This window comes from Homo sapiens, chromosome 2 (assembly GCF_000001405.40).
Source record: "Homo sapiens chromosome 2, GRCh38.p14 Primary Assembly".
NCBI classification, from domain to species: domain Eukaryota; kingdom Metazoa; phylum Chordata; class Mammalia; order Primates; family Hominidae; genus Homo; species Homo sapiens.
The window spans coordinates 207,818,283-208,027,795 of NC_000002.12; the positions used below are offsets into that span (position 1 = coordinate 207,818,283).

At 41.5% G+C, this 209,513-nt stretch overlaps 1 protein-coding gene and 1 pseudogene across 8 annotated transcripts, besides 9 other annotated features; both read right to left on the reverse strand.

Moving 5' to 3' along the window:
* Positions 1–3,005: 3,005 nt before the first annotated feature.
* Positions 3,006–207,245, reverse strand: PLEKHM3 (pleckstrin homology domain containing M3). Of its 8 annotated transcripts, XM_011511160.3 has the most exons (9): positions 207,107–207,245; positions 202,187–202,406; positions 182,748–183,675; positions 158,369–159,304; positions 128,085–128,230; positions 112,644–112,837; positions 90,232–90,295; positions 42,823–42,980; positions 3,006–10,214 (listed from the first exon to the last, which is right to left on the reverse strand). In XM_011511160.3, exons 3-9 carry the CDS (start codon positions 183,355–183,357, stop codon positions 10,037–10,039), a joined length of 2,286 nt encoding a protein of 761 aa, XP_011509462.1. In that variant the 5' UTR covers positions 183,358–183,675; positions 202,187–202,406; positions 207,107–207,245; the 3' UTR covers positions 3,006–10,036. The 8 variants fall into 8 exon arrangements, with proteins under 8 accessions (XP_011509462.1, NP_001073944.1, XP_016859562.1 ...); NM_001080475.3 differs by lacking the exon at positions 202,187–202,406; XM_047444266.1 differs by lacking the exons at positions 3,006–10,214; positions 42,823–42,980 and adding an exon at positions 50,300–50,660.
* Positions 11,566–11,615: an enhancer, noted in NCBI's record as "active region_17046". NCBI's record gives its function as "activates an Ori minimal core promoter by ATAC-STARR-seq in GM12878 lymphoblastoid cells {active_cell/tissue: GM12878}" and the evidence as "EXISTENCE:reporter gene assay evidence [ECO:0000049][PMID:35858748]".
* Positions 12,036–12,085: an enhancer, noted in NCBI's record as "active region_17047". NCBI's record gives its function as "activates an Ori minimal core promoter by ATAC-STARR-seq in GM12878 lymphoblastoid cells {active_cell/tissue: GM12878}" and the evidence as "EXISTENCE:reporter gene assay evidence [ECO:0000049][PMID:35858748]".
* Positions 15,263–15,382: an enhancer, noted in NCBI's record as "active region_17048". NCBI's record gives its function as "activates an Ori minimal core promoter by ATAC-STARR-seq in GM12878 lymphoblastoid cells {active_cell/tissue: GM12878}" and the evidence as "EXISTENCE:reporter gene assay evidence [ECO:0000049][PMID:35858748]".
* Positions 27,073–27,217: an enhancer, noted in NCBI's record as "145 bp enhancer 152 fragment used in the MPRA reporter construct; PK_construct_105". NCBI's record gives its function as "activates an SV40 promoter by MPRA in HepG2 cells {active_cell/tissue: HepG2}" and the evidence as "EXISTENCE:reporter gene assay evidence [ECO:0000049][PMID:23512712]".
* Positions 27,138–27,151: a transcriptional cis regulatory region, noted in NCBI's record as "HNF1 motif; enhancer activity is reduced when this motif is scrambled". NCBI's record gives its function as "necessary for full MPRA enhancer 152 activity {active_cell/tissue: HepG2}" and the evidence as "EXISTENCE:site-directed mutagenesis evidence [ECO:0005528][PMID:23512712]".
* Positions 30,891–31,390: an enhancer, noted in NCBI's record as "H3K4me1 hESC enhancer chr2:208713897-208714396 (GRCh37/hg19 assembly coordinates)". NCBI's record gives its function as "activates a minimal SCP1, AML or CMV promoter by ChIP-STARR-seq in naive H9 embryonic stem cells {active_cell/tissue: H9 hESC(naive)}" and the evidence as "EXISTENCE:reporter gene assay evidence [ECO:0000049][PMID:30033119]".
* Positions 89,902–91,101: an enhancer, noted in NCBI's record as "MED14-independent group 3 enhancer chr2:208772908-208774107 (GRCh37/hg19 assembly coordinates)". NCBI's record gives its function as "activates an origin of replication core promoter dependent on BRD2, BRD4, P300/CBP and CDK7 cofactors, and independent of MED14, by STARR-seq in HCT116 cells {active_cell/tissue: HCT116}" and the evidence as "EXISTENCE:reporter gene assay evidence [ECO:0000049][PMID:35650434]".
* Positions 151,883–152,177: a silencer, noted in NCBI's record as "tiled region #2767; HepG2 Repressive DNase matched - State 5:Enh, and K562 Repressive non-DNase unmatched - State 23:Low". NCBI's record gives its function as "represses a minimal TATA promoter and a strong SV40 promoter by Sharpr-MPRA in HepG2 and K562 cells {active_cell/tissue: HepG2 | K562}" and the evidence as "EXISTENCE:reporter gene assay evidence [ECO:0000049][PMID:27701403]".
* Positions 152,243–152,776: an enhancer, noted in NCBI's record as "OCT4-NANOG hESC enhancer chr2:208835249-208835782 (GRCh37/hg19 assembly coordinates)". NCBI's record gives its function as "activates a minimal SCP1, AML or CMV promoter by ChIP-STARR-seq in naive and primed H9 embryonic stem cells {active_cell/tissue: H9 hESC(naive and primed)}" and the evidence as "EXISTENCE:reporter gene assay evidence [ECO:0000049][PMID:30033119]".
* Positions 201,356–201,459, reverse strand: RNU6-360P (RNA, U6 small nuclear 360, pseudogene; annotated as a pseudogene).
* Positions 207,246–209,513: the final 2,268 nt, after the last annotated feature.

The window sequence follows — 209,513 nt, forward strand, 5'->3', positions numbered from 1 at the left end:
GGCGCGGTGGCTCACGCCTGTAATCCCAGCACTTTGGGAGGCCAAGGCGAGCGGATCACCTGATGTTGGGAGGTTGAGACCACCCTGACAAACATGGAGAAACCCCATCTCTACTAAAAATACAAAATTAGCCGGGTGTGGTGGCATATGCCTGTAATCCCAGCTACTCGGGAGGCTGAGGCAGGAGGATCGCTTGAGCCTGGGAGGCGGAGGTTGAGGTGAGCTGGAGATCGTGCCCTTGCATTCCAGCCTGGACAGCAAGAGTAAAACTCCGTCTCAAAAAAAAAAAAAAAAAAAAAAAAAAAATTAGCCAGGCGTGGTGGCTCATGCCTGTAATCCCAGCTACTCAGGAGGCCGAGGCAGGAGAATCGTCTGAACCTGGGAGGTGGAGGTTGCAGTGAGCCAAGATCGTGTCATTGCACTCCAGCCTGGGAGACAGAGCTTAAAAAAAAAAAAAAAAGAAAAGAAACAAAAAAAACCTCCCCAAAACCTTAGTTCTTCTATGGAAGCAAGATGAATCTGGACATAGCCCAAGATTTCCTGAATTTCCTAAGCCTTTCTGGGCAAGAAGCACCTAGTGATTTTCTATTTTGTTTAATTAAAGTAATTAATTTTTTTGAGATGGAGTTTCGTTCTTGTTGCCCAGGCTGGAGTTCAGTGGCACGATCTCACCTCACTGCAACCTCTGCCTCCCGAGTTCAAGTGATTCTTCTGCCTCAGCCTCCTGAGTAGCTGGGATTACAGGCACACACCACCAAGCCCGGCTAATTTTTGTATTTTTGGTAGAGACAGGGTGTCACCATGTTGGCCAGGCTGGTCTTCAACTCCTGACCTCAGGTGATCCACCTGCCTTGGCCTCCCAAAGTGCTAGGATTACAGGCATGAGCCACCTCGCCTGGTGTGATTTTCTGTTTTAAAAACCACCATCCAGAGTGTGAGGTTCACATTCATTGGATTGGCCTCAACTGGGAGCGGACTCTCACATGCATTTGAGGACCAATCACAGGATAACTGGGAGGAATGAAAAAATGAATGGGAGCATACAGAGCTCTCCTTTTAGGCCAGCTTAGTTGCCTGCAGCTGCGACCTGGACACTTCTATTCACTAATGCTCTCTGGCAATGAGATATACTGATAAATACATGCTAATCACACCCTGGAAGAAAATAAAAGGGGTGTAAAGGTAAGGCTTTATGCAAACAATTGCAGTCCATGAGCAGCAAGTTCCAAAGTGCTGTGACTTTTAGGAAGAAGAGAAGCAACAGCTGTTAACTGCAGGGCAGCTACCGCGGTTCTTCCTTCCAATTCCTCTTGGCACTGTTCCCACTGTGGACCATCAATACAGCAAACAAATGTTTATTTCAAGGCAACTTGCTTCGTTTAAGCTAGTGGTTCTTCACCTCCAGAATGCATCGGGTCACCCAGGGAGCTTTTAAAAAATACAAATACTCAAGCCCCATCCGGAGAGATTCTGAGTCAATTGTCTGTGATGAGGCCCGGAGATTTTGCTTTTATTTCTGTGTTTCGAATGCAGGAACCATGGATTTAAACCATCATGTTGAGCCGTCATCAAAGAACAGGACATGGGAAACAATTAAGGGAGATTCAATCATCCTCATCTCCTGAGGATAAGAGATGAACAAAATAGTGTCTCTTTCCACGGTTCTGACACATTTTTGCCTATCTTCTCTTTGATGTCAGAACTTCCTGGAGTTATCCAGCCTTGCCAGTTTCCTACAACTGGGGGAAAGCTAACCTGTCCTGTGTGATTCATCTGATTATGAATCCAGGCTCTGACTACATCGTATGTCTAGTTTGGTTCAGTGAAACATTAACCCGTTTCTCTTTATCGTGGATTGTGGCAGGTTTCGTGTGACGACGAAGTCCAGTTATTTCTTGGACAGAGTGGGTGTGAGCCCAGGCCGATTTCCTGAGGGTGGAGTGGGAGGGGCCAGGCATAAACTTGTTTAGGTGTGTCTTAGGGTGTAAGGCTCAGGGTTCATCTTGGTAAATGTTTTACCAGAAGAACCTTTTCTAGTCTCTTTTCCATGTCTTCCTTTGGGAAAGTGAGTTTAAATCGAGCCTTCTAAAGGTTCCAAGTGGATAGTTGTTGTACCCCTGGCCTTTTGAGTGGGTGAGGGTCAGCCCAGGCATGAGGCCCTGCAGATATTTCTGATCATTTCTCAACTCCCAGAGAGCTGCCGTTTTGAGGAGGAAGTTTTTCTTTACTCTCCACTCTTTGCTCCTTCTTTGCTCCCAAAATATGGTCCCTGAAGGAAGGACCAACACTTTTGCCTAGCTGGCCACCTGGCACTTGGCCATCTAATTTGGAGAGTGCAGGAATGGTGAAATGGAATCAGGGCCAGAAGGCTTGGGGAAAAGCTTTGGTGGGAGAACATCCATGCATGAGCTTTGGCAGCTTTGTCTTGGAACTGAAAGCAATCATGCTTAGATTCAGCAAATAAGGCCCATGACACTACACCTGCATCTTTTTAAAAGTTACACTACATTTTTCATGAGCATGGAAAGGGCTGATGAGAATATTGTAGGTTGATGAATTGTTTTAAAAGTCTATCTGTAAGATACTTGAGATAATTTAAAAGTGGTTCTTTTTTTTTTTTTTTTTTTTTTTTGAGACAGAGTCGTGCTCTGTCGCCCAGGCTGGAGTGCAGTGGCACGATCTCAGCTCACTGCAGCCTCCGCCTCCAAGGTTCAAGCAATTCTCCCTGCCTCAGCCTCCCCTGAGTAGCTGGGATTACAGGTGCCCACCATCATGCCTGGCTAATTTGTGTATTTTTAGTAGAGAGGGGGTTTTGCCATGTTGGCCAGGCTGGTCTCGAACTCTCGACTTTAGGTGATCTGCCTGCCTTGGGCTCCGCACCTGGCTGTGGCTCATTTTCAATAAAGCTCAAATCTTGACTTTGAATTAATATATAGGGCTCACCTTGGGCTTTCACCACCCCCTCAAGAGCAGTATTTTAATCAAGTTGTTATGAGAAAGGAAAGTATTTTCTGCATTGTTTATTGAGAGAGAGAGAGAGAGAACTTTATACATTAGGAACTGGTGCACTTAAATTATGTGACAGATGACCTTAAAAACTAGAGGTATTGTCAACAATACAACTTCAATTTTATATTATTACAGTTACTGATATTTTTAAAATAATGTAAACAAAAATATAGATAAGTTATGCCAAAACAAAAGGTAAAATCCAAAAAACAGAAAGAACACATATATAAGTTAGCACATTAGCTACTACAAATAACTTAACACAAAGTGATATAACAGCCCAGACCCAAAATTTTAGTCATTTCTGTACTGTGTGAGCAGATATAAGAAAAAATGGCATAGACCTGACCCAGGAGCTACAGAACAAGTTTTGCAGAAGTTTTTTACATCACCACGTTCAATACTCTCCATTTGCAACCTAAGCATTTTCTCTCCTTTAAAAAAAAAAGTATATATATATATTTTTCAAAGAGATGAGGGTCTCGCTATCTTGCCCAGACTTGTCTTGAACTCCTGGGCTCCAGTGATCCTCCCACCCCAGCCTCCCAAAGAGCTGGGATTACAGGTGTGAGCCGCTGCGGCCAACCACTTTCCCTCCTTTGGCCATTCCTTCTTTTAGCTACTATTCCTAAGAAACAGATTTAAAATATATATCTTCTAGGGTAGGCTAGTAGCTATTCACAGTAAGATTCTACTTCTTTTTTTGTTTGTTTTTTGAGATGGGTCTCACCATATTGCACAGGCTCCTGGGCTCAAGCAATCTACCCACTTCAGCCTCCCAAATAGCTGGGACTGTAGGCACATGCCACCATGCCCAGCGTAACAGTAAGATTCTGATAGGTGACCAAAGCTAGAACCTAGGCCTCCAGCAGCCAAAGCCTAATTTGATGGCTCAGTGGACACACAAAGCTAATTTGATAGCTCACGCCAAACAAAGAGACATTTTTATCACAATTTATCTAAGAGGCTTCCCACTTCTTATTTGGAAAACAGGTGGCAAAATAAAAAGAAAACCTTTGAAAGGTGAAAGATAAGAAAATCCTTGTGTTTGTGTAATTTTGAACCTGAAAAGGCTAAGTTCACTGACTTTACAGATTCAATTATGGATGGCTGGTTTTTATTTCTCTACCCATTGGCCTTGGTGACATCATGACATTCCCCTGAGTTTGGTTAATGAAAGCAAACAAACAAATAAACAAAAAGAGCGATTGAAGAACAGCATAAAACAAAGTGAAAACATTATGTGGTTGCATCTTTTGCATTTCCTGGTAAAAGTGCTAATGGCACTAAGAAGCCAATGTTTGTACCATTCTACTTTAACGACGTGTTTCCGACATGATTCCCTTTACTCCTGAGGTTAAGGCACACCAGGCTGAACAAGGTGAGAGTTCTGACATGCATCATGGAATGCACAGGCTCCAAGAGCATCTATATGAAGAGTAGCCAGCAGGGAAGAAGCAAAGGGATCCAGATTTAGTTGAAGGGTCCTGCAGGCTTCAAGTGGTTCAGACTAGACTAGAAGCACGAGACAGTACTATAAGGCACTCCTACAGGGACAAGAGACACAAGGGAAGGCCAACATGGAGAAGGAGCCACAGGCCCCAGCTGTCCTCTAGCTGGTTTATTAGCCATGAGGCCTGCCTCTGGGCTGGGGCTCAGAACTAGGGGCAAGGAAGATCCAGGGAAAAGAGAGAGGCTGGTTTGCAGCTTCACGGCCAATAGGAGGGAGCCCTCCTAAGAGTTAGGAGTTGCTGTGAGTTGCTGTAGGTGCCTGAATCTTCTACTCTGGGCAACAACCAGCTTCATTCAAAGTCTGGAACTTCATTCAAAGTCTGGAACTTCATTCAAAGTCTTGTCTTTCTAACAAGACGAACAGGCAGTGGCTTCTCTTTTCACAGGGAAAATCCAAAGCAAAACAGCAGTTGTCTCACTTGAGTTTAGCAATGCTTTCCATCACACCAGCGGCCACTTTACGAAGACAGTGCCACAAAACATGATCATTTGGAACTTACTTTTTTTTTTTTTTTTGAGACGGAGTCTTGCTCTGTCGCCCAGGCTGGAGTGCAGTGGCGCAATCTCGGCTCACTGCAACCTCTGCCTCCCAGGTTCAAGCAATTCTCCTGCCTCAGTCTCCCAAGTAGCTGGGATTATAGGCATCCACCAAAACACTCAGCTAATTTTTGTATTTTTAGTAAAGAGGGGGGTTTCACCATGTTGGCCAGGCTGGCCTCAAACTCCTGACCTCAAGTGATTCACCCACCTCGGCCTTCAAAGTGTTGGGATTACAGGCATGAGCCACTACGTTCAGCCTAATTTTTTTATTTTTAGTATAGACCTGATTTCACCATTTTTGGCCCGGCTGGTCTCAAACTCCTGACCTCAAGTGATCTGCCTGCCTTGGCCTCCCAAAGGGCTGGGATTACAGGCGTGAGCCACCAATCCTGGCCAAGTGGAACCCACTTTAAATAAAACTGACAACTACCGGTATGGTTAGGAGGGTATCCCATACTCTTGTCTTTTACCTAGAGTTTAACAATGACTTGGATTTTCCCTCAGCCATGCACCCATTAAAACGCACTAAGGAAAGACCCTTGAGTCAGAGATTTTTGAATCCAATGAAATTAGAATCGTCTACCAATAAGGAGACTACTGGGTGCTAGACTTAACTGTCGAAACACCGTTCCACATGACAGAAATCAACACTTGTCTGTTTACATTAACCGAGCAGAGCTTAGTCACCCATCACTGGATTCGACCTCGAGCAGACAGCTCTACCTGACTCAGGGTCGGAAGAGTGATACAAGGTGTGCAACATATGAAGCTCCTAATGCCCATCACTAACAAGTGACACGGAGGCAGGGGAAACAGAGAGTGCCGCTACCGATTCAGGTCACGCAAAGGAGGGAGGCTCTTTCAAGGTCTTGCTCCAACTTCACGTTTTCACATTATTTCAGAGTAAGAAAAGAAGTGGTGCAGACAACTCAAGAAATAAAATGGGCAAAAATTATACACATCTCTATTTACTAGGAGAAGTAAAAAAATAAAACAACCCCTGTGTTGAAACCAGGCAGTATTGGAATCAGGAGGTGAAGATCTGTTTCATAATCTAGTGATTTCAAGAGAGTGTGTCAGATCAACGGAGATGAATAATTGTGCACAAATACACGAGCAACAGCATTGGCTTGACTCTAAAGGAGGACCAGAATGTGTCTCTACTTCCACTGCTAACGCCCCTCTGCAGAAAATGTTCAGTGTGCGTGGCATCGTGCTAGTCCCACCTGGATATACTAATTTATGGACGGCCTTTTCTAGCCAATGGGTAGAGAACAAACTCCCAGGTTTGGAAGCCAAGCCTCTCTGAGGAGGCACAGAAAAGAACTATCCGATGTCCACGTTCAGTGTGTACACACAACACACAGAGACAAAAACAGAGGCCAGGCTCCGTCAGAGGACACACTCTAGCTGAGCAAAGGCTGCATTCGGCAACTAGGGTGGTGTAAACACCTCGGATCTCACTGCAGCCGGAAGGAAGTCACGGCATAGTCCCTTTTCAGGAGTCTGAGGGATACCACTTGTGTTGCAAACCACAGATCCCAAGTATTAGACGTATTCCCTTCTTGGTGGAGGCCTACTCTAGAAGAATCAAAAACCGATGACCCTCTCAGCGAATCCGATGTTAAAGCTCCTAACTAGGTGACCCTTTAGCACTACAGACGTAAAAATGACTCTAATGCACTCCCTAGAAAAGGCAGTGAAGCAAAGGGGGCTGCTGAGAGTTTACATGGTTTTCATATAAAGAGGCTTTTAACTTTGGAAAAAGCGGGCCTGGAAAGAACACTACCCCCATTCCAGTTGACGGCTTTTTAAGTACTTTGTGGCCTTCCTGCCGCGGTGCAAAATGAGGTCTATTTTAGGAACTGGCTTCTTTACTGCGGGGTTAGATGCCAACATTTCACCAGGGTTGGACGATCTCACACATGAGTTTCTGGCACTTTTAGGAGGGATTTCCTCAAGTGATACACTAGGGAATGAGCCTTTCAGCAAAAAGCGGTTCCCCGGAGTCAGTTGCCAGCTCCAGGAGATTAATTGGCCATTTTTTCATATGTTTTATGTGCAAGATATTTAATATGGGATGAAAAATGGAACACGAGGAAAAGCAGGTATTAGTTTGGTCTGAAAGAGGTGGTAATCCACAGATTTGCTTTTGTTTCGACAGTTTCTAAGCAGTGGAACAATTACCTAACAGTGCACCAAGTAATTTGTTAAAGTTGAAAACAGTAAGGGCGTTCATGTGCGCCAAGGTATTCTGGGCTGAAAACAGCAATTTTGAATTTTCATGGCAGACCCAACTCCTAAGCTGGCTCCACTCTGTCCTATCAGATTTTGGTGGTGGTGGCAGAGAATGTCATAGGCCTGTGGCTGGCACCGACCAAGCTGTCAGGGTGGTACGAAAAGGAGAGGAAACAGGAGTGCTGGACATGGACCCAGCTCTGGGTAGCTGATGGTGATAACACATCGATTTTTTGTTTCCCTTTTGAAAATAAGCAGAAAATGATGTGGGTGGAAAGTCCTCCTTAGGAGTTCACAGGGACTGCTCGTATTTAGCAGGGCCCTCTAAATGGGGACTGGTGAAAACAAAGATGTTTTGAACGGGGATCCAGAATTTCGCCCTTGACTCTCGGCAGGTATGACCCTGGGTGCCTGTGAGCTAGGAGAGGAAATTCTGTATGCAGGGCAAACATGTTACAAGGGGAGGAGATGGCACTGCACTTCAGGTCTCCAAATGCAGTGTGCTAGGAATGGCCTCGCTGACAGTTGGAATCACGGATACATTAATTACAGCGAAGGCAAAAGTAAGCTACAGTGACAGGGAGCTGGGGGCGGAGGGAGAAGGCACTTTGCCATGGGAGCACATCTGTTTTATAATAAGCAGGTCTATAATTCTCTTGTGAAAGATCATGTTCTGCTATCTTCTCTGAGGCTGGAAAATATAAATACTGTATTTTACCAAGAGGAGGAGGAAAGGAGATGATCAAATTTGTTTGCCTGTTGCCAAGTGTTTGAGATTTTCCACCCTTTTTCTTTTGTGTGCAACATTCTCTTTAACTAGAGTGGGGGAAAAGTCAACCTGCTTTTCTAAGGGTAAAAGGCACCGTCAGGCGTCTCATGAATAGGGCCCTGGCCTTTTAACAAGTTTTCAAGCCTTGGTTGCGGCTACTGTATAGTCAGAAAATAAATGCATGTATGGTGTTGAGCTATTAAGGTGAAATGTGTGGCCTGGGGCCAAAGGAACTGGTGTGGGTTGAGAGGTAAAATGCTTACATCTAACTGCACAAAAGTCAGTCTGAAATGTCACATCTCTAGATGGATGGAAGTATCATGAGTTGGGGTCTTGGGGAAGCGGCGTGTGGGGGAAAGGAGCAATGGGGTTGAATGTACCAAGTATGTTGTGAGCCACTGATCCTAATAGCAGCAAAACTACTAAACCATGAAGACATAGAAGGCATCTGCTCAGCGCGAAAGCTACAGAATCTTCTCATAAAGTCTACTGAGAACTGTTCCATTATAAACATATTTTTCTTGCTCTAGGGAGAGTTAAGGGGAAGGAATGGGAGCTGTCAGGGTCCCAGGGCTGTCCTACCTGCCGTTTTGGTCACAGTGACTGCCACGTGCTCTTCCAAGGGCACTGCAGCTGGAGAACACTACCTGCCAAATAGCAAAGCAGATCTCTTTCTTACTCCTATTATTTATTTTAGCACTCTTTGTTTTACTTCAAGGTGGCAATTATATATGTGTGTGTATATATATATATTTATTTAAATAATATTAGATCTAATTCATTAATTATACTTGTAAGTTTGTATTTTCTTAATAGTCCAAAGTTGGTATTTTGAAGTTCCACATTACTCTGATTTTTTAAACAAAAAAATGAGAAAGCAAGAATGGTCACATTGACAAAGGTCGAAATGAAAGTGCAGGAAGAACAACGAGAAATAAAGCACTTAAAATGAATAGGTAGGAACTGCCTCCACAGGATTCTGAGAAAAGAAACTAAAACGACCCTCTTTGGGAATATACTTACTAGATAGCCTTATCTACCAGTCTACACGACGATGTCTTTAACAACCACCCCAGGACATTTCCTCCGGCCAGCATCATGAAAAAAATCATAAATATCAACCATGGGCACCCGTTGAAAACTGTTAAGAAAGCCATGTGTACAGCCTGGAAAACACGGTGGAGCGTCACATCATTAGGTGGGTGATGGGATTAGTACCGAAAAACAGACCGACAACACGCAGTTATTGGTCGCAGAGGTTTCTTCTCTTCTCAGGAAAAAAACTTCTGAGATTAACTTCAAAACCAGAACCAGCCCTCCTCATAAATGAGGGGTGTATGCTTTCTGTCAGAGGGGGCTTGGCTCCTGTTTCCAGCCATCGGCTCTGCTTACGTGATTCCCCGCCTCCACAGGAGGAACTGAGGCGGGAGCGCCACGGACACCAGGTCCTGGAAGGACCCAGCAGTCTCTTGTGTTTTGAAGGTTTTCTTATGAAACAGATGATGATGGGTGCCTGCCTCAGTTACCTCAGCCTCTGTGAAGGCTAAAAATAAATAACACAAAAATAACCTAAAGCACTGTTTTGTGCAGGAAATGCTTCCTTTTGTGTCTTGGGTAATAAAATGTACCGAGAGACAGAGAGAAAAAAAAAGTCTGAACTATAAAGCATTGTGTATACCACGTTTTGTCTGGGAGCAAGCAGCTGAAATTCTTGGCTAAGTGTAATCCAGCTATTGGTAGTTTCTCGAGCCACAGAGGTTCTGTGGATCGTCTGGACAATGATGTACACAGAGCATACGTACAGGACGTATAGGTATTTGCGTATATATAAATAAATATATATATCTATATCTAGTTGAAGAGGATACATACTCTTCTTCCAAAGGGGTCTAACTGGCTAGTTAGGAGGCCGCTCTGGGGCTGATGGATTGTTGATTGGTGAATCCCTGGCCTTCGGGTCGGCTGGAGTCAGGTGTTCTGGTAGGACAGCTCGAACATGGTGCAAGCCTCCTCTAGACTCTCGTCCATGTTCAGTCTCTGCCAGAAAGACTTCTGCTTCTTCTGCAGCTCTCGGCGAACACACCTCGGGCAGGGGACAGACTTTTCTTTGCATTCAGAATGGAAAACGGCTCCACAGCTTTCACACCTGCAAAAGTCAACCATGGATATGATGAGCAAGACTGAAGCCAGCAAGACACAAATGGGAAGCCCTGTGGCCTCAGGTGCAGCTGGTGGCACAATCTACTGTTCTGGACAACCCTGCCAATGGGAAGGGAGATGACTCACTGAAATGAACTGTTTGTTTTTCCAAAATGCTCAAGGTTGAATTTCACTTGAAAAACATTTTTGCTTTTCTGATCTGAACTAGGGCTTATGAGTGGGGGGGAGTCCGCAGTCACCCAGCAATTCTGGTTATAGTGACAATGGACAGAACACCAGAAGCTCTCCATTGAGAAGGGAATTGGCAGTGACTCTAGAGTGAAATGACAGAAAATGAGAGGGGAGTGCCTCGTGAAAACGCTCGGCACACCAGTGACAGCCACAGCGTTACATCCATGGCGAGGCAGCTTTCTACATCAGTTAACACGAGCTAAGTGGTTCTCTGTTAACTAGCTGCCTTTATTTGACAGTTTGAAAAGATAAAATGACACATTTTCATTTTCTGAATGACATCCTGTGGTCTATGAAATCTTGTGAGTTTTTTAAAAATTAGGAAAAAACTCCTACCTTTGTAAGTCTACCTTTATAACATGAGCGTGAACATTAAAGCAGGAGACAGTGGGGAAGAAAACATTTTTCAAACAATATGACAGATATTGTAATATGTAGAGAGCAAACATTCCAGGTGGATGACTCATTTGTTGTTTGGCTTGGTGGAAGCCTGCACGGGAGTCTAAATAACTTGTTTTTACAGCGAAGTTTTTATTTATTTATTTTTTTGGAGATAGGGTCTCACTCTGTCACCCAGGCTGAAGTGCAGTGGTGTGACCTCGGCTCACTGCACCCTCTGCCTCCTCCTGGGCTCAAGTGATCCTCCCACCTCAGCCTCCCGAGTAGTTGGGACTACAGGCACCCACCACCACACCTGGCTAATTTTTGTATTTTTAGTAGAGACGGGGTTTTGCCATGTTGGCCAGGCAGGTCTGGAACTCTTGACCTCAGGTGATCCACCCGCCTCGGCTTCCCAAAGTGCTAGGATTACAGGTGTGAGCCACTGCATTTGGTCTGCAAAGCTTTTAATAATGAGTAACTGACAAGCTCAAATACAGCTGCTCCAGTGAGTGGTTTGCCGATATGGACTGAGTTTTCATCCTTCCACGAGGGTAACAGGCAACTTTTACCAAGTCCTAGGAGCCCAGGGAATTGCACCTGTGTAATTTTGTTCAGCCTGCAGCATTCAGGGAGGGTCCAGAACTGACTGGGTTCGAAGAGGGTTGCGAAGGAACCAGTCCCGAGGGCTCAGCCTCAGGCTTCTTTTGCTTTTTCACAGCGTCTTGAGTTTCAGTGCCAGGTGCAGGATGGTCTTGGGGGCATTATCTCCTAGTCTGCCACTGACTTACCCCACCACCATTCAGGACCCAGAGGGCTTAGTGAAAGGAAGATCTTCCTACCCACCCTCATACCTTGGAGAGGAGGCAGTGACTTGGATGGAGACACACTGTTGCGGGGTGGGGGGTTGGAAGGGGGAGAAAGAGAAAGTGTGTGTGTATGTGGGTGTGTGCGTGCACACCTATTCCAGCAGAGGCACAGGAAGACAAGACTTCCTGCACCCAGCAGCTCTACCCCCAGCTTGGCTCTCTGGGTCAAGTGAAACATACAGGTGGTGAGGCCAGCCAGCAAGGAGCTTCACATCAATTCCTGGCTGTGTGACTGCTATGAACTGAACTGTGTCCCCGTTAGTCATATGTTAAACCCCTTACCCACAATGTGACTATATTTGGAGATACCATGCTTAGGAGGTAATCAAGATTAAATGAGGTAGGCCGGGCATGGTGGCTCATGCCTGTAATCTCAGCACTTTGGGAGGCCGAGGTGAGCGGATCACCCGAGGTCAGGAGATCAAGACCAGCCTGGCCAACATGGTGAAACCCCGACTCTACTGAAAATACAAAATTAGCCGGGCGTGGTGACGCATGCCTGTAATCCCAGCTACTCGGGAGGCTGAGGCAGGAGAATTGCTTGAACCCGGGAGGTGGAGGTTTGCAGTGATCACACCACTGCACTCTAGCCTGGGTGACAAGAGCAAAACTCTGTCTCAAAAAAAAAAAAAAAGATTAAATGAGGTCATGAGGGTGAGACCCTGATCCAAGCTCATAAGTGTCCTTAGAAGAAGGACACTTCTTCTAAGTGTCCTTAGAAGTGTCCTTAGAAGTGTCCTAAGTTGGGGAGCTTGCTCTCCCCAACTCCGCATGCCTCAGAGGCAGCGCCCTGTGGGGACATACACACTCCTGCAAGCCAGGAGGAGAGGCCTCTCCAGAAACCAACCCTGTTGGGACCTTGATCTGAAATTTCCAGCCTCCAGAACTGGGGGCAACACATTTCTGTTGTCTAAGCCACCCAGTCTGTGGTCTTCCGTGTGACAGTCTGAGCAGACTAATGACCTTACGCAAGTCACGTCGCCTTTCTGAGCTTCCTGCACTTCAGTGTCCTTATCAGCTAAATGGAGACTACATAGCACCCACCTCCTGGGGTGCTGCGGGGCTCAGGTAACATCATGGATGCAGTGTATTCCCAGTTCCTGGCCGTGGTGGGAAGTGCTTAGTGAACAGCAAGGACTGCTCCGGCCAGGGTGCCCCCCAGGCTGCCTGCTGCCTTCTGTGCAGCTGCATTGCAGCCTGACTTCACCCATGTCACTATGGAGACCTGAGGACATCTCAGTCAACCCCCTCCTTGCCTAGATGAGAAAAGAGACTCCAAGAGGGCTAGGGATTGCCTACCGGGGACGCAGTGAGTTGGAGACAGAGTTGTGACTGGAACCCAGGGCTCCTGGCAGCCCAGCCAAGGCTCTTACCGAGCACCACGCTGCCGGCTGAGGCCTGGCCATCCCAGCGAGAGCATGGAGCCATCGCATAGGGAAACGTAGGGCTTCCAATCAGAACACCTGTGTCAAACCACAAATCCTTTGTAGCTGAGTGACAGTGGGCAAGTTACTACTTAAGTTCTTGGTGCTTTGGTTTTCTCATTTGTAAAATGCTGCTCACGGTGAACCCCTTCCTATTCACTGGGTTGCTGTGAGACTAAAATGAGAAATATACTTTTAAGTGGAAGGACTACGCAAAGGCTGCGACGCCGCCCCTCACAGGTGACTCTAGTACCCGTCTCCTTGACACAGGCGCTATCCTGGACATGGCAGGGTCACCTCTAGCATCTTCCTCTTCCCAGCCCCCTCCTCCTTCCAGTGAGGATAAAGGTCAGACCCATGTCTTCTAGAGCCTCTCTCATCTGGGCCAGCTCCTTCCTAGTGGCAATGGCTTTGTCCCCACTGGTCACACCTCTGTAACCTTCTATCACTAAAGTGACACTAATGATAGCTTTATCATATAAATTTCCTCCTTCCAGCCCCCTTTCCCCTGCTGGGTTAGTCAGTGATTTATACACCTAGGGATGTTGCCCCAGGGCAGTGATTGATAAGGAGGAAAAACCCTGGGTTCCTTCAGTACCACTCCCTTATCTCTGCTGATACCAGGCTGCAGTGAGTGAAGAGATTGGGTCTTATCGGATATTTCTGGTGCAGCAAACACCCATGGGGTGATGGAAGAGCTGAGCGCACCTGCTCTTTCTAACCAAAGGTCAGTAACTGAACAAAAAGCATGAGATAAAAAAAAATTAATGATTTCAAAATAGAACTAAGTCCTATTTTCTAACAATTTGTAACCCAGCAGGTATCTTTTAAACTGTAGTATGGATAGATTGATCAATGACTTTCCAAATTCCAAGAATCTATAGTTAATCCCTCCCCCAACCCTTTTCTCTTTAAAGGAAAAGAATAAGGGGAGGAAAAGGAAGGAGAAAGGGAAATTGTTCTCTTACATAAGATTTATGGAGCCCTGTAATAAAAATGTAAAGTTCAGGATAAATATTTACATTAAAAAATGTAATATATGGGTGTGTTCCTCTTTGAGAATAGGATTTTATTTTTTCACTTTAAAAAAATTCATTGGCCGGGTGCAGTGGCTCATGCCTGTAATCCCAGCACTTTGGGAGGCTGAGGCAGGTGGATCACCTGAGGTCAGGAGTTCGAGACCATCCTGGTCAAAATGGTGAAACCCCGTCTCTACTAAAAATACAAAAATTAGCTGGGTGTGGTGGTGTGTGCCTGTAATCCCAGCTACTCGGGAGGCTAGGCAGGAGAATCGCTTGAACCCGGGAGTCAGAGTTTGCAGAGAGCCGAGAAATTGCACCACTGCACTCCAGCCTGGCAACAGAGCGAGACTCCCTCCCCCTGCACCTCCCCCACACCAGAAAAAAAAGATTCATTGGGCTGGGTGCGGTGGCTCATGCCTGTAATCCCAGCACTTTGGGAGGCTGAGGTGGGTGGATCACCTGAGGTCAGGAGATCAAGACCAGCCTGGCCAACATGGTGAAACCCTGTCTCTACTAAAAACACAAAAATTAGCCAGGCGTGGTGGCGTGTGCCTGTAATCCCAGCTACCTGTGAGGCTAAGGCACGAGAATCGCTGAAACCCAGGAGACAGAGGCTGCAGTCAGCTGATATTGTACCATTGCACTCCAGCCTGGGTGACAGAGCAAGACACCATCTCAAAAAAAAAAAAAAAAAAAAAAGATTCATTGGCCCCCCTGAGTACTCACTGAGTTTCTTGACTGTATTTAAAATATGATTTAGCACATACAACTTTTCAGGAACACATCTTTCTTATAAGGCAAATCTACCAATGTAATCATCTCTGCTGAAAATTGCAACAGGTAATGAAAGAGAAATGTCCCTTTGGTGTTCCTGTGTGATACATGAAATGAAAGCTGGTGTCTTCATTCTGAGTCATCCAGTCCAGTGATAAGCAGTTTCACTGCTTGTTGGATGTTGCTGTACATCACAGAAAACAAAGACTAACGTCCTCCCTTTGCAGTGTCTGCAACTGCAGGGAGACATTTGCTACTGACCAAAGTCATCCAATGGGTTTTTCTGTTTTTTTTTTTCTTGAAAACATTCATTGCTTCATGTTTTCTCATACCTAGGGATCTCAACCTTGGCCCTACTGACATTTTGAGTTATAATCCTTTGATGTGAGGGGGTGTCCTGTGCATCATAGGATGTGTAGCAGCATCCCTGGCCTCTCTCGGCTAGATGCCAATAGCCATGTCACCCCCTCCTCCCAGTTGTGACAACCAGCAATATCTCCAAACACTGCCAAATGCCTCTGCGGGCAAAACCATCCCTGTTGAGAACCACTGACCTAATCTAGTGGAAAATGCATCACAGAGGGAGTACCCAGGGATACTTACACAGGACTCCCACACTGAATTTGCAAGTGTCACCTGCTGGCTTACGTTCTTACCAACCAATAAGGTCCAGTGTAGTGTACTTATTCATTTAACTTTCACAAGTACGTATTTTAAACACATCATTTGATTAAAATAGTTGAAACCACTAATATTAATATTAACCAGTGATTTCTGTTACTTCTAATGGCAAAAATCGCACTTGCTTTTGCACCAACCTAAATGGAAATCATTTAGAATATCATTTAAGAAGTCAATATCAGTGACGCAATGCTGTGCATCACTGTCACTCCCTATCAACTCACTCTGATTTTTCTCTTTCTTTTTTTTTTTTTTTGAGACAGAGTTTTTGCTCTTGTTGGCCAGGCTGGAGTGCAATGGCACGATCTCAGCTCACCACAATCTCCACCTCCCAGGTTCAAGTGATTCTCCTGCCTCAGCCTTCCCAAGTAGCTGGGATTACAGGCATGCACCACTAAGCCTGGCTAATTTTGTATTTTTAGTAGAGATAGGGTTTCTCCATGTGGGTCAGGTTGGTCTCAAACTCCCGACCTCAGGTGATCCGCCCACCTCGGCCTCCCAAAGTGCTGGGATTGCAGGAGTGAGCCACCGCGCCCAGCCTCTTCTTTTTTTTTTTTTTGAGATGGAGTTTTGCTCTTGAGGCTGGAGTACAATGGCGCAATCTCGGCTCACCGCAACCTCCACCTCCTGGGTTCAAGCAATTCTCCTGCCTCAGCCTCCCAACTAGCTGGGATTACAGGCATGTGCCACCACGCCTGGCTAATTTTGTATTTTTAGTAGAGATGAGGTTTCTCCATGTTGGCCAGGCTGGTCTTGAACTCCTGACCTCAGGTGATCCACCTGCCTCGGCCTCCCAAAGTGCTGGGATTACAGGCGTGAGCCACCGTGCCCGGCCTGACTTTTCAATTCTACCTAAAAGCCGTCTTGGTGGTGCGTCTTAGTCCCATTTATTTGCTCTTTGGCCAAGAACCTCTGGGCTGTTTCTCTGTGGTATTTTCTGCTTCTTTATGTCCTACCTGGGCCATCTAACAAAGCAAAGCTAAAAGTTTTACATCTACTTCATAAAATAAATTGCTTTTATGCAACTGTGAAGCAGTTAGGTTTCAACAACTTGTTTTTTTTTTTTTTGAGACGGAGTTTCACTCTTGTTGCCCAGGCTGGAGTGCAGTGGCATGATCCCAGCTCACTGCAACCTCTGCCTTCCGGTTTCGAGTGATTCTCTTGCCTCAGCCTCCGAAGTAGCTGGGATTACAGGCACCCGTCACCATGCCCAGCTAATTTTTTTTTGTATTTTTAGTAGAGACGGGGTTTCACCACGTTGGCCAGGCTAGTCTCGAACTCCTGACCTTGTGATCCGCCCGCCTTGGCCTCCCAAAGTGCTGGGATTACAGGTGTGAGCCACCGTACCCTGCCGGTTTCAACAACTTCTGCAATAAAAAGGAGACCAATACTACTTCAATGGGGTACTTACTACAGAGAGTAGACCTCAGCTTGAGTGAGGAGCCCCGAGTCCTTGGCGCAGGTTGGCCTTGGTGTCACAGGGGTCTTGGGTAAGTTACTTTATCTCTAAATCTCACTCTCCACAGAAGTAAAAGAGAAGCTTGGGTTAATCTAAAGTTTCTTCCAACTTGCAGATTTTGTGCAGGATTTGGGGGCCGGGGGAGCTACTCTGGGTTGTACTCTCCTCTCTCCAAATTGTCTTGCTCCAAGGTCTGTGAGTTAATGAGTAGGAACGTAGTTTTGGTACCTCCCCAGAGAGTCTCAAACTCATAAGCTGGGACTGCATGAGATGAACCTTAAGATGTAAAGCATTACTTTTTATTTCATTTATTTGCATTGATTAATCAAGCTATGAAATAGCTTATATGAACTAGTATATATAGCTCTGACTCAGGAATTTGGCCAAAAGGAGCTGAGTTTGCCCCTATTTAATAAAATTTCAATTAAAAATTAAGGGTTCCTTTTTTAGCCTTCTCCCAATCCTTATCAGTGCCTCTTCTTCCCAAGGGAAAAAAACATAATTGTTAAATGTTGTCAAGTTTTTTGGGGGGATGGGGATGAGGAGGGCCAGCTAGAGATGACAGCCATTTACCAGCCTATGTGGAAATATGTTTGTGTTTTAACTGTTGGGACAGCTGCACCAGAGTTAACTGGGTGCATGTCAACACTGGATACACCACAAGACATGGGACCAGGAAGGGAGGACCAGAGTTCAACTTCTGTGGATGCTCTTGTGAGCACTCCTAATTATCTGTGTGTGCCCTGACGAACTGGTCCCCTTCTTTGGGATAGGAGCAGGGGAACATCTCCCCCATTTTGGGGCAGCATAAATCTCACTTTGAATTTCAATAAATGCATCATATGCATGCCTGTAATCCCAGCTACTTAGAAGGCTGAGGCAGGAGAATCACTTGAACCCAGGAGGCAGAGGTTGCAGTGAGCCGAGATCATGCCACTGCACTCCAGCCTGGGCGACAGAGAGAGAGTCTAAAAAAAAAAAAAAAAAAGCACCATGGAATGAGACTATATATTTTATGAACAGTCTTTGACCCAAACATTAGCTTATTGACCCATAGCAAGTGAGGAAGAAGTTCATACCCTAGAAATCTAATAGTCCATCACCAAGAGATAGGCCAGACACGATGCTCTTATTGTAGTTATTGAAACTAGGAAAATGAACCTGCTGCAAACTAGCAGAACTAAGTATGTGCAGGGGGAAAAGGTTTGCTTCTCAAATATTATGGCAAAGAGGCAAGAATTCCTGGCTGCAGAGTTTCCTGTTCTGGAATGCTGATGATGTGAGACCAATTAGAGACAGGCCCAATGGCTTTGTCTGCACCCTTCCAGATTCTAGCTGCACACAGGGAGGTCACAGGAAACTGCTAAAGGCCGCTGCCCCGAGTTGAGGTCACTGAAATGCTTCTGCTGTGTTCATGTTGGGTTCTTCTCCTGCTGCATTTTTATTTTTGGCTCAGGCAATGGCCTCAGATATTTCACTTGGATTGAAATTCAGGCTTCAGTTTGGTTGCATCTCTGACAAGCAAAAGGACAGGCCTGCAGAGCAGGGCAGAGCCTTGGCTGGTTTCCACTCTGCAGAGCCCACAACGAATGGGGTGGGGCTCAGAAATAAGTGCACGTTATCAGGCATGTGAGTGCGGCTTTGCGTATGGCTACTATGCAACGCCCCCCATACAGCCACTAGCTATTACTGGTTTTTCCAAAAAACCAAGATTACTTAAATCTCTTAGCTAAGGAGGGTAGTTACTGGATCCTGGTTATTTAAATGTTTTGGGTTGGTGTTTTATTTGTTATTGTGTAAGTAAACATAAGCAAACAATTTGTAATTTGCTTGAATAGGAAATCAGCCAATATCATGTATAGTTTATGCTTCCATGTGAGCCTATATGCTATGCATGTACTTATAGACATACACAGGATACTAGACATTCTAAGGTAAAATGAATTAAATATGATTAATAGGATTAATTTAGCTGTGCCCAGCTAAATTAAGCCATAATTCCAGCACTTTGGGAGGCTGAAGCAGGCAGATTGCCTAAGGTCAGGAGTTTGAGACCAGCCTGGCCAACACGGTGAAACCCCGTGTCTACTAAAAATACAAAAATTAGCTGGCATGGTGGCTAATGCCTGTAGTCCCGGCTACTTGGGAGCCTGAGGCAGGAGAATTGCTTGAACCTGGGAGGCAGAGGTGGCAGTGAGCTGAGATCGCACCACTGCACTCCAGCCTGGGCGACAGAGCGACACTTCATCTCAATAAAATAAAATAAAATTACAATAGTTCTCCCTTTTTTTTTTTTTTTTTTTGAGATGGAGTCAGGCTGGTCTTGTTCTCCTGACCTCGTGATCTGCCCACCTCGGCCTCCCAAAGTGCTGGGATTACAGCTGTGAGCCACGGCGCCTGGCCGGTTCTTCCATTTTTTTTTTTTTTTTTTTTTTTTTTTGAGATTAAGTCTTGCTCTGTTGCCCAGGCTGGAGGGCAGTGGTGCGATCTCAGCTCACTGCAACCTCCATATCCCGGGTTCAAGCGATTCTCCTGCCTCAGCCTCCCGAGTAGCTGGGATTACAGGCACCCACCACCACGCCCGGCTAATTTTTTGTATTTTTAGTAGAGATGGGGTTTCTCCATGTTGGTCAGACTGGTCTCAACCTCCCAACATCAGGTGATCCGCCCGCCTCGGCCTCCCAAAGTGCTGGGATTACAGGCGTGAGCCACCGCGCCCGGCCTCGAGTTCTCCCATTTTTATTAAGTCAGTCAGTAAGAAAATAATAGATATAATATAATATAATAACTGGAGGTTTATCTGGTTCCAGAGCTAGTAAGCCTATTTGATTCCAGGGTTCTCATGTGAATGTGGCCCCTTTTCTATTACTAGCAACTTGGTCCTTTAAGTTAACACATGCCCAGATACCTGCTAAGACCCAAATCTGGGAAGAACAATTGGTATGTCCTGCAATGCTCTTTTTATCTACACTTTAAGCCCCAGAGTTAATTAAGGAGAGGTTTTCCCTGATGGCAGCCCACAAAGCATTTGCACTTTTAGTTTGTAAACCAAGTTCAGCTAAATACCTTTGACAAAAGCTTTACTTAAATCTTGGCTTTAAAATAGAATGTAAATAAGGGTTAATTAATTCATTTGTTAATTTTGCTACCCTACTGGGGACATTAACTCACTGCCATCTTTTGTGCAAACACTTAATCAGTGCTTCTTGCTAACTTGTGGATGGTGACTGAACTTCTCAGTTATATTCTAAGTATGTGTATAAAATTATAATAGATTTGACCTTGATGAAACAGTTTTCTTGGGATAGGGAAAATGGATATTTCTGATGCTTCTAAGTTTTTATTTTAAGGTTCATCTGGTAATTAATATAATTCTCGAGAAACAAATACCCACCTTGGTATTTAGGAAAAATCTGTTTAATATTAGACAAAGTAAAGGAACTGACGGAGGATTTAAACATTTCTACCATTTCTGGGAAAAAGCTACACTGTATTATAATTGTAGCCATAGAGAACTATAAACAAGATAAATGGTTTTCTGTAGAAATTCCTAAAGTAGTTTAAAATGCCTAAGAGCCAAAGGGGTGTTTAGAATTATCTTGCTACATCTAAGATGAAGGGAGTGAATACGAGATTATTAGGCGAATGCAGATTCAAACAAATGATCTTGGTTTATATATGAACTTCTCATGATTTACCAGTCTACCTTCTTAATGTAAAATTGAAACATTTACCTGCCAAGTTTTTGAAGTAAGCCTTTTAAAAAGAAATAATAATGTAACAGGAAGATACGCACCTAAGACTCTGAATGGGACTCACTTGTATTTAACACATGACATTTCAGTTCCTCAAAGGACTAAGACACTAAGTACAACCAAAATGAAAAAAAGGTCAAGCATGGGTACATTAGAAAATGCACATTAATGTACATGAATCTAATGTACATTAGAAAATGCACATTAATGTACATTAACCTAATGTACATTAGAAAATGCAAAAAGTCTAGAAGATAAGCCCTATCTAACTTTATGAGCAGTGTGATTAGTTGCTTATGAATAAGTTACTGGTTATTGATGTAAATTTAGGAGAAAGGCATTTAAATAAAAGACCTAAAGTGTTTTGCCATTACTTTAGATTATTCTCCTATTTGTCTCTCTAAGACAATGCTCTTCAAAGATGGTAACCATAATTTTCCAATACTCAATTTATTCTAGGCTGGTGGTGCTCAAAGTGTGGTCCCTGGACCAAATGTGATGCAGCCAAGCCAGCATCACTAGAGAATTTGTTAGAAAGGCTAATTAGTGGCCAGCACAGTGCCTCACACCTGTAATTCCAGCACTTTTGAGAGGCTGAGGCAGGATGATCCTGCCCAGGAGTTCAGGACCTGGGCAACATAGGGAGATCCCATCTCTACAAAAACAGAAAAAAATTAGCTGGGTATGGTAGTACACACCTACGGTCCCAGCTACTGGGGAGGCTGAAGTAGGAAGATTGCTTGAGACTGGGAGGTCAAGGCTGCCGTGAGCCGTGATGGTGCCACTACATTTCAGCCTGGGCAACAGAGTGAGACCCTGTCTCTAAATAAATAAATAAATAAAATAAAGGCTAATTATTGGGTCTCCCTCTAGACTTAGTGAATCATAAACTCTGGGCTGGGGCCCAGCAATCTGTGTTTTAACAAGTCCTCCTGGGAATTCTGATGAACACAGAAGTTTGAGAACTATACTTCTAAGTCAATCATTGCTAAAGACAGCAGGGCTCTTATTTTTCATATAATATATTTAAAACAAAAATATGGACTTTGCAAAACGAAAATAGGAGGTGATATTAACTAATGTGGGTTTTGTTTTTTGTTTTAGAGACAGGGTCTTGCTGTTGCCCAGGCTGGAGTGCAAGTGTGATCATAGTTCACTGCAGCCTCAAACTGCTGGACTCAAGGGATCCTCCCACCTCAGCCTCCCAAGTATTAACAGCTAGGACTACAAGTGTGTGCCACCATGACTGGCTAATTAAAAAAACCATTGTTTTTGCAGAGACAAGTTTCTGCTATGTTGCCCAGGCTGGTCTCAAACTCCTGGCCTCAATGGATCTCCTGCCTTGGCCTCCCCATGTGTTGTGATAACAGGTGTGAGCCACCATGCCCAGCCAACTAGTGTTTTTATATAGGGCTTTTCACATCTATTAATATCTTCTCATAACTAATAGGTTAAAATCTAATTTTGCTTTAATTGTAATATGGAGTTGTTCATGTAGTTTTTGGCCATTTGCATATTCTTTCAGTAAATTGGTTCATGTCCTCTGCCCATTTTCTACTGATATTTTACTAATTTTTAAATATATCTTTCATATTAAGGAAATCAATACTTCGTCATGTGTTGAAATTATTTCTCCAAGTTTCCTGTTTATGTTTATCTTTACCTATAGAATTTTAAGCATTTAACACTTTTTATGTTTTTTTTTTTTTTTTTTTTTTTGAGACAGAGTCTCTGTCACCCAGGCTGGAGTGCAGTAGTGTGATCTCGGCTCACTGCCACCTCCGCCTCCTGGGTTCAAGTGATTCTCATGCCTTAGCCTCTCAGGTGGCTGGGATTACACGTGTGTGCCACCATGCTTGGCTAATTTTTATATTTTTAATTTTTAATTTTTATATTTTAAAGACAGGGTTTCACCATGTTGGCCAGGCAGGTCTCAAACTCCTGACCTCAAGTGATCCACCTGCTTTGGCTTCCCAAAGTGCTGGGATTACAGACGCCCGGACAACTCTTTACGTATTTAAAAGCATTTTGCTTCCATGGCTTAGAAAGTCCTTTCACACTTTAATATGATAAAAATAATAGACTGGGCGCGGTGGCTCACGCCTGTAATCCCAGCCCTTTGGGAGGCCGAGGTGGGCAGATCACGAGGTCAGGGGTTCAAGACCAGCCTGACCAACATGGTGAAACCCCATCTCTACTAAAAATACAAAAATCAGCCGGGCTTGGTGATGTTCACTTGTGATCCCAGCTATTTGGGAGGCTGAGGCGCGATAATCGCTTCAACCTGGGAGGCCGAGATCACGCCATTGCACTCCAGCCCGGGTGACACAGCGAGACTCCATCTCAAAAAAAAAAAAAAAAAAAAAAAAAAAAAAAAATATATATATATATATATATATATATATTCACCACCATTTCTTTCTAGTACATTTCTAGTACTCTGTGGGCTTTATTTATTTTACATTAAAATATTTGATCCACTTAGAATTTATCTTGATGTAAGGTGTATGGGCAGCATTATTTTTCTTTTTCCAAATGGCTAATTAGTTCCCAATTCCTAATATGGAATAATACTTTTTTTGTTCCACCAATTTGCTATGCCACCTTTACCATGTATTAAATTCCCATATTACTTGGGTCTATTTCCATACTTTCTGAATCTTTTTGACTCTTGTTCTAGTGATCTTTGTATCCTTATTCCCATTATATTGTTTTACAATACATTTTTATATCTGATAGAAACAGTCTCCCTTCATGTACATAAAACTTTGAGAAGTTAAATTCTATATAATTCTATATTAAATATACTAGGGAAGTTTACTGCCCCGATCTTTATTTTTATTTTTATTTTTGAGACGGAGTCTCTCTCTGTCACCCAGGCTGGAGTCCAGTGGTGTGATCACAGCTCACTGCAAGCTCCGCCTCCCGGGTTCAGGCCATTTTCCTGCCTCAGCCTCCCCAGTAGCTGGGACTATAGGCGCACGCCACCACGCCCAGCTAATTTTTTGTATTTTTAGTAGAGACGGGGTTTCACCGTGTTAGCCAGGATGGCCTCGATCTGACCTCGTGATCCGCCTGCCTCTGCCTCCCAAAGTGCTGGGATTACAGGCATGAGCCACCGCGCCTGGCCCCCATCTTTTTATTATAGTTTTATTTATAAGGTTTATTTAAAATGAGATGCACCTGTATAATAAACACCTCAGGTAGTTAAGAACTAATCCTGGCTTTAGATATTGGACGTTCTGAACATCTCAGATGCTTTTCATTTTTATATAAGGATAAAGGCATTGTACAAGTTTGGTGGGTTAAACTAATTAGACTGATTGTTTACATGTTTATAAAATTAGCAAACATGGTTCAATTGTTTAATAATGTATAAACTTTTAATAATTAAAATTACTCTACTTTGCATGAACCAAAGATGTATTACCTTGGAAAAATACTGCAATAATGCTTTCAGCCTGATATATATTAACATTGAAGGAGGGAAGAAGGAGGGAAGGCCTGAACAGCAAAGCATGTTTTAGCAGTCCCTTTCATTCAGTGAGAACATTCGTTGGAACTTCTGTTTCCATTCTGCGTATTGGTAAATGTTGGATGGAACCGATAGTCACAATAATAAGAATAGTTCTGCTGCGTACACAAGCCATAAGCTGATATGTAAGAAGTCACTGAAAACCTTATTTTTTTCAACACCACACATACTCATAAGACAGAAATATGATAGAGAAGGCTAAATAGTAGTATTTCAGCAAAGGAATCTCTCAAAGGGAGCAACAGTCACATTGGGAGCCAATGTGAGCTTCTTAGGCGGAAGCATCGAGCTGTGCTAAGTAAGAACTAAGCTTTTTCTGTTTTATTGAGACAGGGTCTCATTCCATCACCCAGGCTGGAGTGCAGTGGTGTGATCACGGCTCACTGCAACCTCCGCCTCCTAGGCTCAAGCGATCTTCCCTCCCACCACAGCTACCAGTGTAGCTAAAGCTACGGGTGCACACCACCATAGCTGGCTCATTTTGTATTTTTTGGAGAGATGGGGTCTCGCCATGTTGCCCAGGCTGGTCTCAAACTCCTAGGCTCAAGTGATCTGCCTGTCTCAGCCTCCCAAAGTGTTGGCCTCCTTTGGCCTCCCAAAGTGTTGAGCCACCGCACCAGGGGCTTTTCCTTTTCATTGTCTTTGGGTAGCAGCCTGCCTGAGCCACCTCCCCAGACCCCTCTCTGAGAAAAAGTGAGGTAACAAACTAATGGGAGGGTTAGCCTGGGAGAAGGAGACTTGAGTACTGCTTGTAGGTACTTTGGAAGTATTAAAGTCCCCCTAACTAGATCTCTCACTTTTAAACAGTATATCTTAAATGTGCTTTCAGGGAAGCCAGAGGAAGGGAAAAGTCATTTTGCTTGCTGCTTTGACATTCACATCATTTCTGTCCCTAAGCCCCTGAGCTGGTGCTTATTTCAAGCACTGCAGGAAAACCACGCTCCACCGAAGAGGTTGTTACCTCAGGCCTCTGAGCTCATTCCACGCTGCCTCCCTCTCTGACTCCTGTGTCTTCTGCTACCAAGGGAAATTTGCTTGTCTCTTTGCAATCTAGAATTTGAAGATTTTCTTTCCAATCATTGATATAAATTGCTTTTCCCCCAGTCTTTTCATTTAAATTTCCTTTCCACCATCACAGATTCGCTTTCTGGAAAAAAACGTGGAATTTGGGGCGGGAGTGGTGGCTCATGCCTGTAATCCCAGCAATTTGGGAGGCCAGGGCAGGAGGATTGCTTGAGCCCAGGAGCTGGAGACCAGTCTGAGCAACATATTGAGATCTTGTCTCCACAGATAAATTAACCAAGCATGGTGGCGTGCATCTGTAGTCCCAGTTACCTGGGAGGCTGAGGCTGGAGGGTCACCTAAGCCTGGGAGGTGGAGGCTGCAGTGAGCCCTGATAGTGCCACTGCACTCAAGCATGGGCAGCAGAGTAAAACCCTGTCTCGAAAAAAAAAAAGTAGGACTTAACTCCATTCTCAAAGAACGGTCTTAAGATACTTCAACCTCCCAACTCTCAGAGCCACACTAGATCTTTCAGTCTAAGTTAAATCAGTTCAAGTTAGTGGCTTCCAATATTTCCAAGGCAGTCTTTGAATCAGGTTCATTATTTGTGTACTCTATTATGCTATTGGTTTTATAAAATAACAATTCATACATTTATTTTTCTTTTTTTTTTTTTTTTTGAGACGGAGTCTCGCTCTGTTGCCCAGGCTGGAGTGCAGTGGCGCGATCTCGGCTCACTGCAAGCTCCGCCTCCCGGGCTCACGCCATTCTCCTGCCTCAGCCTCCGGAGTAGCTGGGACTACAGGCGCCCACCACCACGCCCGGAGAATTTTTTTTTTTTTTTTTTAGTGGAGACGGGGTTTCACCGTGTTAGCCAGGATGGTCTCGATCTCCTGACCTCGTGATCCACCCGCCTAGGCCTCCCAAAGTGCTGGGATTACAGGCGTGAGCCACTGCGCCCGGCCTATTTTTCATATGAATTACTTTTTAATGCTACCTTCCCTTGTTTTCTCATCAAAAGGCTACAAAATTCTTCCCATTAAATGTGGTGGTGATGATCCCAACTACACATCAACCACCACAAGTGAGACTAGTTAAAGGTAGGTGGCAGAGTCCTTTGCCCCCCAGGTTGGTTTGTGGGTTCCCCAGATTTCAGGGCTACTGCTGTGACAACAGGGTAGGGCAGAAAGGGTACTGCTCTGGGATTCAGCAGCCTGGATCTTCCAGTAGCTCCAGGTGTGGTTTGGAGGGGGATTCCGGCCTTCAAGGAGGTGGGAGACATGGGCAGACTATTGCTAAGCTCCCCCTAGCTCTACAAAGGTTCGATGCTCTAGTATAATTTTGTACAGAGGGTTAACATGGGCTGCACCTTTCTCTCTATTTTAAGTGCTCTGAAAGCATCAGGAGCTGAAATGATAATTATTAATGGTAGCTGTAGATAGTTGTGAAGATGTTTCCTGAGGTAGCATTGTTAAGTGGTTTAAATATTCAGAATTCTGCAGGGGCTTAGTAAAAGTGTGATAATATACATTAGATACTTAAAAAAGATTTTTTAAAAGACAAATTTAATGAGGTATTACTATCTGTACTCCTATAATTAGTTGTATGAAAGAAGTCTTAAAAATAACAAACATGTATTGACAAAACCAAGATACTATTGTACCCTTTGTAATTCTAAAGCATAAAACAGTTCATTTCAGAACATACTGCTCAGTCTGAAAAGTCAACACATTTTGTTTGGAAAGGTAAATACTCCTTCTCTTCCCTATTGTGTGTTCAGGTTACTTATTTACAGTCCCATGGGGAAGAAAAAGCACATGCTAAAAACCGACCTAAAAGATGTTTTGAAAATGAAATTACCTGAGTAGCTTAGCAAAGCTCACATTTTTTACATCATCTCTCTCCTGACATTAAAGTCTCCACTGACCCAGTAAAACACATCCATCTCCAACATATGATAAGGATGTAAGCCATCACTCAATAAAGTCACATATCTCGGTAATGCCTACTTAAATAATGAATTTCCTGAAATCACTTTAAAAGCCATTTAAAAGAAAATATGTTAATAACTACAGATTATAGTTGAAATTACAGAATAAAGCAAACTCTCTATTCATTCATGAATTATTTATGGAGCAGTTACTAAGTGTTGTCTTAGATGGAGCAGTGAGCAAAATATAAAAAGTCTATTCCCTCATGGAGCTTACATTATTTCAAAACGGTGGACTGAACTGCAATTTGGATTTGTATCTAAATCCCTTTGGGTAAACAGAATAAAAATCAGCCAACTTTACGGAAAACATCATGACAAACTATCAAACACAAATACAAAATGCTGAGCAATGGAGCAGAAGCAAAGATCTTACTCCTTTTGTCAATAAAAGCTTAAAACAGTGCCATATGCCTGGTATGAAGGTCCAGCAGAGTGGTGGCTTGTCAAAGGTCACACAAATTAGTAGCTAGGAACGACATCGAGACTTCTTTGTTCCTAGTCCAGTGATCTTTTTGTTTTTTGTTTTTGAGATGGGGTCTTGCTCTGTCGCCCAGGCTGGAGTGCAGTGGTGCAATCTCAGCTCACTGCAACTTCCGCCTCCTGGGTTTAAGCAGTTCTCTGCCTCAGCCTCTCAAGTAGCTGGGATTACAGGCGCCCGCCACCACACCCGGCTAATTTTTGTATTTTTAGTAGAGATGGGGTTTCACCATATTGGCCAGGCTGGTCTTGAACTCCTGACCTCATGATCCACCAGGCTTGGCCTCCCAAAGTGCTGGGATTACAGGCGTGAACCACTGCGCCTGGCCCAGTGATCTTTTTATGGACTGGCCTGCCTGTGTTTATTCGATGGATCTTAATGATTTTAGAGCCAATTAAAATTTTTTTCCTCCAGCCTGGGCAACATGGTGAAACCCCATCTCTACAAAAAAAAATACAAAAATTATCTGGGCGTGGTGGAGAGCACCTGTAGTCCCAGCTACTCGGCAGGCTGAGGTGAGAGGATCGTTTGAGCCTGGGAGGCAGAGGTTGCAGAAAGCCAAGATGGTGCCACTGCACTCCAGCCTGGATGACAGAGCCAGATCCTGTCTCAAAAAAAAAAAAATTTTTTTTTTCTTTAAAAGTACCCATTAATATAAGTTTATAGATTAAATGTGACTATTTTTCTGGTTCTGATACAATGTGATAAAAAATGCTGGATATAAAATTATATATTCAATATGATTCTAACTATTTAAAAATACATATGTGTAGAAAAATGGAGAAATAATGGAGAATATTTTCTTTAATTTTCTGTACTTTTCAAATTTTCTATAATAAATATCAATTAGTTTTATAGTTAGAAAGTTAAAATGAGTTAAACGATGAACAATTCCTCTTTAAACAGCAAAAAATTAAGCTGTCTGAAATGCTTAAAGCTAAGATGATCAATACAATATTAACCAGATACCTAACTAGAAGCTTGGTAAGAAATGTGTCTAGGTGACAGCCATCTATTCAAGTGACCAAATGGCCTCAAAACACAATGGTGGCTTCAGCAGCTAGGACTGTGTTTATAAATGCACCATATTTATCAAGTGGCTTAATGGCATAAAGGGTCAGGTCAGCCCTGAGGTTTTCACAGAAGTCTCAGTTATGTTAGCAGACATTCTGAAACATTTTGACATGTGAATACAGAAGCCACCAGGCCAAGGTGAAATGTTATTTACCAAGTTACTCTTTGACTAAAGTTTAAAATCCAGAAAAACTAGCATTGTGCTGAAGAGTTTTCATTAAAGAAAACTGTCATTGACACAATAAACACATTTAAGAGTGGGCAGTCAGAGCTGAAGAAGGGTCAAATTCCATCTGGGGAGTCATCACCCTGCCTCTGCCATGCACACGACATGTGAGCTGTCTGGGCTTCAAGTTTCCCACCCCCAAAATGTCTAAAGGGTCCCCACAGTCCCTTCTATCTCTATTAGTTTATAATTCTAAAACACAAGCGAGAGTCTGGTCCTCCACCATTGGTATTAGAGAACCACTGAGAAAGTTCCTCAAAATGTTCCTCTTCAACACCAGAGAAAGAAAAGAACGATTAGAAACAAACAGCTCCTCTGAAAAGGTACTCTACAGAGGAGCAGAAGTTTCCTTTAGCTGCTTCTAGGATCCCACACCTCACTGCAATACTCACTGAGTGGCTGCTTCCCAAGAAAAGCCACAGAAAGGAAATATCATTAAAAAATGGCATATACATTGGGGGAAGCTACTCCCTCCCTGAAGACCGGCCTAGCCAAGGCTGTTGTTCTCTATTGTTGAACAGGATGTAACAAGACTGCCAAGCGCAGCCCACAAACCTGCTAATTAGGTGCCCTGACAGTGTTTGTTTTGGAACCATTTACCAACAAAGGAATGTGTCAGGCTGATTAGGGAGAAAAGGGTATGTAATGTATGTGTATTTGAGTCCAGATGAGGGCATAATCCAGGTATTTAGTCTGTTTGTGCAAGGACTCACAAAAACAAAGGCCGAGCAAATAGGAAGCCACGGGGAAAGCCCAGCTTCTGGGCAGTGCTTCTCTCCCCTTCTCCTCTGGAGTTTTGTTCCACCTGCCTCCATCCCCACCCCTTCCCCACCAAAAAATTTTGCCTAAACACTTAACATGAAAGTCTCTTTCAAAAAGTGACAAACTACAGCTGGTTCCTCAGAAAAATGAAAGAGTCTTTGTAAGGTTACTGACACATCTGGGGCTTGATGGTTTTTTTGGCAGGTAAGTAAGTGACAACTTTAGGCAAAATCATCTCCACATTCAGCCTCCATGGAGCCTTCTCCATGCACTGTGCCCAGGGGCAAATCTAAGGGCAACAGGGCAACAGAAAACACAGCTCTTGATGGACTGATTGTTCAAGCTGTGCTGAGAACAATTAGGCATCTCAGCACCATCTATGGGAAGAAGTAGTTCCACATTTTATAATAAAGCAGGTTCCTTCTTTTTAAACAAGCCTTTATATGGTTTGAGTACAATTAGGCATTTGAAGCTTCATGTGTACATGAGGCTTAAAGAAGGGAAGAAAGTGCCAAGGCAAAGAACAAAGTCCATGCCCCAACAAGTTTAGGTCCTCAGGAGCAGGGTGGTATGGATTGCAGTGAAACGCAAAATGACAAAGACCAATTCAAAACGTTGAGCGTGTTGGGAGGAGTCTCCATGTTCTTCAGGACAAGCTGGACATTTCTGAAGTCCGGCCAGATGGATGAAAGCAATGGGGCTTGGACTAAGTTTCATGGGAGGCTGCCTTTTTTGGTAAGATTACCTGACAAAATAGATTTTAAAAATGAAAAAGCGGATAAACCCTGTTAGAAGCTCATCTGCTATGCACTTTTCCATGAGGCTGATGTTTGTTCTCAAGACTGATGTAGAAAATATTCTTTAAATGTGTGCAGACTGGCTGGGCGTGGTGGCTCATGCCTGTAATCTTGGCACTTTTGGAGGCCGAGGCGGGCGGATCACTGGAGGCCAGGAGTTCGAGACCAGCCTGGCCAACATGGCGAAACCCCATCTGTACTAAAAATACAAAAACTAGCCGGGCATGGTGGTGCACACTTGTAATCCCAGCTACTCAGGGGGCTAAAGCTGGAGAATCGCTTGAACCCGGGAGGTGGAGGTTGCAGTGAGCCGAGATCCTGCCACTGCACTCCAGCCTGGGCCACAGAGCGAGACTGTCTCAAAAAAAAAAAGTGTACAGACTAGATGTAGTAGCAGAGTATGCTAACTCAAGTGGTAAGCAGGTAAGATTTTGGTGTTAATAAGTTCAATGCCCTGTGTGCCACCATTATTTCTTAGAAGAGGGGATGGAGTGGTCAACTACTTGTGCACAAAGAAAAACTGGCAAGCAATGTCCAGCCTACACCTCTGAATTCCAGTGCTTTAAAAAACAACCCTTTTTAGAAGAGTAACCACAGAGCTGCCGATGCCCTACTAACAAAGGAAGAACACCTCCTCTGATGCCTTCCCTGGTGTTAGTGAATGTTGCTGACCAGGGCAGGCTTATGCTGTCATCAGTGAAACACCTTAAATGGTATGTCAATTGCTTCAACCTTATATAGAAAGCTTTAGTGTTACCTCAGACTTGTGTTATGCTCCTCTATCTTTGGAGGTGTTTTATATTCCCTTAACTAATTAGTTTATTTAAAAAATGTTGTCAGTGTTCTTATGAATGCATATATACTTAGGCAAGCTTAAACCAAACAGTAAGTATTTATGTAACGCTTAGTCCATTTCGTGTTGGTAAAACAGAATACCTGAGACAGGGAAACATTTTTTTAAAAGTTTATTTGGCTCCTGATTCTGGAGGCTGGGAGGTCTAGGAAACATGGCACTGGCATCTGCTCAGCTTTTGGTGATGCCTCGAGCTGCGTCACAAATGGCAGGGAAGTGGAAGGGGAAGCAAGCATGTGGAAAAGGACCAAACACAGGAGGCAACTCGCTTTCTAGCAACCCCCTATCACCAAACTAACCCAATCCCTCCAGAACTCATCCATTCCTGTCAGAAGGAGATTAATCCATTTTAACGACCTCATCACCTCTTAAAGGCACCACCTCCCTACACCTCTACGCTGGGGACCAAGCTTCAGCAAGATTTTCTGGGGACACACCATATTCAAACCATAGCAAATGCCTACCAGATGGAGGATACCAACACCAGTTTTCAGTAGAATCTTCTCATAGAATACTCACATTTAAATACAGTGCCAAGTGGCATAAAGGTCACAAAGTCTTTAAGTACAATGTTCTTCATAGTGAAAAACCTAGGAGGATGACTTACATGTCACATGAAAAACTCACGAAAGCCAAATGGACAGGACAGAAATGATGGAACTGATTTATCACAGTTGGTTTATTTTCTAAGTCCCATGTTAAAAATGCATGCTGAGGGTTTTTAAGATGAAGTGTTTATGTACTTGTAATCTCGAAGCATTTCAAGGTTCAGAAATAGCATCTCTGCAGAAATGTAGAAAGCAGGATTGTCTCCTTAGCAGCATTAGGAAAGGGATCTTAATAACGAGAGAAGATTAGGGATGTGTAAAAATGTCAGAAAGAAAGCTGCATAGGAGGCAATTTAAGGATTAAAAAAAAATCTAAGTCCTGGGTCATTTTGTGGATTTATGTGACTTTTTTGCTTTTATATTCATTGTTTTCCCTTAAATCATAGAGCAGTGTCAGCCTAATCTTCTGATTTGTAATTCTTAAAAGTTAGAGCCCTTCCTGGCCAGGCACAGTGGCTCACGCCTGTAATCCCAGCACTTTGGGAGGCCAAGGCGGGTGGACCACGAGGTCACAAGATTGAGACCAGCCTGACCAACACGATGAAACCCCATCTCTACTAAAAATACAAAAATTAGCTGGGCGTCGTGGCACGCACCTGTAATCCCAGCTACTAGGGAGGCTGAGGCAGGATAATTGTTTGAACCTGGGAAGCGGAGGTTGCAGTGAGCCGACATCGCGCCACTGCACTCCAGCCTGGTGACGGAGAGAGAGACTCCGTCTCAAAAAAAAAAAAAAAAAAAAAGGTTAGAGCCCTTCCTTCTTATTCTCAATCAAGGAGGGCATGTTTCGTCATTTCTGTTTTTTTAGGATGTGGAATTTTATCATTGTTTTGTCAAAATGTTTATCTCTCCCAAGGCTGTGCTTTCCTTGTAGTCCTCTAGGAGGATAAATCCTGGATTAGGCTTTAGCAAAGCAGTTTTATAATTCAGGATATTCTTATTGTATTTAAAAATCTTGCAATCTGGGCTTTACGGTTTTTCTATTTAGGTTAAAGAGAGGTATGTATTTAATTTGTGTTTGAGGCTGGGTGCAGTGGCTCACGCCTGTAATCCCAGCACTCTGGGAGGCCGAGGCGGGGGAGGATCACCTGAGGTTAGGAGTTTGACACCAGCCTGGCCAACATGATGAAACCCAGTCTCTACTAAAAACACAAAAAAACTAGTGGGGCATGGTGGTGGGTGCCTGTAATCCCAGATACACCGGAGGCTGAGACAGGAGAATCGCTTGAACCCAGGAGGCAGAGGTTGCAGTGAGCTGAGGTCGCGCCATTGCACCCCAGCCTGGCCAACAAGAGTGAAACTCCATCTCAAAAAAAAAAAAAAAAAAAAAAAAGGTGTTTGAGAAGAAAGAATATCTCAGGGTAAAACTGTCAGCATTATCTTCTGAATGGAGGGGAGGTTGCTTTGGTGCAACAAACAGGGGTTTGCCTATGGAAGTCTAATTTAGGCACATCCTCAGCTTCACAGGTACCCCTTGCTGAACCTGACCCGCCAAGGGATGCACAGGAGGTGGAAGCTCTGTTGTTGTCTCCACAACAGTACTTTGGCCATTTTACAGAAGAAAGGCATATCTTTCCCCCAAACCAATCTAGTCATGGCTTATTGCTCCGAGTGTAAAGACTCCCAAGGCAGCAAATAAAATGACATTTCAAAATAGCAGTTTTGGAGAAGACTTAATGACAGAGGTACACAATTTTTTCAAATTGATTTTAGGGGGTATATGGCAAAATGTTTTGAAGACTACAGGTGCAGAAGTAGCAGTAAGATATAATGGAAAAAACATGGATTTTGGAGTCAGATGTATTTGGATTCAGGTTTTGGCCTTATCTCTAGGGCCACGTTAATTGCCTTCTCTGAACCTAGGTTTCTTCATTATTAAAATGGAAGTTACACTATTTCCTCAGAGGACTGGCAGAAAAATTAGATAAGATATGTAAGTTGCTGGCACTAGTACTAATAAATGTTAGTGCCATTCCCTTTCAATCCCAGCACCTTCTCTATATCTGTCAGAGGTGGGATCCTAAAAATTAATACTAGGGGTATATTTTCAAATTACATAGTCATGAAACTTCCTCCTGCATAATGATTAATTTAATGAGGAAAAGAAAGCCTGAAGGAGTTGATGAATGTTTGCTATATAGTCATAATCAAATGAAAACGTTAAAACTGAGTATATTCTAGTACTGAAGAACATAAATCAGTGACTCAAGTTCAACACAGAGTTCCCTCATACAGAGGGAACAACAGACACTGGGTACTCAAAAGAGGGGAGGGAGGCAGGGAAAGGCTGAAAAACTTCCTTTGGGTACCCTGTTCACTATATAGGTGATGGGATCAATGAAAACCCAAACCTCAGCATCAGGCCACATATCCTTGTAATAAATCTGCATATGGGTCTCCGAATCTAAAATTTAAAAAGAAAAAAAGAAAAAAAAAACCCCAAACCTAAAAAACACAGAGCTCCCTAATACTTTTAGAAACTGTGGAACTTCTTTCTCACTCAACATGCACATCACTTCTGTGGATGATGGAGCCCTTCTGGGAGCTCCAGGTCCACCCCGCTACTGTGCTCCTCCCACGCTTTCATAGAACTGCCTACTGGCCTGTCTGTCCCTAATAAACTCAACTATTTGTGAGCAAGTAGCATGCTGTGTTCACTGTTGTCTCCAGAACCTAGCCCAATGCACACACATGGTATGCTCAATAGATTATTTATTAGGGTCAGGATCATGTTTGTAATCCTAGCACTTTGGGAGGCCAAGGCGGGTGGATCACCAGGAGTTCAAGACCAGCCTGACCAACATGGTGAAACCCCGTCTCTACTAAAAATACAAAATTAGCCGAGTGTCTTGGCACATGCTTGTAATCCCAGCTACTTGGGAGGCTGAGGCAGGAGAATCGCTTGAACCTGGGAGGCAGAGGTTGCAGTGAGCTGAGATCACGCCATTGCACTCCAGCCTGGGCAACAAGAGTGAAACTTCGTCTCAAAAAAAAAAAAAAATCATTTATTAAAAGTACAGGGCCCGGTGTGGTGGCTCACACCTATAATCCCAGCACTTTGGGAGGCTGAGGTGGGTGGATCACCAAAGGTTAGGAGTTCCAGACCAGCCTGGCCAACATGGTGAAACTCTGTCTCTACTAAAAATACAAAAATTAGCCAGGTGTGGTGGCGGGTGCCTGTAATCCCAGCTACTCAGGAGGCTGAGGCAGGAGAATCACTTGAACCCAGGAGGTGGAGGTTGCAGTGAGCCGAGATCATGCCACTGCACTCCAGCCTTGGCGACCTAGCAAGTCGCCAAACAAACAAACAAACAAGTACAAATTGTTCTCATGCTTGCTATTATTATTATTTTTTTTTTGACAAAGTCTTACTCTGTTGCCCAGGCTGGAGTGCAGTGGCACGATCTTGGTTCACTGCAGCCTCCGCCTGCTGAGTTTGAGCGATTCTCATGGCTCAGCCTTCTGAGTAGCTGGGATTACAGGTGTGTGCCACCATGCCCAGCTAATTTTTGTATTTTTATTAGAGACGGGGTTTCACCATGTTGGCCAGGTTGGTCTCAAACTCCTGACCTCAAGTGATCCAAGTGATCCTGCCTAGGCCTCCCGAAGTGCTGGGATTACAGGCATGAGCCACCACGCCCAGCCCTGAATTTTTTTTTTAACTGAACTGTAATTATGCTATTCAAGTGATACTTGGACCTGAAAGGATATTAGGTATATTTCTGAGGACATAAAAATGCCAAATTTAGCAGAATGGTCAAGGGTATGTGGTAACAAATTCACTAAATACCTTATTTCTAAAATTTTTACATACAGGTTTTATTTCAAACATATGCAAAAGTAGAGAGAATATATAACAAATCCCTGTGTACCTATCACCTAGCTGCCACAATTATTAATACATGGAAATTTCTTTCATCTGTATCATCCCCCTACCCCATCATCAGATTATCCTGAAGCAAATCCCAGACATTGTATTACTTAATCCATAAAGATTTCAGTTACACTGAGATTTTAAACTTTACTTTACTATTCAAATTTATTTTTATTTATCACATTTATTTATTTAAAACATTTTTATAGACATGTTTTGAATCAGCAACTCTGTATTTCTGACTAAAATTTTCCTTTAATAAATTTTTTATTAGTGTTTCTCTTTGCCTTTTCACAGGGTTGTATAAACCACTCTTGGTGTTTAACTGGAAACTGAACACCAAGAGAAAGCTCAACAGGTTTCTGAAAAGTGTTAACCTGGAATTCCAGGAAAGCTGGTCAATATTCCTTCTGACTCAGACATTTGTACAAGCTTAGAGAACTGCATCTGATCAAGGAAGAAGGAGGATTCTCCACAGTTTTTACTACTGAGTAAAGACCCCTATGAACTCAGAGATATGCTAATGTGGTTATTTTGGTGAGAATCCAGCATCTTAACTATGACCACAGCTACCTTAGAGGAGTGATTCTTTTTTCTGGGGTGATTCATAATCATATGGAGTCCTTGAAGATACAGATTCTGGAGTTTTAAAAGCCAAGTCTCACAAAAGATTCTGATATACAGTCAGAGGGCAGCACTCTGCCCCAGTCAAGGCACAAGTCCAGGAACGGAGGGCTTTAAAAATGTATGCAAAACCCAGTGCCTAGATCTCAGTTTCTAATGTTATTCTTTAACAAAAGAAACCAAGGCTCCCTGGACACATGTCTGTTCCTAGGATTAGGGCAGGAAATAAGTAAGACGATCCTGGTGCATCTGGTAGTGCTGGAAAGTAAGGAAATGCTGAAAACCAAACCAAACCAAACCAAAAACAACTCCCCCCAGCAAAAATCCCATAATGGGTGGGGTATGTCAAGGGAACAAAGGAGCCTACTGAGAGCTTGAATGGCCAAAGCTGGGACAGTCTGAACAATAAAATATAGTACTGGGCTGTAACCCAAAGTACAAATGAACTATGCACAAGTCCATACTGATATAAATAAACAACTAAAAAAAATAAGTGAGGAAGAGACAGATCTCCCATGTGGAAGGATTCTAAATAACTGTATCCATACTTGGCTCCCAAGAGGGTGGAACATAGCTCCCCACTCCTTAAGTGTGGGCTACACATAGTGACTTCCTTCCAAAAGGAACAGCATGGAAAGAGGGGGAGGAAGAGGAATTTCATGGTGGAGCAACCTGACACAAACACTACAGTGATGTCATGTTGATCGTATGTTCCCTTGATATGATGTGATGAAAATGGCACTACCTCTATGGCCTTCCTCCCCAAACCCATAAAACCGACTCCACACATAAGAAAAACATCAGGCCTATCCAACAGAGATATTCTATAAAATACTGACCAGTACTTCTCAAAACTGTCAAGGTCATCAAAAACAAGGTCTGAGAAACTGTCACACCCAAGAGGAGCCTAGGGAGGTGTGACAACTAAATATAATATGGTATCCGGGAACAGAAGAAGGATATTAGGTGAAAACTAAGGAAATCTGAAAAAACTGTGGACTTTAGTTACTAATAATATATCAATATTGGTTCATTAATTGTAACAAATGTACTATACTAACGTAAAATATTAATAGGGGAAACTGAGTGTGTGGTATATGGGAACTCTGTACTATTTCTGTGATTTCTCTGTTAATCTAAAATTGTTCCAGTAAGGTTTATAAAAATTGTTCATCTTTGATCTTAGAGTCAACTGTTCAGTTGAACAATTTTTAAATTTTTATTAATAATAGACTATTTTTTAGAATAGTTTTAGATTAAGAGAAAAATTGGGCAGAGAGTTCCCATATTCCACCCCACCACCACCTGTTGTGTTTTCTTTATTAACAATATTTTGCAATCCTGTGATACATTTGTTACAAAATTAGTGAACCAATATCGATATATCATTATTAACTAAAGTCCTCCATTTGAGTTAAGGCTCACTCTGTGATGTATGAAACCATAGATTCTGACAAATGTATAATGTCATGTATACACCACTGAAGCATCATACAGAATAGTTTCACTGTCCTACAAATCTCCTGTGCTTCACCTAGGCATCCCTTCCCAGCCACCAAATCCCTGTAACTCATCTTTTTACTGTCTGTATAGTTTTGCCTTTTCCGAAATGTCATATAGTTGGAATCGTATAGTACGTAGCCTTCTCAGAATGGCTTTGCTCACTTGTGATACACGTTTAGGTTTCCTCCATGTCTCTTTGTGGCCTGACAGCTCACTTCTTTTGTGGCTGAATAATATTCCGTTGTATGGATATGCCACAGTTTATGCCTTCAGGTACTGAAGGACATCTTGGCTGCTTCCAGTTTTTAGTGATTATGAATAAAGCTGCCATAAACATCCATATGCGTGCTTTTGTGTGGATATGTTATCAACTTGTGTTATTTCAAGGTATTTTGTTTAATGTCCAAATATTTTGGGATTTTCCAGGTATCTTTGTTATTGATTTCTAGTTTAATTTCATTATGGTTTGAGAATCATACTTTGCATGATTTCTACTCTTTTAAATTTGTTCAGATTTTTTTTAATGGCCCAGAATGTGGTCTCTTTTGGTAACTGTTCCATGCGACCTTGAGAAGAATGTATATTTTGTTGTTGTTTAATGAAGTATTCTAGAGATGTCAATTAGATCCAGTTAATTGACAGTGCTGTTGAGTTTAACTATATGCTTAGGGATTTTCTGTCTGTTGGACCTGTCAGTTATGGACAGAGAAGTGTTGAAGGCTCTAACTATAACAGTAAACTTATCTCTCTCTTCTTTCAGTTCCATCAGTTTTTGTCTTACATATTTTGACTCTATTCATACATTAAGGATTGTTACATCTTTTTGGAGAACTGACCCACCCTTATCCTTGCAGATTCTTTCTCTACAATCTTCATTCTAAAAATGAATCTGGACACTCTTTGTTATCTGATACAGTGGAGTTTGGCAATTTTTTTTTTGCAACTCTAGTATCTCATTATGAATATCTCACTCTGGATATCTCATTCTGGAGATAAAGGTAGTGAGTGAAAGTTTGGTATTATTCCTTTCAATATTCCATAGCATTCACTGGTGAAGCCATCTGGCCTCTCTGTGGGAAGATTTCAAAATTACTAATTCAATTTCTTTACTTGTTTTAGGTCTATTCATATTTCTACTTCTCGTTGAGTCAGTTTTGGTAATTTGTCTTTCTAGTCATTTGTCCATTTCATCTAAATTTGTCTAATTTGTTGGTATAACATTGTTTATAATACTCTTTTATAATTCTTTTAATTTCTGTACCTCTTTTCATTCCTGATTTTGGCAATTTGTATCTTCTCTTTTAATTTCTTGATCAGGGTAGCTAAAAGGTTGTTAACTTTGTTGATCTCTCAAAGACTCAACTTGTGATTTTTCTGTTTACTATTTCATTGATATCGGCTCTAATCTTTATTCTTTCCTTCCTTCTGCTTGCTTTGGATTTAGTTTGCTCTTTTTTTTATCTAGTTTCTTAAGGTGAAATTTTAGGATATTGATTTGAGAGCTTTCTTCTTTTCTGATACAGGTATTTATAGTCATAAATTTCATTCTAACTGCTACTTTAGCTGTTTTTTTATATATTTTATATTTCATTTTCATTCATTTCAAAATATTTTAAAATTGCCCTTGTGCATCCTTCTTTGACCCATGAGTTGCTTAGAAATATATTGTCTAATTTCCAAATATTTTGGGGTTTCATATAGATATGTGTGTGTGTGTGTGTGTGTGTGTGTGTGTGTGTGTGTATATATTTTTTTTTTTGAGATGAAGTCTCACTCTGTTGCCCAGGCTGGAGTGCAGTGGTGTGATCTTGGCTCACTGCAATCTCTGCCTCCTGGGTTTAAGTGATTCTCCTGCTTCAGCCTTCCAAGTAGCTGGGATTACAGGTGCATGCCACCACACCTAACTAATCATATTTTTTTCTACTGTGAATCTTTAATTCCATGTGCCAGAGAACACGCTTGGTATAGTCTCAAAATTAATTGAGACTTGTTTTGTGGCCCAGCATATGATTTATTCAGTTAGAAGCATTTAGAAATTCTTTACTAAACATGATTTTTTTTTTTTTTGAGACAGTTTTGCTGTTGCCCAGCCTGGAGTGCAGTGAGTGGCATGATCTCTGCTCACTGCGACCTTGGCTTCCGGGTTCAAGCGATTCCTGTGCCTCAGCCTCCTGAGTAGCTGGGATTACAGGAATTTGCCACCACGTCCAGCTAATTTTTATATTTTTAGTAGAGACGAGGTTTTGCCATGTTGGTCAGGCTGGTCTCAAACTCTTGTCCTCAAGTGATCCACCCACCTGCGCCTCCCAAAGCACTGGGATTATAGATGTGAGCCACCGTGCCTAGCCATTAAACTATTTTATTGCAATATAATTCACGTACCATAAAACTCACCCCTTTAAAGTATATACAATTCACTAATTTTTAGTGTAGTCATAAGACCATGCAACCATTACCACAATCTAATTCCAGAACATTTTCATCACCCCAAAAAGAAACCTATACCCATGAGTAGTAACTCCCTTTCCTCCTTCCCCCAAGCCCTAGACAACCGCTAATCTATTCTCTTTATGGATTTGCCTATTTTGGACATTTTATATAAATAGAATCATGTAATATGTGCTTTGTGTCTGGCTTCTTTCCGTTAGCATGTTTTCAATGTTAATACATGTTGCAGCATGTATCAGTACGTTTTTTCTTTTTCTTTTTTTTTTTTTTTTTTGAGATGGAGTTTCACTTTTGTTGCCCAGGCTGGAGGGCAATGGCGCAATCTCTGGCTCACCGCAACCTCCGCCTCCCTGGTTCAAGCAATTCTCCTGTCTCAGCCTCCCGAGCAGCTGGGATTACAGGCATGTACCACTATACCCGGCTAATTTTGTATTTTTAGTAGAGACGGGGTTTCTCCATGTTGGTCAGGGTGGTCTCGAACTCCCAATCTCAGGTGATCTGCCTGCCTTGGCCTCCCAAAGTGCTGGGATTACAGGTGTGAGCCACCACGCCCGGCTACTTTTTTTCTTTTTATAGCTGAATAATTTTCCATTTATCTGGATATACTACATTTTGTTTATCCATTCATCAGTTGATAGACAATTAAGTTGTTTCTACTTTTTAGCTATTACGAATGCTGCTGCTATGAACATTTGTGTACAAGTTTTATGTGGTGTGCATTTTGTTTTTTTTTTTTAGACAGAGTCTTGCTGTGTTGCCCAGGCTGGAGTGCAGTGGCGTAATCTCAGCTTACTATAGCCTCCACCGCCTGGGTTCAAGTGATTCTCCTGCCTCAACCTCCTGAGTAGCTGGGGTTACAGGTGCCTGCTACCATGCCCGGCTAATTTTTGTATCTTTAGTAGAGACGGGGTTTCACCATGTTGGCCAGGCTGGTCTTGAACCCCTGACCTCAGTGATCCACCTGCCTCGGCCTCCCAAAGTGCTGGGATTACAGGCGTGAGCCACCGCACCCAGCCTGGTGTACATTTTTTAGAGGTAACTAATCTCTAGGCTATGGGCTAAGTTACTGTTCAGCAGTGTCTTCTAATTTTACTCCCAGTGGTTCGTCCAGTTTGGGCCTTCCTCTGAGACTGCAATTTCCCACTGCCTCTCACTTGGCCATAAAAAGGCTGTGAGGAGTTTCCTCCCTTTAAGAGGTAGCTAATCTCTGGGCTATATAAGCTCTATAAGCTAAGTACCTGCTCAGGAAACTGGAGGCTGAACTCTGCCTCTGTGTGTGTGTGTGTGTGTGTGTGTGTGTGTGTGTGTGTGTGTGTGTGTGTGTGTATCTGCATGTCTATGTGTTTATGTGTCTGTTTTTCTGTGTGTGGGCCAACCCAAATTCCCGCATGTTTACAAATAGTCTTTAGGTTTTAGGAGAGGCTAAAAGGGCTGAGTCAACTCTCAATATCTTAGCTCTACCCTACATGCTTCAACTCTCCCTGGCTGTATGCCTTACCTTCTGTTCTGAACCACAGTATAAGTGAGCCCTGCAGGGTGGGAAATGAGCCATGACATTCATGCCCAAAGAGGCCAGTGCACACACATACCGTGTAGATTTCTATTACGCTTTTGGGATGAAAGGAAAAGTAATATGTATCATTTTGTGAATCATCCATCAATCCATGGATGTGATGATGCCCAAATATTACTTTGGTTAGAAAAATCATCCCACATAAACTCCCATTTTTCTCTCCTTTGGATCCTAAAACTTTCATCGCTCCACTGCAGTGCATGCATCTGCGGAGAAAAGCACATGGCCAGGCAGCAGCTGCTCACCAGTGTCCTCTAGTTTTACCCCTGGCGGTCGGTCCAGTTTGGGCCTTCCTCTGAGACTGCAGTTTCCCATTGCCTATCATTTGGCTCTGAAAAAATTATTAAGATGCTTCCTCCCCAGTCTTCATTCTAAAATTGAACCTGAACACTCTCTGTTACCTAATAAGGCAGAGTTAGGCAATGTTTCTTTGCAGCTCTGTTATCTCATTCTGGATAAAGGTAGCGAGGTAAGGGGTGGAAATAAATACAGGAAACCAAAGGGGGAAACATGTTCTCCAAGAACAAGGAAAACCTGATCCAGGGTAAGAGACAGAGATACACTACTTGACTAAAAGTTGGCCTGATTTGGCCAAAGAAAATGGCATATTACACATTTGGGTGTTCTTTTATGAAATAAGATATTCTGTACCTGCTTGTTGAAATATCCTCAAAAGGGTAGAGGATCTCTCCATTGTTACAGATTTCACAGATGAACCCCTTCTGGCTACAAAGACTGCAGCTGTACACGTGTGAGGTGGCAAATTTAATGACCTTGCCCAAGAATGGAGCCAGCTTTCCCTCTATTACCTGCAGAAAGAGAAATGGGACAGGGAAGCACATTTATTGAGAACAGAAGTCTTGTACACACAGGAAAGGAAAGGAATTCCTTTCCTTTACACAACAGGAAAACCTCTAATTATAATTTCTCAGCAACTCTGAGGAAGAAAAGACATAGTAGTTTTGCTCCAAAAGAACTTTCTGGTTTAAACCACTGGAGGTTGTAAATTAAGATGCTGAAACTTCTTTTGTATTCCTCTTGCTTTGTAGTATAGTGTAGAAGACTGAGGCCCAACAAATGGGGAACCCTGCTTGGATAGACCAACTTCACAGTTAGGGTGTGGTATAAGAGGAGTGTGGTAGGTTTCCCAGAGTAAACTGAAAACATACAGAGTAAATCTGAATGCATTAAGTTTATGTTGTAAATGCAATAATACCTTTTCTCTGATGAATTAATGGGATAGTTTTTTCACCATCTTCCCCAAGAACATAGAGTAAATGGGGAAAAATAGGTTTCTTTTGCTGCTGGTAAGTATAGTAAAAAAAAGCTTGCAATTTGGCAGCCTGATGGCCATTTTCAGCCTGTAGGTTTTTTTCTTTTAACTTGTGATTTTTAAAATGAAGTAATTTAAAAATTGGGAAATTTCACATAAAAACCCAGATTTTTGGAAAAATCAGATGATCTAGCACAACTATGCTTGGATTCAACGTGATGATGATCCTGGCCACGCGAGGGGGCTGCCTGTTTCCACTGAGATATCTGCTCTCTGCCTGACAGCTGTTCCCATCAGGCCCCACAGTCTTGCATCTGCCTGCCTTCCACAGTGGCCTCACCTGTGGGCTTGCATACATCCCTGAGTTTGGAACTCATGTTCTGTTGATCATTTCTCACTTAACTAATACCCATGGGCTTCAAAGACTTCAGCATTTCACACGCCAGCTAGATAAAATCTGCCTTTGCTTCTCTCTAATTAATGCAGACACAAATACATGCTGGTTTTGACATAAGAAAACAATTGAAGATTACATTTAATTTGGAAATAGCTAGAAATAGCTGAAAATAGTTTCTTTCAAATGAATATAGTTACATTATAATTTTACATACAAATAATATCTGAGGGAGGCTGGGTGCTATGGCTCACGCTTGCAATCCCAGCACTTTGGGAGGCTGAGGCAGACAGATTGCCTGAGGTTAGAAGTTCGAGACTAGCCTGGCCAACATAGCAAAACCCTGTCTCTACTAAAAATACAAAAAATTAGCCGGGCGTGGTGGCAGGTGCCTGTAATTCCAGCTACTCAGGAGGCTGAGGCAGGAGAATCACTTGAACCTGGGAGGCAGAGGTTGCAGTGAGCCAAGGTCACACCATTGCACTCCAGCCTGGGCAACAAGAGTGAAACTCCCGTCTCAAAAAAGAAAAGAAAAAGAAAAAAATAGTATCTGAGGGAAATGTAGTATAAATCATACCTAAAGAGAAATTACAATGTCCAGGTGAGTAGGTAGTAGTGACTGGTAATACAAAAACAAGACTACAAAAAATGTAATCATGCCTTTTGTAAAAAATGAAGCTATACATAATACCAGAGATAAAAACTGAAGTGGTTTTTAAACATCATGGAATGATCCATGTTTTAGAAATAAATATAATGGTGGTTCCATTCAATTGCCAGACAGGGTACCCTCCCATGTGTGGAAATGTCTGCTCCAAGCCAAGGCTAGGCTTTGGGTCCCACAAAGATGATTTCTCTGGAAGACTGTGGTGAGGTTGCACCAGGAGGTACCTTTGCCTCTTGCCTCCCACCCCGGTCATTTGCAAGGGAAAGGAGCTGGAGGTACGGGGAGAAAGATCTCCTTCAATTGAAAGTCCCTCCCCTTCAACACTAGAGAACTGAGCCATGCATTTCTTCGAGGTCCAAGGCCATGCTTGGTGCATAGGCAAGACTTGCTTCGGCCCCAGGTGTGGTGACTTAGACTTAGGAAACCAATTATGAGTGGAAAATGAACCTCTAGTTAAACTGTGCCAGATGAAGCAGCCCCCCAGTGCCTACCCTGCCTTGCCCCTCCCCATCATGAACCATGAAAACCCCTCTGATGGCCTCAAGGCAGTGCCTGCAGGCCGAGGCCCTTCTGGGGGTTTCCATCTTTCTTCCACCAGACTCCAAGCCCACTCTCCTCCAAGACAGTGTTGTCTTTTCTCACCCAGAGTATTAACACTACTAAGTCTTTCACCTTAATTTATGACTCAGGATTTATTCACGTCCTGCCCACTCTAGGCTCACAGAAATAAAATCAAGTGCTAGACACACTGGCTGCCACTAAGGCACTAGCTTCGGAAGCTGGTGGTGGCAGCGGGGGTTGCCACCCGGCGTGCTGGGCCCTGGCAGTGCCTCTGCTGATTGAGCCCTTTCTCAGTTAATGGGTGTCGAGTTGGGTCATTTGTCCACCGACCCGGTCTTTATGTAAGCAGCCGTGGGCTGTGGGCAGATAGGACCTCAGAGATGCAGCATGAGGCTCTTAAAAAAAACCTGGCCATTCACTGCCTCTAATTCCCTACTGCTTTGGCATATTGGGCAATGTATTACCTCCTTAAAATAATAAAAGAATAACTTTTCTATGAAAAAGAGATAAATAAATATAATGGTGGTTAACTCTAGGGAGGGCAATAAGTCAGAAAAGCAAAAAAAATATATATATATATTAGAAAAGCAAAAACACAACTATATACAAAGTTTATATATATATATATAAGCTCTCCAAACTCATTTTCTATTTCTTATTATGTATCTCCTGGTGCAAGCAAATTGTCACTTTGTATATAGCTGTGTTTTTGCATTTGAAAAAACAATGTATAATAATTTTGCATTAAACTGAAGAAGGCTTTGTAAGAGTAGAATTTATTTTCTTAGTAAAGGGGGTAGAAATTATCCTGGCTGTTTTGAGTCAAGCATACATTTCCCACCATTCTTCAACTTACTTTTCTCTCCATTACCTTTAGGAAGCCATAGATAGACCTTCTTTTATTTATGTTCTCTGAGGAACCATTAACTCCAATAAACCCCAGTAAGGCATGCTCCTAATACCAACACATGAGATATACTTTCTAAGAAACAGCCACTACCAAATCATATATGCAACCACCAGTAAACACTTTTTAATGCGTGATGGGGTTATTTCTAAATTGTGATGGTAGCACTTCAGTTGAGTTTGGTTTTCTCATTTTACTCTTCTCTAAACAACCAAACTTAATGAGGCATTTAAAGAGAGGCACTAACAAACTATAGTCCATTTAGGGGGAAACAACCAGGATAGAGAACAGTCTGGAAACCAGGTGAGTAAAGGTTGATGAAACTGGGAAGAGAAGACCTTGAGGAAGACATGAGAGTTATTATCTAGGCTCTAAAGGAGAAGTTTGAGCATCTTGTGCATAAAGTTTTTTCTCTATTTAGTCCTTGGAGAAAGGGTGTGAACATTTTGAAGGCTCTTGAAATATTTCACCAAATTTACACTGTTAGCAATGTATATTTATTCTTAAATAGGGACCTTAATAAGCTCTGGGGATTGGTATCTGTATAATATTCAGTCTTCCTTTAAAACAATGTGATACATATCTCCATTTTATTAAATCTTCACTTATTATTGCTTAATACAAATTTATTTCCTTGTACAAGCTACTCACATTTATTATTTAGTTTAAGGTTAAACTTTTGTATATTTTTCTTATTAGCTATTGCTGGTATATTAGAATATATTGACATTTGTGTGCATTTACTATATGACAATAATTACTGAATTTCCATTGATGCTAATTACTTCTAGGTGATTCTTTTGGTTTTTCTAGTATTATATCTCTTGTTTATGTTTCATTTCTTGTTGCATCACCCAGGGCTCCTAAAACAGTATTAATAATGGTACTAGTGGTTATTTTTATTATTTCAGTAAGAATCAAACTGGAACTTATGGAGTTTATAGTGAATGACTCATTTTCTCCATTAAATACGTATATCCCGTCATTCACCACATTTCATTTATTCCCCCTCTTTTAAAATAACTGCTATACTGAGATATAATTCACATACCATGTGATTCACCTATTTAAAGTCTACAATTCAATGGTTCTTAGTTTATTCAGAGTTGTGAAACATCACCACAATCGATTTTAGGGCATTCCACTAACCCTCTGAAAAAACTCTATATCCATTAGTAGTCACTTCTGTTTTCCCTCTGCCATGCCCCTGCAAGCCCAAGGAACCAATAATTTACTTTCTGTCCAGATGCAGTGGCTCATGCCTGTAATCCCAGCACTTTGGGAGGTCGAAGCGGGCAGATCACCTGAGGTCAGGAGTTCATGACCAGCCTGGCCAACATGGTGAAACCCCATCTCTACTAAAAATACAAAAAAATTAGCCGGGCATGGTGGTGTATGCCTGTAATCGCAGCTACTCGGGAAGCTAAGGAAGGAGAATTGCTTGAACCCAGGAGGCAGAGGTTGCAGTGAGCTGAGATGGTGCCACTGCACTCCAGCCTGGGCAACAAGAACAAAAACTCCGACTCAAAAAAAAAAAAAAAAAAAAAGATATATATATATATATATATATATATATATATATACTTTCTGTCTTTATAGATTTGCCTATTCTGGAGCTTTCATGTAAATATGATCATATAATATGTAGTCTTTTATGACTGGCTTCTTTCACTTAGCATAAAGTGTTCAAGGTTCATGCTGATTTTCTTTTAAATGCCTTCACTGTAAGTCTCTTTTTTCCACCCTGCCCTAGACTTTTATCTCTCCTCTCTAGATTAATAAACTAATCTCCTAGTTTTATTTCTAGATGTCAGTCTTTTTTCTTAGATCCATCATGCATACATATTAATCAGTTTTAGACATCACTTTCATCACATACCATCTCTTCCCTCAAACCTTTAGTGAATTCTTCATTTTTGAGATGGAGTCTTGCTCTGTCACCCAGGCTGGAGTGCAGTGGTGTGATCTAGGCTCACTGCAACCTCTGCCTCCCAGCTTCAAGCGATTCTCCTGCCTCAGCCTCCCAAGTGGCTGGGATTACAGGCATGAGCCACCATGCCCAGCTAATTTTTTGTATTTTTAGTAGAGGTGGGGTTTCACCATGTTGGCCAGGCTGGTCTCAAACTCCTGAGCTTGTGTGATCTGCCTGCCTCGGCCTCCCAAAGTGCTGAGATGATAGGTGTGAGCCACTGGGCCTGGCGAATTCTTAAGTGTATCATTAATCAAAACTCTTCACTCTTTCATTTCATAAAATTATATTGAGTTACTATGTCCCAGACACTCAATGTAGAGTGAACTGGACAAAACTGGAGCTTATATTTTGCCTGGTATGCAAGTGGATTCCATATTAGCCATCCAAACTCATTTCGTATTTCTTAACATGTACCTCCTGTTGTGAGCAAATTTTCCCCTATGTAGAACATGCTTGCTCTTGCTCCTGTGCCTTCATCCATGCCATTCCTCTATCTGGAGTTTCACTTTTCTTAACCCTTACTTAAATTTCATGTAGGCTTCACAGCTCAGATCTACCCTGTCTTGATCTAGAAAGCCATCTTTGGCTACTTCAGACACCATAAATCTCTTGTGTTTCTCCCTAGAAATTAACTTTTACATCATATAATACAGAACTTGATGCTGTTTTGTACTCTTTGCTTTTAACATACGATTGTTTTGCTTATCCAATTGTAGACTGAACATTTAAAAATGATGATATTTGACAATTTTTACCCATACAAATGGCAATTTTATATGGAGAAATCTAAGAGAATATAAATTGCTTGAGGGCAAAGACAGTCTCATACTTGTTTGAAATATCCCGTCTTCCAGGCACCCAAGTTCTTGTTGACTAACCAAGGACACTTTTCTGTCTTTACCCCTGGCTGTCAGCAGTCATATCTTAGGTTGTCTTGTGTCGCAAACATTTTCAATCGTTCTGCTGTGTGATTCAAGGAGGAGGATAAAGAGTGCATGGCCTCTGTGGCAGCTCAGCTATTCAGGGATCCTTTTGCTTCTTTATACTTGATTTACTTGATTAATTGCTCTTCCCATTTGTCAGCTTACATTCATGGCCATGTTCCAAATGGCTGAAGCTGCTGGAATTTTTTTATCCAGAAAAGTGAGGTAATAGTATGAAGTTTATTTTAGAATTTACAAACATTCCTTTAATATTGTAGAAGGAAAACCTTACATTTATAATTTTCCAGGGGTAAAGATATATTCAGAAGGGTTAATCTTGTCTTTGAATACAACTATTAGAAGCACTAGGAACAGAATCCGGCCATCCTAGCATCTGGTCCAGAGGTTTCATCACTATGAAGAAGTGGGCTCCAGGTGTGATTTCTCCTAGGGTTCTTTTTGAAAAAGCATACATACATAGACACACACACACACAAAATTATATAAATCATTTTATATATAATACATACATAAATGCATACATACACACATAGACATATACATTTATGTTTATAAATATATTATTTATTTATTTTGGATACGTGCTCAAAAATAAATCAATTGTCTTTCCTCCCACCATCCCAAGAGCCTTAACTTTCACTCCCACTTCCTAGCCATCTCGGTAGGGGCTTAAGGGGCCATATTATACAAATACTAGGAAGGCAGAGTGGCCTCAAATATTAGACCAAAGCCAGAGGAGCATACTACCTTCAGGTTCCAACCAAGAATGAAGAATAGAAAAGAGCTGCCAGAATGCCACTGGGCCATTGGATCTGAAAATGACTATGGGTGAGACAAAGTCAAATGAGGCATCCTGGCCAACAAGTACACAACAGTGAGAAAAGTCAGACATTTGAACTCTGCTATGTCAACCCTAAACTGCTGTGACTTGCTAGAGTGACCACAGTCCTCAACAGGGCTCAGCGTGGGGAAAAGTCCTAGAAACAGTGTGCTCTGGCTAGAGTTGATGCAGGGGAATCTACTATCACTGAGATCAAGCCAGGACCAACTAGGACAAAATAAACTTCAAAATGACTTCCTTAACTGGTCAAAGCTTATTATTATTTTTTTTTTTTAAATCTAAACATGGTAGAGTTTTTGCTTCTCAGAAACTGGGGTATTTTCCAATGGATAGTGGTGGACTCATTAGGGAGTCTCCCAGAGGGGCTGGCCTTCGGGAGCTTTCCATACCCCATCATAACTCAGTTGTCTCTGGGTATTGGGAAGTAGTGGGGTAGAGTGGAAAAAGCAAGGCTGATCTGAGGACAAATTCTAGCTCATCTACTTTCCAGCTGTGAGACTTTGGCAAGCTACTTAACCTCTTTGAGTCTCAGTTTCCTTAACTGAAAAATTAGGACAGTATCCACTTTGCAGGGTTGAGAGAAGGATCAGATTTAATACATTGAAAGCATCGAATATAGTTTCTGACTTACAGCAAGGGATCAATAAATAATAGCTAATTAGCTTATCCCAATCTAAATAGAGATTTTCTATGATTTAGACTCATTCCTCCTTTTAAACACTTGAGATTTACATCAAGGGGAAGGAAAAAAGCTATGAAGGCCACATGTCATTTTTTTTTTAAAGGAAGACATCAAGTTGTTCATCTGTTTGGATGGGATCAGTAGAAATTAATGTAAAGCAGTCACATCCATTTCTTCTGATATTATCTGTTTGGATGGGATCAGTAGAAATTAATGTAAAGCAGTCACATCCATTTCTTCTGGTATTGCTGTAAATAAGAAAACAGGGCTTGTACAAGCATACGTAATTTTGCCAAGGCCAAAATGCTAGGGGGAAGACATTTAACATGCCTCAAACTTAATCTGAATCACTTACGTAAGATAACATCTTAGCAACACCTGGAAATTGTGTCTTACTCCTTTCCTACTTGTACTTAAATTAGTCATAGGCTAATATAACTTTATAACAACCCCTCAAAAAGTCAAAAGGACACTTCATCTTTAGCATTAGAAGGCTGGTAGTTTTTAGTTAAACCAGGCGGTCATTTGGTAATATGACTAGTGATAGTGAAACAGACCTGAGATGAGGTTTAGTTATCTCTATTTATTCCCTCAAAGGGCATGTCTACGTGAACAAAATCATGACAGTGTAATTAGAAGGAAACGTGTAGCTCTTCCCCCATTTCCTTGCTTCCCTGCACTCAACCTCCTTTCCCTTTCTCCATATACCAAATTGCCCTATCTCCTTGAGAAAAGGCAGATGTCCAAAATAGGGTGAAAGTTTGTTTCTGTTTTCCATTAAACTTAATGTCTTGTACTAAGGAAGGTACTAGTCTGATTTATTTACTTGGGGAGTGTGTATATATGACTATTTCAGAGGTGTTATACTAACTGGGTATTCAAAGAATACACATTTTCATTTGTAACAAAATTAGGTCACTTTATTGCCCTGTAACACAAAGACAAAATGTAGCATCAAGCTTGTATCGGCTTCCAGATTTTGCTATTTTTCCACCTTTGCAGTCTGTCTATAAATTCTTTTCACCATCATTTTAGGTACTTCTAGAACTCAAGGAACTGCCAAATATCACTTTCCACCATCCAGTCCCTGACAAATATGTCAAATATGCTTACCCTTCTTGTGTGAAAGAAGCCCATGAAATCTGCCTGGTTGAACTTCCAGCTCAGGGATACACACATTTTGCCTCCCTCTTCTATTCTGGTCAAGATGGTCAGCATTGGAATTTGAGGCCTATGGCTTTCTTGCAGACTAAGACAACAGACTTTATTTGATTTACTTTCTTGCAGACCAATCAAAAATTACAATTAAGTTAAAAAATAACCTAGTGCTGCCTTCCCCAAACCACAGTTTCAGAAACAGCTGCTTATTACTCATGTGTGGCACCAGGAAATTGCAGTGTCATGTTCAAGGTCTGCAGCCAATAGAGATCTGTGGGATTGGGAAAAGGGCACAAATGATTCTTTTATGTTGGTTACCTTCACTCCCTCAGCACCACCACAAAATTCAAAATTTATGGGGGGCGGAGAAGACAGAGAACTAGTAACCTGGGCAAGAAAAAAGAGAGGAAAAAGCTCTTTCTCATCAAATTTCCTTATGCATTGGCTAATTCCTTCCCTCTGATTTGTCAATTTACCTTCCATTTCAAAACAAGCTTCCTTAGCCATTGTGTAACATCTAGATTTGGAGCGACTGTCGGGAATGCTTTGGTGAAGAGGGCTGCTGCACTTGACAAACAACTCCGTCTCTGAAAGTCTAACCAAAAGACCCAATTCACAGTGAACGGTCACCTGCCACTCACTAGGAACAGGCTGGCTTGACGAAATGGAAGAATCAACATTGTCACACATTGTGAAATAATTTCCCATATAGTTCAGTTGCATTTGCCTGGCCAGACAACCATGAAAGGTTGCATTTTGTTTCTAGGGTCATTTCTCAGTTCATTTAATAGGTGGGTAGAGTGAAGTCTAGTGGCCTTGGCCAGGTGAGTTCATGGGAAGTTAGGAAAAAACAGCCTGTGGATTCTGCTCAAGCTTGAAAATCCTAACACACCTCACGAGACTATTCTGAATCCTCAATTTTAAATTTTACTTCTCTTACTCATCAATCCTTAAAAATAGAAAATGAAAAGTAAGCTGGATGTGGGGGCTGATGCCTGTAATCCCAGCACTTTCGGAGGCCAAGGTGGGAGGATCACTTGAGCCTAGGAGTTCCAGACCAGCCTGGCAATGAAGTGAGATCCCTATCTCTGTAAAAAATTAAAAAATTAGCCGATTGCAGTGGTATGCACCTGTAGTCCAAGCTACTTAGGAGGCTGAGGTGGGAGGATCCCTTGAGCCCAGGAATTTGAGGCTGCAGTGAACTACGAGCTATGATTGGGCCACTGTGCTCTAGCCTGGGTGACAGGGCGAGACCCCATCTCAAAATAAATAAATATCACCAAAGTATATGGGATATTCCTATTTCAAAAAGTTGTTCAAAACTCCATTTTCCCATAATTAACCTTTGAGCTCCTTATCATGGCTCAATGCTGGGATGTTTGTACATAAACATAGAAGTGTCTCTTTTCTAATTAGCTGCTCCTCACCCTCCCCAATCCATTATGGGACTACTCTAACAAGACTTAAATTTTGGCTAATCAAGCACTTTACTGAGGGTGGATTGTGATGCCACCAATTAGCTCTTATCTGATCCTCTCCCAAAGGTGATAATTTCTGCTTAGAGCTGGGAAACTATGTGATAGTTTAATCTGGTTTAATGCAATTGGGTAGATTTATGAGTGGCCACCATCACTCCTATCAAATTACATTTTGCTCTCTGCTGGAAACTAGGTCTTAGGGAATAAAAGATTTAAAAAATTTCAATTTCATTTTTCTCAGTGGCTAGAATGGCAAAGATGAAACCGAGAAGGCACATTTCTTATCCAGAAAAATATATGGGATGGGGTCTACTTCAGACAGCTTTTCTGCACTAAGTGCCTCAAGGGTTGTGGTTTAGTTAAACCACAACTCCATGGAACTTAATGAAGCATTTGCAAAGAGTAAGTACAAGAATGTGGTCCAAATATTCTGAGCTCAAAACAGGTTATATGATCTGATATAGGTACATGTGTTTTATTTATGAGGAAAATAAACTACAGTATTTTAAATTGAGACAATTCCAGAAAATTCTCATAGATGGTCAGCAGAATTGTGCTTCTCTGTTGAGTTAGTTACATGTTTGAAATAAATCTGATTTAGGTCTCTACTATTCCTTTTAGCCCGAGTTCTGACATTACTGACTCATTGAGCAGTAAATGAGGAAAAGTTCTAAGCAGACTTTTTAACTCACCTTCGTTACTTAATATATGAGAAAACTGAGCCCAGAGAGGTGATGAGCTCTACCTAAGATCACCCAGCTAATTAGTGACAACTTCTGACTCACTTTCTTAAGCACCCCTTGCTACTCCAAGGAAGGGGCCTTTCTGAGGGCATCTGAGGTCAGAGTGTAGCCCCAGGATTTGGTTCAGCTCAGGAATTCTGAGGTCACTGGATGCCTACTGACCCACCTTGTAGAAATGTAAGATTTCTAAAACTGAGTTCCTGCACAGAAGCAGGATTGTGCAGACTAAATTAGCCCAGGTTTAGATCCACAGTTTTGATCTGAACTGGATCTGCCTTTGGCTTATTGAAAAATAATACCTCTAGTCCTTATATGAAGTTCTTGTATAAAAATTCTTTTAATGGTCACATCTCATGCAATTTTCTGAATATGAAGATGATCTTTAACAGCATCTTATTGGCTCAACTAGGGGAAACTCATAAATTAAAGTTACACAAAATTCTGTGACAGAAATGGATTTATCATCAACTTAAACCCGAGGCGGCCGGGCGCAGTGGCTCATGCCTGTAATCCCAGCACTTTGGGAGGCTGAGGGGGATGGATCACCTGAGGTCAGGAGTTTGAGACCAGCCTGGCCAACATGGCGAAACCCCGTCTCTACTAAAATTACAAAAAAATTAGCCGAGGGTGGTGCTGCATGCTTGTAATCCCAGCTACTCAGGAGAATCACTTGAACCCGGGAGGCGGAGGTTGCAGTGAGCCAAGATCGCGCCAGTGTACTCCAGCTTGGGCAACAGAGTGAGACTCCGTCTCAAACAAACAAACAAACAAACAAACACCTTAGGCTATTTGCCAAAACTAGAGAAGTAACTTTATTAAAAGGAGAAGCAACTACAGCTGAGGAAAAACAGAAAGCAAAACAAAGCAACTCCCTGTATGTACGTATGTGGGAGAAACTAAAGAAATATGGCTTTTCAGAAACAGAGGAAAAACAAAAGTAGCATTACCTGATCATGTAGGGGAATGAACCATAAGAGTTAGGAGAGACATGAAAGGCTGAGAGCAAAGAAGGGAAGAAGTAGGGAAGGATGAAAGCAATAATAATAATAATAACAATGATAGTGATATTTAAAAAAAGAAGAAATTGGGCTTGATGGTTCTGTGGCAATTTTTTTTTAAGTTTAAAAAATAGAGAACACAGGCTTATAAAGAGGGAAGAAAGTTTCATTGCTCAATGAAGCTGATTGAGATCTGAAATGGGAGTTGGAAATCTTGGTTTCTATTCCCAGCTATGTCCCCAGTAAGCTCTATGACCTTTTCTGTTAATCACTTAACTTCTCCATGCCTCAGTTTCCTCATCTACAAAATAAAGTGATTCTATTCAGTCATTCAAAACTAGATGATCAATAGGGATCTCTTTCAATTTGAAGATTGTACGATTTTATAATTAACCAACAAGGAAGACATCAAAAGAAACTTGTTGAATAGCTCCAAGAATGTTGCAAGGGAATATCTGCGGAGCTAGATAAAAGGTGAGTTTAACCAGACTAATTAGAAGATACTCCAGGAAATTCTCAACAAAAGTGAAATAATGTCACCAGCTTTTTGTTCCCCTGCCTGCTGAGCTCCATTCAAAGAGGGAAGTAAGGCCTTTTAAGAATCATCCCCTCACAGGTATGCAACCAGTTATCAGTTTTCCTGAAAACCTCTACAAATCCCTTCCTTTCATCAATGCATTTAATTAGTTAATGTTTAGATAGCACTTTCGGGATGTAAAGTACAATATAAGGGCTCAACATTATTATTACTTAACAGCTTTTATGGGACCAGCCATTCCTGAGATTAAATGAGAAACTAAAGTGAGTCCCTGGTTAGAAGGTTGTGATCTAATACATTGCTGGCTCACTGATGAGGAAAAACAAGCCCTGCATGTACATTGAAATAGGTGCTTTTATTAGCCTGTATATCATTGTCTAAGATGGTTGGGGATTTTTACTCTTTGCTTCAAGGTCCACAAGTAGAAGCCACAACTTTCAATACAGTAGTGATTACAATTTCACATGTCCTATATTTCTAGAATATTATCTGTTGTGTCTGCAGTGTCTGTATGCCTGGGCACCTGTACATCCGGAATATGGATTCAAATACATGGGAATTTGCTATACAATAAAGGTGGGGAAGATGAATTTTTAAATAAATGATGTTGGGGCAAGTTGTTAGCCATCAGGGAAAGCAAATAAGCTGGATCCCTAACTCATCTCATAAAAACTGTATTTTCAGGCCGGGCATGGTGGCTCACACCTGTAATCCCAGCACCTTGGGAGGCCGAGGTGGGCGGATCACCTGAGGTTGGGAGTTCGAGACAAGCCTGACCAAAATGGACAAACCCTGTCTTTACTGAAAATACAAAAGTAGCCAGGCGTGATGGCACACGCCTGTAATCCCAACTACTTGGGAGGCTGAGGCAGGAGAATTGCTTGAACCTGGGAGGCGGAGGTTGCGGTGAGCCGAGATCGTGCCTTTGCACTCCAGCCTGGGCAACAAGAATGAAACTCCGTCTCAAAAACAAACAAAAAAACTGTATTTTCTTTTTTTTGAGATGGAATCTTGCTCTGTCGCCCAGGCTGGAGTGCAGTGGCACGATCTTGGCTCACCGCAACCTCTGCTTCCTGGGTTCAAGTGATTCTTCTGCCTCAGCCTTCTGAGTAGCTGGGACTACAGGTGCACACCACCATGCTCGGCTAATTTTTGTATTTTTAGTAGAGATGGGGTTTCACCATATTGGCCAGGCTGGTCTTGAACTCCTGACCTCATGATCCGCCCGCCTTGGCCTCCCAAAGTGATGAGATTACAGGTATGAGCCACCATGTCTGGCCTTTAAAAACTATATTTTCTGATAAACTGAAGACTTAAATATAAAAAGAAAACCATAAAATATTTTTAAAACTATAACATTAGGGAAAAATATTAGAAATTTAGAATATTAGAAAAATAGAATTTACCCCATTTATGTGGGGTAAATATTTTGTAATCTTAGATGCTATAAAAAAGTAATAAATCTAAATATATAAAGTAAACAATTAGTTCAATATAAAATATCATTTAAAAGTCAAATGACAGAAACAAAAAAAAATTTCCTATTTATATGAAAAAAGTGTCAATTTCCTTAGTATACACAAAGCTCTCTTAAATTAATAAGGAAAAGACCAATGTTATAACTTAAACACATGTTAATAAAAAGGCAATTCAGAAAAACTACAAATGGCCAATAATGATATTAAAAAGATGCTCAACTTTACTTCTCATGGAAAAAACACAAATTAAAACAACACTGTGAAGTTAATTTTTATTTATCAGATTGGCCAGGATTAAAAATATTGTTAATATAGAAAATTAATGTGTGTTCAGGAAAACAGGCACTCTCAAGACAGTGAATGGAAGTATTAAATTGGTTCTACCTTTTCAGAAGGCAACTGGACTGGCAATATTTATTGAACTGCGAAGCATGCATACCCTTTGACCTAGCAGTCTTACTTTAATGAATTTACACTACAGAGATATTCACACAAGTGTACAGGGAAATGTGGAGGGTGTTCACTGCAGTATAGGTCCTCAAAGAGAAACACTGGCCAGATTGAAAACACACACAAACACACAACTTAGGTTTAGCTGGGCGTGGTAGTGTGGGTAGTGTGCACCTTGTAGTCTCAGCTACTTAGGAGGCTGAAGTGGGAGTATCCTTTGACTCTAAGATTCTGAGGCCAGCTGGGCAACACAGTGAGGCCCTGTCTCTTAAAAAAAGCAAACAACAACAACAACAACAACAACAAAACAGGTTTAAGTTACCTTGCTTAACTTACCTAGCTTACACCTCAGTTACTTTAGGTATAAGATAACTCTGTTATGCAGCCAGTAAAAAGAATGAGGTAAATCTTCATGTGTACTAAATGTGTATACATGCCCAAATATCCACAGTATAATGTGAACTGGAAAAGACAAAGCACAGAAAGGTGGCATAGTCTGATCCCATTACAAATATTTAACATTTGTAATTGTGTACAATTGTCTGGAAGGACACAGACTGGCTACAGTGAACAAAAGCTACCACTGTAGTGGGATGTAGGGGAGAAAAGGGCTGACTTGAAAAGCTCAGGCGATCCTCTGCCTTAGCCTCTTGGGCAGCTAGGACTACAGGTGTGAGCCATTGCACCTGGCTGATTTTTAAATAATGAATATGAATTGTCACTTTTATAACAAATATTTAAATTGTTAAAAAAAAAACCAATGACAGCTCTACAAAGCATGGCTTTAGAAGTAAACAAACATAATCTGCATATGCATATACATAAACATTATAAAAATGTAGAAAGTCTCTATTTTTTTGGTTTTAGATGACCTGTGTTTTCACTTGTCCCTAATAATATGTTTATTTTCACAAAAGTTCTTGAAAATTGCCTATCAATGAATCTGTCATGACTATATCAGGCTTGTTTGCTTCCCATGAGACTTGTCTGCCTAATCAGAATGTTCCCTTACTTATGGGTCTCTTAGGCTTCAGCCCATTCAATTAGAATGACTTATGCAGTGTCAATAGCCATATCTAATACCAGGCGATTTAAGGATGGTTTTTGTTTACATGATTAACACTGAATTCTAGACACTTAAACTTATCTCTTTAAATACTTGACTGGGACTTAAGTAACCAATCAGTTAGGACGCATATTGCCGTTTTCTATTAGGAATTCACTCACATGTTTTAAATGCCCTCTTCCAACCAAGATTCAGGTCTGCTCCGCCAGGGCTTTTTCCCTCCTGCCCTAACAGAGATGACCCACTCTTACTGGTTCCATCCCTTCAGGCACATTTGTAATGAACAGTAAAAGGAGGAGAAACAGTATTGGTATCAGATTTTTTTAGTCCATTCCTCATCTATTCAGAGGTCACAATAATTTCATACCACTCAAAGTACTGTGCCAAGGAAGTATATTACCCAATCTGAAGATTTTTTACCACTTAGTTTGAGGTCATTCCAAGGAAAAGTCAATGTACTGACCGACCTGCCTTAGACTTGGCCCGAAGAAGGAAATGAAAACCATGGTTTTGCAATAGGAGGGCATTCAAAGATAAGATTAGTTTCAAAAAGAAAAGCATTTTGAATAGCATGCCCACCTGAGACATGTTCAGAGGTTCAGTAAAATCTAAATAGAAAAGAGTCCTAAAAAAGGAAACAGCCAATTTTCCTGAGGGTTGAGGGCAGACAGTCTGTGATCTGGCTCAGCCCCTAATGTCCTTCTCTGCACCACCTTGATCAGCTGCCTTTCCCATGCTAGCTTCTCTGAAACACCAGGCCAGAGGAAGGGAGAGCTGACGCCTATCTAGATTCATTTGCTCCTGCTAGCAGCTCTAGCAGAGGGAAACCATCCACCGGGGCAGAATTTTGTAGGAGTTGTAGAGGTTTCAGTTTTCCTTGGGCTCCCTGTCCTTCATGAATGTGACTAATTGAAGAAAAAGGATTTTACTTCGTTCCTCACAGTCCGTTTTCTTAAGTGAAGATAACTCAGCTAATTGAAACTCCAAGCAGCTGTAGACTAGCTTATGTAAACTGAGAGAAGAGGTTTTGTTGGTTATCTCTTTTTAAAAAATTACATTAAAAAACTGAAGTATAACACATATAAGGTAAAGTGCATAAATGTTAAATATATTACTCAATGAATTTTTAAACATGTATGTGAAGCTACTACTGTCTTATCTTCTCTCCTGTCCTCTAGTTTCAACCATTCCAAACCATTCTCTATGCCATCACCAGAAAGATCTTATTAAAATATAGATCTGACCAAAGAATACTAATAATGACATCAACAACAACCACCACCATTCCCATAGCACTGACTGACTGTTTGATATGTGCCGTCACTGCTCTAGGCTTTTATTTATTTATTTGAGACAGGGACTCCCTCTGTCATCCAGGCTGGAGTGCAGTGGCGTAATCTTGTCTTACCGCAACCATCTCTGCCTCCTGGGCTCAAACGATCTTCCCACCTCAGCCTCCCTAGTAGCTGGGAATACAAGTACATGCCACCATGCTCGACTAATTTTAAAAATTTTTTGGAGATAAGGTCTCCCTATATTGCCCAGGCTGGTCTCGAACTCATGGGATCAAGTGATCCTCCTGCCTTGGCCTCCTAAAGTGTTAGGACTGCGCCCAGCCTTGCCCTAGGCTTTTAATTCATTGCCTCACTTATGATAATACATGCAAAGCACTTAGAACACTGGAAGGCACACAGTGAGCATTAAAAAAAAAACTATTATTTCTGGCCAGGTGCAGTGGTTCACGCCTGTAATCTCACCACTTTGGGAGGCAGAGGCGGGCGAATCACCTGAGGTCAGGAGTTTGAGACCAGCCTGACCAACATGGAGAAATCCCGTCTCTACTAAAAATACAAAATTAGCCAGGCATAGTGGTGCATGCCTGTAATCCCAGCTACTGGGGAGGCTGAGGCAGCAGAATCGCTTGAACCCAGGAGGTGGAGGTTGCGGTGAGCTGAGATCGCGCCACTGCACTCTAGCCTGGGCAACAAGAGTGAAACTGTCTCAAAAACAAACAAACAAAACTATTATTTCTGTTATTCACAATGGTTCCAAGAGGTCAATATTTTTGTCATTACCAATTCATAGGGGATAAAACTGAGGCTTAGAAGGCTTAAGTCATGTGCCCGGGGTTGCCCAGCTTGGAAGTACAGAGTAGGGAGCTGGACTCTCAGAGCTTAAGCCCTAAGCACTAAGCTTTAGTGTCTTGCTAGAGCTGGGTTTTTTTTATTTTTATTTTTTTTATTTTTTTATTTTTTATTGAAAAGCCCCGGAAGCCTCTTCTGCCCCTGGAGGATGAGGTTTAACTCCTCAGCATGCCCTATAAAGTCTTCCCTAAGCTAGGGACAGCCTCTTTTTCCTCACTTGCTTCTAGTCTTTATCTACCATGTACTCATATTCTGCTCTTGTGTTGCCTGCCTATTCCCTGAAACATCTATTATGGTAATAAGTACCATTTATTGCTATTACCATGTATGAGTTCTGGGTGCTTTCTGTATTTCATTCCAATTCTCTCTGTAACTTCCCCAAATGAGTATTATAATCATTTTGCAGATAAGTAAACTGAGACATAGAAAGATTAAAGAACTTGTTTATGGTCAGAGAGCTAATATGCATCAAAACTGGAATTTGATCTCAGGCCTGTCTGATTTTAATGCTAGATTCTTTCTCCTCTATGCGAATTCCTCTCAAGTCACACTCTTTCACATCTGGCTCAAATGTCACCTAGTTTCTAAGGCATTTGTGACTTTGTTCACCAGTTTGCGTCCTCTTGCTCTACTGCCATCCATAGTTATGAACAGATCACTTGTTAAGAAAGAAGTGCTCTTGCTTAATTTCTATTCTAGGCCTTTCCAAGTGCATTCAACCTTTGCATTCAAAAAGCTAAACTAAGTATTTCTGGAACATTCCTACTGCAAGCTCTGGATCCAAACATTTAAATTGCAACTTTGTCCAAACAAAATGGCAAGTCTTTGACCAGACCGGGTTATGGCCTAATGGCAGGAACACAGAGGGCAAATGGAGAAGTTGCTGCCACTAGAGCACCACATGGACTTCAGAATAACCTCTAGGGGATGTGTGATTCCTGAGCTCCTGGGACATGGGTCATTCCTGAGGAATGAGCTAGCCAGCTCTCTAAACAAGAGGACAACGGAGGGTGGATTCTGTGGGCTGCCAGAAAGGCCAAAATGGGCAATTTTTAAATTGATTGTGAAAAGCATTTTATTATTGGAATAGCTGACATTCTTGTTGATTATGCAGGGTAAAAAAAAATACCCTAACATTTGAACATTTGGTACATGTTCAGCTCCTTCTGTACATCAAAAGTGAATATTAATGTACAATCTACACAAGTCTCTCAACTTGTCAGGAAGTGGCTCTGTAATTGCTTCCTGACAAGTTCTGGCAGCATTTGGTTGTCATCACTCAATCTTACTTGTATTTAAGATTATAACATAAGTTAATTGTTTAACTAAAAAATTAGCCTGCTCCCAAATGGACAAAAGATATAATCAAACAATTCAGGCCGGGCATGGTGGCTCACACCTGCAATCTCAGCACTTAGGGAGGCCAAGGTGGGAGGATCACTTGAGGCCAGGAGTTCGAGACCAGCCTGGCCAACATGGCAAAACCCCATCTCTACTAAAAACACAAAAATTAGCTGGGCGTGGTGGCATGTGCCTATAATCCCAGCTACTGGGGAGGCTGAGGCACAGGAATCACTTGAACCCAGGGGGCGAAGGTTGCAGTGAGCTGAGATCGTGCCACTGCACTCTAGCCTGGGCGACAGAGTGAGACTCTGTCTAAAAGAAAAAAAAAAAAACGCAAATTGATGTAGTAATAAACATACAAAAAGTTTAGCTTCACAAATAAAAAATAGAGGCCGGGCGCGGTGGCTCACGCCTGTAATCCTAGCACTTTGGGAGGCCGAGACGGGCGGATCACGAGGTCAGGAGATCGAGACCATCTTGGCTAACACGGTGAAACCCCGTTTCTACTAAAAATACAAAAAATTAGCCGGGCGTGTTGGCGGGCGCCTGTAGTCCCAGCTACTTGGGAGGCTGAGGCAGGAGAATGGCGTGAACCCGGGAGGCGGAGCCTGCAGTGAGCCGAGATCGTGCCACTGCACTCCAGCCTGGGAGACACAGCGAGACTCTGTCTCAAAAAAAAAAAAAAAAAAAAAAAAAACCAAAAAAACAAACAAACAAAAAAAAACAAAAAAACAAATAAAAAATAGATATGCAAAGTCAAATAATCATAAGAAGTCTTTTTTTTTACCTCTAAAATGACCAAAGATTTGTGTTTTTTAATGACAATGGTTATGCTCCAGTGATATGGAGAACTTGCTTATACTGTTGATGGGTATAGGTAATTGTATCCAGAACTTTGAAAAGGTTCAGAATATAGTAGTTCTGAATATAGAAACACTCTGAATATAGTAGATCCTCTTCTGAATTTCTGAATTTATCTTAAATAGTCAGAAGATAAATGGTTTTGCACAAAGATATACATAATAGTATTATTTATAATAATACAAAATTGGAAACCTAAATACCCAATACAAACAAGAAGGTTAAACTAATTATGGCAATGGAATCTTATACAGGCATTCAAACTAGCTAATTCTTCTGAAGATTATTTAGTAAGTTTTTAAAAAGGCAGGATAAAAACTGATGTGCTATAAAGAATGAGCCATACTTTAAACCTATACATTCACAGAAAAGAATAAGCTGGATGTGTAACATTAGATAATGTTAACCTTGGTGCCATCATAATGATTATAACACTGGCAGCTAGCCTCCGCAAGGTATTGATCCCATTGAATCCTCACCACATCATTATGGGGGTCTTACTACTCCTGTTTTATAGATGAGGATACTGAACGGAGGAGCTGGGACTCAAACTCAGGTCTACCAAAGGCTAAGGTCTGAATCTCTGCCATGCTGCCTGGAGCGTTATTTTCTATTCAGTAACTATGTGTGCTTCCCAAATTCTCTGTAATCAGCATACTTTTATAATCAAGAAAAAACAATTTTAAAAATGGGAATTGGGGCCAAGAAGGCCCTTTGAAGTTCCGTGTTCTGTCCCGTGACAGCCTGCGGTATGGTTGACAGTCAACCACTGGGTCTTCTTACTCTTCTCCTTGGCTCTGGGCTCCCTTCCTTCAATTTCCCTTCCCTTTCTCCTACTCTTTCCAGTGAAAATCATGGAGCTACTGGGCCTAGTGAGGGAGGGAAGCCCTTGCTGCTTGGAGGCACCATCCTGGGGTCAGTCTGGCCTACTGGATTTCTTCCCTCTGCCTCCCTCTTTTGCCTCCCTCCTGCCTGCCCTTAGGCTTTCCACCACCTCTTGGGAATAAGCCTGGTTCAAGGTCCTGGTTTAACAAAACAACACAGGGCATCCTGGGGTTAACTCTGGGCTTGGCCTTTCACAGTTCTATGATTAAATCACATTTTTCAGTGGTTCTGCCTTTAAACTCAAACCCCTTTAAAGAGAAATTTAAGGAGAGCAAAACATAGGAAACAGTGCCAAATGCCAGTAACATATTTTAGTCATTTGGGGAATGGGCAGCTTTAGAAACCACAAATTCCCACTTATGCAAGGGCTACTTGAGCTTTTTTTCTTTATTGCTTAGTGACAGAAACCTGGCTCTTAGACCATGGTCAGAGTTGTTCTTTCTTGTTTTCTCTTCTCTCTCTCTCTGAAAACAGTTATAAAAGGCCTGGGTTGGCCGGATGCGGTGGCTGACGCCTGTAATCATAGCACTTTGGGAGGCTGAGGCAGGTGGATCACCTGAGGTCAGGAGTTCGAGACCAGCCTCACCAACATGGTGAAACCCCATCTCTACTAAAAATACAAAAATTAGCCGGGCATGGTCATGGGTGCCTGTAATCGCAGTTACCCGGGAGGCTGAGGCAGGAGAATCACTTGAACCCGGGAGGCAGAGGTTGCAGTGAGCCCAGATCGCGTCATTGCACTCCAGCCTGGGCGACAAGAGCAAAACTCCATCTCAAAAAAAAAAAAAAAAAAAGGCCTGGGTTTTCACAATGGGAGTTGGTTAATCCTACAGTCTAATCAAATAATAAAAGTCATTGTCTACTGATGATGTTGTTTATTCAGACTAAAAGGCAGACTACATATATGTCTAAGTACCTGTTATACAAGCTCGATAAGCTCAGTCATACTGAACTACACATTCTCAGCCAGTAATTACAGTTTTTAAAAGTTTTTTTTTTAATTTTTTTTCCCGAGATTCTCGTGCCTCAGCCTCCCAAGTAGTTGGGATTACAGGTGCCCGCCACCATGCCCAGCTAATTTTTGTATTTTAGTAGAGACAGGGTTTCACCATGTTGCCCAGGCTGGTCTCGAACTCCTGACCTGAAGTGATCCACCCACCTTGGCCTCCCATAGTGCTGGGATTACAGGCATGAGCTACCGCGCCTGGCTGAACTACACATACTCAACTTAGGATGCTCCACACCTGTGACGTTACCATTGGTTGACAAGGCTTTGGTACCATGTGCTCAGCTGAGTGTTCTGTCTCCTTCCCCCTAAAGGAAGTGGCTGAAAGGGGAAGATGAGATGAGAATATTGCTTTGTGACTGTACTTTCCAAAACCATGGCTGGTGCAATATAAAACTGAAAGAATTTCAGATAGCTCTTTTCTGTGGCCTTAGATCTGTTTTGACTACCAGAGACTAGGCATCAAAACATCAGAGTCCAATGGTGAGGTTCTTCTTCTCAAGCCCCTGCCATTAGAGTTAGATTAAGGTATAGCTCAGGCAGCCCCAGCACACAAACTGGTAAACTGCATTAAATCACCACCAAATAATTGGAAATAAGGTGCTAGTGAGCTCAGGTTTTCACATACATTTCTTAAATTACTGGCAAAAGTGAACGAGTCTCACTTGAGAATAAGAAGATAGCACTGAAAGTGTTTAAACATTTCTTTATATAGTGAGCATTGAGCATTTTGGTGGTGAGCATGTGTAAGGTGTAGCGTGCAAGTATAAGCCAGAGAAGCAGCCCTGGAGTGAGGCAGCTGACCGTCATCTGAGTCAGCACTCAACTAACATGGGTCCAGGTGACTGGTTTTATTACATAAATGTTAAAATGGACTGATTCAGTAAAAATTATGAACAAAAAACTAGAGAAAATAACTATATAAAAAATGGAAAAATATACAAATACCCTCAACAAAATACTATTAAACTAAATGAATCCACATATAAAAAGAATTATACACTATGACCAACTGGGATTTCTCCTGGTAAAGCAAGGTTAGTTTAACATCTGAAAATCAAACAATGTAACAGACCATATTAATAAAGAACAAAAGCCATATGATCATCTCAATAGACATAGAAAAAGCATTTGACAAAATCTAATACCCTTCTTTGATAAAAACACTCAACAGGCCAGGCATGGTGGCTCACGCCTGTAATCGCAGCACTTTGGGAGGCCGAGGTGGGAGGACTGCTTGAGCTCAGGAGTTCGAGACCACTCTGGGCAACATAGCGAGACCCCCGTCCCCACCCCCACCCCCCAAAAAAAACCACTCAACAAACTAGGAATAGAAATGAACTTCCTTATCTGATACAGGACATCTGAAAAACTCACAGTTAACATCACACTTAATGGTGAAAGACTCAATTTTTTTCCTAGGAAGATCAGGAACTAGATACGATGTCTGCTCTCACCACATCTATTCAGTATTTTACTGGAAGTTCTAGCCAGGGCAATCATGCAAGAAACAGAAATGAAAAAAACTACAGAATGGAAAGGAAGAAGTAAAACTATCTCTAGTCTCAGATGACAAGATCTGGTATACAGGAAAGTTGGAAACATTTTGATGACACAAAAGTTAGAAAAAAATTAACTTTTAAATATATTTTGAACAAGACTTTGTAACTATATCCATGTATATTGCTTCTACTCTTGAAGAGACTAAATGGCTAACCCTGTCCAGCTCAGAGTTATGGAAAAGCTTATTAAGGAATCTCATTCCAAATAAGTAAAAAAGGTAGTGTTACTATCAAAGCATGTAATACATTCTTCATTTTCAACATAAAGATGATGTATCTATATTTTATTAATAGAAAATCAGTTTCTCTTCTCCTACTAAATATATTGAATACTATTTAAATATGTATTGAAAATATGTTTAAAGAGTGTCAAAGTGCAGGATGTCAAATGACCAGCCTTCCTGGGCGCCCACATAGTTCAATCTGGCCCTGCCTACTCCCAAGGGAACAGATGATATTAGTCTGATAGGCCTGCTCCAGGTCCCTTTGGAGTGGATCATGAAAGACTCCATATGAACACGGGGCCTAGAGTAAGATCAGAAACAAGCCATCATCATGTGCTGCTGAAACTGAGTTCGTTGGGTAGACGAAGCTGAGAACCTGCATGTCTCTCTATGAAGATCCTTTAAGGCACAAGGAAAGCCATGTAAGGGACAGGGCCACTCAGACACTGCAGAGTTAGTAAAATAAAAGCTCCACACCAGCTAGTCATATCCACTGAATCTACGGAGCGATCCGGTGGCGTGGGAATGTTTTGGTCTGAAAGCTCTGACTAGTTTCTACTCTCTTCCTTAGAGCAGTGACTACGGCAGTGATCCTGTTGCTCTGGGTTTATTGGCGTATGTTGGCCTTGAATTTAACAGATCTTCCCTGACTAACTCAGACAATTATATATCCTGACAAACTGCCTTGAAGCTTCCTGGAGTTCTTGAACTTTGCTTCTTGTTTGTGCTTCAGCCCTGCTCTTCTAACTCTAGCTTGCTTGACATGGGGCATTTTGGGCCTTTTGCAAATCTATCAGCACCTCCAAATGATGTCTTTCTAGACCAATTCTGAAATCCGATGTAAAATACTGTGTTCATCAAAGCAGGAAATAAAGAAGCAGATGGAGAAATGATGGCCTTTTAAAATTTTCTTAAATATGTGCAAGATTTTGTAGCTTCTCTACTCCCCTGAATCCCAGTAACATTAAAGAAAAATAAAAACAAAAACCAATGACTGTTTAGGTTTTTCTCAACTGTGCTATGAACTTTCCATTTTGGAAGGGTATATGAAATAGACACATCTTAGTAAGTACTGTGTAAGTATTCCAGTTGATTGATTGCTCACAATAATTAGTTATCTCAGATACTTAAAAATGATTTTATTAATAATTAGGATTGCAGTTCTGATAGGAAAACGATAAACCTAGGGGAATAGACATAAGAGAGTTTCATAAGCAGGAACTTTTTAACAATTTCCCTGAAGAAAATGCTTGAGTACACTTTAGAAAGAAAGATTAGCATGAGTCCATACACCGTTCCTGAAACATTCAAGAATGCTTAGGCAACTGGGAAGAATCATATCTGAGCAGAGAGTGACTGAACAGTGGCACCCCAATATTTTGTCTTCTAGATCAGTATAATTTTTTTCAAGTTTCCAATTTTAAATTAGCCAAGTAAAGATGCTAAAAACAAAACAAAAGCTACCATCTATTTTCACCAATATTTCACAAAAAAAGGGGATTTTAACACCAAAAAAGTGGAAAAGTATAATTTTTAAAAACAGGAATATTTTAAACTAAATATATGTGATATTATTAAAATCTGGTGAAAACTCCATCCCAGATGAGCCCCAAGCCCACGGAGGGAAATGGGGAATCTTTGTAATATGAGCCCAGGGGATTCCAACAAGAAGGAGAAAGAAATAACCTATAGATTAAAAGCAATTAAAAGTAACTGAAAGCCAAAGTCATTGCATATAAGTGAATTTCAAAACAGAAGAATCAGGACAGTGTTTTCAACACTGTCAAGGTGAAAACACCTTTCCAGGTATTGTCATAGCTGCATTCCACCTGTGTTATTTATTTAATGCTTTATTTAAATCGAGTCATTTACGTTTAAAAGTTTATTTAAAATGAAAGCCTTATAGAAATACCATAAATGGGAAGCCAGTATCCCTTGCCATAAAATGAAGCTAACACAGATGCTGCAAGGCCCTGAGCCTGCAGCCAACTCTCTGTTGAAAAGGGAGATCAGCAGGTGTTAGGGGTTCCAGTCATACCAGCACCGGAATGAAACTTTCTGTTTGATTTAACCTGAAGGACAGAAAGAGAATTGAAGGGAATAATTTTCTCATTATGTAATTCAATGTCATTTTAAGCCACATCTATGTAACTGCCTAAAATAATTATCTGTACCAACTAATATTGTCTTGGTAGACAATCCATGGAATCAGAGGAATCCTCATATAATAATTAAGAGCACTGGCCAAAACAGCCTTCCTGAATTCAAATTCTGACCTTGCCATGTACCAGCTCATGACCCTGAGTAATTTACCTTCTGTGCCTAAGGTTTTCATCTACGAAATGGGGAAAATAATACCCACTTCACAGGCTCATTGTGAAGATCAAACGAGTACAGTATATACATGTAAAACCCTTAGAACAGTAAACAGCATATATTAAGAGCTGAAAAATGTTAGTTATTATTCTTACTATCCACACTTTGGGAAACACCAAATTAGGATATTGGTCTAGGCCTATGTTAGACTGTATCAGGCATACAGTAATATAGCAACACATTTCTGGAAAGAACATATGGCTAGAGAATAAGAATGACAATTCTTTTGCTGATGTAAATTTAAATAAATAACTTACTACAAATGCATCTAAGGCAATTTACTGTTCATTTTGCTCATGTTTCCTTCCATGCCTCATTTACTTGACCAACAGCAAGTCTGAATGATATATTATTGCCTTTAGGGCATAGTACACAATGCATTTGACACAAAAATATCACACCACAGAGAAAGGATTTTAGGATCTTAACTGTAAGTCACTATTTAGGTAAACAAGGCTGCCCAAATGTATTAGCTGTTAAATTATGAAATCAGTGTCTCATCTATTTGGAGTAAACAACAGAATTAACATAGGATTTAATTGTCAGAGTGGCAACACATGTTATAATTTAATTCATGTTATGAAATACAGTAAGGGAGGACTTACTCATCAGTAAACAATCAAATAAATATGCTAACATCAGAAAGCAGTAGTTCTAGGGGACTCCTAAGATGGATTAGTTGGTCCTGAACAAAAAAGACATATATTAACATATCTAAGCTTGTTGCCTTTCATGTGTCTCATCCCTTTTGTCCCTGGAACTATATTTAGTACACAGAGAACAACAGCACTGCCAGGGCAGTCAAGTAGAAAGAGAGGGCATTAATTTAGTAGAAGTTGGTCAAGGTTAGGGCAGGAGATAGTGGACAAGTACGTATTTGGCTAATTGAACTACAAGATAAGGTTATATTGGAAATTTATGGCAATCTCTAGACCCTATACTGGGCCTATGTTGATGGTGGTCTCATTCAGAAAGATCTGCATTATAAAAATATCTGTCTTTCTCAGTCCCTGTCCATTCAATGTAGGACAGTTTCTTCCATCTCTGCAACAGGCTTCTCGGTGACATCTTTACCACCTCCCTTTCCTCTCCACCCAGTTCTGGCTCTTCCTTCCTCCAGCATCTCAAGGTGTTCCTTTTCCTGCTGTTCCTTTTTGATGTCACAATCCTCCATTTTTCTCCACAGACCTTTTCATTGCTAGGCTGCTTCTCCTCTGAGTGGGTGAAGTTACCATCCTTGCTTGCTCTGCTCTTTCAGGCAGGACCTCAGCTTTGCTATTGAATTGTGCATCAAACACAAACTATTCTTTCTTGATGAATGTTGTCTGCCTTATCCTGCTTTTCTTCATACACACACACACACACACACACACTTGGATAATTCCTTTACTCTAGTTCTTTTTTTCTTTGAGACAGAATCTCGCTTTGTCACCCAGGCTGGAGTGCAGTGGCATGATCTCAGCTCACTGCAACCTCTGCCTCCTGGGTTCAAGTGATTCTCCCACCTCAGCCTCCCGAGTAGCTGGGATTACAGGCGCCCGCCACCAAACCAGGTAATTTTTGTATTTTTAGTAGAGACGGGGTTTCACCATGTTGGTCAGGTTGGTCTCGAACTCCTGACCTCGTGATCTGCCCACCTCGGCCTCCCAAAGTGCTGGGATTACAGGCGTAAGCCACCATGCCAGCCCCTTCACTCTACTTCTATTATGTCTATAAGCAATAAAATGTTCCAGACTCTGACATGAATTATAGTCTACTCCCCTTACTTGGTAGGCCACATTATACCTGTTCCCTAGGACCTATTTCTCTTAGAGGCTTTAATACTTTAGGATACCAAAAAGAGCAGAATAAACTCAGGGGCAATGCTATAAACTCTTTTTCCCTGTCTGTTATTGTGTTTGCAGTGGTCTGGGTACGAAATCAAAATGAGTACCCAGGAGTGGAGCTTTCTAAACTTAACTAGTATTAGCAGTGGCTCCAGTTTTTAGTGAGTTCCACACTCTACCTATAAATGGCCTCTATGTTCTGGGGTAAATCAACTTTTTTGGATCTGTCCAATTACTTTGTGGTGATCTGAATGGGTCATTTATGAAAGTAAAAAGTATCCTAGAAATGTCACTTTGTCACCAAAATAGGGAGAAAAATCTCCCCATACATTCAGGAGGAGCTTGCAGTATGCTTGGCACTGTTGCACATGCTGGGGATGCAGGTGAACAACCCAGACAAGGCCCTGCTATGGTGGGGCCGTGACTTCCTATTGAAAGGCCAAGGAAAATGATTGCAGTCAACCCTGGTCAAGGAAATCAGGTTAAAACCACCTTAGTGAGGAGGAGAGGACCACTTCTTTGGTAGATAGGCCACTATGTTAACAAAGCTCCACCTCCCTCAACTAGAATACACATTTAAGAGCAGACAGGAGGTTTTTTTCAACACACACACACACACACACACACACACACACACACACACACACACACACGGCCCTAACCAAACCCAAAAGATAATGGGAATCATCTGTTCTGCTCTCATGTGCAAACCTATAATTTATGGAAAGATGGGAAAGAGAAAGTCCCTTAGGAGGCCTAGCCAAGTTCTGTGGTGAAAATTCAAGCGTACTCAAAGCTCAAAGCTCAGACTGGAAGAGGTGGGGGTGGAAAGGAGCAAGAAGCCACAGCAAAAATAACATGTCTTGGGGGCAGTCAGCTCTCTCCTTTCTCCCCATTTCCAATGCCATTCCTGGGCCAAGTTGCCTTCCTCCCTTCCTCCTGCCACCCCCAGCCCTTCTACATTCACACATTTTCCCTCTTATTTTTTTTGAGACAGAGTCTCGCTCTGTCGCCCAGGCTTGAGTGCAGTGGCTTGATCTCGGCTCACCGCAACCTCTGTCTCCCGGGTTCAAGTGATTCTCCTGCCTCAGCCTCCCAAGTAGCTGGGACTACAGTGGCCTACCACCACACCTGGCTAATTTTTTGTATTTTTAGTAGAGACGGGGTTTCACCATGTTGCCCAGGCTGGTTTACAACTCCCAAGCTCAGGCAATCTGCCCGCCTTGGCCTCCCAAAGTGCTGGGATTACAGGTGTGAGCCACCGTCCCCTGCCTATTCGTTCATTTTTTAAAAATTGCAAATTGGCTTTAGTGCTCATAATTCTTGTCACGAGGTGACATCAGGAGTATAAATTATAGAGCATCCTAGAAAACAGGTAGTTAACATCAAATGAGAATGTGTGTTAATAAAACAAAATAGAGTTACCAGAAATCTTCAAATTATGGGAAGGAGATGGTTTCCTTAAATACATGACTGTGAATAATATATATTAATAACTTACTACTAAAGAATAGAGCTGGGCATGGTAGCTCACGCCTGTAATCCCAGCACTTTGGAAGGCCGAGGTGGGTGGATCACTTGAGGTCAGGAGTTCGAGACCAGCCTGGCCAACATGGTGAAACCCCATCTCTACAAAAAATACAGAAATTAGCTGGATGTGGTGGCGTGCACCTGTAGTCCTAGCTACTTGGGAGGCTGAGGCACGAGAATTGTTTGAATCCGGATGGTGGAGGTTGCAGTGAGCCAAGATCGTACCACTGCCCTCCAGCCTGGGTGACAGAGAGAAATTTGCTCTCAAAATATAAAAAAACAAAAAAGCAAGAATATACTGTAAGACCTGACAATAGAAAAGGCCATCATTTAAGGGCTCAGTTGCTAGCAACATCATCTACCAAACTCTGAGTTTGAATTTCAGACTATATCATGATGGCTACATATTGTTATTTTTGCTTCTTCTATTAGGCCATTGTCACTTAGCTTTATAGTATTGCTTTTGGAGGATATGATTACCAAAGCAAATCAACTACTATTTTCACTGTATTTTTTAAAAATGCCAGCATCAGTAATTCTTGCTGGGCCATTTGAAAAAGCACTTTTATTACACTTTATCATTGGCTAACAAACTTCAATAAAATTTTAATAAATATTTTATTAGTTTTCTTATCAGTAATGTGAAATAAATTGTTATCCATGTCAGAGATGGAAAAATTGAGGCTACTTAAACTAAAAAAGATTAGTAGTGGTGGTGGATGTGAAATAAATGTCAAATTGTTCATGTAGGAAACACCCTTTGTAACATTTCAGATAGTTTCTAACATCACTCAAGGTGTTCTTGCTATCCAGGGATAGTTTTAACTGCTGGTCAGAATAAAAAACGGAGACAAAGAATCTGTGGTCATGGGGGTGGGATAAAGCCTCATTACAGTTGTAAATCAAGTGACTCTTGTTAAGGGATTTTGAATTGCAGCCCTCATGGGGCATTCACTATATGCCAAACTCTTCTAAGCATTGTACATATTTGTAACTCACTTAACCTCACAACCTTGTGAGGCAGGGAGTTTAATTGTCCTCATTTTGCAGAAAAGGAAACTGAGGCATAAGTTTAAATAAATTTCTTAAGGTCACACAGCAGGTAAGGGGTGCCGGCAAGATACAAACTCAAGCTGTCTGGCTCCAGACTCTCTGCCCACAACTATTATGCTAAACTGCTTTTCAGAGGCCATGCTGAAGTTAACCAATAGACCAGGGTTATTTAAAGATTTACTTGAAAGTCAATTGTTTACTTGAACTCGGGACCGAGCAGTCCTAAAGAAAAAAACCAAAGAGGTTTTCAGTTCACAAATGCTCACTTATGCAATAACATAGTTTGAATGAACAGATAGCCCCCTTTTAGTTCATTCTTACCCTCACCACCTCTTCCTATAACTGATTCATTCATTCACCCCATATTTATGAGGCACTTTTTCTTGCCCAGGCACTGCTCCTAGGATTGGGGTCCAGGATGGATAAGATCAAGACTTGCTTTCAAGGCTGAATCTTTCACTTATGGATTATTTTTAAAGGCTCTTGCAAGCACGCCTGAGAACTAAGTAACTCAGGTGACATTTTATTTGGGGAAGGCATAACACAGTCCTGGCAAGAAACATAAAATGGTACCCTCTTGGGCTCCCTGGCCTCGAAACTGAGGACACCCTTCAAGGTGAGCCCTTCTAGAGCCTGGGTATGAGGGGCTGGTGATTTCCTCCTAACTGTATTCCTCTCCTCTCAGTTCAGAGGACTGTCAGCACACTCCCACCTAGAATGTGTGTCTTGTCTTATACTTTTCTTCAAACTCACTGCATCACAGTACATTGAACCTAGCACTGAACAGATCCTGGAAAGGCTGTAAAATAGACTCCGTAAGTCATGCAGTGCCAGTACTTTCCTGCGGTGCTCATCATCATTTTTGTAAAGGGGATGATATTCTTTTTCTTATTGTGGTAAATGTACACAGCATACCATTTACCATACACATCCATACCAATGCATCATAATCATTTTTGATTGGTTACATTTCGCAGATTGCATTTTAAAATACTATAGCTTCTCCTCCACTGTTAACCATTTCATGGGTAATAAAATTGCAGTTGAGACAATAAGCTGGTTTTCCTAACTAGCACGGCTGGCCATATCAGTTTCTCAGAAAGACTTCAACTTCTCTCCTACGCTGAGATGGTTTCAATCCCGTGGAACCCTTCCCTCTCCACCCTTGACAGATTCAGAAGCTAAATCCAAGGTCTGAAGATTGCCTCCCTCATCCTAAGCAGCTGAATCAACTTCTCTCGCCACCCCTTTCATTATCCCATTCCATCCACCCCATTGCCATTGGTGGGGTGGAGACTCATTGCTTAAAGTGTGCTGAAGAAAAACCCAGAAGCAAGAAACTAGAATAACTTGCTCCTGTTAACAAAACAAACCAGAAAACACAGTAGGGGCCAAGACCTCACAGTCGCCGAGTTCCAAATCCTTCCTTATCCCAAGGAGACAGACTGCCTGCCTCGCTATTCTAAGCTCAGGCGATGTGGCTTAAGCAAACTCATAGAAGGAATTCAAGCCTCAAGATCCATTTTCAGCTTCCCCCAGCTACCCATGTGCCTTTTTATCCTTACTCCATCTTGCCCAGACAAACGTGAAAGCCTGTGTAAAGACCACTGCATGTCTCACTTTGAAAGGACTTGAATACCCTCATGAACTAACTCCTGGCTCCAATCTTTGGTCTCATGGAGACAGAGAAAGCAGCAGCCAGTTGGAAAACAAAAAAAGCGTTGTTATCTCTATGTTAAATTAAACTCAGATTTACTTAATATCCCAGCCAACTTATGCCACAACTATTTTGGCCCTTTCTGCCACCCCAAAGCCTTTTGTGGCCAAAATGTACCATTGTGCTGCTGTTTGACACTGCGTGCCAGCAGGCCTCTGGGCCAAAGCCAAGGAACACCCTTCCTTCTTTGGGTTTTGGGGGAGCAGGGGAGGGCTGCTAATTCCTTTTGTGACCACTGACTAAAAGCTGAGTGGTCAACAATTTGTTAAATTATACACACACCTAAAATGTCAGCTGCATCAGAGATTTTTGCTATCTTTTGCGTGGCTGAAGGGAACCTTTAGGCTGATGGCAATTTTAGAAGTTGGGTTTTTTAACCATAAACTAGGGGATGGATGCTAGCAGAACTCCAGACATGCGGGATCCTGGGTAGCAAAGACTCATCTTTGACAAGTGTATATGTCAATAATTCAAACCAATGGAAGGGGATAGGAATTAAAATTAGTCACAGTTATAAATACACACACATATATATGCATGACAGAGAGAGAGAGAAAGAGAGAAGCTCTCTCTCAAAAGTCCTTTTTGGAATCAGGCCAGCTATAAATACAAAACCACACACTGACACAGGTCAGTCATAGCTACAGATACAGAGTGTGCTAACCTGAAAATTTTGAAAAACAAAACAAAAACAAAAAGCAAGGCCAGGTGCAGTGGCTCACACCTGTAATCCCAGCACTTTGGGAGGCCGAGGTGGGAGGATCACTTGAGCTCAGGAGTTCGAGACCAGCCTGCGAAACACAGCGAGACCTTGTCTCTACTAAAAATAAAAAAAATTAGCTGGGTGTGGTGGCGCACACCTGTAGTTTCAGCTACATGAGAGACTGAGGTGGGAGCACTGCTTGAGCCTGGGAAGTCGAGGCTGCAGTGAGCTGGGATCATGCACTACATTCCAGCCTGGGTGACAGAGAGAGTCCTGGTCTTAAAAATAAATAATCAAAAAAGCAAAAAGGAAATTCACAGCATCATAAATCCATATCTAATTAGGCTGCATTCCCTTTTGGACTGCAATATATTCTGTGGATTATCCAGTTCCTTTGTTCTAGCATCTTGCTGTTTTTGATGACTACAGGTCATTGGTGTAGACAGAATAAAATATTTTGACCACCGTGGCACCAGTTGAAACTGACCTGTAAATAATTTTAGGGGTTACAGCCTATCTGGGGGAAACTGGGCAGGAAGCTGGGCCTGACCAATATAGTCCCAATATCTACAGAGTCTTTCCAAGCACTGGGTTTTTTTGCCATGCATGGTGCTGGCACTCCAGGGCTAATGATGGGTGCATTTGCCCTTTTCTTTCCCCACCTTTGCCCTATTATTCCTGCCTTCCAACCAGTGGAAAGACATGGTAGAGTTTCAGAAATGGTGGTGGTTGGGGTGGGGGGGTGGGGTTTGTTTTGCTGCCAGGTGGATTTGATAGCAATTTGCCTCTAGAAATAGAGAATGTGAGTGCTGGGAGAAAACAGTCCAATTTAGTGGTTCAGAGTGTGTGCCCATTTCTCTAAAGAAGGGAGTCCTTCCACTGCAGAAGCAATCATGCAGCTGGCAGTATTCATTCTTCTTTCTTTTAATACGTTTGAAACATTTCACACAAAATTGAAAAAACATAACAAAACAGGATGTGTACTAGAACAGGACAGCTTGGGTTTGAATCCCAGCTCCTCCACTTTAGCTGGACGACTTTGTGCCAGTAAATCTCATTGGTGAAATGTGGATAATAATAGTACCTATTATTATAGGTCATTATATAGGGCTATTGTGTGGATTAAATGAGATAATCCACGTAGATTTAGGACAGGGTCTGGCCTAAAGTAAGCACTCAATAATAAAAGTGAGTAACATTTTTTGAGCATATACTAAAAGGGAGCTATTATTAATCTAATTATTTAGTACAACCTTCTCATTTTACAAAGAAAGATTTTAAGCAGCAGAGGTATTTTGTGACTTGCTAAAGGATAAACTGTTGCTGTCATCCTGGGTCGTGAGTTTTCTGGCCATCCCTCCCTCTCTCCTCTTGGCTAAGTGCTGTAAAATGAGAGTGAACCAGGCAGGCCCCTTGCCTTCAGTGAGACTGCACCATACCAAGTCAGGGATGGAGCAAACAGGCTGAGGATCCTGGCCCTGTCAGCATATCTGCCTGTCTGCCAGATGATCAGTCCCTGTCCCCAGCAGGCAGGAGGCAGAGAAAAGAGAAAAAGGTGAAACTCAAATCCGTAGTTTTATTACCCAAACTCAAATCCGTAGTTTTATTACCCGTGATTGCCTAGCCTACTTTCTCTCTGTGCCCTTGACCTGTGCTCTAGCCAAGAATCCTTTCACAGTCTCCTTCCCCTGATTTCCTTTGTTGTTCAGCTCTAAAGCTTCCCTTATGGTGCCCCATTCCCTTAATGTCCCTTATAGCCCAAGTTCTTAAATAGTTCCACCTCTTGGAAACCTCAGCTGCAATGGGCTCTCTGTTGTTAGCCCAAACACAAATGCCAACTCACAGTTCACCAGATAACCTGACTGGTGCTGCCCGTTTTAGGAGGAAACCCGCTAGGTGGCATATTACCTTCTGCATGTTCTTACTGGCCAACTTTTGTTTACTGGGCATTATTTTAACTGCCACTGAATTGTAAGGTATTAAGACAACAATTTGTCTTTAAGGAAAATATAAAATCAGTATATTTAACTTGTTTTAATAAGCTGTCCTTCAGATCATATTTGTCAAAATGCTTAAAGCTGTTATTTCCTGACAAAAAGTTGAAATAGTTGACCTTTGGCAAATGGAAATCCAGCCATTTGTCAGTTAGAACTGAAGGTGCTGAGCCTACACTCAGCGACCTGGCTCTCATTCCAGGTTCCTTGCTGCACCCAGAAGCCTGGATACTTCGTGCAAACTGGCTGGGAGCCCCCAGAAAGCAGATACACGCAGAAAGACTTCCACAATTTCATCACTTCTCGAGCTCTATAAAATCACAGAATGAGGGCCCTAGAGCTGGAAGGGGCTGTAAAGATTGTTTAATCCAATCCTCTCACTTCACGAATGAAGAAACTGGGATTCGAGAAGTAAAGTAATACAGTTTCCATCCAAATACATGCCTGTGGTCCTCTTCCTGGGAACTGATATAGTTGCAAGGCCATAGCCAGAATAAAAAGTGACCTAAATGGGCTGTACTGTATGAAATTGTCATCTAAAGATGCCATACATCTTTAACAGAGGTTAACAGGATGGAAAATAATCCCTACCCGGGTTAAGTTAAAAATCCATTTTTTAAAAAGAAAGAAACTCAGCTTTTACAAAGTGATGAGAAATGATAGGGATTGGAATATTTTCAGAGGTAAGCTGTGCCTCCACTTCTGACTAAGACTTAATGGAACAAATGCATTCAGGGAGATGCATGGAATTTAAACACAATTCAACATCAGTTAATTCTAAGAGTAAAGGCCCTTCGGTCCAGTTCCCTTCCACCTCAATGTTAAAGGAAGCTAGAAAGCCAATTACATTCACAGCAGGGCCTCTCCCCTACTGCAAGGGAAGAATGTACTGCAAATTCTATGTGTGCTTTACAAGCTAGTAAAACTATAATTGCAGGTGGGAAGGAACATGGCGTCTCTTTGTTTCTGCCAACATTTCAGTCTGGTAAGCTTCTCTCCGCAGCTGTAGAAAGAGTGTGGACTCCATGGTTTTCTTTAAGCACAAAAATGTGTACTCCAGGATTCTACAAAATTTACAGAAAGACTGCTTTTTGTTAAAATTGAAAAGACGTCTGTGCATAGCCCACCAAAAGGTCATGCATTCTTGCAAGAAACAAGTGGCAAGATTCAGAGGGTAGGTAGTACCACTCACTCAAGCGCAGGCCTAGGGAGAGTTCCTTGGCTCAAGAGGGTGGGGGCTCTCCAGGTGCAATTCCCCTATGGAGCCACTGGGGAGGTCTGGTCTAGGATCATCCTGGAGGCAAAAGGAAATGAAGCTATTCTGCATTCCCTACCAAGGTGCTGCTCCATATGGTGACTATATAGCTGCAGCTATAGCAGGTTTCTATGGCCTAGATTCCCCTACGGAACATGAGGGGGAAAACTGAGACATAGCAAGCATTGCTTTTGTGGCAATGGTTGTGGTTTAGTGTCCACAGATGCAGTGTCTTGATGACGCTGAAGAAAACTCCCAGGAGCCGTTTATACAAGGTCCACACCTCACAGCAACACTAATAGCAATACTCTACCCCTAGTAAAGTGCCTATCTCCTAAGCCCTTAAGTGTCAGGCAAAGTTCTAAGTGCTTTATGCATACTAACTCTAAGGCCTCACAACAACCTTCGGGGGCAGGTACTATTATTCTCACTTCAGAGATGAAGTGCTTAAGGCACAAAGAGAAGTGACTTGCCCAAGGTCACCTAATATTTCTGGGGTGAGTCGGCATTTGAACATAGACAGGCAGCCTCCAAAGCTGCAGTGTGTGACCGCTGCAGCGGCCAGCACCTCTGCAATGCCCAATGTTGGATATCATCATCCCTTAGGAGACCTTTGCTCCAGGCAGAAACTCCATCCCATGTTCACCTCACACTGGCGTGCTGGCCTCCTAAAAGCTCCTGACAGCCATCTTAATTTTGATTTCTATTTAATTTTCTACCTCACAAAGCAATGTCAGGGTGAGGGAGTCTGGTGATACCTTTAGAATATGATTTATCAACCAACAGCTTAAGGGAATGTAGGGCTTCCTTGCTGCCACCTGACCTTTGTCTTCAGCCTTCCTAATGTTTGCATTGCTGCCCTGACCTTGCAAAGTGACCTGGAATAGCTTGGCTGTTTCCTTGTGTGTGTCCACTTTCAGAGTCCAGCTGTCAGCCTGTGCAAGTCTGCCAATTAGTATCTCAAGGGTTTGGGATGGGGTCTGCCGCCTTTTGAGGAGCACAATCTAACACTAACCTCCAAATTCCTTCTCGTAATTCAGCATTCATTAGTTTGACGGAACAAAAGCAGGCATTCTCTATTATAAAGCAGAGGTCAAAACTGGTGGCTGTGTTTTGTTTGGCCTGCAGAGTGTTTAAATATTGAGAAATTTCACATAAAAATACAGATTTCCGGCTTCTCTTGGAAAACGGGAAGAGCAGACAACTCTGGGGCTACTGAGTAACAGCTGCCCCTTTCAGATATGGAAGCTCTCTCTGGTTCATCTGCACAACCTGTCTCCCCTTGGGCCTGCTTCAGGGACAGATGCCATTTGCCTGGTCTCTGCAGGAATACCAATCAACATAGCTCTATTCTAGAGCCAGAATTCCCTCCTTTAAAACGTGAAATGGACCAGGCGTGCTGGCTCACGCCTGTAATCCCAGCACTTTGGAAGGCTGAGGCGGGCAAATCACTTGACCCCAGGAGTTCGAGATCAGCCCGGGCGACATGGCGAAAACACATCTCTACCAAAAAACCCCACAAAAATTAGCTGGGCATGGTGGTGCAAGCCTGTAGTCCCAGCTACACAGGGGGCTGAGGTGGGAGGATTGCTTGAGTCCAGGAATTCAAGGCCAGCCTGAGCAACATAGGGAGACTCCTACCTCTATAAAACATTTTAAAAATCAGCCGTAGCGTGGTGGCGCGTGCCTATGGTTTCAGCTACCTGGGAGGCTGAGATGGGAGGATTGCTCGGGCTCAGGAGGTCAAAGCTGCAGCCAGCCATGATCATGCCCCTGCACTCCAGCCTGGCCAGCAGAGTAAGAACCTGTCTCAAAAAAATAAATAAATAAAATAAAATAAAATAAAATTCCAGGAGCAAATGTGTTGATGGTTCACTAGGCTTTAGCCGGAAGTTCAAATAAAAGCCAAACAACAATATGAAAAGCTGCCTCCATCAGCCTTCTAATGTTTCCTCACAAAGATGGGTGTAATATTGTTGAAAAGCTGCAAGTTCCAAATATGGAGGGAATCGCAGGCCACTATCACATGGAGACAATGATGTCCGCTAAGACACATGTGGCAATGCTGTCTTCTGAGGTTGCCATGCATCCTGGTTACATTTCTGAATTGGGTGAAGTGCTGGAAACCTCCTCAGCCCTCAAACATCTGAATAGATAGTGCCTTCTGGTTATCCTTCTAGTCCCTTGAAGACCAACTGTGGGTGTGGTGGGATGGCTAGTCCAAGGCATCAAGGGATGAAATTCTACTGGACATCACCAAGTGGAACAGAATCATGAGCAGCTTTGACTACAAGTTCCTGGCACACAGACAGAGTGCAAGAGTTTGACCATAATCAGTAAGAATCTAGTCCGTTTCTGAGAAAATGTGCCCTTTCAATTTCAGGGGTAACATGGCTCCTGATACATAGTACATGCTTAATAAATATTTGCTGAATGAATAAATGAATAGGGAGAAAACACCCAGCGAGGGGCTTGGTGACAGAGTTGGGCTCACATTTCAGGTGCACAGGTGGGATGGAAAGATTTAAAACTCAATTCCTCGTTCTTGCACCTCAAGGCACATCCCAGAATCTTTCATTTCTGAGGGAAGTGAAGCGATACCGTTTTACTCATTCTACGAATGTTTTGTTGAGACAATTTATCAGAATAATCCTGAAGCATGCAGACAGTGTTAAGAAATGTCACAGTTGGTAGTGAAAATTTTCTTTAGCTTGCCCCCATGGAAGAAACACTGTAGATCAGATCATTAGAGTGGTTTAAGGTTACCATGGCCTCAAAGTTCTCTTCCTAGTCCTCTCTCTCTGGCTCATGATTATGGGCCAAAATTTTAACTTACAGTCATAGCCTCTAGGAAGCCTTCCCTGATGGCCAAGTTACTGGGTGTTCTGGTTACTATTACTGCAAAACAAATTACCCCAAAACTTAGTGGTGAAAAAAAACCAACGAACAAAAACCTAGTGGTGCAAAACAACCATTTTATTATGGGCTCACACATTTTGTCGGTCGGTCAGGACTCCAGGAAGGACACTGTGGAGATGGTTTGTTTCTGCTCCATAATATCTGCAGCCTCATCTCTAGCCTAGGTGAGAAGACTTGAAGGCTAGCAGCTGGAATCATGTGGGGCTGTCTTCACTCATCTCTCTGGTGGCTGATGATCGCTGCCAGCTAGAACAACTACCATATGAGGCCTGTTCATGTGGTTGTTCTATGAGGGCTAATCTGGACTTCCTTACAACATGGCCACTGGGTTGCCATGAGTGAGCATCTCCAGACAGCACCAGGTTGGAGCTATATCACCTTTTATGACTTGGCTTTGGAAATCACATGGCATCACTTCCATAGTCACAGACCTGCCCAAATTCGGGGAGAAGGAACACAGATCTCACTACTGAATAGGAGGAGCATCAAAGTCACAGTGTAAGAAAGACATGTGGGATGGAAGATACTGTTGCAGCTATTTTTGCAAAATACAATCTGCCACACACTTGGTCAGATGTATTCCCCAAGTACCCTAGGTTCAACTCCGCTGACTTCAACAATGCCTATCTGCCTCTCTCATCAGACTGTGAGCTCAGTGAGGGAAGGAATTGTGGCTTAATCACCTTTGCCTCCTCTGTGGCTAGCTCAATGATTGGCACACAGAAAGCATTCAATCAATACACACTTGTTGAATCAAACTGAATAGAAATGAAGAACCAGAAAGACTCCTGGGGCCCTTTCATGATGGCTGTTGGTGGCATAGGTTTCTACCACTGGCAAGACCGATGCTAACCTTACTCTATATCTTTAAGTAAATGTTCTTTGAAAACAGGCCCTCACTTCGTCAGTATTATGATTACTCTTTTAAAATAGGAAACAACAAAAACCCAACAACAACAACAGCACTCAGATGACTGCATGCCAAGGGACTCCCAGGAAAGTGATTTCAGCACTGACTAAACACCATCCAACTCCACAGCTGCAGCCTCAACCGGTATTGTTGTCTCTACCTGAGGGGCTCGAGTTGGCTCCTGGAATCCTTATCTCAACTGAGCTCCTTCTCACCTGGGCAACAGGGCTCTCTATCCACCACTCACAACACACAGTCATCTTTCTGATCTGGCTTCCACAAAAGGCAGTGACTTTGTCCTTAGTGCCGCACATTTGCTGCCACATCCCGTGCCGAGCTCCCCCGATCCTTCAATCATCTGTGGATCAGGTTAGATTTGGCTGTAGTGCCTGGGTCTGCAGAACAGAAAAGTCAGCTTGCATAAAGAACAATCTGCACCAGCACCTTGCTAATCACCTGCTTTAACCCACTCAGCTAACTGGCCCCATCACCAAAACACCAGAAAACTAGTAGTTATGCTCAGCAGGTAGTAAGGACATCAAGACTGAAAGTGAGAAGTCAGAAGACCCAGCTCCAGTCCTGGCACCTAGCAGCAGTTGTCACTCTTCCCGTTCCCCTCCCTGTACGATGTGAAACACACTGGGAGACCGAGCATGAGGCATGAACTGTTCGGCACCCACTCAAGATACACCTGCTCTCTTGAGAAACAGCACTTTTCCATTTGCTCTGCTGCCTGTCTATCAAAACTTCAAAGGATAACACTCAATCCCTTCCTCCTCCCCAGCAAGATCTTAGCCTGTGCATTCATTTTTTGAAAACCCACTTGCTTAAAAGGCATAATTTGTTCCCCAAATAACTTATAGTCCTCTTTCCTAGCTCATTAATTGGTTGGAAGAGCCGTGGCTAAAATAGTTAACAGAGATTTAGTGATGTTTTAATGGAGGCCTCGTTCCTGTCTCGCCCCAGATTATGTTCAGTGGTTTCTGAAGGCAGTGCCGGCTGCAGCGGACACAGGCACTTGCCATGGAACAACACAGGCGAGCTGTCACGCTTTGTTTTTCTGCTTGTTAAATCCGAATGCTCCTAATTAGTTATCCTCACCACTAATGCCTGGGTGGACAATGGTGTAGGGATCAGGGCTGCTGAGAAGCTATGAATACAAGTTCCTTGGGCTCCTGAGGCTTGGGACTGGTGACTCGGTTGTGGGCACTGAGGCGCTGTGTTCCTGTGAGCTGTGGATTCAAAGATGTCAACCCCTGTGTGAATAAAGGTCATCACCTGTTACTTCTTTGGTGAAAGGGCAGCTGTGCTGGGTGCCCACTTAGGCTCGGCCTTTGTCTGCTGACTCTGTGAGAGCGTCCATAGAGAAAAACGTTCTCTGATAATGGGTTTGTTTGGTGGGGCAGGGCCGTGCAAAATAACTCACATCACTTCCTTGAAGAAGAATTCAGTAAAGTATGTTGTTTAAAAGTGGCCTTGAAATACCTTAAACATTGCCTTTTCGTGATCTTACCAGTTAGAAAACAGTTGAGGTAAGACCACTGTTTGAATTACTTCTTTAGGGGCCAATTCCAACAAATGCTGAGGTCACACGGATGACAATTCCTAAGCTCTGTGGGTATGCTGGACTAGCAAAAAAGTTAACTGAAGAGTTAACTGTTCAGGATATGGAGTGTTCGGGAAGTTTACAACACTAAACAACTCCCCATTATTCTGACATAAGCAGAGATTTTTATTTGGTTTTAGAATTCTGTGCATTGTTATTTCATCGCCAGCTTTTCTAATTTTGTTTTGTTTAGCGGCTAATGTTAATCAGTTTGCTTTGCTTTTCAAGGGAGAGAGAACCAGTGAGTTCACGATAGTATATGTATGAACATATGTACATATACACCCTGTCACCCATCCACCCACCCACCCATCCACCCACCCACCCATCCACCCACCCATCCATCCATCCACTGAACATTTCTATGTTGCATAAGTTACATTAGTTGCTTAGTGTAAGTGTGTATTGCTTTAGTATAAAACAAACGGTTTAGGCAGTGCTAGGCAATTCCAGAAAGGTAGTGTACATCTGGTCACTCCTCTCTCTTTTCATGGCTCTTGAGTGCTGTGGGTCCTCCCACCTGGCATCCTTCCCACTTCACAACTCTTTAGTAAGTACTCCAAATTCCAGACTTTCCTGTCCTTTTTCTTTCATTAAAACTTATCTGTGGAAATGTCTCCCCGCCCCCAATACCATGCCATGTTTTCAAATGAATTTCTGCCAAAATAATAATTTATTTTTCTTGGGTAATATATTTCCTATAAACTAGAATCTAAACTGCCCTCACCTAAAGGTAGGGTCTCATTTGGAAATTTAGGGCCCAGGGAAGGAAAATAATGAGAAAATTAGCTCCTTAGATTGTCTCACAAGAGGGGTGTGTGTGTGCGGGGGTGAGGTGGTGGGCAGTGGAGGGAGTAGCGGGGAGGGCCTACTCTAACCAGCCACCTCACCCATGGGATCATCCAGTATCCTTTCTCATGAATCGCCACAAATAGAATCATTCAATGCTTAACTTACATATGCCCCCAAAGGTGAGTAATACCAGAAGAGTTAGTCATTAATATACATTTTAGGTTTTGTCACAAGAGCACAGGTAGCCAAAATTTAAAAGTAAAATCTGACCTTTTCTTTCAGCAAGTAGAAGGAACTTTAGAAGAATTCTCCTATCATTTACACAGTCCAAAGACTGACATATTAAACCAGAGTTCTGATTTGCTCCTTAAGAACAACTAAGAACTCTTGACCATTTATTTATATGTACTAATGTATTCTACTGGTAAAATCTGGAACCTTTTCATTAGTGTTAAAAGTGCCAAGGGGATGTGAGTAAGGAGATGGTTTGTCACATACTTAACAGGGAAAGCAGATAGCTGACGCCAAAAGTTAAGGCATTGAGAGTTACGGTACAAGTCTTGCCATCTCAGGTGAGCATATATTTTTATTGCATTCCTGTCTTAAAGCCTTCTCATGGATTTGTGATAATGCTGGATAGACTGAAAATAACAAAACACAAATTCTATTCTATTTATCCTTCTCAAAGTAGCTAACCAAGGAAAAGCTCTTAAAAAGCAGTGCCTCAGTTTCCCCATTCAAAACGTGCACCAATACTAGTCCATGCATCCACACACGCTGAGTTGTTGCCTGCTACTTCCTTTATAAGGAAGTACTTGGTCACTTCAAAAGCCACCATGCATTCATACCTCCTCAAAGAAAGTTTGTAAGATTTTATTTTTTTAAAAATGAGCAGTACCTTCTGTTAAAGTTATATTCAAAGAGTTTGGATTGAATATGTTTTTCTAACAATATCTAGTTTGCAGAACAGAAATTCACCTGGAATTCTAAACACAAGAAATGAGTAAAGGAAGGCCATGCTCCCTGGAGCTCCTAGGATCTGGAGAGCCTCTGCCTGTGTCTTATGCTTCTTCCTTGGCCCTGCTACTAGGCCAGGTTTACTTGGCTCCATTTTACACGTTATGGCTAAACGCTACCAACTGACTGTATGTAGTCAGATAATGACTATATTCAACTACTACTTTTTCAATGTGCAAGTCATACCAGTGAGCAATTCAATCACTGGTCAAACAAACAGACAATTAGGGACTCAGTCTGAGTATTAATTTTGCCAATAACTGGTACTCAGTGAACAGTGAGCAGGAGACAGTCGTTCCCAGAACAACTGGAGGGAATCTCCTTTGTAAAGCAATTGTCAATCCTTGCTATTTCTTTCCTCACATCTAAATGTAAGGGAAAATGCATGCAAAGAGGACAGTAATTCAAATAATGAGAAGGGGGAAAACTGTCTTGAATGTAACAAAAGCAGCGGTAAGGTAGCTTGAAATCTTCAGCCAAATTGTTAAATTGAGTCTATCTGCTAAAATTTTAGGCATTGTTACTTATAAACATAAAACCAGACAGAGGACAATAAGATTGCAATTTTTTTGGTACCAGAATTCTTTCAGCATTTTTAAGTATTATTAGTGCTTTGTGTACTATATTATTTTAAAATTGTCTCTAAATTATAAATCTCCTTTCACCATGTTTATTAAATTCTTACCTATTTTTTTTCTTTTTGAAGAGGAAAATGTCTGTTTTGCTTTTTAAATAAGAGCTAATGGGAAAAATCAAATTAACTTAAGAGAAATGTGTAGACAGGAACCTGTGCATTTAAGAAGAATATCTGCATTATTGTTTTTTCTGATTTATAACTCTTGAGTCACTTGCTTTAGTTTATTTTCCTTTCCCCTGCAAAATCTGAACATTAAAAGCCCCTTTTCTCTAGTTACTCGATATGACAGACAGGTCTGCTTTTACAGAAACCTTTAGCAGTGAGGAGAAAAATCAAACAGGGAAAATAATTTACTCTAAAACGCCTGAAACTGACAAGAAGCAGGATGATGAAGCAGTCCAGAAGAGGCCAAAAAGGCCCAGGACGCCATAAGGCTGGTGGTTGGGTCAGTTAGGTAGGGTTTCCCGATACCACCACATGCCCTTTCACAAAGCAATGCTATTTTTTGTTCTTTCTCCTTGTGTCCTTTCCATTACATATTTGCAAGAACAATTCAGATCTAGAAAACATGCTTGTTATTTACTTAGAAACCAAGGAAAGATGAAGCTGGGGATGCCCTTCAGTGCTGATAGCCAAGATGCAGACAGATCAAAAGCTAAATCCAATTTAACCCACCTCAGGCAGAAAAAGTAATCGAATTAAACTTCCTTTAAATATGATAAGTTTGGGGCTCTTAAAGCCAGGCACAAAGAACCAGGTTAGAGTGAGCTGTTAAGTGAATGGATGCATTGAGCTCTAGCTGCCCCACCCACAGGGTGTTTGATAAGCTGTTGATTGCCTCCATCACTGAAAACTGATTAAGCTGCTTATGGGGCTCCAGGGGCTAATGGCCTGGCCACCAAGAATACCCCTGCCACTGATTTAAGTAAGCTGCTTGGCATGTATGGTTTGATTATTAAAGGAGGAAAAAAAGAAAAGGGGGTGGAGAGAAAGACAGCAGGGTATAGGAAAGCCTTAAAAAGCAGGCTGTATGATTCCAAATGGATACATTACTTTGACACCCTAAAATGAATATGGAATTACTCTGATTCTTTCTCTTCATCAGATATCAAAACTCACGTTTGAAAGGCTCCCTCAAAGAGTACTCACTTTGGAGCCCACCCATTGTACTTTAAACCATCTTTACAAGAATGTTCAGTGCCTTTAAACATACTTCTCAAATGATAGAGTCTGTGTCCTCAGGCACTACGATCAGGTAGACTTCAGAAAATAGATAAATGTATAACAAGTGTTTTAACCAATTCCTCCCCTTGAACAACAATTTTAAGTAAAAATATACCCCTTTCCACCCTAGCCAGCAGACCACTGCTGCTTGACTATGTAGTAAAGGTCAGGCAGGACCAAAGGAGTTGGGAGAGCTGATATGTGCAAATAGGTTTCAACTTGACACATAAATGGAAATGAAAACCTTAGTCTTTTCTTAGACTTCTCCAACTAAATGCTCTAACATCATGTCTGCCATTTAATTTAAAATAACTTTCTGGCAGGGAGCAGAGGCTCACACCTGTAATCCCAGCTCTTTGGGAGGCTGAGGCAGGCGGATCACTTGAGGTCAGAAGTTTGAAACCAGCCTGGCCAACACGGTGAAACCCCGTCTCTAGTAAAAATGCAAAAATTAGACAGGGCTGGTGGTACATGCTTGTCATCCCAGCTACACGGGAGGCTGAGGCATGAGAATTGCTTGAACTCAGGAGGCTGAGGTTGCAGTGAGCCAAGATCACACCCCTGTACTACTGCCTGGGCAACAGAGCGAGACTGTCAAATAAATAAATAAATAAATAAATAACTTTCCTAGCTCTGGGGGGACAAAAAGAACACAAAAGTCTTAAGTTATTAAACTAAAAGACACAAAAAATCCTTGAAAAGTAATTTAAAGTCAGAAAAATGACTGAAGGATATGAGCATGGTTTTTAAGTTGACCTAAATTCTTCTGGATAAAACAACCAGAGAGGAAAACAACAACGAAAGAACAGAATCACAGCAGTTTGAGATACTCTGAAAGTTGTCACAATTATTATTATTATTTAATGAACTCTTGAAAGAATCATTATCTAGTGTCCAACAGCTTCTCAGGAGTGAGTTGTTGATTTAAATGATTAACCAAAGCTTAACATATTTAGAATTTAGGGCTGAATACACAAAAGGCCAGTTTCTTCCTAGCTGCTAATCTGGTTAATCATTAAAAGTACAAGTGTGGCCAGGCGTGGTAGCTCACGTCTGTAATACCAGCACTTTAGGAGGCCAAGGTGGGCGGATCACTTGAGGTCAGGAGTTCGAGACCAGCCTGGCCAACATGGTGAAACCCCATCTCTACTAAAAATACAAAAATTAGCTGGGCATGGTGGCACATGCCTGTAATCCCAGCTACTCGGGAGGCTGAGGCAGGAGAATCGCTTGAACCCGGGAGGCAGAGGGTGCAGCGAGCCAAGACCATGCCACTGCACTCCAGCCTGGGCGACAGAGCAAGACTCTGTCTCACAAACGAAAGGAAAAAAAAAAGTACATGTTCTAATAAAAGTATAAAAGGATGATTTCAACTCTTACATGCTCTGTTATGTTTTACTAAACTTTAAAAGCCATTCAACTTTCTGGCTTGAGCACAAGTCAAGGGCTTAACACATTCAATGCCTTTTACATCTTTTCATACAAATTTTTAATTGGGAAAATTCACACACCATAAAATTTACTCTTTTAAAGTAAACAATTTAGTGGTTTTCAGAATATTCACAAGACTGTATAACCATCACTGCTGTTTAATTCCAGAACACTTTCATTAAGCCTCCAAAGAAACTCTTTATCCATGAGCAGGCACTCCTCATTTCTTCGCTCTCCCCAGGCCCTGGCAATCACTAACGTACTTTCTGTCACGATGGATTTGCCTATTCTAAACATTTCATGTAAATAGAAGCATACAGTATGTATTCTTTTCTGTTTGGCTTCTTTTACTTAGCATAGTGTTTTCAAGATTTATCCATATTGTAGCATGCATCAGTACTTCACTTCTTTCTATGGCAGAATAATATTTTATTATATGGCTACAACACATTTTGTTCATCCATTCATTAGCTGATGAACATTTGGGTTGTTTCCACTTTTTTGCTATTATGAATAATGCTGCTCTGAACATTTGTGTACAGGTTTTTCTATGGACATATGTTTTCAACTCTCTTGGGTATATACCTAGGAGTAAAATTGTTGGGTCATATGGTAACTCTATGTTTAACTTTTTAACTGTTCCAAAGTGGCTAACGTACTTTGCATCCCATCAGCAATGTATAAGAGCCCCAGTTTCTCTGCATCCTTGCCAACATTTGTTATTGTCCCATATATCTTTTTATACTAAGTTTTCCCCCCATTCTGAAAAAGAATTATCAGGGTTTCTGATGAAAACTACCCCAATGATGGCAGAATACGGTGCAAAGACCAAAGTCAACAAAGAGACTTCTCCAGGAAAGCAACAAAAATGAAACAGCCCCTCTGAGCACTTACCTGCTGCAGGTCGGCAAGTGAATACAGGTGGATCTGTTGAAGGAGGTATTCTCTGGGGAAAATTCTGAAAACAAGGGCAGATAGACAAGTGAACTGTGGTGCTGCCATAACACACATTTTTCTGATAAGTTTCAGTCTCATTCAAGAATTCCTTTCCTCTGCCCTGTCCACTTTCCACCTATACTTCTCCTAAGCCCTCTGAGGAACCTGTAATATCTTTTTCTCAGATATTTTTCTTCCCAACACAGACACCAGAATGGAGGTAAAAGTTTGATCTTTGACTTCTAATGTAATCTTAAGTGCTATAAGCACTGCGTGGTGGCCCAGGTCTGAGGACCAGAACATCAGTTTTCTTGTACCAGCTGTGTCCGTAATAAGCTGTGTGATCTCTGGCAAGTCCCCACATGCCCACCTGGCTTCAGCTTCTTCACAGCAGAATGAGGGTGGTTTAATGTGATGTCTCCAAATATCTTTCTAGCTGTATTTTTCTATATCTAAATATATTGATCTTGGATTTCAGAAAAACTGGAGTGGCCACTCGTGTCTAGAGGCTTCTACGGCTTTCATTAATGAGGAGGAGTGATACTGAATATCATATTAATGAACTATCCTCTCATATGTACAGTGATGGCAATTTTAGAACCTCTGTACAAATGAGAATAATGGGACAAGATATTTTAAATTAGGACTCTTCAACAAAGTCCAGTATCTTTAGCTGCTGTCCGTTCACAGCATCTGGATAGATGACAATGAATGAACAGACAAAAATAATCCGTTATGGGTAAGCAAACAGGTTACCAAAGTGTAGATGACTGGAAAACAACACACACACAAACTAAACCCAAAACAAAATCCATGATACTAACATTTTTCTCTTTGTCTTATTTGGTACTATGCAATTTTCTTGTGTCTTAAATGAAAGAAACCACCAATTTATCCAATTCACATTTATGACTATTCATTATATGCCAAGCACTATGCCAGGCACTAGGAAGACAGCCCAAGTATGAGGCCAAGGAGCATAAAGTCAAGTGAGGGAAAGACACATAAGCTGATAAATACAATACAATGTGGTAATTGAAAATGATAAAGAGTTATGCATGGGGTCCATATTTTTTGAGTAGTCTAACATGGTGGATTCCAACCCTGGCTGTCTATTAGAATCACTTGGAGAGCTTTTAGAAAACCACAGGGTATATGCCTGGGTAGAGCCCATAAATCAGTATTAAAGAAAACAAAACAAAAACTCTCTTGGTGATTAGCACAGCCAAGGTTTAGAACCACTGGCCTAATAATCTTGCTCACTGGGAAAATCATTATTCAGTCTTTCAATTAAGTATGCATTAGTTGCCAAATCCTAGATATTAAATCATTCATCCTTCCATCCATCCAATATTGATTAAGCACACATTGCATATCAGACACTATTAGACTACTGAAAATGGAGCACTGAATCAATTAAATGAAGTCCTGACCAGATGGAGGACTGGAGTAGGTGTATTCTAGTAAGGACCTCTCCCGGAAAGTAGGAAAGTCGCTGAAGAATTCTGCTGGAAAGCACTGTTTCACCCACAGGAATGAGATGAGTGACAAGGGCATTATATTCTGGGAAACTGAATGCAGTTCCTACAGCTGGGCTCCCTTCAACTCTAATGGTTCAGGGCTGCACTTGCGACAGGAAGCAGAGCACAGGTCCAGCACAGCTGGGCAGGGCATAGGAAAAGTACTCAATTCCTCCATGTAGGATTAGCTTCTCTACAGGAAGGCCCCTGTCGTGGAAGGTAGACCATGGTCCCTGGAGGGACCATGAGATGTAATCAACCTCCATTTTCAATAACACAAGCACATGACACAAATGATCAAGGGACCTCTTCCTCAAGGCAGCCTACAGGAGGTCACTGAGCTTGGCACTGGAGATACATCATTTTATCTAATCCTCACAATAGCCCTGGATGGTAAACACAAACTTCATTTTACATAAGAGGAAACTGAGGCACAGAGGCAAAGACCAATTTGCCCAAGGTCACAGAGCTGAGTTTCAAGGCCAGGACTTTCTGACTCCAAAGGCCTATGCTCCTTCTAATTTCTTGGGGCTGGGGGTAGGGAAAGGAGGGAGGTAGGTTTGAGCTGATCATCTAATTTAGTAATATCATGCATGTCTCTTCTGGATGGATGTTTATTACTGTAGTTTAGGCCGGTAGCAGTATAGAGCCACTGATGCTTTTTGAAGCAGGAACGCCACACTGATGTGCCTCTGAAGGCAGCAGGGAGGGTGGAGAGACTACAGACAGGTGACAAGGCATGTGAGAGTCTGTTCTAGGGCAGACAAGCGGACAGTGAAAGGAATGAGTGGGTAGATACCAGAGACTTTTTGGAAGAATTGAGAACATTGGGAATAAGTGAAAAAGGAGAAGGGACTCTAAGATGACCCTGAAGTATAGAGCCTGGGGATGAGAATGGTGATGCCATTGGCCAACTGAGGGCAGGCTTCCAGGGGAGGGAATAAAAAATTGAGCTTCCTATGTGCTGAATATCCAGTGCCTGTGTGGGGAACAGCAAGCATGGACCTGGGCCTGAGATGTAGAAGACCCAGGGCACTTCTGATGGGAGCACAGAGCAGACAGCTGAAGCCATGGGAATGGAGGGAATGGAGTGAGGAAAAACCTGAATGGGAAGGGGGCTGAACCCAGATGAGGGTTGTTTGTTTTTACTTTGTTTACCTACAATCTAGAACTATCTAAAAGTGTACTTTGGTAGTCTGCAATTTTCTCATTATATTTTGAAAACTATGTTTTTGAAAATAACCAGAATGTTCACATGTACTTCCACAGTTCCTAACATTTCTCTGTATTTGTAAAATGTCCTTACCTTCATACCCTTTATCCAGCTTCCCCTAATGCTTACATCTTACATAACCATGGCATATTGATCAAAAATAAGAAATCGACATTATGCAAATTATAGACTTTATTCAGGTTTCACCAGTGGTTTCACTAATGTCCTTTTGCTGTTCCAAGATCCAAGGGCCCAAACTTATCTGCAGGAAAGGAAAACTAGGGCAGTCTTTCAGTGGGACTTAAAGGGAGCAGTGTATGATAATATGAGAGACAGAGGATGTTTAGGGGTGACTAAACTGAAGGAATAATCTTACTGAAAGGTAAATGCTTAATAATGAAATCCCTTAAATAAAGTAAAATGAAAGCAATGTGGCAGCAGTGCTAAGAAATGGAGTCCAGTAAGCGGGCTGCAAAATCATTTCAAGACTAGCTCCTGCCTCTTCTGCTGGTTTGTAGAAACATAGGTCAGCTGGAGAAAGAGTTAAAAGGAAGATGAAATGATTTACGGCAGGGACAAATGCAGGAGAGCATATCTGTAATGTTTTGCTACTTAAAAGTCCTTTCTGCTTTAAAATTCTAAAACTTTTATGATTAGGGATATACAGGATATCAGACTTATTTACAAATTTACAAACCAAATCACACTGGCATACTCTTCCTGGAGTACTATAACCAGTCAGTTATCACATAGTCAACAAGCACTTACTGAGTGTCTAAAATAAGGCATCGTGCTACGTGCTGGAGATAGATACTTCAATGAATACAACTGATGAGCAACAAAGAGAATTTCCAATTTCTCCTTACTAGGCAGGGTCCTTCTTGCTTCCAAACACTATTCATTATTCTTCTCACAAAAATTAACCAACTTTGGTCACAATCATCTCTAATATTCCTTCAACATTATTTGTACAGCACAGCTAAAGTGGCTATGTATTTATTTAATGTTTCTATGTGTATATATATTTCACATATGTTTATTTTCTCTCTCCTTTTATATGAGATTCTAAGCCCCTCCAGAAGCACTTCCTCTACTGTCTTCTCCATCACACTTCAGTGTCTAATACTATAATTTACATGAGGTCAGTCATAACAGACACAAAGAACTGGAAAATGCAATATATGCGGGAAAGATGAAGGAACCCAGCTTATTGTGTCTGGAGAACTGGAGAAGATGTTGTGTCCAAGAGATTTAGTGGTGGCCATTACAAATAAAGACTTTTAAGAGAGATAATGCCAATCACCTTTTTTTCTCCCTGGAGGATGGGAGTTGTAGTATGAAAGCACTGAAGTCAAATATGGGAATAAATTTCCTGAGAGGGAAGACTGGTAGGTATTAAAATGTATCTCTTATAGTAATGCTTTTTAATGTAAATAAAATAAGAAAAAGATTTTTTTGCAGCTATTTAGAAATAGGGACTCACTCTTCTGCTTAGAGGTAAGGGTTTCCAAGGCAGGGCCAGATAACTTACGCACACTGCCATTTATTCCTCTTTCCCCTAAGGCAGACTGAATTTGCAAGACATTCTCTAAATATTTTCTTTAGGAAGACCAAACACAGGGAAACTCAGGGTAAATATGGACCTAAAAGCCAAGCTCAGGAAAGTGTGGGCCCCGGCAGCTTCCCATCTGGGTGATTCCAAGGGCTTTCCTCTGCTGTGGCTGAGGTCCTACAAGTGGGCCTGACAGGAGTCCTTTAGGAAATGAATGGGAAAAGTAAAGATTCCCAGGAGCCAGTTTGCCTTAAACTCTGATTAGTACAAAGGGGTCTGAAAAACAGGACTAAGGAAGAGGAGTTGTCTTGGTGGGGGAAAGGGTAGCTCAGATGTTGGGGCAGACGGTTGGAACTGTCTTTGGAATGCTCAAGTGGAGTCACCTGTGAGTCCAAGTGGGCGATTTGTGGGCCCCCAGCTTACAGGTTTTAGATGAAGCCATGAGAAAAAGTGATAGTCCAGGGGGGCACATGCTGGGAAATGAGAAAAGATTGCTTCCTGGTGAAACAGTACTATTAATATTTAGGAGTAGATAAACAGAAAGAGGACTGGGAAGGAGTAGGTTGACAGGGAGGAGAAAAAGCAGAAGAGCCAGCACCAGGGAAGCCAAGGAAGGAGAGAATTTCATGAAGGAAGAAGGTGGTCAATGGCATCAAAGGTAGTGGAGAGGTCAAATAACGTAAGGAAGACTCTCATGAGGCCTGGAAAGTGCCTGCTGGCAAACAGGAATCCATCAGTGACCTCAGACTGGGTGGTTTCAGGGGAGGAGGAGGAAAGACTGGAGAGGGGTGAGGATTGTGGGTTACTCTTTTACGAAGTCAACTTTAAAGAAAAGGAGGGAAATTGGGCCACAGCTAAAGAAGGATGTAGGACTAAGAAAGGATTTTTTTTTTTCTAAAAACATAAGAGAAACTTGGGCATACTTAAATGCTAACATTAAGAAGCTACTATAGAAACAAAAGCTGAAGACACAAAAGTAGAGATAACTGATGAAGCCTGGCCTTCAAAAGGCCTAAAGGAAATGGGATGTGGACCCAGCTGGAAGCTCTTTCAAATACACACATTTGCACATGTGTATGTGCGTGCATGAAAACACACACACACACACTCCCCTGACCGCGCGTGTGCGTGCGCACACGCGCACACACACACCCCACACACAGTATTTTCCTAATTGAAACAGTTCAAGTTTTTACTAAAGTGTTATATAAAAAAGATTAATAATTACTCAACAGGGCGCAGTGGCTCACACCTGTAATCCCAGCACTTTGGGAGGGTGAGGTGGGAGGATCACTTGAGCTCAGGAGTTTGGGACCAGACTGGGCAACATAGCAAGACCCTATCTCTAAAAAAAATACAAAAATTAGCTGGGGGGCCGGGTGCCGTGGCTCACGCCTGTAATCCCAGCACTTCGGGAGGCCAAGTCGGGCTGATCACCAGAGGGTAGGAGTTTGAGACCAGCCTGACCAACATGAAGAAACCCCATCTCTACTAAAAATATAAAAAAATTAGCTGGGCATGGTGGCGCATGCCCGTGATCCCAGCTACTCAGGAGGCTGAGGCAGGAGAATTGATTGAACCCAGGAGCTGGAGGTTGCAGTGAGCCAACATCGCGCCATTGCACTCCAGCCTGGGCAATAAGAATGAAACTCCGTCTCAAAAAAAAAAACAAAAAACAAAATATAAAATAAATTAGCTGGGGGTGGTGGTGAATGCCTGTGGTCCCAATTACTCAAGAGGCTGCAGCAGGAGGATCAATTGAGCCCAGGAGGTTGAGGCTGCAGTGAGCCATGATCATGCCACTGTAGTCCAGCCTGGGTGATAAAGCAAGACCCTGTGTCAAAAAAAAAAAAAAAAAAGTAATTACTAATTTATTAAATTTAACCCCTAAACTTCATTATATTAAGAACCAAAAGCCACAAACTAACTGAAGGTTATCTGGCTTAGCAGTCCTTTGGTAAACAGGATCCTTGTTGCAGAAGAGGCTGCTGTGTTTAGGGCCTTCTGTGCATTAACTGACGTCACTGTATTGCAGGGGCTATTAATCATCATGTCTGGCAGCATTTCTGCAGTGGGCAGCCCTGCTTATGCCAATGCAAGCCCTGACACCAGAGCCAAAGAATAAATGAGATAAGAAGAGTCAACTCCACACTTCACTCGCCCATCAAAGGAAACGATATCACTAGCAGGTAGCACTACCGAGTTTCCTGGTAGCAAAGAACATTGAAGAAACGTGCTAGAAGATCATGAAAACCAACTAGCACAATCGCTTCTAGTGCTAACATTTTCTATTTTATCATCTTTAGAATTGCCTGACACACTGGGAAGGTAACTTAGGCTTCATTTATAGATTGCTCTAATGAGAAAGGTGAGAAAAGATGAAAATTAAAAAGGAAAAAGGTCATATATGATTCAGAGCCCTTATATTATGTAGCTGGTACTTGGGGTTAAAAATGCAGAGATAATTGCCTATGAAATCAAAGGCAGTAGTCTTAACAAAAAGGTAGAAGGGCCTCATTCCATTTTGTTCCATGACATTAGGTCAAATAAATCAAGACTTATTTAACTTGACTAATTCCTGAGAAGTTCAACTCAGCTCCCACCAAGCCCCAGTGCTCACGAGAAAAAAGGGATTGGGGTCAGGCTCTAAAGTAGGCAGACCCTTTGCAAGGTTCTGATAGATTTGATAATATTACCATTTTCCTGAAGCTCAGTTCTTAGAGATGCACAACCGGCATTTAAAGACTCAATGATTAAAATGAGGGAAAAACTTGCAATGGAAATATCTCATCTTAGGCTTTAAAGAAAAGACCCACAACATACACACATGTAAAATTAAAATGATAGCACAACACCAAAAGCAAACTCCACAATTTGATTCTAAATGATAAGGGTCTAAATAAAGAATACGGATAAAGATGCATAAGGAATAATTTTGAAAGGAAAACCATTTATTCACGTAGTTTTACTGTCTTCCAAGAATATGTGCTCCAGGGTAGGTAATTTATATTAAGTTGAGATGGCCAGTGTCTTTCCTTTGGAGAGCACATATACCCACACTGAAATCAGCAAAAAGCACTATGAAGCATCCCCAGGGAGATGCAATTTGATGTTCTTGATATGAGCTGCAAACTCTTCCTGAAATAGTTACATTAGGCTGGACGTGGACAGGATTCGTATGTCCAGCCATACTCTGAGCTAATGGAAAAACAATTTTAAATCAAAGGCACATATTTCGATAGCAGCCCATGTGGAAGAAACAAGCTTCAATCACTTCTCTAGGTACCTCATTTTGCAAATCTCATTGGCTGAAAAAATGGCAAGATTGCATCAGATATTATATCTTGGCAGGTAGTTACAGGAAATAAGGGTCCTTTTACCTGCTTATTCAGAAATTGTACTTAAGTTTCTTAGCCACAATCTAAAGCCTCAAGTAGAAATATCTGGGATGTAATTTTAATTGTGAGTATTGTGGCATCTGATTATAAAAATGATAGATTATATCATAGCTGTTATATACCTAGCTCAAATTCTTAAGGTGTTTAACAGTCGCAAGAATATAACACTTCCCCCGCAATGAGTTTTATTTTTGTTTTCTCTTAGAAAATGATTTTAGAGGCCGGGCACGGTGGCTCACATCTGTAATCCCAGCACTTTGGGAGGCCGAGGTAGATAGATCACCTGAGGTCAGGAGTTCGAGACCACTCTGGCCAACATGGTTGAAACTCCATCTCTTCTAAAAATACAAAAGAAAAAAATTAGCTGGGTATGGTGGCTCACACCTGTAATCCCAGCTGCTAGGAATGCTGAAACAGGAAAATCACTTGAACCCAGGAGGCGGAGGTTGCAGTGAGCCAAGACTGCACCACTGCACTCCAGCCCAGGTGACAGAGTGAGACTTCATCTCAAAAAAAGAAAAAAAAAGAAAATGATTTTAGAGAATTTATATATTTCATTTCATCTCAGAATAAGAGAAAACATCCTGGCTTTTTGAAAGATCTCTGAGTAAATAAAGAGCTATGTATGTATGTAGTTTAGTAAAATTAATATATAACTTCCCAGAATTCCTTTTGAAACTTTTCAAATCTGTTTAGTCATGAATGACACTGCAGACAGTCTGTAGCACCCTTTTACAGTGCTGATATTGGTATATACATAATTTGCTGAATTAGATCTCTGGAGAAAAAGAAGGGAGAGGGAAGAGCTATTAGGATATCAGGAAGATAGATGACTCAAAAACCACACTTTTAGAAGTCATCTAATGGAAAAGAATTCTTGAAGTAGAATGAGGAGAATGGTTGCTATCAAAACTACCAAAATGACATCCTTTATTTCTGAGTCCTGATAGATTCTGCAGCTAATCTGTTAAGGCTAAAGCCCCAGCTGCAGCTGATGAAATTTTTAATTAGCTAACTGGAAAAGTAGCCACAAAATTCGGGTAACCTTAAATATTACAGAGAACATAAAGAGTTGTTTTCACTTAGTGAGCTTAAAGAAGTGTTATCCACAAGTTTGAAGAGCTAATACTTACTGGTCTTTAATGAGACTAATTTAGTGCTAATATTTTTGCTAAAATAGACTTATTCTTCTAAAATTCAGTATTAACCAGACCTTGCACACTTCAGTCTCAGATTTTGGTTGTAAGATATTCCTCATATGCAGTTCAGAGACATTGCAACTCCAGTCTGTGTAGATTGTGCTTTAAGAGTTAGGCTGCCCTGGCCAGGCAGGGTGGCTCACGCTTGTAATCCCAGCACTTTGGGAGGCTGAGGTAGAGGATCCCTTAAACCCAGGAGTTTGAGAGGAGCCCTAGCAACATAGTGAGACTCTGTCTCTACAAAAACAAAAAATAAAAAAATTAAGTGGGCATGATGGCATGCAGCTGTAGTCCCAGCTACTCAGGAGGCTGAAGTAGGATTGTTTGAGCTTGGGAGGTCGAGGCTGCAGTGAGCTGTGGTCATGTCATGGCACTGAGCAACAGTGATACCTTGTCTCAAAAAGAAAAAAAAATTCTGCCCTAAGAGACATGTTCTTAATAAACTGCCCTCCTAGAGCAAGTGTATTTGATTTACAATAGCATGCAATCTTTTCTCTCTGTATTAGATAATCCTTCTACCTAATATACTTGATTTTTTAGGGGGTGAGGGGAGAAGAGGGAGTGTTGATATGAAGTGATTCTACCAGCTCATTTAGTATTAGATTGCTCATGCAATCTTTTGAGTACACTGAATAATAATCCCCATTTACTTCTTCCAAGATCAATAACATGTAGGTATGCCCACACATTAAAACACCATTTTCACTCATTTCATTATGTTTAGACAAATATTTACCAGCATAAAAAAGATGTTCACAATATACTAAGTGAAATGGTTAAGGATAATATAAAACCACTTTCAGTGCCGGGCGTGGTGGCTCACACCTGTAATCCCAGCACTTTGGGAGGCTGAGGTGGGTGGATCACGAGGTCAGGAGATCAAGACCTTCCTGGCTAACACGGTGAAACCCCGTCTCTACTAAAAATACAAAAAATTAGCTGGACGTGGTGGTGGGCGCCTGTAGTCCCAGTTACTCAGGAGGCTGAGGCAGGAGAATGGCATGAACCTGGGAGGCGGAGCTTGCAGTGAGCCGAGATTGCGCCACTGTGCTGCAGCCTGGGTGGCAAAGCAAGACTCTGTCTCAACAAACAAACAAACAAACAAAAAACAAACAAACAAACAAACAAACAAAAAACCACTCTCATGGGGAAAGATCATCTGCAGAGGAAAAGGTCTGGGAGGATATGCATCAAAGTGGTAGGATATGGGTGGCTTTCTTATTTTTGTTTTCTATGATGAACAGTATTCTTTTGTAATAAGAGAAAAAATAAGTTTGGCCAAATTGGGCAGAATCTTCATTCATTTAATTAATTTATTCAACAAGTATTTATTAGCCCCCACTATATGTATAGCTCTAAGCAGTGAATATAACAGATAAAAAGTCATGACATTTTGTAGCTTACATCTAGCAGAAAGGGCAGCGCCAGTGCATGTGGCTGCATAGGTTGAACAAAGCAAAACGTCTACATTCACACCTGATGGCCTAAGAGATGGAAACAGACAAAATAAAATACCATGTTTAATGGTAATAAGTAAGCAGAGAAAGAAGACAGGAGGCGTGTGTGGTGGGCAGTGGGGTACAAACAGACACTGTGTTGCCATTTAAAACACAGTGGTAAAGGATGCTTCATTAAGTGATGGCTGCTCAAAGACCTAATGGAGTTACGAAGCAAGCTTGGTTTCACACTGAGAAACAAAACGATAAAAAAAAGAAAAAAAGAGAAAAAAGGAAGCAATCTCAGCAGTTACAGAGGGAAAGGAAAAGCAAGTATAGAAACTAAGGTAGCAGCCAGCTTGGTATGACCAAGGACCAACAAAAAGGCCAGTGTGACTGGAACAGAGTGAATGAGGGGGAAAGTAGTGGGCGATGAGGCAGAGAGGTAATGGGAGATGAGACCACGTATGCCCTGGGCTTTTACTTGGAGCGAGAGGTGAAACTATCCGTTTGGGCCAGGAGTGACATCATCTAATTTATACATTAGCTATAGTCTTAAGAACAGACTGAAGGGGGATAAGGGTGGTGCAGGAGACCAGTTACTGGAATAATCCAGGCGAAAGGTGATGGTGGACCCAACCTCCAGCAGTGAAAGTGGTGAAAAGTGGATAGATTTTGAAGCTGAAGCTGACAGGTTTGCCGACTGGATGTAGAATATGAGAGAAAGGTGTTTGGCTTGCATCACTGTATGGACAGAGATGCCATGAAGCAAGATGGGAAATACTGTAGGAGGAGTGGTTTGCAATGTGAGTGGGCGTGGGTGGGAATACTAGGAGCTAAGTTTTGGACATATTAAGGTTAAGACGTTATTAGACAGCCAAAGAACATTTCAACCTTTGGACTCAGCCTCAGCTACAGTGAACTCACTAGAAAGATAGTTATTTTCTGGCATAACAAGGGAAGGAGGGGGAAGGCAGTCTTGTTAAATCAAGTGACATTGATGGGGACTGGTCTAAGAGCAGAGTAAGCTGCTAAATTTTGCTTGAAGGAAGGGGAAGCAATGAGAGTCTGTCAGGACAGACACACACACACACGCACACACACATTTTTTTCTGGTATTCACCAGGACAGTTTTAATAAAAGTGGCAATCTTTATAATAGAAATTTCTCACCATTCGGTAAAACTGATATTTCAGTGGGAACTCCTGCTGGATATAATCATAATTTGAAATAAAATGTGACACCAAAGATAGGAAGAGATGGCTTAGAAGGTAGAAGAATCACTTTGGGTATTCTCTTGAGCCTCTCAAGCCAAGCCATTAAATTGCTTCGGAATGGTCTAAGTCAAGGACTAAACCTGACAAACATGTAGGAGCAAATGCTCCCTGAGAACACAATTCTGTTCTAAGCAACCAGGGAAAGAGGCCTAATATTGCCTACTGCCCTTGACTAGTGCTGGAGAGAGACGAGTTTTACATTTATACCGTAATGGGCTATGGATTTGCCAGGCACCCCAAGCCCCCAAATCACATTTTTGATGATTGAGAATGGGAAATACTGAAGCATCCACAGAAATTTCCCAGGAGTGGATTTCACTTCAGCACTCAGAAGAGAAAATATGACTTGAACTGGGATTTCTGAAAAGCTAGTCCAAACAGCTGGTGTCAGTCTGCTGATGTTTTTAGCAGTCCAAAGTAAAATGAGAGAAAAAAAAATGTAGAATGATTTCTAAATCTACTTGATTTTAAAAAGCTGTTTGATTTCTAAAGCAGTTTGCCTATTTTTTTTTTTTTTTTAGTATTACTATGTTCTTACGTGAAATGATGGTGAGAAATAGAGGGTAATGTTTTTATTTCTGTTTTGGCTAAAGATATTTACAAGGCAACCCTATAGTTAACTTCGTATTTTTGTTTTAAGTTTACAGGTCTGGGACATAGGAGGGTCTGGCAAATGCTGACCTGGAGTAAATGCATTTGCTAGCACTAACCCAATTGTCATGCCTGGTTCTCCACGGCTGATCAAGCTTGCCAACGAGCACAGGAGTGCCCGTCTCAGCAATCCGCCTCCCTGTTCAAGGGACACCACTGTCTGCCACCTCCCTGCCTTCCTTTACACTCTCAGAGTGTAGCATCTTAGAGTCATAGTTCCATTCCTTCCCTCCCTCCCTCCTTCCCTCCCTTCCTTCCTACTTTTTTTGATGTTGTCTCGCTCTGTTGCCAGGCTGGAGTGCAGTGGCACTATCTTGGCTCACTGCAAGTTCCGCCTCCTGGGTTCAAGTGATTCTCCTGCCTCAGCCTCTTGAGTAGCTGGGACTACAGGTGCACGCTACCACACCCAGCTAATTTTTGTATTTTTCGCAGAGACGGGGTTTCACCATGTTGGCCAGGATGTTCTCAATCTCTTGACCTCGCAATCTGCCTGCCTCAGCCTCCCAAAGTGCTGGGATTACAGGCGTGAGCCACTGCACCTGGCCTCTCTTCTTTTAAAAAAATTATTATTAAATATTTTTAATGGACATATAATGATATGTATTGATAGAGTACAATGTACTAGTTCAGTACATTATACAATGTATAATAATCAAATCAGGGTAATTAGCACATCTATCATCTCAAACATTTATCATTTCTTTATGGTGGGAACATTCAAAATGCACTTTTCTAGCTATCTGAAAATATACAACAAATTATTATTAACTATATTCACCCTACAGTGCTATAGAATGCCAGAACCTATTTCTCTAACTGTAATTTGTATTTGTTAACCCAACCTCTCCCTAACCCTCTCATCCCTCTACCCTTCCCCACCTCTAGTGACCATTGTTCTACTCTCTACTTCTATGTGATCCACTTTTTCAGTTCCTGCATATGAATGAGAACATGGAGTATTTGTCTCTCTGTGCTTGGCTTATTCACTTAACATAACATTGTATAGGCTCATCCATATTGCTGTGAATGACAGGATTTCACTCTTTTTTATGGCTGAATGGTACTTCATTGTGTATATTTACCACATTTTCTTTGTCCATTTGATGGACACTTCCACAGTGACTAGTGGGATCTCCATAAATAAGGGGAGCAGATATCCATTTGACATAATGATTTCCTTTCTTTTGGCTATACACCCAGTAGTAGGATTGCTGGATCATATGGTAGCTCTATTTTTAGTTTTTTGAGGAAGCTCCATGCTCTTTTCCATAGAGTCTGTACTAATTTACATTCCCACCAACAGTTTATAAGAGTTCTCTTTTCTCCACATCCTTGCTGGTGGTTGTTATTTTCTATCTTTTTGATAATAGCCATTCTAACTGGGGTGAGATGATATCTCCTTGTGGTTTTGATTTGCATTTCCCTGATGTTTAGTGATGCTTTCTCTTCTTTCTAAATACCATCTGCCCTACCTATCTAAAAGGGCTGCTGTAAAGAACAAATAATATATTTAAGGGGAAGTACTTTGTGACTAATGAAATCATAATTATCTTTATATACAGTAAACTATTCTACACATAATTACTATTATTAACAAGCTTTTATTGCACCACTAGCATGTGTGGTCTTCTATTTTAGGTTTTGAGGACAATCATGGCCTTTAAGGGCCTTCTGATCTAGCCAGCAAGAGAGGATATATACATAAGGAGATGAAAACCATCCAAGCCCTGGCCAGGCGCGGTGGCTCACGCCTGTAATCCCAGCACTTTGGGAGGCCGAGGCGGGCGGATCACGAGGTCAGGAGATCGAGACCATCCTGGCTAACACGGTGAAAACCTGTCTCTACTAAAAATACAAAAAATTAGCTGGGCGTGGTGGCGGGCGCCTGTAGTCCCAGTTACTCGGGAGGCTGAGGCAGGAGAATGGTGTGAACCCGGGAGGCAGAACTCGCAGTGAGCAGAGATCGTGCCACTGCACTCCAGCCTGGGCAACAGAGAGAGACTCCGTCTCAAAAAAAAAAAAAGAAGACCATCCAAGCCCTTAAGTGCCAAATGCGTGGTCCAGATGATCACTGCTGGAAGAAACCAGAGAAGGGATCAGCTACTGAGGACAGGTGGGAAGAGGCAGCACTTGAGTTGGCTTTAAAGTAAGAGAAGCCAAGTCAAGTCGAGTCAAGAGGACTGGGAGGCAGCTGGTGTCAAGGAAATGAGTATGTCATTTTGGCTGGGCTGGGGTGGCTGTGGTCCATCAGGAACACAGTGGAAGATTCTGGCTCGTGGTGTGGTCCACACAGGAACCATGTGGAAGTTAAAGTTGTGCATGTAGGTCAGGGTCAGATGACAGAGAACCTTGAAAACCCATCCAAGGGTGTTGCGTTATCCTGTAGGTAGCCGAACTACTCACTGTCTAATAAGACCATTTTACAGTAGTACATATGTTAGAGGGACTGAGGAGGGGTGCCATGGGGAGGTAGGATCCCCAGCTAGAAAAGTATTAAAATGAAAAAAAAGAAAATTATTAAAATAGCTAGGTGCGGTGGCTCATGCCTGTAATCCCAGTACTTTGGGAGGCGGAGGCAGGAGGATCACCTGAGGTCGGGAGTTCAAGACCAGCCTGACAAACATGGAGAAACCCTGTCTCTACAAAAAACACAAAATTAGCTGGGCATGGTGGCACATGCCTGTAACCCCAGCTACTCGGGAGGCTGAGGCAGGAGGATCGCTTGAACCAGGGAGGTGGAGGTTGCGGTGAGCCGAGATGGCACCATTGCACTCCAGCCTGGGTGACAAGAGCGAAACTCTGTCTCACACACACACACGCTCATAAAAGAAAAGAAAATTATTGAAATAAGGTGATGAGAGTAGAGACAAGGGGGATGGCAATGGGAATGAAAAATAAGGGAAGAATTTGGCTCTTAGAGAACCTTAAAGCAAAACTTTTGGACTATGTCAAGGTTCAAACTAGGGGAAAATAAGGGAATAATGTCATGATTAACTGAAACATACCTGACCACATGGATATATATACATACATATACATACATACACACGCACGCACACACACACACACACACACACACATATATATATATATATATATATATATTTTTTTTTTTTTTTTTTTCTGAGGCGGAGTCTTGCTCTGCCTCCCAGGCTGGAGTGCAGTGGCGCAATCTGAGCTCATTGCAACCTCCGCCTCCCAGGTTCGAGCGATTCTGCCTCAGCCTTCCGAGTAGCTAGGACTACAGGTGCATGCCACCATGCCCTGCTAATTTTTGTATTTTTAGTAGAGACAGGTTTCACCATGTTGGCGAGGCTGGTCTTGAACTCCTGGCCTCAGGTGATCTGCCCACCTCGGCCTCCCAAAGTGCTGGGATTACAAGTGTGAGCTGCTGCGCCTGGCCCACATGGATATATTTTTCAGGGAAAAAATAATTTCAATTTGAAGTGGGGATGTCCAGTACGCAGCTGGACATAACAAACTAGTGAGTGATCTCCTCAAGGAAGAGTGCTGGGCCAAACGTTGTCACCTTATAGTCAGTGTCGATTTACAGAGGGACCATGACTCTCTCCCTGCAGATGACAACAAAGTGCCCTGATAAGGCCAGGTGTGGCAGCTCATGCCTGTAATCCCAGCACTTGGGGACGCCGAGGCAGGTGGATCACTTGAGGTCAGGAGTTCAAGACCAGCCTGGCCAACATGGTGAAACCTGTCTCTACTAAAAATACAAAAATTAGCCAGGTGTGGTGGCACATGCCTGTAATTCCCAGCTATTCAGGAGGCTGAGGCAGGAGAATTGCTTGAACCTGGGAGGTGGAGGTTGCAGTGAGCTGAGATCGCGCCACTGCACTCCAACCTGGGTGACAGAGAGAGACTCTGTCTCAAAACCAAACCAAAACAAACAAACAAAACAACAACAACAACAAAACCAAGTGCCCTGAGAAAGGGGCACCTTCTGCTAGCTCACATAAAGTTGCCCCATTGGCTCCTGTGAAGGCTGGAGGATTATGCAGAAGGGCAGCCGAGGTGTTGGGTATTCCTAGCATTAGGGAGCTGGAGGATGTGGAGGCATTGAGGGCAAGGAGAAGGGGGAGACTCGGACAGGACAGAGTGCAGAGAAGGACAGGGAGAAGGAGGTCTAGGAGAAATGGTGACCAACAATGCCCAGGAGGCCAAAGAAACAAGGGCCTCAGGAAGTCAAGGTGTCAGAGGAGAGTGCAATCCACAGCCAGCCTGCAAGGGGCCACGTCAGAAGTGAGTGGGCAAAAGGGAAATGGAGACAGTTCTGAGTGCTTAAGATGGGATCTTAGGTGGTAGTATGAACAGGGTTGTTTTTTTGTTTTTTGTTTTTTTTTTTTAGTGAGAGGGCAGGTAAAAAAATTAGAGAGTATGACATTAATTAAATATGCTAGAAGCAGGGAGGGAGGATTAAGGGGCATGGTCCCTGAGGGATCCGGGTAGATCGCTACTGATGGGCCAGAGTCCGCATCTCATAACTTCTACTGATCCTGTGTGCTCTGCACAGAAAGGTGTGGCAATTCCCTGAATCCCAGGCTCTTGGATGCCTCCAGGCTCATCTTCCTTTTGCCTCTTCTCCCCTGTTCACCTCCTGGCTCCTCCTGAATTATGATCTGCTTAAAATAAAAGTTATAGCAGCTAATATTTCCTGAGAGCTTGCTCTGTTCTGGGCATTAAATCCCTGAATCCTCGCACTTTCCTTATGAGGTGGTATTGTCTCCAGGTGAGAAAACTGGCTCTGAAAGCTAACAGAGACAGAAATGAGCTCTGAGCTCAGGCCGTCCAACTTAACGCAGAGTTTATAATAAACCACCTCCATTTGTGTCCTCACTTTTTTCTTTTTTCTCAGTTTGCCCCACCTGGGCTTGGTAACCCAGCTCTAATCTTCAGCTTTGTGGTGAGGCTGCTGCTCCAGGTAATGGTCCCTCCCTCAAATCACTGTACCGCAACTGCCTGAGGGGCGCATTGTAATGGCCTAGCCCAAGCCTTAGGACACCCCAACACATCTTCTGAGGAACTTTGAAGTCGACCTGGTGTTATTTCCTCTAGTTCTACAGGACTCTTCATGTCTGTCTTTTGAGAGAACCACATCTAGACATTCGGCATCCTTTGAGATGAACTTCCTGACCGAGTTACGGATCTAGTATCTGAGACATCGACAAACTCTGTTCTTAATATTTAATTACATGGCCTTGGGGTTAAAACCTCGAATGCCTAGGCCCAGGGAACCACCATAAACGAATTAAATGGGCTGGAGATGAGAAAAACAGGGCAGCAATGTGTTATATGCCAAGTGGCACTGGGTTTGGGGAGACAAACTAGAGCAGAAGAAGTTATGGCAAAGTGGCAAGTCAAGTGTCTAAAGCTGATCTCTGCTACACAGAATGAGGGAAGTTCTGTGTAATCAGAACTCATTTCCCAAGAGAAACCAGAAAGCTTCACTTTGTGTGTGCATGAAAACTCCTGATTTTTTTAAAGTTGGCAACTATTTCACAATTTCAAAACTTTGTGGGGCCATCCCTGTGAGGCCAAACAAAACATGTCTGCTGGCCAAATCTGGCCTTGAGGTGACACATTCTACCGTGCCTGTGTGTGACACATCCTGCTGTTCCTGTGTTCAGCAAGAGCTGAGGCTCTTCCTAGCAGTTCTTAACGTCCCTCCCAGAAATTTCCCTAACAGCTGCTGATCCGGATGTGTCCTGACATTGCCATGTATGCCCAGATTTTCCACAGAGTTCTTCATGCACCTTCATGTGTGGACACTGTAAATAATTCTTCTCATGAAAAGTTAACTAGACCTTGAACTAATTCAGCAGGACCGCCATCTGGGAGTCCTCAGAAACAGTGAATTGTCAGCACTGTAAACATTTTAAGCTTCGGGGAGGACACTGACTTTTTCTAAACTAATCACCCCTGCCAGTCAAGATGTGCAGTGTGGGTTCAAGAACAAGGCGTTCATTTAACAACAATAACAAAAACAGTGAGGATGAATACCGGACAGCCATCATAATGAAAGGCCTAAAAGCAAACTATGACTTCCCTAATAAGGCGACGGCCAAAGCTGGCTCCCTGGCGGTCGAGCGCTAATACAATTAATCAGTCTGTTTTCAGTTTTCTCACGACAGCAATATTAACAGTTTGCTTTATTCTGTTTATATGGTGCTGACAGGTCTTCGGCATGTTGCGCCTACTTGCTGGAGATTAATGGCCACTCTCATATTGAGGTAAAAACCAGGCAGGAAGAGAATGCCTTTTACGACTAGATAAGAACTGGATTCTCTTGCTTTTTTTTGTTCCCCATCAACTCCTCCCTCTTTCAGTTTCTATCAGGGATATATGAGATTAGTTAAGTCCAGCAAGTTCACCTCACTGTTTAAACTCCCCCACTTTAGATGTCGTATCCTCAGGTAAAACAAAGGGAGCCTTAAATATTGATTTTGGATAAACTCATTACATATAAAGGTATTGGTGACTAACTTTGTTTTTAAGAAGTCAGATTCAGCCTGGGCAACATGGTGAAAGCCCGTCTCTACTAAAAATACAAAAATTAGCCAGGTGTGGTGGCATAGGCCTGTAATCCCAGCCACTCAGGAGGCTGAGGCAGGAGAATCGCTTGAACCCAGGAGGCAGAGGCTGCAGTGAGCCGAGATCATGCCACTGCACTCCAGCCTGGGCGATAGAGTGAGACTCTGTCTCAAAAAAAAAAAAAAAAAAAAAGAAGTGTGGCTGGCTGGGTGTGGTGGCTCACACCTATAATCCCAGCACTTTGGGAGGCTGAGGCAGGCGGATCACCTGAGGTCAGGAGTTCGAGACCAGCCTGGCCAACATGGTGAAACCCCGTCTCTACTAAAAATACAAAAATTAGCCAGGCGTGGTGGCACATGCCTGTAATCCCAGCTACCCAGGAGGCTGAGGCAGGAGAATTGCTGGAACCTGGGAGGCAGAGGTTGCAGTGAGCCAAGATCGTGCCACTGCACTCCAGCCTGGGTGACAGAGCAAAACTCCGTCTCAAAAAGAAAAGAAAGTGTGGCCTGGCTGCAGGAAGTATGGACACCCTGGCAAAACTCTTGGAGATTATTTCACTAAATAGTCGTATTTCAGAATAAATCATCCCTGGTTGTTTAGTGGCTAGAAAAACAATTTTTTAATAATTACATTTTAATTAAATTTTTTAATAAAAAAGATTTAAAAAAAATTCAATAACATCCCCCCTCAACTTACCCCTTCCCTCAAAAGCCGTAAAAGTACTATTTGTTACTAGCACACTTTTCTCTGCCTCAGGTTTGAGAGAAATGGTAACCCTAAACAATATTTTAACAACATGTAAGTATAGGAAATCTAAAATAACAAAATTTAAAATAAAGCAGTGCTTCCTCAGTTTCTGTAGGAATCAATGTCTCATTGTTGGCTTGTAGGCAGACTGCTCCACCCATTTTATGAAACAGTCACATGGAGAAGCAAGCACTGTATAAGCAGAAACTACAGGCCTGGGCCCAGCTAGCTTTCCATCCACTCTCCCTTGCTCACTCCTTTCTTGACATAGCAGCAGGAAAAGAGGATTAATTCTAGTAGAGAAAATAACAGGTGGTGGCTTTTAAGTGGAATATTTTATCAAATATTTTTAAAGCCAGATATAAGAACAGTCTAGGATAAGAAAGTGATATTAATAACAATAATAGTATTTACTGTATGCTTAGTATGTCCAAGCACTGTTTTAAGCACTTCAGTTGTGTGAACTCATTTAATTCCCACAAGGGAATGCCTTGAGAGCAAAGTAATAATTTTTGCCGGAAGGGCAGGGTATTTGAGAGTAGAACAATATACTGGGTTAGACTTGGGCAGATCTTGAATTCTATACTTCTATTTTAAATAATTTATCTAATGCAAAGGTTGGATTGAAGAGGGAAGAAATGTTAGGCTAGTTAGAAGGACACGGCAATAGCCTTGAGATTCTCAACCAGGGTAGTGTATTAGAAGTAAAAAGGAGAGGAAAGATTTGAGAGTTATCTCAGAAACAGAACCATCTAAATTTTTTGGACTGATTTGACTGCTCTTTCACTCATTTTCTTATTCACTCAACAACTATTTTTGAGTGTTTTGGATGGGTCAGACATTGCGCTAAGTGAAAAATAGGAAGGTAAGAAAAAGAAGACTCTGAAGATGATTCCCTCCCCAAAACTGAGCTACTAGCTATTACTCAGTGGTCTGAAGTGACACTTAATATACATCCATCCCTCCTTCCATCTATCCATTCAGTACTTACTGAACACCTACCTTGTGCCAGGCATTGCATTATATAATGGTTATGAACAAGTCCAGGAAAGAAAAATATAGGGAAAAGGGAAAATGAAGGGGAAAAATGCTGTCTTCATTCTCATAGCTTTGGGAGTGCCTTGTTTCTAGAACTCCCATTTCTTTCCTGGTGGTCTGGCCATAAGGCACAGTACATGGTGGTAAACCACCAGACTGCTGGAATTGAGTAGAGATTCTTAGTCATCCATATGAGGAGAGGACCTTCTATTTAACTTCTAAATGTGTGCCCTGATTTGGCATATTTTAAGCAGAGCAAAACATTATACCATAAAGGTATCTAACATGATTCCTATGTAGAGATTTTAATATTGTCTAGAAATACAGGCACAAGAAAAATAAGCTCTGAGCAAAGCCAAAAGGTACTGAAAATAATAGAACATACTTTGAACATTAAAAATCTTGTATCTGGTTTAGTTGGTAAATTAGTTTGAGACATATAATTCTATTGCCTTCCAAGGAAAGCCCTGATCTTTTAAAATTAAGATCTGCCTAGACTTTATAAGAATAAATCCTGACCACTTTCTGTGCTTTCTGAAAAACAACTAGGTAATAGAATGACTACCACTGAGAAGTATTTTGCTTTATGGCAGCTGTCTTTTCATTATTATTTTATGAGAGCTTGTCTAGATATTATATATCCTTTACTATCTACATTTAGTTCTTTTTTAGATGCCCGGGGTTATGTCAGTTTCTTTGGATCTAATTGGATCTCAAAACTCCATCACTTCAATACTTTCCAAAAGTTCTTAGGCAGGTAGGCTTACCTCCAAAAACATTTAACATGACTAATGCATGCTGCTGGTCATTTCTATTAAAACAAAAAAATTAAAAGGTATTTTTAGAGACTTATGAACGCCATCAACAATTATTTCAAGTATAAGCTAGTTTGTATATGCCAAGGGTGAGACTTTAAATGCCTATAAAATCTGTCTGTAAAAAAGGAATTTTATGAGAGCAGGCACATTTTACTTTCAACTTTAAGGATCTGAGCCTGCTTTGGACTTGGTGTTCTATGAACTATGAGCTAACTAAGTTACGGGAAAGCAGCCTGCACCCACGGTAAGATGAAAAGGCAGAATCCTGGGCCTGTGCATTTTAATTATAGCTCTACTGCCTGCATCATTGACCAAGTTTGGGTATTTGTTTCTGTACAGAAAATAAGATTTGAGGCCCACACAGTGGCTCACACCTGTAATCCCAACACTTTGGGAGGCTGAGGCAGGAGGATCGCTTGAGTCCAGGATTTTTAAGACCAGCCTGGGCAACAGAATGAGTCTCTGTCTCTATTCTTTAAAAATAAAAATAAAAAAATAATAAATATATAAAATAAAATAAAATTTGAATAACCATTTACTTATTTCCCATTGAAAATGCTTTTTAGTTATGAACTATTTTAAACATGCTTATTTTTTGCTGATGAGAAACAGGAATTGAAATTGGGAAAAGTATAAAATACTACATAAGTGACCAATATAGATATTTCCATGATTATTATCTCAAATTAACATATTGGTAAGAGAAGCCTTCACCGTCCTGGGCACTCGATCCATGGGTGAAAGCCTTCAGTAACGGTGAATGTTATTTTCATTTTGCTTGGCTTAACCAAATGGGGACCTTGGAGTAAAAAAAGTAAAAAGATGAGCCCAGAGAGAGGCTGGCAGTGGAGAGGCGGAGGGCGAGCCACAAAATTAGAGGCGGTCCGTGCTGGAAAGGCCCTTTGGAGATAATCTCACCACCCTCCGTGGGCGGGAAAGAAAAACAAACGGGAGCCGTCTGAGATTTATGACTCTTACCTGCGGCGGAGATCCTCTGCCACCGCTGCCCGGCAGCTGAACAAATAGGCTCGGAGCGACTTCAGCCGCTGCCGCAGCCGCAGCACGGCGGCCAGCGGCTCTGCGTGGTGGTACAGCATGGCGTTCTCCTGCTGGATGTCGATGAGCGGCTCTTCGTACACGTACTCCAGAAACTCCTTGGCCTGCTTCGACACCTACAAAACAAGCGTCGTCAGTCAGTCCTGGAGAAGCACCTGGCTCTCCACACCTGCTCAAACTAGGAACCATAGCTGAAATATCAAAGGAACACGATTATTTTCTCAATACAGACAAATGAAAAAGTCTGTAGTTGAATTAAATGTAAATTTTGACTTCTCTCTCTTCCAGACATTCAACTGTAAGCTAGGAAGGAATTTATTAATTCTGTATCTTGACTGCAGTGGTGATTACAGGAACCTACACATGTGACAGAACGGCACAGTATGGTGCCGTTATACTGACTTATTATACCAATGTCAACTTGCTGTTTTTGTTTTTGATATTGGACCTTAGTTGCCTAAGATGTAGCCAAGGGAGGAAACTGTGAAAGGTACACAGAACCTCTCTGAATTGTCTATGCAATTTCCTGTGAATCCACAATTATTTCAAAATAAAAAAGGAATTAAGAAGACTGTTTTAACACAAATGCTGATTTTTAAAAACGTCATAAATTTATATGTGCATATATATGTATGAATATTCCATAACACTTTTGAAAAGTAGCCACTTAAAAAATAGGTAAATCAAGGCCGGGTGTGGTGGCTCATGCCTGTAATCACAGCACTTTGGGAGGCTGAGGCGGGCAGATCACTTGAGGTCAGGAATTTGAGACCAGCCTGGCCGACATGGCGAAACCCCGTCTCTACTAAAAATACAGAAATTAGCCAGGCGTGGTGGCACATGCCTGTAATCCCAGCTACTTGGGAGGTTAAGGCGGGAGAATTGCTTGAACTCAGAAGGCGGGGGTTGCAGTGTGCCCAGATCATGCCACTGCACTCCAGCCTGGGCAACAGAGCGAGACTCCATCTAACAAACAAACAAACAAATAAAAAGACTAAATCATGTACATATTACAACATTCAAAAAGGATAAAAGGATATTATTTGCAGAATAATCTGACTGACTAGCAAACAAGCTCAAATATACTGCTTCAGTGACCAGAAAGGAGTTGCTCTTATTACAACTTTGAACTTCAGCTAACTCCAGCCAATATATCCATCCAATTCTGTATTCACCTTGAGTGGTAATCCACGGTAATCCACAAGACTATGAAAGTTCATTTTATAATGTCATTGTCATCAGTAGAAACAAATAGTACATGGAAACACAATGTCTCAGAGATACAGAGGGAGTGGCTTAAATAATGCATAACATGAGGGTAATTTTTCAGAATCTCTACATACCAATCACTGACAGTGAGATGTAGATTGGCTACTAATACATAGAAAGTTGGCTCAGTTTCTATTTATGGAAGATAAAACCTCTCTAAAAACTTTCCATTAAAATCTCTCTAGGAGCAAGGTTAGAATTCAACATTAAAATAAACAAAAAACTTTGCTTATTAAAAAGAAAAAAAAATCTATGTTTCATATGGTAGGCTAGAAGTATATTAATAAAGATATATAGGATACAGTTCCTTCCCTCAAGTGGCTCACTGTGTAGTATGAGACAAGTATTTAAAACAAAACCACATGTAACATGCAGCATGTACCCTGTCATCTGCTACAAAAGAGGTATGGATGGGGCCCACTGGTAGCTTAGAGGAAGGAGAAATCAACTCTCCTGGTGGGGAGAGGGTTGGCAAAGCAGGTGGCACTTGGATCTGGGTGTAGAAGATAAACAGAAATTCACTTGGTGAACAAATGTGGGACAGAATAGAGTACAACAGGCAGAAACAAACATAAAAACCCCTCTGTATGTATATGTCATAATTAAATGTATGGCTATTATATGTTGATTATAAATTTCTCGTACATAAACATAAAATTCAATATGATCATTTTCTTATATTGCAAAGCTTATACCAAAGTTTATGTTCTTTATAGGAATGCAAAAAAATACATCATTTAAAAAATAAACTTCTAATTTTTTTCCTTATAAGCAATTATTTTTGAGGTACCTGTTGTGTTGTGTGATCCTATAGCATCCTGCAGAGTTAGAGTTACAGAATTAGAGAAGTTTACAGTCTCTGAAAATCACAAAAAGGCACCTAGAATTAGCCAAAATCTTCAACTATCTAACCAGATTGGAAATAACAGTTATTCCTCACTTTTATTTTTGAGGCATCTATTAATAGACACAGGTACATGCCAGATACTGTAGCAGGCATTAGGCATTCAGTGGAGAATAAAACAAACATGGCCCTGTCTTTAGGTATAATAGCCCACAGTTCAGTGGGAAAGAAAGACTTGGGTTTAAATATTTTATTTATCATGATTAAATATTTGTGATATTTAAATATCTTAAAATGAGGAAAAGACTGATGGTGTTTTGGGAAATGAAGTACAACCCACTTGAAACTGTTGCTGAAAAATGATGTATTGTACAATTCAATTAGTCTTTCTGGCTCTGTTGAGCAGTGTTTATATGGAGTCAGGGCCCTGCTGAATTAGGTTAACAATGCTACCTTTTAGTAGGTGAACAGAGCGACAGAGGGCACTGGCCAGTCTCCCAGGCCTTAAAAGGCTTCTCTCTTCAGGTGGTACTTAAGCCCGAAAGGAAGAAAAAAATCTTTTACAGAGAAAGTAAAAGCAGTGAGACAAATGGAACAGCAGCCACTGACATCAGTATTCATAAACTGAAATTACAAAAAACAAAAACAGAGCTCGTTTCAACCATGTCGGAGGCGCTGCCTTCACCAGTTGTTACTAGCAGTAGGCATATGGTGCACATCGCTACCGCTGCTGCCTGAGTACATGAACAAATCCCCACCACGTTCAGCCATTTTTGGCAGCAAGGCTGAGCACATGCACTCATTTTTGAGAATCAGCCACTAATAATCGGTGAGGGAATTTTTGAGAGAACTCAAAATCTGGCATGGCCTACTATTTTTGCAAAATAGAGCATTGTATCCCCACTGATTTCCTAAGTTCTAAATGACCCTCCACACTGGCATGAGGATTGTACTCTCAAACTCAACTCGAATTAAAAATGTTAAAAAAAAAGTTACTTAGGAACAAAAGCCAAAGATATTCTTAGGTGATAAAGTTTATGTGAGAAAAAGTTTTTTTGTTAATATAAATATTTCATGAATTATATGTGAACACTGACTATGTTCCAACTAAGAGCTAAGAGCTACTGTCCTACTTCTTGCCAACCAAACTATGAAAAACCTAAAAAGCCTGCTGCCATTTCTGATGTAAAGAAAAATTCAGCTGATAGTCAGGTGCAGATGAATGAGCTCAAATGAATGGTTTCGGCTGGCACTCTTTTCCATGATACCACTCCATTCACATTAGTATTAGTATTGACCTATTAGTATTTTACCAAATAATATTTAATATTTATTAATTATATTCCTTCTATTCATATGAACGAATTTCTTTCCATAGCTTTTGTAGCTTATAAACAGAACAGTTTAAGCTATAAGAACTCAACTCTGTGACAGTGATTGTGCTGCAGTTTGTGAACTGATTCTTTCTTCACAACCCTGCCATCTACATGATTCAAGAGAGATGAGAAGGAGGAATCCAAGAGGAAAGAGGCCTCCTCCCCTACCTCACATTCAGGAGGAGGTGGAGAAAATGGTAAAATCACATTATGATTAGCTACAAACTAACAATGATCAGATCTGCTATTTACACATATACATTTATAAGTAAACACATGTCACTTGATTTGAACATTATTAAGTGTCATCAGTATAGATTCGAACATAATACGACTTTTGTTACGCTAGTGACAGCCACTTCTTAAAAACAAAGTTCTTGAATGTTGTTCAGGTTTGCGTAATCCTGAGGGAGAGTGTTCTGGTATGCTCCCCCACAAAAATAGCCCCTGGTGATAACGTAATGGGGCAAAGGGAATGTTTAACCATAGATAGCAATTTGGAGACGACATGGTATTATGGTGGTGGTAGTGTGGACTTTGTTTTTATTAAAGGAGGAAAATGTATCAGAATAAAACACGAATAAGAAGGACTTGTAGAATAACAAAGACTAGTAAAGATAATCTAATTCAATTTTTCTCAGCTTGTGTTCCAAGGAACACTAGTCCCACAAAAAAAGACGTTTTAAGGTCCAATAAGATGTATGCCACACACCACTTTGTTTCCTTGGAGATTCAAAGTACAGCATGTTTGCATATTAAAACTGAGACATCTTGTACCGAAGAAAACCTGCTTAACCCAGCCACTTCTCAAAGCTATTTTACTACAGACAGGGCAGCTGTTGAGTGCTGCACATGATGCATGGGCGGTGGGAGTGTGGGAGATAAGATCCAGCCCGGACCCCCACTCACCAACCAGAAGAAAGGGCGTCTTTCTCTACCTTGCTGCATCCTCTTGCTAAGCTGTGAGTTTGCTGAGCTGTGTTCTGGAGGGGCTCTTTTCCAATTCCCATAAAGCTGGCCTAGCTGTGGCCCTCCTTTTTGCGTAACACCTACTAACACGAAAGAATTTGGTAATGCTCCATGGAATACACTTTGAGAAACACTGAACTAATCCACTGCCTGTATTTAATAGAAGAGAAAATTGAGTACAAAGAGCATAAGTAACTTATTTGTGGTCATGTCATGGTAGAATTAGAGCCACAACTCAGATCCCTGGAGACTCTGCTCTGTGCTTTTTAGCATTGTTTATATTCACAATTCTTATTTTTTAATAATGTTACCATACTCTATCAGCTTATCACTTCATAAAAGAGTTTTCCTGTCCCTTCTCCATCTTACAGCAAGTAGGCTACAAATGAAGACTAATCTATAATGTAATTAAGCAGGACACTGACATGTAGGATCCCATTTGATTTTAACTTTAAAATAAAACTGAAGTTCAATAACATTTCATTTATACAAAAGTTACTTATTTGTGCAATTTATTTTATTTTATTCTATTTTAGAGACAAGGTTTTGCTCTGTTACCCAGGCTGGCTGGAATGCAGTGGCATGATCATAGTTCACTGTAACTTCGAACTTCTGAGCTCAAGGGATCCTCCCACCTCAGCCTCTGGAGTAGCTAGGTAGGACTACGTGTGCATGACACAAGGCCTGGTTAATTTTTAAATTTTTTGTAGAGATAGGGTCTTGCTGCTGCCCAAGCTGGTCTCAAGCAAATCCTTCTGCTTCAGCCTCCAAAAGCACTAGGATTATAGGCACGAGCCACTGCGCCCAGTCTATTTGTGTATTTTTTTTACTGTCTTTCTCCTTTCACTGGAATAAGAGCATCCATAAGGGCAGAAACTATATCCCCAGTGCCTAGAACAGTGAGCACAATAAATATCCAATAAATACTTGTTGAACAAATGAATGAATAATTTACAATGCTCTGGCCACAACTTTGAAGCATACACTCTTGCTTTAGACATAGTTCCTACAGCTTGGTTATTTGTTTCTAAGTTCATAACATATTTAGAGTCCATAAAGAAGAAAAGATAGCTAGAGGCAGCATGGATACAACATAAATGACAGCTGACATCCTAGCACCAGGGGAAGAGAGGCACCTACAGGAAGCTACAAGGTGAAAACAAAGAGCATACGACCCTAATTGAGGGCAACTTGGCACTATCCATCAAACTCACAAATTGTACATGCCTATATCTAGGAAGTTATCTACAGATAGTTTTGCTTATCAATGAAAAAAAATTATATTCAATATTATGTAAAAAGTTATTCATTGAATTACTGTCTATAATAGCAAAAGACTGGAAAAATCTAAATGTCCACCAAAAAAGAACTGGTTAGATAAATTAGTGTGTGTGTGTGTGTGTGTGTGTGTGTGTGTGTGTAAATATGCATGTAAAATTCATGAAATATTTTAAAAAATGCAAGGAAGAGTTTTATTATCTAAATGGAAAGCTCTCTAAGCACAGGGTATATACTATATTGTCATTTTTGTATGAAAAAATACATGTACATAAAATATCTCTGGAAGGATACACGAGAAAGGAGTGTTTTGGTTGCCTCTGAGAAGAATGGGGTGAGTAAAAAGGAGATTATTTATGTATGTACGCACGCCCCCTTTTACTTTTTGAACCTTGAACTTTCTGAAAGTATACTGTATTCAAAAAAGAAGAATGAATAAAATATAGCAGTGCAAGGCATTTAGGGAAAAACAGCCTCACTTATCCCATTAAACTCTCAAGTTATCTATCACAGGACAGAACAATCATTTACATTTATAATTCTGGTCCAGGCACAGTGGCTCACGCCTATAATCCCAACACTTTGGGAGGCTGAGGCAGCAGGATTGCTTTAGGCCAGGAGTTTGAGACCAGCCTGGGCAACATAGCAAGACTTTGTCTCTACCAAAAACTAATTTAAAAATTAGCCAGGTGTAGTGGCGTGCGCCTGTAGTCCCAACTACTCAGGAGGCTGGGGTGGGAGGAATGCTTGAGTGCCAGAGTTCAAGGCTGCAGTGAGTTACAGTCATGCCACTGCACTCCAGCCTGGGTAACAGAGCACGACACTGTCTCTAAAAAAAAAAAAAAAAATTCCAAGGCATTAAAAAAGTTAACTTTTAATATACATTTTCTTAAATAAAATATGACAGTTAAAATTTATAAAATTATAAAAGTAATATAATCCCATTACTGAAAATTTGGAGAATAAAGATCAACAGAGGAAAAAATATCTATAATCTTACCACCGTAAAATAACCTTATTGCTTTGGTAAAACATTTCCTTCCTGTGTTTATTCCCATCTCTATCATAAAAATTCATAGCCAAAATCATAATAAAATCAATTCTAACGGTAATACTTCTTAGTCCTGTTAAAACAGTCAGTGGGCTAATGGAGGAGAAATTAGGAAACCTTCAGTTTAATTACAATTTGTTCTCAGAATCTCCAAATGACTCTGATCAAGAGGTTTTTCCCATCAGTGAGCTTTTCCTCAGCTCCACAAGGGCAGTAGAGCTTGCCTTGAATACCTCTCAAGATGTAGAAATAGGAAATGGTTTATGTAACATGGAAAACCCCTAGCTAAATGGAATGTGAATATTCAAGCTAGGATACAAATAAATTTTTTTAAAACAAAACTAAGGGGAACTATTTGGAAGAGTTAGGGTTGTTTGATTTCCTTAACATCTCTTTGCTACGCTTGATATTTTTGATTAGGGGGATAGGGAAAGTTATCTTCAAAGAGATTTTATTAGAAAATGGCTATAGAAATTGAGGATAGGGTTTAGCGCTTCCTAATCTTGGAGCTCAATTCAATCTTCAGTATAACACCAGAAAATAGACGAAATCCTGCTTTAAAAATAATTAGGATTATTAATACTCCAGAGGGCAGGCCAGGAAATGCTTAAGATGACAGATTTCATTCTGTTCTGCAAAACCATTTTTTTACTCTTTTAAATGGCTATTCAAGCCAGTCACGTACTTGCTATTAAGGACAGCAGGCAGATCTAACAGAACGATGTCTGGTCTTGGAAACTGATAGGTCTGAATTGATCCTCACAATTAGGAGAATTAAGTTAAATCCTGATATCTGAGAAAAGACAGCCAGACACTGGACTAAATGGAATATAGTTACTTAATGCCAATGAGAGATGATCCAGATAAAATCCACCAGGTCCACTTTTGCTTTAAAATCTTCCTTGGTCCACTAAGAACTTGGGAAGGAGTGGTCTGACAAAGGAGATTTTCCTCATGTGCAACACGGATGAAGCGAGTGTACCTAATATCTTCAATTGCCTAGCTATCCTCTCAAAATCAAATCTAATTACTTGAATGACCACCAAAACAAAACATCCTGCTTTACAGAGAGATTTTAAGTGTCAATGATGGCTAAATTGGTGATTTCTGTGACCTTCAGAGCTCACTGCAAACAGACTCGGATCTCCTCCTCCATTTCATGCCATCATCAACCATGCTTGCCTTTTCATTTTTCTTATTCAGTGCCACCTTTTCTGCTTTTGCTTTACTAATTGGTGTGTATTCTGGTGGCAAGTGCCACACGCCTAAGCTCTCAATGGATCACAGGGCTCGGATTGCCTCACTCACTTGCTCTCTATACACCTCTCATAGCTGTCAAAGCCCCGCTCCAAGCAGATTAATCCAAAACTTCTAAACCAAGCTCAACTATCATTCTTTCCCTCTAAATAAGTTTTTATCTAATACACACATGGCAAATATATTTATAGCCTATATTCAAAGTGTCAAGTACAAGAAGCAGAGGATAGAATGATAATTTTGTCTGGTAGAGAGGAAAGAAACAATCAGGAGAGGAAAAGAGGTTTTAAGCTGAGTTTTAGGATTTGCTGTTGTGGGTGAGGGCAAGAGGAAGACAAGAGGTGTGAAACAGCACGGTATGACAGGGAAATAGACGGATGGCTGTACTATTAATGAAGAGATTGGTGCTGGGAAACGGTTATGGATGAAGGAGCTAGGAAGGCAGGCAGGGACTAAGGATCACGAAGGCTAAGAGAATTGTATTTGTCCTGTATACAATTGTAGTCAAAGCTAACCATAACTGAGGGCTTATGATGCGCCACACCCTGTGCCAGGTGCTTTCTGTGAATCATTTAAGCAAACAGCAACCTTATGAACTGGGTTCTATTATTATTTCCATTCTAAAGGTGAAGAAACTAAGACTGAGAGAGAGTAAGAAACTTACTTAAGGTAAGATTAGGACTTTTCTTTTGAAATATACCAGCCAGAGAGTGATGCTTAAAGGCAGGAAGCGCAAATAGGAGGCTTCTGTCTTCCTTCATGTAAGTGATACTGAGGGTTTGAGTTAGTGTGGTGGGACTGGAGTACAGTGGAGAGCATGGCCTCAGGAGCTAAAATAAAGGCTTGGTTTTGCTAATTGCTTAGGCAGCGTAGGTGTGGCAGACGGAGGAGTCCAGGATGTCTCCCATATCTGGCAGTGGTGACTGTGGGGCATTCACTAAGACAGGTAATGTGCACTTGGGGGAACATCTGGTGAGTGTGATGTGATAAGGCCAATTTGGGAACTGTTGAGTTTGATGTTCCCAGGGGACAGGCTTCATTCTTTCATTCATTTAATATACATTCCTGCTTGTCTACTATGTGCCAGAACTGTGCTAAAACACATTCCGTGTGCCCAGAGAGCTCACCTTTATAGAGAAAATAGACAAGCAACTAGCTGTTATATAGATGTTATGATAATGAAAATAGTAACAGCTTCCATTAATTAAGTGCTTATCACAGTCATTTGCTAAGTGCTTTTCTTATATTACCCCAATTCACACAACTCTTTTAGGTAAATATGTGAAATTATGATGAGAACAAATTTGGTACACACTATGTGCTAGGCACTGTTCTAATCATGACACATGCATTAACCCATTTACCCAGCAGTAACTCTGTAAGGCATTAATATCCTCATTTTACATATGAGGAAACTGACACCAAGAGTCTAAATAACTTGCCTAGGTTAAACAGCTAACTAACAAGTCACAATGCTAAGACTTGAGCTCTGGCAGTCTGGGCTCGTTTTACAGATTACAAAACTGAGGCTCTAGGAAATTCAAGCAACTTGCCCCAACAAATCAAGCACCTGATAACAGGTAGAGGTTTTAACTCCAAGCTCCTGCTATTAATCCCTTAATAAGTGCAATCCTCAAGGGCCACATGACACGATGGTGGCACGAAGGAGAGAGCCAGCAATGCAGTCAATGGGGAATGGTGAGGAGCAACAAAAAAGCTGTCACCACGGAGGACATGCCTTCTTTAGCTCTCAAAGAATAAGCAAGGATTCCCTAGATGGATAAAAATATCTGGAGCACAGGTGGAAAGATGGTCACTAAACAAGAGAAGGGGTTCTTCTTTCTCTCAAGTTAGGAGGGAAAATAGGATAGGTACAAATATAGATAGATTTGTAGATATTCATATTCATATTTCATAACTTCATTTTTCTCCTTGAAGTAGGAGACAAGGTCATATGCTGAGAATACTTAGGAAGAGGCATCTTGAAAACAGTGAAGATTTGGATGATTATTGGGTAGAACTGGACACAGAGTTGCCCAGGGATATATTAGAAAAGGACATAAGCCAATTGACCACTCACAATTTTCATGTTTATTTTATTAGACACCAACGATTCCAGGTAGGTGACAGCTCTAGGGCCCTTTCCCACCTACTTGCTCCCAGGTAACACACTTACAATGAAAGTAAGTCTCAGACATCTGTTAGCAAGGTGGCATCAAAACAGACATACACACATAGACCAATGGAACAGAACAAGAACCCAGAAATAAATCCATGCATTTACAACCAACTCATTTTCAACAAAGCTGCCAAGGACCTACACTGGGGAAAGGACAGTCTCTTCAGTAAATGGTGCTGGGAAAACTGGATATTCATATGCAGAAGAATGAAACTAGACCCCCTCAGGATATACAAAAATCAAATAAAAATGTATTACAGACTGAAATGTAAGACCTGACAAATAAAATGACCAGAAGGAAGCATTGAAAAAATGCTTCAGAACATTGGCCTGGGCAAAGATTATTTGGGTAAGACCTCAAAAGCACAGGCAACAAGAGCAAAAATAGATAGGTAGGATTACATCAAGCTAGAAAGCTTCTGCATAGCAAAAGAAACAACCAATAAAGTGAAGAGACAATGTACAAAATGGAAGAAAATATGTGCAAGCCATTAATCTGACAAGGGATTAATAACCAGAATACATAAGCAACTCAACCCAGTAGCAACAAAAATAAATCTTATTTTAAAACGAGCAAAAGATCTGAATAGACAATTCTCAATAAACACATACAAATAGCCAACAGGTATGTTAAAAAATGCTCAACATCACTAATCATCAGGGAAATGCAAATCAAAACCACAATGAGATATCATCTTACTCCAGTTAAAATGGCTATTACTCAAAAGACAGAAAATAACAGATGCTGGTGAGGATGTGGAGAAAAGGGAATGAATGCTCAGACACTATTAGTGGGAATGTAAATTAGTACAGCCACTGTGGAAAACAGTATGGGAGTTCTTCAATAAACTAAAAATAGAACTAACATATGACCCAGCAATCTCACTGCTAGATATATAACCAAAAGGTGGTAGATATGGAATCAACTTAAGTGCCCATCAATGGACAAATGGATAATGTGGTATATATGCACAATGGGATATTATTCAGCCATAAAAAAGAATGAAATTCTTGTCCAGGTGTGGTGGCTCATGCCTGTGGGAGGCCGAGGTGGGAAGATTGCTTGAGCTCAGGAGTTCGAGGCCAGCCTGGGCAACATGGTGAAACCCTGACTCTTTTACAAAAAAATACAAAAATTAGTCGGATGTAGTGATGTGCACCTATGGTCCCAGCTAGTTGGGAGGCTGAGGTGGGAGGACTGCTTGAGCCCAGGAGGTCAAGGCTGCAGTGAGCCATGACCGTGCTACTGCACTCCACACCTTGAAAAAAGAATAAAATTCTGTCATTTGCAGCAACATGGATTCTGTCAAATGCAGCAAATTCTGTCAAATGCAGCAAATTCTGTCATTTGCAGCAACATGGATAGAACTGGAAATTAAAGTGAAATAAGCCAGCTCGGCCCGGTGGCTCACTCCTGTAATGCCAGCACTTTGGGAGGCCGAGGAGGGTGGATCACAAGGTCAAGAGATCGAGATCATCCTGGCCAACATGGTGAAACCCCGTCTCTACTAAAAAATACAAAAACTAGCTGGGTGTGGTGGCATGTGCCTGTAGTTCCAGTTACTCAGGAGGCTGAGGCATGAGAATCACTTGAACCTGGGAGGCGGAGGTTGCAGTGAGCCGAGATTGCACCACTGAACTCCAACCTGGCAACAGAGCAAGACTCCATCTCAAAAAAAATAAAGAAATAAAGAAGGCAGGCAGGCACAGACAAGACAAATATCACATATTTTCACTCATATGTAGGAGCAAAAAAATTGATCTCATGGAGGTAGTGAGTAGAATGGTGGTTACCAGAGGCTAAGAAAAGTAGGGGGAAGAGGGGAATGAAGAAAGGTTGGTTAATGGGTATAAAAATATAGTGGGAAAGAGAAGTTCTAGTATTTGATAGCATAGTAGGGCAATTATAGTTCATAACAATTTATTGTATATTTCAAAAATAGCTAGAAGAGAACATTTTGAATGTTCCCAACCCAGAGAAATGATAAATATTTGAGGTGATGGATATCCTGATTTAATTATTACACATAGTATGTATGTATCAAAATATTACATATACCCCATAAACATGTACAATTATTATGGATCAATTTTAAAAGCAGTCATACAGCCTGTTTCCATATGAAGCCCCTTGCACAGAAGGTACATTCAAGGCAGATGTCACAACATTCTGGCAGAAGGATCAGAAAAGCTTCTGGTCATATCAGGTAATTGAAGTATGTTATCTATTATGTGTGTAAGATGCAGGATCATAACAGAATCCTAAGCCTAGAGTGCTACTCCAGTAGGGAGTTAGATTCCTGGACTTGCCAAATTCTACTACCTTTTTTAATGCAAGGATAGAAATGCTGTACCATATAGGCCGGGCGCGGTGGCTCACGCCTGTAATCCCAGCACTTTGGGAGGCCGAGGCGGGCGGATCACGAGGTCAGGAGATCGAGACCATCCCGGCTAGAACGGTGAAACCCCGTCTCTACTAAAAATACAAAAAATTAGCCGGGCGTAGTGGCGGGCGCCTGTAGTCCCAGCTACTTGGGAGGCTGAGGCAGGAGAATGGCGTGAACCCGGGAGGCGCAGCTTGCAGTGAGCCGAGATCCCGCCACTGCACTCCAGCCTGGGCGACAGAGCGAGACTCCGTCTCAAAAAAAAAAAAAAAAAAAAAAAAGAAATGCTGTACCATATAGCTAACCAATTTATATATTTTGAAGACTACTAGGTTGAAAATAAAGTCGAGATGTCCAATAGGCAATTAAAGCCACAGATTTCAATTTTAGTAGCAAAACTGGAGCTGCAGATAAAAGTAGGAATTATCAGCATAAGAATCCTGGTAGTTAAAATGATGTAAGTGAGGGAGATGCCCAATAGAAAGACAAGAAAGTGGGAAACAAAATAATGAATCTTAAGGAAGCCCACTATTAAAGGTTTAGGCAGAGGACAAGAAATTAGAGAAGGTGATTGAAAAAGAAGAGTTAGAGGGAGGAGAACCAGGGGTGTGTTGTCAAAACCAAGGCAGGAGAATTCAAAAGGAGTATGGTCCATCTGGTCAAATAGTGTATCCTAGAGAAGTCCAGTAGAATAAGAAACTGCCAAGGGTCAACAGATTTGGCAAAATTGTGTTGGAGAAGAGACGAGATTTGGCAAAACTGTGATGGAGACGAGAGGAGAAGACCATGAATACAGGCAGAAGGGATAAACTTTCATATGACAAGTAATGTTTCTTTGGTGGCTGGAAGGAGGACAATGAGGATAGATGCGGATGTAGGCACGTTTATAGGTCAGTTGACAGGATTATTGCATAATCACCCCTATTTTCTCTACGAAGTAGAAGATAATGGCACTTCACAGGGTAACTTGGACTGGGTATTTCATCTCTTTAAGATCACAGATGCTGAAATAAAAGAATCTGATGAAAGCTACTGATATAAATGGAATACAACTTCAACAAGCTTCCAACATCACATCGAAGTACCTACTGGCCCCTATGGCTGCAGACAGCTTTTTTCTCTTATTCCATGCTCCAAGCAATAGCCAGACCCTCCTATTGTTCACGCAATTCCATCATTCTTACTGATTCAACCATATCATTCTAGCAATTCTCTCTCTTCTGGATAGTTTACACCAGCATAGAAAACATACGGTTATTTTTTCCATTAAAACAACAACAACAAAATCAAACCTAACTTGACCCCACTTCCCTTCAAGTTACTCCTGACTTCTCTTCTTCCTTTTATAGCAAAACTTCTCAAAAGAGTTGTCTATTCTTGTTTCTTGTTTCTCTCTCTCTATTCTATGTTGAACCCACTTCAATCAGACCTTTGCTCCCACCACTCCATTCAAACTGCTTTCATTAAGGTCACTAATTACCTTCACATTACTAAAGCAAATCGTCAGTTCTCAGTGCTCATCTTATTTGAGCTATCAGCATCTGTCACAATTCATCTGGAAACACTTTCTTCACGTGGCTTGTCAGACACCCTGGGATCCTTCTACCTCACTGCTCACTCCTTCTTGGCCTCCTTTGCTGGTCCCTCCTCTTGTCTCTAGGCTCCTAAGTTGGAGGGTCCCCGTGCTCACTTTTCTCCTCTATTGACCTGCATTTTGATAGCCACTAAGCCTGCTATTTATACTTCCTGAAGAGCCTCCTTGGCTGTTAGCAGTTACTTTGCAAAGCTATTAGCATATACCTGTGATTCTCACTTGCTCTCCTTTTTAAAAAACAGCAGTGCTGACAAAGGCCTGAGGATGGCTCAGTGTACTGTTCCTTACTGTTGGCCCCTAGTCAGAAGTCTTCACAGCTTCTCTCAAGGTTCTGGTTCTAGTTCCAAAGGCCTGGATTTGCTAGAAGACTGACCTTCACATGAGTAGGAGCGCTACTCTACTATAAGAAATATCTCGGACCACACAGTGGCTCATGCCTGTAATCTCAGCATATTGGGAGGCCAGGGCAGGCAGATCATTTGAGGTCACGAGTTTGAGACCAGCCTGGGGAACATGGTGAAACCCGTCTCTACTAAAAATACAAAAATTAGCTGGGCGTGGTGGCATATGTGTGTAATTCCAGCTACTTGGGAGGTTGAGGCACAAGAATCACTTGAACCCAGGAAGTGGAGGTTGCAGTGAGCAAAGATCATGCCACTGCACTCCAGCCTGGGTGATGGAGTGAGACAATGTCTAAAAAAAAAAAAGCCGACACAAACAAATGAACAAAAACAAAACAAAACAACAAAACAAACAAACAAAAGAAATATCTTGGATTATATAAGGCCTTGCCTAGAAAGATCACTAGCATGTTCATGCATGTATTATTTTCCCATTTTTATCTTCCCATAGTGTTGTAATGTTGAAGATAAGATCAAATAAAAAATAATAAAAGAGGCTCCTCTCTCTCAGAATTCTCTCTAGCACCAGAAGTAAAAACTGCTCTATATGTCTTTTTAAATGAGGAAACTAATAAGAGTCATAGTTAAGAAGCCTTTCAACTGTGAGATATATAAGAAGCATTAGGTAAGGTCTTGCAGCTTTTATGAGACTACCTAATCATATCTGCTTCAAATTGTTTGATCACCATCTTTATAATCCACCTGAGAACATATGAACACCTGAATTATTATTATTAAGTGAACTGAGTTTTTGTACCTACCTTATACTTTGAAGTATCCCAGTTGTGGACTATGCGTGCTGGAATGAGAAAGCTGTCATCCACGTGGCAGCTACTGCAGTAATACCACCCACTGTAGTTGCACACCTTGGCTTTCCCATTGGAAAGACCTATGGATCGCTGGCAGCCTGTTCAAGGAAAAAGGAAGAGTCTATGATTGCTGTTGTACTTTTAACACTACAGAACAAGGTTATAGAGCTCTAACATCACAGAACAAGGTTATATTTCATTTACCTAGTCTGCAACAAAAAAGAAGTTACAGATAATAGAGTTGTACAGTTGTGTCCTCTTCTTCCTAGTCTGACAGCCTGTCCCTTCACCTCCTAGGGTATTGCTGTAAGGGTCATCAACTGGTCCCCTGTCTCTGGTTTCTTCTGATTCCATCTCTTCTGCATACAGCTGCCAGAGATCAGTCTCTCTACAACCTCGCCTTTATCTCCTCACTGCCCTGCTCAGAACTCCATTTCCACCAGGCACTTTGCTGAAGGCATCTCATACAGAATCTTGTTTAACCAGCACCACTTCTCTATGAGGAAGATATTATTAATTCTATTTTATAGATGAAGAATCTAAGATTTTTATGAGGTTAAGTATCTTGTCTGAGTTCACCCAGTCAAAAAAAGCCAGAGTTTGGATTTGGCTCTAAATTGGATGCTAAAATAATCCCCAAAACTGTTATGTAGCCTTCCTTTGCTTACCAAATCATTGTAAGGAATTTGGCCTCTGATTGGCTCCATCTCACTTTTCTAACTTTCCCTCCCACTACTGTCCAATGGGAACGTAATCACTTTATTCCAGTCAGAGAACTCTCCTCATTGTTCCCCAAATAAACACAGCATGCTTACTCCACCCTCCATATATTCACATGTATTACCTCTCCTTACACAGCACCCTCTTCTCTGCTCTTTACTTCAACAAATCTTGCCCAAGATTACTGGTTGCCTACAATGCCCTTTTCAGATCTAAGAAAGTCCATGACTCTGTGAGCGCTGTCTTGGTACTGTCAGCGAACCTGGTAATAATCATAGCCCTTCCATAGGGAAGCCATTCGTTTTCTTTAGATAGGAAGAACTACCTTCTACTGAGTATGTAAATTCCATCACAATCATCCCCAAGGACAAAATCCTGGCAGATCCAGAACAGGTCATCAAGAATACACAAACAGCATCATTAATCTGACATTTCTGGTCTACAGCTTTCATTTTAGAAATCCTTCCATGTGGCCCATTTTATGGTTGGGTGCCAAGAACTATATGGATCAAAGAGATCTCGCACTAAGCCTATTTCATGAAGTGGGGCAAAAATGAATTACTCTTTCAGTACTACTACAATTACTACTACAACTACGACAACTACTACTAGTACTAATAATATAATGATCAGTGTTGTAACCCTTTCCATTACAAGGAGGTCAAATACATTTACTTAACGAACTACCAACCTAAGAAGATTCTGATTCACATGAACTCCATGAATGAAAGTATCACAAGACTCAACAGAACTTTCATTTTCATCACAAATACAATGGCATCAGTAATTAAGCAGTTTCCCAGTGCATCCTCTAGAAAGAGAATTAGATCTCATTGTTTTTAAATACATGAGAAATGGGAAGAAGATAAGTAAATATATTAGTATTAGGCTTCCAGAGCTTGATCCAGTTCCTTTCTAGAATGGCTATTTCTTTACTATTGAGCAGCAAAAAAAAAATCATAACAAGCTCCTGTTCTTCAGACTGGCTAAGGAATGAGAAATGTGTGAAAGATGAGTTAGAACCAACACACATGTAGCTCCTGATTGACAAAGGACATCTTGCCACAGTCACAGGGCTGTCTGCGAATGTTGGAATGCTGTTCACTGCACTCACTGACTGCATTACTCATTTGGCATTTAGCGCGTGCCTCTTTAAATTATCATGCCTTTTTATGGGCTTGTCCAACCAGGACCACACTAGAAACTCCTCAGATCTTTTTTTTTTTTTTTTTTTTTTTTGAGACAGAGTCTCACTCTGTTGTCCAAGCTGGAGTGCAGTGGCACCATCTCAGCTCACTGCAAACTCCACCTTCCGGGTTCAAGCGATTCTCCTGCCTCAGCCTCCCGAGTAGCTGGGACTACAGGCACGTGCCACCATGCCCAGCTAATTGTTGTATTTTCTATTTTTTTTGTTTTTTTTTTTTTTTGAGATGGAGTCTTGCTCTGTCACCCAGGCTGGAGTGCGGTGGCGCGATTTCGGCTCGCTGCAACCTCCGCGTCCCGCGCTCATGCCATTCTCCTGCCTCAGCCTCCCGAGGAGCTGGGACTACAGACGCCCGCCACCACGCCCGGCTAATTTTTTGTATTTTTAGTAGAGACGGGGTTTCACCACGTTAGCCAGGATGGTCTCGATCTCCTGACCTCGTGATCCGCCCGCCTCGGCCTCCCAAAGTGCTGGGATAACAGGCGTGAGCCACCGCGCCTGGCCAAATTTTTGTATTTTCAGTAGAGACGGGGCTTCGCTATGTTGGCCAGGCTGGTTTTGAACTCCTGACCTCGTGATCCGCCTGCCTTGGACTCCCAAAGTGCTAGGATTACAGGTGTGAGCCACCATGCCCGGTCCAGATCTTTTTTTTATCCTCAGCACTTAATACAGAGCTTTACAAATAGCAGACAATCAATAAATATTTATGTTAAAGGGATGATAAACTGAGTACTATCTGGCACATGTACACTCACATAAACTGTATATATATACAGAAATTTTAATTTTCCGTAGTGATTCCAAAACTGATCCTCTTAACCTGATCACCTGCTTCTGAAAACAGCCTTTCATTAATATCGCTGTTAAAATATGTTGCCCATTCTAAGAACTATATATTACCCATGTTCACATAGGAACCATGGAACTGGCTAGGCATAGTAGCTCACACTTGTAATCCTAGCACTTTGGGAGGCCAAGGCCGGTGGATTGCTTGAGCCCAGGAGTTTGAGACCAGCCTGAGCAACATGGTGAAACCCCATCTCTACAAAAAAATTAGTGAGGTGTGGTGGCATGGGCCTGTAATCCCAGCTACTGGAAGGCTGAGGTGGGAGGAGCACTTGAACCTAGGAGGTCAAGGCTGCAGTGAGCTGTGATCATGCCACTGCACTCCAGCCTGAGTGATAGAGGAAGGCTCTGTCTCAAAAGAAAAAAATTTTTTAAAAAGAAAGAAAGAATGAACTGTGGAACAGAGTTCAGTGGAACTTAATATATCCTAGACAGTGGGATACTGCTATTTCCAAAAATTAGTAGACAAATTGACTGAACACTAAAATGACACTGAGTAGAATCCAATCCTTCCTAATGACTTAAAAGGTGACCATGATATTGCAGAAATTCAGGATCATCATTATAGTTTAAATTCTCACCAAAGAACACTAAAAAAAATTTTTTTTGATATAACAGACATCAGTAAGCATTTGCTGGATATTTATATATTCCCTAGTAGGCACTACTGGATTTATCTGTCTATAATTTTAATGAGCTTATTCTAATTTTCTGGATGCAACACACATAGGCAATATTAACATACACAAACATGCATTTTAAGAAAGCCTATAGCCTAAGAATGTTCACATCAACCGGGCACACAGATCCAAAGCTCACCATGCTGGGGGATCAACTCAGTTAACTAACTGAGTTAAACATCCTCGCAACTATGTACAGGTCTCCAGGCTCATAAAAGACAGAGATGAGAGAACATGGATAGGGTCCATTCAGGTTTTAGTTTGGACAAAAGCAGCAGCACATAAACACCTACCTTTAGTCCTTGGGTGTCTTTACTTTCATACTTTATTTAGAACCAGGCTATCCTACTCCTGGTGCTGAAATCACCCTAATGACCCAGAAGTAGGTTTGAACCTGTCTGCATGCTCAGAACTACTTTAGGCACATGGTATACAGACCGTCACTAGTCTAAAGGCAGGAAGCCTGAGTCTGTTCTTGCCTAGGCACCACTGTGACCCTGACCATCAAATTATCTAGGCCTTGCTTCCTCACCACAAAATAAACGTGTTAGCTTTAATTGGTGAATTGCCAAATTTGAGTGAGCAATGGAATTTTCTGCAGACGTTTGTGAGAAATATGGACCCTTCTTCCCACTGAGATGATTTTGACTCTGTAGATCTTGGGTAGGGACCAGAAATCTGCATTTCTAATGAAATGAGCATCCTCCCCCTCCCATCCTATCCCCAACCCACACGCGGGACGTTGACGGGTAAAAGCTGAGGATTGCTCCCTGATTTCTAGGTGACCTCCAAGGTCCCTCGAGCTCTAAAATTCTGCTTCTATTCAACAAAAGTGCAGAGGGGGTGCAGACTGCTCAGTGAAAAGCTCAGAATTTGTCACACAGTTTACCCTCTAGGCTTCAAAAAAATCAATATTTTAGGTACTTAGTCAATTTCTAAAAAACTGGCTATGTAGAAACAACCTGACTTCATTTTACCAGTGTTTTTCCAGAGCATTCTTGTCTCCACTGGGAGTATCCTATTCACTTTAAAAAGAATGAAAACGTTTAACCCCCAAATCCAAAGTATTTGTATTTGAAAGAACACAGAATGGTTGGAAAAGAAGATTAGAGGCTAGTTAGTGGCCTGATGTAGATTCATTTTCTAAAAAACAACACATGCCATTTATTTGAAGAAGGAAACACGAGTTTTTTCAATTAACTGCAAGATTTCCTTTACTATCAGAGTAGCAAATCATGGACTAAAAATGTCTGAAACAATTCCCCATAAAAATACACAATCTGGGATTTTACTTTATCATTGTGGGGTTTTTAACAGGGAAAATTTTTTCTTAATAATCACTGTTACAAAAAACCATTTTTTTAGAGAGTGTCAAAGCTGGACTCTGAAAAGCGACATTATGGGAAGAAAAATAGAGCTGTAAAGTAGAGACAAAAAATAATTAATTGAAATAACTAATTAGGGCTTATTTACATATTATATTTTTATGTACTTTCAAACAGACTTTTCAGCAATGTTTCTAAATTAAAGGGCATTTGTAGTAAAGAACACTCCACATGTTGGATCAAAGCAAATACATTCTTCCCAGACTCTTTTTGAAACTTTTCAGAGTGTATTCAATTCATAGGAACAAAAAACTATCTCACCAGAGAACCCACTGGCCTTTTTTTTATTATTGCTTCCCACTCCACTTCAAATCTTTAATGAACACATGCTCTGAAGAGCTTAGCCTCCCCTCTGATACACTCTTGGAAACAAATGTCACCATTTAACCAAAATCCTATTTGCTGCACGTACAGTCCATTTCCCAAATGGCCTTTCACTAAATACACCCAAAAGAATCTGTTGCTGGGGGTTGTGCAGAATTTTGGCATACTTCTCCACAAAAGCACCATCTTTCTTCTAACAAGTGTACCTAGTTAACTCAACTGGCTGCAGTTGTTGTTACTGAAGCTGCGATCTTGAGGAAGAGCCAGCCACTTTCTCTCTACTTTACGACTATTACCTTCAGTTCTCCTTTCCCTGACCAGCAGTTGGAAAACTCATGGGCTAAGAGGGAAGAATGAGAAAGCTGTGGCTGGATCCAACTGAATCTCTCTCACTAAGGAAGGACCTCATACAGTGCTAAGTGTGGTCAGTTATGCCACCCACTTTCCATCTCTTAAAGTAAGCTTTTACCTAATTCAGTAAGGTAAATCCAGTCTTTTGCATTTAGAAGGTAGAAACGCTCTAGGAAAAGAACAAGGGCAAATAAAAAAGAAAAGAAGGTGCCTTTGTAAAAGGAAGGAAAAGAGATAAAGAGGGTGAGAAGACACATTGTCGTTTTCTCTGTAAAAATAGAAAAAAATATCTGGCGAGTTTCACATCCTCTTTTATTTTATGCACTAAGTAGGGAGAGATGTCCACAGGAATGAGCAAGGGGACTTCCCTGTCCCTCCTTCCATCCCTCCATTTTCCTGGCTGGGGACAGTGAGCTGCAGTAAGCACTGTGTAAAATGTTGCTTGAAGGCCTAGACTTTGATCATATGCTCTTCAGACCAGATTTCCCAAAATGAAGAAAAATAGACATGCAGGTTCAAGGACTTGCTATTTTACAAGGATTAGGGGTTAAAGTCATAAATAACTTAGCTTTCCTAGCTTATAGTCTCTAACCATTGGCTCATTAAGTAGTGAAATTTTGAACCTGTACTTTAAAAAATAAGGTATTACATTTGGTATACAATTCAAAGTCCTCCCTGGGATTAGCACAAAGTTGGGCACAGTGTTTAAAGAAAGGATTATTTGACACAGGGCACAAGCAATTTTTGCAATGTAGCTTTGAGGTCCATTAAAGGAAGTAGAGGCAAAGCAAACCTGGGCCCCATATTTGCATCCTCCACTGTCAGAGGGAACAGAGCTGAAATTTGAGACTGACCACACATATGTAGTCTGAAGTTAACATGGTGAAACTGAAGCTATAGAATTCTACATAACTGTAAAGTAGAAAGGGGGTAAAGAGTGAGGGACACTGAGAAACATCTACTCAAAAATCAGTGATCCAATACTTTTTGCATCCCAAGCATCCAAGTTATTCTGTCTTTGGGACAAGGTGGTGACCCATAAAGTAGGAGCTATCTGTTTAGCCATAAATCAATTAAGACATTAAACATTTGGATGGAGAATCAGGCACATGCCATTAAGTATACGTTCTGTCGGTTACAAAGCAAATAGTATCCACAGCATCTCAAATAAAACTAAAGGAACAATAGGGGAAATCCGGAAAAAATCAATTGCGTGCCACGTGTAATTGCTAATGCGGATAGTATGGCATGCAGCTGATAGTCTTTGGGTTGAGTTCATGGACTTTAGACTGCAACACTTCAAAATTATTTTCTCCATAAGCCTTTAAGTCCCTTCATAGTGAATTCTCTTCCCAGGAGTTGAAAACTTCACAGTTGGGAGGAAATACACATGCTCAAATACAATCCTGAAATGTACTGATGGTTGTTTCCAAAGCTACACAAAAATTCATTTCTGTTCATCAGAATTTTTTTTTTCTGATGGGCTTCGTTTTATGTTCATCTACAAATTTTATAGCAGTGAGAGATTATATATGAGAAATTGTCATTCCTTGTTGGCTGAAACTGACTCATAAATTTCCGCTGCACAAGCCGGGTGTGGTGGCTCATGCCTATAATCCTTTGGGAGGCTGAGGTGGACAGATCTCTTGGGGTCAGGAGTTTGAGACCAGCCTAGCCAACATGGTGAAACCTCTACTAAAAACAGCATGGTGAAACCCCTACTAAAAACACAAAAATTAGCTGGGTGTGATGGCACATGCCTGTAATCCCAGCTACATGCCTGTAATCCCTGCTTTTCCTGGGGCAGGAGAATTGCTGGAACCTGGGAGGCAGAGGCTGCAGTGAGCTGAGATTGTGCCACTGTACTCCAGCCTGGGCCACAAAGCAAGACTCTGTCTACAAAAAAAAAAAAAAAAGAATAAAGTTCCACTGCACAGAGAGCTGACATGTTAAAAACCATGTTCCTACCATGGGTGACACACATTTAGGTTAACTTCAGCTGGCACTTGTAGAATGGACTACTGCTATAGCTAGGACAGCTCTGTCCTTAAGAATCTCATAGAAGTAAGTAACTCCTCCTAGACACACTGAATGTACCTAACCAAAGAATTTCCAGCCAGGCACTGGTGGCTCACACCTGTAATCCCAGTACTTTTGGAGACCAAGATGGGAGGATTGCTTGTGGCCAGGAGTTCGAGGTTATAGAGAGCTATGATCGCACCATGGCACTCCAGCTTGGGCAATAGAGTGAGGCCCCATTTTTTCCAAAAATTTCTAAAAAATTAGCCAGGTGTGGTGGTCTGCACCTGCAATCCCAGCTACTTTGGAGGCTGAGGCAGGAGAATACCTTGAGCCCAGGAGTTCGAGGGTTCAATGAGCTATTATTGTACCACTGCACACCAACCTAAGTGACAGAACGAGACCCTGTCTCTAAAAACCCTGTCAACACAACAATATGGCAAATATTATGTTTGTAAAGTATTAGTACTGTGCTGAGACACAGTGAATGTTCAATACACATTATATCTAGAGAGAGAGACAAGAACAGACAGATGCATGAAACAGAGATCAAAACCAACAGACATAAACTGTCCAAGACAGAGGCCATCTATGACGTATAATCATGTATTAGTAGATTATACTTGCAGAACTAAGGCAACCAAAAAAATAAAATCAATTCAGATTAGAAACTCCAATCTGAATACTAATTGGTTTAAAATGTAAAGCAATTCTATAAGCTATTAAGAGTTATTTGGGTTTTCCCCCTCTGAATATTTAAATAGCTAAGTCAGCTTTGACATGTAGGACCTACGTTGTGTTAACAGTGCTAGAGGTACTATATTTAAATAAGAAATGAAGTGAAAATCACATGTCAAGTAATTACTGCTGACTGAAAATATAAACTTGCTAAACTCTACAATGTTTATTTAATCTCATGGAATGTTGTTATTAAGATTATAAATCGTGTGAAATAAATTAATAAATACCAAGTAGATTCCAACTCAAGTTGAGAAGTGTCAAGATTTATTGGTCTTTCAGGTAAACAATGATTGAGAACCTAAAGTCAATATTTAGTCAAAATTTATCTTGAAAGGCAATAAATCTTGATTTTTGCTAAAGCACGTAAGTAAATATGTACACCATTTTAGAGAATCTGACTGCTTTCTATGAAATATCTACCCCAAAAGTTGTAAGTATAATGATCTGTAATACAGATTTTCACTTCCGAAGACATGACTTGAGTTGTTGAGTTACTTTTAATTTTTCTTAGGATAAGATGCTTCAATAGTGCTTTTATTGGTGTAAGATAAGTTTAATATTAATAATAAAATCTTACAAATTCAGCTTCTAGTATATTGAAATCAGTCTAAACTTAGTATTTTTTTCATCCTGTTTTTTTCCTAACAGTCTATGACTAGACTTTCTCATTTACTTCTATGTTCTTTCCCCAAAGTCTTTCAAGAAAATGGTAAGCAATTTAAAAATAAAAATAAATAAATAAGAACTAAGCAAATGGATAAACACATTATAAGCAAACACCTTATGTAAGACAGGCTTACTATAAGCCAGGCACTGTCATAACTACTTTACATACACACAAACGAACATATGTAAATACATGTGTATGTCTCTGTTCATTTAATCCTCATACCAATTCTATGAGGTAGGTATTATGCCCATTTTACAGAATAAGAAACTGAGGCAGAAGATGAAAAAGTAATTCTGTCCACTGTTGTACAGCTGCTTAAAAGGCAGAGCCTAATAAAAGTGGCAATGTGGCATTTTCAGGTAGTTATCTCCTTTTGTAAGACATTAGAAAAACTGTCCCCTGCAGATGACAAAACAAGGACAAAAACTATGAATCAATTTACATAAAAGAACATAATTTAGCTCATCAATGAATATAGCCTGGGACATCACAGGCATTAGCATCACCTCTGAAGATGAAGGGTGAGGGGAAGAAGAATACAAATCTATAAAGTAAACAGCAGAAGATAAGAGATGAGGAAAGGAGGAAGCAATCACTATTGTGGAGATCGAGGAAGGCTGTGTCGACACAGGGGCATTTGAGCTGGGTCTTGAAGAAGAGAAGAGATTTTGGAAAAGGAACGTTCATTCATAAAGGCTCAAGTCAGAAAAATGGAAGCACCTTTGGAAACACTGGATATTCTAGTTGTCTGAGGCTCATTGTAAATAGAGGAGTATGAAGAAAAGAGCTTGGAATGATAAAGTGAAGCTAGAACATAAGAATCCTGAGTGCTCAGAGTGAGAAGTCCTAATTAATAAGATATAGCACTTTGGGAGGCTAAGGCAGGCAGATCACGAGGTCAGGAGTTTGAGACCAGCCTGGCCAACATGGTGAAACCCCATCTATACTACAAATACACACAAAAAAAAATTAGCCGGGCGTGGTGGTGGGTGCCTGTAGTCCCAGCTGCTTGGGAGGCTGAGGCAGGAGAATCACCTGAACCCAGGAGGCGGAGGTTGCAGTGAGCCAAGATTGAACCATTGCACTCCAGCTTGGGCAACGGTATGAGACTCCATCTCAAAAAAAATAAAAAAAGATATAGGAACAACCAGAGTTTGAAGCAGAGTAGCAAAGTAAACTTAAAAAAAAAATTTTTTTTTTTAAATTTTGGAGACAAGGTTTTACTCTGTCACCCAGCCTGGAGTACAGTAGTACAATCATGGCTCATTGCAGCCTCAACCCCCTGGGCTCAAGTGATCCTCCCACCTCAGCCTCCTGGGTATCAAAGGTTACAGGTGCATGCCACCACACCTGGCTGATTAAAATTTTTTTTTTTTTTTTTTTTTTTTTTTTGCAGAGACCCAGGGGTCTTGCTATGTTGTGCAAGGCTGGTGTTGAACTCCTTTCCTTAAGCTATCCTCCCGCCCTGGCCTCCCAAAGTGCTGGAATTACAGGCATGAGCTACCATGCCCAGCTGCAATGTACGCTTTGAAAAGATTAATTAGCAAGAAAAGCTGGAAGGGGAGGGAACTAGTTGATAAGTTACTGCACCAGTTTGACTTGATTAGGTGGTGGTCTTGGAAACAGGAAGAAAGAAAGAGAAGGAGATAGCATGGGGACAAAATGCAGATGATCTGGCAACTGACAGACGTTGGGGGCATGCAAAGGGACTGTTAAAGATGCTCATGATGTTTCAAGCCTGTGACTCATGTGAGAAATCCATCAATTAGAAGGAGCAGGTGGTTTGGGGGAGAAAATGCTATTTGAAGCATTTAATCCAAAAAACATAGTTCAAAAAATTTGAGCTACCAGATCTACTGATGCTTAAAGCTCAGGTGATTAAGAATAATCCCCCTTATTGTAAAAATCAGTTTGAATTGTATATTCTGTTAGTTGCTACTGAAAGCATTTGATATACTTGATATCAAATGATGGTTGGTGAAGGTCCTATTTTTATAACCTACTACTTTCACTTAAATTTACGTAAGATGCAGAGGTCTTAGATTATAAAACATTATGTGGTGGCTGGGCGCGGTGGCTCACGCCTGTAATCCCAGCACTTTGGGAGGCCGAGGCGGGTGGATCATTAGATCAGGAGTTCAAGACCAGCCTGGCCAACATGGCAAAACTTTGTCTCTACTAAAAATACTAAAAATTAGTTGGGTGTGGTGGCAGGAGCCTGTAATCTCAGCTGTTTGGGAGGCTGAGGCAGGAGAATTGCTTGAACCCAGGAGACGGAGGTTGCAGTGAGCCAAGAATGTGCCATTGCACTCCAGCCTAGGTGACAGAGCGAGACTCTGTCTCAAAAAACAAAACAAAAAAAAAGTATGTGGTATGAAATAATCAACATCTATTTCAGCAGAAGACATTAATTAATTTATAAAGAAGTGAGAAAAAGCTAGATGAAGAAAAGAAGACATCATTGTAGGCCTTGACCTTTGGTAGCACAGCGATTCTCAACCAAGGGAGATTGTTGTCCCAACAGGGGATATTTGTAATGTCTGCAGACATTTTTGGTAGGATGGGTGGGTAAGCTACTGATATCTTAAGGATGAAGGCAAGGAACATTGCTAACCATCCTACAATGCACAAGACATCCCTCCACAACAAAGAGGTATCTGGCCTAATATGTCAATAACGCCACTGTTGGAAAAACCCTATGACAACAGAAAGACAGGAGGGCAAAATAAGAGATGAATATGCTGATCTTACTTAATCACTTTTCTCTGCTAGCAATGGATATACCATCTATTACGGGAAGGAGGAAAAGCCCTTTCACCAGTTCTACTTTCTTACCTTAAAAAATTATTTATGCTGGTAGGTTAAATTAGTGTCATGAAAAAGAGGCACCATCATCTACTAGACTACCTGCTAGTAACATCTGCTCCAAGCTTGGCTCTTTTCTTCACAAATTAATCTTGGTGAAACACTGCTCACCAAGAACTCTTACTTGAAAAACAAGTGCATAAACAGGGCTCAGCTGAGCTGATGATTTCAGACATGAAAGCTGGTAGTGGTGGATGGAAAGAATGCTTCTTGTCATAGTTGACCTCCCTCTTTCTCTATCAGTTCTATTTTCAACATGGGGCTACCAGGATTCTCTATATATTCTCCTGCAATCTCAGACAGGAAAGGAAGGTCAATCTCACCATCCTTGAAACAAGACAAATGCTGGGCTGGGCTACTTGAAGCACTGAGAGCTTCAGGGGAAGATGTCTAATTAAATAAACTCTTGACTGGATGTGGTGGCTCACGCCTATAATCCCAGCACTTTGGGAGGCCGAGGTGGGCGGACCACCTAAGGTCCGGAGTTCGACAGCAGCCTGACCAACATGATGAAATCCCGTCTCTACTAAAAATACAAAAATTAGCCAGGCATGGTGGCACACGCCTATAATCCCAGCCACTTGGGAGGCTGAGGCAGGAAAATCGTTTGAGCCCATGAGGCAGAGGCTGCAGTGAGCTGAGATTGCACCACTGCACTTCAGCCTGGGCAACAGAGTGAGTGAGACTCCATCTCAAAAATAATAATAATAATAATAAAATAAAATAAACTATCTTACTGGAATGTTTCTCTGAACCAGTGCCAAGCCATATTAGAACCCGAGACAAAAGGAGAAATCAGGAATTCTAATCCTGTCTCTAGTTAAGCTTTTATATTTTGTTCATCATGGACTTTTTACATTAATTTTGATTTTTAAAGAATATCATATTAACATATTTTTAAAATCTTTATTACAAAGGGTTTTTCAGCACTTCCTTAAATTCTGTACCCAAAGCACATGCCTCTCTCACCTTACCCTAGTCCCAGTCCTGTTCTGAACACTTTTGCCTCACAGAGAATCCAATGTATGCTGCACTTAACATTTTCTACAGTGATTTCCCCTGGTATTTAGCATTATATTAAACCACTACTAACTCTCTTTTTGTGATTCCCCAGTTACATCTCTCTTTTATGATTGCTTCAAAAGGCCAAGAACCTCCTATTGGCTTAGAGGTTCAGATTATTTTGGGGGGTTACCTGAAAAGCAACCTGTCTTTTCTTACTGTTTCTGGAACTAACATTTTCTCCCAGCTTGGATTTATTTAGAAGTCGCTTCTTACATCAGTCTCCTCCACTCTGTAGCTTCTATCACATACAGTGTCCTACCAGGGTCCCCTCTGACTTCTCTTTCATGCCACTCCCCATTCCTAATGCCTGCTTCTCTTTCCTCATATTTTAGGAGAGTCTCATCTCTTTGAACTTTACAGTATCCTGAAAACAAAACCTGTCCTCTCCTTTGCTAAAACCTCCTAAAAAACCCTGACAGCATTTCTTAGAGTAATTCTACTTGAGCCATTTTGGTAATGATAACAATTTGATAAAATTAAAGTCATAAGAGTGGATCCGAGTAGTGCTAGGAACAGTCTCAAAGTGAAAAAGATTACTTTCATCAGCTTCCTTTAAATCCATGCTTGAATTTCTTCGTTTTCACCCCAACCAAATTATTTATGTTGTACAAGATTTAGGGACTGTCTTGGTGTATTTTCTCTTCCTTTATTCTTTTCCCTTTCACCTTCTTTCCAGGCTTTTCTATCTTTTTAGAAGCACATGTTTGTGACTACCTCCAAAGCTAATCTTTTAACTATACATTTAGTATTTGCAATAAGCTATTTGTATCAGGTTATTTAGACTTACTAGGTAAGACACAAGTGGAAAACTCCTATTATCTGGAACTCCTGCTTCTGGGGAATTCCCTAGAGTGATATTCCTAGCTTCTCTCCCCATCCCTTATCCAGCCCTCCTCACAGATGGGGGAAATTAGGTATCTGACTGCTGAGTTAAGAAGAAGGACCCGGGCATGCTCAGCTTGGCCTTCAGGAAGCAGGTTTCTGTCTGCTATGATAAGAGGACATGATGGCCTTCAGGAAGCAGATTTCTGTCTGCTGTGGTAAGAGGACATCATGGCCTTCAGGAAGCAGGTTTCTGTCTGCTGTGATAAGAGGACATCACAGCCTTCAGGAAGCAGGTTTCTGTCTGCTGTGGTAAGAGGACATCATGCCCTTCAGGACTCCAGCTGTGGCCAGGTGAGTAAGTCCATCTAATTTAGGGGTCCACTCTATAATAATAAATGTGATCTGGAAGCAATATATGTGATATTTTAATCCCCATCTTCCTGCCTCTTGGCATAAGAAAGAAGAGGTATTATTCATTTATTAACCCTGTAAAACTCCTGCAAGGATGGTGGCCCACACAGACAGCATCTAATAATGGGAGTGGAGAGGAAAGGGAAAGGCACTCAGATGCATGTTGGTGGGTGACATTATTGAGAGATGAAGATCACACAGGAGAGTCGGGCTAAAGGGGCTGCCTGGAAACCTTTAGCATTATCAGGAAACTTTTACTCAAGTTAAAACTCCCTAGCCTAACAATGGATGAGAAACATCATTTTCCCAAAGGTTTTCCATCCATTATGAGGCCATAAGACGACTTCTCTTTATCTAAGAGATCATTTGGGGAGCCTCCCTGTAGTTTCTGGGGGAAAAAATTGCAGTGATGTACTAATTACTGAATTAGGATATGTCACTTTTGGTTCAACTGATATTTTCTAACATTTGAATTGTACATAGTCAAGACAGTTTAATCTTCCCTCAAAATAGTGTTGAAGAGGCTGACCCACAAGACTGTGAAAAGGCTGGCTCGGGGCCATATAATAAATCAGTGGCAGGACTATAAACAGAAGACCAAGCTCTTGTGCTCCTAATTTATTACTTATCCCACTGAGTGTGGATGCCTCCCAGCCACCACATCATGTGTGTCTATTATTTTGTCTGGTCTGGGGCTCAAGAAAAACATCTTTATTGATGAAGATGGAGAAGGAGACCAAGACTCAAACTAAGTCAATCCTCTGTGTCAGAGGTACAAGTCTGCTGATTTAAAAGAGAAGCAATTTTCAGCAAAGTTTTTGGTTCAGCCCTACATGATTTACTTCCTTTATAGAAAAAATATGGGTAAGGCACAGTCCTTGGTACACTGATATATACCTAGTTAGAATGTGATTTTTCAATCTTTTGGAAATTGATACAAACCCATATGTCTTAGGTTTTAGAATCCTAGTTTCCTTCTGGAAGTGGTATATGGTAAGTACGACATTTTTTTTCAGTTAAAGGTAATAAATAAAATCAATTCTGTGGTTGCTTTTATATCCATTTAAGAAAGAAACACCTTCTATTTTTAGCCAAGATTTAAGAAGGATATCTGGGTTAGATAGTGGAGATCACAGAGTCACTGAGTGTGCTTGCCCATCGTCCCACCACTCTGAGTTGCGGCTCTGAGAGGGCTGCAGACAAGCTGAGCAGTCCAGAGCTGGTCAGTTTCTCGTCTGCTTGGTCCCAGAAGCACCCAAAAAGATATCACCAGAAATCTCCCTTCCCCAGGTGGATGCTGTCAGTGTTGGAAGTAGCTGACTGGAAATGAGGGAACAGGGCAAGTAGGCCAAAGCTTCCTCATTCTGTGGGGGGAAATTACACACATCATTCATCCTCCTTTCATCCAGGTTCCATTTTTGCTGTGGAAATGTCCATTCAATGTCCTGGGCTACTGTATAACAATTTGTCTAGTCTTTGTCCCTGATCTCTGGCAGGGAGCTTCTAAAACCCTTGGAATTTCCCCAAGTGATATGAATATCTTTGTTATTCACGAGCCCCTAAGATCACACCTGAGTTTATGCTAATGGTGAGTCATAGTGGGCCACTAAATAGCCTCAGAATGGGGGGTGGTCAACAGAAAGACCAACCACATGATTAGAGGGTTGGGACTTTGAGCCAGCCTGACCTCCAGGAAGGGGAAGGAGGCTGGATATTAAGTTCAGTTGCATGGCCAATGATTCAATCCATCATACCTACATAATGAAGCCCCAGTAAAAACTCAGGACACTGAAGCTCAGAGGAGCTTCCTCATTGATGATCATAACAATTTGATGGGAAGGTGATGCAGCCTGATTCCACAGACAGAGGGCACAGAAGTGCTGCATTTATGGCCCTCCCACACCTTACCTTCTAGTCTCTTCATTTGGCTGTTCCTGGTTTTTATCGTTTATAATAAAACTGCAATTGTATGTATAGCATTTTCCTGAGTTCTATGAGTTGTTCTAACAAATTATCAAACCTGAGGCGGGGTAGGAACCCTCAAATTTGTAGCCAGTCAGTCACTGTGCAGGTGGCCTGGGAACCCCCTGAACTTGCACTGGCATCTGAAGTGGGAGCAGTCTTGTAGAGGGCTGAGCCTTTAATTTGTGAGGTCTGTGCTAATTCCGGGTGGTCAGTGACAGAACTGTATTGCAGTATCTAATTGGAGTTGAAACAGATTATGTGCAAATAAACCGTGCAAATAAACTGACAGTGCAGTGCCCAGAGCAGGGGATTGTACCTTATATCTGAGGAACCCAGTCCTGCAGAGAGGGTATTATGGTTAAGTAAGTTAGGAAATGTTGTATACTTTTCTCTCACATTAGTAGAATAAAGGCTCTAAGAGGTCCTATAGTCAAAAATTAAAAAAAAAAAAAAAAAGACGTGCCCGGAAACTTGCAAGATTATAATTGGTTTGCTAAATAGGGAACATGTTAACTGTATCTACAGATGACTCCAACCTTGGATTCCTAGAAAAGATGGTGAAAGTAGGAAACCTAATGGTGGGTGTTGGGATGGCAGTTCAAGCATTACAGTGGAGAGAATCTGATAGGTCCTAAGTCAGTGTGCCGGGATGGAGAGGGTGTTTTTGAGAAAGTAACATTTACGTTAGTGGCCTGAAGAATGAGCTGGGGGTCGTGCTGGGGATGGCAATACTCTGAGGAAGCAACTGCATATGCAAAGGCTCTAAGGTGGGTGAGCAGAAAGTGGTGCATCTGAGGAACAGAAGAAAGCCAGTGTGGCTGGAACAGTGTGTAAGGGAGAAAGTGGCAAGAAGGCCAGAGTTGAAACTGAGGAGGTGGGCAGGGTCATTAAGGATGCTGGTCTTCATTCCAAAAGAAGTGGGAAGACACTGAAGAATTGTAAAGAGAAGACTATCAGGGGTCAATCTGAATTTTAATAAGATCACGCTTGCTGCAGTTGAGACAAGATTTAGAAAAAGTCAGAATGAAAGCAGGAAAACTGGTTAGAAGGTCACTATAGTCATCTTGGTGAAAGATGACCCAGCAGCAAATAAAGTGAGGGAGGTAAAGGAGATCTCAAAACTCAAACACCAACTATGTTTACCAAGTATAAAATAAAAATTAGGCATGATATTAGGATGTATTAAAAAGGAAGCTGGAATGTAGGTAAAGAATTCGGGCTAACTCCTTCCTTTCTTTATACTAGCCACCAGGTAGACCCTGTTAGAACATCATTGACATTTCCAGAATGTAAAGAAAACATGGAAACCTGGAGATGTTTCAGCAGATTGATACCCCAATGGCTAACATATTGAACATATATAGAAGAAATAGTTAAAGGAAATGTGCCTATATAAACTAGAGAAAACTCAAGTATGGGTTGACTCATTCACTAAGAACATCCTGGCTGGGCATGGTGGCTCACGCCTATAATCCCAGCAGTTTGGGAGGCTGAGGCCGGCAGATCACCTGAGGTCCGGAGTTTGAGACCAGCCTGGCCAATATGGTGAAACCCCGTCTCTACTAAAAATACAAAAATTAGCCAGGCGTGGTGGCACATGCCTGTAGTCCCAGCTACTCAGGAGGCTGAGGCAGGAGAATCACTTGAACCCAGGAGGCGGAGGTTGCAGTGAGCTGAGATCACGCCACTGCACTCCAGCCTGGGTGACAGAGTGAGACTCCGTCTCAAAAAAAAAAAAAGAACCTCCTATGGGCTAAACCATTGTTTCTCAAACTTCGTATGCACTCAAATCAATAGGAAAGCTTGTTTAAAAATCCCAGAGATTCTGATTTCAACAGGTCTGGGGAAGGGTCCAGTCATCCCTACCCAAATCATACTCATGATTCTAATGCAAATGATACTCAAATCACACTTTGAGAGATCCTGGGGTAGACACACTGGTGCTGGGGCCCTGCCCTCACAAAAGTAAAACGCAAAGTCATAGGCCCATGACAGGATTCCATGAGAGTGGAGGGAGGGAGGCTGCAAAGGAGAAATGTTCGATTATATCTGGAGCATTAGAATTAGGGGTGGAGGGGAAGGCGGTCAATAAAGTCTTGCAAAAAAAGTCTTTAGGGGTGTAAAAGATTTTTCACACCCAGAAGTCTTCAACAAAGTACAATGCAGAACCATAACGAACATGGTCAAACATCAGCTGTCCTCCTGATCTCACTGCTTTTCAGGCTTGCTCCATTTTTCACCTGAAAAAAGGGAGGGAGTTTCACGCTCTTTGGGTTTTTATTACTGTAATTTAATTAAAACTTTTTTATGTTAACATATTTCAAGGTATAAAGATGGATAGCCATACATACAGGCATTTATCCTACTGCAAAATTAACCTGTACTTTACCCCCACACCTCAATTTCTGGGACTGTGTGTGGTCCAAGTTTGCTGAATGTACAAATGATTAGATGAAAATATTAATGCAAGAAATAAGTTGGTACTGCTATATTACTAGATTTCCTTACCTAGTGGATATATTTTAAAATGGCAAGTTTTTCACTTAAGTATGTTTCTGTCTTCAGGGAGTATAATAGATTTTAGAAACTCTCAAGTAGCTTTTATTCTTAGGTCCATGAAAAGCTTAGTTTTTCAAGGAACTTAGCTAGAAATTAAGGAGAATCTTAACCTGCCCAAGTTTATCTTAAAACTGTACCTACACCAGTTTCTCTCCCAGTGAAAGGTCAGTAAATAAAAACTTTGAAGTCAATGTGGAATCCAATGGTACATTAACACTCTCTTTAGAAGTTACGCCGGAAATGAACACATGATGAGAACAATGTTAACCAAAAAGGAAGCTACAAAAAGGGACAAGAACTTTCCAGACCAAAGTATAGCAACAAAGACTAGGAGAAATGAACGGCTTAAAAAAAAAAAAACGACAGCACAGCTATGGCCTATGAAGTTCAGGAAGGTCCATCAAAAGATCTATATCTTCTGAAATTCAAAATGATTTTATTCTTCTGAAACATATCAAAGACCAACATGTGACTTCTATGATGAGAATACCAGGAATAAATCAAAAAAGCAAATTTATATCCTATAAAATCAAAGGGCCTACTTATATAAAGTGATCAAATCTCTTTGAATTTTAGGATATGAAATAGTTTAAAACACAAATTATATAACATTCTTCTTCCATAGACTCGCATTACTGCTTTAGTATGTATTCATATTCTTCTTATACATTTATTTTTATTTAAAATTATTTCCTGGCCTAGAAACTTAAGACTGCAAAAAGTAAAGTAATTTATTTAATGATAGACATCAGAGCCAGGAAAAGAATTTCCATGTCCTGTCTCCTTAGTCAATTGATATTTCTACTAGTTTAAGTTCTCTTCCCCAAAGGAAAAACGTATTACTTATTAAATAAAGTTTAAATGAAGGACCACATTAATCTCATTTTCTCTAACCCTCTATAGACATTCAAAGGATCACAAAATGAGAGATAAAAGGAACCACACAGAGCAAAGTCAGTCCCTCTAAAATATGCCAGACAGAGGTGGAAGAGTTGGAAGGAAAGTCTAAGACCTTTGAGTTCAACTGTGTGTTATAATTACTTATTTATTTGTCTGGCTTCCAGTTTTCAAATTCTGTAAGGACACAAAATGAGACTGATTGCCTTGTTCACTCTGCAGAAAGCATAGTGCTTAGCACATAGTAAGGCTTCCATAAACATTTGCAGAAAGGCTGAATGAATAAATCTCTATCCTGCAGATGAGAAAATTCTAAATCAGACAAGTTAAATGACTTGTCTTAAGGTCAAAATTCCAGGCCTCTTGCCATTCTACTCATTTTCACCCATGGCCATCAAGTTTTCTTAAATAAGAAAAAATACAATCCACTCTGCATATTTTTGTTACCTTGGCCCAACAGGATTACACATAGTAACCCTCTTTTCTCCTCTAAGTGACAGCCTTCAAACATGAGGGGATAATACTTGTGTCTTCCCTATTCTAGGTTACATTGATTTGCATGCTACGGTTTTTAGCTCCTTCACTATCACACATCAATAGATGTGGATGAGTATTTTTTCTTTTTTTTTGAGACGGAGTCTCCCTCTGTCGCCCAGGCTGGAGTACAGTGGCTCAATCTTGGCTCGCTGCAACCTCCACCTCCCGGGTTCAAGAGGTTCTCCTACCTCAGCCTCCCGAGTAGCTGGGACTACAGGTGCCTGCCACCATGCCCGGCTAATTTTTTTTTATGTCTAGTAGAGATGGGGTTTCACCATGTTGGCCGGGCTGGTCTCGATCTCCTGACCTCGTGATCCACCCACCTCGGCCTCCCAAAGTGCTGGGATTACAGGCGTGAGCCACCCCGCACCCAGCCTAGGATGTGTATTCTTAAAGAACAGCATACATAACTGAAGTTTCCAGATATGGTCTGGCCAGGGCAGAGTGCAGCAAGAATATTACCTCTTCTTTATGGATCTGTTTTGTAAAAGCTTTCCTTTTCTTTCTTTTATTTTTATTTTTTTAGACAGGATCTCACTCTGTCACCCAGGCTGAAGTGCAGTGTCATGATTATAGCTCACCGCAGCCTGGAACTCCTGGGCTCAAATAATCCTTTTACCTCAGTCTCCTGCACAGCTGGGACTACTACAGGCATCAGCCACCAGGCTGGGCTATTTTTTTTATTTTTTATTTTTTGGTGGAGACAGGGTCTTGCTATGTTGCTCAGGCTGGTCTCAAACTCCTGGCCTCAGGCAATCCTCCCACTTCAGCCTCCCAAAATGCTGAGATTATTGACATGAGCTACTGCACCAATCTTGTAAATGGTTTTCATGTAGCCATAGCAACACAAATGCTGGCTTCACGGCTGCCTCATTTGTATGCCCACATGGGCTGCTGTTAGCTCAGGTTTTCTCTACCTTCTATCTTTGTGGTTAATTTTCTGAATATAAATAGAGGACTATTTCTCCCTACTAAATCTCATCTTGTTTGTTTTGATCCATCCTCTAGCTTAACGTTTCAGAATCTCAATTCTGTCATTCCGCATATTAGCTCTCCAAACTAGTTTTGTGATAGCTGCAAATTTGATAAGTATGCCTATAGTATCTTTATCCAGGTAATTATAGTTGTAAGTGAGCAAATACCATTAGGTTGGTGCAAAAGTTATAGCGGCTTTTGCCATTAAAAGTAAGGGCAAGAACCGCAAATTACTTTTGCACAAACCTAATAATAACAGCTAGCCTCATATGACATTTACTATGTGCCAGGCAGCATTCTAAGTCCTTTAACTCAATTTATTCTCACTACAAACTAATAAGGCAGATGTGATTATTTTCTTACATCTGATCAAACAGTGGAGGTACGGAGAGGTTAAGTAGTTTACCTAGGGTCGCACAGCTGGTGAGTAGAACCAGAAACCCAAGCAGTCTGGCTCCAGAATCCTTGCTCTTAATTACTAAATTATTCTGCTTCTCATTATTATTGTGTACCTTTACTGACAAACTTCTAGACTGAGAGGGAACCATTAGACAACAATCCTTGAGTAAAACTGCAAATTATTCACAAAACAATGCACATACTACAATCTCTGATAACCCAAGTTAACAGAGATTGTAGTATGTGCATTGTTTTGAGGGCTTTGCCAAATGCTTTCCTGAACACTAAGTGCTATATAGCACAGACCTGACCTACTTCTCTAGTATTCCTCAATTTCTTTTGTGTGCCCTCAGACTATAAAGTCCTGGGAGTTACAGACCACAACTACACTTCCTCTTGTATCTCCCAGAGCACCTACTACAGCATGAACACACAACAGAAAGTTTTATCTTTGATAGATGGTAGCAAAAGCCAAGGAGATTTTCCCTGAGTTAAATTCTGTGGGAACTAACGACAAAGTTTAAAGTGGGGTTGGGGGTGGGGGGCCACTTTAGCTCTTTAGCTTTCAAATTCTCTAGTACAGATTCTCTGACATGAGCAGAGACAGGGATGTTAATGGTCTCCAAGCCACTGGCCATGATGGCTTGACCCTTGGTCACCCCATCCCATTCTTCAGCTCATTCCCTTCAAGCCCTCCATAGCCTTGGGAGGCTGGGTGTTTCTATAAGTATTTGAAGAGCACAACCTGCACCTCATTCTTATTTGCATATCCCAAGGTGCCTGTCAGAGTGGGTGTAGCACACAAAGAGGGGTTTGAAAACTCCCAACTAAAACTTCACCTAAGGACTCTACTATAAGCAAGCCCTCCACAGTTATATTCAAAGTTGGAAAAATAAAATTTAGCCCTTTATCGCACACAAATACCTAGGGATTTCTCCTCTGGGAGACAACAATCCAAAACACTCAATAAGAAAATGACTTAGACAATACAACATAAGAAGGCAACAATACGCTAAACATTTCTCATGTATCCAAGTTGTTTATATGTTTGGGGAAGGGTCATATCTGAGTTTTCCTTCATTGTCTTTTCCTCCCCCAATTAGCTACATACCTATTCCCTAACTCTAATAAATCTTCACCTTATTACTTCTAAGTGGGAGACAAATTTGAAAATAGTAGTAAAGATGATAATTGGAGATATCAAGGAAAGTCAATTTCCTTATTTCCACCTCTCAGTTCCTTAGAAGATCTGGCTCTTTGGCTACTAAAGGACCCCCCAATTTTTCACATGGGAATGAAAACAGATTTTGGCTACCTTAGAACTTCTTGTTTTTCAAGAGCGTAATACACAATGACCCTTCTGGGCACTTAGAGACCAACAGATCTTTCTTTACCTAGACTCACATTCATAAGAAGTTCCCAAATTCGATTTCCCTTTTTCTTAAGAATTGCTATTCTACATGATTTACCCAGAAGCCAATAAGTAACTAACTAGGTCCAACCCAGAAATACTGCTTACTTCCAGACTGGCAGCCATTTAATGAGTAATTAACCACCCCATACTTTCTATCAAGGATGCTTGTATTGCTAGGGTAAAGGTATCCTTTATGTCTAAATGATGCCATAAAACAGGCCTTTGCCAGAAATACGTCCTCATTTATCATATGAAATGCCATGTGGTATTAGCAAGGTCAATAATGTTTGTTTAATATATTTTGCTTTCATAGGAGCTTGAAATGATTTGTTTTTGCAGCTGTAACAGAGTTAAATTAGGGATTTAGCTTCAGCTTAGCTAGTTGAGCATATATAACTAGGAGCTATTAATTATCTGCCTAGAATCCTTTGGTCATCTTCCCACAACTTACAGCATCCTTGGAGGACTAAGTTACACCAAAAGCAGCCAGATTTTATCCTCGGGTAATTAATCTTGGCTTCTTGGTTACTAAGGGGAGGCTAAAAATTTGAGTTTTTATTTCTTATTCCACAACTCCCCCCACTAAGCATATAAATGTTATTAGTACATAGATTTTTTTCTAAAGTTGAGCAAGGAATTTAAGATAAAATCTTAGTGCAAAGGCTAGTTTCAGACATCCATTCCCACAAATAAAGAACTAAAAAGCACAACTTTTCTGCCCTTAAAGCACCAATAATCAGCCCCCTTCTCTTTTTCTTTCTTCTCATACTGCTGTTCAGGCTTAAACAGAGTACGGGGAGAGGAAGTTAGCTACAAAGATAAACTCATCAAAAGCCTGTCCTACAATTCTAATTGCCCTCTACCTGTTTGTGAATGATAGCTGGGAGCAACCGCTGAAAAGCTTTGGGGGAAAAAATGCAGGGAGGAAAATAAGGCAGGGGAGAGGAGAGAGAGGAGAGGAAAGAGGAGGTAGGGTGGGGCAAAGAAAAACTAGAGTGCAATTCAAACAAAAATGAAACTCTCTCTCTCTCAAACACACAAAGAGGAGGAAAATGCCCCCCCACCCCCCACCCCAGGTCCTAACAACATACTTCTTTATCAGAGGTTCATTGTCAATCAATTAGCCCAGGCAGCAGGGGTCTGTGATGGTGGGGGGCACCCAGGGAAACAATGGACAGCCCTGTTGTATTACTATTTAATCACTTTTGCTAAATAAATAGAGCAGCCCCGAGGTGCTGTCATGTCAAGGGAATTTATAACAAAAAAAACTTCATTTTTCATTGGTCATTACTTTTTTCCCTCCAGGACAAGAGAGGGTTATTACTGTAGCCTTAAGTTCCATCTTTGTGTTTCTTGCCTTTGATTCCCACTCAGACCCTGCCACTTTCTGGCACTAATTTGTCAGGCTGAACAAAGAGGGGATTTGTACCTCCTGTAAGGTCTCAATTAGGAATGGCTTCTGCTGTATTATGTGCCATTCAGAGAAGACACAATGCCGGTAATTACAGGAATTTGCACTAAATGGCTGAAGAATTCACAGCAAAACTTCTCCCCACCACCTCTTGGGTTTACCCCTCCCAAGGGTTGGAGGGAAAAAAAGAAAAGCAAAAAAGCTCTTAATGCCAGAGAGATGTAATTACCAACAGCAGTCCCAAGAGGTTAAACAGCAGCCAAGGAGTAAAACCATAAAATCTGACACAGTGAAAATGGTGTAGGGGATCCCCCAGGCTCACTGTTTTTCTTGCTGTCTTTGCTGTTAACATGTTCAAATTCAGTTCAGAATTGGGAACACTGCCCTACAGTGGGCCATCCAATTTCATCTCCAGATTACAAAACAGTCATACAAGGAACACTTCCAAAGGTGAGCTTTGCATCTCTTGTCACACTCAGAAACAAGTCCTTGGGCCCTTTTATTATAGTACTCAATTGCAAGGTTTCTTGATTGCTAGGAAATTATAGGAAAAATATCTGTGTGTGCTAGTGCCAAGAAAACTATGTATCTATTAAGTGCAAATAGGTAGGTACAAATGTCAAATTCCTAAAGAAAACAGAGCTGCTTAGATAGGAGGAATAAGTTCTAGTGTTCAATAGCACTATAGGATGACTATAGTTAACAATAATACGTAGTTTCAAATACCTAGAAGGGAGATACTGAATGTTCCCAACACAAAGAAATGATAAATGTTTGAGATAATGGATATGCTAATTACCCTGATCTGATCACTATACATATGTATTGCAATATCACTATGTACCCCATAAAGATGTATATTGTGTCAATTAAAACTTTTTTTAACTAAAAAAAAAAAAAGAGCTATTGCCTTAATCTAATTTATATGGCATTTTGTGAATAACCTAATATAGAATCACATACAGGTACACACTTCATAAATATTTTAATAAGCTGTATAGTCATTTGTTTTAGCATTAATACTATAGCACCACAGATTCCCCATTGCCAAACACAATTTTAAACCTCAACCAGTAATTTCACCGAAGAAGCATGCCTCATTTGCTGCTACAGGTGTCCCCGAAAAGCTGTACCACCAAATTAACTGTTCCTACATACCATTCCCATCATGTGCTTCTCTGCTCAAGAACCTTCTGTGACTTCAGGGTCAAACATAAAATGTAATCTGAACTGTCTTTACTTTTATAGGTCAAAAATGACTGAAAAATCTGCAATTTCACATAGTTCTACCTGGCACCATCTCTGAGAGTTCTCTAACCCAATGCATGGGCGTCACATCTGTAGCAATTGTCACAGCTGCCTTTTGACATTCACTGATGTGATTATTTGATTCATGTCTTCCCTAGTGGACTGCAAATTTCATGAAGGCAAGGACCATGTCTGCTTTCCTCCAGCACTGACCCATCTAGGTGCATCCAAGTTTCTGGGCACACAATAAATGACAGAATGAATGAAACAACTAAGTTTTCAAATTTCAAGAAGTAGAACTAGCAAGTGTAAGGGTCCTAGAGGTAGGCATGATAATAGTAGGTTCCAGGAACAGCAAGAAGACCACTATAAGGCTGGGCACAGTGGCTTACGCCTGTCATCCCAGCACTTTGGGAGGCCGGGGGGCGGGGGGGCGGTGGATCATGAGGTCAGGAGTTCGAGACCAGCTTGACCAACATGGCAAAACCCCGTCTCTACTAAAAATACAAAAATTAGCCGGGCCTGGTGGCACACGCCTGTAATCCCAGCTACAAGGAAGGATGAGGCAAGAGAATCACTTGAACCCAGGAGGCGGAGGTTGCAGTGAGCCGAGATCATAACACTGCACTCCAGCCTGGGCAACAGGGCGAGACTCCGTCTCAAAAAAAAAAAAAAAAAAAGAAGACCACTATGGCTGGGGCTTCCTAAGCTCAGTGCAACCCTGGAGCTGCAGAAGAAGCCACGGAACAGTCACACATAATCAGATACAACTATCAAAAATCAAGTACACATTTAAGAAATATACCGTTATGTATCAGCATATATTTTTAAAACCATAACCTCAGGCATTTTTGCATAACCATGGTCCATTTTTTTCTGCAGGGCTGTTTAAATTTTAAAGAAGGATATAGAAAATTCTTCACTTACAGAAATAATTTAATGAAATAAGGCCAATTGCACTATTTTGTAGATTTAAAAGCCAACATTTGTGGCTCCCCTGAATAGCAAGTAAATGACATCATAACAAAGAGCTACTCCATACAATCTTCCACTTCTAAAGTTTATTCATCCAAACTATTTAAAGGGGGAAGAACTAAGTAGACATAAAAACTTATAAAGGGGCACACTAAAACCATGAAATACAGTGAATTAGCCTCTCCTTAAAATAATACGTAAAGCCAAAACTCATCAAAAACAATGTGCTGAAGTTTTTGGCATTTTGGAAGATCAACATGCTATGCCACCAGCTTTTTCACTGAAGGTGTGTTTTTATGAGGATGCAAAGTTAGAAGACATAGGTACAAAAGGAAGAAGCAGCTGGTTTAGATTAACTGTGTTTGTGAGAAACACAGATCAATTTTTAACGTTCCATCTGCTATAATAATCTCTGATATAATGAACAGTCTCCCAGGTAATTTAAAAAACATTCAGAAGTTTGCTTAACAGGTTTTGGCCTTTTTCTTTTGAGACTCTGCCCCCTACAGGAGATCAGGAAATAAAGTATTCTTACCTAGAAAACCAGAGTTCAGCCTGGCACAGGCGGTGGCTTACGCCTGTAATCCCAGCACTTTGGGAGGCTGAGGCAAGCGGATCACCTGAGGTCGGGAGTTTGAGACCAGCCTGACCAACATGGAGAAACCCTCATCTCTACTAAAAGTACAAAATTAGCCAGGCGTGGTGGCGCATGCCTGTAATCCCAGCTACTCAGGAGGCTGAGGCAGGAGAATCACTTGAACCCAGGAGGCGGAGGTTGCAGTGAGCCGAGATCATGCCATTGCACTCCAACCTGGGCAACGAGAGCGAAACTCCATCTCAAAAAAAAAGAAAAAAAAGAAAGAAAACCAGAGTTCAAGTGCTGGTATGAAAAACAACCTGGTAAACCACAAGTATCACAAAGCAACTGAATGCAGCACTTTCTGAGGGAAGAAAGGGCATATAAATGGAACAGCTTTTCTTTCTTTTCTTTTTTTTTGGAATGTGCCACACTATACAAAATAAGACTGACTTCTCCCTGTCCCAAATTAGAAACCTGTCTCTCTCTGCCCCGTTCGTTAAAACTCCGAACCAAAGCACAAAGTTAAAAGTCAAGCAGTGCAAATAAATTTTAGACTGCCTTCCTCCCCTGATTCCGTACTACTACCCTTACCCAACCTATCCTCCACAAGCCAAATTTCGTGAGCACAAAATTTAGACAGCAAAGGGAAGCATCCTATCATATGGAACCTAACTAAGGCAGCTGCCAGAAATTTCTATTCCTGCCCATTATATTATAATAATACGTTTCCTGTTCTTTTCTACTCAGCTTCCTTCTCCTTCTTTTGCTCACTTTTCTTTTTTTCCTGATTTCATTTCTCCAGCTGCCGGATGCGAATGAGCTTGCTGAATGGCACCTTCTTACCTACATTTCTCCTTCCTCTTGAGTGTCAGGAATGCTACGAATGCAGTGCAGAGCATGGGCAGTGCACACTCCATCAGAAGGCACACTTCTGAGAGGGAGGTGAATTAGGCAATACCTCTTGTGAAATACCTGAGGCTTTTCTTCCCTCTTTTACTAGAAAGTTTCTTGATTCAGCTACTCCAATCTCCACATCTTGAGAACTAAGCTGAGCTGTTCTTCCTTACTCCAATAACACAACAGATTTGCTGACCACGTCTGTAATCTAAAGCCACGGAAGTGTACCATAATTCCAGGATGTCCAGAGTAAGCACTTAGTAAATTATTATTGAATGTCTGAACTTAAAAATATATGTACTAGTATAAGACACTGAAATGTCAGTAATTTCTATTTTTTTAAAAAACTGCTAAAACTAGTATCTCATCATTTCAAAACCATTTTCCAAAAGTATCTGGGTGACTTAACACAGGTCTTTCATACCTACAGATACATATATATAAACTAGTAGAGCTTCTTTTTTTTTTTTTTGAGATGGAGTCTCACTCTGTCAACCAGGCTGGAGTGCAGTGGTGCAATCTCAGCTCACTGAAACCTCCGCCTCCCAGGTTCAAGCGATTCTCCTGCTCAGCCTCCCGAGTAGCTGGGATTACAGGCGCCCACCACCACACCCGGCTAATTTTGTATTTTTAGTAGAGACGGGGTTTCACCATATTGGCCAGGCTGGTCTCGAACTCCTGACCTTGTGATCCGCCCGCCTCGGCCTCCCAAAGTGCTGGGATTACAGGTGTGAGCCACCGCGCCCAGTCTAGTAGAGCTTCTTAACTGGCTCAGTGTTTCTGGTCTCTCTGATCCCACTCTGCAAGTTTCTGGTCCACAATCACTGAGGCCCTTGAGTCAAAGCAAGGATGATTCACTCAGTCCTCACTCTGGGTAATTTATTTTCCATAGAAAAGACTAGCATCATAACTAACCTAAGTTCAAAACGTGGGTTTTCAATGGCCACCTTTATTTGGCTTTTTTCAATGCAGGAGCAAGGACAAAATTTTAAATGTGGTTTTGGCTGGTGGTGAGCTTCTTGATGATTTTTAAACAACATGTTAAACCTAATAGACTTGAATTAAAACCTTCCAAATCAGATTTCCATTTAAAGCCATTCTCATGGTAAATTTAATGTCACAAACTGTGGGGTTTAATGGAAGGAAAATAATTTTATTTAGTTTATAACAGATATCTAGATCGGGTTCAGTGAGGTTTTAAAAGCTTTTTTTTTTTTTTTTTTTTTTTTTTGAGATGGAGTGTCGCTCTGTCGCCCAGGCTGGAGTACAGTGGTGCAGTCTCAATCTTGGCTCACTGCAACCTCTGCCTCCTGGGTTCAAGTGATTCTCCTGCCTCAGCCTCCTGAGTAGCTGGGATTACAAGCACCCACCACCAAGCCTGACGAATTTTTGCACTTTTAGTAGAGATGGGGTTTCACTATGTTGGCCAGGCTGGTCTTGAACTCCTGACCTCAAGTAATCCACCTGCCTTGGCCTCCCGAAGTGCTGGGATTTCAGGTGTGAGCCACTGCACCTGGCACAATTTTTTTTTTTTTTTTTGGTAATTTTACTGTTTCAGGAAAGGTGGAAAGAATGGGGAGTAGAGGAAAGATGAAGTAACAAGCTTTTACAAAATAAGATTGTTGACCTCAAACTCCACTTTGCATCTCATCCTTACATAGCAGTTCCAGAAGGCCTGGGCTTCCCCATGATGGGCATAAGCCCATAGTGACTCAGTGGTCATCTGCTGAATCATCATTTACTCCGCTTTTAGCCACCCCCACATTTTCTGTCAAGACTGATTTTCTAGATTTCACCTTAAGACGATTTGACAAGGTCAAGATCAATGACAGTTACTGACTGTGGCCATTTTCCTTGCCTAAGGAGTTTTAGTAGTCAGCTTTGGACTTGAATGTTTCTTATGAGACAATTTGTGACATCCATATTCACAGTGACCTTTATTCAAGAAAGCAGAGGGAATGGAATCACAGCCGACTCAGGAAACCTAAATTCTAGTCTGGTTAAGCTTTAGCCAAATCATTTTGATTCAACAGGATATATCATAGCTGCTTCTATTTACTTCAACAGCATGGGATAAAGATGGTTGTCCTTATGTTTTAATATAGTAATTTAATATAGGATGTTTTAATACAGTAAGCTTCTCGAGGAGAGATACTTTTTATAAACAGGAGATAGCTGTGACTAGCCTATTAAGGGGATTTTTAAAGTGAATTCCAATTGTGGGGTTCAGGATTGTTCTTTAATGAGCTATAGGCTGAAAATCTGCTTCATACCTGCACATTTGAAACTCTGAGCAGTGAGTCCTCGTTCCAAAGACAAAGTCGTCAAAATGCTCAGGAAGCTGGTAGTCACAGATTGGCGTTTGTTCTTCCTGAGTTCATGCCCACCCATTTGATCCTTGGGTTTGTTCCTCAGTGTGACTTGCAGGTTTTGCTCTGAACTCCTCGCCACATTGGCAGCTATCTTCAGAGCCTCCATCCATTCCTGAGCCCTCTGTCGGGTCTCAGCTCGGAGGCGAAGGACATCCTGGGGGAAAATGACTTGAAAGCAAGAGTCGCAGCCATCCAGGTTGTCCATCTGGACAGCCAGACACACGTCCACGTTGTAGCTCAACAGTGGATCCTCGTCTAGCTTGCCAGGCTGAAAAGCCATAAGGTAAGCCCTGCTCAGCACAAATGTAAATGCCTTCCAGTTGTTTTGGACAGTCAGCCTGTAGAGAGTCCCTGATTTGAGGATGTTTTGGTACTGTTTGGAGCTGTCCAGGACAGGGGACGGTGGCAGCAGCCCACTGGTTTTCTTCTGGAAACTATGATTCTGTGTATAGTCATCATGATGGCCAAGCCCTGGTGAGATTGTCAGCTCATTCTGCCGCCCCATGTAACCGGGCACAGCAGCATGCACTACTTCCCAAAGCTTCTGTCCCCAGTCCAAAGCCTCCCATGGTGACTCTGCCTTTAGCTGTAGCTGAGTGTTGTCATACAAAACAGTATCCACCATCCTGGCCTCCAGGTTGCCTAAAACAGATATGCTCTGGAAGTGTGAAAGCTGGTACGTGGCATAAAGGTTTTGATTCCCACTGCTGTCGAGGCTGTAGAAGTATAAGTTGTAAGGTGAAAGTTCTGCATAACAGCTTTGCCAGTAACTGTCATGGTCCTTTCTAATCTCCAGGTAACCCTTCTTTAGAATGTTTGGGAATGTCTGCTTGTGTTCTAGAAAGGAAAAGAGAGGCAAAGTATTGATTAGAATTAGTTATAAGAAGGCAGGCACAAGAAACCACACAGATCAGGGCACAAGAAACCACACAGATCAGGGACTGACAGTCTTCTGGTTCAAATTAAACAAAATAAAAGTAGTAGAATCCCACGATGGTACCTAACTGGCAAGAAATAGCCGGGGAAATCTCGAGTCTAAAAACTGTAACTAGGAGGCTGGGTGCGGTGGCACACACTTCTAATCCCAGCATTTTGGGAGGCCAAGGTGGGAGGGATTGCTTGAGCCCAGGAGTTCAAGACCAACCTAGGCAACATAGTGAGAGCCCGTCTCTATAAAAAATTAAAAAATTAGCTGGGCATGGTGGCACATGCCTGTAGCCCTAGCTACTCAGGAGGCTGAGGTAGGAGGATCACTTCAGCCTGGAGGTTGGAGCTGCAGTGAGCCATAATCATGCCACTGTACTCCAGCCTGAGTGACACAGCAAGACTCTGTCTTAAAAGTAAAATAAAAATAAAAACTAGAACTAGGGTGGAATCACATGTACAAGAATAAGTATGGGGCATGGAACGTGCAACATCAACGGAGCGTGCAACATCAACGTGAGATGCAGAGGTCTGTGTAGAAAACAGAAATACTGGAACAACTGTGACTAGTTATGCCTTGTGAATCTAGGAACCAATCACGCTTTGCCAGGGTTCCATGTTTTCTAGGTAACAGTCTATTAGGGTGGTGCAAAAGTAATTGCGGTTTTTACCATTACTTTTAACGGTAAAAACCGCAATTACTTTTGCACCAACCTAACAGTACCAAATACACAAGAGAGAACGTGCCTTCCGCCACTGGACCTAACTCCCTGCTAATACTTTTATCTTCCCTCAGGTTGGTAAAGCGAGGAAGGGTCAATGAATAGGAGCGAGCATAAAATGTGCTGCTCACAAACTCTCATTTCTCAGAAACCTTCAGCAGCCCTCCAGGCCAGTTCATGGGCCTTCTGTCTAGTAATCAGAGATCCAAGCTTGACTCGACTAGTTCACTTTTTAGGTCTCTGCTTAGATGGCCGTTTTCTCTCTGAGCCTGACTGTGCTTATGCTGTCCCCTGAGCTTGCAATGCTCCTTCCACAGGCTTCAATCAGCAACTGCACACTTACCCTCTTTCAGAGAGTCTGTCCTGATTCCCCAACCTCGCCTACACACATGCATGCATGCCTGAGTCAGTATCAGGTATCACTACTAAATTATTCTTCTATCATGGGCTCTTAGTTCAGGCTATATTATAATAGCTTATTTACATGTCTGAACAAATAAAATAAGTCTTAAATTTTTTTTAAGGCTGTCTTTCCTGCTGGACAATCAGTTCCACTAAGGGCAAGGGTAAGATCTGTCTTTTCATTCTTAGACCACAGAACATTGAACATTGCCTTGTACATAGTAGGTACTTAATAAGTACTTGTTGAATTAGAAATAAGGTACCTAGCACAATGCTCAGCACATAGTAGGTATAATTCCCCTCCTATCTTCTTTTCTCCCTTCCCCTCTGTTTTACAAGTCATGCCATCCGTAATCAATGATTAGCTGCAATATATACTAGTTTAGTACTTAATAAAAGGGGATTATCACTTGAGAGATTTCCTGACATTCTTATCAGACATGAAAATGACATCCAGTCAGGCGCAGTGGCTCACGCCTGTAATCCCAGCACTTTGGGAAGCCGAGGAGGGTGGATCACCTGAGGTCAGGAGTTCGAGACCAGCCTGGCCAACATGGCGAAACCCATCTCTACTAAAAATACAAAAATTAGCTGGGTGTGGTGGCATGCGCCTGTAATCCCAGCTACTTGGGAGGCTGAGGCAGGAGAATCACTTGAACCCAGGAGGCGGAAGTTGCAGTGAGCTGAGATCATGCCATTGCACTCCAGCCTGGGTAACAAGAGTGAAACGCCGTCTCAGAAAAAAAAAAAAAAAGAAAGAAAGAAAATGACATCCATGTGAAGGATGTCAATCATCTCCTCCCTGGTAGAGACTTTAATTTCTGAAATGTTTCTCAATCTCTTTGCCAACACACATTGGAGACAGTCATAAACTAATTGAGACATTCCCTAAAAAAGATAAATCATACTGCCAAAGGGTATGATTTCTGCTTTTGGCTAAAGATTTCTGCTTTTGACTAAAGAAAAAAAGAGTAATACAGGTCTAGATCTTAAAATAGCAAACCAAAAGAGAAAAGGAGAGAAATGAGGCTGAGAAAAGCCAGTTTTACCTGCTTTACATCTCTGGTCCTGACATTCATTAGTATTTCTGTGGTAACTCAAAAGCCATTAATTTCTTGCAACCCACACTAATCCCTTTGTAGAAAGAGATAATGGATGCCTATTTGCAGGTTATCTTTCTCTTCTGATAATGCAATAAGGGAGGCAGTGCTGTTAGCGACACTGCTGCCACCTCTCCTGATCTCATTTCCATCAAGCACTGATGATAGTTCAATCTTTTCCACAATAAGACTTAAAACTATGTGTCCCTCTATCCCCATCCCTACTGTGACCCAAAGGCTCAGCTGAGTCTGCTGAGTAAAATAAAAACCACCTCTCCTGCTTTTAGCTAGGAATTTTCCTCCCCTCTTCTTATCTCCCTGTGAGCTTTTAATAACAGCTCCCAGGAATTAAAAATTCTACTTTAATTGGGCCCAAACCAGCAGCAAGCCTGGCTAAAACCTCACTTCTTTCTAACTATATGAGCTAGGGTGGCAGGTGCCAGCTTGGGTGGACTGAATGAGAAGACCGGCGAGGGAATCTTCAAGGTTCCCTCACCTTCTAGATGCAGAAGAAGAAAAAATGCACTGGGTACCAACATTTTTTCCCCACTCACTAAGCAACATTTCCTATCTCTGTTCTCCCAACTCAGCTTCAGCCCTCTTTAAGTGGTACATTAAATTGAAACAGAAAATAAAAACTGTGAATCCTAGAATCCTAGGAAATGGCCTTTTATTTATTTTTATTTTTTGAAACAAGGTTTTACTCTGTCACCCAGACTGGAGTGCAATGGCGTTATCATGACTCACTGCAGCCTTGACCTCCCAGGCTCAAGCAATCCTCTCACCTCAGCCTCCCAGCCAGCTGAGAATACAGGTACATGCCACCACACCTGGCTAATTTTTGTATATTTTTAATAGAGACAGGGTTTCACCATATTGCCAAGGCTGGGGAAATGGTGTATTCTTACAGGCTGCTGTTTGTCATGTAATTTTTTGAAAAATAAGAATCGGCCGGGCACGGTGGCTTACACCTGTAATCCCAGCACTTTGGGAGGCTCAGGCGGGTGGATCACCTGAGGTCGAGTTTGAGACCAGCCTCGTCCAACATGGAGAAACCCCATCTCTACTAAAAATACAAAAATTAGTCGGGTGTGGTGGTGTGTGCCTGTAATCCCAGCTACTCGGGAGGCTAAGGCAGGAGAATCACTTGAACCCAGGAGGCAGAGGTTACAGTGAGCCGAGATTACGCCACTGCACTACAGCCTGGGCAACAGAGAGAGACTCCATCTCAAAAAAAAAAAAAAGAAAAAAAGAAAAGAAAAACAAGAAGAAAAATAGCAAAGGTGATCAGGAAGCTATTTTCTGGAGTATCCATTCCTCTCTGGAGGATCTGTCTATATCATACCTTATTAATATATTGTGTATGATATAAAAGTTATATATCTGATCATAAAGGGCTAGAGAACTACCATCTCTCTTTAATCTCTAACAATTCTTTCTACTGGATCTGAAGTTTATTTATTTGAGACAGGGTCTTGCACTGTCACCAAGGCTGGAGTACAGTGGCACAATCATAGCTCACTGCAGCCTTGAACTCCTAGAGGTTCAAACAATTCTCCTGCCTCAGCCTCCTAAGTAGCTGGGAGTACAGGCGCACATCATGATACCTGGCTTATTTTTTTATTTCTTTGTAGAGAAGGAATCTTACTCTGTTGCCCCAGCTGGTCTTGAACTCCTGGCTTCAAACAGTCCTCCCACTTTGGCCTCCCAAAGTGCTTGGATTATAGGTGTGAGCCACTGCACCCAGACTGAAGTTTATTTTTAATATTTTTGCTACTGACAAATCAGAAGCTATGTATTTAAATCTAAATTTTCATTAATTTACCATAGTTCACTTTTTGTTTCTCTGGGCCATATCATATCAACTCATTTAATTAACCCCACACATATTCTTTTAAAGTATTCAATTTCATAAATAATAAAATCTCACAATGACTAATTTGATAAATGAATAATATCATATAATAATGAAGTGAAAGTGTTTGACTTCATAAATGAATATCATCACAGATGAATACAGTTGACTCTTGAAAAGCATGGGTTTGAACAGTGCAGGTCCACTTATACCTGGATTTTCTTCTACCTCTGCCACGCCTGAGATAGGAAGACCAGCCCCTTCTCTTCCTCCTCAGCCTATTGAGCATGAAGATGAAGAAAATGAAGACTTTTATAACCTACTTCCACTTAATGAATAGTAAATATATTTTCTCATCCTTCTGATTATTTACTTATTTTATGGAGATGGCTATGGCCACCATGGTGCACCTGTCAGCCTGTTTGTGATTTATTTATTTCCTTCCTTCCTTCCTTCGTTCCTCCCTCCCTCCCTCCCTCACTCCCCCCCTCGCTCCCCCCCTCCCTCGCTCCCTCCTTCCTTTTCTTTCTTTCTCAAGACGGGGTCTCACTCTGTCACCCAGGCTGGACAGCAGTGGTACAAACATAGCTCACTGCAGCTTTGAACTCTTGAGCTCAAGCAATCCTCCAAGATCAGTCTCCAGAGTGGCTGGGACTACAGGTATGCACTACCACACCTGGTTCATTTTTTAATTTTTTATAGAGACAGAGTCTTGCTATGTTGCCCAGGCTGGTCTCAAACTCCTGGCTTCAAGCAACCCTCTCACCTTGGCCTGCCAAAGTGCTGGGATCATAGGTGTGAGCCACTGTGTCCAGCATTGATTTTCTTTTTTTTTTTTTTTTTGAGACGAAGTCTTGCTCTTGTCCCACAGGCTGAAGTGTAATGGCACGATCTTGGCTCACTGCAACCTCCGCCTCCCAGGTTCAGGCAATTCTCCTGCCTCAGCCTCCTGAGTAGCTGGGATTAGAGGTGCCTGCCACCATGCCCGGCTTATTTTTGTATTTTTAGTAGAGACAGGGTTTCACCATGTTGGCCAGGCTGGTGTCAAAACTCCTGACCTCGTGATCTGCTTGCCTCGGCCTCCCAAAGTGCTGGGATTACAGGCATGAGCCACCGCGCCCGGCCTGATTTTCTTAATAACGTTTTCTTTTCTCTGCCTTACTCTATTGTAAGAATACAGTATATAATACATATAACATACAAAATATGTGTTAATTGACTGTTCATGTTATCAGTAAGGTTTCTGGTCAACAGTAGGCTATTAATAAAGTTTTGGGGGAGTCAAATATTAAACATGGATTTTTTTTTTTTTTTTTTGAGACGGAGTCTCGCTCTGTCGCCCAGGCTGGAGTGCAGTGGCATGATCTCGGCTTACTGCCAGCTCCGCCTCCCAAGTTCATGCCATTCTCCTGCCTCAGCCTCCCAAGTAGCTGGGACTACAGGCACCAGCCACCACGCCCAGCTAATTTTTTGTATTTTTAGTACAGACGGGGTTTCGCCATGTTAACCAGGATGGTCTCAATCTCCTGACCTTGTGATCCGCCCGCCTCGGCCTCCCAAAGTGCTGGGATTACAGGCGTGAGCCACCACGCCTGGCCTAAACATGGATTTTTTATGGCATGGGGGATTAGCACACCTAACCCAAGTTATTCAAGAGTCAACTGTAATATAATTTATTTTGCAAATGAGTAAATTATCTAATATCACAAATGATCCAGATAGGATCACGGACAGAGTATCACCATTTCCCCAAAGAAAACAGAGAAAGGTGAGCAAAACAAATCACTGTACCCATGAATTTCATACTGAAACCACAAGACAAATTCCCCATGAAAAAGAAAAAAAAAAAAACAGAACTATTTCTCCATTGCTTTCTACTGTGGCTAATACAAAGACTTGGTTCTGTTCCTCCTCAGTGAAGATCCCCTTTTCCTTCTCCTCCTCGTCTTTACAGTATCCAGTGCAGTGGTTTCAGGACAATAAATGCTACTTACTGAAGAGGAAGAAGGGAATTTTCCCTGTCATGCACCTGATTCACTTCTCTACTGCCAACACACCAAAGAGTTCCTCTTTTGCCACTATTTCCTCTATCTGTTCTCAAAAAAGTTTCCATCCTCATGGCCACCTTCATCAAGGTTGAGTCCTCCTCCTTCCTGGCCACTTCACCCACTGTTGCCAGGCTAAACTCTCTGGGTATCTCACAGTCCCTCTCACGTCCCTCCTCAGGCTAACACTCTTCACAGGTTTCTGGGTGCCAAACAGTAAAGTCCATACTCCTTAGCTTGGCCTTCAACATTTCATTACAGAAAGTTTCAAACACACTTGAAAAGCATGTAGAAGAGTAAGATGAATGCCAGGTACTCATTGTTCAGTTTTAAAAATCGCAAATTTCTGCCATTCTTCTTTCATCCCTCTTACCCCTCTCCAACTCTTGTTTTTTATTTGTTTTTCTTGCTGGTATGTTTGAAAGCAAATCACAGACATTTGTTTTATTTCACCTGTAAATACTTCAGGGTATATTTCTAGTCTAACAGATAAGATCTTTAAAATATATACGATACTTTTTTCACACCCAACAAAATTAATAATTCCTTATCTAATACCCAGTCTGTGTCTAATTTTCCCAGGTTGTCTCAAATATTTCTTTTTTTTTTTTGAGACGGAGTCTTGCTCTGTTGCCCAGGCTTGAGTGATCTCGGCTCACTGCAACCTCCACCTCCCAGGTTCAAGCAATTCTCCTGTCTCAGCCTCCCGAGTAGCTGGGATTACAGGCGTGTGCCACCACACCCAGCTGGTTTTTGTATTTTTAGTAGAGACAGAGTTTCACCATGTTGGTCAGGCTGGTCTCAAATTCCTGACCTCAGGTGACCCACCCACCTCGGCCTCCCAAAGTGCTGGGGTAACAGGCATGAGCCACTGCGCCTGGGCACATTTCTTTAATATACATAGTTTGTTTGAATGAGTTCATATGTTGATTTTGTTGACATGTCTTTTAAGTCTTTTTAAATCTATAACAGTTCTCTCTTCCTCCTTTTTTTCATGCCATGTATTTCTTGAAGAAGCTGGTTCATTTATCCTGTAGAATTTCCCACATTCTGGATTTGGCTGAGTGTATCTTCACAGAATTACTTCAATGTTCCTGTTTCCCATGTTTTCTGTCAACTGCTACTTGGACCTCAAGGTTCAGTGAGGTTTTTTGTGTTTTGGTTCTTGGTGGCTTTTTGGTTTTGTTTCTGTTTTGTTTTTGTAAGAATATGTCACAGGTGGTTGTCCCACTTCTACGGATGTTAAGATAATTAGGGGGTTCAGAGTATATTAGCCTGACCCCTCCATCATAAATTTCCTCAGGAACCCCTCACACAGTGCTGCCACTCTTAACTCCACCATCTTTCCATCAGCTGACCAAATCACCATGTCCATGGCTCACCCACTCCTGACCTTCATGCATTTTTCTCCACAGTCCCCCACCTAGATCTTCCTTCGTCTCTGCTTGTCCAAGTTCTCCTCATACTTGAGGGCTAGGATAAAATCTCATCCATTCCTGAAGGCTTTCTTCATCCCTTCTAGTTGAAAACAACTGTCCTCCTCTGAACCCTCATGGCTCTATGTCTATACCCTTATGACGACTCAGAGTCATTTTTGCCTTATATTTCAAATACTATTTCATGCTCATCAAATACTTATTAAATTTTATAATAAAAATTATTCCCCAAATCAGTAAGAAATGTAAAAGGAAAAAAATTTCCACTTCTGCACCCTAGCACCCACAAAATTCTCCTGCCCAGACTGTATACTGTTTGCTATGAACCCTTTAGATATTTTAATAAATACATTCAGATAAAGTAATTAGGTATGTTCACATATGTTAGCATATATAATTATTGACTATTAATGTGCTTTCATTTTGGTTACTTTATAAAATTTTGCCTTTTTAAAAAATACCATGTTCTGGCCGGGTGCGGTGTGGCTCATGCCTGTAATCCCACCACTTTGGGAGGCTGAGGTGGGCGGATCACAAGGTCAGGAGATCGAGACCATCCTGGCTAACACAGTGAAACCCCGTCTCTACTAAAAATACCAAAAAAATTAGCCGGGTGTGGTGGCAGGCACCTGTAGTCCCAGCTACTCGGGAAGCTGAGGCAGGAGAATGGCGTGAACCTGGGAGGTGGAGCTTGCAGTGAGCCGAGATTGGGCCACTGCACTCCAGCCTGGGCAACAGAGCGAGACTCCGTCTCAAAAAAAAAAAAAAAAAATACCATGTTCCAGATCACAATAAATGAAATGTTTAGGTAACCCACTTTACCTTTCAGTCTGGGCTGCCCGGGTCAGAATAATGAATGAACCCACAGGAATAGGATTCTGAAGATCAGGCAATAGTTGGAATGAAAGACAAAGTGCAACATTTTAATGTTTTCAAAGAACTCAAAAGCCATGTGGTGCCAATATTCCATATCAAAATTATCTAGGAAAATTTAAATGAAACACTTATTATAATAAGATTAATCAATGTGAAAAGAAGCCAGAGCAGAAAGTGGATGGAGTACTCGTAAGACTGCAGTATAACACTCTGTCCTAGACAGGCTCACCCGGACTGCTTCTCTGTCAAAGTTTAGCAGATCTATGACATTTCTTTCACTGGATCATCTTTCTTTTCAGTTTCTCTACAGGCTATCCAGGCTATAGTAAGCTGAAAGGATAAATGATATTATCTGGAAGTCAGGAAACAGGGTTTACAACTGTTATATAGGCTCAAAGACAAGGAAGCAAAGCAATTTGACCCACATTTATGGAGCACCAACTACGTGCAAAGCAGGGCACTAAGCTTTGTTGCAGACATGAAGGTACAGAAGTTCTTAAGGTCCTTACAATTTGATTGTGGTAAATTACTTGAATATAGACTTCTCCATCATTACAAATTTTTTTGTTTTTTTTTTTTCAGACAGGGTCTTGCTCTGTTGACCAAGCTGAAGTGCAGTGGCATGATCATGGCTCACGGCAGCATCAACCTCCCAGGCTCAAGGGATCCTTCCACCTCAGCTTCCTGAGTAGCTGGGACTACAGGCGTGTGCCAACCATGCCCAGCTAATTTTTTTTTTTTTTTTTTTTTTGTAGAGACAGGGCCTCGCTATGTTGCCCAGACTGGTCTCAAACTCCTGGGCTCAAGCAATCCTATTGCCTTGGCCTTCCAAAGTGCTGGAATTACAGGTGTGAGCCACTACACTCGCCCTCCATCAATATAATTGATTAGCTCAAGATAAAAGAAAAGAAGTATCACTTCAGAACAAAGATATTCCTTTGATTTGGCTTGTCTTCACTTATGGCCAATACAAATAATCTGTATTCAACTGCTACTTTCTCTTGTCTTTTAGGCCCCATTTCCAGCTTTCCAGACAGCATGCTACTTGGTTCAACCTCACCTAATGGCTCTGGCCCAGGTGCTGCCAGCACTGCACTGACAGCCTAGAGCATGAGAGAATGTGGTTAGACTTCCTGAGAACCATTCAAACACCTACCAGCCCTACTCCCTCCTCTAAGGCTGCACACTTCTCCAAGGTTAGTTACAACCTCTAGGTTTCAAGATTCCACTCTAGCCACCGACTCTAATTCCAGGGGGACTACTAAACTTCACCTGTTATACACTGCCCTACTGTCAGCTCCACCCACCCTTGGTCTCGAGTAACAACCCCTTGTGGCACTGTCTAAAGCAAAGACAAAAATCAATTTTCATTGACTGCTATTGACTTCCTGGAACTCTGCACTGAGAAAGATGCTGAGACACATGCGGACTCAGCGGGAAAGAACACTGGGGTGTTGCTGTGGTAGGTAATAATATGAGTTATGCATTTGCCCTCTGGTTTTAGCATCCTGACAACACAGTTCCTTACCCTCTTTGACTCTAGAGACAAATTCTGTCTTCCACAACAGTAATATCCTAGACCTTTTAGAACTCTCCATAATAAAGTTCTTATCAATTCCAACCTGGTCCTCCTTCATTCTTTACACAGGCATTTTTCTCAGTCCACCTCACCTGCCTTCCACTCCATCTTCATGAGGGCCTTCAATCACAAAACTCTTCCACCTTACCCCTTACAACCTCTTCCCTGTTTCACTGGACTCCTAGCTTCTCAAGATCCTGTGGTCAGTAGCTAAAACTCATTTTCTCTTACTTCTCCGATTTAATCACCAATTCTGGATCACACCATCATCTATATTCTCTATTTAAATCTAGCTTTCTTGAGCAAGAGATAGAAATGCTAACCCCAGCAAATACAAATTCATATTGCTCACCTTCTATCATATCTTTAATCCTGATAATCTATTCTTTTATTCACTTCAGTGGGTCTGAAACACAATCCCCAGAACAGTATTTCCATACCATCTTCACTTTCCTCAAACACCTAATTCCACGGTCTCTTTCTCTGTGCACTGTAGGGAGCTCTTGTATATATAAGATGCTTGGCTTCACTTCAACATCATACTAACCCATGTCCTGTAGAAGTGCCACAGAGCCCAGTGGTTAAGGCCACAGTTGCTGGAGCAACCAGCCTAGGTTCAACTCCCAATTCTGCCCTTACTGCCTACGTGACCGCTGACAAATTATTTAACCTGAGTCTCAGTTTCCTCATCTTTAAAGTGGGGCTATCATAGTAGTATGTACCTCACTGTACTGTTGTGAGGAAGAAATAAGTAGCTCTTAGGACAATGCCTGACACTATGTAAGTGTTCAACAGATGTTTTCTGTTTCAGCCTTTTAGTATCAAAAGAAGAAACATTTTGCTTCCTTGCTATAGCAGACCCTTCCACCTCTACTCTGTTAACAAATTCCTTCCTACTTCTCTAGAATCCATTCCTCTATAATATGTTGCAATTCTCTCTCTACTAACCTCCTTTTCTCCATCTTCCAATATCCCAAGGTTTACTGTGTCTATTAAAAAATTATTTGCTTGACCTACCCCCTTATGGCTGAACCCGTCTTCTTCCTTCAGATTCCATGTGCTTACAACGCCTCTTCTTCCTGGTCCACATGACCTGGCCTCTGGCTATTGCTCTGGCCTCATCTCATATCATCTTATAACCCTTGTCTCGCTCCAGCCACAATCCTCTCTTATGTTCCTTGAACAAGCCAAGCACATTCTAGCTCCGAGGCCTCTGAGTTGCCATGTTCTCTGTCTGGGGCTTCTCTCCCCAGCTCCAATACCTTATTTGCCTCTCTCAATTTTTCACCTCAAAAGTGCTGTCCTCAGTGAAGCCATCCCTTAAACACTCAGGTTAAAGAGCCCCTCAATCGTTCTCCATCACACCTCTTGCTTTATTTCCTTCAAAGAACTCTCTCCTCCTGAGAACAGGAACCTTGATATCTCTCTCCTTCCTGAATACCAGAGGCTAGCTCCATAAATATTGTTGACTGTATCAGCAAAGGACTTTGCTACAATCTGTGGAGATACCAAACCAATCAGACACAGATCGTGTCAACAGAGTTTATAGCCCATAGTGGAGAAAAGATGGGCCCCAAAGTATCTGCAATATGCAGCATAAAGTACTCAGAGCCTTCTAACACGCAAGAGAAGAAAGAGAGGGCTTTTGCCTGGGAAGTTCTTAAAAGTCTTGAGAAGGAGGTGGTATCTGAGGTAGACTTTGAAGACAGGATAGAATTGATATTCAGAGACGGCAGGAAGGGGTAAAGAGCATTCCAGATGGTGGGCCTTCACTTAGATTTTCCCTTTCCTTCATCCATTATCCTCCATCTATCCCCAATTACAGCCTTTCTTTTCCTTTTCACAAGTCCCACTTTCTCTTTATTGCCACTATCACACTAATCTGAGTCCTCAACACTAATCTGAGTCCTCATCACACATCATGACGCCTGGCAGACCTTCTGATTGGTTTCCATCCCTTAGTTCTTTCCACCTACCAATCATTCCATGCACTGTTGGGGCCTGAGGAGACCCACTGAAGAGCCTTCCTTTTCCTCACCCAACTTTTGAACCAATTGAGATAGACAGAGGGTGGTCAGATACATGGGGATCAAAACATCAGACAGTTGGAGGATGCAACTTAGTTGCGTAGCAGCAAATTGAACCCCAGGATTTCAGAGACTTACCTCTGAGTCACAAGCATCACTGGATAGCCAGAGGCCTCCCCTCCTGGGAAACTGCCCATGAAGGGCTGATGGCATGGAGGAGCAGATCTGGGGGAGCGGACCAGAATTAGTGCTCTTAGGACAGCAGCTGAATTACCTGGTTCCTCTCCTAAACTTGCCAATAAGTCACTCCTCCTTCTCATGGGTGGGGTGTGCAAAGGGATGGACGGAGGCCAAGAGTGCTATTCCAGCTGACGTCCCTTTACATGGACACATAAAGCCACTGAAAAGGAGGGTCCCTGCTACCCTATCACCACTTTCACCCCACCAACTTCCATATTTCTTATTAAATACCCTTTTAATCTTGAGTCTCAAGACATGTGTGGTTGCTTCTTGCCAAATATATCACAGTAAGTCTATTCATATGGCTTTGAAGGTCCTCCAAAGTCTCAGCTCACTACTCCAAAATGTACCCCTGTTCTAGGTTAGCCTCCTGACCATCTCATACATACGCTGTGTTCTTTCCACCTTGACTTTGTGCTCAATCCTCAAAGCTCAGCTGAAATAGCCTTTCCTCAATGAAGACTCCTCTGGCATTCTGAGTCACAATCATCACTCTTTTCTTTGCATTCCTGGTTAATAAAATACAGTTTTCCAAGTCAATTTGTTTCATATTATAGTACTCGACTATGTTCAAGCCAGAAACAAACGGAAAAAATGAACTAATTTTAGGTCTTTGTTCTCCTCATTACAGGCACATCGGGGCACACTAATCATGACACTGCCACACATGTCCATAGCAAAGAACATGAAGAGAGTGATACTACAGGAATCAAAGCTGGACTGTGTCTTGCACATATTTAATATGCTCCACAGGCCCTCGTACAGTGTTGGCCAGTGGAGTACACAGATGGTATTCCACAGATATTTTTATTAACAAATTTGTTCTGGTAGAAATGAACTAGTCTTTTCTATGGCTACTTTGGAGACTTTCTTTTTGGGTAAAAAGAGGATATTCCATTCATTTTCCCTTCATAAACCTAGGAAAAAGATTACCTATGTCAGCTCTAGTGGAAACAGACCTGTAACATATCTGGCTACATATTAACATTAACTAGATATACCAGTTTAGGGATCTCTTCCATCCAGTTCTTTGCTATGGGCAACAGTGATAGAGCATAAGTCAATACATTCCTGGCCAATTTTTCTCAAGTGTGAACCTGACTAGGAGATCACAGATCCAACTTTTTAAAAGCAGAGATTTTCTGTCTTCTGTGATGAGGGCAAGCCTTAGCCTCTGTTGAGGTTTTGGACCCAGGAAACAATTCCAAACATCACCTTTCAAACCATGCTTATTCTTTGCCATGGTGAGCTTTTGGCTCTATATATCTAATCTATAGGAATTAAATATAAAAGACCCTCCCATACTTAGGCTGCTGGATTTTAGGCATAAATGGCATTCCATTACAATTTCTTGATGCAGCCTACAGAATTATAGAGACTTAGAGCTGGAAGAGATCCTAGAAATCCCACTAGCACATCCACATGTAAGGCAAAACCTATCAGCTGCCTTCATTAACAGAACCCTAATTTTGTTCAGGTATGGGGGCAATATGCTCAGGAAAGATGGCCTCTCCCCTGCCCTGTAAAAAGAATAATAATTTGTTTAATCCAATCACAGTAATCCTATTTTCCTTTGCCAGAGATTGCCTTAGGGGTGGACATGTGACCCAGTTCTGGCCAAGGAGCGGGTGCTATTGGGAGCCTCTGGAAAAAAAGACCCAGAAGAGATGCCCTGCTCTCTCTCTTCCTGGTTTTTACTGTTGGTATTTAAGAAAATGATCCTAACACATTTGGGAAGTTAGGAAAATGTTTTTTAAAATGATCCTTGGGGCAGCTGTAGCCACTTTGTACCAATGATGGGAGAGAAGAGAAATCACCAATATACCAAGGAAAACAAAGCAAAAAGATGGAAAGCCTGTAGGTCCTGGATGACCCCAAGACCACCTACCCCTGGGTATCCTGTGAAGTGTTTATTGCATAAGTCCTCGACATTCACTAAGTGCTCAATAGTTATCTGTCAGATAAAAGAAAAATTACAGTGATATTTTGGCCTTACTATTTGTGCCACTTTTGGTTGAGTATTTTGTTACTTGCTTCTGAAAGCATTCTGACTGACTGAACACATTTGGAAAGAGGTTCCAGGAAGCAAAATGACTTGGCCAAGGTTATACCACAAAGTGGGCAAGTTGAGAGTGGAACTCCAACCTCCAGACTTTAAATCTAGATCACACTGTGTTTTATTTGTGGTGGAGGGAATGAGTCCTAGCCTTCCTCAGGCTGGAGAAGCGGTTTAACACAGTGGTTATGTGCAGTCTTGGAGTTAGACTTGGCTTAGAATCCTAGCCCTGCCACATACTAGCTGCATAGGCTTGGATGAGGTCATCTTCTCTAAGCCTCAGTTTCCTCATTTGTAGAATCAGGATAATATCATCTATTATGTTAAACTGTTGTGAGTATTAACTAAGATAATGAACACTTCTTAGCACAGAGCTGGGCATAAAATTATCGCTCATTAAGTGATAGCTCTTACTGACAGTATTAATAATAACAAACTTCATTCAACTTGAATCAAGCTGTAACTAAGGAGAAAGGAAAGAGTAGCCCCTTCCATTCTGAATAAAAAACAAAACATCACTATTCTGTCCTGATTTTTAAGCACCAATACACAGAATTCAACCTTCCATGTGTTCATGCTTGGTACAGTACAGTTTTCTACAATACAGTTGGTATCTTCAAAGGACTTCCAATCTGGTGTGGGAGATGGATGGACAAGCAATTATCTATCGTGCACAGCAGAGTAAAATGTGCCATGGGAACATAAAGTGAAAGGGAAGAAAAAAAAAAGAATTTTAATTGAGAAAAATCTGGAAAGGTCCCAGGGAGGATGTGGGATTTGAATTGGCCCTTGAAAAATAATGGAGGATTTTTGGAAAGTGAAAAGGGCAGGGAAAGTATTCTGGGATGAAGAGACAGCAAAGGCCCAGGAGCTTGAAAGCACATGGCACTTTCAAAAATGGCAAAAAGGTTCAAAAGCAAGAAGGTATGGGTGATAAGGTTGGGAAGATACCTGGATGCTTTATAAAGTTTACACTTGATTTTGTAAGAAATGGGGAACTATGGTTCACTTTTGAGAACAAAGTGACATGAAAAGATTTGTGTTTTAGAAAGAAAACTTTAGCAGTTTATAAAATTAGTAACCATAGTTTTCCTTAGCCAAAAAGAAAAAAAAATTAATAGGACAACCAGGAAAAAATATCAGACATTTTGATTTAAAGGTTCCCATAGAGAAGTGTTATGAATCAGAATGTGGGCTGTCAATGAGGCATATTGGGTTTCCAAATAGCTGCCACAGGCCAACATTCAATAATGTAACCAATGGAAACTATACGACCATATAAAATCAATTTTCTGTGACCTATTTTAGCAACTTCTTTGTACTGACTAATCTTGCTGAAGGGTGAATCATAAATTCAGCAAGAGACCATGTCCTGGTGACCTCACTTGTTCTTAGCCTGCAGGAATATTCCCACCTCTACTGGCTCCAAGGCTTTTGAGAAACATCATAATTGAAAAAGCAGTCATTTTAGTATAAGTCCCAAATTTGGCTTTTTTTTTTTTTTTAAAGTGAAAGATGGGAAAAAGGGAACCGAAACAGAGTAACACAAAACCTGAGATAAAGAAACTATACTGCCATGGTTTTTCTAGCCCTAAAGAAAATCTCTGCTTGAGATCTTCTCCTGAAGTACTTAGAACAAGAAAATACAGGCATAGGAATGGTACCAGGTCACCAGAGAGTGAAACCGACGGAAACAAAAGCCCAGTTGACCACTGCCCTTGCCAAGCAGATGAAAATGTGAACACAGTCAGGAATGGAAAAGTAAGTTAGATTCTGGCAGTTTGTTGAGTTTCAGAGCTCTGTAGCTAATGCAAAGGATTTCTTTAAAAATTTTTTATTTTAAAAATTGCAACAGTGGTTCACCCAGAAGTAGAGTTACAAGACACACAAATCTTTCTGTGTTAAATAATTTCAACCATACCTACGTTTTCATTACAATTTTTTATTATCTGACTACAGTAATTAGCTTCCACACAACCATGAGTCAGGGTCAATTCAAATACATCCTAGAATGATATAATTTTGGAGTTGGGAAGGACAATAGAGATAATTTAACCTGCCTCAGTAGGTTCGTAAACCAAACGCAATAGACAATAAAGTGGTTTTTCCAAACTTACATGGTCAATCAGGAGTAGAGTTTGGATAACCTTTCGGGTCCTAGTTGAGGATTCTTTCCATATAGCCTATGTATCTATACTTTGTTATAAGTGTGCGTGTGTATAACCTGTATTTCATATATATGTTCACATGACTTTTTATGTTCTTACCTTATGACACATTTATGTTTAGATTGTAATTCTGAGATGTTAAGACCTTGTCTTCTTTATCCTACGGCAAAGTCCTTGGTGCTTATGATTGTGTCATTACTCAATGAACAAGAACAGATGACAGTGATGCAGAGGGAAAAGGGTTTAGTACAGACAGTAGTGAAGAGCATGTCTTTATACAACTAAGAGCAGTGCTAAGACTAGAAATCAGCCATTCTTTTTTTTTTTTCATTTTCTGGAGTTGACTTGTAAGAAATCAGCCATTCTGGTAGTAGGATCAGGGCCCACTCTCAGGGCTAGTTCCCAGTCACACCCTGCTATAGCTACCAAGTGCATAGCAGATGCTGGGATGGCAGTAAGGAGAGGCACTGATCCTGAGAAAGCTTTGGTGTCCACCATCTACCTTGAGGTTCTTCAGAGATAACTGCCTCTGCTGTCACTTTGCCTTAGATCTATTTCTTCCCATCATCACTTCATGATTTAACCCTGAGACAAAACTATTCAATCCTCAGATGATGGAAATGGTGTTAACTATTTAGATAGGAAAAAAGCCACATCCCATCAACTGGTGGCAACCTTCATCCACTAGCACAGCCGACATTCCTTCTTAAGAAGACAGAGCTAGGTCTGTCTCTCCATAAGGCAAGGCAATCTCCCAAGTAAGACAGTTAAAAAATGGGCCAAACACGTGTATACCTATGTAACAAACTGGCACGTTCTGCGCGTGTATCACAGAACTTAAAGCATAATAATTTTTTTTAATGGGGCAAAACCCCAAAGCTCTCCCTTCCATGCTTACAAACCCATCAGGGTCGGTTCACTTCAGCTGTTGGCATGCTAACATTAAAGAGTATGAAAGGCAAAGTGACCATCTTCCTTTTGCAGATTCATTGGTCTCCTAAGAAACTGTGACCGGCTCTGTGTCCGAGTATTTCAGTGAATAAGTTAAATGCAGGAAACAATCCTTGCTTAGCTGGATTGCTTTGGCATGCCTCAGTTTTTCTGAACCCATGATAGAGTTACAAGGCACACATAAATCTTTCTGTGTTAAATAATTTCAACTATACCTATATTGGTTAATTTTAGTTCAGTGAACATTATCGTACTGATCCCCACCAACTACCCCCATAGAGATTTACTGCCAATGAGGCTTTCAAAGTGGAGGGCTGAGGAGACTGAGGACCACTAGCTTCCAAAGTAAGGGCACAGCCCCAGCTTAGTGGTTAAGAGCCTGGACTCGGAGGAAGACTGCCTAGATTCAAATTGAGGCTCCACTCCTCCCTCACTGTGGGAATTTGAACAAGTTACTTATGCTCCCTGTGCCTCAGTTTCATCATCCTTAAAACGGGACCAATGAAAAACCCATGTCACAGGATAAGCTGCTACCTATAAAGCAGTTAAAATTATCAGTGCACAAAGTGTTAGCTGCCACTGCCATTATTATTATTATTTTTCCCTCTCTTTCCACCTGGGCTCTCTCACTCACCCTGAGAATAAACACACTAGGTGCTCAGATGTTGGCTTTGATAGTAATAAACAAACTGTTAATCTGGTTCATGTATTCTTCTCTCATATATCCCTTCCCCATTCTAGGAAAGCAGTGGCCTCCAAATCCAAAGCAATAATCTTCTATAAAGAAACACAATCAAGGAACAGAGAAAAGTTGAAAACGTTATAAAATTATCTCAAATGATTGCCAACTTCGGACAGACTAAAGGGCAAACCACAGTGATCTCACCAGGCTTTGTGCTCATCAAACAGTCAGATTCCTGTAAGAAGGGAAATCTTAATTGTGCCTATGCAACTCAGGAGTCTGAAATGGTATCTAAATAGCTCTCCAAGACCAGAGTAACATTCTTCCAACGTTAGGGGCACTTTATAAGCCACACACAGTCAGGGAGGGGAAAGTGAACACAGTCAGGGAGAGAAAATCAAAAGTGTTTGATTTTCTCTTATCAGGGCAGCTTTTGAGACAAAAGCCTATGTTCATTTTTCAGTATTTACTGCTGCTACAGAGCTTCACAGAGAGGATGTGCAAATGCCAAATGGTGATGTGAAGGTGGAGAAAGGGAGGATGTCAGAAAAGAGGGTGGAGTCATTTTTTCTAGAAAGACACAAACCAGCTAAAGAAGTTAATATCTTTAATTTATCAGCTTAGTTCTTGCCAGAATTCATTCATTTTACATTTTAAAAATGTTTGAGCACATATTTTTGAGCACATGTTCAAAGCACTAAGTTAGATACTGAAGATAAAACAATGGGTAAAATTCTCAGGTGAAAAGTAACTTAAAAAGAAAAGAAAAACAAATAGGTAAGAAACAATCGCTTCCATCAGTGACTATAAACTCTGGTGTGAATGACAATTAAATAGCTGATCACAAATCAGTATGAGAGAGGGAAAGAATGGTCTATTTCCCATTAACAAACCAGTTAATAACTATGAGAAAGTGTACCACAGGAAGGCCAATTCATTTCAAGAAATATTTATTATGAGGCCCATTTTATAACAAAAAAAAACTTGAAATGCTTGTTAGTGTCACTTTGATTCTCACTGATGGGTTTCAAATTCAATTCATAATAATAACAATTATATCATTAAATGTTTAAAACTTTTATTAAGTGTTCAAGTGTACTGAACATGGTTCTAAGAAGCACTTTAGATGTTTTAACCCATTTAATGCTCACAAGAAATTGAGGTCAGTACTACCATTACCTCATACTTTATGTCCAAAAAAAAAAAAAATTACAATGCGGGTACAGAGTGATTAAGAAACCTGCCTTATATTACACAACTAGTAAGTACTAGAGCAAAGTTGGAAACCCTGGCAGTCTAGGTTTAGAGTCAGTGTTTCTAACAAATATGCTACTTTGTTTGACCAGAAGGCCTCCTTCAGACCAGGCTTCCCTATTAGCAAAATAGCTGCTACACCCTAGCTACCCACAGCCCTCATTATACCGGAGCCCAATTTTGCTTTATGCACCCAAAGCAGCACTTATCCTCAGAAAGGCTCAAGAGCCTGGTTATTCATCACCAATTGAGACAGAAGACGCAGAGGCCCTACCTGATGAAGAAGACCCTTGGACTTACTACAGGAGGAAGGAAAGAGATGGAGGAGGGTAGGAGGAAGGAGCAGACGAGGGAAGAAGCACTTCCAATAAGGCTTTAAGCTATTCAAGGTGAGTTCAGAAAAAGAGCCAGGTAAAAAAATGAACATTAACTGGAGAAAACATAACCATGCAGTAATAACACCAGCAAGTAAGAGAATGACAGGACCAGACACAAAACCTGTTGACCTCATCGAAAGAAATCCACTGAGGAAATTTTATTTCTTCTGAGGAGCCCCCAGCCTCTCATTAACCCTTGTTAACTTAGAACAGCAGGAATGGGAGAAGGGAGGATTATGGGTCATTTGAGACACTTTGAATTTGAGGTGCCTTTGGTACATTTCAACAAAAATGCTCACCAGGCAGTTGGAGATGCGAGTCTGCAGCTCAAGGAAGAGGTCTTGCCTGACCCCAGATCTCCTGGGTCCTCATCTCCAGCTCTAGCCAAGGTACTACACTGCCTCCCTCTGCTTTTGGCATATTCCTCAGGAGAAACAACGAGTCTTTCTTCAGTTTGGATTACTAACTTCAAAGGTTTTAAAATAAATTTTACTCAGAGATCTTGGCTGATTTTGACTAGTTGGCACCTGGATATTGGCACACCCCTCCACAAATGCTTATGAGAATACCGGCCTCAGAATAGGTGATCAGCCATGCAATCTAGAACTCCAGCCTGAGAATGGGTGGCCACTGCTTGCCCCTGCCCTTCAACTGATGGGCAATAGGAATATGATTTATCTTGCCTGCTCTCCAGAGAATGCCGAAAGAAAAGGTGTCAAAAACTTGGCATGCCATTTACTCACATTCGCTATCTCCTGGATGACTAAAAGGTGGCAGTGGCTGGGAGCAGTGGCTCACGCCTGTAACCCCAACAGTTTGAGAGGCCTAGGTGGGAGGATTGCTTGAGCCCAGGAGTTTGAGACCAGCCTGGGCAACATAGCAAGACCTCGTCTCTACTAAAAATAATAACAATAAAAAATTAGCCAGGCATGGTGGTACATGCCTGTAGTCCCAGCTATTTGGAAGGGTGAGGTGGAAGGATCGCATGAGCGTGGGAGACTGAGGCTGCAGTGAGCTATGATTTACACCACTGCACTCCAACCTGGGCAACTAAGTGAGACCCTGTTGGAAAAAAATTTAAAAATAAATAAATAAATGGTGGTCAGAATATATTATAGCGATACTTGCAAATGCCATTTGTTACAGCTGACTTTTCAAACTACCACTCAGTTCTCATATTTCAACATAATTTAATATCAAACTTTTTTAAAACATGAGAATTAAAAAATAATTATCATGGTCTGTTGAGCACTCAAAGGAGTAGTTCAGGTCTTTACAGAGCCTAATGAAGGCTGAATTCCTATATTTACAATCAAAACAAGATAGGAAAAATAAAATTGCAAATAGGACACCCTCTTGACTCGTGCTACACCAGGGATTTAGAATGGTTAAGGAGGTTGTAATAAAAACCTAAATGAATGCCAAGAAACCAAAAAGCTACTGAGGTTATTTACTAATCAGAAGGTGCAACTGCTTGTACATGAGCTCAAAGCAAAGCTATGATTCTGCTAGGCACTGGGCTTACAGCAACTTGTATGTCCTTTAATATCTTTTTTTTTTTTGAGACAGAGTCTCCCTCTGTCACCCAGGCTGGAATGCAGTGGCACAGTCTCACTGCAATCTCCGCCTCCCAGGTTCAATCGATTTTCATGCCTCAGCCTCCCAAGTAGCCGGGACTACAGGCACGTGCCACCAAGCCCAGCTAATTTTTGTGTTTTTAGTAGAGACAGGGTTTTGCCATGTTGTCCAGACTGGTCTCTGACCTCAAATGATCCGCCTGCCTCAGCCTCCCAAAGTGCTGGGATTACAGGCATGAGCCACCATGCCCAGCCATGTCCCTTAATATCTAATCAGTCATCAAGTCCTGTGCTTTAAAATATCCTTTTCTTAGCCAGGCATGGTGGCTCATGCCTGTAATCCCAGCTACTTGGGTGGCTGAAATGGAAGGATTGCTTGAGCACAGGAACTCAAGACCAGCCATAGCAACATAGCAAGACCCCATCTCTAAAAAAAACTGAAAAAATTAGCCGGGCCTGCCTGTAGTCCCAGCTACTTGAGAGGCTGATGTGGGAGGATCCCATGAGCCAAGAGTTTGAGGCTGCAATGAGCTACAATTACATCATCATATTCCAGCCTGGGAGACAACAAGACCTTGTCCCTAAAAAAACAGATTTTAAAAGAAGAAAAAATACATGGAATGTCCTTTTCTTTTTACTCCCATGGTCACTACCCTTGGCTAGATGTAAGACTGGTGAGAGCCTACGAGAGAAGACAAGGAATTACAAGTCATGAATTAGAGTGGAAAAGATTTGAAAAAGATGAATTTCAGGAACACTGCATTTGCTTAACAGACATATTAAACTATATCCTTGCCTCGGGTTACACTTATAAGCTAATTTTTATAATTAGAATGTTGAATGCATCAATAGAATACCATGCAATGATAGAAACTGAAGTAATACTAAAATAGCAGTGAAGTACCAAAAATGTCTCCTAGTTAATTGAGTAGAAGCCATCTACATTAAAGGATGAGTAGGGTGATTGAGAGTCATTAGCAATAAAAATTGATAGCCTGTATAAATGAGCTTATCTCAAAGGAAATTCTGGGGAAAATGGTGAGAGAGTTTGTTGTGTCTCACAGAAGAGCAAGTTCATGAGTACATATTCATGTGCACACATATGTGTATAAAGTATGAGGAGAAAGGAAATTCAAGACCCTCCGCCATGAGGGAGGACCTAACCACCCTCCCCAGCCATTTCCTTGTTACTGCTGGCTATGGGGTCCTTTGCTCTACTTGCCAGGGTCTGCTTGCTCTCTTCTGCACGCCCTTCTCCCCACCTTTGTTTACACCATAATCCTGACGAAGTGTCATGTCCTGTGACTCTATGTCTGCATCTTAGTGTCCTTCCAGATGTAGTTCAAGTTCCATGTCCCCTTGCAAGCCAAGCCCTTCCTGAGAAGCCCAACCCACAGTGTCTTCTCCTTCTTCTGTCCTTTTACGGTCACTGCCATTCACTCTTATATGGACAGAGTAAAATGAAAGCCCCTCCCACAATTTCAATGGCCCATCTATTGTCTCTCATTACCGAGTACCTTCTTGAGTCTTTGCTGGTGTTGGATCCCCTCAGCTAGATGAAAAGTTCTTTAGGGCAGGGATTGTGTCTTCACACATCTTTAAATCCTTCCTAGCATAGGCTCAGCCCAACGTACGATCTACTATAAGAACAGGCAGTATCATACAATGTGCACAGAAAAATACTATTAATACATTAAGTATGAGAGTATTCCGATTCTAACATACAAGATTAGAAAGGGAGAATTTACCGTAATTGTCTTTTCACTAAATACCTCTTAGGAAGATAATAAGACTGTAAAGTACACAAGAAAATGGAAGAGAGAGCTTAAATATGCAAGGCAGATGTGGATGCTGGAGCATAAGATTCTCATGAGCCAGATTAAGAGAGACAAAGGAAAAACCAACAATGATTCAGTAGAAGTCAGATATAAAAACATACAAGCTTATCTGAGTCACAGCCCCAAAAAGAAAAAAAAAAAAAAGGAAATAAATAAAATTTAAAAACATACCAGTATTTCCTTGAGCATCTTCTATCTTATTTGGTGAGGGCAACAGAAAAGATGGCCTGGTGACATGCGGGCCTTGAAGCAATGGCTGCTGCTGTTGCTGCTGCTGCAAAGGCGTGGTTTTGAGGACTACCCTCCAGTCCACTTGGGTAATATCTGATCGTGATCGAGCATGCCCTGGCTTGAAAGTTGAGGTCTCATCCAGTAAGTCATTTACAGAACGAGGCCGGTCCCTCCGACGCTGACAGATATTGAAGAAATTAAAGGTTGATGCTTCCTTTTGTTCCATCCAGGAAAGATTATCTGGGGTTGTCCCTCTCTGGACCATAAACTGTTCTTTGGCAGGGAAGACATTTTGAGCTTTGGTTTCTAAGAGCCTGCTCTTACAGTGGTCCCAAATCATGCCCCCCTTGCCCAGGGAGGTGACATTTCTCATAGCACCATTGTCTGTTATGTTACTGAGTACCTCATGCCCCACCAGTTCAGGGACTTCCTGGATCCCATAAACCTCTGCCTGCTGCACAGCCTTTTCTAGATTACTATCCAAAGTACTAAAGAATTCCTCCGTAACTTCTAAGGCTGGGCTGATATCATCCACTTCCAAAGCTTCCATGTCACAGGCTCCAGGAGGCCTTAGCCTCCTAAGCTGGTTCCAGAAATGGCTTCATGAACATTCACCCAACCAAGAGGGGTGCTTCAGCAATAGAGCTATGGAAACAACTGGAAGAAACCTTCATTGGGCTCCCTGGAGCAGGCCAAACCCAAAGTGGTTGATGTTTTCCTGGTAATTAAAAGCATTTGCTAGTGGCTAATGGGCATTAACAGATGTATAGGGAGACCAAATGTTCCTTTGAGATTATTCTTCAGTGAGACCTCTGTGAAGACAACAGCAAGTACTTGTCAAAGCAATGCCACGCCAATCCTTGATTTCCTGGAAGAAAATAAACAGGATAACATTGGCACATGGTTCATTGTATTCTACAGTACACAAGTCTGCCGAATTGCTTTCCCACCTCTATGCCCGTTCTATGGTACTCAAGCACAAAGGCAGACAACACCTACACAGAAGTGCCATTGTCAGGAATACATATCACTACCCGCTTTGGATAAAAACTTACACGGAGCAGGGAGGAACACTTGATAAGAGGAATTAAAGTCAATAGCTTTTACTCACACAGAGAAAATGCTTTGAGAGCATTTGTGAAAAGACTGCCCTGGCAAATCTCTGATATGCTGACCTAAAATAGTAAGCAAAAGAGACTAGGAATTCTGTGACTGGGCCTGTATCATAATCAGTCTAAAAGTCATAAATGCTTGAGTCCTTTCACAAACTTTGAAGGCACTGATGATTTGTTGGGTTTAAAGGTACCACAGGGAAGCAGAGAAGGAGGTTCTGCCCTTTTTTTAAATCCAAATGTGACTGTGCTTGTGCTTCTTAGACTTAGATTATATAATGCTTGATGATGACTCTGGACTTCAGAATTGCTCTGGCATTCTTACGGTTTCAGGCTCCAAACTCCCCAAGACTTCCAGGATTGGCCTCAGAGTATGGGTCCAGTCTGCAGGGTGTCTAAGAGCTTAAGGTGAAGTCATGGCCTGAATGGCAGGCTTGAGTTCATCCTTTTCTGTCTACAGAACTCAAGTTCCAAACCTTACATCTCTACCTGGGCAGAAAGAATCCTACATAAGCAGTAACCCATGCTTTCAAACACTAGATTACCAAGACCAGGCCAAATTAGAGCAGACCTTGACAATGATGCTGTCCAGTACAGTAGATAGTAGCCATTATGACCATTCAAACTTAAATTTAGTAAAGTCAAAGTTCCTCAGTCACACTAGTCACATTTCAAGTGCCCAACTGTCACATATACCTTTTACCAGGAAAAAAAAAAAAACAAATAAAACAACTAGGCAAGGGCTTTTTTAATCCTTAACTACTTATAAGTAGGCAAAACTAGGCAACTAGCAACACCATTATATATTGACATGGTTTGGTTGTGTCCCAACCCAAACCTCATCTTGAATTCCCATGTGTTGTGGGAGGGACCCAGTGGGAGGTAATCGAATCGTGGGGGCAGGTCTTTCCTGTGCTGTTATTGTGATAGTGAATAAGCCTCATGAGATCTGATAGTTTAAAAAGAGGAGTTTCCCTGCACAAGTTCTTCTCTTGTCTGCTGCCATGTGACACGTGCCTTTCACCTTCCACCATGATTCCAGCCATGTGGAATTGTAAGTCCAATAAAACACTTTCTTTTGTAAATTGCCCAGTCTTGGGGTATATCTTTATCAGCAGTGTGAAAACGGACTAATACATATATGTTATCGCAAAGGTAGATAGATGTGCTTTCTTTGTAAAAACTTCACAATTTTTATGGTTAAATTCATTTTTACCTCTTAGGTCATTAAACCACTACATTTATATCAACAGCACCAATCTACTTTGCTTAACCTATGTAAATTAAACTCATATATACAGACCTTTATTTTAGATCAAGGAGGTTTGCAGTTCATAGCACCTCTATAGAACCTCTTGCAAAGTGATAATGATTATGAATTTGTCTACTTTTATATATTTTGATATTTATTATGTTAGTACTTCATGAAGCAAGGCACAGATTTATTTTTAGAGATATACATTAGTTATAAAACATTTCTAGCTGTAAACAGGGTTTTTTTCTGAGTCTAAAGTTAAACCTTCAGTCTCTCCAACTATGTAACAGGGTTTTAGTGCTTCTGTAATTTTGAAACTTGGGATATTTTTCAATTTCATCTTGTATACCAGAGACGGAAATATACATAAATATAATAAATCTTAAAACGTTTTGTTCTTTCCTTACTAAAAACTGAAATGAACATAAACAAAGTACAAGTTTCCCATTTTATAAAGAAGGCACCAAGGTTCAGAGCATTAAGTTGTTAATTGAAGATTACTGATATTCCTTTTCTCATCCAGTGTTTCAAATTTAGTCTTTACTCATGATAAGGTGCAAATAACCTTCAAAAAATTATTTGTTTCTTTCTCTTTTTTTTTTGATTTATCAAACTATCTAGATATATTATTTTTTATGCTTCTGGCTTGGTATTTGCAGGATGGTTAGAAGTATATAACAGGCCAGGTGCAGTGGCTCATGCCTGTAATCCCAGCACTGTGGGAGGCAGGCAGATCACTTGATCCACCAAGAGTTTGAGACCAGCCTGGCCAACATGGTGAAACCTCATCTCTGCTAAAAATACAAAAATGAGCCAGTCATGATGGTGTGCACCTGTAGTCCCAGCTACTCGGGAGGCTGAGGTGGGAGGAGGATCATTTGAACCAGAGAGTCGGAGGTTGCAGTGAGCTGAGATCACGCCACTGCACTCCAGCCTGGGCAACAGAGCAATGCCCTGTCTCAAAAAAAAAAAAAAATGTATATCACCATTGTTGGCCATGCTGGTTGGTGGAATACTTCTAACCCACATGGTCTAAAGCCATAGACTGTTAGACAAGGAAATTGGCCTTTGGGATTATGTTTTCAACCTTAGTATTTCATAGAAGAAGCCACTGAGGCCCAAAGAAGGTAAGAGGCCCCACGAGCACTTTCATGCTCTTAAACTTGCAGACAAGTTTTCACCTCAGGGCCTTTGCATTTGCTCTTCCCCCAGATACCCCAACATGGACAACTCTCTCCTTAGGTAATTGTTCATATGACCCTCCCTGACCACCCTCTTTAAAATTATAATGCAGTTCTCTGCCCTAGACTCTTGATCTCCCTTACTCTGCTTCTGTTTAAATAAACTTTTCATTTTAAAACAGTTTTTTGTTTGTTTGTTTTTTTCAAGACGGAGTTTTGCTCTTTCGCCCAGGCTAGAGTGAAGTGGCACGATTTCAGCTCACTGCAACCTCTACCCCACGGCGTTCAAGCGATTCTCCTGCCTCAACCTCCTGAGTAGTGGGGATTAAAGGCGCCCGCCACCACGCCTGGCTAATTTTTGTATTTTTAGTAGAGACGGTGTTTCACCATGTTGCCAGGCTGGTCTTGAACTCTTGAACTCTGGTGATCCGCCCACCTTGGCCTCCCAAAGTGCTAGGATTACAGGCGTGAGGCACCACTCCTGGCCAACAGTTTTATATCTATAAAATTATTACAAAGATAATACACTCAGTTCCTATATACCCCATGCTCAGTTTCCTCTATGTAACATCTCACATTAGTATGATGCATTTGTCACAATTAATGAACCAATATTGTTACATTATTATTAACTTAAGTCTATACTTTTTTCAGAATTCTTCATATTTCCCTAATGTCCTCTATCTATTCCAGGATCCTATACAGGATACCACATGACATTTAGTTGTCATGTTTCTTGGGCCTTGTGTTGGCTATGACAATGTCTCAGACTTTACCTGTTTTTGATGTCTTTGACAGTTTTGAGGAGTAATAGTCAGGTATTTCATAGAATGTCCCTCATTTTGGACATGTCTGATGTTTTTCTCATTATTAAACCAGGGCTATATGTTTTTGAGTGGAAGCCCACGGAGGCAAAGTACCATTCTCATCATATAATATTAAGGTTATATACTATGAACATGACTTACTACTGTTCATGTTAACCTTGATCACCTGGCTTGAGGTACCCTTTTTCCTTAAGCATTTGCCATCTTCTAACATACCATTTAATTGACTTATTTAACATTTAGTGTTTCTCTCTCTCCACTAAAATATAAGCTCTACAAGTCCAGGAATTTGTGTTCATTGTGTTCACTAATGGACCCCAAATACATGGAATAGTGTTTGGCACACACACACACGCATGTGCATGCGTTGAACAAATGCATTGTTGTCGCATTGCATAAGAGATAGCGCCTCATGACCTATCTACTTCTCCAGTTTAAAGTTCTTGACGAACACCCACCCACCTTGTTGTTTTACTCCTCCATGCTTTTGTCCAAATTGGGACAAAAGCATAAGAGCCCTTCCTAGTCGGTCAGGCTCTCATAGCACCTGGGTTTGCCAAATTGTACCAAAATGATCAGCCAGTCTCTCTAGATCCTACTCTAAACTCTGAGCTACTTGACTGCAGACACCGTGACCTTCTTACTTATCTTCCTAAATACTCTGTCTTCATTCTTTTAGGCTCTGTTTTCCAACCTTACTCTTTGGAATTTCATCTTTTTCCTGAGCTCTATAGCCCTCAAATTCACTACAGTACAACAGTCTGATGTCAAGTTTAATTTCTATAATTGAGTACTTCTTACTAGCTTGCCTCATTTAGTTTTGAAATTAATCAAAATATAATAAATATATTCAGATAGGTCAAAATATAAAGGGGACCTTCCTCTGACAAAGTGAAGGGAATAAGATCAGCATGTGGGTGCAGTGTGGCTTGCCTCAGTACAAAACTGGAAATCAGGAGCTAATTAGAACTGTGTTCTAAATCTGGCTCAACCACTCACTTGCTGGGTGGCCTCTGGCAAACCATTTAACCTCTGCATGCCTTACTCAGCTACCTGTATCCCATAGAGTTGCTAACATCGAATTGCTTTGCGTGTGGATCATTCACTAGGTAGCTGCTCCAACATGCCTTTACAAATGTAAACTGCTACATAATTATGGAGCACTCCATTGGACCTCACCCATTCAACAACCAAGTGTTCCTCATCTCTTCCTGGAAAGATCTGTCAGTCCAACAAAGGCAAAGTCAGCAACGAACTATTTATAATACACTGCTTTTCAGCCAAACTCAGTGACCTATAGACATTTTATCTTATATTTGTATAGAATGCCCTTTCTGTAAGAAGGGGTATTTCCCCTATTTAATAGATTGAGAAATTGAGGAAATAAAAGAGCTCAACCCAAAGAATCCTATGCATGCATCAAAACGAATCAGTGTATCGCTATTTCCTAACTAAGAAATCTGTTTTTTACATGCTCGTTAGGCAAGGCTAATTAACAGGATGAATACAGTAGTTCTCCCACACAGAGACAGAAGCACTTATGAGTAATAATTCTACCCTGACTCACACAGAGATGCTGTGTCCTCCTGAGCTGGACGGTAAAAGCGCTGACTTCCTCCCTCTTAGCTAAGTGACTTAGAATATTATGAGTGCTGAAGGTGTCTGGGGCCATATCATTTTAGAAGCAGCTGGACTGGGAAGAAAACTGCAATGGCAAAGACACCTAGGACAACTTATGTCTATCAATTTTCAAAAATAAGAGCCAAGGGTGATTACAAGGATGGTCCACATTGAGGGCGTTCACATCACCTTGGTTGAAGGTTGTGGCCGACTGAGAATTTTCTAAGAGTTACATAATGTGAAGGACACACCACAAGAGGATCTGCCCCTAGTAAAATGGCCTTTCTGGACCACGAGGCTACATGGTGACGTAAGGATGTGGATGGAGCACAGGCATGCCGCAAGCAGCTAGTAAGGAAATGGTGCCAGGGTGGACCTCATAAAAAGAGCTCAGAGGCCTATCAGATGAAACAGACAGCTAGAAACACAGATGGAATCCCATTTTCATAGGTTTGAAGCAAACATTAAATTGCTACATTTTATCTAAGTTTAAATGAAAGAGAAGACTATTGCCACATACATAAAGAGCATACCATTAAAAAAATAATTTGGGCTGGAGGTGGTGGCTCACACCTATAATCCCAGCACTTTGGGAGGCTGAGGCAGGAGGATAACTTGAGGCCAGGAGTTCAAGACCAGCCTAGGCAACATAGTGAGACCCTTTCTCTACAAACAAAAAATTAAAAATAGGCCGGGCGCAGTGGCTCATGCCTGTAATCCCAGCACTTTGGGAGGCCAAGGCGGGTGGATCACAAGGTCAGGAGATGGAGACCATCCTGGCTAACATGGTGAAACCTCATCTACTAAAAATACAAAAAATTAGCTGAGCATGGTGGCGGGTACCTGTAGTCCCAGCTACTCGGGAGGCTGAGGCAGGAGAATGGCGTGAACCCGGGAGGCGGAGCTTGCAGTGAGCCAAGATTGCACCACTGCACTCCAGCCTGGGCGACAGAGTGAGACTGTATCTCAAAAATAAATAAATAAATAAAACTAAAAATAAAAAATTAGTCAGGTGTGGTGGCATGTGCCTGTAGTCCCAGCTATTCAGGGGGCTAAGGCAAGAGGATCCCTTGAGCCCAGGAGTTCAAGGTCGTAGTAAGCTGTGATTGAACTACTGCGCTCCAGCCTGGGGGACAGAGTGAGACCCTGTCTCAAAATAAATAAATAAATAAAAATAATTTATATAATTTTTTTCCAGTTCTAAAAGTAATAAATACTTGTAGAAACTCTGGTAAATAGTGACAGATATGGAAAAGAAAATAAAAATCAGTCATGATCTCATAACTCAGTGAAAATAAATAGGTGTACTTTTATCCAATATTTAATTGGAATCAAAACTATATACACAGTTTGGGCACACTGTTTGTTTAAATGTATGCTCCAAAAAAATCAAATACCAGTAAATACTAACCTTGCCAAAAAAAAAAAAAAAAAAAAAAAACAGACAAAAAAAAATGTCCCAGGGAGTGCTGTGCCTACTTATACCTTACAACCTGACACAAGACCCCACTCAATTGAACTTCTCTTCTATAGCCACCAAGGGACCTCCTTGTTACACAGCCATTAGTGTTTCCCAAAGTCCTTAAATTCCTTGTGCTGTTAACCAGCCCCTCCTTAAAAGTTTCCTCCCAGGGTTTTGTGGGTACCACATTCACTGAAGTTTTCTTCTCATTTCTACCCACTTAGTCTCCATCTTCTTCCTTCCCTTCCTGGTCAAATAGGGGTGTTGTCTGAGCTCTCTTCTCTGGCTAGAGCTACATGATGTTCTCCTTAAATCAAGTTATCCACACGTGCAACTCCAATAACTTCTTCTATATTCACGCTGTTCAAATTTCTACCTTCAGTCTCAATCTCAGAATTGACTTCTGGTCCTATGTTCCCAGCTATTTGTAAGACATTTCTACCTGGCTTACTAAGCTCCATTTGTCTAAAATTACACTCAGTTATTTATTCAGTAAGTATTTGCTGAGTGCCTACTATGGGGGGGACACTGTTCTGGGCACCAGGGAAACCCTTCGACGAAGCTCCCATTGACAACAAGGTTCAACTCTTTAACCTGACATTCTAGGCCTTTCACAATCTTGGGCTAGTTTGCCATTCCAACTTTCTACTTCAATTCACACACTCTTTACCTCCAAACTGAATGCTATTGCTTTTCCAGTTATTTCAGGAAAGGCTTGCAGTTATCTCTGAAATACCCTCTTCCCACCTCAACCTACTGAAATTCTATTCTTCAAGGCCCAGCTCAAATGCCACCTCTTCCGCAAGCTTTTTTGGGTCCCTGATCCTAAAATGGTCTGTTCTTTCTTTAAACTGCCACTGAATATCTTTGGTACCTCCCCCACAACATATACTATATGCTGCATGTTCCTTCTCAAATGACGATGACAATAATTACAGGTTATCAAAAGCCTATTTTGTGCCAGGTATGTCGCTTGGTATTTCATATCTCTAAGCCCCAAAATGTACAATGTGAGTACTATTACCCTCATTTTACGAATGAGGAAGCTCAATGATATCAAGTAACTTACCTGATATCAAGTAACACGCCTACCTACTGGACTTAGAGGAACTTGAAAGCAGCAATTCTGCCCTCTTCCATTTGTGTAACTCTCACTGGGCCTAGAACTGTGGTTAGTACACAGTGGGTACTCAGTAAGCATTTGCCAAATGAATAACTGAATAAACAGTATATTTTCAAGCCACTGACATCTGTAAGTATATATACCACTCTAGTTTCCTGGCAAAATTATATTTGAATTCCTTATAGGCTCATTTCAGTAAAATTTGACATACTTTCCGAAACGTTATGTTGACTCAAGCTTTTACATTTTTTTCTTGGTAGAAAAGTCTTCCTAACTATTAAAACCTGGGTTTAAAAAATAATATGGCAAAGATCAGGTAGCAAAAACCTCACTCAGACCTTTTATAGAAACCAAAGCACCTATGCATTACTTAGGAATTGTCCTGTGAACCACTACACTATCAGCAACTTGGCTGGGTTCATTTTCCAATGACTTAGAGCTCAAGCTCTTTACAACACCAGTAATGAGATGTTCCCTTTGAAGTAGTCCCAACAATCCATTTAAAGCATTTTTCAGTACATCTCTGCACATGTTTATTGTTTGCCACCTGCAAAATCATTGAGACATTTGCTGCCTCAGAAACCTAACTAAATATAAGCATGGCACTTTAAATCTCAGATTGCTTTGCGACTGAAGGCAGCAGTGTTACTGCACCTTTATGTGAAATTGGAAAACCAAAATGGCCCATTTTCATAAAACCACCAGAGATCCAATATGTCTTGCTCTTAGAAACAAAGCAGGAAGACACAAACTTCAGTTACGAAATGTCTAAAAATGCAGACTTGATGTTTTCCATCTCCCTTTGCCTCCATGGCAGAGAACACTGACTAGAAAACAAACAAAAGAACCACTTGAATTAGCTTTATCTTGGGACTGAGAGGAAGAAGGCAAAAACTTCCATGATAAAAACTTTATCAGCCTCCAACTGCAACAGGAGTCACAGGTGAGGTGCAAGTAGGTTCCATCAGGGCCAAGCCAGCTAGTGTGGCTGACTGCAACAGTGAATGTAACAAGGAAGTACAGTGAGACCAAATATGCAAGATACCCAGAAAGGGCTGGGGAAGTAGACTTAAAGATGTCATCAGTTTATATAACTATTTAGAATCTTCTACTTGAGCCTGAGTAATAGAGGCTGTGTTTCTAAATTCAATACAGGACTGTGTTTATCTAATTATCTCACAAAACTAAAACTGAGTTAATCTCAGGAAAAAATCACTTGGTTTTTACAGAAAATAATCATTTTTCACATGCATGGTTTAGAATAAAGTTTAAAGTGCTTGATAACAAATGGCCAATACATATATGAAAAAATGCTCAACATCACTAATGATCAGGGAAATGCAAACCAAAACCACAATGTGATACCACCTTACTCCTGCAAGAATGGCCATAATCAAAAAAAAAAAAAAAAAAACAAAATAGATGTTGGCGTGGATGTGGTGAAAAGGGAACACTTCTACACTGCTGGTGGGAATGTAAGATAGTACAGCCACCATGGAAAATAGTGTGGCGATTCCTTTAAGAACTAAAAGTAGAACTACCATTTGACCCAGCAATCCCACTACTAGGTATCTACCCAAAGGAAAAGAAGTCATTATACGAAAAAGACACTTGCACATGCATGTTTATCGTAGCACAATTTGCAGCTGCGAAAATGTGGAACCAACCCAAATGCTCATCAATCAACGAATAGAAAGAAACTGTGAGATATATATATCTATACATCATATAGATATATATGATGCACTACTACTCAGCCATAAAAAGGAATCAATTAATGGCATTTACAGCAACCTGGATGGGATTGGAGACTACTATTCTAAGTGAAGTAACTCAGGAATGAAAAACCAAACATCGTATGTTCTCACTCACAAATGGGAGCTAAGCTATGAGGATTCAAAGGCATAAGAATGAGAAAATAGACTTTGGGGACTTAGGGGGACAGGGTGGGGAGGGGGTGAGGAATAAAAGACTACAAATCGGGTTCAGTGTATACTGCCTGGGGGATGGTTGCACCAAAATCTCACAAGTCACCACTAAAGAACTTAGTAACTAAATACCTCCTGTTCCCCACAAACCTATGGAATAAAAAAAATTTTTAAGTGCTCTGATAAACTTTTTTTTTTTTTTTTTTTTTTTTTTTTTGAGACGGAGCTTCACTCTTGTTGCCCAGGCTAGAGTGCAATGGTGTGATCTCGGCTCACGGCAACCTCTGCCTCCTAGGTTCAAGTGACTCTCCTGCTCAGCCTCCTGAGTAACTGGGATTACAGGTGTCCGCCACCAGGCCTGGCTAATCTTTTGTATTTTTAGTAGAGATGGGGTTTCATCATATTGGCCAGGCTGGTCTCGAACTCTGATAAACTTCTTTATTTTATTTATTTATTGTTTTTGAGACGGAGTCTCGCTCTGTCGCCCAGGCTGGAGTCCAGTGGCACGATCTCAGCTCACTGCAAACTCTGCCTCCCGGGTTCACACCATTCTCCTGCCTCAGCCTCCCGAGTAGCTGGGACTACAGGTGCCCGCCACCACGCCCGGCTAATTTTTTTGTATTTTTTAGTAGAGACGGGGTTTCACCGTGTTAGCCAGGATGGTTTCCATCTCCTGAGCTCATGATCCGCCTGCCTGATAAACTTCTTAATAAATACTTGTAGTAACCTCAAAAAAGAGAGGTGAGTAAAGTAATGGGACTATTTTAAAGATGATGAAAGAGAACCCATGATTCATTTATTGTCAATTGTAGTTCCCAAAGAAAAGAAAACGAAGTTCCTCAAATCCTTGTCTAATTACTGAGTACTTTGGGCCACCCAAGTTCAATTACCTTTTAAATCACCTTAAATCATACAGGGGCCCTGATGTTAGTAGAAGGACCATAAACAAGGAGTGAGTAGGCTGAATCCAACCCCTCAGCCACTCAGACTAAGTATTGAGTTTGTTCAGTGTGAGAGAAGTGTGGCAATGGGAAGAACATAAATTTATGACACCAGGAAAGGGTCATGTCCCCACACTGCCTTCTGAGCTAACTGACATCCAGCAAGTCAGGCTGACTCAGGGCCTCTGTGCCCTTCTTATCTGCAAATGGAAGTCCTGCCAATGCCTGCTCCCATCTACCTGAGAAAGCAGAGAAGCACAAATGTGGACAAAGTATGTGAAAGTTCTTTACAAACTCTAAAACAATTACTACTTCTATTAGAAGTTAGCTGATTTCTAATCACATAACCATTTATCCTCAACAAGCATTTATAGAGGACGGACCAAGTACCCAAACACTATGTGAGATATTAGACACAAAACACAGCTCCTGCTCTTGAAGAGCTAAATAGCTAGTGGAAAGTAAGACACAAAACCAAATATAAAAAGCACTTCAACAGAAGTATACAAAGGTGTTATACAAGCATAAATAAGGAATCATTACTAATTAAGGGACAATAAAGAATTTTAAGTAACAGAACACAATTAAATGACAATGATAGGTATACAGAGATTACTTCAGTCGAAAGAAATCAAAAACAAAGGAAACAAAAACATACAACAAAACCAATCATTCCTGCTCCAGCAATCATGCTGTGGGCCAGGCATGGTGGCTCATGCCTATAATCCCAGCACTTTGGGAGGTCGAGGCAGGCAGATCACGAGGTCAGGAGTTTGAGATCAGCCTGGCCAACATAGCGAAACCCCATCTCTACTAAAAATATAAAAATTAGCCAGGCATGGTGGCGCGTGCCTGTAGTCCCAGTTACTGAGGAGGCTGAGGCAGGAGAATTGCTTAAACCCAGGAGGCGGAGGTTGTGGTGAGCCGAGATCACACCACTGCACTCCCGCCTGGGCAACAGAGCAAGACTCCATCTCAAAAAGAAAAAAAAAAAAAGAAATCATGCTGCTTCTTGCATGAAGCTGTCAGCCTACAATAACAGCCTCAAAGGTTCCACCAGAGAGTGAGCACTATGTGAACTAACAACCACACATGGAAGGCAAGAATGCAAAGGCCTTCTTCACAAGCTGTTCAAGTCTTTCTGACCCACAGACACATTCCTGTCCAACAGAAGGCCTTTGCTGGGTGGTGAGGATGTCATGGGAAATTAATAATTCCCTCACTTCCTGTTGACTTTAACTCTTTTGGTCATTGCAACTCACCAGCAGAAGGGAGAATACTTAAAACTTTAACCTTCAAAACAACAACCGGCTTATGGCTTAGCACACTCTCACAAACCAGTTTCTATGGGCATTCAGAGTAAATGTATGAGAGAAGTAATTAGTTGATTTATTTTCTGTCTCTGCTGAACTTGAACCTGCTAAAAAGTGAGCCTAGGTCTTTGTTAACTGGCATCCCGAGAGTATGAGACCAGTGATAAGATCTAAGCAAAAAGGTGACTCACCTCTTGTTTGAAAGGGCAGACATACTCAGCAGTGATGGGCTGCATCTATGACCTCTCCCTCCCTTTTGGACTTAATCTGTGACAACAACCTTGGCTACCAATCAGCCTCTTAACCAATTTAGTCAGGAAACAAGCAAGGCTGGCAAAGGCAGACAAAACACTGTCTCTGACCCTCAAAGATAAGCACAAGATAAGGCAAAATAACAGAATGAGTCTTTGTCATTTAACTATACACAAATTGAAGGACAGAAGAATCTCTGCCCATCACACAGGACAGAAGAAAAGCTTATAAGGTATGAAGGATAAGAATAGTAGGAACTGGCCGTGTGCAGTGGCTCATGCCTGTAATCCCAGCACTTTGGAGGCCGAGGCGGGCAGATCACCTGAGGTCAGGAGTTTGGGACCAGCCTGGCCAACATGGTGAAACCCCGTCTCTACTAAAAATACAAAAGTTAGCTGGCCGTGGTGGCAGGCGCCTGTAATCCTAGCTACTCGGGAGGCTGAGGCAGGAGAATCACTTGAACTTGGGAGGCAGAGGTTGCAGTGGGCTAAGATTGCGCCACTGCACTCTGGCCTGGGCCACAGAGTCAGACTCCATCTCAAAAAACAAAAAAGAGTAGTAAGAACTATGTTTTCATCCCCCTAATCTGGGTTTACATTAAAACAGTTTCTGAATTTCTTTTATTATGGACTATTACCATTAGCATGGCATAGATTTTTATCAAACAATGCCTGAACATTCTGGAGTTGAATTCTGGGGCTCTGACTGATCCATACTTCTCGGATTGTTTTGCTCTGACATTAGGATGATAGGCATATGATAGCTGGGACTCAAATAGTTGAATCAGGCACTGCTACGGCTATGCTAATCTCTTTAAACATGTCCTGCAGAGGACACCTTCAATGTGGATGGACACATTTTAAAGGTAGAATGATATATTTGATAAAATGTTTAAAAACAAAATATAGTTCTTATAAGTTCTAATCTAAGACCAAGATTAAAAAGTTATAGCTAATATTTATTGCATACTTACTAAAGTACTTACTACTTAACGTATGTTAAGCCTTTTACTGCATTATGTTGTTAAATCCTCACAACCACCCTATTAGAGAGCTGCTATTATTACTACTTTACAGACAAGGAAACTGAGATTTAAAAAGATGAAGTTACTTATCTAGGGAAATATGGTCAGTGAGTAGAAACAAGACTCTAAGATACACACACAGCCCCATAAGACAATTCAAAGCAAATTAATTACCCTGGGATAATATGGCTAAAATTTTAGTACATGAACATGGTGCTTCAAATTTTAGTGTCAAACACCAGCAACTTTATTATTTATTTCAAAATCTGTTTGTTAATCCCATGACCCAGAGAGTTAATTGCTAAATATCATATTTACACCCAGGGAAGTAGTTTATAGTTAATTTACAAAAAAAAATCACCTCTATAATACTTCTGTGTTATTATTATAAGTTCTCTACGGGAATGGTAGAAGACAGGTTCCTGAACAAACACAGTAAAAAGTTGTTCTCTAACTAAATAGCTAACCTCAATTGTCTTAGTGACCTTGGACACATTACTTGGAATGTTTGCAAGAGTATAATAACTGTGACTTCATTTAGGTGAAACAAGTGCTTCTGCAAATGTTTACATAGTCCTAATTGCCCAAGCCTTTTACTAGTGTTTCCCTGCAACATCATTTTTTATTTAGCCAATAAATAGAAACACTTGTAAAAATGTTTACTTAAAACAACCTGCAAACAAATGTTTCTGTCAAAAGAATTAAAAGAAATATTTCAAATTAGATGTTACAATCGATAATTCAAACATATTTTGATGATTAAGGCATATTGAAATAAATCGCTGGCCAGGCACGGTGGCTCATGCCCGTAATCCCAGCACTTTGGGAGGCCGAGGCAGGTGGATCACCTGAGGTGAGGAGTTCGAGACCAGCCTGGCCAAAATGGAGAAACCCTGTCTCTATTAAAAATACAAAAATTAGCTGGTTGTGGTGGTGGGTGCCTGTAATCGCAGCTACTCGGGAGGCTGAGGCAGGAGAATCTCTTGAAACCAGGAGGCAGAGGTTGCAGTGAGCCGAGATTGCACCATTGCACTCCAGCCTGGGCGACAGAGAGAGACTCCATCTCAAATAAATAAATACATAAATAAATAAAATAAACTGCCTCCTTCTAAAACTAACTTGACTTTTGTTGGGGGGACGGGCAAATATCAATGTATGTAGGGTTCAAACAAAATAACAAAATTGAGCCACAACCTTCAGTCTTGTTTCTATAATCTACTAAAAGATGATATGCTGGCTAGGTGTGGTGGTTCACACCTATAATCCCAGCACTTTGGGGGGAGATGGTGGCAGGTGGATCTCCTGAGCTCAGGAGTTTGAGATCAGCCTGGGGAACAGGGTGAAACCCTGTCTCTACCCAAAATACAAAACACTAGCCAGTCATGGTGGCGCATGGCTGTGGTCCCAGCTACTCAGGAGGCTGAGGTGGGAGAACTGCTGGAGCCTTGGGAGGCAGAGATTGCAGTGAGCCGAGACCGAGCCACTGTACTCCAACCTGGGTGACAGAGTGAGACTTTGTCTCAAAAAAAAAAAAAAAAAAAATACACACACACACACACACACACACACCCTGGTTTCATATTACCATACTACCATGAAAATACAGAGACCATAGCTAACCTTTCAGCGTGAGGCAACCACTTTTGAACCACAATATTTGGAATTAGCCAATCCGGGTCTCAATTTTCTATGTATCATTATGAGAAGTGTGATTTTTGACAAGCAACTTGAATCTGAATTTCAGTTACTCCGTATCCATGGGGGACTGGTTCCAGGATCCCCTCAGATACTAAAATCCACAGATGCTCAAGTCCCTCATATAAAATTATGCAATATTTGCATATAACCTACGCACATCCTCCTGTAAGTCATCTCTAGGTTACTTACAATATCTATTACAGTGCCTACACATCCTCTCATTTGGTGGAGTCAATGTAGTATTCAGCATTTAGCAAACTCAAGTTTTGCCTTTTGGAACTCTGTGGAATTTTTTTTTCCTAATATTTTTGATCCATGGTTGGTTGAATCTGCTGATGTGGATCCCACAGATGTAGAGGGCCAACTGTAATTGTCTGTGATGTGAGGAAAATAAGGATAACTGTCTCACCTTTTTTGGAGTGCAAATCAAATAACATAATGTAGTGTTTTATGAACTCCAAAGCAGTGTACAGGATGCCCACTGGTGTCTGATACCAACAAAAAGGTCACCACATTCTCTTTGATCTCCATTATAAACCAACGAACTGGTGGAGGGAGTGGCGACAGAGTTTAGGAAGCTTTGAAATAAGGTTTTAATCTACTCAAGGTTCCTCCAGCATTTTCAAGGCAGTAAGAGTTTGCTGTGCATCAGCTTTTCTGGTGGTCTTGGAAAGGAGGGATTCAGTGGCGCAAGTGTTGCATAAAAATTCAAACGGAATATCTCTTCTCAAAAAAGTAAAAAATGAATAAAATCCATCTTTGCCACCCAAGTTCCCCCACAGCTAGGATACTTTCCCCTTCCTCTCTTTTTTCTTGTAAGTTTCTTGAAGAAACTTGTTCTTTATGCTTTCTGACTCCATTTCTCATTGCCCATTCATTCTCCCCTCAAGAAGCAGTCTGATTCTGCCCCAGCTGAAACTTCACAGGAAAAGGTCACCAGTGATTTTCTTTTTGCTAAACCCTAAAGACTTTTCACTCAGCATCTGACCTAACCACACAGCAGTATTTGACCTACTGAACACCCACTCTTTCCACTGCTCTCATGAATTCACAGATGCTCTCTCCTGGTATTTCTCCTTCAACTCTGGAGGCTCCTCCCACTACCCTCTATGGGTTCCCCTTCCTATGCCCATATCGTAAATGTGGGTATTCCTGTTTTGCCCATAACCCTCTTATCTAGTTTCTCTTCTGCCCTCCCCAAGTGATCTTCTCCATCCTGTGGCTTTAGCTGCAATCCACGTGGCAGACAAGAAACATATTACTCTCCGGCTGGGCGCAGTGGTTCACGCCTGTAATCCCAGCACTTTGGGAGGCCAAGGCGGGTGGATCACAAGGTCAAGAGATCGAGACAATCCTGGCCAACATGGTGAAACCCCATCTCTACCAAAAATACAAAAATTAGCTGGGAGTAGTGGCATGTGCCTGTAGTCCCAGCTACTCCAGAGGCTGAGGCAGGAGAATTGTTTGAACCTGGGAGGCGGAAGTTGCAGTGAGCCAAGATCATGCCACTGAACTCTGACCTGGCAACAGAGCAAGACTCTGTCTCAAAAAAAAAAAAAGAAAAGAAAAGAAAAAAAAAAAAAGAAACATACTACTCTCAAGCTCTATATCTGCATATGCGACAGAGAACTCATCTTGCCTCAAACCTGCCCCTCCTCCCAACATTCACCATAGAGTAAAGGACATATCCTCTGTCCCCAAAAAATAAACATCATTCTTGATCCTTCTGGCTCCCTCACCTGCAATCACTCCAAATTAGCCAGTCATATGAATTCTCATCTACAGCATTGGCCACATCTATCCATTTCTCTGTCTCCGTTGCCTTCATGCAATCACCACCATCCAGTCTTCTTCCTTTCAGTCTTACCCTCCTCTAATCCATTCACCACACTGCAACCAAAATGTTCTTTCCAAAATTAAAACCTATTGCCATTTGGATAAACTACACACATCTTAACATTACCTGAAAGAGTTTATGGCCACTTACCTTCTTGGCCTTATCTCTTTAATCTCTCTCTCTACCCCTACCCTCACCCCACACCCACTCCCACCTCAACCCCACTCTATATCTACATATAAAGAATTTATAGAGGCCAGGAGCAGTAGCTGATGCCTGTAATCCCAGCACTTTGAGCTGTGATTGTGCCACTGCATCTCACAAAAAAAAAAAAGAAAGGATTTATAGAAACTGGGACCAGGTGTGGTGGCTCACACCTGTAATCCCAGCACTTTGGGAGGTCAAGATGGGAGGACTGCTGGAGGCTAGGGGTTCAAGACCATCCTGAGCAACATAGTGAGACCCCCATCTCTACAAAAAAAAAAAATTTAAAGTTAACCAGGCATGGGGGCGTGAACCTATAGTCCTAGCTATGCAGTAGGCTGAGGTAGGAGGATCGCTTGGGCTCAGGAGTTTGAGGCTGCAGTGAGCTATGATCACACCACTGCACTCCAGCCTGGGCAACAGAACAAGACCCTGTCTGAAAACAAAACCAAACCTGGAATTTTCCACTTGCTTTCTCACCTATCCTGTTTCCTCTGCCTGGAACACTGTTTTCCACCACCATCACCCTCATCTTCTTTATCAACACTGTCCCCTCCTTACCTCCCACCCACACACACAACCTGGCTAAGTCTAATTCAGCTGTCCAGTCCTTGACGAGGAATCACATCTCTCTTGACCTCCAGGTCCATTTTGAATGGCCTCTTATATGCTCCCATAGCACCCAGATTTCCTCCATTATTATGCATCTCAAGCTATTTTTTTAACTTTATAATTTTTTACCATTTGTATAAACCATATACATCTTAACATTATCTGAAAGAGCTCTTCACAAATTTGCATGTCATCCCTGCACAGAAGCCATGCTAATCTCTGTGTTGTTCCAGTTTTAATGTATGTGCTGCCAAAGTGAGCACGCAAGTTATTTTCAAATGGCCTGTTTACTGTCTGTCTCCCTCACTAGACTGTAAGCTTCATGAAGGCATGGACTGTGCCTGTCTTGTTCATTCCTAGCTCCAAGTACTGTGCCATGGCACAAAACAAGTGCTCAATCCTTACTTGCTGAATTAACAAATTAATGAATCCCTGAACGTGGAAGAGAAGTTGTTCTGGAAATGTTATAGTGCAGGTAAAAGTGGATCAAGAGCATGTAGGAGGAGATCATTCAGCTAATTTCCTGGAGCAAAAAATCTGCTAGTTATATTTCTGATGTTTCTAACCTGCAACACATGTTTTTTGTTCTGTGACTGAAAAATCAACATTTATATAATCACACCTACAGAACACAAGGTGAAGTGGATATTTAACAATTTCCCAGTTACGTAAGTATTCACAGGTAAACTGGCTAATGCGAGACAGAAGAGCTTTAGTTTGTACTGAATTATAAACTGGTTACACTAGTCAGGAGAACTGGATAAGTAAATCTCTACCATGGTCATAAATGTGGCATATAATTGAAGGATTCTATTTGAACCACATAACTCAGATTAACAATTAATGAGTGTACGAAAACAAACAAAATGTTAATGAAAACAGCATGCCTGACATCTTAATGCAATTGCCTCCATATTTTGACTTTGGTTTTTGCTCATAACTCATACTGTCATCAAGATTAATTACTTATGGAACAAATAAAACTTTTACCTTGTCAGCAGGAAGGCAAATTATGCATGTTTTTCAATGTCTGGTATGATCCCACAGTAGCCAATGAAACAGAGCAAACATAATGCATGGAATTTATTGCTGGTGGTCATTTTTATCACGCTCTCACTCAGCACTGAGTTCTCTGAATTAATTGGCTTGCATCAGAAACTCCAAGCTAGGATGTAGTTCAGTTCCTTATGAACCAAATGCCAAATGTACTCTGAAAGGAGAACGCAAGAAGAAAAAAAAACTCCTTGCTAGATATCCCTCCAGACTTTTTATTTTAAGGGGTTAACATTTGCTGAAGCAAATCAGCCTTTGGCCAGCAACCAATGGGGCCACAGACACTCTCTGTACTTTTCTAGGGGTGTTGGAGGAGAGGGTGAGGTGAAATAGGATAGGGTGACAATGGGAAAATAAAAGTAACAGCAGCAGTAGCTTGATGCTGCTGGAAACTGACTAGAGATAAAGAATCCTAAAAAAACTGCCCAGTCTAACCTTCTCCAAGTTCCCATTAAAGTCAGGCCTTTTGAAACTAGTAATTAAATTAGCACCTGTCTATCTGCCTACTTTTTAAATATGTAAATGAATGACTTCAAGTCTTAAGCAAAGGCTATATACAAGATTAAACTGTAATAGAGTATGTCAAGTATCTCATAAATATTCAGTAAATATCAGCCTTGGATGTTTTTTAATGAAGATGTTACTGGGCTAGAACCAGCTTGGTTTTCCTAATCAGGCACCATTTTTTTCTGTAAATGGTTACATATTCTTCACAGTTGTTTTCCACTAGTATAATTAACCTGGGTCCATAGCCCAAAACCTAAATCCATCAATCTATGAGAAAACAAATACTTTTAATGAACATTCAGCCATGTGCCTCCTTTTTCTATTACTTCTATATGACATTCAGCGATCCTTCTACCATGAAGCTTTCACTTATTACCCTACTGAGAAATAAGTTTCCAACTTTATTTTCAATCTTTTCAATTATAATTTGTTTTCTATATCTTGTTTTCTTTAAAAAATCACTTTCTGCCACATAATTACATTATTTATGGATTTTATTATCTCCAGTATTTGACTGTACAATGTTTTATAGTCATTGTATTCCCCACAATGTAGAGACTTAACAGCTTTTAAAATAATGTTTATTGACTTTTGTGATTATAAATAAGTACTACATGTTCATTGCTTGTCATTTTGAAAATACGAAAGAGAATAAAAGGCAAAATAAACAATGCCTATTCACCCTCCACTGGAAAAAAGCACTGCCCCGTTGTGGCCCTTTCAGCCCTTATGTAGATTTTGTTTTTTTAAACATAGTTCAGAGCTTACTATAGATACGCATTTTTCCCCACCTAGCAATCATTGGTAACACCTTTCCACACTGCTAAACTTCTTCATTAAAAAATCCTTTTTAGTGTCTATATAACACTGTATCTATTGATGACACCATAATTTGTTCCCATTTTGGGGCATTTAGGTTATTACATATGTTTTTTCCTAAATAAAGTTATATTGAGCATCTTTGAACATTAACTTTTAAAATATTTCTGATAAATTCCTTTGGATGGACCCTAGAAGTGGAATTAACTGGGTCAAAAGGTAGGAGCATCATTGAGGCTTTTCATACATTCACCAATGAGCTGTTCGGAAAGGTTACAGCAAGTGTGCATCCCTCCTAGCATTTGCAAGTGTCTGCTGCACTGCACACTAACTGTTGAGGAGGATTTTTGAAAATTTATGTTAATTTGAGATTTGGAAAAAATGATACTTTGCTATTGTTTCAATTTTTCTTTCTGTATTAGTTTTCTATGGTTGCATAACAAATTTCTACAAACTTAAGTAGCTTAAAACAACACCTATTCATTTTCTCACAGTTCTGAAGGTCAGAAGACTGGATGGGCTTGGCTGGGTTTTCTGCTCAGAGTCTCTCACACAAGGCTGAAACCAAGGTGGTGGCCAGGCTGGGCTCTTATCTATTAATAGAAACTCAGGTAAAGAATCCAGTTATAAGCTTATTGGGATTGTTGACAGAATCTAGTTCCTTGTGGCTTATGTCAGAGGTCCCCATTTCTTTCTATGCTGGTTGTTAGCTGGGGCCACCCTCAGCAACTCTAGGCCTCCAGCACTCCTCAAGGCTGCCCAAATTCCTTCTCAACAGTTCCTCTCCACCTTCGAAGCCGCAACACAGTATGTTGAGTCCTTCCCCTACTTTAAGTCTCTCCAATTTCCCAGACAGAGAAAGCTCCCAACTTGTATGGGCTCCTGTGATTAGATTAGACCCACCCAGAAAATCTCACCATTTTAAATTAAACTGTGCCACATAACATAATTGAGAAAGTGATATCTTATTATATGCACAGGTTTCACAGATTACAGACAGCAATTTTAGTAGAGAGACATTTTTAGAATTTTGCCTGCCACAGTCTTAGGTGTTGTTTCTTATCATTTGTTTGTGTTCTTTATAATTAAACCTCAATTACACAAATCTACTAAAAAAATGAATCTTACTGTTGACTGCCAGAAGCTGTATTTCCATAATGGCAAAGGCAACTAACTATGAATGGGGCTGCAGCATGCTAATAAAATTTTGAAAACATAACTTTGCTAACACTGGTATTTAAAAGTTTTAAATTGTGGTAAAATATATATAATATGAAATTTACCATATTAACCTTTTTTTTTTTTATGACATGGTCTTGCTCTGTTGCCCAGGCTGGTGTGCGTGGCGTAATCATACCTCACTTAACTTCCAACTCTTGGGTTCAAGCAATGCCCCCGCCTCAGCCTCCCAAAGCACTGGAATTACAGGCCTGAGCCATCATATCCAGCCCCATCTTAACTATTTTTAAGTGTACAGTTCAGTATTGTTAAGTACATTCACATTGTTGTGCAGCCAATCTCCAGAACTCTTTTCATTTTGCAAAACTGAAACTCTATACCCATTAAACCAGGAGTCCCCAACCCCCATGTCTGTAGACTAGTACGGGTCCATGGCCTGTTAGGAACTGGGCCACACAACAGTGAGCGATGGACCAGCCACGCATTGCTGTTTGAGCTCCGCCTCCTGTCAGATCGGCAGCAGCATTAGATTCTCATAGGAGCGCAAACCTTATTGTGAACTGTGCGTGCGAGGGATCTAGGTTGCACGCTCCTTATGAGAATCTAACTAATGCCTAATGATCTGAGGTGGAACAGTTTCATCCCGTAACTATCACCCCCCTACTCCCCGACCCCACACCACCCGCTCTGTGGAAAAATGGTCTTCCGGTCCCTGGTGCCAAAAACCACCAGGGGACCGCAGCATTAAACAACAAATCCCCATTGCCTGCCTCCCTCCAGGCCCTGGTAATCACCATTCCACTTTCAACACTGGCATATTTTTATTTTATATATTTATTAACAAACATGTATATAGCAATTACTATATGCCAGGTACGGTTCTAAGCCTTGAGCTCAGGAGTTCAAGACCAGCCTGGGCAACATGGCGAAACCCTGTCTCTACCAAATGTACAAAAATTAGCCAGGCGTGGTGGCTTGTGCCTATGGTTCCAGCCACAAGGGAGGCTGAGGTGGAAGGATCGCTTGAGTCCAGGAAGTCGAGACTGCAGTGAGCCATGATCACGCCACTGTACTCCAGCCCGAATGACAGAGTAAGACCCTGTCTCAAAATAAAATAAAATAAAATAAAATAAAATAAAATAAAATAACAATAATAAAAACCCTAATGAGGTCAATACTATTATTATTCCCATTCTACAGATTAGGAAACAGAAGCGCTAAGTAAACTGCCCAAGATTACACAACTAGGAAGTGACCAAGCAGGAATTCAAACTGAAGTAGTCTGGCTTTATAGTTTTTGCTATAAACCATGACATTGTAAAAATATTCATTGTAAAGAAAAACTCATCAGGAATTAGTATCATTTCTTCTATGTATATCTATCTATTGTAGGTGCAATTTAACCTAATATTCATCTCCTGTCTAAAAGACTATGTGACCAAGGTTACAAATGTCTACTGATATTTTTAGAGACTAGATATATAGCCCAGCTTTTGTTAAGGCATTTTCTTGAAGTCAGTCAGTCAAAAACTGCCTTGTATTTTAAGTATGCCAATTATAATTTACATGTAGTATTTTATAATAAAATACTTTATAAATACAAATCACAACTCACTACGATTACTTAAAATATAGAGAAAAAAATTCAGCTGTTTCTCTCTGGTCCCTTCCAAGGAAGAAAAAAGAAGAGAGAAATAAACTTCTAAATAAGTTTACAACAGCATGGCTCAATCTCAGTTTAACCTGGTAAATTCAAATTTGTCTTGCTTTGCAAGGTATACATCCAGACCAGTCTCAATTTGTCATCCAAATATATATCTCAGTAGTAATTTATTTTTGTTTAAGGGATGAGTGTGAGATTTTCTTATCTTGATTTTTTAGCTTAATAATTCTTTCCTACAAGACCAAACCATGCTTGTCATCAGTCATGTGGTGTCATTTACTATACATTAAAAACGGACAGAGTCGACAGAAAGAACAATCGTTTTCTGGAAGCCCCAGCCTGATGTAGGTTAAAAGCTCTGCTGGGGTTTGGTTTTATAATCCCCAGGCGGGGATGGCAGGGATACTAATAACGCACTCAACAAGATCACCTACTATTTCAACTACTTTCTCCTCCTATTACATACCTGATTCACAAAAATAAGCAGACAATGCATCATGTAATCTCCCCTCACCCATTAGCCATTGCAGTGTGGTACAATCTCCAGCACGTAATAAAAACCTGAGCATGCAAGAAACAGCAAAATCACTGCTATCCCTGGGAGCTGCTCGGATATTTACAATGCAGTCGTCCCCACCCCATCCCCCAAACTGGCCGGCCAGGCAGCACAGAAGCAGACGGATGCTCACCTGGGCCCCGGCTGCTACTCTCCATTCACCTGCGGGGCCTTCAGTCCGCTCCTGGAGGGGCTTGACTCCCGCAGCCTGCCGCCCGCCTCACGGTGACAGCCCGCCCGGGCGCTGACCATCCCGGCCCGGCTCTGTTTACAAGCGGCTTCTCGCGGTCCCACTCTGAAATGCTTCCGCCGGCGGCCCGGGCAGCCAGAGCCGGACACACAAGGTTCCAGGCCGCGAGGACGAGTCTTTCCTGCCCGAGGGACCCGGCAGCTAGGCAAGGCCTGACCGCACCCGCCAGGCCTCCTTATTTCTTTGCTTTCTTATATACAGTTCCTCTTGTACACATTGTGAAAGCAATGGCGTGTGTCGTGGAGTCTCCTCACTGCTCCACCCAACGCCAAAATGGGTGTTTGCGATTGGAAAATGTCACTTAGAACATGTCAGGATCGGGCTGGTTTTTAGCAGCTCCCTTGTCTAAGGGAATTAATTACTCAAATAAGTTCTTTCCAAAAGTGGGACTATTCTGGAGATTGCTTCTCATTTCCGGTTTTGGGGCTGCAGTGAAAATCCGTTTTCACTGTCCTTTCCTACGCAGGTTGAAAAGGGGTGGTTTTGAGGTGAGGTCTTCACCCCCACTTGCGGATTCCCAGCAAAATAGGGTGTGCGTGTGTGTGCACGCGGGCAGGACTGCCTGGTAAGACCGCCCACATCCCACCTGCAGTGACTGTGGTCGCTTTGCAGGGATATGCTGGTCTGATTGGACAGACCTTCCTTGCAGTTTCCTGTCTGTTTTCCATCATAGCACACTTCTTAGCCATTTTCTCACTTTATAAGTACACACTTATTTATCAGTTTTATTGGTTTTCCCACGCTCACCCATCTCACCTATAAACTCCCTGAGGGCAGGCACTATTTCAGTTTCACTCACCACCATCTAGTAGGCACCTAGCACAGGCCCAATGTATATATATCTGAATAAATGAATGAACAAAGGAATGATAAAAAAAAAAAAAGGTCAAAGGGGTCAGGGATGAAACAGAAATCTAAAACTCTGATTCCTCTTCCCACCTTCCCACCCTCCAGAAGATTAATAAGCAAATCTTTAAGCTTTGAGTTAAGAAAAAATTTCCTTTGGTTGATATTCAAAGTTTAAATAAGCTTTCTTTAAACCCTGCAATTTGAGGTACTTTTTTTTCTGTTTTGCTAGAGACAGGATCTCACTCTGTGCCCCGGCCAGAGTGCAGTCGCACGATCATAGCTCACTGCAGCCCTGAACTCCTGGGTTCAAGGGATCCCCCCAACTCAGCCTCCTGAGTAGCTAGGACTACAGGCACGCATCACCACAACGTGGCTAACTTCTTTTTTCTTTCTTTCTCTTTTTTTTTTTTTTGTAAAGGCAAGGTCTCCCTGTGTTGCCCAGGATGATCCTGAACTCCTGGCCTCAGGCAATCCTTCTTCCTTGCCTTCCAAAGTGCTGGGATTACAGGTGTGAGCCACCTCACCTGGCCAGAGGTACATTTTTTGTTTTGTTTTGTTTTAATTACCAAAAGAGAATATTTGCAGTATTCTCTTTTGCCTCAGGACTTTGTACATGTGATTCCCTCTGATGAGAGTTCTCACTCCTGGCCCATCCTCTTACTTAGGCTGGCTAATTTCTCTTTGCTCTTTAAGAAGCAGGTAACAGGTGCTTGGTCTCTCAAGTCACTTGCTTGGTCTTCTTCCAAGTGTTCTTTTCTTCTTTTCCTTCCCTTCATTACTACTCTAAAGCTTTTTAATAAACTTTCACTCTAAAAAAAAAAAAAAAAAAGGCCGGGTGTGGTAGCTCGTGCCTGTAATCCACGCACTTAGGGAGGCCAAGGCGGGTGGATCGCTGGAGGCCAGCGGTTCGAGACCAGACTGACCAACATGATAAAACCTCATCTCTACTAAAAATACAAAAATTAGCAGAGCATGGCGGTGCACGCCTGTAATCCCAGCACTTTGGGAGGTCGAGGCGGGTGGATTGATTGAGGCCAGCAGTTCGAGACCAGCCTGGGCAACATAGTGAAACCCTGTCTCTACTAAAACGAAAATTAGCCAGGCATGGTGGCACACGACCTGTAATCCCAGCTACTTAGGAGGCTGAGGCACTAGAATCGTTTGGACTCAGGAGACGCAGGTTGCAGTGAGCTGATATTGAGCCAGTGCACTCCAGCCTGTGCAAAAGAGCGAGACGCTGTCTCAAAAAAAAAAAAAAAGCAGATGACATCACACCTCTTCTGGAAACCTTGCCTGATAGGGGAACCTGCTCCTTTTATGCACTCCTAGAGGATCTCATGTGTTCCTTTATAAATGTACCCATTACATTGTGCTACACAGATCAGTCTTCCATTGGATTGGTGGTTCTCAAAATTCACATGGAACAGAATCTTCTAGGATG

Bases quoted from the DNA above. Each gene is read 5' to 3' on its own strand.
- PLEKHM3 (NM_001080475.3), bottom strand. From the start codon at position 183,357: ATGGAAGCTTTGGAAGTGGATGATATCAGCCCAGCCTTAGAAGTTACG. The intron at 159,305-182,747 runs GTATGTTTTTAA...TTTCCTTTCTAG, and splicing joins AGATGCTCAAGGAAATACTG to AACACAAGCAGACATTCCCA. The intron at 10,215-42,822 runs GTACAGAATATC...TGACTTTTGCAG, and splicing joins GAGGATATTTCAACAAGCAG to GTGTGAAAGCTGTGGAGCCG.